The 288358-nt window shown below is 44.1% G+C and overlaps 3 protein-coding genes and 2 non-coding genes across 31 annotated transcripts in view; 2 read left to right on the forward strand and 3 right to left on the reverse strand.

Moving 5' to 3' along the window:
• The window catches only part of ZHX3 (zinc fingers and homeoboxes 3), a 142974-nt gene extending 94680 nt beyond the window's left edge, over nucleotides 1–48294 (forward strand). For 16 of the 25 annotated variants that reach the window (XM_032142388.2, XM_032142390.2, XM_032142389.2 and 13 more), the window contains 3 exons: nucleotides 28553–31562; nucleotides 32235–32333; nucleotides 47914–48014. In XM_032142388.2, coding sequence (XP_031998279.1) covers nucleotides 28703–31562; nucleotides 32235–32284 — 2910 coding nt within the window. In that variant the 5' untranslated portion in view covers nucleotides 28553–28702 and the 3' untranslated portion in view covers nucleotides 32285–32333; nucleotides 47914–48014. Of the gene's footprint in view, nucleotides 1–28552; nucleotides 31563–32234; nucleotides 32334–47913 lie in introns of all 25 variants that reach the window. The other 9 variants (XM_058432804.1, XM_058432805.1, XM_058432802.1 and 6 more) reach the window with 3 other exon arrangements.
• Nucleotides 48295–57346: 9052 nt separating this feature from the next.
• On the reverse strand, nucleotides 57347–96335 carry PLCG1 (phospholipase C gamma 1). 2 transcript variants are annotated; one of them, XM_032142387.2, is made up of 33 exons: nucleotides 96207–96335; nucleotides 95650–95987; nucleotides 73334–73486; nucleotides 73129–73222; nucleotides 72935–72982; nucleotides 70557–70641; nucleotides 70368–70451; nucleotides 70100–70134; nucleotides 69817–69889; nucleotides 69613–69714; nucleotides 69259–69377; nucleotides 69091–69176; nucleotides 68895–69015; nucleotides 67997–68165; nucleotides 67731–67853; nucleotides 67547–67648; nucleotides 67272–67459; nucleotides 66653–66853; nucleotides 66446–66565; nucleotides 66182–66362; nucleotides 65113–65190; nucleotides 64186–64289; nucleotides 63881–63977; nucleotides 63532–63601; nucleotides 62792–62949; nucleotides 60773–60869; nucleotides 60417–60641; nucleotides 60184–60332; nucleotides 59529–59643; nucleotides 59254–59415; nucleotides 59056–59144; nucleotides 58756–58940; nucleotides 57347–58603 (listed from the first exon to the last, which is right to left on the reverse strand). In XM_032142387.2, exons 2-33 carry the CDS (start codon nucleotides 95864–95866, stop codon nucleotides 58561–58563), a joined length of 3873 nt encoding a protein of 1290 aa, XP_031998278.1. In that variant the 5' UTR covers nucleotides 95867–95987; nucleotides 96207–96335; the 3' UTR covers nucleotides 57347–58560. The 2 variants fall into 2 exon arrangements, with proteins under 2 accessions (XP_031998278.1, XP_031998277.1); XM_032142386.2 differs by having other exon boundaries at nucleotides 58756–58943.
• A 320-nt stretch (nucleotides 96336–96655) lies between these two features.
• LOC116461414 (uncharacterized) lies at nucleotides 96656–117687 on the forward strand. The gene is made up of 4 exons (XR_009211445.1): nucleotides 96656–97785; nucleotides 98203–98360; nucleotides 99857–100018; nucleotides 117588–117687. It is a non-coding gene; the product is annotated as an uncharacterized LOC116461414 (transcript).
• TOP1 (DNA topoisomerase I) lies at nucleotides 107309–203224 on the reverse strand. 2 transcript variants are annotated; one of them, XM_032142397.2, is made up of 21 exons: nucleotides 203109–203224; nucleotides 202753–202777; nucleotides 173037–173139; nucleotides 156236–156359; nucleotides 154890–154945; nucleotides 152349–152444; nucleotides 151319–151394; nucleotides 147994–148100; nucleotides 139690–139805; nucleotides 134704–134825; nucleotides 133711–133833; nucleotides 131837–132024; nucleotides 130729–130873; nucleotides 118811–118954; nucleotides 117574–117759; nucleotides 116349–116417; nucleotides 115394–115508; nucleotides 113499–113626; nucleotides 110009–110103; nucleotides 109643–109792; nucleotides 107309–108599 (listed from the first exon to the last, which is right to left on the reverse strand). In XM_032142397.2, exons 1-21 carry the CDS (start codon nucleotides 203139–203141, stop codon nucleotides 108497–108499), a joined length of 2304 nt encoding a protein of 767 aa, XP_031998288.1. In that variant the 5' UTR covers nucleotides 203142–203224; the 3' UTR covers nucleotides 107309–108496. The 2 variants fall into 2 exon arrangements, with proteins under 2 accessions (XP_031998288.1, XP_031998289.1); XM_032142398.2 differs by lacking the exons at nucleotides 139690–139805; nucleotides 147994–148100; nucleotides 151319–151394; ... (4 more) ...; nucleotides 202753–202777; nucleotides 203109–203224 and adding an exon at nucleotides 135032–138058.
• Nucleotides 203225–207703: 4479 nt separating this feature from the next.
• LOC116461579 (U2 spliceosomal RNA) lies at nucleotides 207704–207893 on the reverse strand. The gene has a single exon (XR_004246114.1). It is a non-coding gene; the product is annotated as a U2 spliceosomal RNA (small nuclear RNA).
• Between the last annotated feature and the right edge of the window lie 80465 nt (nucleotides 207894–288358).

Raw genomic sequence — 288358 nt, forward strand, 5'->3', positions numbered from 1 at the left:
AACTGATCTATTTACACCCATATCTATCTATGTTCCCCTACTGCACTGTGAATCTCAGACACAGGGCATATGTTTTATTCACCTAGGACATACCAGTTGCTTAGCAATGGTGAGTCACATGAAGGAAGTATATGTATCATGTGAATGAAGTTCCCATCTGGCACCAAGATGGCTAAAGATACTGAGAGGGCTGTAAAAGATTCTTGATTGGGTCTCAAACTTTTTGAGCTCATTGAATGTCTTTTGTACTTAAAAGGATGTGAGGAAGGTTTTGCAGCATAAAGCCTAGGAGGATGTAAAAAGTGGCTGGCTGGGATTTGGGAGACAGAGATCAGTAAAGAAGGGTGTATACACCACAACATAGCAGAGAGAATGTCTAAGGGAACACCCCCATTTAGGTGTTGCTTAACTTTTATATGTAATATACTCCAGAACACAGGGCAAAATTCACATTATCTGGCAGATATTATCATGTCTCAGCATGGCATGGTCATGTGCCAGCTAGTTGTATCAGAGTCTGAATTCAGCATTCAAAAGGTGATTGGGAAGTATCCAAGTTTGCTATAGGCAGAAGTTGAGGTTGCTTGTGTAACAGGCTTCCTGGTACCTCCTGGTAACAGGGAGAAATGCATCGTAGGTGCTTGATAAAGATGGATGTAGTGATTAAACGAACCCTAAGACCAGCCTTGTCTAAGTTTCTCCTGATTCTGTCATGGTTTGGACCTTACATTTTGAAAAATACTGATACACATCAAGAATTTTCTGGCCGGGCACGGTGGCTCACGCCTGTAATCCCAGCACTTTGGGAGGCCGAGGTGGGCGGATCACGAGGTCAGGAGATCGAGACCATCCTGCTAACACGGTGAAACCCCATCTCTACTAAAAAATACAAAAAATTAGCTGGGCGAGATGGCGGGCGCCTGTAATCCCAGCTACTCAGGAGGCTGAGGCAGGAGAATGGCGTGAACCCGGGAGGCGGAGCTTGCAGTGAGCCGAGATTGTGCCACTGCACTCCAGCCTGGACGACAGCGAGACTCCGTCTCAAAAAAAAAAAAAAAATTTTCCTAGATTAAAAGACAGCTATGTACACCAGAGGGTGCTGTGTTTCAATTTTCATATCTCTTTCTTTTCCACTCCTGTGGTTGTATGCTACGTGATTCATTTGAGGACTAGCCAGTTGAGAATTTGCCCTCAACAAAGGACTGTTGAAGACCTGAACACACCCTACCCACTTACTGCTTTCCCAGCATAACAGATGAGTTCAGACATGGCTACACCACATACTCCCCAGGTCTGCTTTGCTGTATACTAGTTCTTAACCATTGAGTTTTTTGTTTAAAACTAGACCTTTTTTTTTTTTTTTTATGCTGCAGCTTAAGTCCATTTTCAATATTCTTTCTTTGGTGAAAATGGAGACCATCTGGTCATCATCCTCTGTATAATAACAATGATTGAAGATGGTTATTAAGTCACCCTTCGGCCTTTTCTCTTGCCTAGGCAAAATTGTCTTCGTTTCTGTGGCCATTACCCATAAATCTCATTTTCCAACCCTTTAATCATCTTGGTGGCTTCCTTTGAAAACAACTTCAAAGGCTGTTTCACTGCCTCTATTTTGGTGGGGTCTGGGCTGTCAGCGTTTAATGGATACGGAATGTGGTTGTTTTAACCATCTAGTTTCCATAGATAGTTTCCACATCTCCAGGCCAATCACTGTCGTTAACCATTAGGAGCTGCTTTACCATCTTTTCATTGTGATATACTTTATAAATATTATTGATTAATGTGTTGCTTTGAAAATACAAATTTTAGCTTGTGAATAATTTTAGCTGTTGGCTGATAGAATTTTACAGCCTCATTTATGGCATTTGAGGTTCTTTACTAAGCTATTTGATTGTAAGTGAATATGTTATCTTTTATTAGAGGATATATTAATTGTGTTTTATTCATTTATTAACTTAACATCTCTGATTGCCTGCCATGTGTCAGGCTCTGTACTAAGGATTGAGGACCCAAAGATGAACAAAACATGGGGCCTAATTCAAAGAGTTCACAATCTGGAGAGAAAGTCAGCCACATACAAAAAAATTATAAGGTAGAATGTGCTATAAAAAATGATTTAGGTACAATGGAAGTTTAGAAAGGCTTCACTGAAGATGTCATATTTGAATTGGGTCTGAGCATGAATTAGTCTTCAGGTGAGGGAGGGGGTTAAAGAAAACTCTAATGAAGGGACTCTAGTATGTGTGAAGGCAAGGAGGCTGGTGTGTTTAGGTTGCAGCAAACCAAGTACAGCCAGGCTTGGACTTGAGTGACTGGAAAGACAGGAAGATGCCATGCTGAGAAAAACTGCCCATGCCAAGCTGAGAAATGTTCAACAGAAACATAAGGTGAGCTGCATATGTCATTTAAAATGTTCTAGGAGCCACATTTAAAAAAAATCAAAATTAGCAAGTCAAAAAATAAAAAGCAATGGGGGGAGATTAAATACATATTACTAAGTGAAACAAGCCAATCCCAAAAGGCTACATACCTATGATTCCAACTATATGACATTCTGGAAAAGGCAAAACTATAGAGACAGTAAAATGATCAGTGGTTGCCAGGGGTTAGGGAGGAGGGAGGGATGAACAGGCAGAGCACAGAAGATTTTTAGAGCAGTAGAACTATTTTGTATGATATTATAACATTGTAGATACGTATCATTATAAATTTGTCCATACCCATAGAATGTACACCAAGAGTGAACTCTAACGTAAACTGTGGACTTTGGGTGATAATGATGTGTCAGTGTAGATTGATCAGTTGTAACAAATGTACCATTCTGGTGCGGGATGTGGATAATGGAGTAGGCTATGCATGTGTGGGGCAGTGGGTATATGGGAAATATCTATACCTTCTGTTTTGCTGTGAACCTGATCTAAAAAATAGCCTACTAAGAAACACAAGTCAAATTAATTTTAATAATACATTTTATTTAACCTGATTTATCAGAAATACTAATATTTAACATGTAATTGATATAAAAGTTATTAACTAGATATTTTACTCTTTTTGGTACTGAGTCTTTGATATCTGGTCTGCATTTTACATTTACAGTACATCTCAATTCACATTAGCCACATTTCAGATACTCAGTACACACATGAGTACTTATGGCTAGTGGCTGCTGTGTTGGACGGGGCAGGTCTTGAAACCTGGACTTGCCTGACTCAGAAGCCTCAATTCTCAGCCACAGTGATACCCTGCTCCCTAAGTACTATAATGATAAACACAAGAGGAGAGGAGCTTTCAGATGATCATCTAATCCCATGATGTTAGCTGTTGCTCTTCACACTGCCCCGTGGCTCCAGTCTGAAGCATCTAGGCAGTGCTGTCCAACAGAAATATAGTGAGAGCCAATACGTGTTGATAAGTGTCCTATGGGCCACATTGAAACAGTAAAAAAAAAAAAAAATTAATCTAAGAATGTATTTAACCCAATATATCCAAAATATTATTTCAACATCTATTTAATATTAAAAATTGTTAATGAAGGCATGTAGACCAATGGAGTAGAATGGAGAGACCAGAAACAAATCCTCACACATAAGGTCAAATGATTTTTTTACAAGGATGCCAAGACCTTTCAATGGGAATAGGACAGTCTTTTCAATAAATGGTGCTGAGAAAACTGGCTATCTACATGGAAAATAATGGAATTGGATCCTTACCTTACACCATATATATAAAAGTTAACTCAAAATGAATCAAAGACCTAAACAATCCTGATCTAAAACTATAAAATGCTTAGAAGAAAACAGAGGAGAAAAGCTTCATTACACTTGCAAACCATATATCTAATAAAGGGGTAATATCTAGAACATATAGAGAATTTCTACAACCCAATAAAAGCAACAAAAAACCCCAGACAACCTGATTAAAATGGTCAAAGGACTTGAGTAGATATTTATTCAAAGAAGATACACAAATGAACAATAAGCACATTAAAAACGCTCAGCGTTAATATAATTAGGCAATACAAATCAAAACCACAGTGAAATACAGCCTCACACCCATTAGGATGGCAACTCTGAAGAAAAAAAAGAAAATAACAAGTATTGCCATGGATGTGGAGAACTCTTGGGAACTCAGTGCACTGTTGGTGGGAATGTAAAATGGTGCAGCTGTTATGGAAAACAGTATGGCAATTCCTCAAGAAATTAAAAATAGAATCACCATGTGATTCAGCAATTCCACTTCTGGGTAGATACCCAGAAGAGTTAATAGTAGGGACTCAAAGAGATTGTATGTCCATGTTCATAGCAACATTATTCTTAATAGGCAAAAGGTAGAAGCAACCCAAGTGTTCATTGATGGATGGATGGATAAAATGTGGTATATACATACAGAGGGATATCATTCAGCCTTTAAAAGGAAGTAAATACTGACATATACTATAGTATGGATGAAACTTGAGGATATTATGCTAAGTTAAATTGATCAGTTATGAAAAGGCAAATACTATATGAGTCCACTTATATAAAATACCTGGAGTAGCCAAATCTACAGAGACAGAAAGCAGAATGGTAGTTGTCAGGAGTCAGGAGTGGGCAGGAAATGGGAGTTATTGTTTAATGGGTGTAAGCTTTCAGTTTTATAAGGCGAAGAGTTCTGGAGGCAGATGGTGATGATGGTTGTACAACAATGTGACTGTGTTAATACTTAATGCTACTGAACTCTCCACCTAAAAGTGATTAAGATGGTAAATTTTATGTTATGTGTATTTTACCACAATTTCTAAAAGTCCCTCTACTGAGAAAAGATGTAAGTGCTTCCGAGACCATTAACATTTCATGTAGGAAAAGAGAAGAAGAAGAGAGATGTGAATAAAGGAAACTAGGAAAAAAAATAAGTATGCTTGGAAATCTGGATGTATGGTGCAGTGGACTGAATGTATCTCCTAAAATTCATGTGTTGAAATTTTAATCCCTAATGTGATTGTCTTAGGAGCTGAGGCCTTTGGAGGGTAATTAGGTCACTGGGATGGAGCTCTCATGAATGGAACTAGTGGTCTTATAAAAGAGACCCCAGACACTCCCTGGTCCCTTCTGCCATGTAAGGACAGTGGGAAGTTGTCTGTCTATGAGGAAGTAGGCCCTCACCAGACACTGAATATGCCAGTACATTCATCTTGGACTTCCTGGTCTCAAGAACTGTGAGAAATACATTTCTGTTGTTTATAAGCCATCCGGTCTATGGTATTTTTGTTATAGCAGCCCAAACGGACTAAGACAAGTGGTGAGAGGTAAAATGAAGATTTAGGAAGTGGACCTAGGCTGTATTTTTTATTTGCTTGTTTCATTTTTTGGAAGGGTGAGTGCCAGGGTCAACAGAGCCAGAAATTTATGCATGTAGTTTTTTAAAACCTGCAGGGATCAATGGCAGTTGGAAGTAATGGATTTGGAACTTGGCAGATAGGTCAGGGCTGGCAAGGGTGATTTGGAAATCTCTTGGGTAGAGGAGATTGCAAAGTCCTGGGCATGAGTTTGCTCCCTTTGGAGAGGTTATAGAGGTGTGGGTCTTAACTTCCTTTGGGTCCTGAGTGGTTTGAGACTTGAAGGAGTAGGAAAGAGCCACTTGACTGATGACCTTGGTGCAAGTGGTTTGGGCAGAAGGGGAGGAAGGAATGGGGCCTGCAATGCACCAAAGATAGATGAGCAAGGAAGTTGAATGAGTGGGACAGAGGCAGGCTGGCATGGGGGAGGGGGAAGATGGGAGAGGCCAGTTAGGGGATCTTTTCTATTTTTTATGAGATTTAAGTGGTGTCTCAAGTAATACCACTATGATATACTTGGACTAGAAATTTTCTTGTCCAAGTGTATCATAGAAACAACCAATAACAAATAACCAACCAATATGTAATAACAAACCAATATATAATATTAAAGCAGTCCTTTTGCTTAAAAACAGATAAATAGAACTTTTATCAAATTCATAATGGCAAACACATTACATCAGTTCTTAGATGTATCCGTTCTCAGAATATATGACATCAAGAGAAGCTCTTAGAAACTTCTGATTTAGGCTCCTGAAGTCTCATGGAAAGGAAATAAATATGCTAACTATCTTGCAGCAGAAGTTAACGCCTCCCCCAGTACTCTCCTGAGTGTATCACTGGTGAGTGTGGGTTCATGCACACGCACTCACATATTGCAGGAAGAAGGCTGAGATGCGAATAGGGAGATATATTTACTTCATTCCTGATAAATAGTTGTTGGAGTTTTATATTTTGCACCATCACAGCCACTCTCATTTTCAGGATTTATGATTGACTTTATTGCTTTTTAGATTAGAGAAGGCTCAGGTACTGAGAACTATTCCTCTCCTTTCCTTTTGCCTCACCTTGATGCTCTAAGGTTTCTCAAAGACAGAGCAAGTATCTTCAGAAGCCTCCCAATGCATCTTCCATTTGGCTGTCAACATCTCTGTTCTGCTGCCCCCCACCCCAGGACAATAATGTGAAAATGAAGAGCTCTGGGAAAATACAGAACTTTATTAAATCCAGTTGATCCCATTATTGGGCAGCATAAGATTGGAAGGGGATTTGCAGAGAAATATCCTGGCTCTAATGATAAGGCTGATCAACCTAGTGAATAGGACTTAATCTCACCTGTCAAGGGAAACTGATACTTCCTGATGAAATATTAACAGCATTCAAAACACTACTCATAAAGTAAACATTTTAGAAACTGTCCTGGGTCGACTAAGGTAGAGCCATAGCCCTCTATTTTTCCAGGGGGCTTAGACCCTGGGTACCTGCCGCTTCATTCTGCTCACACCTGGGGCAGTACCCTTCTCTGGATGAGGGACCTAGAGTTCCTCCAACAGAAAGGGATAGGAAAGGTGTAATAGCTTCCTTCCCTTTTGGACAAGTAAAATAAATTTTAAATTTGACCTGTTGGATTCACTTGAAAATAGAGGAACCAGGAGGTTATCAGAAAGGACTAGGGAGTGAGCTGAGAGGAAGATAATTTGATGACAGGATCAAAAAAGGTGAAGACGAATTGATGACTCCTGTGATTTCTGCTGTGCTGCCAGCATCATAGGATTGTGGAGAGCTTAAGAAAAAGTGTATACCCAAAAGAATAAAAAATAAGATCCCAAAGAGATATTTGCACACCCATATTCACTGCAGCATTATTCACAATAACCAAGAGGGGGAAGTAACCTAAATGTCCATCAATGGATGAATGGATAAATAAAATATGATATATACATATCATGGAATATTATTTAGCCTCAAAATGAAATTTTTTTTTTTTTGAAACAGAGTATCGCCCTGTCACCCAGGCTGGAGTGCAGTGGCGTGATCTCAGTTTACTGCAACCTCCACCTCCCGTGTTCATGCCATTCTCTTGCCTCAGCCTCCTAAGTAGCTGGGACTACAGGCACCCGCCACCACACCTGGCTAATTTTTTGTATTTTTAGTAGAGATGGGGTTTCACTGTGTTAGCCAAAATGGTCTCGATCTCCTGACCTCGTGATCCGCTCGCCTCGGCCTCCCAAAGTGCTGGGATTACAGGTGTGAGCCACCGCGCCTGGCCCAAGATAAGTACTTTTTTTAGCTAGCTAGGTTCCTGGTAGTATTAGTAGTGGTAGTAGGATGATGAAAACAGCTTGCTTTTCATTCTCTTCTAGTTGGGCTACGTCTTGAAATATAACTTCACTTATATGAGGTATCTAAAGTAGTCAAACTCTTAGAAAGTAGCATGGTAGTTGCCAGGAGCTGGGGAAAGAGAGTAAGGGGAATAGTTGTTTGATGGGTATAGCATTTTCATCTTTTGCAAGATGAAAAAGTTCTAGGGATCTGTTGGTCAACAATGTGAATGTGCTTAACACTACCTAACTGTACACTTAAAAATGGTTAAGACAGGCTGGGTGCAGTGGTTCACACCTGTAATCCCAGCACTTTGGGAGGCCAAGGCAGGCTGATCACCTGAGGTCAGGAGTTCGAGACCAGCCTGGCCAACATGGCGAAACCCTGTCTCTACTAAAAGTACAAAAATTAGCCCAGTGTAGTGGTGGATGCCTATAATCCCAGCTACTCAGGAGGCTGAGGCAGGAGAATTGCTTGAACCTGGGAGGCGGAGGTTGCAGTGAGTCGAGATCACGCCACTGTACTCCAGCCTGAGCAACAAGAGTGAGACTCCATCTCAAAAGAAACAAATGGTTAAGACAGTAAATTTTATGTTATGTGTTTTTATCACAATTTTTTAAAAAGAAAGAAAGGTAGGCTGGATAAAACAGCTGATGTACCTCTAGCTGTTACAGTTAATTGTCATCCTTCAGTGGCCAGCCTCTGAGTGGGATGTGGTGGTAATTAGAACAGTAGCAGTAGCTGTAGTAACTATGATTTATTGTTTCCTATATATCAGACAGCATGCTAAATCATTTTGTGTACTTCCTATCAATTCACCGAATGTCATGTCAGCTCTATGAGGTAGGCATTAATAGCTCCTCATTTTACCAATGAGGAAATAGATTGTGAGGACTTAAGTCATTTGTCCAGGAATACACAGTCCACAGTGGTAGGGCTCTAGGACACAAACCCAGCTCTGTCTGATGTGAGAGTCTTAACTCCATTATCAGCTACCGTTTATTCACCCATTCACTCACTGAAAACGATTATTATGTGCCAGACATTGTGCCATATGCTATGGAAACAGTGGATATAGGCCCTGACCTTACTTACAGAGCTTACAGCCTAGCCAAGGTGAAAGACAATAAGCAGGAAAAGAATCAGATGAAGATCCAGACAAATTTTGATAAATGTTATGAAAGAAACAATTAGGATGCTGTAATAGAGAATAATTCAGCTTGGATTTGGGGGAGCCACCAAAGACATTTAGATAGGATGTTCAGAGAAAGTCTAACATTCCTTTCTTAAGACAAGAAGGTAGATTTCAAAGAGGCAAAGGGGAAGATAGCTCAGAAGTTGAAGTCCTCTGTTGGAATTATAAATGAGTGTCTGAAAACGTGTATCCAAATGGCCTTGTGGTGAAATAATCCTAATCCTCCTCAATTCTAGCAGTGTTCCCTTGTCCCACTGGGTCACTTCACCTCAAAGTCCTTCTCTGTGAGGGGGAGAATAGAACTTGTATCTAGCTCAGTTTTTGGTTGTATTAGTAATGGTAATAGGATGATGAAAACACAGTTTCCATTTAATTCTCTTCTGGTTGGGCTACATCTTGAATGCTTTGTTCAGTTCTAGTTGCCGCATTTTGAGAGAAATGCAGAAAATTAGAATGTATAGAGAGAATGTGCAATGAATTCAGGACACTTAGCTGCAGAAGTAAATACTAAAAGAGGAAATGATCTTCAACTGTGTGAAAAGCTGATACATAGAAAAGAGAGTTGATGCATCATGTAGTAAAAAGAGTTGATTTATGTGCAAAAGACAAATCTAAAAGCTGGGAACCAGGTCCAACTAAGAAAGGGACTTTGTAATAAATTGTCATAAATGATAATGAGCTCCCAGACTTGGGAGATACTCAGTTGGAAACTGGATAACAGATTGCTGCAGGATTTTTTAATTAGGAAAGAAGTTGGACTGCATATATTGTCCCATTCCTCCATATTGGGTATTTTTTTGTTTTGCTCGTTCTTTTATTTATTTTTTGTTTTGTATATTAGATATCTCTAAGTTATTTTTGAACTATGGCTTTATGGCCAGAGGCAAATGGAATATATAATATATAGTTTTAAGTGAAATGCTCATGTGCACCCCTACAGAAGTTAAACCAAAAGCTCATCTGTAGCTATTAGAAGTTTGAAATGTAAAGGAGCACTACTTGGTATTTGACCCAGGTACATACTCTGTAAGGACCTCTGACGCCATTAGCTTCTCACTTTCTCACTTGTTATTTGTAACAACCCACGTATTTTGGGAAATGTGCTAACATTTTTTCCACTTATGTATTTATCAGTTTTTAACCTTTTGTTTTGAACACATAGCACATTAACATTGTTCAGAATTTAAAAGGGGCTACAGGGAAAACCTTCCCTCAAACGCATCTCCCTCTTCCCCTCCACAGGGGCAAACACGATTATTAGTTTCTCACATATTTTTCTAGAGGTATTTCTAGCGTATAATTTTTATTCTGTGCTTCGCTTTTTTAAAAAACTTAACATATATCAAGATACCTTGAAGGTTAATCCATAGCAGCATAAAAAGCACCTCTCTCGTTCTTTTTCACAAGTGTATGTTACTCCATTGTATAGATGTGCCATAATTGATTTATCTCCTGTTGATGGGTGATTAGGTTATTTCCAGTCTACCATGCTGATACAGATTGCCTTATACATGTATGACTTACCATATGTGCAAAGTATATCAGCAGGCTTCCTTCCTAGAGGCAGAATCTGATGAGTCAGGGAATGAGCATTTATAATTTTGTTCTTGTTAAATACTTCTTAATAGAAGTCTTACCAGTTTTCACTCCAGCAAGCAGTGTGTGAGAGTGCCTATTTCTGCAAACCCTTGCCAACTCAGGATATTATTATTCAATGTTTCAAGCCTTTCCAAAGTAAGTGAAAGAAAAATAATCAGAGTAATTTTAATTTGTATTTCTCTTACTGTGAGTGAAATTGAGCATTTTTTCTTGTGTGTAAGATCTTGCTGGACTTTGTAGTGAGGCCATTGAAGAAAATCATCAATACAGACTAAGCCTGGAAGAGGTAAAAGGAACATCTTATCCACAGTGGTGAGCCAGAGAGAATTTTTCTTTCTTTCTTTCTTTTTTTTTTTTTTTTATTTAACAAATGTTCTTGAGAGATTCAAGTGAGCTCACCAGCCTGCAAGCTATTCAGCCTGTAAACTCTCTGGCCCACACTGGAAAATTTCAATTAAAACAAAACAAATGTAATCTCAGAAGTAAAACCACATCCAGAACAATTTCTTTTTTACTGTTTAGTTTTAAATTTAATAAAGTAATTTACTTTGTACTTGGAACAAAATTTAGGATGCAAGTACATTTAAAGTAACATGTTTAACTTTGAAAGGCGCTGTCTCACACCGCCGAGAGTGCTATTTCTAACTGCTTGGCTCTTATAATACCCTAGATTTGGTCCCAGCCTCCCCTCAACCCCCACTTTCTGTAGTTTCTCTGTAGATTTGAGCAGATTTTGGCAAAGACCAGAGTCTTTTCATTGGGAACATTGGCACTACACAGCCTCTCTGCTCATTAGCAGTCTGACCCATTAATTCCTTACAACACTTGTGACCAAACCAGTTCAATCCAGTTTTTCCCCTGGAAAAGGACCTTCTAGTTTTAGCAGCACAGATTTGCTTTGCTTTTTTCACAAAGCTTCCCAAGTTCAAACCTATCTTGGTTGATGGCAACACTATCCTTCTAGTTGCTTAGATCAAAAATCTTGGAGTCATCCTTGATTCCTGTGGGTACAATGTTCACATCTTCCTATCCATTCCTTTAGGAAGTCTTTTCGGCTTTACTTTCAAAACGTATACAGAATCCAGCCACTTCTCCTTACCTCCATCTCTACCATCCTGGTCCACGCTGTTGTCATCTCCTGCCTAGATTGATGTCTGACAGGTTTCCCTACTTCTCCACTGTGTTTTCCTACAGTCTGTTCTCAACACAGCCAGCAGAGCCATGCTGAAGGACACGTGTCGGATCACGCCAACCTTCTGCTCAAAGCCCTCTCTTGGCACTGCCCATCTCAGAGACTCAGATCATGGCAGTGGATCTGTATGGATCCCCTCCCTGCCCCCTACCCCAGCCTCTTTGATCTTGTCTCATACTACTGTCTCTCTACTACTGCCGCCCAGCTCTGCTGGCCTCTTTGCTGTTCTTTGAACATGTCAGGCACATTCTCACCTCAAGGTCTTTGCACCAGCTGATGCCTGTGCCTGGAGTGTGCTTCCCCACATACCCAGATGGCTCACTTCCACACCTCTGAGTATTGGCTCCAGTGTCACATTCTCAGTGAGGTCTCTTCTGACCACTGTATATCTAAATTGCAGTCTCACCCCTCCCATGCTCCACACTTCTTCAGCCTTTCACTGCTATGGTTTTCTTCCACTTTTTACTCTGACACATAATTTCATTGTCTTATTTTATTTATTATCTCTCTCCCCCAAACTAGAATGTAAATTCCAGGAAGGCAGAGATTTCTGTCTTTTTTGTCTTCCCCATATTCTGCCATGTCTGGCATAGGAAAGGCATTTAGTAAACATTTGTTAAATGAATTAACTATCTTTTCTCTGCAAACTTGTTCCTCAAATTCTGCCAAACCTAAATTGAAACAAGCAGGTGTTGTATTTTGGTACAAGTCCTGGTGCTGTGAATTAAATCCAAGAGCATTGATCCATATTTTTCAGGGGAATCTCACATTATAAATAATGTGGCATCGTTTGGGTAAAAACTTTTGTGAAAGATTAAATATGACATGAGTAAGTTTAAGGGAGGTGATAAATACACTCAGACTATATCTGGAGAATTAGATTTAGATTTAGATGCCACTGTTGAGAAGGCTATAGACAAATAAGAGCACATTCAGAGAAGAACAGTGGAGAGTGGTGCGGAGTCTCTGTCCCAGTCACACAAAGTACAGGAACTGAGGATTATTGGTTTAGGGGAAAAGAAGAACTTTTAGGGAACATGATTCTTTTTTTCCAAAAAATCACATTTTTCCAATTGAAAAATGTGTCGGCTGGGCACAGTGGCTCACGCCTGTAATCCCAGCACTTTGGGAGGCTAAGGTGGGTGGGTCACTTGAGTCCAGGAGTTCAAGATCAGCCTGGGCAACATGGCGAAACTTCATCTCTACAAAAAAATAGCTGGGCATGGTGGCACGCACCTGTAGTATCGGCTACTTGGGAGGCTGAAGCGGGAGGATCACTTGAGTCTGGGAGGTCGAGGCTGCAGAGAGCCATGATTGTACCACTGCACTCCAGCCTAGGTGATAGAGTGAGACTCTGTCTTAAAAAAAAAAAAAAAAAAAAAAAAACTGTATCATGTAGAAAGTCAAAATCTTGTTTGTATACCTAGAATCACCTCCTATTCCTGCAACTTGATCCATCACAAGCAGATCCAGCTTTTGTGGAACTTGAGCATTACTAAGGGGGACCCTCCTAAGAAAAAAATCTAAGAATAAAATTATAAAGATATAAAGTTAGATACAGGCTTTGGAAGGTGCCTGTGCAAGTGAAGTGAGGGTCCCCAAAGCTTCGGCTGTAGTAGCTTCTTAGGAAATCTACCACATTCAGATTTGTACAATAGCAAAATTGAATCCTTTCTAGCTCTCCAAGCATGCCATGTTTTCCCCTCCCTCTACGGTTTTTGTATAAAGTGTTCCCTTTGTCTAGAACACCCTTTTCTCAACTTATCTACTTGGCAGTATTTATTCATCCTTCGAGCTCTAATCCAAAAACAACCTCCTCTATGAGGCCTTTCCCCAGAAGACAGAGGTGGGTAGAAAGTCTTTTCCTATGCCCCACAGAACTTTGTGCATGCTTCCACTACAACACTCAGCTTATTGTCTGATTGGTGTTGATCATTTTGTTGATGACTTTGATCATTTTGCTGATGATTTTGTCTGTCTGTCTTCAGACTGTGTATCAGTCAGGATGGGCTGCAGTAACAAGCTACTCCAAAAACCTCAGTAGCTTAAAGTGACAAAGGTTATTTCTTGTTCATACTGCACGTACATGATAGGTCAGCTATTGTTCTTCTTTTAGGACTCAGGCTGATAGAGTAGCCACCATCTGGAACATAACCAGTTGCAGGCCAGAGAATAAATAGTGAGGCAAAGCCTATACTTTCTCCTAAAACTCTTGCCCTGGAGGTGACACATTTGTTCACGTTTCATTGGTTTCACCTAACTTCAGGTAGGCAGGGAAATCCAGTGCATCCAGTGGAGGGCAAGGCCCAGAGTCCTGGTGGATAGCTTAATAACCACAACAGACTGTTAGCTTCTTGAGTTATAGGGCTAGCTAGCATCTTTTCAAAAATCCTTGTATACCCAGTGCCTAGCACATAGTAAGTCCTCAACTCTATTTGAGAGAAAAAACAAATTTAGCAAATAAAACTTATGGGAAGGCTTTGTTGTTTTTGATGCTTACTACAAGGAACCATTTCAAACGTCTTTCTAGTGTCAATAGGTGCCAAGCTCCCTATCTTTGGAGATGTTCAGGTATAGGCCATCCTAACCACCTGCTAGTGGTACTTAAGGTAAAATTCATGCAAAGGTGAGTGGTTAGAATATATGATCTCTAAAGTCTCTTTAATTCTGAGGCCTTTGTATTTATATCACAATCACCTTCTGAGCTTGGGAAAGAGCAAATTAGTGTTTACTTTAGAGGTGATAATATCTAACTAGAGTGGGCTATTTCTGTTGGTGACTAGACAAAAATAAGAACTGTTTGAGGGGGAAGGCCGGGCGTGGTGGCTGACGCTTATAATCCCAGCACTTTGGGAGGCCAAGGCAGGTGGATCACGAGGTCAGGAGATAGCGTCCATGCTGGCTAACACGGTGAAACCCCGTCTCTATTAAAAATACAAAAAATTAGCTGGGCATGGTGGCAGATGCCTATAGTCCCAGCTACTCGGGAGGCTGAGGCAGGAGAATGGCGTGAACCCAGGAGGCAGAGCTTGTAGTGAGCCGAGATCGTGCCACTGCACTCCAGCCTGGGCGACACGCGAGACTCCGTCTCAAAAAAAAAAAAAAAAAAAAACTGTTTGAGGGGGAAAAACAAGTAGAGAGCTCTAGCCTTGAGCCCTTGGCTGATGGTGATTACTAAATGCAGAAATTATTGTGACCCTTAAGTAACCAGAAGGCAAATTAAGGCCAGCTCTGGGCTTGACATTACTTTGACACTTGAGGATTTGGGGTTGGAAATAGACGAGTTCTTTGTAACTTCGTTGTTTTCAGCAGAAATCTGACAATTCCAACCAGCAGATCCACTTACTGGACTGCCAAGGTCCTGCCCACACACATTCCTGAGGAGGGACAGTTTTCCACATGTTCTTTTTGTTATCGAGTCCTACTGACTTACCGTGGTCTAATCACCAAGCCTCACTTTAAAAGAGTTCTATATTAATATATAAGAGTAAGCAATACAGACCCTCTTCTGACAGTATAAAAGTGTTATAAATATTAAGGATCATAATAACTGTCAAGCCTTTTTACCATTTTTAAAAATTTATTTAGAGACAGGGTCTTGCTCTATTGCCCAGGCTAAAGTGCAATAGCATAATCCCAACTCACTGCAGCCACGACCTCCCAGGCTTAAGCAGTCATCCCGCCTCAGCTTCCCAGTTAGCTGTGACTACAAGCATGCGTGCCACCATGCCAGCTAATTTTTAAATTTTTTGTGGAGACGGAGTCTCCTTATGTTGCCCAGGCTGTTCCCAAACTCCTGGGCTGAAGCAGTCCTGTCTCCTTGGCCTCCCAAAGTGCTGGGATTACAGGTATGAGCCACTAGTCCATCCTCTTTTTTCATTTTTAAGAGACAGGGTCTTGCTCTGTTGCCCACATCACTGGACTGCAATGACGGAACCATAGCTCTCACTTCAGCCTCAAACTCCTGGGCTCATGAGATCCTCCCATCTCAGCCTGCCAAGTAGCTGGGACTACATTATCAAGCCTTTTTAAAGAACAAAACAAAACACTAGAATAATTCAGGTTGTAAAATCTTCGAACCCACTGTAAGAAAAAAATGTCAAAATAGTTACAGGTAGTGGATGTATTGTCTAGTTGGTATTCAGAGTGTATATAGTCTAAAAGAGAACACTGAATTTAGAATCAGAATATCTGGCTCTTCCAAAAATATGCTGTGTGTGACTGGTCATATCACCTCCCCTTTCTTGCTCAATAGCTCCTCAATACTACAATGGGGGAAGGCCAATAATAACCAACTCAGGAGACTATGAGGATGGATTGAGAGGGATATGGAAGTGCTTTGCAGGCTTTCATGGACTTTGATGATGAAATTGAAGCGAATTCTGTTTTCTTTTCGGTCTTGGAAACTTCCCAGAAAGCCAACTGATTTACTTACGATTGGCTTGGGCAGCAGTAGGGTGGGTGGCTGCATCTGATTTTTGTTTCCAAGGTCAGCGTTTTCCAAAGGAAGGGAAGAGAGAAACATTTAAAACAATGTTTTTTAAAAATATAAATTTAAGCTTCATTTGTGATACAAGATTTCTTTTTAAAATATGTCTCGAGCTTTTAATTTTTTTTAAATTATGAAAATGTCAGATGTACATAAGAGCATATATATGAGCCATATATATCCCAACCCAACTTGAACAATTATAAGTTCATGGTCAAATTTATTTCATTTATTTCTACCCATCCCTCATTTTTTTCTAGGGGGTTGAGTTTTTCCTCCCAGTAAATCCTATATAACAAATTATTTTACCCATAAATATTTGAGTGTGCATCACCAACTGATTAAGACTTTCATTTGTAACATAACTGAAATACCATTATCATACATAGCAACATTAACAGTAATTCTTTAATGTCATTTACTGCCTCCTGTGGTAGATGGGCTCCAAAAAATGGAGATGAAACCCCAGCTTCATCTGTGACAGGTAAAGAATAGCCCATTTTCTTAATTTATAGAGAACACTTAACATCCCATAGGAAAATGGACAAAAGATAATTTTATACAAAATCGTCAATGACACGTGAAAAGATATTCAGTCTTGCTCATAAAGACATGTAGGTTCCAAATACTAGTAATTAGTGTTTTATATATCAAATTAACAAAGACTAAAAATAGCAAGAATATGCAGTGATAGTGCATCCTCAGTTCTCTGGTGGTAACAGCGAAAATCAGTACAGTTTACTTGAAAGACAATTTTGTATTTTGCTAACAATATTTAAAATGCCACTGCAATTCTACTTGTAAGAAATTCAGTATTTCAGAAATTCTCAAATGTATAAAAATATGTACAGGGATGGTCACCGAGTCATTGTAATAGTTAAAAACCTGGAGAAATGCAAATGTCTCTTAACAGGAGAATGGTTAAATAAATTATGATGCATCCATAACCTAGAATGCTGAAGTTGTTTAAAAGACTGAGGTAAACTAGAGATGGTGACATGGAAAGATATTGAAATTAAATAATTGTGAGACGAAAACTCAGGGTCAAAATAGGATGTAAAAATACAATTCCATTTTTGGAAATTTTTTTAAAAGAATTAATTATAGTAAGCTATGCCTAGGAAACATACCTGAAATCATATATACTGCACTGTTAACAATGGTTTATCTCTGGGGGTGAATAGGAAGGATTTTCACTTTTCTTTCTTTCTGAGAGAGAGAAATTTCCCTTAGAGCATAATTTGAAACAAAGTAAAAAGGATAAATTTTAAAGTCAGTCTTTGTTGCTAGCAATAAATAGTGGAATGCTACCTATGAATTTTTATTTTGGAATGGGTTGAGGTTTATTTATGGTCTGCTGTACACCACGACTAACTTTTAAATGTGTTTCATGGTGTAGAATGTGAAGTCAATTACTATAGAATACTCAAGACTATATTCATATCTGTCAGATCAACCTCATAGTAGTCACATTCTTTACATCTTTTTTCTTTGTCCACTTGATCTTTAGAGTATTATCTTAAAATCTCCCACTATAGTTATGTTTCTGTAATTCTGTCAGCTTCTACCATTTTTTCCTTTTTTTTTTTTTTTTTTTTTTTTTGACAGTCTCGCTCTGTCGCCCAGGCTGGAGTGCAGTGGCGCGATCTCTGCTCACTGCAAGCTCCGCCTCCTGGGTTCACGCCATTCTCCTGCCTCAGCCTCCCAAGTAGCTGGGACTACAGGCGCTCGCCACCACGCCTGGCTAATTTTTTGTATTTTTAGTAGAGACGGGGTTTCACCGTGTTAGCCAGGATGGTCTCGATCTCCTGACCTTGTGATCCACCCTCCTCAGCCTCCCAAAGTGCTGGGATTATAGGCATGAGCCACTGCGCCTGGCCTATTTCCGTTTTTAATGATAAATCCTGGGTGATATGTTCACGAGGGCTGCATGCTGACTATCATAACACTTGGAAAGAGTCCGTCAAGAGTTACTTTCTAAATATTTGAATTCCCTTCATTGAATTCTTACTATTCTTCCAATTCATTCCTCAGAATTTTTTAAAGTTCCTAATTCAGTCTATAAACACTTTAAGATTTTTATCTAAAAAACTCACATATGTATACTACAGTGCTGAAATATAGTGGCTATTAACTATAGCTTTGCTAATTTGGTGAATTGAGCAATTACCAATTCCCAAAGACAGATTTTTAAAAAAAGTTATGCACTTTTGTTTTTGTTTTCCCATTTATTTATTTTTATTTTTATTTATTTTTTGAGACGGAGCCTTACTCTGTCGCCTAGGCTGGAGTGCAGTGGCGCGATCTTGGCTCACTGCAATCTCTGCCTCCTGGGTTCAAGTGATTCTCCTGCCTCAGCTTCCCAATAGCTGGAATTATAGCCACACATCACCACACCCAGCTAATTTTTTGTGTTTTTAGTAGAGACGGGGTTTCACCATGTTGTTGGCCAGGCTGGTCTCGAACTCCTGACCTCAAGTTATCCACTCGTTTCGGCCTCCCAAGTGCTGGGATTACAGGTGTGAGCCACTGCCCTGGCCCCATTTAAAAGATCCATTTACAAGGCAGAAGGTTTCAAGACGGGGCATGTAAAGGATTGTACAAAGAATGACAAAATGCAAACGTCACCTGGCCTTTCCTTCTGAATCTCTTTTGGCCGCACCTTACATTTCTATCAGCTCACTTCACTAGGGCTTGACTTAGACAATAGCATGTTTCCACATGGTAGTGCCTCATTTATCAGACATGCTCCATGAGTGTCTTTTGGATGAATGATTTTCTAGATAATTAGAACTTTGCCGTTTAAGCACCACTTTTAACCCCTTTAAAAATACATAACAAATAAACCCAAGCTTACCTAAATGGGTAATGTTGCTAAAAACAGCCACCTTAGTAAGCATCCAGGTGGTGGGGATATGGGTGTTCACTATCAATCTCTTTCAACTTTGCCGTTTGTTTTAACTTTTTCTTAATAAATGCTGGGGGAAAATATTACTTCAAGAGGTCTGTAGCCCTTATTGCAACAATCTGGAGGTTTCTCAGAGAGCTCACGGTGTGGAGTGGTTGAAGTTGCAGGCTCTGGAGCGAGACTGCTTGGGTTCTTATTCAGCTTTTGTCGTCTCCTAGTTGTGTGCGCTTCAGGCAGTCACTGCACTTTTCTGAGCCTTGTCCTTCTTGTCTGTAAAATGAGAATGATTATAGTGCCTTTTCTTGGGTTTATTATGAGTGAAATGAGGGGATGTGTATAAAAGCACTTCTGACAATATGAAACACTCAGTAAACACTGGCTGTGGCTGCCACTGCTGCCACTACTGCTTTTTTGTAATTGCCTGTAGTCAATGGTCCACCTACCCAGAACATGGTTAGCAGTGGTACCCTCCTTAGTCATTTATTTGAATGATAATTTAGGGCTAATTTGAGACTTTACTTTTTCTTTTTTTAAGAGACAAGGTCGTGCTCTGTCATCCAGGCTGGAGTGCAGTGGCAGGATCCTTGCTTACTGTAACTCCAAACTTTTGGGCTCAGGTGATCCTCCCACCTCAGCCTCCTGAGTAGCTGAGACTACAGGCGCACACCATTGTTCCTGACTAATTTTTTACAATTTTTTTGTAGAGATGGGGTCTCCCTGTGTTGCCCAGGCTAATCGCGAACTCCTGGCCTCAAATGAGCCTCCTACCTTGGCTTCCCAAAGTGCTGGGATTACAGATGTGAGCTGCTGTGCCTGGCCAAGACTTAATTTTGAATGACATTGGGACTGTTGCCAAAAATCAAATCCATCTTCATGTTGTCCACTTCTCAGCCTTAGTAAGTAAAATACCAGGAACACTATATACCTTTTCCTCAGTGAAACCCAGTTCCCATTACAAATAGCAGTTCTGACCCTGTGCCTGGGGTGCTTGGTTGTGTCGCTAGGGCTCTGCAGTTAGCTTCTCCTGAGTTCTGCTGCCTGGCCTTCTGGTGTGCTCATGCTCTTTTTCCTTTGTGTTGGTGCTACTTCCAGATGGTAGGTCTGCATCTCTCTTCCCTCTCCTCTGGCAAACCTGATGTTCACAGGCACTGCCATTCAGCCTCTCTAGGGCCGCAGTAAATATTACCAACATGAGTCAGGAAGTAGCACAGAACTGTGTCACCTATATTGAAACCTTAGAAATGTAAATGCTGACCCTCTTCTATAGAACTGAGTGCTATAATTTACTGTCCTCTACCTTTCTTGGTTTTGATGTCCTTCTTGAGGTTTTTATCATATTCAGAGTTGTGCAGCCATCCCCACTATCTAATTTCAGAACATTTTCATCGCCCAGTGACTCATTAGCAGCCACTCCCCCTTCTTCCCTACTCTCAGTCCCTGGCAATCACTAATCTACTATCTGCCTCTGTGGACTTGCCTCTTCTGGATATTTCATATAAATGGGAATCATACAGTATGTGACATTTTGTGTCTGACTTCTTTCACTTAGCATCAGGATCATCCATGTTGCAGCATGCGTCAGAACTTCATTCCTTTTTATGGCTGAAGAATCCATCGTATGGATATATCATATTTTACTTACCCATTCACCAGCTGATAGACATTTGGGTTGTTTCCACCTTTTGGCCATCATTTAAATAATGCTGCTATGAACATTTGTGTACATATTTTGGGGTGGACATGTTTTTATTTATACTGTGTATATACTTAGGAATTAAATTGCTGGTTTTTTTGTTTTTTGTTTTTTTTTTTGAGACAGAGTTTAGCTCTTGTTGCCCAGGCTGGAGTGCAATGGCACAATCTTGGCTCACTGCAACCTCCGCCTCCCAGGTTCAAGCAATTCTCCTGCCTCAGCCTCCTGAGTAGCTGGGATTACAGGCATGCACCACCATGCCTGGCTAATTTAGCATTTTTAGTAGAGACGGGGTTTCTCTGTGTTGGTCAGGCTGATCTTGAACTCCTGGCCTCAGGTGATCCACCCGCCTTGGCCTCCCAAAGTGCTAGGATTACAGGCATGAGCCACTGCGCCCGGTCAAATTGCTGGATCTTATGGCAACTCTATATTTAACATTTTGTTTGCCAAACAGTTTTCCAAAGTAGCTACACCATTTTACATTTTCATCAGCAATACATGAGGGCTCCAGTTTTTCTGCATCCTCACCTATACTTGTTATCTGTCGCTATAATTACAGCCATCTTGGTGGGTGTGAAGTGGTGTCTCATTGTGGTTTTGATTTGTGTTTTCCTAATAACTAATGATGTTGAGCACTTTTTTATGTGCCTGACTGGCCATTTGTGTATCTTCTTTGGAGAAACCTCTATTCAAATCCTTTACCCATTTAAAAATTATCTTTCTATGGTTGAGTTGTAAGAGTTATTTATATAATCTGGATATACTTTACCAGATATACGATTTGCAAATCTTTTCTTTCTGTGGATTGTCTGTCTTTTCACTTTCTTGATGGTGACCTTTGAAGAACGCAAGTTTTTAATTTTGATGACATCCAATTTATCTGTTTTTTCTTTTGTCATTTGTGCTTTCAGATATTCTACTTGATGTCTTCCATAACTTGTCTGAAAATCTGATTTGCTCACTGGGTCCATAACTGTATTATTTTTAGTTTCCCTGATTTGGGATCATAAAGCACTTGATTTAAAATGTTTGCCAATGATATATACAAAGGAGCTTAGAAATGTTGATGCTCTTTGAGATGGTAAGCCCATTCCTGTTCACTTAACCTCAGGAAATAATTTGATAGAAGAAAAACATTCTGTATGCCCAGAGATGTTCGTTTCACCATCACCCATGAGATTGGCATGCTTTTCAACAGCAGGGGTGGATAAGTCAAATCCATTGTTGTACATTATTAGGTAGCTATTAAATGTTATACTTATGAAGTTTGTGTAACAGAAATGTTTATAACGTAATGTTTGGTGAAAAAAGCACAAATGTGTGCTCATTGTGATAAAAATATGTATAAAATATCTGTACTAAATGAGAAGGTATACAAAGTTATAGACTTATTAAATTTTATTTAAATTACATTTTATCTTTATAATTAAAAATTAAGTAAAAAATGTGTGCATGATATTTCAAATTGGTGGGGGAAGGGGTGACAAGTTGTTAGAGTGGGTTTATGTTTACCCTCACCTTCAAATTTTTAAAAATTATTTTCATCATAAAATAGCCGTGTTGAATAGAGATATTTTAATTTTCTTTACATCTTTGTATCAAATCCAAATACTGATAACTTGATTTTAGTATTAGAATTACTATTGTTTAGTCAAATTATAATTAGAGCATCATAATTTGCTAAAATGAAAAGTAATAATGGTGATTATCATTATATATTAGTAATAGGGCTCACAGAAGCCCTTTTCTCATGGCATCCTGTGAAACAATTATTATTATTATTTCTTTTTGAGGTATCAACTCTTTAATTTAGGTCTTTTATATATAAAACCATTGGTTTTGTTTTCAGGTTGGTTTTCTGCCTTAGCTGTTTTCTTTCTTAGCATTTTAAAAGTGTGAAGTCAATCTGTTTTATTAAAAGTTCAATACATCTAAATTCACAGGTAAAAGATGTTATGTAATGTCTGGATAGTGTAATGATTATTTGTTTCTGGTTTCCTCTTCTTTCTTCTTTCCTTTCTTTTTAAAAAATACTTAAAAGCATATGTGAAGATTACTTACAATTCTTTTTTTTATTATACTTTAAGTTCTAGGGTACATGTGCACAACATGCAGGTTTGTTACATAGGTATACATGTGCCATGTTGGTGTGCTGCACCTGTTAACTTGTCATTTACATTAGGTATATCTCCTAATGCTATCCCTCTCCCCACCCCACGACAGGCCCCGGTGTGTGATGCTCCCTACCCTGTGTCCAAGTATTCTCATTGTTCATTTCCCACCTATGAGTGAGAACATGCAGTGTTTGGTTTTCTGTCCTTGTGATAGTTTGCTCAGAATGATGGTTTCTAGCTTCATCCATGTCCCTACAAAGGACATGCACTCATCATTTTTTATGGCTGCATAGTATTCCATGGTGTATATGTGCCACATTTTCTTAATCCAGTCTATCATTGTTGGACATTTGGGTTGGTTCCAAGTCTTTGCTATTGTGAATAGTGCTGCAATAAACATACGTGTGCATGTGTCTTTATAGCAGCATGATTTATAATCCTTTGGGTATATGCCCAGTAATGGGATGGCTGGGTCAAATGGTATTTCTAGTTCTAGATCCTTGAGGAATGGCCACACTGTCTTCCACAATGGTTGAACTAGTTTACAGTCCCACCAACAGTGTAAAAGTGTTCCTATTTCTCCACATCCTCTCCAGCACCTGTTGTTTCCTGACTTTTTAATGATGACCATTCTAACTGGTGTGAGATGGTATCTCTGTGGTTTTCATTTGCATTTCTCTGATGGCCAGTGATGATGAGCATTTTTTCATGTGTCTTTTGGCTACATAAATGTCTTCTTTTGAGAAGTGTCTGTTCATATCCTTTGCACCCTTGTTGATGGGGTTGTTTGATTTTTTTCTTGTAAATTTGTTTAAGTTCTTTGTAGATTCTGGATATTAGCCCTTTGTGAAATGGGTAGATTGCAAAAATTTTCTCCCATTCTGTAGGTTGCCTGTTCACTCTGATGGTGGTTTCTTTTGATGTGCAGAAGCTCTTTAGTTTAATTAGATCCCATTTGTCAATTTTGGCTTTAGTTGCCATTGCTTTTGGTGTTTTAGACATGAAGTCCTTGCCCACGCCTATGTCCTGAATGGTATTGCCTAGGTTTTCTTGTAGGATTTTAATGGTTTTAAGTCTAACATTTAAGTCTTTAATCTATCTTGAATTAATTTTTGTATAAGGTGTAAGGAAGGGATCCAGTTTCAGCTTTCTACATATGGCTGGCCAGTTTTCCCAGCACCATTTATTAAATAAGGAATCCTTTCCCCATTTCTTGTTTTTGTCAGGTTTGTCAAAGATCAGATGGTTGTAGATGTGTGGTATTATTTCTGAGGGCTCTGTTCTGTTCCATTGGTCTATATCTCTGTTTTGGTACCAGTACCATGCTGTTTTGGTTACTGTAGCCTTGTAGTATAGTATAGTTTGAAGTCAAGTAGCATGATGCCTCCAACTTTGTTCTTTTGGCTTAGGATAGTCTTGGCAATGCGGGCTCTTTTTTGGTTCCCTATGACCTTTAAAGTAGTTTTTTCCAATCTGTGAAGAAAGTCATTGGTAGCTTGATGGGGATGGCATTGAATCTATAAATTACCTTGGGCAGTATGGCCATTTTCATGATATTGATTCTTCCTATCCATGAGCATGGAATGTTCTTCCATTTGTTTGTGTCCTCTTATTTCATTGAGCAGTGGTTTGTAGTTCTCCTTAAAGAGGTCCTTCACGTCCCTTGTAAGTTGGATTCCTAGGTATTTTGTTCTCTTTGAAGCAATTGTGAATGAGAGTTCACTCATGATTTGGCTCTCTGTTTGTCTGTTATTGGTGTATCGGAATGCTTGTGATTTTTGCACATTGATTTTGTATCCTGAAACTTTGCTGAAGTTGCTTATCAGCTTAAGGAGATTTTGGGCTGAGATGATGGGGTTTTCTAAATATACAATCATGTCATCTGCAAACAGGGACAATTTGACTTCCTCTTTTCCTAATTGAATACTCTTTATTTCTTTCTCTTGTCTGATTGCCCTGGCCAGAACTTCCAACACTATGTTGAATAGGAGTGGTGAGAGAGGGCACTCCTGTCGTGTGCCAGTTTTCAAAGGGAATGCTTCCAGTTTTTGGCCATTCAGTATGATATTGGCTGTGGGTTTGTCATAAATAGCTCTTATTATTTTGAGATACGTCCCATCAGTACTTAGTTTATTGAGAGTTTTTAACATTAAGGGCTGTTGAATTTTGTCAAAGGCCTTTTCTGCATCTATTGAGATAATCCTGTGGTTTTTGTCTTTGGTTCTGTTTATATGATGGATTACGTTTATTGATTTGCGTATGTTGAACCAGCCTTGCATCCCAGGGCTGAAGCCAACTTGGTCGTGGTGGATAAGCTTTTTGGTGTGCTGCTGGATTCGGTTTGCCAGTATTTTATTGAGGATTTTTGCATCAATGTTCATCAGGGATATTGGTCTAAAATTCTCTTTTTTTGTTGTGTCTCTGCCAGGCTTTGGTATCAGGACAATGTTGGCCTCATAAAATGAGTTAGGGAGGATTACCTCTTTTTCTATTGATTGGAATCGTTTCAGAAGGAATAGTACCAGCTCCTGTTTGTACCGTGGTAGAATTCGGCTGTGGATCCATCTGGTCCTGGACTTTTTTTGGTTGGTAGGCTATTGATTATTGCCTCAATTTCAGAACCTGTTATTTGTGTATTCAGAGATTCAACTTCTTCCTGGTTTAGTCTTGGGAGGGTGTATGTGTCCAGAAATTTATCCATTTCTTCTAGATTTTCTAGTTTATTTGCATACAGGTGTTTATAGTATTCTCTGATGGTAGTTTGTATTTCTGTGGGATCGGTGGTGATATCCCCTTTATTGTTTTTTATTGCATCTATTTGATTCTTCTCTCTTTTCTTCTTTATTAGTCTTGCTAGTGGTCTATCAATTTTGATGTTTTCAAAAAACCAGCTCCTGGATTCATTGATTTTTTGAAGGGTTTTTTGTGTCTCTGTCTCCTTCAGTTCTGCTCTGATCTTAGTTATTTCTTGCCTTCTGCTAGCTTTTGAATGTGTTTGCTCTTGCTTCTCTAGTTCTTTTAATTGTGATGTTAGGGTGTCAATTTTAGATCTTTCCTGCTTTCTCTTGTGGGCATTTAGTGCTATAAATTTCCCTCTACACACTGCTTTAAATGTGTCCCAGAGATTCTGGTATGTTGTGTCTTTGTTCTCGTTGGTTTCAAAGAGCATCTTTATTTTTGCCTTCATTTCGTTATGTACCCAGTAGTCATTCAGGAGCAGGTTGTTCAGTTTCCATGTAGTTGAGCAGTTTTGAGTGAGTTTCTTAATCCTGAGTTCTAGTTTGATTGCACTGTGGTCTGAGAGACAGTTTATTATAATTTTTGTTCTTTTACATTTGCTGAGGAGTGCTTTACTTCCAACTGTGTGGTCAATTTAGGAATAAGCGTGATGTCGTGCTGAGAAGAATGTATATTCTGTTGATTTGGGGTGGAGAATTCTATAGATGTCTATTAGGTCTGCTTGGTGCTTTTAGCCCATTCACATTTAAGGTTAATATTGTTATGTGTGAATTTGATCCTGTCATTATGATGTTAGCTGGTTATTTTGCTCGTTAGTTGATGCAATTTCTTTCTAGCATTGATGGTCCTTACAATTTGGCATGTTTTTGCAGTGGCTAGTACCAGTTGTTCCTTTCCACGTTTAGTGCTTCCTTCAGGAGCTCTTGTAAGGCAGGCCTGGTGGTGACAAAATCTCTCAGCATTTGTCTGTAAAGGATTTTATTTCTCCTTCACTTATGAAGCTTGGTTTGGCTGGATGTAAAATTCTGGGTTGAAAATTCTTTTCTTTAAGAATGTTGAATATTGGCCCCCACTTCTCTTCTGGCTTGTAGAGTTTCTGCCGAGAGATCCGCTGTTATTCTGATGGGCTTCCCTTTGTGGGTAACCCGACCTTTCTCTCTGGCTGCCATTAACATTTTTTCCTTCATTTCAACTTTGGTGAATCTGACAATTATGTGTCTTGGAGTTGCTTTTCTTGAGGAGTATCTTTGTGGTGTTCTCTGTATTTCCTTAATTTGAATGTTGGCCTGCCTCGCTAGGTTGGGGAAGTTCTCCTGGATAATATCCTGAAGAGTGTTTTCCACCTTGGTTCCATTCTCCCTGTCATTTTCAGGTACACCAATCAGACGTAGATTTGGTCTTTTCACACAGTCCCATATTTCTTAGAGGCTTTGTTCGTTTCTTTTTTCTCTTTTCTCTCTAAACTTCTCACTTCATTTCATTCATTTGATCTTCAGTCACTGATACCCTTTCTTCCACTTGATCAAATCAGCTATTGAAGCTTGTGCATGCGTCACGTAGTTCTCAAGCCATGGTTTTCAGCTCCATCAGGTCATTTAAGGTCTTCTCTACACTGTTCATTCTAGTTAGCCATTCATCTAATATTTTTTCAAGGTTTTTAGCTTCTTTGTGATGGGTTTGAGCATCCTCCTTTAGCTCAGAGAAGTTTGTTATTACTGATCATCTGAAGCCCTCTTCTCTCAACTCGTCAAAGCCATTCTCCATCCAGCTTTATTCCGTTGCAGGCGGGGAGCTGCGTTCCTTTGGAGGAGAAGAGGCACTCTGATTTTTAGAATTTTCAGCTTTTCTGCTCTGGTTTCTCCCCATCTTTGTGGTTTTATCTACCTTTGGTCTTTGATGATGATGGCGTCCAGATGGGGTTTTGGTGTGGATGTCCTTTCTGTTTGTTAGTTTTCCTTCTAACAGTCAGGACCCTCAGCTGCAGGTCTGTTGGAGTTTTCTGGAGGTCCACTCCAGACCCTGTTTGCCTGGGTATCAGCAGCGGAGGCTGCAGAACAGCAAATACTGCAGAACGGCAGATGTTGCTGTCTGATCTTCCCTCTGGAAGCTTCATCTCAGAGGGGCACCCAGCTGTATGAGGTGTCAGTTGGCCCCTACTGGGAGGTGCCTCCCAGTTAGGCTACTCGGGGGTCAGGGACCCACTTGGGGAGGCAGTCCGACTGTTCTCAGATCTCAAGGTGAGGCCACACTTTGAGTGGTCGTACACAGAGAATGTATAACTTGCTGGGCCACAAACTGGTTCTGTGGATTCCCTGACCCTCTGACTTTTAGTTTCATCTCAGTAACAGTGGTCCGGGGTACATAACAGCCGGTAACTGTAAGGTGACTGCTTTTCTGTGGCCTGGAATAAGTGTGGCAGGCAAGGAAAGGCTACAGAGGCCTGGCTCTTACAGCAGCCAGTCTTCCCAGCCGCCCCCGCCCACCCCACCCCTTTCACTCACACACCGCAGCTAACTTGGTCCCTGGGCCTGGCTTGGGAGAGACAGAGGCGTCATCTTGTTCTCATATGTGGGAAGGCTATGAAAATAAAACCCCGTGTTGGTCCAAAATGTAAACAAGAATTACACTAGGATCTTTTGTTCTCACTCTGACATGGTCAGAATTAATTTGGAGGCCCAAAAAGAGGGCGTTTTGTTTTTTAATCTGAATTACTTAATGCAATGATATGTAGGGGGTGGTGGGGAAGAAACAAAAATATGTTGCTTAAGTCTATCAGTTGGTATTGGACCATCCCCAGGTCATTCTTCAGGGTCCAGTTTTTGTCATTAGGGGGTTCCTAACTTAGACTTCACATCCAAGTTGCTGATTGAACTTACTGTGAAAAGACCTAGATGGTAGAAGGCAAGCAGTGGAATGTGTCTGGTTATCCGAGAAATATACAGAAAGCACTTAAGAGAACTTAATCATTTTTTTCTCCCTTTCCTTAGATTGAATAGGGAAAACCTGCTTTCTGCAAACGACTGAAAAAGCTGCACTTAGAAACTGTTTCTTTGGCCCTCATCGAGAAGCTTGAACTTGTATTGTGAGGCCCCTTATGGGACAAGCTCTCAACTGCTGATCACCCAGTGATTGTCACCATGGCCAGCAAGAGGAAATCCACCACACCATGTATGATCCCAGTGAAGACGGTGGTGTTGCAAGATGCCAGCATGGAGGCCCAGCCCGCTGAGACCTTGCCTGAAGGACCCCAGCAGGATCTGCCCCCAGAAGCATCTGCTGCCAGCAGTGAGGCAGCGCAGAACCCCAGCAGTACTGATGGCTCTGCACTGGCCAATGGGCATCGGAGCACTTTAGATGGCTATTTATATTCCTGTAAATACTGCGATTTCAGATCCCATGACATGACCCAATTTGTGGGACATATGAACTCAGAGCACACCGACTTTAATAAAGACCCAACTTTTGTATGCAGTGGGTGCAGTTTTCTGGCAAAAACCCCTGAGGGGCTTTCCTTGCACAATGCCACATGTCACTCTGGGGAAGCCAGCTTTGTGTGGAACGTGGCCAAGCCAGACAATCATGTGGTTGTGGAGCAGAGCATCCCTGAGAGCACTAGCACTCCTGACCTGGTGGGTGAGCCCAGTGCTGAAGGGGCCGATGGACAGGCAGAAATCATCATTACCAAAACTCCAATCATGAAGATAATGAAAGGCAAAGCTGAAGCCAAAAAAATTCATACACTCAAGGAGAATGTCCCTAGCCAGCCTGTGGGTGAGGCCTTACCAAAGCTGTTGACCGGAGAAATGGAGGTGAGAGAGGGGGACCATTCCTTCATCAATGGGGCAGTTCCAGTCAGCCAGGCATCTGCCAGCTCTGCAAAAAACCCCCATGCCACCAACGGACCCCTGATAGGAACAGTGCCAGTTTTGCCAGCTGGCATAGCACAGTTCCTCTCCCTCCAGCAGCAGCCGCCAGTGCATGCCCAACACCATGCCCACCAGCCACTGCCCACGGCCAAGGCCCTTCCCAAAGTGATGATCCCCCTGAGCAGCATTCCAACGTACAATGCAGCCATGGACTCTAACAGCTTCCTGAAGAACTCCTTCCACAAGTTCCCCTACCCCACCAAAGCCGAGCTCTGCTATTTGACTGTGGTGACCAAGTATCCAGAAGAACAGCTCAAGATCTGGTTCACAGCCCAAAGGCTGAAGCAGGGGATCAGCTGGTCCCCTGAGGAGATTGAGGATGCCCGGAAAAAGATGTTCAATACAGTCATCCAGTCTGTGCCTCAGCCCACAATTACGGTTCTAAATACCCCACTTGTCGCCAGTGCTGGCAATGTCCAGCATCTCATCCAGGCCGCTCTCCCAGGTCACGTTGTGGGGCAGCCAGAGGGTACAGGAGGGGGACTTCTGGTCACTCAGCCATTGATGGCCAATGGGTTGCAAGCAACAAGTTCCTCTCTCCCCCTCACGGTGACATCTGTCCCCAAGCAGCCAGGTGTGGCACCCATTAACACTGTGTGTTCAAATACAACGTCAGCTGTGAAGGTGGTCAATGCGGCCCAGTCGCTCCTCACGGCCTGCCCCAGCATAACCTCCCAAGCCTTCCTTGATGCTAGCATCTACAAAAATAAGAAATCTCATGAACAGCTGTCAGCTCTGAAAGGGAGCTTCTGTCGGAACCAGTTCCCAGGGCAGAGCGAAGTTGAACATCTCACCAAAGTGACCGGCCTCAGTACCAGAGAGGTGCGGAAATGGTTCAGTGATCGTAGATACCACTGCCGGAACTTGAAGGGCTCCAGAGCGATGATGCCTGGAGATCACAGCTCCATCATCATTGACTCTGTGCCAGAGGTGTCCTTCTCCCCATCGTCCAAGGTCCCTGAGGTAACCTGCATCCCGACAACAGCCACACTAGCAACCCACCCTTCTGCCAAACGACAATCTTGGCACCAGACTCCTGACTTCACACCAACCAAATACAAGGAGAGAGCCCCTGAGCAGCTCAGAGCCCTGGAGAGCAGTTTTGCACAAAACCCTCTTCCTCTTGATGAGGAACTGGACCGCCTGAGAAGTGAAACCAAAATGACCCGAAGAGAAATTGATAGCTGGTTTTCAGAGAGACGCAAAAAAGTGAATGCTGAGGAGACCAAGAAGGCTGAGGAGAATGCCTCTCAGGAGGAAGAGGAGGCTGCTGAGGATGAGGGTGGAGAAGAGGATTTGGCCAGTGAGTTAAGGGTCTCTGGTGAAAATGGCTCTCTGGAAATGCCCAGCAGCCATATCTTGGCAGAGCGCAAAGTCAGCCCCATTAAAATCAACCTGAAGAACCTGCGGGTCACTGAAGCCAATGGCAGGAACGAGCTTCCAGGGCTGGGTGCCTGTGACCCTGAGGACGATGGGTCAAACAAACTGGCAGAGCAGCTCCCAGGCAAAGTGAGCTGCAAAAAGACTGCCCAGCAGCGGCACTTGCTGCGGCAGCTCTTTGTCCAGACACAGTGGCCAAGCAACCAGGACTATGACTCCATCATGGCCCAGACGGGTCTGCCACGGCCAGAGGTGGTGCGCTGGTTTGGAGATAGCAGGTACGCACTGAAGAACGGCCAACTCAAATGGTACGAAGACTATAAGCGAGGCAACTTCCCACCAGGGCTACTGGTCATTGCCCCTGGCAACCGGGAGCTCCTGCAGGACTATTACATGACACACAAGATGCTGTACGAAGAGGACCTGCAGAACCTCTGTGACAAGACCCAGATGAGCTCCCAGCAGGTCAAGCAGTGGTTTGCTGAGAAAATGGGGGAGGAGACCAGAGCCGTGGCAGACACAGGCAGTGAGGACCAGGGCCCTGGTACTGGTGAGCTCACAGCAGTTCACAAAGGGATGGGTGACACCTATTCAGAGGTGTCTGAGAACAGTGAGTCGTGGGAGCCCAGTGTCCCTGAGGCCAGCTCAGAGCCCTTTGACACATCGAGTCCCCAGGCTGGACGTCAGCTCGGTAAGGAGTCCACAGGGGCCATGGCTATCCTGTGTGGGTAAGGGGAGGAGGCACTTATGGTTGGGCACTGAATTTACTGCACAGGGGCATCTGCTGTCTATAAGGCTGCCTGGCAGCAGCATTAACTGCCTGGCTGCATCAGAGGACAACTAGCAGCAGAAGCCATAGGAACATAATATGATAAATGGTTGAGAGCTGTTTTTTGTTTCATGTGTTTTTAAAAACCTGTGCAGCGGAAGGAACATGGTGACCCTAAAGGGGTCCAAGCTTTTCTAGCCATTTCTTAGCAATAGGAGAACAGGTCAAAACATCCTCTGAGTCGGGCAGATCCACAGCCACTGGGTAGGAGACAGCAATAGGACATGAGTTGAAATTCAGCTCAAATTGATGGAAAGGAAAGAGAGCCTTTAATTGTCCTTAGATACATAATGTGCTTTTTTCTGATGATGAAAGTCTTGTGTTTCTCTGGTTATGCCTGATGTAGAAGAAATGTTTAGTATAATGGAAAATCACCTTCCTTCTTTGACATACATGGAATCAAAAGCTTGAATTTTGTTCCTCAGTTTCTCTGGATCATACTCAAAAGCAAAATATATTATGGAAGATTATTTTTATTTAAGACATAGTTTTGAAACCACAGACAAGTCATGTTATTACATGTTGATTTTCTAGGTTCCTGGTCACTGAGTTCCCAGCCTCTCCCTTCCCTCCTTACCCTTTGACATTTGTGTTCTCATTAGAGACCCCATCAGAGGGCAGCCAGAAGCTCAGGTGAGAGCCAGGAGGGCGGAGTGTTGTAGAAGCTGAAGGGATTGGGGGTTCCAAAATGGCAGCATTGCTAGCTGAGTTGGCAATGGTGGGAGGGGGTACAGAAGACAGTGTTTGTGGTGTTGGGCAATGTGATGGTTCCCTGGTGACTTTGGCATGAGCTGTCTCAGTGTGGGGCCTTGTGTTTGGCACCTCATCCCCAGGGCCAACCATAGTGCCCTATCCCTCAGAAATCCCACAGAATTTCCTGGATGGTGTTCCATTTTTTCCATAAAATAGCCAATCATTGTTGTTTGTTTATTTTGGCCTGGCAAATCCCAGCTCCTCCACCCCAGTTGCTTTCTACTTAGGATGTCTTAAAAAAGGACAAAATTCTTTTTCTTTCTCTGAATATTTTAAATTCATTTGAACACAACAGTTTGAAACATAGTTATGCTATTGTTTCTTTACTGAGTTAAGGAAAAAGAGACTTCCTTTTTGGCCCATAATTTGGTGGGGTGGGGGCGGGAAGTACCATGTCATCCATCTGTTTAGCATTTGCAGAAAACCTGTTCTTCTCATGTTCACATACTAAGGTAAAATCTAGTTCCACAAAGCCCACAGTGAGCGCAAACACCTGGTGGAGCCCAAAGCCACTGGTCAGCAGTTAGGGTAGGAGTACACAGGGCCACTGGCTCCCTTATGGCCTCCTCCAACTGCAGCCATGTTTTCAATAGGGCAACAACAAAACACTCCCCTCCTTTGGGGCCCACAGCTCACAGCCTGCTTTATAAAGTAGCTGATGGCACACCCTGGAGTCAGAACAACAGGTTTTTATGGCTGGTTTGACCTTTTTATAATGCAGAGCAGGTAGTCTCTCCTACAAGTCTTTGTCCAAGTTTGTAAGTTGGTCCTTATGTTATACCCAGCTCTATGCTTCTTGTGATATACCAGTAGGCCAGGGTGTCATGCTCAAGAGAGATGAGGATGTTTGAACAAGTTTATTACAAAAGCTGACATGGAGAATGATGTTATGGAAGATGGCAGTAGCAGCACCAGGAATCTTTTCCTCCACCAAAACAATTGAGCTGGCAGTAATTGTCTCAAGCAACTGTTTTGGGACTCAGAAGTCTAGTCGAACACTTGTAACATCCAGGGAAGAGCTTGATGGAGAGGCTTATAAATTTTGATGTTTTTTTTTGTTTGTTTCACATAGCAGCATCCCTAAGCTCTGCAGCAGGCAACTGTGGAAAATGTTCCTGGTGCAGACTGTCGGTGCCAGGGTGGGCAATGACAACTTTGTCCTCCAAAAGTCAAGTTTTTGTGGCCAGGTGTGGTGGTGGCTCACACCTGTAATCCCAGCACTTTGGGAGGCTGAGGTGGGTGGATCACTTGAGGTCAGGAGTTTGAGACCAGCCTGGCCAACACGGTAAAACCCTGTCTCTATTAAAAATACAAAAATTAGCCAGGCATGCTGGCGAGTGCCTGTAATCCCAGCTATTTGGGAGGCTGAGGCAGGAGAATCACTTGAACCTGGGAGGCAGAAGTTGCAGTGAGCCAAGATGACACCACTGTGTCCCAGCCTGGGCAACAGAGTGAGGCTCCATTGCAAAAAAAAAAAAAGAAAAGTTTTTTGATTTCTGATTACTGCATTTAATGACTGAGGGGGCCAGTGCAGAGGCTGATCATTGTCTCAACGCCCTTGGGCAGATGGAGCTTTCTAGCCACAAGGGGATTTAAAGAGACAGTACCTATTTTTTTCTTTATTCCTCCTTTTGGCAAGCCAGATATTTATGGAAATCTTAGGTCACTGGTTAACCACAGAGATATCACAACAGAAACTTCACTGACCCCATACTGCAAAGAATACACACTTCACAAAAATAGTTGGAAAAGTCACAAATAGTTGGCTCCAGCCCTCAATAAGCAAAAATCAGCAATCTCTGAGGCATGACAGAATTAGATTCTCAGTTACCACAATGTAATATTCATAATGTCCAGTTCTCAACAAAAAATTACAAAACATAAAAAGAAATAGAAAAACATGGTCCACTCACAGGAAAAAAATTGACAGACACCATCCTTGAGGAAGTCCAGACATTGGAATTATTACCCAAAGACATTCAATCAACTATCTTAAGTATGTTCAACAAGCTAAAGGAAACCATGGACAAAGAACTAAAGGAAATCAGGAGAACCATGCATGAACAAAATGAGAATATCAATAAAAAGATAGAAATTATAAAAAGGAACCAAACAAATTCTAGAGCTTAAAAGTATAATCTCTGAAATGGAAAGCATACTAGAGGGATTCAACAAAGATTTGGGCATGCAAAAGAAGAGAACAGTGGATTTGAAGAGAAAATAATTGAAATTATCCAAAGGAGCAGAAAGAAAAAAAATATATAGGAAAAAAAACCTGAGAGAGCTGTGAGACATCATCAAGCATACTAATGTACTCATATATTCATATAGTTATTATATTCATTAGTATATTCTACTCATATACTCATATAGGAATCCCAGAAAAAGAAAAGGGACAGAAATAATATTTAAAGAAATAATGATAGAAAATTTCCCAAATCTGATGAAAGACATCAATCTACACATCCAAAAAGCTCAATAGAATCCAAGCAGGATGAACTCAGATCCACACCAAGATATATTAGAATTGTCAAAACCTAAAGACAGGATTTTGAAAGCAGCAAGAGAGAAGCAACTCGTCACATAGAATTTTCGACAAGATTAACAGCCAATTCCTCATCAAAAATCTTGGAAGCCCAAAGGCAGCGAGATGACATATCTAAAGTCGTGAAAGAAAAAAAAAACAAACTTCTAAACCAAGGTTTCTATATATGGCAAAACTATTCTTCAAACATGAAAGAGAAATCCAGACATTTCCATATAAAATTGAAGGAGATCATTACTAGTAGACATGCCCTACCAGAAATGCTAAAGGGAGTCCTTCAGGCTGAAATGAAAGGATACTGAACAGAAACTTGAAGCCATAAGAAAAAAATAGGCCAGGCACCATGGCTCACACCTGTAATCCCAGCACTTTGGGAGGCCGAGGCGGGTGGATCATGAGGTCAGGAGTTTGAGACCAGCCTGGCCAACATGGTGAAACCCCGTCTCTACAAAAAATACAAAAATTAGCTGGGCCTGGTGGTGCTAATCCCAGCTACTCGGGAGGCTGAGGCAGGAGAATCGCTTGAACCTGGGAGGCAGAGCTTGCAGTGAGCCAAGATCACACCACTGTACTCCAGCCTGGGTGGCAGAGCAAGACTCTGACTAAAAAAAAAAAAAAAAAAAAAGCACTAGTTAAGATAACTTCAGAGGTAAATATAAGAGCCAGTACTATTGTACTTTTGGTTTATAACTTTTTCTCTTTGTGCTTTATAATTTAAAAGACAAATTCATTAAAAAATTATAAATATATATTAATGGGTGTAGAATGTAGTAAGATGTAATCTGTGTAAATAATAAAACTAACAAATTAGTGCATTGCAAACAAAACAGAATCAAAACAGTACATTGTGAACAACCAAATAAATACAAAAGGAGGTAGTAATGGAATTGAGGAATCAAAAACATATAAAACATATTAAAAACAAATAGCCAAATGGCAGAAGTAAATCCTTGATCAGTAATCACATTAAATGTAAAGGGATTAAGCTCTTCTATTAAAAACAAAGATTGGAAGATTGGAGTAAAAAAAAATAGTGTTTATATGCTGTCTTAAGAGACTCATGTTAGATATAAGGACACAAGGAGGTTGAAAGTAAAAGGATAGAAAAAGATACACCTAGAAAATAGTAACCATATGACAGCTGAGGTGGCTATATTATCACCAGACAAAATAATCTATTTTTTTCTGGAGAAAAAAATATATATAATATATATATATTTTAAATATATACAATTATATATAAAATATATAATATCTATAACATACGTATGTTATGTATATATAATTTAGAATTAGCCAGCCAGACTCAGCTGAGATGATCCCAGTTTTGTTGGCAACATCAAAAGCATTGTAATCAGGAGCCAGTTGAACATATGCCTTCTTCTCTCCATCAGCCCTGATCAATGTGTTGACTTTGACCACATCAGTATCATAGAGCCGCTTCACAGTCTGTTTGATGTGGTGCTTTTTGGCTTTTAACATCCACCGTGAACACAGGTGTATTGTTGTCTTTTGTCTAATTCATGTCAGACTCAGTGGTCACTGGTCAGTGGGAACTTGATGATGGCATAGTAGTCAAGCTTATTTCTCCTGGTAGTGCTCTTCTGAGGATACTGAGGCTGCCTTTGGAGTCATAATGTCTTGGGCCACAGGAAGGTGGGTGATGTGTGGATTTTTTTTTTTTTTCCCTTGGTGGCTGTGTGGATGCCTTTCAGCACTGCCTTCTTGGCCTTCAAAGCCTTCACTTTGGGATGAGCTTTAGGAGAGTCAAGAGCTTCCTTCTTCACCTCCAGTGTCCTCTTTTGAAAAAGGCACACAAAATAAATTTTAAATCAAGAAAGGTTACAAGAGACAAATATGGATATTATATTGATAAAAGATATATATATACACACACACCCCTAACAGAGCTCCAAAACATATGAAACAGAAATGACAAAATTAAAGGGAGAAAGACACAAAAATAGTTGGAGACTTTAATACTCCATGTCCAATAATGGATATAGAAACCAGACAGAAGATCAATTAGGAAACAGAGGATTTCAACAACACTCTAAGCAAATTAGACCAAATAGATGTAAACAGAATACCACCCAACAACAGCAGAATACACAGTCTTCTCAAATTCACATGGAATACTCTCCAGGATAAACCATATGTTAAGCCATGAAACAAGTGTTAATAAATTTTTAAAAACTGAAATTATACAGAGTACATTTCCAATTACAATGGAATGAAACTAGACATTGAAAATAGAAAACTGGAAATACACAAATATGTGGAAATTAACACACTATTTAAAAACGAATGGGTCAAAGAAGAAATCATAAGGAAAATTAAAAAATAACTTGAGACAAATGAAAACACAACATACCAGAACTTATGAGACATAGTGAAAGCAATCCTAAGAGGTAAATCTGTAGCTGTAAATACATACATTGAAAGAGAACTCATGGTGGGCGCAGTGGCTCATGCCTATAATCCCAGCACTTTGGGAGGCTAAGGTGGGTGGATCATCTGAGGTCAGGAGTTCGAGACCAGCCTGGCCAACATAGTGAAACCCTGTCTCTACTAAAAATACAGAAATTAGCTGGACATGGTGGCAGGCACCTGTAATCCCAGCTACTTGGGAGGCTGAGGCAGGAGAATCATTTGAACCCAGGAGGCGGAGGTTGCAGTGAACTGAGACTGCACCATTGCACTCCAGCCTGGGCAACAAGAGCAAAACTCCATTTCAAAAAATAAAAAAACTCACTCGGGCATGGTGGCTTGCACCTATAATCCCAGTGCTTTGGGAGGCCAAGGTGGGAGGATCACTTGAGGCCAGGAGTTTGAGACCTGCCTGGGTAACAAAGTGAGATCCTGTCTCTACAAAAGTAAAAAATTAGCCAGGTGTGGTGGCATGTTCCTGTAGTGCCAGCTACTCAGGTGTCTGGGGTGGGAGGATTGTTTACCAGGAGTTTGAGGTTACAGTGAGCTACACTTGCACCACTGCATTCCAACCTGGGTGACAGAGTGAGACCCCATGTCTTAAAAAAACTTTTTTTAAGATCTCAAATCGGTAAACTCAATGTACACTTTAAAGAACTAGAAAAGAGCAAACAAAACTCAAAGTTACCAGAAGGAAGGAAATAAAGGTTAGAGCAGAGATAGAGAATCAATGAAACCAAAAGTTGGTTCTTGAAAAAACAAAATTGACAAACCTTTAAATAAGAATGAAAGAGAAGACTTAAATTACTAACATCAGAAAGGAAAGAGGGGATGTTACATTTTCACATGAATATAAGATATTTTCACATGAATATAAGATATTATAAGAGACTACTATTAACAGTTATGTGCCAATAAATTGGGTAACCTAGATGAAATTCCTAGAAACCCACACTCTCCCAAAATCAACTGACAAATAAATAGAAAACCAAAATATATCAATAACTGGTAAGAAGATTGTTATCAGAAACATTCCAACAGTAAAAAGTCTAGGACCCCTGGTGAATTCTTCCAAATCTTGAAAGAAGAATTAACACACCAGTTCTCCTCAAACTCCTCCAAAAAAATTGAAGAGGACTAAACACTTCTTAACTCATGAGGTCACCATTACCCTGACACCAAAGCAAGACAAGGGCACTACAAGAAAAGACATCTACAGACTGGGATATCCCTTATGAATATAGATACAAAAATCCCCAACAAAATAGCAAGTCAAATTCAGCAGCATACTAAAAGGATTATACCTCATGACCAAGAGGGATCTATCCCTGCAATGCAAGGATTGCCTGGCACATGAATATCAATGTAATACACCACATTAAAAGAATAAAGAGAATAAAACACATCATCCTAATTCAAGCAGAAAGAGCGTCTGACAAGTCAACTTGCTTTCATGACAGTAAACACTCAATAACTGGGAATATAGCAATATGATAAAGACCATATATGAAAAGCCCACAATTAACATCATACTTAACAATGGTGAAAGACCGAAAACTTTTCCCCTAAGATCAGGAATAAAATAAAGATGCCTACTTTTGCCACATCTATTCAAAACAGTATTGGAAGTTCTAGCCAGAGCAGTTAGGCCAAAAAAAAAAAAAAAAAAAGGGATCCAAGTTCGAAAGGAAGAAGTAAAATTATCTCTTTTCACAGATGATATGATTGTATACATAGAAACTTGAGGCCGGGCGTGGTACCTCACGCCTGTAATCCCAGCACTTTGGGAGGCCAAGGCAGGTAGATCACAAGGTCAAGAGATCGAGACCACCCTGGCCAACATGATGAAACCCCGTCTCTACTAAAAATACAAAATTAGCTGGGCATGGTGGTACGCACCTTTAATCTCAGGGTTAGGGCTGAGACAGGAGAATCACTTGAGCCTGTCAGGCAGAGCTTGCAGTGAGCCGAGATCATGCCACTGCACTCCAGCCTGGTGACAGAGTGAGACTCCTCAAAAAAACAAACAAAAAACTTGAATCCACACACACACACAAAAATAGTTAAGAGCTAATAAATGAACTTGGCAAAGCTGCAGGATATAAAAACACACAAATTGTATTTAGCTGGGCACAGTGACACAACTGTAGTCCCACTACTTGGGAGGCTGAGGCAGAAATTCAAGGAGGCCAGCCTGGGCAACATAGTGAGAACCCTATCTGTCTAAAAAAATTGTTTTTTTGTACACTTGCAATGAACAATCTGAAAAAAAAATTTTTTAAATGGTATCATTTACAATGGCATCAAAAAGAAAAAGTGCTTGGGAATAAATTTAACCAAGGAGGCAAAAGAAGTGTATCTTGAAAACTACAAAATGTTGCTGAAAAACATTAAAGATAACCTAAATAAATAGAAAGATATCCCATGTTCATGGATTGATATTATTAAGATGTAGATGCGACCCAAAGCAAACTACAGAGTCAATGTAAAATCTATCAAAAGCATAGTTGCGTTTTTACAGAAATAAGAAAATCCAGGAAGACCCAACCAAAATGGCTGACTAGAGACATTTTGTACTCGCCTCTTCCATTAAGAACAAAAATAGAGAGTAGATAATCACACTTTGAATAGATTATCCAAGACATAACACTGGAATTCACAGAAAAGAGACAGGAAACTAAGGAAGGAAAAAGAAGCAAGGCAGCTTGTTCATCCGGGATTGGCTGGGAACTGAGAGAGACCCCCCAGCATGAGGAAAAGGTAAGTGAGAGACCCTCAGTGGTCCACATTTCCACCATGAAAGGATTCTGCAGTTCTAGCCACGGGAGAGCTCCTCAGCCCTTGCAGTCCCTGAAACTTAACATAAGGAAGTGCCAGGAGATTGTTCAGTGGCACTGCTCCAGAAGGGAGCTTGCACTGGGTCCCCCACACTTCCTGAGAACAAAACGGCTATAGCAAGATGCCATTTAAAGCCCAGCCCCCTAAAGACTGTACACTGTCCTGGAGTCCCTGGGTGCCAAGGCTGAGGTGTAAGAGAAGTGCAGACTGTTTTCCCCAGAGCTGAGGCATAAGTGACAGAGTTACTGCAGCTGGGGCTGAAGCACTACAAGGCATGTGCTTCTGCTGTTGTGGCTGAGGTACAACCATGGTGCCAGCTACCATAGCAGGGGCTGAGGCACCAGTGCCACTGGAGCTGAGTGAGGTGTGAGTGGCACATGCATTCCCCACTGGCCAGCAACCCTGTGCTCCCCAATGGAAGGCAGTAGTACAGCACTGCCACTCCCTATCCAAGCATTCTGAAGGTGGCCTAGGGATTGCCCTGTCCCTGTCCACCTTGGTTGGCACCTGCACACATCATAGGGAGCCTGAGGATGAGACTGCCCAGCCTGGCTTTACACCACCACCTCCCTGGCTGGAGCACACAGTCTAGGGGCTGGGGGATTGTCCAGCCTAGTCCACCACCATTGGCACTTTTGAATACTCCTCTTGGGTGCCTGAGGTTGGGGCTTACCCACTTGGCCACTACTACCTGTATGTACCACTTATGGGCCTGGAGAATGGGCCACCCGGCCTGTTGTAGCCACTGCCAACACAAGCACATATCACTTGGGACCCAGAGGGTTATTTCAACACTGTCACTGCCATCTCCCATGCCACGCCAGCTGCCCAGGGGCCTGAGAACCTGCTCACATGCCTGGGAACTGCTGCCACTACTGACATCTGAGTAAGCCACCCGAAAGCCCAAGAATCAGCCTGCTTGGACCCACTAACACTGGTGCCATTGTATGCTCCTCTGAGGTCCAAAGACAGGCATGCTCAGCCCACTGCTGCTACCACTGGTGCCTGGAGAATGGCCCACCTGGCATTCCAGTCCTTAGCAAAATTTTACCATAGCTTCCACTAATAACTACTGAGCCACTGAGGAAATCACAGAAACCACTGATGCTATTTATAGCCAAAGAAATCATACAGAGACTACACTATTGCACATACCAAGAATCAAAGCCAAAGTGTCCTACCCAACCGACACCATAGATACATCTAGGAAAAAGTCCTCCCCTACAAATGCAAATGCAAAAAATTAGAAGAAGCAACTGTTAGACCAGATGTGCAGATATCAACATAAGGACACAAACATGAAAAAGCAAGGAAATATGACACCTCCAAAGGAACACAATAAATTTCCTGCAATAGATTCCAATAAAAAATAAACTCACAAAATCCCAGAAAAAGAATTCAAATTATTGAGTGTAAGGAAGCTCAATGAGATGTAAGAGAATGTGAAGAAGAAAAACAATTTGGGAAATGAATGATAATTTTATCAAAGAGATATATGTCATAAAGCAAATTCTGGAACAGAAGACTTCATGAAACAAAGTACAGAATACAATTGAAAGCTTCAACAATATATTAGATCAAGCAGAAAAAAAAAGTCTTAGAGCTGGAACGCAGGTCTTTTTACATAACACAGAAATAAAGAATAAAGAAAAATGAGCAAAGCTTTTGTGATACATGGGACACAGTAAAGCAACTACATATCTAAATTATTGGGATCCCAGAGGGTTAAGAGAAAAAGAGTGAGAAAACCTATTTAATGAAATCATATTAATAGGTGAAAACTTCCCAAATCTCACAAGAGATTTAGACATCTAGATATAGGAGGCCCTGATAGCCCCTAAACGGATACAGTGCAAAAAGGTCTTCTGTATGGCACATTATAGTCAAACTCCCTAAAGTCAGATAATTCTAAGGACAGCAAGAGAAATGTGTCTAAGCAACTATAAAGGAAGCCCCATCAGACTAACAGTGGATTTCAGCAGAAACCTTACAGATCAGGAGAAAATGAGATGATATATTGACAGGGCTGAAGGGGAGAAAAAGTAAGCCAAGGATACTATGTCTAGCAAAATTATCCTTCATAAATGGAGAAATAAAGTACTTCCAAGACAAGCAAAAGCTGAGAGAATTTATCACCACTAGACTGGCCCTACAAGAAATGCTCACAGGAGTCCTAAACATGGAAGTGAAAGCACGACATTTAACACTATGTAAAACAAACGAAAGTATAAAACTCACTGGCAAATCAAACACACAGATGAGGAAGAGACTCAAATGCTACCACTACAGAAAACTACCAGAGTACAATGCCAAACAAAAAGGAACAAAAAAATATATAAAACAACCAGAAAACAACAGTATAATGATAACAGAACCTCACATATCAATAATCCTTGGCTGGGCATGGTGGCTCATGCCTGTAATTCCAGCACTTTGAGAGGCCAAGGTGGGCAGATCACCTGAGGTCAGGAGCTTGAGACCAGCCTGGCCAACATGGTGAAACCCCATCTCTAAAAATACAAAATTAGCCAGGCATGGTGGCACATGCCTGTAATCCTAGCTACTCGGGAGGCTGAGGCAGGAGAATTGCTTGAACCCAGGAAGTAGAGGTTGCAGTGAGCCAAGATCGCACCCCTGTGCTTCCGCCTGGGCTACAAGAGCGAAACTCTGTCTCAAAAAATTATTATCATGTAGCATTTGTACCAGAAATGCAAGGATGGTTTAACATACACCATTCAGTTAATGCGATACATCACATCAACAGAATGAAGAGCAAAAATCGTATGGTCATCTCAATAAACACAGAAAAAGCATTTGATAAAATTCAACATCGCTTCATGATAAAAAAAAAAAACACTCAGAAAACTGCATAGAAAGAAGATAGTAAAGGCTATAAATAATAAACCCAAAGCTAACATCATATTGAATGGGGAAAAGCTGAAAGTCCGTCTTCTGAGAACTGGAACATGACAAGGATGCCCACTTTCACCACTCCTATTCAGCATAGTACTGGAAGTTCTAGCCAGAGAAATCAGGCAAGAGAAAGAAATAAAAGGCATCCAAATTGGAAAAGAGAAAGTCAAATTGTCCCTTTTTGCAGATGACATGATCTGATACTTAGAAAAACCAAAAAGACTCCACCAGAACTCTTAAGGCTGGTAAGCATATTCAGCACAGTGGCAGGATATAAAGTTAACATACAAAAATCAGAGTTTCTATACGCCTATAATAAAATAGCTGAAAAAGAAATCAAGAAGGTAATCTGATTTACAATAGCTACCAAAAATAAAAAAAGATACTTAGGAATAAATTTAATCAAGGAAGTGAAAGATCTCTGCAAGGAAAACTGTAAAACACTGATGAAAGAAACTGAAGAGGACACAAATGGAAAGACATCCATGCTTATGGATTGGAAAAATTAATATTAAAATGACCATACTGTCCAAAGCAATCTACAGATTCAATGCAATTGCTATCAAAATACCAATGTAATTTTTTCACAGAAGTAGAAAAAACCCTAAAATTTGTACAGAACCATGAAAGAGCTAAAAGTCAAAGCAATCCTAAGCAAAAAGAACAAAGCTGTAGGCATCACATAACCCGACTTCAAAATATATCACAAGGCCATAGTAACCAAAACAACATGGTATTGGTATAAAAATAGACCCACAGACCAAAGGAAAAGAAAATAGAACCCAGAAATAAAGCCACATATTTACAGCCAGCTGATTTTCAACAAAGGTGCCAAGAACATGCAACGAGGAAAGGACACCCTCTTCAATAAATGATGCTGGGAAAATTAGATATCCATAAGCAAAAGAATAAAACTAGACCTGTATCTCTCACCATATACAAAAGTTAAGACAGATTAAAGATTTAAATATAAGACCTTGAATTATGAAACTACTGGAAGAAAACTTAGTGCAGAACACTTCAGGACATGGGTCTGAGCAAAGATTTTATGGCTAAGACCTCAAAAACACAACTAAAACAAAAATAGACAAAGGGAACTATATTAAAAATCTTCTGCACAGCAAAGGAAATAATCAGAGTACAGAGACAACATGTTGAGTGGGAGAAAATATTTGCAAAACTATTCATCCAACAAAGGACTAATATCTAGAATATATAAGGAATTCAACAAAAAATCATATTAAAAAGTGAGCAAAAGGCGGGGCACAGAGGCTAATGCCTATAATCCCAACACTTTGGGAGGCTGAGGTAGGTGGATCACTTGAGCCCAGGGGTTCGAGACCAGCCTGGGCAACATGGTGAAACCCCATCTCTACAAAAAATACAAAAATTAGTCGGGTGTAGTGGCACATACCTGTAGTCCCAGCTACTCAGGAGGCTGAAGTGGGGGGATCAGTTGAGCCCAGGAGGTTGAGACTGCAGTGAGCCATGATTGTGCCACTGCATTCCAGAGCCTGGGTGACAGAGTGAGACCCTGTGTCCAAAAAAAAAAAAAAAAAGGTGGGGGTGGAGGGGGGCAAAAGACATGAATAGACAATTCACAAAAGAAGACATACACATGGCCAATAGGTATATTAAAAAATGCTCAACATCACGAATCAAAAGGGAAATACAAATCAAAACCACAATGAGATATAATTTTATCCCAGTTAGAATGGCTATTATTAAAAAGACAAAAAATAATAGAACTGGAGGTCATTATGTTCATTGGAATATCCCAGGCACAGAAAGACAAATACACATTCTTACTCATATGTGGCAGCTAAAAAACTTGATTTCATGGAGATAGAGAATAGAATGATAGATAGCACAGGTTGGGAAGGGTGTGAGAGTAGAAGGGGGAAATGAAAAGAGGTTGGTAAATGGGTATAGACTTATAGTAGATAGAAGAAACAAAGTCTAATGTTAAATAGCAGACTAGCGTGACTATGGTTAGCAACAACGTATTGTATATTTCAAAGTTGCTAGAAGAGAGGACTTGAAATGTTACCAACACACAGAAATAAATACTAAGGTGATGGATACCCTAAATATGCTGACTTGATCATTACACATTCTGTGCATGTAAAAAATAGTCACATGTACCCCATAAATATGTACACTATTAATTAAAAAAGAATAATCCATCTTAATGTTTATATAGAATCTCAGGGGACCCCAAATAGACAAATTGAGAAAAAACAAAGCTGAAGGAGTCACACTCACTTGATTTCAAATTGTACTACAAAGCTACAGTAATCAAAACAGTGTGGTACTGGCATAAGGAGAGACATACAAAACCAATGGAATAAAATGAAAAGCCCAGAAATCACCACGTAGTGGTCAGTTGATTTTTGACAGGGGTACAAAGACCATTCAATGGGAAAAGACAGTCTTTTCACCAAAAGGTGCTGGGAAAACTGGATATCTACATGCAAAAGAATGAAATTATACTCTTACCTTGTACTATATACAGAAATTTACTTAAAATAGATCAAAGAACTAAACAAAAAAGCTAAAGCTATAAAATGCTTAGAAGAAAATAGAATCCTTCCAGATATTTGATTAGGCAATTATTTCTTTTGAGACAGGTTCTTGCTCTGTTGCTGGAGTGCAGTGGTACAATCAAACCTACTGCAGCTTCAAACTCCTGGGCTCAAGCAGTCATCCCACCTCAGCCTCCTGAGTAGCTAGGATTACAAGTGTGCACACTTGGCTAATTTTATTATTATTATTTTGTGTGTGGGTGTGTAGACAGGATCTCGCTATGTTGCCCAGGCTGGTCTTGAACTCCTGACTTCAAGCATTCCTCCCCAACCTCCCAAAGTGCTGAGATTACAGGCGCAAGCCACCCCATCTGGCCAGGCAATGATTTCTTATGTATGACGCCCAAAGCATAGGCAACAAAAGAAAAAAATAGATAATTTGGATTATGTCAAAATCTAAAACTTTTGTGTTTCAAAGAGCACTGTTAAAAGAATGAAAAGAACTCACAGAATGGGAGAAAAGAACTGAAAACCATACATCTGATAAGAGATTTATATTCAGAATATGTATAGAACTCCTAAAACTGAACAACAAAACCAATTCAAAAATGGGCAAATGATTTAGACATTTCTCATAGGAAAATATACAAATGGCCAATAAGTACATGAAATGATGAATGTTAGGCATTAGGGAAATGCAAATCAAAACCACAGCGTGATACCACTTCACACTTAAGATGGCTGTTACAAACACACAACCAGAGAAAACAACTTGTTGGGAGGATGTGGAGAAACTGGATCCCTTGTGCATTGCTGGTGGGAATATAAAATGGTACAGCCCCTTGGGAAACAACTTTGTGGTTCTTCAACAAGGTGAATATAGGATATTACCATATGATCCAGCAATTTCACTCCTAGTTATACACCCCAAGGACTGAAAACAGGGACTCACATATGCATGTACATCAGTGTTCTTAGTGGCATTATTCATAGTAGCCAAAAGGCGGAAACAAGTACCACCAGATGAATAAACAATGTGTGTATACATACAGTAGGATATTATTCAGCCAAAAAAGGAATAAAATTCTGATACATCCTACAACATGGATGGACCTTGAAAACATTTTTGCTAAGTGAAATGTCAAGACACAAAAAGACAAATATTGTACGATTCAACTTACATGAGGTATCTAAAATAGGCAAATTCATAGAGCTAGAAGGTAAAATAGAAGTTACTAGGGCCCAAGGGGAGGAGGACATGGGGAGTTATTGTTTAATGGATATATAATTTCTGTTTAGGATGATGAAAAATTGCTGGAAATAGAGTGATGGTTTCAAAACATTGTAAATATACTTAATGCTACTGAATTGTACACTTAAAATTGTTGTAGTGGTAAATTTTATGTTATTTATATTTTACCATGGTTTTTTTTCTGAAAGTCAACATGGAAATGTGATGAGTGGATTTGAATCACAAGCATTGGCTCCCCTCAGCTACTAAATCCAACACAAAGTGACATGTTGCTGTCCTTTGTGGGACAGAGCAGGAATGGCAGGGTGGCTATGCCATTGGTATTGTTCTCTTCTGTCTGAGACAGGTAACTGTGGGTACAGGAAGGGCCAGTCTGTTTATCTGTACCTGGTTTCTCATGGCTTTCTCAGCCAGCTGCAATTAAGGACCATTTCTTTATGAATCACAGATGATGGACCTCTCTGATATCAGCCTTACTTTGACTTTGACTTTAGGGTTGCAAGTTACAAATGAAGTGAAGACATCAGTAGAATACATATCAGAACTAGACCCAGCTGCTGTTATATTGGAACAGTATGTTCTGGAGAGCCTGGAAGGAGAGGGCAGGATGAAGCATTTTAGGACAGCACTCCAGAGACAGTGGTGGCAGAAGCCTGGGGAGCTAGGGGGAATTTAGTGGGCCTGGAGAAGCCAAACCGCTGCTCCTGCTGCTAGGCCTAGGGTTTAGCGGGGTCTCTCAGAGATCTGATGGCCTTACAAGGTTGAGCCAGCATCCTGTCCTTAACCCACATTCCCTCAGGCTGGAGGGTGGGGAGGTGGGTGGCAGAAGGCCATTGCTCATGGAATTAAGAGGTCCTCAAAGCCAGTGATGCCACCCTGGTATAGCAAGGACCAGGCTGCCTGGGGGGCAGGTGGTGGCAGCTGCCGTGGAGTGACAGGCATGTGTTTTCTTCTCAGAAACAGACTGAATTTGATCTGATTAATGTGAAGGACTGGCCAGTTTGGGAAACCACCTGCCACATGGAAGAGCCAAACCCGACTCTCTGCTGCCACATGCCGTTCCCATGCCCGGCTGCTGGGCACCTGGGAGAGCTTCCAGAGTCCTCGCAGACAGCCCAGAGCCTGCCGCTACCCTTGGCCTGCCCACCACCAAGCAAGCAGCAAGCAAGATGGGGTTCTCATCAGTTCTTCCTCCCACAATGTAGGACCTTTCCTTTACCTTCCAATGGATAAAATAGTTCAGATTTAATAATCATATTCATAGACACAGAATCAAGCTTTTAACATATACATCCACCTCTATATGTTAAATAAAACATCAGATTATCAACACTGTCATTACATAGAAACTTTGGTTAGCCAAGCAGTGCATTGTCATTTACGTCATCTCTAAAAATGACCTGTGTCTGTTCTCTGGGGATTGCTGGGTCACAGGTGCCCCTTACCTTCCACAGTCAGGCAGGGAAGTTACAGGCACAAAGCTATGTCTGGAACCCCTTTGTGTTCCTCAAGGAAGCAGTACCTTTGAAGAGATCTCTGCTGCATTAAATGATGACCGGCTACGTTTCATGTCAGGCTTGCTTTGCCTTGTGGGCTACTCAGTGCAGAACCTGCTGTAACCCTCAGTTCAAAAAATGGACTGGCAATGTGATTAGTGTTGGATGCTTTACCATTCTCTTTAGTTGTTACCATAATTCTGTTTTTTCATGGGAGTTTGGATCATGGACCATAACTTTTCAGTTATCAGATCAACTAAAGAAACATTTGTTGTTAAGCCTAATGTGCTGACCTATGTGCCTGCATTTTTTTTTTTTTTTTTAATCTAGACATGTTTGGAGTGAGAGAAAGACGGAAAAAAGACATGGGGTAGGGATATAAGTGGAAGTCTATAGCCACAGCTTGTAGCTTTGACCACTGTGGTTTTCAGAGCCCTTTCTCCACACTCATTTCAGAGCCTCCTATGGTTTGGGAAAGAATAACACACTGGCCCATTAGTAAGGGTGAAGGCTGGAAGGGTTTGTTGACTTCTTGGAATTATCAGAGGTAGGGTGGTCTTTAGCACAAAGACTTGCATGCAGAGATCCCTGGCAAAACACCCAGAGTTCCCCTGGCTCCCACCCCAGGGTCTGGCTGGTGTGCTGGATGCATGCCCGAGGGTGCTGGGCACCTGGGAGAGGTGCTTTTAAAGTTCTGTATTTATATCCCCAAACTTGGAAACAAGAACTCTACTTTAGCCTAACCCTCATGTCCTTTTTTGAATTGAGAAAATTATAGGAAATGGTGCCTTTGAAAATTAGAAAACTTGTTTACAGAGTTGTACTAAATGGTAAATCCTCAATTTCCCCAAGACCGGTTGCTCTGAGAGTAGCTGGTGAAGAGGGGCGAACTAAAGACCTGTCCACCTGTAGCTCCACTCGCTTCTTAGAAACCACCTGCTTCCCAGAGTGCCAAGCCACAGGTACCAGGCTTCGTGGGCACAGACACCTCCTGGGCTGGGCTGGGTGACAGTGCTAGAAGACCCCAGAGAGAGGGCAAGGGCTTTGGGCAAGAAGCACTCATGGTGTTTTAGGGACCGTCCTTCTCCCCTACCCAGGGAACTGGACCTGGCAGGGCACCGTGCTCATGTGGCTCCAAGGACAAGCATGGCGGTGGCCCCTTCTGCCTTCCAGGAGAGGGCTTGCTTTGGAAACCAAAATCATGTTCTTCTAAAGTGTCATCTTCTGCCCTCCCTGTCCCAGTAGGGACCACATCTTATTTGTCTCAAACAGGGACTTGTGAGTACTTGGCAAGTTTTGCAGCCTATTTTTGTATTCTTAATTTGGGGAGTAAAGATGTTTGGTCTCAAAAACCTTTGAGGAATTGCCAAGAATGGCGAGTGATTGCTTTCCTTCAGAGAACAGACACTTGGAATTTCTTCTTTTAGTGTTTATATACATGCAGATTAATTTATATATATATATATACACACATATACAGTATAAATACTCATTTGATTCTCATAAAATGCGCATCTGGCGTGTGCAGTTGAGAAACTTGGTGACATGGGTGTTGGGGAAGTAGCCTGTGTTGGAGGGACACCAGTGCACTAGGCAGCTGGGGCGGCCCAGGCCGAAGCCATCTCCGGGTGCCTGAGAAACCACCCAGTGCCTCACCTCCAGATCCTGCTGGCATCACCTCCAGAGCCCTGTATGCACTGGCTGAAGAGTTGGTTTGTGGAGAGGATTTTCTTGGTTACTTGTATTCACAGTTAATTTACAACCCAAACAGCAAAACAGTTGGTGGACAAGTTCATGCAGGACCTACAGTGACCCAGCCATGGGCACTAGCTCATCTTTCAGGTGGAAAAGTACAGTGCTGCCTGCCCTGGTATGTTTTTCTTACAGATGTTAGCCCTGCCCAACTGCCAGGGCTACACCACAAAAGGCAAGAATGCCCATGTAAGGAGCCCAGCAGTCTGGACAGATCCTTCTTCCTCTGCTCTTGGATGAGAGTGAGTGAGTATGGTCTGGACCTTATCCTTGAAAGATGATCAAAAGCGATGATGAGGGAGGCAGTCATCACGCAGGTGCTTAAAGGGACATTGTAGGAGGTACTCAAGGGTTTGGGGGCAAAACCCTGAATCCAGCCAGTCGTGCACAGAGACACACCCACATTAGCCCAGTGGCAGTGGGGGATGTGGGATGGCAGCAGCCAGGTATGTAGCCCTGTCACAGGACAGCTCACTGTGGTTTTGCACACTGCCAAAGGGTTAAATTTTGTTGTTGCCTTCAGTAGAAGCCATTTGTGGGCTGCAAAGTTGAGAGGTGGGTGAGCTTAGTCTCTCCTGAAGAAAAAGCTTATAAAAAGTGGCTAAACTTACCCCTTTTCTCTGTATGCAGTTGGACTCGTCAGAGATAGTAAAATCATCTTTTAGGGTTTTTTTTTGTTGCTGATGTCTTGTGCCCGTTTGTTTTTTACATGGGGTTGTAGATTGAGTTCTCAAAGGTGAAACCAGATCATTCTGATAAAGGAAATTTAAATTTGTTACATAGGCTTTGTATATTTTCATTACTTGTTTTCATTTTTGACTATAAAGGAGCTTTTTTATTTTGGGAGGGGAGGAGTGTCATTTTTGAGAATCTTGGGTTCCTGAAAAAGAACACCCTAGTTGGATGGCTTGCCAGGGCCTTGGGGTTTGGTAGTGATTGTACAACTTAAAGCTCCTTTCTCTTGGCTGAGTGACAGGTGGCTGTTCAGGTGGACCAAAGCACCTTGACACAAGGACTCCACACTCTGCTCTCTAGTAGCACAAGGAGGAAGTTGGACAGAACATTGGGTAGTGCCTTGTGGGCTCCCACATGTACTAGTGGTCTCATCTCCAGCTGACCTTGGGAGGCCGTCCCACCAGGAAATGTGTGTATTCTCTAGCCTGAGATGTGGCCCTGGTGGGTTTTATCCTGCTCAGTCAGTGGCCTAGTGGCAGGTCCTGTGTTCTCTCCCTCTCCCTCCCAGCTCTGGGACATCTGTCCCTGGCTGCCTTTCATGGAGGAAGGACACTGGCCTTTCTGGTTGGATGCTGTGTGGATGCTCTCTGCTTGAGCCTCGTGGTCTCCTGTCTCTTCTTGGACAAACATCCTCAGATTGGTGCAGCTTTTTCAGTTCAGATATCACACCCCAAGTGGATAAAGGCAACTTGCAGGAGAGGAGAGCCAGCCAAGAAGAAAATTTTAAAACCAAACCTAGTTTGGGGTTTTCCTAAAGTCATCTCTTTTTTCTTGCTCAGAGTTTACTGGGAGATTTCACCAGTTTGACTCACCATTTGCGGAAGATGTGCTTTTGTATTAAATTTAAATTTTCACGTATCACATCCATTCTCAAGGTAGTTATATGCTGGAGAAGAAAAATCCTCTAGACACATGAAGGCCCACATAGTCAAGTCTTCCAGGGCAAAGCCAGCAGCCCACCCAGGTCAGGTAGCCAGCAGGGCTCAGTTCCCCTCACTCCAGACATGGACCCTCCTTTTCAGGGTCTCTTGACCCAGCTTCCTTCTCTCCTTTGGTAAAAGGAGAGGTCTGAGAGCACAGACCTCTCTCACTCAGCCAGCCTGCCTAGATCACGGGGGGCCACTCCCATGTAGCTTGGGGAGCACTTGATCTCAGAAAAGCTCCAATGTCTGAGCAAATGGGGAGTTGTGGAGCTCAAGCCTTTCTCCTGTGCTCAAGTCCCTTCCCCAAGCAAGGCGTCAACCTCATCTACCCACCATGTAGTTTTCTCTGGCCATTTAAATGGGGCGGCAGGGACATGATTGGGCCATGCCACACCAGGGCTGGTGAGGCAACCAGTTTTGATTTTGACAGAGTGGCTGGATGAAAAGTGGCAATCAAGGTGCTGCTTGGTTTGCTCTGAGTGCAAATGGAACCAACAGGTTTCTGCTGCAATCTGTGTGTTCCCAGTGCCAGGTCACAGCAGGAGGGGTGGGGCAGGGCTAACCAAGTTGTCTCTGAATTCACTGAGCATCTGCACTTAGTTGTGAAGTTAATGGGAGTACATAGAGCATCTGGCCTTGGAGAGGGGTTGAGAGCCTCCTTTTTGGTTCTTCATTCCTGAGCTCTTGCCTGCCACAAATCTGACCTCTTTGAATGGGGACACAGTCCTTCATCAGACGGAAGATATGACAGAGAAGTTTCTATTTAGCTCTAGATCCAGCAGAGTCATCCATTCTAACTGCCCTGAAGTCTAGAACAGAGGAGGGAACCCAGAGGCTGGGGATGAGACTAGGCAGACCCTGGTTACTATATGGACAAGGACAGGGGAAAGCACCCCCTTCCTCAACTTCTGAAAGTCCTATCTTTGGGTTCGCAGGACTTTGAGGATGATAAAGAACATATAGGTACTAGCTTGTTGTTGCTGGTCCCAAGCTTCCACAGCCCTGAGAACCTGGCTTTCGTGGCTAATCTGGCAGGAGCCGAGCAAAGGGAGAAGGGAGGAAGGCAGCCACTCTGGTGGGGACTCTAGGCACCTTCCCCGCTGTCCACTTGGATAGGTGGTGAGCCCCAGGGTACTGAGAGGAGCCTGAGCATTTACCTGCCATTAGTGCCTCTTCCTTCAGGAGACTGGCTTGAAATGTGTGTGTGCACGTGCACACACACACGAGCACCTGTATGTGTTAATGAATAGTTTTTCTTGGTTAACGCTTTTTAACTTCTGTTCCTTTCCATAAGTGGATGATTCAAAATTAACATAACTTGGCTGGGCGCAGTGGCTCACACCTGTAATCCCAATACTTTGGGAGGCCGAGGGAGGCGGATCACCTGAGGTCAGGAGTTTGAGACCAGCCTGACCAGCATGGTGAAACCCCGTTTCTACTAAAAATACAAAAATTAGCCGGGCGTGGTGGTGCGCGCCTGTAATCCCAGCTACTCAGGAGGCTGAGGAAGGAGAATCGCTTGAACCCGGCAGGCGGAGGTTGCATTGAGCTGAGATAGTGCCACTGCCCTCTATCCTGGGTGACAGAGCAAGACTTCCAAAAAAAAAAAAAAAAAAAAAAAATTAATGTGACTGGAGTTAAAAGTGAAATGTCAGGTTGTTTAGTCACTGAATACAGGGAGCTACAAGTGCTTGGTCTTTCCCAAGAGTCAAACCTGAGTAGAAATACATTTAAAAGAAAAATCTACCACATGGTACCTATGAATCCTGTAATTTGTTTAGGGAGATCTTGTCACTCATCCCTCGTTCTTGCCCATACAGTTTTGTCTCATTCTTGCAGTTTGCTTGAAACAGGGCCAGAGCCCCACGAGACTGTCAGCAGGAGTGAGGAGCGCCAGTGCCCACTCCTAAGCAGGGACCCGGCACAGCAATCGGGTTGTTCCCTGTTAGACTGGGTCGGGGCCAGGGGAGAAGCAGTCACCCCTGTGTAGAGGGTTCCCACTGTGCTTCTGAGCAGTTGCTTTGTTCAGAAGTGTTAGGAGGGTCATATTGTGCCATAATTGTTATTAAAGAGAAAACACGCCCACCTTCCTTTCTGCCCTGCTGGCCATTGTTGAGTTTTACTGAGCGCAGCCTTTGTGGAAGTCAGGGAGGTTGCCAAAGGCCTGTAGATGCCTCCTGACAAGGTCTTGATTCCTAGTTTTCTAGCACCCATTTGCATTTTGGTCTTCAGCACAAAGCCTTGTTCCCTGTGGCCGGACTGCTGGGCAGTAAGACAGGGGAGTGACTGTTGAGTAGTCTGCTGTCAGGAGAGATGGCTGAAAAGGTGATCATCTTGGTGCTAAACAAGTAAGAGGCAACTGCTGCCCTGTTTTTGTTTGTTCTGAGGCACGATGAAACTTTAGCCAAACTCTGCAAGAGGGTCCCATCTCCTGCCATGGCCAGGTGTGAGAGACCAAACTGAGAAGATGGCATACTCTATCACTTAAGCCTTGGGTAGAATGGGAATTATTTACCCTGGGTAAACATTTTAACAAAAAAATGGAACTTAACTTTGGTTTGGACTGTGGTCATGCCGAGGCAGGAGTGGGGTTGCCCTCTTGGGGCTGAATCTCCAGGCCTCACGAGGTCCCCTGTGGGGATGCTGCTATTTCTAAGATGCAAATTGCACATTTCCTAGATTTTGTATCTGTGGATTTGGATAAGGGAGGGTAACAGGGACAAATTGCTTGTACAATTTGAAATGGGCCTCAATGGTACTTCAAACCTTTGATTATTCCTAAATAAAAACATAAATATATTTCACATCTGCTGACTTATTTTGTGGGGGAGTCAGGAAAAAAGCCAGAAACATTTCACTTGTTCTTGCCCACTTCTGTGGATCTTAAACTCCAGTGGATGGGTGGGGCAGTTTCCCTCAGCTCACCAGAGAAGTTCCACCTCACTGTCGTCTGCATTGCTGAGTTCACCACACTGGCTTCTACATGAGAAAACTGTGATATTTTAGAAACTATGCTAAATAGACAAAGGCAAACAGTCAAACCTGGTATTATCTGGTGAGAGGACACTGGCAAGTTTTTTTCTGTTTCCTGTGAGAGTGCTGAAAAGCATAGCCTGTCATTTGCTGGGGCAGGGTGCGGGGGTTAGGCAATATGCATAAGGACTCAGGGGCCTTCTGGGAGGAAAAAGACTTAAGACCCAAAGCATTTGAATTTTGTTGGGATGGCCCTGAAGGCCTGGGACAGAAGGAAAAAGGGTCCTTTGAAATGAAATCACCTACAGTGGAGCCAGGCAGATTCTGGACACCAGAATAGGAGTCCAGCTTATGTCATGGGGAAGCAGCTGTGTGTGTTGAATCCCAAAAGCCAGGTCCTTGGAAACTAGACCAAACTGGCATGCAACTGGCAAAGCCAATCAGCTGAATGCTGTAGTGGGTAGACTCAGGCAGTGACTCACTTGGACACTATGGGTGGAATTTGCAGGAGCGACCAGCCAGGAGGTTGCCGTGGGGTTCCTCCAGGCAGGGAACAGAATGCCTAGATTAACCCCTAAGCACAAGTCCCCTGGGAATTACCAAAGTACCCAGAGAAGACAGGAGTCAGTCTGAGGCTGTGCTTGATCCATTTAATTAAAATGTAAAGAAGGTGTGATCTTTTCATTCACCAAGTTAGTCTGGTGGGATAACCTGAACCCACTTGCTTTCTACCTGCCCTCAACAGAACTCATGGTGAGTGATGGGCTCAAGTTGAAAGACAAGCGAGTTTCTAGGTCCAGACCCAGCTCTCAGGTGATGTTCAAGATGTGCTTGGTCAGGAGGCAGACCCCTGCCTTTTCTGCTCATGGCCATGGATACTCAACTGAGGTCAGAAACTGCTCCTGTCATCTTCCCGCAGGGCAGCCTTTAGTCCTGTGGCAGGGGGCAGAATGCCCCTGATCTTGTAGGCTCTGCTCTATATGTGTACATGTCTGTTGGGCCAAAGCTGTTGAAAGTGAAGGTCTGTCACTTTGAACCCAGTCTACGTGTCCCTGGTCTGTCCGCCAGAAGGTTCTACTGGTGATGACAGGAGAGCAAGGAGCCTGCAAGGGAGCCCATCTACCTTCAGTACCACTGACTTGCCTCTCCCGGCCCTGCCTGCTCTTTTGGTTTGTGCTGCCAAAATCAGGGTTTTTCAACCCTTGTTACTCATTTAAATCGCCTTGAGAGGTTTTGAACAATACCTATGCTAAGGCCTCGGGTACCAGTATTTTTCAGAAGCTCCCCAAGTGGTGCTAATGTGCTGTTAGGGTTGACTCCACAGGTCATAAACCTGAGCTGTCGCACTGTAGGGACATGGCCTGCATGCATGGGACAGGGCAAACAACTCCTGATGCCAAAGCATTCAGCCCCAAGGGTCTTCCCCACCAACACTCTGCCTTTTGGGTCAATCAACATTTGTCAGGTCTGGAGGAATCTTGAAGTGAAAATGATCTTTAAATTTGCTTGAGAGTTGGCACGTTTTCCACTAGGAAGAACAATCAAAACATTTGCAGTGAGGCAAAGGCAGTGTCTTACAGAGCCCAAGAGAGGTGAGCCTCAGGTCTACAAAGCTGCCTTAAGAAAGGCAGAGCTGTCTGTTCCCCAGGTTGTGTTCCAGAAAGACACTTGTTCAGCAAATAGAGATATGTATTGATGAAAATTAAAAGGGTCAACACTAACAGGCCAAGGACGTCCTAACCAACGTGGATGGGCCCTAACAGAAGAGCCTGCACAGTCCTCTTCCTTCTCTGATAGGAAACCTTTCTCTCCAGGCCATAAAAACCTAGAGAGGAAACAAGGATCATGAGGGCCCAGGTGAATTCCCACCCACCACCTTCTTGTGTATGGGAAAAAGCCAACCTCCTCTCTATGAGCTGGGACTGTGAAGCTGTAAAAGAAAGTCACACAAGAACCTGCGCACTATCGCTGTTTGATACTGGCTATTAGTTCATGTCATCCACGGAACCGGATCTATCTATCTTAAATTTTTTGTGTGGCGTCATTTTTGTTCTATCCCAGCACAGCCCACTATGGAAACAGAGCCTCAGGAAGAGAAGGGCCTTTCAACTGTGTTCTGGGCACAGAGATCTCAGCTGCCAAGTCCTAGAGGCAACCAGAATGGCACCTGGCAGTGTTTGTTAACTGAATGCAACATTTTTGAAAGGAGAGGTTTCTGTGGAACTGGAAAGGGGCTCTGGTTGTTTGCAGCTCACCACCAAAACTGGCTGGCCACAAAGAACCCAGGCAGGATGTACTCTGCTCAGACACACCCTCAGAGGATGGGCAGGAGAGAGTGGACCCACAACTCCTGTTAGCCCAGAGGGGGGAAGAGCTGCCTCACCTGAGAAATTTCCAGAAGCCTCCCGCCTGCTTCTATTGCAGAATAATCATCTGGCGACTGTTTCTAGTGAGTATGTCCCCATGCAACAGGCTTTCCTGAGCCCCCGAAACAGCATACAAGTCAAAGGAAAAAGGACATGAGGATGATTTATTTGGCAGTCAGATCTTAAGGGGGCAGCAGAACTAGCAAATGGCCAACCCTGAGCCCAAATGTGGGCAGTAGGTTTGTGTGTGCTGAATGCTGGCTATGCTATGAGGCACCTTTGCGCCCACGGGCCTGGATCCCGGCCTCTGTCCTCAGAGGCGAGGGCTGCCTTTGTAACCTTCCCATCTCCATCCCTGGATCTTTTTACCAGTTAGAAGCTGCAATAAGGATGGCAGCTTCATTCAGCACCCAACTGCCTGTACCCCACCCACCCAGGAGGCAGGCAACTCCTCAATCCCTTTTTCATTCCTCAGGGAAAGCATATTGAGTCGTCTTTGACTTAAAAAACCTCACCAAAATAGGCTCTGCTATTTCTTCTCTTCCCACCCCGGCCCACCCCCCGATTCCTGACAGTGCCTTAACATCACAAACTAAGCCCTCTTAACACAGCAGGCAGCCCACCTGCCACTCTCCTCTCCAAGGCTCTACTCCAAGGTTTCCCTACAAGGGTGAGGAGCAGGAGGAGTAAATAACTTAGTTACAATACCATTGAGAAGAAAAATAATACTGCTATTTTTAACATGATCCCCTGTATCTTTCAGGCTGGGTCATGTTCCCAGCCATGGGCAATGTGCCCTTGTGCTGTGTCCTCCTCCTCAGGCAGGGCAGAGCCCTTCTCCATGCAGGCCCTGCATTCCTCTGCCCTGGCTCCAGGGCCAAACTGCAGGGGCATCTAGCTTCTCACCCTGCCCAGCTGTGGTTTTAAAGCTACAGGACAATGTAAACTTTGTTTCCCTGGCCCAGCAAGGCTCCTCCTCCTCCTCCACTCTTAGGAATGTCAGTAGCTCCTTGGAGTCTCCTGTGCCACTGGCTAAGGCAGCCTCTCTCTCCAAGGGGCTTTGGCCATGGTTCTGGCCCAAGATAGAAGGATCCATCTCCAGAAGACAGGGCCAGATGTGTGTGCTTAATGCGAAACAGTACAGTTTTTGCCTTCATCCAGAGCTGGGGCATGGAGGCCCAAAACAGTAATAACAGCTCATTAATGGCTTGGTTTCTGTCTAGCATTCACTGCTGGAATCCAGGCTTCAGGCTGCGAGACCCGGAAGGCCACCACAGGGGGCTGCTTCCAAAGAACCCAGTTCGCGGCATTCTACAAGGCGCACAGCACCTGCTGCTCTCCAACGAGGCTGGGGTACAACTAGAGGCGGTTGTCTCCATTGACCCGAGTCCTTCTTGGGGCCCTGGACAGAAGGGAAGAGTGTCCTTACTGGCAGGCATGGCCCTGCAGCCCAATGCCAGACAATATTACAACTTTTCTACCCAGGAGAAAGAAACACTGAAGGAGGACCTAGCCACTGCCTTCCTGGCTCTAGCACCCCTCCATCTCCCTCACCTTCGTTCTCGACTGTCAAAATGGTCTGCGAGATGCTCCTGGGAGATGCGGAAGTCCTCAAATGGCTGCTGGTAGCGGGATTCAAAGGAGCCTTCCCGGGTTCGGCCGTGAAACAGCTGGCCTGAGGCATCTGAGCCCCGCTCCCGCAGGGACGTACCACTGAAGGGACTGAGGTCACCATTCTCCTGCTTCAACGAAGCCAGGTGCACAAGAGGGTCAATGACTCCTCTGCACTTCTGGAGGCTGCTGCCTGGCTCTCCTCCCACCTACCCCAGGCCAGCCCACCCCTGCTGCAGATACCTTGGCAGGGAAAACATCAATCTTGATCAGCAGGGAGGCCAACTCCAGGTCCTCGCTGTAGTTGTTCTTCAAAGGCACTGCTCTGTATCCTAGGAGGAGGAAAAGCCTGGCCCTCAGCCCACGAGGGACAGAGCAAGGGGCCCAGCCCCGCCCTGCCAGCAAGATTGCAGGGGCACTGCCTCCAGGAATGGTCCTCACCTGTCTTCAGGCCTTTTACCGGGAAAGTAGCCTGAGCCAGGAAATTCTGGTCACTAAACATGTCTTCCTCATACACCACGAAGCGCAGAAAGGCAAATTCAGGGTTACTGATTTGGAAGTGGAAGGGCTTGGCTGGCCATACAGGGTTGAGTCCATTGTCCACTGTGAAGGCAACGACAAAAGGCTTCAGGTCACCCTGGGAGAGGATGGGATAACTGGTTGGGAGGGACTTACAGTGCCCCAGCAGGATGAGGAGGATGACTGGGAAGACTGACCCACAAACTCTGTCTTCTGCTTGGTGCTGTCATACTCAGCTCCAGCCACCTCAATCTCCACAAAAGGACACACAATACCTCGGCCATTCTTTGGCAGATGTCGGGCCCCCAGCACCTGTAGGCAGACAAAGAAGGGCCTGGGATTGTCCTTCCTGCTCCCTCTAATCCCCCCCTGCGGAGGCTCAGGCAGCATCTGTGAAGTGGAGGCAGCACGCCCTCTGCTGGGCCCCCGGGACACTGCCCATGGAGTCCCTCACGACATCAGGGACCCTAAGCTGTCCAGAGCAGCTGCTGCCTGTAGTTTATTTGAAGTCTGAGCTTTAGCCAAAATTTCCATGTGAGTTTTGCAATCTACTTCATGTTAAATCTATTACTATTTTAACACAGAAATCTTTTAAATGACCTCCCCTTAGGGGAAAAAAAAGATCTCATCAGAACAAAACAAGTCATCAGAACAAGTGACACCGTGGCTCTGCACATCCTAGATGCATACAGTGACTGCATGCTATCTTCACCCCTTCAAAGACTCTGCTCAGGCCCCACCCACCCTGACCACCTTGATGCCTGAAAATGCCTTTTGGGGAACTCAATATAAACAGACTCCAATGGCAAGCAGCCCCTTTCCCACCCTGAAGCCCAGATGAGCAGCACCCACCTCAATAGAGATGGCACATGGCTCCAGCCCGCGGAGGCTGCTCTTGTCAAAGGGGTCAAAGGCCTCATCCCGCATGTTGCTTGGCTGCAGCACGTAGCCACAGTGCCTGCCTGTCATGAAGAGGGCCTGGTTCATCTGCATAGGCTTGTCTGGAAGAGAGAGATTATGGTGTATTCCAGTCCAGCTGCCCCACAGTGCCCCCTCCCCACCCTCCTCACAGGTGACCTCCTCACCAGGGGTCTGGAAGTTGAGGGCCACGAGCTGACTGCCACAGATCCACATGGGCAAAGGATCGTAGTTGGAGGAATCCAGTCGCTGGCCCTTGGGGTAGATGCGGGAGAGCTGCAGTCGATTGTACTGAAGGAACTTCTTGCCTTTGGCCTTGTTGACGTATTTCTCAGCCTTGGTTTCCGGGAAGGATGACATGTCCCGGTAGCAAGCACGTTCTGTGCCAATCTCTGGGCCAAACAGGGAAAACAATTACAGAGCCTGCCCACCCAGGAAGTGTTGGGGGCATAACTAAATACTCTTTTTGCACCCACCAGGCCCTCCAGGCACATGCACACCCCGCCTGGGCCCTGGCCCTTACTCTCTTCATCGAAGGGAACAGGCCGGCAGTAGACGACAAGTTCAGAGAGCTCCAGGGCAATCTTCTTCCTCCGTTCCATTATCTTCCCTTCAGTGAGCTGGTGACACACACAAGGCCCTGTAGCCCCAGGCTACAAGCCCTGCCCAGGAGAAGGAAGCCCCTGCCAACCTTGGGCACGCCCACACTGCAGGTGCTCTGGGCCCCTCTCCCACCTTCCCCTGTACCTTCCAGACACCACACCCAACAGTGAATGAGGGAGCTCTGTCCTCAGCCTCATCCTGGAATCATCTTTCCTCTTTTCTGTCCCAGAAGACACATTTCCCCTCCAACCCTCTTAGGGGGGTGGGGGATACAGACTCATCACCACCCATGTTCCCAGTGACCTTCCAGGGATCCTGGAATTGGCCACACTCCCAAGTGACACTTTCTGACCATTCATTACCCAGCCTCATCCCGGGGTAAAAATGATTCTTCTGTGTTACCTGTGACTGCACTGGGGATACAGGCCTCTGGCTTGGTCTCCATCTGTGTCCTAAGGATGATCCTCACTGCCTCAGTTCCCCCAACTCAAATATAACCACCCACTCTTCATGGCAAATCTCCATGCCAAATCTCTACAGAAGCCCACTTACAAGCACCCCATCCCATCCTCTCACTCCTGGAGGACTTTCTTTCAGTGGCTTTTTTTTTTTTTTTGAGACGGAGTCTTGCTTTGTCGCCCAGGCTGGAGTTCAGTGGCGTGATCTCGGCTCACTGCAACCTCCAACTCACGGGTTCAAGTGATTCTCCTGCCTCAGCCTCCCGAGTAGCTGGGATTACAGGTGCCCGCCACCACGCCCAGCTAATTTTTGTATTTTCAGTAGAGACAGGGTTTCACCATATTGGCCAGGCTGGTCTCGAAGTCCTGACCTCAAGTAATCCACCCGTCTCGGCCTCCCAAAGTGCTGGGATTACAGGCGTGAGCCACCACGCCCGGCCTCAGTGGCTCTTACATTCAGACTCTTCCCTTTTCAGCCTAGACCCCCGGATCCAGTCCTTCAACCACCTGGTATGCCAGCACCTTTTCCTTCTAGGGGACAGCCTGGCAAGCACCCTATCCCTTCTCTGTTTGGCTTGCAGGTACCCTCTCCAAAGCAGCTACAGACCCATCTACCAAATGCACTTGGTGAAAGGGCCACCAAGTAGGAATTCCCTAACCCTTTAGAATACTTCTCTGTTCCCCCAGGCTCAGTGGAGGAGGCCACCCTTCTCCAGAAGGCTGGTCCTACCAGCTAAGCTTGGGCTCCATCTCCTCCCACACCCTGCTCGCTCCTTTCAGCCATCTGCATGAGAGCCTGCTCAAACCCCAGTCACCTGTCCTCTCCCTCAAGGACAGGCCCTACAAAGGCTCTGCTTTTGCCATTCCAGACTCCCTGCTGCCTACTGCCATCCAATGCCAGCCATGTTGCTGATGCAGCTCAAAAGTCTCACCAGGGCTATTTGCTGCTGCTGAATCCAAAGGGCACTTGCAAGTTCTTATCGTGCCTGTCTTTACCTCTGTAGCTCTTTACACAGCAGGCCCCCTCCCTCACCAGTGGCCTGCAGTCTGTCTGACCTGCCTTTCCTGGGCTTCTTTCCTCGCCCACACCTTCTCATATGGAGCTTCTCAATCCATCCCAAGTTCTCTTCCTATTCGACACCACCTCATCCCTTCTATGCCTCAGCCCCCACTCCACTCCACTCCTGCTTCCAGCCCAGGACTTCTTCTCTTAGCTCTGATCTTGTGTATCCAACTGCCCACTAAGCAGACCCACTTCAACGACCCATCAGTATCTCAAACTCAACACAACCTAAACACACCACATTGCATCTTATGTGTCTGTTTCTTCTCAATCCCTAGCTAAAGCAGGGGCTGTGGCCTATCTAGCATAGGCCATCGGCTGCCCCACTGCTCTGAGGGGGCTTGTGCTGGGAGCTGGAGGCCTCAGCTGCCTGACAGGCCCGCACACTGTCCCCCAGCAGGCTCCAGCAGAATCTCACCCTGGCATCTGCGGTCTGGGCCACTTCACGGATCTTTTTCACCCAGTCCTGCAGCTCCTCCTGTGAGTCGGCAGCAACATCCAGGGACCAGTGGGCCACCGACGCCATGCTGATGGAGAAGACGAAGAGCCGGTTGTTCTTGCCCTCAGGACGGATGGCTGGGAGGGCGAGAGCAGATAACAGCTGGGAATAGGCATCTCACCCCCTCCACCCCACTCCACACTGCAGGCACTGGCTCAAATGAGTTCTATCTCATCCCATTTCCTCCTTCCCACACCCCATGAGGGGAAGGACTACTCTGCTGGCCCATTTGACAGATGATGCTGCTGCAACTCAAGTCCCTGCTGGTTGTGGTGGAGCCAGTGTTCCAACTCAGCTCTGACTCATGCTTCTTCCTCAGGCCATGTCTCCCTCTCCACCCCATCTCCAAGCCTCTGTCACACCCCTGTGGTACAACCCATTAGGCCTGGGGATGTCAGCCAACCAGGAGCATCATCTTTGCTCTGCCGATTCTGACGGGTTCCCCAGTGCCTGGCATAGGGTAAACATGCAGGGGTCAAAGCTGAGGGTGACAAAGGGAGCCCAGGGCGTCAAGGGGATGTCCAGAGCATGGGGAGAGCTTGGAGTGAGGGCAGCCTTTGGGGTTCAGCCATCAGCTTCCTCCCTAGGAGCAGGAAAGAGATACAAAGAAGAACCTCACCCTAGGGAACAGTGGGCAAGAGAAACGGATGGGAGCTCACCAATCTGACAAGCCGGCACATCCAGGACCCCCCGCAGCAAGTCCCCTAGGGGGCTGTTCTCGTCCAAGTGCTGTGGGAAGCAAAGCCCACCAATGGTTAGCATGGCTACTGCATATGTGTGTGAGGGGATATCCGTGTGCATGGGACAAATACATCTTGTGGGTGTACCTGTGACTGCCAAATGTAGCACAGGTATATGGGAGACTACAAGCATGGCCACATGGGCTGTGTGACCAGCCCACGTAACAGATGTCTGCATGCACGTGCGTGCTTGGGACTGTGTAATGGGGGCATGCCAAGGAGAATCTGGGACTAGGGAATGCTGTTCCTCAGGTGGTTCCGGTTTTACCTCCCTCTCTGGCTCCAGGGCCACGGGGTTGACCATCTCTTCCACGTAGTTTGATGGGAACCACAGCTGCTTCTTCCCTCCGTAGTCCCCTCGCCACCTGTGGGAGCCACAGGGTGCTGACCTCCAGCAACCACCCCAAACTCCCATGAGGAGGGTATCCTTTGGTAGGGGTTCCCATGCCTAAGCCAGGGTGAGGCAGGCACTGCTGGTACACACAGGAGACAAGCACATCACAAATGCATGTCTTTGGGGCCCTTGCTCCACTGGGGCCCTTGGACTCTGGGCCTACCACACCACTAGCTTACCAGCCTCCCTCTTGCTTCTCCACATTCTGGATGATGGCGCTCTTGGTGAAGGTCAGCTCGTCCTCCCTCTGGGCCTTGTAGTCAAAGAGGGCTTTGACCGCACACTGCAGAGGTGAGAAGCACCATTCAGAGCAGAAAGGCTCTCCCTGCCATTGCCGACCTGGGGCTTCATGTGCACACACACGTATGCTTGGGCCTCCCTGCCTAGGAGACGACACTGCCATCAACAGGCCCTAGTTATAGTTCTTGTTACTGCCCTACAGGGAGGCTCCAGGATAGATATAATCAGAGAGGCAGGGCCGCTGCCAGTGAAATACCTCAGGACCCAGGTGGAACCTGAAGCCCCAACCCGGGCCACAGGGAGAACCTTGAATCCACTCCCAGGAGTCAGGGCTGGCAGGCCAAGAAGGCAGGGTCTGCAGTGGCCCTGAGTGCCTCCCCGGGACCTAGAAGCATATGGGGCCTGGATGGGACCCCATCACTCATCTGTGAAGTGGAAAGAAAAACCTCCTTCCAGGTCCCCTGGCTGTGGAAGGGAGGGGGTGAGAAATAGGGCCCAGGACTTTTTAGAGAAAAAGGCAAAATGAAAAAGAACCTGTGTAACAGAGCTCCATGAGGCTGGGGAATGAGTGGCCAGTGTGCCTCCCAGCTCCCACCCTGCTGCTGCCCAGGAAGGAAACGGGTCACCCACGGGGAGCAGTTTTAAAGGGTCACTGCTGACTTAAGGGGTAGGGGCTAGGGAGTGGGTTGGCCCTGGGAGACCTGCGGTCGCTCACCAACCACACATCTCTCACAACCTCTTGGGCCTCGGAAAACCACAACCACCACTTCTCCACAAAGACCACAGATGGCCCAGAACACAGAAATGAAGCCCCAAGCAGCTGGGGACCCTCCCCAGCTTCCTATGCCCAGAGGCCTGAGCTGTACCTTGAAAGTTGGCATAGGGTTTGCCTCTACATAGAAGCCAGGGTTGCGTCCCTCATACAGGGCCCCGTAGTCAGGCTCCTGGAAACAGGACACAATGGGATATGTTAATGCCCCAGAGCCCAGAGGTAGAAAGCAGCTACTGGTTTCTGGAGCAGCTTCCCTTTCCCCCAGTGCAGCAAACGTGCACCTGATCCACAGGGATCCTTCAATCTCAGTGGAGACAGCTTCAGAGGCCTCAGGCCCGGCCTCACCCTTCCCTTTCCTTTCTTCGCATTCTTATATGTGAGGCCCAGCCCAGGATTCTAAAATCACTCAGGTCCTAAATGCCCAAACTCCCAAGTATTTCTGAGCTATGTGCAGGTGGGCCCTTCACAGACTACCCATATTCAGTGCTTTAGTTCAGTGGCTCATTGGTTCACTGCTGAGCCCAAAGTCAGGAAGGGCCTTCCCACTTCCCACATTCCTCCTGCTGCTCCTCTCCATCACCTGAGCCCCAGGTGCCAGTGGACAACAGGCCTCTCTCCCCCAGCCAGCCCTGTCTACTGAGGACAGCAGTCTCTCAACTGATCTCCTGGTCCTAGACCCCTTCCTTCTGTCCAGGGCCCTTATCACCAGCTGTGCTGCCATGGGTCCTGACTTTTTCCCTCACTGGTCTCACCTCCTGTGGCTCTGCCCTCCATACCATCCACCAGGCGGAGGCTCCACAACCACTCTTGGGTAGCCTCATCTCATCTGCCCTAGGACAGAGTCCAGGCCAAGCCCAGGTGGATGAGCTTCCACTGTGTGCACCTCTCCCAGTGTGAGCCCCAGAACCTCCTCACTCCACACCTTGACTCATGAGGAACCCTCTGCTTATGTGCCTGTCCCCATCCTTACAGACACTGCTCAGATGTCCCCTCCTCCAAACACCCTCCTGGTACCCACACTGTGGCTCCCAGCTGGACTCAGGGGCCCTCCTACGAACTCCTACAACACCCCAGGTCTTGCTGTTACACACATCCAGAGACTGGTAAGATTCTGGGTCTCTCCTGCCTCCCCTGCCGTGCCCCATCTACCACAGCCCCCTCACAGCTGTGCCAATCTTCTCCAGTGCCTCCTCGTTGATGGGATAGCGCAGCTTCATCTTGCGGTACAGCGGGTGTTTCTCATAGTAGCTGATGAGGTCAACAAGGCTGTCGAACTCCGAGTTCCCTAGCATCACTGTCTGGCCCTCTTGCTGGACACGGCAATGCTTGATCTTGCCCTCAGCCCTTCACAAGGACAAAACAGTCACACAGGGTCAGGGCAGCTCAGACCCAAGCAAGGCCCCACAACCCAGTGCCACACCCCTCACCGGAAAGAGATGGCATATGAATTGGGCTCATTCCGCTTCCGCACCAGGAAGGCCCCATCACGAGGGACGCGCATTAGCATGTGCTCAGCCTGTGCTCTGGTCAGGCTCGCGTGGTACCACCTGAGAACAGGCAGAGTCAGAGTCAAGCCCGGCCAGCACCACCCATGGCCCTGCCCTGCCTTGTCCGCCCCCAGGCCCCTCCCTCACTCTTTGCTCTCATGGGCGTTGGTCTGTGGGACAGGCTCTGAAAGTCTCATCTCAAACTCATTACAGCGCAGGGGCACCTGCTGGTAGTGCGTGATGAGGTCATAGAGGGAGTCAAAGACGAGGTTGTCTGTCAAGAAGAACTTGGGGGTCCCAGCATCTTGCCGGGAGTGGATACGGCAGTGCTGGACTTTCCCGTTCCTCCTGTGGAAGACACAGGGTGAGGGAGGCTGGGGGAAACAGGCCAGGGCCCCAAAGACCAAGTTCCACCCCAGATGAGGGTGGAACTCAAGGAGGGAGCCTCAAGGAGGGAGGCCAATCTCCTGAGGAGCTCAGGTGTGGGCAGTCACGTGAACCGAAGATGTGGGCTTCAAATGAACCGAAGAGGGAGGGGGGGGTGAGAGGGAGAGAGAGAGAGAGAGAGTGTGTGTGTGTGTGTGTGTGTGTGTGTGTGTGTGTGTGTGTATGTGTGTGTGTGTGTATGTAGGTGAAATTATGTTCCATGTAAAGCATAATTATTGTCCTGGATCAAAGGCTCAAATGTTAACTGATTATCTCTGGGTGATGTCATGTCTGTGTACACATGCTGACTGAACATATGCATCTGCATGGGAAGTGTTACCAGAAAGAGAGCGTGTAGTCGCCCACGAAGGTCTCACTCTCTCGCACGAGGAAGGAGCCGTCAGGGGCTCCGGTCTCGATGCAGTACTCAGTGAGTAGGCGCTCAGCGATGTGACGCCCATCACGCCCTGCCCCTAGCTTCCCATGGAACCACTTCTCATTGGAGTGCAGCTCTGTGCTGCTGCTGACCTGTCAGGGGAAGGCAACAGCAAAGATACTGTGACCTTGGCCCAGGCCTGACCTGGCCCAGCCCCCAGACCTGAGCTGGTTCCTCACCTCCTTGGGCTCCTCCTCATCCTCGTTGCCCTGGTCACTGCTGGTCTCCTCAGAGTAGTAGATCTTGCTGCTGGTCAGAACAAAGTAGTGGGGATACCATTCCTGGAAAAGACCAAAGAGGGACTTGTGAGCCAGGGTTCTCACACCCACTGGCCTACCACCCCCAGCCTGGCCCAGTCCTCACGTGGTTCACAGGGTCCTCCAGGTAGAGGATGCCATTCTTGATGGAGTTGCTGATGTCGTTCTCAGAGTACATCATGGAGGTAGGCACCTCCTCGTAGGCACTGCCCTCAGCCAGCTTCTTGTGCTGTAGGGGCAACCAGAACAGGGCAATGCAGACCCCAGTCCTCATCCCACCTCCTCACCCAGGTTTAGGCCCAACAGCTGAAGCCATGGCCTGGGCAAGGCACTGAGAAGCGTGGGGCTTCCGCAATAAGCCTGCCACCCCACCTTGATGAGGATCTTCCTCTTAAGCTGGTTGGGTGAGGGGAGCCCATCGGCAGAGATCTCCACGGGCTTGGTGAGGAGTGTGTCCCCCAGCACCTTCTTGAAGTGCTGGGCCATGTTCCTCTGCTGGGCAATGCTGCAGTGGTCCTCAATGGACAGGATGACTGGGTACCTGCGGGATGGGGGACAAGCACAGTCAAATAGATTCTGCAATTCTCTGGGTCTAAGTAGCCCCTCACAGTGAGGTGTTGGGAGCCAAGGGCCTGGGGGCTTCTTGTCTATAAAAATTATCCCAGAAAAGAGGCAGGCCATAGCCACTGGTGGGGCAGAGGGGGGTTCTACAGCTGTGGCAGCAGTGGAAACCAAAGGGTGGCAACTGATGCAGTCCCGAGCTGGCCCAATTATGGAGGCTGCTCAGCAGTGCAAGAAAAATGTTTCACACCAAAGAGGCCAGGAGAGAGGAGAAGCCTCCAAAGTTAGCTGTTAGAGTCCTGGTGAGCTAAGGGAGACCAGTGACCACAGTTTAAGCTGTAAACAGAATTGAAGGAATGGGACATAGGGAACACAGACAATCTTCTGGTCTGTGAAGGCAAAGGAGTTGGCAGGACACTGGCCTAAAGAAACCAGGGCATGTTTTCTGAAGATGAGAAGAACATGCGTTCTACCGTCTAAAGGACCCATGAAGAAGAGAGTGGGCCCAACATGTAGGAAACAAAGTGTAACTTGGGAAACAACAGCTCAAGTAGGGAGCAGGTGACGAGGAGAGGCCAAGAGGAAGGACAAAGATGAAAGGCTGAGAGAGAGGGGACAGGGCATTCAAGGAGTCTTTCTGCCCTCTGTCCCTCTAGAATGAGAGACCTGGAGCCAAGTTAACCCCTGGGTCATCTAGCCTCCGACTCACTCTGAGGCCACAAAGGCATGCTCCTTGATGGTGAGCAGGACATCTGAGAACTTGATCTTGGTGGTCAGGGTGTGCCCATGGTAAATAACTGGCATCCCATCCGGGCCGTCCCAGCAGTCCACTGGGGAGCAACATCACCATGGTCAAGCGGGCAAGGCCTCCCATCTTCCCTCCCCCAGCCCTGGACCCCACGCACACTCAATGCAGCGACAGCCCATCCGCAGGCAGCGAGCATAGGCTTCCAAGGAGGACTCACTGGAGAACTGGTCCCCGGTCAGGTACCTGGATAGGCAAGGAGAGGCAGGTATGGTCAGATGGGCCCTCCTGGGAAGAAGCTGGGTGGGCCTGAAGGAGCCACACTCACGTGTTGTGTGAGGAGGAGATCCAGTAGTGGGAAAGAGGGTTGTTCATGGTGTCCGGGCATACTGCATCCAGCTGTGAGTTCCACACACTGTTCTCTTTGGAGAACAGGAAGGTGACAAACTGTCCAGGAACATGTGGAAGGGAAGAGAAAGTGAGTCCCTGCCCTGTCCAACCCGAGATGGTAGATTGGGGGTAGGAGAGAGAGTGCTCTGTCCCAACTGGGGGTGGACAAGGTGCACAGTAGGTAGGAACAAGGTGGCATCCCTAAGGAGCATCTAGCTCCTGGAGCCCAGGTGGGGTTCTGGTCACCCCTACTCATTCTCTTGACAAAAAATGGGTGAAACATCGGGCTTACCTCATCCAGGAAGAAGTATGGCTCCTCGATCTCTCGTAAGGGGTCTCGGAGGAAGCTGAGCATGAACTCTTGCACCTGGAGGCGATCAACAGCCCACAGCTCCTGATGGGGTAGGGAGGGCAAGGGATGAGAGAAGCCTCCAGTCAGGGATGAGCCCAGCCCCTCACAACCTGACAGCCTGGGCCAATGTCAGCCCAGCCATACCCCCTGGTAGTCAAGAAGGAACTGCTGGAACTCAGGAAGGGACACTCGGCAAAGCTCCGGCCGCTCCCCAGCCCTGCAGGTAGAGAAGGTAAGCTAGCTAGTATGGTCAACAGACAACAAGGTGCCCCATGGAAGGCAGATCCCAACTCCCAGCCAGCACAGCTTCCCAGAATGGTCCAACATGGTTCCCTACTCCCACTGCCTCCCACCTGGATCAAGAATCGCCCAGTGGAGAGATGAAGGGGGCCCAGGGAAAACCCTACCTCCCCACTCCAAACCAAACCTCAGAGTACTGGCTTCCAAGAAGGGGAGGTCCATCTGCAGGAAACAGAACCTGGTCAGGGCAAGAGCCCCTGGGAGGCCATGTGGGAAAGGGGCTAGTAAGAAGGCAGGCTAGAGCAGCAGATGGGGGCAGGCCTCAAGAGGAGAAGAACTGGAGAAATAGCACCCAAAAGCCCCTAAGCAGGGCAGCAGGGCTGAGGCAGGCAGAGCTGGGGGGTGGGGTGGAGGAGCAGGGGCAGGGGTTGAGGGAGGGCAGGTGGCTCATGCACCGTCTTCTGGGCGCTGTACATGAGGCTGCGGTACAGCTGAGCAAACTGCCCGTAGGTGATGTCCCCGCTGCGCTGCTCCAGGTCCTGCATGGTATAGAGCAGGAGTGCCAGTCAGGCAGTCAGGCCCCCAGCTGCAGGGCTCTTGCCTTCCCCTGCCCCCATCTACAGACAGCCCTGGGTGGCACTTACCGTCAGCCGCTCTCGGAGGAAGCGCATGTTGGGGACCCGGTAGTTGACCTGGGACAGCATGTTCTTCAGGTCCTTGGCTGATATACTGAGAAAACAGGGACATCCCCAATGGTCTCATCCAGCTTCTCATGACCTCTGACCTGTAGGTCGAGCCCACCTGGGGCTGGACAGGTAAACAACACTATTCTGGGAACCTGGAGTCCTGAGGGCAAGACTGGATCAGAACCCATGGGGTGACCAAGGTTAGTCCCTTCCTTTCTTTGGACCTCAGTTCCTCATCTGAGCAAAAAAAAAAAAAAAAAAAAAAAAAAGCCTGTAATTCTGGCAAGGAAGATGTGAACAGATTCAGTAAAGTGGGTCAGGCATGGGAGGAAGAAACACCACTCCTCCAGGCCTCCCCTCCCACCGGCACTGCTCGGGTCTGTGCCAACGTGGCAGTCAGCCTATCCAAGACAGAAGGCAGGGCTCACTCACAACTTCCCTGTTGGGGGCAGCACGGCAGCAGGTCCCTACCTGCTGCCCACTGGGATGCTGGGAGTTTGGTCCTCAGAACCCACTAACCCATGAGAGGGAGGAAGGAGGAGGTGCATGCTCCACCAAATACAATGACTGGCAACTGGCACCTCCTGGGGCTAGACAGGGCCTGGCTCCAGGAAAGAAACTCAGAGAACAAGCGCCCCTGCTCTCCAGGGGTGTCCTGCCCAGGATGTGAGGCTGGGGACACTGCTGGACCTGGCAACAGGATGGACAAGAAGGGGGAAGGGGGAGCTTTCTCTCCCGGAAGGTGGTGTCAAGGAGGGGAGGGGAGGGTGGGACCACCTCCTCTGGGCCCCAAGAGCCTGGGAGGAGGCACCAAAATTCCCCGAGGGGGCTGAGCGCCACACTGAGTGGATCAAGCACCGCGGAGGGAGGGCTGGCTCTGTACAGGTGCCGCCTCCTCTGATCCTCAGTTACCCAGGAGGTAGGTGCTATCAGGGTCCTTGTTTTCCAGTGAGGAAACAGAGGCCTTCTGGTTGCAACTGCCTGCATCACCAACCTTGCCCTCTGTGGTCTCTTGCCCATCAGCGTACAAACAGCTTGTTACTTCTTCCACCAAAAACACCTGTCTTGCCCCTGCTTGGCTCTCCAGCTGCTGCCCTCTTCTTTGCTCCCCTCCACAGCAAAACTCCTTGCAAGCGTCATCTTGCTCCCTCTCATTCCCTTGAGCCCCTCACCACTAGGCTGATACCGCTCTTCTCACCATGTTAAATCCAAGGGTCAACGGTCAGATTTCACCACTGTCTTCTTCCTTGGGCTGCCAGAACTCAACACTCTGGGGGTTCTCCTCTTACCGCACTAGTTGTCCCCAACCCCTCCAATCTCTAATATGGGGGTGGTCTGGGATCAGCCACTGGACCCTGCCCTTTTCTTGGTCTGCTTGCCCCCTAGGTGATCTCACCCAGCCCTGTGGCTTTCAGTGTTATCTACATACTCCCAAGTTAAAATCTGTAGCCCCCACTGTGTATGTACCTAAACTTACTCTAACCACCTGCCTACTCAACGTCTCTCCCTGGACAGCTAATAGGCATCAGAAAACTTAACCTGCCTCAAACTGAACCCCTGAGCTTCCCTCCAAATGGGCTCATCCCATGATCTTCTCATCTCAGTCAATGGCAACTCTGTTTTCCAGTTGCTCAAGCCAAAGAGCATACTACTATCCTCAATGCCTCTCACACCCCAAAATCAGTCTGTTAAGGACACCCCAAAATCAATCTGGCTCTATCTTCAAAATACAACATGGCCAAAATCCAGCCACTTCCTACCATTACTATCATGATCCAAGCCCTCTCATTTTTCACCTGGAGTGTGGAAACAGCTCCTAACTGAGCTCTCCACACAGCAGCCAGAGTGATCCTGCGTAACCCAAGTCAGGTCACATCACTCGTCTCTTCAGAACCCTTCCATGGCTTCCCATTTCTTTCAGGACAAAGGACCTCACCATGGTGCAGCACCCACACCATCTGATCTTTGCTCCCCCTTCTCTCCTTGGCCCCTCTGGCTGCCACACCAGGCCTCAGTGCCAGAGTTTCAGGGCACCCTTCACACACTACTGGCCACCCTCACCTCCAGGACATCCAAAGCCAGTTCTACACATCCAGTCTCTGCCCATAGCAGCAGGGCATACAGCATGTGGCTGGCTCCTCTCACCAGCTCACACCAAGGCCACCAGAGGACTTTGTGCAGAAAGCTACCTGTGGCAGAACCTTCTGCCCACCCTCCTGGCCCCACTTAAGGTCCCCTGGGTCCTCTGGCTCTCCAGGCAGCTACTTAGAGGCCCGGCTAAGGTTCTGGATGCCCATCCCCACCCTGCTGGGCTAGAGCCACAGCTCAGTACTTACCGATCCTCACGATTCCGATCCACTGAGTAAAACTGCTTCCGGAGCCACCTGGAGAGAGAAGCCTGAGGTGAGGGCCACTTCTCCATCTACGGCCAGGCCTGGGAGATGTCTGGGCACACAAAGGTCTGCCTGCTGTCCCTGTCCCCCTGGTCTCTAATGCTCCTAGCCCTAACCCCTTCAGGAGTGGTTCTTACCTCTCTATCTGCAGGGGTGTGGGTGCCTGCAATGTATCCTCCATCAGCCAAGTTAAGCCCTTGATCCACATGTTCACTTCATCCTCAGATGTGGCTGTGAGCAAGGTATCAACAGCTGCCCCAAGGGCACATATCTCCCACTGGGCAGGAGCCAGCGGGCATTCCCCTAACTATCCTCTACCTCCTCCACCCCCTTGACTCCCACCTTGCAGGCTCAGCGTTTTCAGGCGAAATTCCATTCCATAGAGAATGACAAAGCAATGTGACTGGTCCGGCCGGAAAGCTGGGTCCTCTTGATAGCGATCAAAGTCCCGTGAGGTCTTCCCCGGGCGGATCTCCTTAATTTCGCGAATATCAACTAGGAAGGTAGCAAAGAGACCAAGATCAAGCTGGGGTCTCCCAGAATCAACACCGAAAGGAGGGCAGCCTGGTTTGCTCATTCTTACACTCTCTCTCAGGGAGGAACCCCAGAGGCAGAGCCAAGACCACTCAGTCACTCTGGTAATAAGAGGGCTGGGTTGAGTCCAGGGATAGGCCTTTGCTAAGTAAGGGCTGAGATGTCAGAGAGGGCTATATGGGGGAAAGGCAGTTCTGTGGGGTGTCCCTTCCCTATCTTTGTTCCCTCACTGAGACATTTTGACCTGCAAAAGAGCTAGACTCCAGAAGGAGAAATAGGGACCCAAGGCTGTTAATTAGGACCACTTCCTGACACAAGGTACACACAAATCAAATCATAAAGTCCCAGAGGCAGGGCTGGGTAGGTCAAGATGGGCCTCAGGATCCCTGGGAGAAAGCAGGCTCTGGCCCAGAGGACTGGTGCATCCCTGAAATGCCTAACTGCTAAAGACATCCCCGCACAAGTCTCAGCAAGGGGCCTAATCCCCACCCCATCCCCCGACCAAGGCATTGGCTGTCCAAGAGCAGCAGCCATCCTAGACCCAGACCACCATTTTGCCTGTGACCATTTCCTTATCTTAGCTATCCTAGGCCGTTGCATGCTCCCCTGGCCTTCACAGGGCATAGTCAGAGAGGTACACGGGCTTGAATAGCAGATGATCTGCCTCAGCCACTAAAACTTGAGAAAATGACGAGTAACCATTTAACTTCTCAGAGTCTCAGTTTTACCATCTGTAAAGCAAAGGGCTTGATTGAGTTTCTCTAGAAGGCAGGGTGGTAGAAAAAACATGCACGAGCTCTGGGTGAGACTGGCTGAACTAAAATCCTAGCTCCACCTCACATTAGTTATGTGATCTCAATAGTGACAGCCACTCTGACCTCACTGCTACACTTGTGAAGAGAGTAACATAAGAGTAACACAATAGCATCAGAAAGATGTTGGTAAGATCAAAAGTCCTAACAGCTAGAAACACCCAGCACTATATGTGGGACATGGAGGGAGCCCATCCAATGGACTCCTCTGCTCCCTCAGCAAAGGTGCACAGGCTCTGACACACTCTCCAGCACAGGGAGGGGCTGCCCGCTGGCTGGAGGGCAGACATTCCAGCCCAGAAATCACCGATTTAAGGTAGATTAGGTCAAAGGAAAAAAGCTTGGCTTAGCCAACAGCTATGACTTTCTTTGAGTATTCCCCAAGCTCTGAAGCCTTTCAAAATTAGCCGGGCGTGGTGACGGGCGCCTGTAGTCCCAGCTACTCGGACAGGCTGAGGCAGGAGAATGGTGTGAACCCGGGAGGCGGAGCTTGCAGTGAGCCGAGATTGCGCCACTGCACTCCAGCCTGGGCGACAGAGCGAGACTCCGTCTCAAAAAAAAAAAAAAAACAAAAAAAACATGCGTTAAACCCAGACTGGCCTGGTAACTTCGGAGCCAGATGCAGTGCCAGCATTTGCCTGGCCAACCTCCACCCCAGGAGCCCTTCCAGCCCAGCTCCCCCAGATGCTCTCTTCCTGTCCCGTCCCTCTAGCAACTGCCACAAAACTCCACATCTATCCCACCTGGAACAGTGGGCATTGCTTCTGGCCCTAACCCTAGCTCCCCGACACATTTCTGGTTCTACCTGGAAACACCTGTCCCCTCAGCAAACCCCTCCAGCCTGTCCTCTAGCTGAGAGTCCTGCCTTTTCTGCTGTTTTCTCTGACCCCTGGTTCTCACCAATCAGCCATCCTTCCCCAGTCTTCTGGCTCTTCATAAAACATTATTCTGACCCCCCTAGACCTCATTCAAGCCCCTCCCGAGGCTGCCCACTGACAGTCTAAGGAGAACAAACAACAAACACCTTCTATGGCCTTGAAGGCTCTTTGTGACAGGGCTCAAGAATTTACCTCTCCAGCTTTTGCCCTCTCACCCTCTCTGCTCCATCCATACTAAGCCACACCAAGGGCAAGAATAGCTGTTGCTTCCCATCCCTCTTTCATCTTGATTCCTAGTCTGGAAATGTCCACCTCCCAGGTTTCCTTCTCTTCCACCAAGAGCCCAACTGAGAAGTTCCTTCCTGTGATACTAATACACTTGACGCCTCGTGCATACAAACATGTACGTACATTGCTCACATACCTAAGGCCAGGCAGGGCCCCTCCAGGGCTTGCTTAATGACTCAATGAAGAAATGAAAAAGGCAGGTACACAGGCAGAAGGAGGGAAAACCAAATAGGGATGGGGAAAAAAAATGAATAGTTACACTCGGGTAGAAACAGGGGCAGGGAGAACTGGGCCATAAAAGACCTAACCAAGAACACAGGGCTTCCAAGGACAGAAGGAGGAGCTTCCATCAGGGGAAATGGCTAGATCAGAAACTGCAGAACAACCACAAACTCTGCCTTTTGAAACAGAAACCAGTCTGCTCTTCCGGTGTGGAGCTGCTGTCATCTCCCTCCCACACCTTCTTGCAAAGGTGAGTGTGACTGTACACACGCGCGCGCGCGCGCACACACACACACACACACACACTTTCAACAGGCCTGTACTCCTGCACGTATTTCCATTGAGATCAGTTGAAGGCAGAACAGGTGACTGAGATAGGGACCAGGTAGGCACCGCGCAGCTCCAGGCCAGGCATCCAATGCTCCCAAGTTCCTGTTGGCCACACCTGGTCCCTTGTACTGTCTTCCATAAGAAGGCACCAGCCTGGCCCTGGCAGCACAGTGAGATGCTCTACTAGGTTCTTGAAAGCCACATCCTGTGCTACCTCCCAACCTCACCCTTCATCTTCCTGCCTCCCAGAACAAATATGGCAGCATCCTCTTTCCTGAGAGAGCCAGAGCTGGTCCCCAGGAATTCACAAGGAGACTCCCCAGAGAGGAATGGCCTCTGCCCTTGTTGCAGCTGACAGAGAGACTGATCCAGTCTGGCACAGTCTGGGTCAGACCTCCCTGCCATTAGTCAGGAGGGCAGGAAAAGAGACCTTCCCAGAACTTAGGAGCTTGAGAAGGGGAGAACTACTTAGGGGAGTAGGAAAGTCACACCTTATACCCAAAAATCCATGACCTAGCACTCCTCCCCAACTCAGAACCATGAGAGAACAACATTCAGGGGAACTCTGGGGAAAAGAAAAGCCAGGGGTACGAAGAGGCCGTCACTATGAAGAAGTTGGGGCAGTGAGGAGGAACTCTTTGAGAACAAGGGCAGATCCCACAAGTAGCAGCCCAGAGGCCTGATGTATAGCATGATGACAAAGGCCTAATGCCCAGGCTCGCCTTGACCCAAGAGGGCACAGCCCAGCCAGCACAGCCCATCAGGGCTGCAGCGTATTCATTCTGCCCAGCACCAGGTCCCCAGGCCCATGGTGATGGCTGCCCAGGCTTCAGAAATGGCACCATGTACCCAAGCCCACAGTGAATGCTGCCTGGGCTTCAGGAATGGCCCGGGCATTACCATTCCAAATGTGGCTATGGTAGACAGTGACAAGATAAGCCGCTTGGGGCAGTGAGGGGGATTTAGTCCTTTATATTTAATCGTTCACAAACTCTCATGAAGAAACAGACTCAGTCTTTCTTAAGGGGCTCTGAAGTAATGAGGGACCACACACACCTGTGCCTGGACTGTATATCACATGTCAGCTCTGAGGACTGAGAACCTTCTCATAAGCCAGGCTTCCTGGTGCCCCAGGCAGAATCCTGGGGCCTTGCTCTGCTCCCTGCCCTGGTGGAGATCTGCCTTCTCCTGCTCTTTCAAGAAGCCTTCCCTGACCATCCCCTTCCCAGCTTAGTGAGGAGAACCACACAGCTCTTAAATTCTAGCTATCAGGCCCTGGCAGTCCCTCACTCTTTCGGTCTCAGCTTCCCCATCAGAAAACTGGAAATTCCTCTTACCTCACATGGTTGCTGTGAGGGCCATGCTGGGAAGTGCTGGTAATAGAGAAGTCTGGAGACAGCCCACCTGTCTACCTGTGTGCCTAGTGTCATTGACATGGAGCCTACAGTAGTGGAGACAAATAAGGCTACTTGCCAAGGCCCCACTAGGTGCAAACCCAAACTTAGGTGAAATAAAGATGGTCCATGAAGAGAAGAATACAAGCAGCTATTTCCCCAGCTCAAAAAGAAGCCTGGTAGGGATGGGGGCATTGTATGGGGAGAAGGGGCACTCTTACAGACTTGTATACAGATAAGCATATGCAGACACGCTGCTTCCTGAGCCTGCAGTGCCCCACCTACACACTCACCAATAGTCTGAGGCACATGCATCCCCAAAGATCAAGTTTCAAATCCTGGCTCCAAGTATACAGCTAGGCCTTGGCAAGTCTGCAGTCCTCTCTGGTCCATCATAAGGTGAAGGCTTTCGTGGGAGTAGACCCGCAACAGACCCTTACATGTAGGTACACTACCTCACAGATACCCACATACGACGGTCAGCCTTGGCCTGCCCTTACCACGCCCAACCTCGGATTCATGTGTGTTTTGTTTTCTGGGCAGAAGGAAATGTGCCTGCTGCCTGGCACCTGGGGCCAGCTCTAAGCATTAAGGCAAAATGCCACAAGACTGAATTTGTAAAATAAAAGCTTATATGACGAGGCCAGGGAGACTGGGAAGGGCAATGTTCCTTTTCCATCTCTTCCCTCTTCTCCCCTCCCTTCTCAGCCCGGGGACAGACTCCTGGCCTGAGACCACAGAGATTTAGAGACCAGCAGTTACTCAGAGTGGAGCTTCTGGGCCATGCAGTCCTGGACAGCATCCACCTTTTGGACATGACAGTAATGGCAGTTGCTTTCCCTTTAAAAGAGGAGACTGTTTCCTCATCTGAGCCACCCTATGCCCAAGCACTCTGGGAGCTGTGAAGCTATACAACCCTCAGGGCCAGCTGAGAACCTGCCTCTGCAGGAGAGTAAGCCCCCACCCTGGGACAGCACCCAATCCACTGAGTGGGGAGAGAGGGTGCTGTCGAAGGAACAAGCTATATGGCGGGCAGCCAGTCTGGAACCTGGGAAAGGGAGAAGACAATAACCACAGAGGACCCATCTGTGTGCCTGGCTCTTCTGAAGGTAGGGCTGCTTCCCGTCTTTGACTCTTGCTCCCACCCCGACTCCCCCGAGACATCAGGCCAAGTCGCAGGTCTGCCACCAGCTCTCTTCCTGTCCAGTAAAGTGGGATAACCACCCTGTCTGGCCACCACGAGGATGTGCATAAGGGCAGTATTCCTGTTGCCCTGGCAGAGTTCAAGGACAGCAGGAACCCTAGGGAAGATAAAGATAAGAGCAAAGGCAGGGCTCCTCAGAGCACAGCCAGTGAGAGCCAGCCAATCCTGCCCTAGGGGGCAGACACATGGCAGGCCCTAGAAGGAGGAGAGGGAGCCCAATCATCAAATCCAAGACCCTAAATTAGACCTAAGCTTCTTGTTGGAACCTGTGTCCTAGTATCCCCCGTGCTCAAAAAAGCCACTTTCAAATAGCCCAACAGACAGAGGTCCCCCAAATTTATAAGCCTGTTAACCACTCGTCAGGCAAAAAGGGTGTAGAGAGGTATTATGAGCAAAAGCACTGGCAAGGTGGGCAGGCCTGGACCCATCTCTCTGAGCCTCATTTTCTTCATCTGCAAAATAGAATCACCACTCCTGGCACCTCCTTCATTGGACTACAGTGAGATGCCAACGAGGTAAGAGATACAAAAGTGATTTAATCAGAAAGGGATAGGAGGACATACTGAAAACTAATCCCACCAAATGATGAAGATATGGCCAAGAAAACCATAACAAAAAGTACCCCAAATTTCTGAACATGAAACATGCTTTCACCGAAATATTTCTCTGGGTCTGGGTGTCTCGCTCTGTTGCCCAGGCTGGAGTGCAGTGGTGCAATCTCGGCTCACTGCAACCTCCGCCTCCGGGGTTCAAGTGATTCTCATACCTCAGTCTCCCAAGTAGCTGGGATTACAGATGCACACCACCATGCCCAGCTGATTTTTGTATTTTTAGTAGAGACGGGGTTTCACCATGTTGGCCAGCTGCTCTCAAACTCCTGACCTCCGGTGATTCGCCTGCCTCGGCCTCCCAAAGTGCTGGAATTAGAAGCATGAGCAACCATGCCCTGTCTGAAATATTTCTCTTCAGAGAGGGTTTTCCCTTTATAAAGTGCATATGCTCACTTTAGAAGGCTGAGGCAAGAGGACTGCTTGAGGCCAGGAGTTCAAGACCTGTCTGGGTAACAGAGGAAGACCCCCCACCTCTGCAAAAAATAAAAATTAAAAAAACTTAGCTAGACATGGTAGCACATGCCTGTAGTCCCAGCTACTTGGGAGGCGGTGGGAAAGATCACTTGAGCCCAAGGGTTTGAGGCTGCAGATGAGGAGGAAGCTCTATGAGCTATGATCACAGTACTGTACTCCAGCCTGGCCAACAAAGCGAGATCCTCTCTCTAAAAACACAAAACAAAAACACAAAACACAAAGTGTGTAAGCTAATTAATGTAAATGGTAGCAAAAACTATCCATTTAAACGTGCATGGAGTAAAGAAATTTTGTAACTTAAAAAAACTGCAACTTATAGTAAATATGAAAGGGCTCTTTAAAATCTAAAGAGCTTGAAAGAGGTAAGCGAAGATTTCCTGGACAGGTTCCTTCTCTTCTGGGGGTTTTTACTACCCCTACCTGTGGGCTGTGGACCCCAGAACCCCTCAAGGCCTGTGTGCCCCGCTCTGCAGAGGGCACTGGAGGAAGGCAGGGAAAGCCCAGCCCTCCTGAAAAGGGTCCAAGTCCAATTAACACAACACAAGACACCAGCCCATGTCTCCCCATACTCCTTCCTGCCTCAGCCTTTGCACAAGCCACTCCTACCTCCTCACTTAAGCCCCCACCAGGCCCAGGCCAGGGGCACACTAGGTGCCCCCTCCTCTCTTGTGTGTCACCACTTGTCACACCTGCTGGTGCTTCCCTGGTGTCTTAGGCCACTGGCCTATGAGCTCCTCCAAGGAAGAAACCACATTTGACTCTTCTCTCCATTCCCTACCAGTCCAACACAAACCCAGGGCCTGGGGAGGCCTCAAAATGTTTAGAGTACTTAAGAGCAGAAGTAAACACATGGGAGTTAGATTCCAGAGCTAATTATCTAACAGTTAGCAAAGGCCACAGATGCTCAAAGATGGTACCAGAAAGATGGTATCAAGGATGGCTTCCTGGAAGAGGTGGCACAGTGGGCCACAGAGGCTGTGGGGCTACAACAAATACTGAAAATGCAGTGGTCAGTGAGGTAACAATGGGAACAGAAAAAGAAGAAGCAGGCATAGTTGGGGGGAATGTGACCCCTGGGGGCAAGTACAGTCTGGAAACACTGGGAGGTCCTTACATAAAGATTCCTATAGCCAATGGGAGCCATGGGAAGCTAACAGAGCTTTGGGAAAAACAGAACAGTAAAAGCAGCAGGATGCTGAGCACCCACGCCCTGCTGGGCCCTAAGCCAAGACCACGAGGAGATTCAGGAGAGTGGTCCCAGGGGTCAGGTGTGTAGATCTCCAAAATGACCTCTCACCAATCACCCTCTCCACATGTAGCCTGTGGGAAACAGATGAGCCCCTCCCAGTTCCCCAGCCTCGTACCAAAGAAAATACACAGCCAGGACCTAGGAGAGCATTAATGGAGCTAAGCCTTCTCTACCAGAGGATGCTGAAAGATGGACAAAGAAAAGTTCCAGCAGAAGTGAGTATCATCTGGGCCACTTCTGGCCCCCTACCTCAGTCACCCCATCCCCAGGTTCCCATACAACTCCCTGTGGGGTAGGGCAAGCACTGCACTGCAGATCCCCCTTCACAGGGAGCCAGAGGCACAGGGGCTCTGCACCCATCAGGACCATACGGCTTTGGCAAGGTTTTTGCAGCTCCGAAGGAAAAGGATGGAGGTAGCCAAAGAAGAGACAAAGATAAGACCTGGACATAGGTGGGAAGGAAGCCTGAAGCAGTAGTAGCCAGGCCACAGGATGGTCAGCGATTTCCAAGCTGGCTGTGTATGCCCAAAGCCTGTGGAAAGGGTGAGAGTTCTTCTCTCCCTCTCATTCCTCTCTCTTCCTGAGACTATAATATTCTTCCTGCTGCCTCTCAGTAGAAACATACTCACAAATCTGAGGTTTCCCTGAGCACATCTGGCTGCCACCAAAGGAAGGCCAAAGTGGAGGGGTGGGTAGCTATCCATTTCCATTTTACAAACAAGGATCTGGGTTCAGGGATTTCCAGGGTCACAGGGTTATATGGCAAAGGGAAGGCGATGGTGGGGCTTACTGTCCTTCCCATTACTGTGCAGCAGCTGCCTTCAAACCAGACCCGCGGGCAGCAAGTTGGACAAGCTTGGTCTAGATTCTAGACAAATCTCTTTGAAACAGTGAGGAAACAGAGGGTCCAAAGGGTCTTGTCATGGTCATATGGTGAGTCATGGCAGAACTGGGACACTCTGCAGTGTCCCCACAGCAGCTGCTATCCCTGACACTGGGTATACAGAGAAACACAGAGCAGCCATAGCCAGCCTTTGTACCATCCAGGCAGGCAGCCCTCTTCCCTAGGACTCTAAATTAATCTTACCTATTTCAGACGTAAGAACAGAATCCAAAGGAAGGAAGGGAAAGGAGGTCCCACCCAGAGAAATTAAAGCTGGAAGAGCACTCAGCAGTGATCTATTTGGCTTATGCAGTCATTCCATCATCTGATCAAACATTTATCGGGCATCTGTCTACTCCATGTCAGGCCCTGGGATGGGTCCTAGGGAAACAGAGATCAATAAGGCATTTGAGTTCCTGCCTTTGAGAAAACCCCTGCCTGATGGAGGAAACAGATGGGGAAGCAGATAACTATGAGGTCATGCAAAGAGTAGAACAACAGGGAGGTGTCTGTGGAGCTGAGTGTGTGTAGAGCAATGTCTTGGAGTGCTCTGTAAAAGCCAGGTCTGGAGGGCTGACAAGCACATACTGGGCAGAGGGGTTCATGGAAACCAAGACAGAGGTGCAGGAGTCCACTATGTTCCACAAACAGGGCATTCAGAGTATCATAGATGAGAAGGGAGGGAAGATGGCCTATACCAAGCCTTGACTGTCACAGTAGGGAAAGGTGACTTTCCCCAACTTTTCTGCACAAGCCCAGAAGATTCTCCAGGCAGCCATGGGTCAGCCTCTGTGTCAGGAGTCTAGTGTGCTTCAAACTCTGCCTCCCTTGCAGACTGATGCTGCCTAAGTTGTTTCTAGATGGCCTGTGTATGCCAGGCTCCTGGCTGCAGGAGAGAGACTGGGGACCCACCAGGGCCATGTCTCAGGGATGCCCAGGACCTCAAAAGTCCCTCAGAAAATGCTCCCCCACATAGTATACTCAGGCTACTTGGAGAACCAGAGCACTGGGTATAAGTCACTTTTAAAATTTTTCTTTATATTTTATAGAGATGGGGTCTTGCTATGTTGCCCAAGCTTGTCTCAAACTCCTGGCCTCAAGTGATCCTCTCACCTCGGCCTCCCAAAGTGCTGGGATTACAGGTGTGAGCCACCATGCCTGGCCCATAAGTCACTCTGTTGTCCAGGCTGGAGTGCAGTGGCACCACCAGGGCTCACTGTAGCCTCTACCTCCCCAGGTGCAGGTGATCCTTCCACCTTGGCCTCTCAGGTAGCTGGGACTACAGGCAAACCACGACACCAGGCTAATTATATTTTTTGCGGAGATGGTGTTTTGCCATGTTGCCCAGGCTGTTCTTGAACTCCTGGGCTCAAATGACTCGCCGGTCTTGGCCTCCCAAAGAGCTGGGATTACAGGCATGAATCACCGTGCCTGACCCATAAATCACTTATCTATGGTCCTCCTTCCTGATCCCTCAGAGCAATCAACACCGTTGATCACGCCCTCTCTCCTTGAAGCTCTGCCCTTCATTTCTCCTGCACAACCCTGCCTGGTTTTCATGCTTCTTTGTGTGCTACAGGCCCACCTGCATTTAGCAATGGCCTTGATCAAGGCTCAGGTCAAGGTCCTCTCTTCCGGTGCTCTGCCTTCTTCCTCATCAGTGTCAGCCATGCCCACACCCTTAATTACCTCCCATGTACAGATAATTCACGAACAGGTCTCTAGCCTAATCCTCTCCTCTTAAGCTTCAGATCCTTCAATTCAGCTGCCTACTTGCTATCCCCACTCTTCATCTCAAAACATCTCAAAGACAACTCCTCAAAACCAAACACTGTGCTCCCTCTCTCACTAGAACCCAGGCCTCTTGCCATGCCCCCTGGGTCAGCTAAGAGCATCACCATTCAAACAGGTACCCAAACTCCAAACTTCAGAATGATCCTTCGCATCTCCTTTTCTCTCACCAGCCCCCAATCCAGCCCTCTGACAAGTCCTACTGGCTTTATCATTCAAAATTAACCATACGTTCTGAGCACCTACATGAGAGACATTAAACTAGATACTTGGAATACAAGTACCTCAAGGAGCTTGAATGTGGAAGGAAAAATTAGATATGAGTATTATGCTAGATAGCTTACGTTAGAGTCTACAGACAAATACTATGAGAAGCTGAGAAGTAGAGGATGAAATAGTTACTACCTCTGCTGGGTAGGAAGAGACGATGAGCAACAGCAGCATCTGGCATCCTAACACTCATTTCTTGCATATTTACTTTGCACAGACATTGTATAAAGCTCTTGATAAGATTGCCTTACAAGGATAAAAACCGCCTTATATTTTATCCTTGCAAATAACACTATGAAGTAAATATTAGGGTCCCCAATTCCCGAGTGAGGAAACTGAGCACAAAGAGGTTAATTAACTTACCTAAGGTGGCAGTTGGTGAGTGGCAAAGACAACAATACTTCAAAGCCAAGACTTCCTGTACCCTAGATGTGTGCTCTGTAACGCCTCAGAATCCTTGGTGAAAGTGGCCAAGCAGGGCCAGCACAGACAGAAGGGGAGGATGGAGAGGACTCCAGGTTGCGTGGTGCACTCCTGCTTCACAGTATTTATTACAGTGGTAGCCATACATGTATTTTAAGGCTGTCTGATTGTTTTCTCCACTAGAGGGTAAACTCCTTGAGAGACTGCACCATGTCTGTCATCTTCAATGCTCCATGCCTACCAGGAACTTAATAAGGTTTTGGGGACCTTATTCAAGAAAAATACAATGAAAGCATCACTGCTATAAAACCTGTTCCTGCTCACTAGATAAATGAGGCCCTCCTGACCACAGCCCAGCATATCTCCAAGTCTCTCTCTGCTGCCCTGTCTCTGCAGAGCCCTCTCACAAGGGAGAGGAAATGGAATGGGTAGGGAGGAGAAATAAAAATCTGCGGTCTCCCTCCTACAAGGAAACAACAGGGGCCTAGGACTCATAGTGGTGGGGGAAGCGTCAGAGCAATAGGGGCTGAGGCAGGGAGACAAGTGGGAGAGGGAGAATAGAGGCCTTGCCCTCTGCCACTCCCTGAACCCCATGACATCTCACCACCCCAACCTTGGCTCCTGCCTCTTTGGTTTCTGTGTTACTGCCACCTCTTGGACGGTAAATGTGGGTTTAGTCCTTAAGCCTCCAACAGAGTAAATCTGTGGGGTTGGAGACATTCTAAATAATGGCCAGAAGTCATCAGGTCAGAGGCCTGCTTGCTGAGACATCCTGCTTCAGCAGAACCCACTAGGCTCTCCTGTTTTAGAGCTACTTGACCCAGCCGCCACAGCATCTGGCTGCACTCCCTTTGGGCCATGCCAGCCCAAGCCAAGCCACTCTCCTGTCCCCATTTTGCTTCCTGGGAAACAGGGCCCCAGTGAGTGATCTAGTCTCTGACCTCACTCCAAGGTGCCAGGGATCTCATTCACTCACTGCCTGCCCAGAAAGCCCAGCTTAAATTTTTTTTTTTTTTTAAGAGATGTAGTCTTGCTCTGTCGCCCAGGCTGGAGTGCAGTAGCATGATCTTGGCTCACTGCAACCTCTGCCTCCCGGGTTCAAGCAATTATCCTGCCTCAGCTTCCCGAGTAGCTGGGTTACAGGCGCCCGACACCACGCCTGGCTAATTTTTGTATTTTTAGTAGAGATGGGATTTCACCATCTTAGCCAGGCCGGTCTTGGAACTCCTGACCTCGTGATCCACCTGCCTCGGCCTCCCAAAGTGCTGGGATTACAGGCGTGAGCCACCGCGCCTGGCCCAGCTTAAATTCTTTGAACTCACCTCCCCTACTGAGAGAGATGGCTACCTTGGATTTCTTTCTCCGAAGTTGAAGTTGAATACCCTATCGTTTTACCTGCTTAGGAGAGCTGCTTGCCCAACCTTTACTAGCACACATGATTGTATGGAGCTTCATGCTTCCAGTGTAGACCAGTTCTCAGGCCAGAACCAGGCCATCCTCTTGGGATCAGTCTGGCAACAGACATTCTGTTCTCACTGGAGGGAATGCTCTGTGTTTCACTGCTGGCCTCAAAAGGCCCTCAGCAAAATCCTTAACAAAGTGACATATGTTACCTTTTCTAACCTCCTTGGTGGATATGCTAAGAACTCCTAAGAAAAGGCCACCGTCCCAGTTAGGATGGACAAGCTAACACAGGCACATTATACTCAATTACTGTTGAAGGTGGAGGAAGTGACTAGGGCAGGAAGAGGGGAGCTGCCTCCAAACAGCTGGTGGACTATCAGGCAGAATAGGGTGACCATAAAGTGGGTCTTCAGCGCCTCAGAGAAGGACCCAACGCTGCCCAACCTCCCAACTGAGGGAATGGAGTTGTATTCCTTAGCTCACCTCTTGCCCCCAAGTAAGCTGAGAAACCTGTGGGACCTATGGCCAACTGGAGCTCTCCTTCACTCCTTCCTACGGTTAGTCACCCTGTGAACTCAGGCCCACACTCTCTGGGCCTTAGGCTGAAGTCAAGGTGGGGTTGGAATTCTCCCACCACACATCCACACCTACACAGCCAGAACCCAGTGTGGTCAATACCCGACTCCTACCACGGGCAAGGCCAAGCCAAGGACACTATGACCCAAGCCCATACCCTCAACAATATATCCCTCAGAACATTTTAACTCAACCGTATCCCCAGGTGTCCAAGAAAACAGGAAGCCAACCCCAAAGTGGACTCCCCACCTGTGCTGAGGAAGAACTAAACACACACAAACAAGTAGCCAAACTCGCCATGGCCCAACTCCTCACCAGTTTGGCCAGCTGTTCACTGTCAGGGCCCAGAACATCAGTGAGACCACCCACTCTCCTCCGTACCCAAGCCTTGCTGTCTTGCGCCCAGGCCCCTCACAGCCTTTGTACAGATGCTTTACCCAACACCTGTGTGCCAGCTGGCAGGTGGAGGGACCCCAGGGGGTAGGATGGGCTGCTACAGGGAGAAAGGCGATTCCATCTTGGCCCTCAGGCTCAGCCTACAGCACTTTAGGCACAGCTGTCTCCTGCCAGCCCTGGGCATTAGTGGTTTTCTGCATGGTCCAGATCACAAGCTTCTCAGGATCAAGGACTGGGTCACCTCCTTTTCTTGCTTCCTAACTCCAGCCTCCTCTGTGCCAGGCCAGGGCTCAGTAAAAACGGATGCCAGTCTTCTGCAGGAGAACGCCCTGCCCCGTTTACTCTGCATCCTGAGTCTTGCTGAAGCCAGGGCCACCGGCCAACACCAGGAAGGGCCAGGGCCGGAAGGAAGCAGCAGAGCCTATACACAAAGCCTACATGTGGACTATAAAAAGGAGCTCCTCCCTGCCTCCCCCAGGATGGGCCCGGTTCCTAGGAGGTAAAGAGTGGGGAGAAAGCTAGGACTTAAGCCTGGGCACACAGCCACTGCAGCCTCTCAAAAGCTAGCCAAGAACCACCTCAAAAGGAACTAGTCTTGCAAGGAGGGGTGTGCGAATATTAAGGGCTTAGCCAGGAATGCAAGTAGAGACTCTCCACGTCCCATCTCTTGGGACCATAGTCTCTCTTAAGGCAACCAACTCCACTGTCTCCATTGCTTCTTCTCCGAAACTACAGAATATTGGGGGACCAACCCCTTCTCACACTTCTTTCTCTACTCTCTAGGGGCTGAAAACACCCCCTAGAAGTCTCTAGGCACCCATATTCCCCACTTTCTCTGGAGACTCCAGCACACCCAGCAAAGCTCTGGGAAGCAACTGTGATGAGTGGCAGAAGTAGCGAGAATCTCAAACTCTGGGCAGCAGCAGGATACTGTGGCCACAACAGAGTAGGCTCAGCGGGCAGCTCAAGTAGGGCCATGGGTCAGTGGGGAAGGGGGGGCAGCTATGGCAGAGGTGACAGTTAGGCAAGGGCCCCACGAATATACTTATTTCAAAGATGTCAGCCAAGACAGTCTCTTGACCCACACAGGCAGCACTCTACTCTACCACAACAGCAAAGCCACACTCACCACATGCATCCTAAGTCATAGAAATTAATTCCTTCTAAACCTCCATACTCCAAATCTCTCTCCAGCCTAGTTTGCCCAGGGTGTTCAGGCTCTGTACTAGAGGCCTCACCCAGAACCACTGAGGCCACTCTCCAGGGACGGTGGTATAGGTCAGCACACATAGCAAACAGGGGAAATTAACCTTCCTTGTTGCCAGCCATTGATATGTGGGCATCATTTGTTATCACAGCACACCCTCACCTACCCTGACAGAGCAGCCTCTTGCTTTATTTCCTTCATAGAACTCACCAAATCCTATAAGTATTTTATCTGTCTGGCTATTTATCTCCTTTCTGGCTGTATCTACCCTAACCTTATGTCCACTACTGGTCTCCACAGTGCTTGGCACAGTTAGCAAATGCCAGAGTCTAAAGCCAGGGAAGCACAAGTCGTGTCTCACTTATTCAATGAGCCACTGAGGCCCAAGAAAGCTAGTTTTTTTTTTTTTTTTTTTTTTTTTTAAGGAGAGTAGCTATGGTGAGATGGAACACAAACCAGGCTAGAGATCTACTGCTACCAAGAACAAGTCAGGGGCTGGAGTAATCACATCCAGCTCAGTGTGCCCAACACACAGTAGCAAGACCCACAATAAATGTATGACAAATTAAAGAGCACACGAATGAATGCATGCTCTTGAGTTGTCATAGAGAATCCTGGAAAAGCCCTTCTCAGGACATTTGGGGCACGGAGCCCCAGATTCCCATGTTCTGTAGAAGCTTAGGCGGAAGTGTCACCACGAACCAGAAAGTCAAGAGGTTGAGGCTCTTCTGTGCCCCGCCCCCAATCAGCGGCTACATTCACCCCCATGTAAGAGTGTGGGAAAGGTCTGGGTGGGCCAAGCATCTCGACATGGGTGTTATGGCAAGGATGAGTGCAGGATGGGTTTTGAAATTGAGGCAATGAGTCCAGCTTGTCCACAGATGGAAGTCTAGGCTGGTCACACACATGTGGCCAGAGGGAAGAAAAACAAAACAAAAAAAATAACCCTCTGTTCCTAATGAACAGTCCATCCTATTGTCATTTTCCCCAGAATGGGAGAATAAACTGAATACTATAGCAGGAATCAGAAATCCTAGGATCTGCCATGAACTTGCTGTGACCTTACCCTTAGGGCCTTGGTTTTCTCCTCTGTAAGAGAGGGATAGTAACTCCTGCCCTCCATGGATTCATGGAGCTGCTGTGAAGTTCAAACAATACAACAGGTGAGAAAATGTTCCACGAACTCCCAATATGATATTCCAATTCCAGAGTTTTTTGATGCCCCAGTCCTCTGTGTACAGACTCAGGGAAGGAACACAGAAAGCAAGTAGGAAACAGACTCCTAGCCCAGGTTGTTGGAGCAGCCACTTGTGGCCGAGCTTAGTGGTGGAAAAGATTGGAGCTCTGTAGTTAACGAAGGTGAGAGTAAAGGAAATGAATACTGGTAAGTGGCCACTAAGTGACAAATGTGCTGGGTAGTTTTCACATAAAATCTCTTACTCTCATATACAATCTCCCTTATTATTAAGATACAGCTCTGTGAGGAGAAATTACTTTTACAGCTAAAGATCAATTTCAGACAGGGAAAAGTAATCTGCCCAAGGTCACAGTAAGAGCTGAGACCTGAACCCAAATCTGACCAGCTCTAGCCACAAATCTCCAGGCACTTCAGCTCAATTACCAGCAAGGTGGGACTATCTGGTCAATGGCGGCCTGAAGCCACTCCTCACCCATGGCTCCACCTTGAGTCTTGCCACCTGTAAACACGCTGCTCTCAGAGATTCCCTCCAAGGAAGCACTGTTCCCATGCTCCTCTAAACAAAGCACTCGGCCGGGCGCGGTGGCTCACGCTTGTAATCCCAGCACTTTGGGAGGCCGAGGCGGGTGGATCACGAGGTCAGGAGATCAAGACCACGGTGAAACCCCGTCTCTACTAAAAATACAAAAAATTAGCCGGGCGTGGTGGCAGGCGCCTGTAGTCCCAGCTACTCAGAGAGGCTGAAGCAGGAGAATGGCGTGAACCCGGGAGGCGGAGCTTGCAGTGAGCCGAGATCGCGCCACTGCACTCCAGCCTGGGTGAGAGAGCGAGACTCCGTCTCAAAAAAAAACCAAAAAACAAAAAACAAAAAACAAAGCACTCTACAAGGGGCACCAGAACATTCCCATCCTCCTGTCCCACACCCATCTCTCCTAGGACTCTCCTCAAAGTCTGCAGTGACTTCTCTAGTTCTAACAAAGCAAGTGGAAAGGGGGAAAAATCAGTCTCCTAATATCACGCCTTTGCAATCTCAGGCCTCACTCCCTTCCTCCAACTTATCGTCTGTGGTCTCCTTGAAGCCACATCCCACAGGAAAAGGCACAGAGTGAGAAGAGATGCTGTGAGTTAACGAAGACTGACACAGAACAGTGACAGCAGAGGCAGGCCCTACCACATGGAGGCTGTGGCATTAGAGCACTTCCTCGAAGACAAGGTCTCTCCAGATAGCGTCCTGGACTAGGCACTTAGGAATAGGACAATATCATACCTTCACTCTACAGAAGGGGTTACCACCCAGAGCAGCTGCTTCCAGCCAACTGCCCTGTCTCCCTGCAAAACCAGCAGTGGGAAAGAGCCCTGACTTTACAGGGACTGCTGAGAGCTGCAAGAGAGGATGGGCGGGCCTCCTTGCCTCTGAATCAAAGGGCTTGGTGGCCAGGCACCAGCCCCTTAGGACAACAGGTGCATTCGAACTCCTCCCCACCAGGTCCTCCTGGGAACTTAATCCTCATCTCTGTCCTGTCAGGGCTCCTACGTAGTAAGCACTTACACTGTGCCACACTCCGTGCTAAGCACTTTGTACAGGTTCTCATCAAATCCTCACAAAAACCTTATAAAATAAATGCCATTTGATACTATCCTTTTTACAGATAAGCAGCCCAGAGAGGTAGTTATATGCTTTAAGGTCACAGAGCAAGTAAGTTGCACAACGGGATTTTAATTCAAGCAGAGTCTACGGCCCAAATGCTTAACTACTAAGCTCTGTCTCACCCCTCAAGACCCAGCCCTTCTCCCATCTACCACCATGGCATCCCCGCCCTGCCTCAGCAAGAAGGTCTTGTCTGGGCCCTCATCAGCTCTTTCCTGCAAACTGTGCAAACTGTAGGAGCTCACTGGCCTCCCTCCCCAACACCTGCCTGACAAACCACTGCCACTGTGGTCTCCCAGGCAGAGGCAAGTCAGTCCCACAACAGCCTCCACTGACTCCCATCACCTCCAGGACTGAGTGTAATCTGCTGGACACAGCACGCCAAGGCTATAGCTGTCTCCAACCAGTCCCAGCCTCCTCTCTACCACACCGTATCTGTTCCCTACCCCTGCACAGAGTGATTCCCAGTTCCTCAGCCTCGGCACAGGCAGGTGCCTCAGTAATTCAAGGCCTACCTCAAAGGTCACCTCTCCTTTAATGCCTTCCTGGCAGAGCTCCTCACAGTTCTTGGCAGAAGCCTTTATATTATGGTTTGTAACACACAGGGTTATAATCATATGCCTCTACATCTGTCTTTTCCAAGAGTTCATCAATAGCACAAACCATGTCTCAATAAACTTTTGAATCCTTGGTGCCTGGCACTGGGCAAATGGGGAGGTGTAATAATACTTATTGCAAATATTAATAAATGTGCCTCATTCTAAGAAGATACCCAGAGCAAAGCTGGTAGCCAAGATCTCTAAACTCCAACTGAATCCTGTGCATCTGTGTACACATACACAGAAGAGTCTGGAGAGAAGCTGGAGGTGTTGTGGGTCCCAGAACTGGGTGTGCTCAGCTCCTCCAGTTATCTGTGAAGCAGGCCCTTTTCCTAGGTTCACAGGAAACAGAGGATCCCAGCTGGACGGTGGGGGGGCGCCTGGAAACCCACACATCGGGGCAAGCCTGGGGTGCTGAGGAAACACTAAAAGGCCTGACTTCCCTTGGAAAAAACTACATTCAGACAGGAAACACACAGGCAGGGATGGCTAGCTCTGGAGATCCGGACATGTGCTCTTGCCCCTCTCCCACTGGGAGTAATAGCCAGTACAAAGAAAACCCTTGATGACACCGGCCTGGGCCTTGCCCTCTCCCGTGCTGTGGGCCTAGCCCTTGGAGCAGGCCTCCTGGTGTGGTCTGCCCCCCAGCCACAGGGGTCAAGCCCCAGCCAGCTGGTTCCACTACTACCTCCCTTCTGAGCCCGCCTGCCTCATCAAGGCAGTTAGCTGTTTTCTTCCGCCACCCTCACCCACTTCATCAAAGGTACTGCTCACAATTGTCATTGCCTGTTTTTGTTTCCCTAAAAGCAAGCACCCATACTCATTCACCTCAGAGGGCCTGGCATCTAGAAAAGTATCTAGTGAAGAATCAGCCAAAGACAGAAGCCTAGGGCCCCAGAAGTCCCCACGGACATGCTCAGTCAGTATTCACAGAGTACCTCCACAGTGTCTACACCAGTGTTTACTGGGCCCACAAAGACCCTCAAATGGACAACCTCATTAAACACGAGTCTGAACCATCTCAACTCAGAAGACACCAGAAGAAAAAGTGTGGAGCCAGAGCCTAGAGAGGCTGAGGCTGTCTTGGGATACAAAAGCCAAAGTGGTCTTTGCCCTGTAATGCATGGTCTGAGCACAAAGGTGTCTCACAGAGGAGCCACGTGGACCACAGGGAACATGGGCTTGGGGTTGCTAGTTAGCCACTGACTAGTGAGGTGGCCCCAGCTGAGGCCTTGGCACACACTGACACTTACAACACCTTGGGCACAAACGATTCTCCATTTCCATTTCCTCATCTGTAAAATGGGACGAAAGGTCTCGATGGCACTCAGCTGGAACTCTACATAACTGCATTTTATTCATTTATGTCAGTATCTGCAACATAAAAGGCCAAACACCAACCTGGTTCCTGTCATACCACCAGGACAACCAAACTTGGCAACACCTAAGCACTTCCCCACCCCGCTTTTGAGCCAAATGACCACCCTAGAAATCAGCAGGTGTCAGCTCTATTTCACAAGTGCTGACAAGAGAGGGCACAGAGTCAGGGCAGAAGTAGGTCTTACATATGAGTGCTCCTTAAACCACACTGTCTCTCCCTCAGGTCTACCAACACCCTGAAGGTAGCACAGTGTCTCTCTCTTAGGCCAGGCTTCAGGCACTGCTGGTACCCTGGTAGGGTCAGCAGGAAAGGCTAGATACCTGAGGTGCTTGGGCAAGAGTCCAGGTGGCAGAAAACCCGGCTGGCAGTCCAACCTCCTCAGAGGCCGCAGGGATCAGAACCCACCAACGAGAGCCCACGAATGGGGAGAAGCAGGGCAGGGCTTCAGTGGAAGCCTCCATTAGTAAAGCCTGAACACACGAGCATCGACCAGACTTTTCATCCAGGCTCCTTTCAATTTGAGCCCCCAAAATCCAAGAGCCAGGGTCCGCCTACATCCTCTGCCTACTCTCCAGGCCTGTTAAATCCCAGCTAACTGATGAGATCACTGAATGTGTACACCTCTGGCTGACCCACCTGCTCACCCCTGGGTAGGGGGTTATCAGGTCTTCTGTATGCCTGCCTCCATCCCCCAAAGACCTGAGGAATGATAAATCATCCCCTCTCTGCACCCCTCTTTTCTCTTCAGGCCCCAACTTACAAACAAGAAAGGGGGTCAAATGTGCACAACTGCAAACACTTTCTCTACAGAAACACAGTTCTACATGGTGGGTGGGCAAAACAAACACTGTTCTACGTGGGTTGGGGCAAAACAAAACCGTTTCCTGCCTTTTTCTGAGTAGCAATCTAAGTGAAATGTGAGTTTGGTCACCGTCCTCCTCCCTTCCTGCACCTTCATCCTCACCTACAGCCACACCTCACCCCCTCACCATTCCCAGTTCAGGGTCTTGAAGGGCAGCCACGGTCTATTGTTAATGTTATTGCTAATAACAGCTCACATTTATTAAACATTTATGTGTCACATAATGCTAGATGTTTTACATGAATTGTCTCATTTGATCCTGCAGCAACCATATATACTGGATATATTATTATCCCCATTTTACACATGAGGAAATCAAGGCTCAGAGAAGGTAAGTAACTGGCCGGGAAACATACAACGAATATATGGGCTTCAAATCCAGACTTGCCATCAACCACTGTGCTACATTTATTGCCTGCTAATATGCGTGGTTTAAAATGCAGTCTGTTACCCAGGAGATCTCTGAGAACTTCCAGCCAGTGCCACCAACTCAACACAGCATAGGCAGCAACGAAGAGGACCGTGCCTGGAGCCTGATGCCTGAGTGATGTTCCCAGGGTTATCTCAGCTCTTTGCAGTGTCGATCCTTCCTTTACTTTGGAATCCACAGGCTCTCAAGTCACTAAAATGTTCTCCCAATGGCTGACAGGGTCAGTGGAGGCACTGAGGAAGGCAGCTGCCATTTCTAAGTTGAGCAGCTGCGTTAGATCTGTGTCAGATCTGGAGTTTGTAGCCGAGGATGGTTGGCTGCCTCACCACAAGACCTTCCTTCCTCCCAATCTCCTCAACTATCTACACACATGCACACCATACCCAAGAAGATGTGTGGGACCTCCCCTTGGGGTGTCACTTCCTGATCCCCCTCCTTCACACAGATCTGGTTCTGAGCCTGGGTCTCTCTAACCCCAGTCTCCGGGGGTCCCTGCAAGAAGCAACCCAGTCTAGAGCTGCAGACACACCATCTCTTCACACTGAGAGGCGGAGGAATAGAGGACAGAGCAGAGTGCCCATCCAACCACAGCACAGGCACGCGCTAAGTGGAACAACTCTCAAAGATCTGGGGTTTTTCAAAATCCCCCAACTCCCTCCTCCCACTAGAGACCAGCGCAAAAGCAGCCAAGCTCAGGCCTGGAAAGGCGAAAAGGCAGGAAACCAAGAGAAGCCGCTCCCGCTCCCGCTCCCTGAAGCCACCCGACAGAGGACAAAGGGCTAGACTCACAAACCAGCTGCACTCCTGAGAAGAGTACCTGACTCCAAGGCGCTGGGGCAGGCCTTTATGGGGCCCATCTCCTGGGAACGTGCTTCCCAGGGCAAGGGGAGTCCCTGCCCTGGCACTGAGTGTCTGTCCACCCACATAGGCCTCCAAAACCCAGCTTTGGGACAAAAGTAGCAGGAAAAAAAAAAAAATCCAGCACTGGCTTCTCTCAGGCTTTTCCAAACCAAACAAGACCACCTTCCTCCCTCTCCCCCAGAGGGAGATGAGTAGGCCTGGCTCTGCTCCAAGACCAGCCCTACCCAACATCTGCCTAAGTTCTACTTAGGGAACCCAAAGGTTCCTTTGCAAATAAGAGCCCAGCCTGGGGGCCCGGAGAGTTTCACAGACTGCTCTTTCTGGAGAAAGAGTGGGCGGGGACCGTCTGGTCAGGCCCCAGGTTCCCGTGCAGGGTGGGGGCCACTGCCTTAGCTTCCCTCGCCGATGCCGCCACCACTCCCAGGGTCTGGGGGGCCCGATGCCTGCACCGCAGGTCTCCAGCCTGCGAGGATTTTTAGGCCTCAGGGCAAAGCGCCTGAAACACTCCCCCCAGCTGGGGGAGGGGGGTGTCCTGTCAGGTGACCGAGGACCCGGATGCCCCCCGCCCCCAGTGACCACCCGAGACGAAACGGGGGCGGGGCCCGGAGGGGGTTGGGAAGGGCCCGAAAGTTTGCCCAAGTCGCTGGGGCGGCCGGCCGGGGCGCAAGCAGTCGGGCCGGACTCCCACGACCCCCGCGCGCGGCGGGCCCAGGCAGGAAGGGGGCGCACTTACTGGCCCCCTCGATCTTGTCGGCGCCCCGGCTCCACGTGATCTGGCGCGTCTCCAGCTTGACCTGGAAGGTCTTCCGCTCGGGTCGCTGCGACTTCTTGGAGTAGAACAAAGTCATGACGGTGCCCACCTCGAGGCTGCGGCAGAGGTGCAGCACCTCGGCGTCCGAGGGCGCGCCGGGCCCGCAGCCGTTGGCGCAAGGGGACGCGGCGCCCGCCATGGCTCCGACGCTGGGGGCGGCGGCGGCACAGGCCGGGATGGCCCGGGAGCAGGCGCAACGGCGGCGGCTGAGGTTGGGGCTGAGGCTGAGGCGGCCGACGAGCGGGACCCGGCGGCGGCTCCTGCAGGCGGACACGGGGCGGGGCCTGAGCGCGACGGGGCGGGGCTGCCCTGAGGCCCCGCCCCGCTCGCGCGCCTGGAACAAAGGCGCCCGCGCACCCGTGGGGAGGACCCCCGCCCGCCGGCCCGCCGCGCCTGCGCCCCGCGACCCCCAGACAGGCCGCAGGCGGGGACGGAGGCGCGATGGCGGCGGGAGCGCGCGCCGTTCCCGGTCGACCTACCCAGCCCTCAGTCCCGCAGAGCCTTCTCACGCGGCCCTGGACCCAGCCCGGCGGCCACGAGCGGCCCTGTCACGCACGGCAGCCCCGCCCACAGGCCGCAGGCCCCGCGGCCGGCGCGTCAGTCAGGCGTACTCGCACGGGCGGCCGCCAGCCCGCGGTCCCGCACAGACGCAGCCCCCGCGTCCGTCCCGAACACCGCCCATGCAGCGACCGGGACGGGACGTGAGGGGGTGGCGCGTCCTCCGGGAATGCCCGGCCAAACCCAGTTACCTGGGCGGGCTTCCCGGAGAAGGGAGCCAGGCCGGGCCGCCTCACACCGGAGGCGGCGGCGGCGGCGGCGGGTCCTCTGCGCGCCCTCTCCCGGGAGGGGCGGGGGCGGGGCTGCCTGCGGATTGGTCGCGGGCACTGATGGACAGCCGACATGTCCCGCCCCCCTGGCCCGCAGGCCGCTCTGGCGACGGCCAGACCCACGTCTGTCTGTTCCGTCCCTGCTGCCAGGGTGGCCTTCAGTGGTCCTCTCTTTCGGAGAGTTCCCCCCAAGCGTGAGCACCCCTTGCAGGGGCGTTAGGTCCGCGGCTGCGCTGTCCAGCGGTCTGACCTGCAGCTCCCAGGGCCTTTGTGTCTGTCCCTCGCATGGGCCTCTGCACGCTCCGTCCCCACGCGGCAGGACTCGAGTCCGATTCGGGGCGCTGGTTCAGACCCTACCGCGCAGCGCCCCTCCTGCAAATGCTCTTCTGAACTTTGGTTTTCCCCGCCTTGCTTTCCTCCTCCTCCTGTGGCCGCTGCCTCTCGATCTCAGAAGCTTCTCTTCCTCTGCACTCAGTGCTAGGCCAGATCCCAAGGCGACCTGACCTTTCTTTCCTCTGGCTTTGCTCACAACAGGGCACCGGTGATTCCAAACCTGCATCTCCCCTACGTTCCAGGCCCCAGCATCCCACTGCATGTTCCACATCCCCCCCTTAGACAGCTCACCTTCCCTCCCCAAACGAGTCCTTCCACAGTCTTCACTTTCTCAGAACGCGGCGCTAAACTCCTCTAAGTTGGAAGGCCAAAAACCTTGCAGCTAACTTTGATTCCTCCCTCTGCCTCACCTCCAATCCATCAAGACCTGTTCAGTTAGCCCACAAGCTGAAGGCCCCATCTCGTGTCACCCAGACTACTCATCTTGTTTGGTTTTGCCTGGATCTATCATGCTTTAAATCTTTAAAATGAAATTAAATCATGATCCCCTACATCCAGCCTAAAACCCTCCATGAATTCCCATTGCACCTAAAATCCATACTCCCTGCTTGGCCTAGCAGGTTCTATGTGACCTGCCCATCTCACCAGTTTCATCTCTCACAAGTGATCCTTCACTCTCCATTCTCCAGCCACAAGGCCTTTTTCTGGTTATGGAATATAATTCATACTCTTCGTCTTTCTGAAGCCATTCTTGAAACTCACCCCTGCAATCTATCTACCCTTGTCAGCACCGCCAAAATTGAGGACACCCACGGTCGCGGTGGAGCCTGTCTGACATGTTGAGCCAGGCAGTGGGTCGGCTGCCAGACACAGCAGGACAACTTACTGCATTTCAGAGGTGAGAAGCCCAACAGAGCTTCCAGCTGATGCCAGAGAAAGAGCCAGGCTTCCTGGGATTTGTGAGATAGTAGGACTAGACTAGAGTTTGTAAGTATGTAAGAGTGTGTGCTCAGGCAACCCACTCAGCTGGATAGTGACCTGGGGCTGCTGCTTCTGACTTTGTCTTGCTGTAGTGGAAACTTGTGTGTTAACGTTGATTGACTCAAGTGCATCCCCTAAGAAGCTCAGAATTCAGCATGACATTGGGACACTTTGTCCTAGCCAGCTTCTGTGGTGTAAGGAGTGGTGGGGTAGCTGAGATGGACTGCCACCTAGTGGCAGGCCTTTACGTGGGCGGGAGGGAGCTAGCGTAGACCCTGTGCTGAAGGCGTGCACCTGTGGTCACACCTGATCCTCATAATTATCCTCTAATCAGGAATGATGGTCCACAATTTACTGATGAGGAAACAGAGATTCAGAGAAGTTCTACAGTTTGCCCCAAAGCCACATAACTAACATAACTAGGTGGGAATTAGAACCCAAGTCGGCCTGACTCCATGAGTTTTCTGCCTCACAGGAGATCCACTGGCTTAGGTAAGTCCTGGTGGTCAGTAGTCAGTGGGCATGGAGGCTATCTGGTTAATTAGCATGGGTGAGGGGAGGCATGCTCACCGCTGGCCTTGGGCACAGGGAATCCAGCAGAACGTGAATGCTCAGAGTGTGGCTTGAACTGGCTGAGGCTTGAAGTTCTGTGGACCCTGCTCTTCTCTGTGTTGGGCATTGACAACATGAGGAGCACAAGAGAGACCCAGCGCCAGCTCTCCGGGAGTTCAGATATTAAATAAACACTCTGTTACATAAAGACAATTATGATGAGGGCTAGAAGGAAAAACATTGGGTTGAGATCACTTCAGACCTCAGCAGAGGTCTAAAGGAAGTGAGTCGATGGCGAGGTGAATTATTAAAGGTGGGTTGGAGAAAAGTACATTCCAAGTAGAGGTAACAGCATGTACAAAGGCCCTGAGGCCAGGAAGAGGTTGTTGAATTTAGGGTTACAAAGCTAGAGTTTCCTGACTGAGGAGGGGATAGAGAGTGATGAGGCCAGGAAGGCAGACAGGGGCTGAATGGGGCCCCTCTCTGGCTGTCTGATCCTGTTTTTTACAGGAGGCACCCTCCTAAGTGCTGCAGCCCTCATTGAGCTTCCTGTGCTGACTCGGGCAGCCTGTGGGCTCTGATGCACTTTTTACATCTGTTTCTCCATTTTTTGGGGAGCTTCCTAACATGCAGGGTAAGGCTTCCTTGCTTTTACTTTTGCCTCTGGGTCTGGACCTCCAGGGGCTCAAGAAATCCCTGCCAACAAGAGCTTGAGTTTTCAGCCCGTTGCCAGGCCTGTAATCAGGGAACAGTGCCCATTTCCTCCTGGGACTTCTGGGCCAGCATCCCAGGCCTCAGGTGCCTCCTTCCACCAAAGGAAGTGCAGGAAAAACAGGGCACACAGAGGGTGTGGTCTGTGTGGGCTTCCCCCAGCTCAGCATATATATGGGTGCGTGGGTGTGAATGGCAATACGTGCAGCTGCGCTGTCTGGGAGGAGCAGCCCAGCACCCACACAAGGCACACGCCTGTGACGTAACCCATGCTAGCCCTGCTCAGGCCTATTTCTGTGAACATACATGCTTCGGCATGCCCTGGCCTACACTGTACCTGTGCCTGTGCCCAGAGTCTGGGGAGAGTCCCAGCCCAACTGCCCCTCGGGACCTGTGGGTTTGGCCTCACAGCTGTTCATTAAATGGCCACTTAGAACAGTGGTTGGCATATAGTAAACACTGTGGAACTGCCTTATCCACATTGTCTCATTTCTTCCTCATTACAGCCCTATAAGTGCTCTTATTATCCCCATTTTCCAGATGAAAAAACTGAGGCACAGAGCTAAAAGGCAGGATTCAAACCCAGGTAGTCTGGCCCCAGAGTCAATGCTGTTTTGCTTCCCATGTGCGTATGAACACTTTACTGTATATCCTTTCTCCTTTGTAGAATATCCCTACCTGATATGTTTTCTCTCTTTTTTTTTTTTTTTTTTTTTTTGAGACAGAGTTTCTCTCTCATCAACCAGGCTGGCGTGCAATGGCACAATCTTGGCTCACTGCAATCTCCGCCTCCCGAGTTCAAGCAGTTCTCCTGCCTCAGTCTCCTGAGTCTCTTTTGATTCAGTGCTATCACATGTTGGGTTCTTTGGATGCGGACTCTGTGACAGGTTAGTGTACAGCATGTTTGTTGGGGAGTGGCCCTGGGATCAACACTCTGGGAGGTACTGGAAAGAAACGGAAGTGGGCACAGGGAAAACTAAACTGAGACGCAGGCCTGATGACAGTCTCAGCCAACCCCCAGGATCTCTGTTGTCTGGCACTAGCCTGGAAAGGAGTCGTAATGTCCTGGGAAGAGCCTAGCCTGGGCCAGATGGCACTCTGCAGCCAAGATGATCTTCGAGGGGCTGACAGCTAAAGATTTTCTGCTGACAGCTCTCCCAATGGTTGGGTCAACAAGTCCTTCCTTGAAGGGGATCTGGGTGGCACGTTGCTATGTCTACCACAAATGTATTCTTTTTCAGCCCTTTAAAAAATGTTTTGAGTACTTAAAAATAGAGAACAAAATATAGAAATAGGAGATGAGATTATAAGGAGGAGGACGATAATATGGTTTATGGGTTAATGTAGCTGATGTGATTGAGAATTAAACATGGCTGAGCTTCCTGATAGCCAAAACAATAACACTTTCTATTCTGTTCACTGGTTCTTTGGAGTAAAAAAAATTTCTGGGGTTAAATTATAAAAGAAGTTTCTTACCTGGATACTTATTTAATTGAAATAGTGGAGAATGTTCTCAACTGGTTAATAGCAAATGCTGATGCTGTTTTCATTTGTTCCTTGTAATGGCCTTGAGTGAATATCAAAGGCATAATACACAAGTATAGCTCAGTGAAGCCCTTTTTACATTAGAAGGGAGCAGATTTATAGTCTTGCAGTGTCTAATTTGATCCATGTGTAAAACATTGTCCTTTTTCTTTAAACCATTCTTTTTTTTTTTTTTTTGAGACGGAGGTTTTTTTTTTTTTTTACTCTTGTTGTCCAGGCTGGAGTGCAGTGGCGCGATCTCAGTTCATTGCAACCTCCGCCTCCTGGGTTCAAGCAAGTCTCCTGCCTCAGCCTCCTGAGTAGCTGGGATTACAGGTGCATGCCACCATGCCCAGCTAATTTTTTTGTGTTTTTAGTAGAGACGGGGTTTCATCATGTTGGCCAGGTTGGTCTCGAACTCCTGACCTCAGGTGATCCACCCACTGCAGCCTCCCAAAGCGCAGGGATTACAGGCGTGAGCCACTGCACCCAGACTAAACCATTCTTTAATTTTTACTGTTTCTCGTGTTAGACATCTGAACAGCCCCGCTCCTCTGGGTTTGTGAGCCAGCCTGCACCTCAGCACACAGCCAGCACTACTTCCTAAGAACTAACCTCAGTGCACCTTGAACTCCACCCACAACCTGCTGTTTAGGCTCCTGACCCCTGGCCCCCAAATCTATCTGTGGCTCCAACTTAGTCATCAGGCCTCACACTTCTTAGGTCATGTCCACCTGCTTTCCTCCTCACCTGGGATGTATTATCTGTCCCTCAAGAGCCTCGTGTTTTCTCTCAAGGCAAAATCACACCTGGCTTGGCTGCTCCCAGGGACTGCTCTCTCCATTGACCTTGGTGTATCTCTGCTGATTGGCCCCCGCAGTGGGACCCAAATGTTGAGGTTCTCCAGCTGGGCTGCAGATGTACCTTCTTCTGAAAGGTGGCAGGGACACTGTGATTGTGTCACTGAGGCAACATATGGCAATAAAGGAAGAGAAGGGGAAAGCCCAGGCCAGGGAAGACCTGCACTTTTCTGTTTTTCTCTCTCCTCCTTGCAACACGCTTCACCAATGCATCCTCTAGAGCACTAAGACAGCACAGCTGAGTCAGAACAATTTCTCACTCCAGCAGTGGGTACAGAAATGCCAACAGACCATGACAATTCAGTGTGATGGGGGCCTTGGAGCACTGAGAAAGGACACTTGGCTTTATTGAAACCTGTTGGTGTCTGTGGAGGTAGAGCAAAGTGAGAGACTGTATATGCCTGAAAGAGATGGCCACTCCAGATACAAGGCAAACACTCATTTTCATGATAGGGTCACTCCAAGTTGTTTTGTGGGTTATTTTTTTTTTTTTGCAACTAAAATATAAACTTTTTAGAGATGCAAATGTCCACATATAATAGTTTACTTACATGTACATACTTTAAATCACATATTTAAAACGATATATTGATTCATGAATATTGATTTTTCCCACACTCACATTTTCAGTAAATTATATTCAACTCTTTACATGAATCTTGGATTTCTGTATTTTCACCATGAGTCGCTTTTTGAGTCATCTAATAGAATCTCTTAAAGCGTATCATCACTTTCCCTCCCTTCTAAGTTGAGAGAGAGAGCAAACAACTTTTTTTTTTTTTTTTTTTTGAGACAGAGTTTCACTCTTGTTGCCCAGGCTGGAGAGTGCAATGGTGTGATCTCGGCTTACTGCAGCCTCCACCTCCCGGGTTCAAGTGATTCTCCTGCCTCAACCTCCCGAGTAGCTGGGATTACAGGCGTGCACCACCATGCTCGGCTAATTTTTTGTATTTTTAGTAGAGATGGGGTTTCATCATGGCCAGAGTGGTCTTGAACTCCTGACCTCAGGTGATCCATGCGCCTTGGCCTCCCAGAGTGCTGAGATTACAGGCGTGAGCCACCGTGCCTGGCCAACTTTTTTTACTTAGATTTTTTTTTACTTAAAAAATAATTTTTGTTGAGGAATAATTTACATTTAAAATACATCCATTTTTAAGTGTAAAATTTGTGCTTTGACAAATGTATACCCTCATGTAACCTCCACCCAATCAAGATAGAGACTATTTCCATCACCCCAAAATGTTTCCTGGTGCCCCTTTGCAGTCAGTCTCCTCTGTCCCCATCCAGCAACCACTGACTGACTTTCTGTCACTACAGATTAGTTTTGCCTATTCTGGAATTTCACATAAATGGAATCATACAGTATGTACTCTTGTGTCTGCGTTCAGCATAATGTTATTTAGATTCATCCATGTTGCAGCAAAGGGAATACCTTCTGAATTAGTATGTGATGTTATCACTGAAAATTGTAACGTAAGCATAATTACCTTTTAGTATAACATTAAGATATTGTTTTTTCCCCCTCAATTCCTCTATGGATATATACTAATAATCTTCAAAATAACCAGTTACTGTATTGCTTTAAACATGTTATGAAAAATCTCTGCTGGGCATGGTAGCTCACACCTATAATATCAGTATCTGGGGATGCTGAGACAGGAAGATTACTTGACCCCAAGAGTTGGAGACCAGCCTGGGAAACATAATGAGGCCTTGTCTCTAAAAATATAAAAATAAAAAAATTAGCCAGGCATGGTAGCATGCACCTGTAGTCTCAGCTCTTCAGGAAGTTGAAGTGGGAGGATTGTTTGAGCCCAGGAGTTCAAGGCTGTAGTGAGCTATGATCACACCAGTGTAGTCCAGCCTTGGCAACAGAGGTGAGACCCTGTGTCTAAATAAAAAAGACATTTTTAAAGAAAAATCTTGGCCAGGTATGGTGGCTGGGCCAGGTATGGTGGCTGGGCCAGGTGCAGCGGCTCACACCTGTAATCCCAGCACTTTGGGAGGCTGAGGTGGGCAGATCACCTGAGGTCAGGAGTTTGAGACCAGCCTGGCCAACATGGTGAAACCCGGTCTCTACTAAAAATACAAAAAAATTAGTATTACAAGTGGCACATGCCTGTAATCCCAGCTACTCAGGAGGCTAAGGCAGGAGAATTGTTTGAACCTGGGAGGCAGAGGTTGCAGTGAGCCGAGATTGTGCCACTGCACTCCAGCCTGGGCAACAGAGCAAGACTCTGTCTCAAAAAAAGAAAAATCTCAAATGTGTCTAAGTGTATAGTATAGTGAATGCCCACGTACCCATCATCTAGCTTCAATAATGAATTGGTGGCCACTCTTGTTTCATGCCAAATTCTACCCACTAACCCCTCCCATATTATTTTGACCCAAACCTCAACTCTTATGTTATCCATTACTATCTCAATTTTTCTAAGACTGTGTGGTGTGTGTGTGTGTATAGATAGAATCTCACTCTCACCTAATAATCTGGAGTGCAGTGTTACAGTCATAGCTCACTGCAGCCTTGGGCTCCCAGGCTCAAGTGATCTTTCTGCCTTGGCCTCCCAAACTGCTGGGATTACAGGCATGAGCTACTGCTCCTGGCCTAAAAGACTCCTTTAAAAACATTTGTGTGGGCCAGGAACGGTGGCTCACCCCTGTAATCCCAGCACTTTGGGAGGCTGAGGTGGGAAGATCACGAGGTCAGGAGTTTGAGACCAGCCTGGCCAACATGGTGAAACCCCATCTTTACGAAAAATACAAAAATTAGCTGGACATGGTGGCAGGAGGCTGAGGCAGGAGAATGGTTTGTACCCAGGAGGCAGAGGTTGCAGTGAGCCAAGATTGCACCACTGCACTCCAGCCTGGGTGACAGAGCTAGACTCCGTCTGAAAAAAAAAAAATTGTGTGTGCGTGTGTGTGTGTGTGTGTGTGTATATATACACACACAGTACAATTATAAAATCTAAAAAAGGCTTTGCTATTTTGTGATCTCTAAGAGGCTTGTTTAAATGGAATTCTTGGGATTGTGAAAAATAATTACTAAGTCTATGTTAAATTTGTCTCCTTGTTTACTGATTTTTATCAGGGGACTACTTACAAGCATCCAAAACTGGCCTGACTCAGATCATTTCAGGGTAATGTGTTTTCTCTAAAAAGTGCTTTTTGGTTCAAAACAAGTTGACAGTGTCTTATTATTTGAAGAATTTCTAAGGAGTAAAATTTTTTCAGAAAAAAATTTTATGGTATTGAGATGATTTTGGAGTAATTTACTGGGTGTGGAAATGAGAAGAGTAAAGGATGGTGGCTACCCTAGTTTCTGGGTTGGGGGACAGAGGATCTGGTGCCCTTCCCTGAGATGTGAAACTCAGGCCCAACAGGCTTGGGGTGGTGAGTACTGAGCTCAGTTCTAGAGAGGCTGAGATTGAGGTGCTCGTAGATAGGCCCTGCAGAGGTGTAGTTGATAATGTGAGTCTGGAGCTTAGAAAAGGGCTCTAGGCTAGAGAGAAAGAGGAGTCATTACCTTTAGGTGCAAAGGAAATCAACTACGCTGAGGTAAGAATCATGGCACTTAGGACCTGATAGAAGAGGTGACTCAGAAAAAGCCTGATAGGGACAGGCGTAAAACCAGGAGAGGGTGGCATTGTGAAAACCAGAGAGAAGGGAGTGGTCACCTATTGAATGATTCCATTTACATGAAATGTTCAGAATGCAAATTTAGAAAGTTTAGTGGAGGCCGGGAGTGGGAATGTGGATTAACTGTAAATGAGCATAAGGGATCCTACAGGGAGATGAAAATGTTCTAAAATTGACATGGTTAATAGTTGCACCACTCAGCAAAGTTGCTAAAAATCATTGTACCCTCAAAATGATGGAAGGAGTGGCCAACAGTGTCCAGTGCCACAAAGACTCTAAGTAAGACGCAGAATGGAGAGCCCGTGTATTGGTTTGGTCATTTAGTCATTGGCGATAGTGGTCAGAGTGAAAGAGAAGGAATTGTGGGCTCATGGGACAGAAGCTAGTTGCAGTGGGTGGGGGAATGACTGGATGGTGATGACTCATTGCAGGTGCTTGTTTGGGAAAAAAGGGAAAGGTAGTGGCTGGAAAGGGCTGAGGGTTGTGAAGGTTTTTTTTTTTTTCATGTTTTAATGTAGCAGAGGTCTGAAATTTGACAGCTTTTGGCAGGGAGAATGGACAGACAGGACTTGCTGGCCAGATTTGGGGGATGGGAGGTGAAGGTAAGAGAAGAGAAAAGCCAAGTCAGTACACAGATATCTGGCTTGGGTAGCACGTGGAAGCCCTTTGCCCACACTGAACTCGGGCATCATAGAAAGGCCTGATGGGAGGGAGTTTCTCAGACCCTGCCCATCTGGCCTGTTCTTGGACGTGGCTGGAAGTAAAACCTACTGGACTAGGCAAGTGGGTAAGTTTACTCTTGACTCCTGGGTCAAGCATATCTTCAAGGCCCTTTACATCTGGCCCCCACTTACCGGTTCAGCCTCTTCTCTCATCCCCAGTGGCCAGGTCAGCTTCCCATTCTCTGGCTTTGGTCTCCCAGGCCTGCTGCCACTGTCTGGGATGCCCTTCTCAGTTGTGTTGAGCAGCATCTTGTTGCCCAGCATCTCCCCTCAGACTTGCAAGGGAGGTCCTTGCCAGAGAGGTAGACATTACTTCCTGTTCATCAGCAAGGTCTTCTGCCTGCAAGGCCTCCTTACCCGACTAGCTGTGGCATCTGAGGTCCACTTACACCTACCTACTTACCTACCAGCCACAGTGTATCAAATGGGTACCAAAAGAGCCTCTCTGTTGTATTCCCTACATTCAGTGGCCCAGTTACTTCAACACAGAATTCAAAAACACCTGGCTGGAGTCTCTCTGCTCCAAAGCAGCGATGGCTACATAACCTCCCTTATTCCCTGGGGTGAATGCTGCCTCTTTCACTGGTTAACAAAAATACAGGCTGCCAAGGACCTCCAGGATTCTCTGTTGTGGGCCTAGTACCAGCTCTGCCTCCAGCCTCAGGGAGAACAGAGACTATGGGTTCGCCTCCCCGAAGACACCTACCTGCTTGTGCTAACAAGCTAGAGGGCCCAGGGCCCTTCCATTAATTTACCAATTCTGACCCTTCTGGCCTTCCTGCTCCCTGCAGTCCATTTGACCTAGAGACCTCACTTTCATTCTGAATTCCAGACTTACCTATAATTTAGGATGAGCAAAGGAACAATTTTTGTAGAGACCATAGCGAGCTAGGGTATCTGGAGCACCAGAAAGTGGTCAGAGACCACACTGCCTTTTTCAATTAAGCAGTCAATGCAGGGCGAAGTTTGCATCCCACCTGGGAAGGGACTTCTGGGATCTGGAACCTTAATTCTCCCCATCCTAATTGTAAGCTTAGCCACGTGAGCAAACCTAAAGCAGCTCCCTTCTGCTTCTGGCCAGTACACATGGAAAGCTCTCCAAAACTTTGACTCTCAAATACAGCTGCAACATCCTGCTCAATATACTTTACCTACGCTAGGCCTCTGATGCTGTCTTTGCACCACACCTCTTACTGTGGATTTTTTGCACCCTTCCTTCCTTTCCTGGAAAGGATATGGACTTTGGATCCCCTTTAACCCACACCCACAGCAGCAGGACAGGCACACAACACCCCTTTCCAGGCCAGGCCCTGCCTTATCTGCTCCTGGGAGGAATCTACTCTTGTGCACCTGAGTGGTGAGACCTCATCTCACACTAAGTCCCAGCCCCAACTCTGGCCTGAGGCCCTTTGTAACAAAGAGGCAGACACTTAAGTTTCCGTTAAGTTGTAGGAATTTATTTTAAATAACCTACAGTTGATTAAAAGGGAATTCATGATAAAAATAGAAGATACTTGAGGAAAGATGTGGGAAATGGACTCTGCACACACACTAAACTAACAATGCCTCTAAAACTAATGATTATAGCAAAAATGTCTTTCACATTAAAATTCTGCTTTTTATGTTTTTTTTCCATTTTTTACACAATTACAAAAGAAAAAATAAAAGCCCTAAAATCTTGATTATTTTTCCTTTTTTTGGACCAAATACTCATTTTCCTCTAAATTTATTGACCTGTGGAACTTTTTATACAATAAAATCTTTCAAGTGAAAGATTAGGGTTAAAAAGAAAATGATGGATATCTTAAAGGGTACAGCGAATGCTCAGAACAAAGGATGATGGGAAAATGGTTTCAGTCACTGATTATTTCATTATCCTTAGACTCACTCGCCCTTCATCCCTCCCCAACCCCAATCTACACGATCTTTAAGATCCAGAAAAAGGTTTAAATATTTTAAAATAATTAAAAAGAAATAAAAATTCACATTTAAAAAGGAACACTCAAGTCAGGAAGTATTTTCCCATCATGCTTTTCTGTGAACAGGTGTCTGAACCAAAACACTGCCAAAGCCACGACTGCTTCAAGTTTAATGAAAATTGATCCCCATGACAATAGAGTGACGACTCTAACAGGTGCGCTGGGTTTTTTGTTCTACTTAATTTTAAATTCCTGAAATGGGGGAGAGGGGAGGGAGTTTAGGAATTTATTTCTATTAAAATATAGAAGTTATTGCAAAACCCTAACTGTAAAAACGCACCAATATAATCGGACTTTGCATACAGTAGCTAAGAGAATCCAAACATTTCAGTGAAACAGTGAATTTGCCTGGTACAACGCTGACAAATTCCCATCCACTTGCCCTCTTGAAAATAAAAACAAAATTCAAAACAAATCATACAGCTAGAATTTTGATATCTGAAATATTTTTAAATAAGTTGTCCATAGGACAACTGGCTCAGCTCTCCCTTATAATATCTCCAGGTTTATCTTTTCGCAAAGATGTTGGTTTGTTAAGACTTGCTGCCTCTCTCCCCCAGGCACGAGGGCAAGCGAGGCTCAGTTTATCCATCTTTCCCAAACCACACTGTTCCTTTTCACAGAACTCTGCCTCTTGAGACTGGCTAAAACTCGTAGTCTTCATCAGCCATGTCAATGGCCCAGGCAAACTTTTCCCGCTGGGTTTTGTTGTAAATCTTCTCAATTGGGACACCCCACTTCTTGCACCTGCAAACAAAGGAGAAATAAGTGGGGGGGGGGGATTAGGGTGACTCAGCAATGGCCCATATCTGAGGCCCAGGGTCAGATGTTCCATCTTCTCTTTCACATCTGTCTAGTGAGGATGCAAATTAATAGTGCACCAAGCATGTTCTAAAGGTTTTATGTGATCAACTCATTTAATCTTGGCAGTGATCTCTAAAGTAGGTGCTTCTGCAGATGTACAAGTGAAAAAGGTACAAATGAAACTAAGGTAGAGACATTAGGTAATTTACTGATTTTCTCACACAGCTAGCTGGTAAGTGACCTGAAATTTGAACCCAAGCAGTTTTTCTCCATGTTCTTAACCACTATACTATATTGCCTTTTAAGAGCTAACCAAATCTCCAGCACCAAACAAGGCAAAACGAGCAGAAAGAGGTACAAAAGAGCTAGGTGGAACCTTTAGCCTGGACTAGCAAGTGCCATAGGGGAGGATATCTCCACCTATGCTCAGAACTTAACAGCTCAAACTAAACATCTTCCAAAACAAAGCCACTTGTTTCAGATGTTATGTGACAGTGTGTGTGACACACAGAGAAACCTAATATTTATCTGCCTTGTTAAAGGTCCCTCTGCCTAAGTTGCTCAGATCTGTATTCTCATCTTTATCTCTTGTTCCTACTTTCAACTGCAAAAAAAATTCAATGAAAAGTTTTGTTGAAGTGTAGAGATGGATGGGCTCTTTCCTATTCTTCCAGAAGCTAAGAGTTTCCATTCCTGTCCTAAAGTTCCATTAGGAATAGGGATGGCACCTGCCTCTTAAAAACATTAACATACACTACGAGGCAGTATGACAGCACTGACCATTTAGGAGCAACCAGAATGTTGCAACGCATTTACAGACAAGGTTCAGCAACCCGAGTAACTTGTACACAGCTGAAGCCAGAAGTTTCCCCAGAGGACTAAAGTGTGCAGCTTAGGAATGGCATGTGAAGGCCACCAGTGCTCTCGGAACCCCCTCCACCTTTCTCGAGCTAACAGCAGGAGCTCAAGGAGGGCTCAACACTTACCAAGCCACTGTGATCCTAGGGTCCAGATAATTGAGTTTGGAGGTTCCCAAGGCAATCTGTTTATTTTCCTCTCGGTCTGTGGCTTGAACTTCCAGCTTCATCAACTGTTCCTCTAGTCTCTGGACAGCCTTCTTCTTTGACTCTACTACCCTAGAAGAATAGCAAGAGTCCTCAAGAACCAGGCCTGGGCTCTAGACAAGAGCACACTGTACCCATCCTGCCACTTTGAGTCAATAAAAGCCCTAGTACAGAGATTTCCAAAAGACATCCCTCAGAAACCATCAAAAAGCCAGGGCCCCAGGGGCCCTGACATGCTGCACACACTTTTCTCTACCAGCCCCAACTTTCACAATACCAGGTACGTACTTCTTCGTCTTTGCATCCTTCATGACCTTGGCATCAGCCTTAGCACTTTTCAGGTCTCTCCGGGCATCTGCTAGCTGTTCCTTCTTGGCATCAATCTAGGGGAAATAATAGTGGTAAAGTTATGAGCTGTAGAGGAAAAATGGCTCCACCTGAGAAGGTGAAACCAAGATGTTATCTGGACCAGGCTGTCTCTGTCAGTGGTTAGATAAAAAAAAAAAAAAGGGGTGGCTTCATGAAGGCAGGGAGAAGATGCACAAGGACTATTGAATTCAACTATTTGTTCTTCAGTGATCCTGAAAGAAACAAGGGTTTTATAGGGCAGTAACCAGGGGCTCAGGGAAAGGAACCCGCTGGGGCTGGGAATCTGGGTGCTGATCTTTCCATCAGAGAACACTCTGCTGTCATACATCTGGGAGGATGGCTACAAATGACAGCTGTTTATCAAATAGATCCTGTGCCAGTTTTTAGCTTTCATTCCAAGAACACTGTAGGAGCCACTCTTTAGGAAGCTGAAGCAGGATACCTGCATCTACTGGGGAACCCCAGCTCATTCCTCAGATCCCACCAGTACTCTGGGAAGGTGGTGCCAGCTTATCAAGGAAAATGGATGCACTGAGGAGAGTACTCAAGGGGCTACAAACTGGCAATTAAAAGACACCCAGGAAGCCAAAGAGCTCAGCCAGTCTGTCCCAAACCAGGACATGGCAGGGCTTAGCTTTGGCATTCTGTTATTAAAAGGAGAGAGGTCACCGGGCACGGTGGCTCACGCCTGTAATCCCAGCACTTTGAGGAGGCTGAGGCGGGCGGATCATGAGGTCAGGAGATTGAGACCATCCTGGCTAACATGGTGAAACCCCATCTCTACTAAAAATACAAAAAATTAGCCAGGCGTGGTGGCGGGCGCCTGTAGTCCCAGCTACTCGGGAGGCTGAGGCAGTAGAATGGCGTGAACCCGGGAGGCAGAGCTTGCAGTGAGCCGAGATCGCGCCACTGCACTCCAGCCTGGGCGACAGAGCAAGACTCTGTCTCAAAAAAAAAAAAAGGAGAGAGGTCTGAGGTGGGAAGGACCTTAGTTGTCACTCAATGGATGTGAAAACACTTTTAGCTGTGGAGCTTTTTTTCCCATGTGAACTCTCATGGAATCCATATCTATAAGGGAAGAGACAAGGGCAGTTTCAGCCTTTCTTGCTTGTTAGAATCTTTGAAGCACCCCTGGTGAATCTAAGTTCTTCTTAGATTCCTGCTTAGAGACAGCAGTGGATAACAACATGGAGCTAGAGCCCCTGTCAATGAGCTCATGCTGCTCAGAGGGCAGGAGAACCCCATACCTATGATCATCTATGTGAGGTGAAGACAGCCTCCACAGAGTAAATAACATGTGTGACACACACTGGGCTGCTCACTGAACCTAGAATTGTTTGTTGTTAGATACACACAGCCCAAGATTGGAAACAGAGGCCACCATTGTGAGAGAATCGCTAAATATGTTTTACTATGAATGGCTTACTTCCAACATCTATGTTGTCCAAAGCCAAACTGAGGGAACTGATTCTATATACAAAAGCATCACAGACACCACTAGCCAGATTCTTTTTAGGATAGAAATGTAGCAAACCACAATCTTTTAACCATTTCTGTGAATGCTAAATTGGCAGGCTATGTCAAATTCTCTCAAACCATCAAAGACTCCATTGATTCACTTGGCAAACAGGGGTGTGTGTTTGCTTTGTGGGCACACAGGAGAGGAATCCTGGGCTTGGAGGGCTCGTCTGGCAGGCAGCCTGGGCTGCCCAAACAGTGGTTCCAGAGCGAGAGTAACAAAAGGCCACCTCATGCTCCTGGGAGGGGTTTTCCTGAATTAGGTAAACAGCACCTGAATATTCATGCTTTTATTTCTGGCTTGTAACGATAACATGAGGAGAATAAACAATTCCAGATGACCAGCATTTAACAGAGTGGCAGCAAATGTGAGCTGCTAGGATGGGCCGTCTATAGAGTTCTTTGCCTGCCAATCATATGATCCAAGGACTCAAGGTCTATGGATGTACATTCATTCACTGTGGACATGTAAATCTCTTCAAGAAAGCCAGATGGCATCTGTAGCATAAATTACAGGTTGTGTGTACCTTTTGAACCAGCTGTATTACTCATGGGTACTTAAGGAAATCTCAACAAATGGAAAACATTCTGGGCCTTAAAATGCAGTCTCATTCCATAGTAGTAGTTCTTAAACTCCAGTTGTACAAGTATAGAATTCCATGAACTTGGATGAGAAAAAAATCTATAATTTCAATAACCTCTTTTTGGAACTTATTTATATTTATTTTTAAATTTTTAATAGAGACAGGGTCTCACTATGTTGCCCAGGTTGGTCTTGAATTACTCAGCTCAAGTGATCCTCCCACCTCAACCTCCCAAAATGCTGAGATTACAGGTGTGAGCCACTGCACCCAGCTTCTACCTGAAACTTAGTATTTCTTCTTCAGTTATGAATATGCAGAACAAACCATAGTAATAGCAGCAGCACCTATGACTTTATCATCAATAGATGTTAGACATTTTCATTTCATATTTGAATTGCTGCAGAAATCTTAAAGTATCATTGATATTAATTAATTACTACCTTGAAATTTACTACAGGCCACCTCAAGACCTTAATAAGGAAGCACATTTATTATCGGACTTTAAAATGTATTTTGATAACTGTATTTCAATATAATTTGTTTCCTTTTTAACCCTGTGTATCTGTTCTATAATGAAATATCTGCAAATTCTCACTGTGGACCACCACGTTAGGATGAATTAGTTATGAAGTCACTGCCAACACAAAAATGTTCATCATCAAATGTTAAGTGCCTTATGGTTTAAAAGCTCAGTACCAGGCGGAGTTAGGAGGAGGAAAGAGGCTCAAGGACAAGGAATAGCACCTATTTGCACACCAGTCTTTCCCTCTAGGGCAGCAATTTGTCTGGCACATGGCCAGTATTCAACAGATGTTTGATGATGAACTATATAAAAACATGATTCACATGGAATGCGTAAAAATAAAAATAGCTATGCTAGGATTTGAAATACTTCAAATATATAATTGTTTCATCATCTTTTCAGTTTGAAACAATCTAATTTGGAAATGGCTGTATTTCTGGGCTGTGGCAAGGAATTATGAAGACTCTTTAAATCCACTTTCTTCATGTACAATAAGGACAGTAATTAGCAATTAGAAGGTATACCAAAGTTAGTTTTTCAAAATAGGGAGTGGCCAGTATAGAACTTCTATCCGTAGAATAAAGATTTCTTGAATAGTGGATACTCTGATATTCAGTATCTTGATCAGAGATTAACTACTATCATATTTCCATTTGTTTATGTTTAGCATAGACCTTCTACGGTAGACCCAGAACTGGCCTGCTGATATGTCAGCCCTGAATCCTCTCATTTGCAGATGATCTGCCCACAGCAGACACAGTTCCCTTCATTTTATCCAAGATACCTTAGTTTGCAAGTTCATCATAGACTTCTCAAAAGTTTTTGGTGGTGCCCTCTGATGGTTACAAAGAATTGCAACAGCTCGATTGGCACGATTATAAGAAAGGATCTTCGCTGGGACATTCTCATCCGCTGTAAAGAAAGGAACATGGTAGCGAGAGGGTCAGTTTGTGCACCAAAAGTGAACACACAGTATGTCTTCCCCCAGTGCCTCGTCCCCATGATTTTCCTGGCCCTTATCTTACTCAGATGATTAATTCAAGTTGCCCCCAAAGACTAAGGTCAAAATTTGAGTCAATAGTCTTAAGAAAATGATAGTAGGACGTTTATATGTAAGCTTGGCCTGGGTAAATTCCTATCACAAGAGGAACTCTGAGTCTAAGTAATATAATAAAATCTACACCTTTCTTTTTACTCAGGGAACTTGGCTAGGGACCCTTCATCTCCTTGCTTCCTCCCCACCCATATGCTCATCATAGGTGCTGCTGATATTACTATGGTTTGTTGCCCATATTCATAAGTTCTATACTGGCCACTCCCTACCTCCCCACCTCTCCACCCAATGTAGCCAGAACAGAATGAGGAACTGAAGGGGTGTTAAAAGTTTAAAAATTTTGGCTGGGCACGGTGGCTCACACCTGTAATCCCAGCACTTTGGGAGGCCGAGGCAGGCGAATCACGACGTCAGGAGATCGAGACCATCCTGGCTAACACGGTGAACCCCGTCTATACTAAAAATACAAAAAATTAGCCGGATGAGGTGGCGGGCGCCTGTAGTCCCAGCTACTCGGGAGGCGGAGGCAGGAGAATGGCATGAACCCCGGGGGGCGGAGCTTGCAGTGAGCTGAGATCGCATCACTGCACTCCAACCTGGGTGACAGTGAGACTCCGTCTCAAAAAAAAATAAAAAAATTTAAGCCACAGTTGGTAGTATTATTACGGTTATTATTATTATTTTACAGATAGGGTCTCACTCTGTCACCCAAGCTGGAGTGAGGTGGTATAGTCGTAGCTCATTACAGCCCTAAACTCCTGGGCTCAGCCTCCCAGGTAGCTGGGACGACAGGTGCACACCACCACACCTGCCTAATTTTTAGAAATGTTAGTAAAGACGAGGTCTCACTACATCGTCCAGGCTGGTCTGGACTCCTGGGTTCAAGTGATTCTCCTGCCTCGGCTACCCAAGTGTTGGAATTACAGGTGTGAGCCACCGCACATGGCCTGGTAGTATCTTATTTAAAAAGAAAAATTAAAAATGCCATCCAAAAAAATTGTTTTTATTTGTATAGTGTAGCATTCTTTATACCACCTTAAAATACTGACCCTCAACATAGCTACCTCTGGCTTTTCTGGTTCATATTCTAAGGCCATCTGACTTATTTACAGAGGGCAGTAGAAATTCAATAGTGACTGAGCTCCAGGAAAAAAAAGCCCATGGATCTTGGTGATAATATTCTAAAAATCAGCTATAGAAAGTATCTACTCTCTTATGGGAAAAAAATGACAGAAACCTCAAGGAAAGGACTTGTTTCTGTATTTTTCTGGTAACCATGACAACTTTACTCTCTCCAATTTAACAGAACATCACAGCACTGTCTTCACTCTGTGGGCTTTTAAGTAATATATGTATAAAACACAAATGCAGGCATTTTTATAGCAGGTGAAAAGCTGTCAGCATTCCATGAAATTAATCTTGAAGTCGGGGTGGGAAGGGGGAAACAGCACTGATCCTATGTTTATACAACAAAGCATTAGCTCACTACTAGAGGTCTAAAGGGAAAAAGTGTCTGACCACAATGGTAGGGAAAAAAAGTAGAACTGACTCTAGGACTTAGCTAAGCAAGATCACCGGATACCATTAGTAGGGGTGTGGGCCCTGTCTGGCCAAGCAATACTTACGGGCTGTGAGTTCTTTTAGCTGCTGCTGTAGCGTGATGGAGGCATTGTATGTTCGGAATACCTTGGCTGTCAAGCCCTCCATGAGATCCTGAAGATGCTTATTCAGAATACCAGTCTGGAGGGGACAAAGCAACAGAGATTTAGGTCAAAGCTATACTACCTGCTCCTTCTGGCAGCCCTAGGAGTAATTTATGCCAGTGCATTCACAGTCTTGTCAAGTTTATTGCCCTACAAGTGGGAAGTTAGGGAAAGAGGAAAAGAATTCCAGAATACAGGGTTACATGATGCCTCTCTATGAAGTATTTCAATCTTTGTGTGTGTGTATGACAGGGTCTCACTCTGACACCCAGCCTGGAGTGTAGTGGTACAATCTCGGTTCACTGCCGCCTCCACCTCCCGGGCTCATGCAATCCTTCTGAGGCTCCTAAGCAGCTGGCATTATAGGTGTGGACTACCACACCTGGATAATGGTTTTGCCATGTTGCCCAGGCTGGTCTCAAACTCCTGACCTCAAGGGATCTGCCCTACTTGACCTCTCAAAGTGCTGGGATAACAGGCGTAAGCCACCAAGCCTGGCCCAGGTTGGTGGGCTTAACAGACCAATAAAGCAAATTTGTCCTTCCCTATTAAGATATCAGGGACAGGTTTTGGGTCTCCAGCAGGGGTGGCTGGGCATCCAGTGAAGGGAAAGCTCTGCAGGAGCAGGGAAGGATAAAAGGTAGGGCTCATCTACCCCCGACCCTGAGTGCTTTAGCAGTTGTTCTGCAGCAGATGTGTCTTCTCTTGACTACAGATTCACCGTGAGCTCAGAAGGAGGAAGAGAGGGTGTATGGGATGCCACAGAGCAGGCCAGGCTAAAGGGAGAGCCCAAGTCATCTGCCAGCAACCCTCCCCTTTAGCTACTGTGAGGCTCTGGTTGGGAATCCCTTCAACATTGTGTGCTTTGTCTACTCACATTGAGTCTATCAAAAAGATCATCCTCGGGCTGCTTGTTCTCCATAAATAGTTGTAGGTTCTTAAAAACCTAAAAGATATAAGTGAATCCTAATTATTACTCTTTGAAAAAATCCTAACTTTAGAAATAACCCCAAACTTAAAGAAACTTGCAAAGAAAAAGGCACAAGGAAACACGCATACATCCATCACTGAGATTCACGGTTAACATTTTACCCCATTCATCATTTGCACATTGCGCATGTATGCTCTCTCTCTCTCCATGTGTATATTTACAGATATATACACATAATTATTTGTTCTGAGCCATTTATAAGCACTTACTTACAATATGGTCCTAAAGTACATTTATAAGTACGTACTTACAATATGGTCCTAAATATTTCATTGTGTATGTTCTAAAAACAGATATTCCCTTACATTTACACAGTATCAGCTTCAAAAATTTACATTGATACATACTGTTATCTAATCTGTCCAGAGTACTTCCACAGCCAGCAAAGCCTGATTACTGATTATGGTGTCCTTATGAGAAGAGGTGTCTTTATAAGAAGAGGACTGCTGGTGGGCTGGATTATTAGGATCCTGCACACTACAGGTCTCTGGTTCAAGCCCAATACTATGGAAAAGATTAGGTTGGGACTTTGGAGCTGTAGTACCCTCTTCAGTGATGGGCTCAGAGATCTGGGGACTAACATTAACCTTTCTCTGAGTCAGGAGTTGGAGAGAGGCTGAGCAAAGATGAAAAGTGACAAATGTGCCACAGGACCAGGAGATACTAAGATATAGTTAAATTATATGCTGAGTTTGCTCTAAGGGCCTATTCTACAGCATGCTCCATTGAATACTGCTATAGGAGAAGGCCACTCCTTACCAGGAAGGTAGCACAGGGCAGGACAGTGACTAAAAGGAGGTACACAAGATATCAAATAATACCTCTCCCCCCTTTCATTTATTTTTAATTTGAGAGGCAAAGTCTCACTATTTTGCCCAGGCTGGAGTACAGTGGCTATTCACAGGTGTGATCACAGCACACTACAGCCTCAAACTTTCGGTCTCCAGTGATTCTCCTGTCTCAGCCTTCTGAGTAGTGGCATGTGCCACAATGCCTGTCTCAAGTCACTTTTGCTGGTGCCCAGCAAAGTGCAGAGCACACAAAAAAGCAGTCAACCCATGCTTGCTGAATAATGAAAAACAAGCCAGACAGTACGGGTACATTAACTTACTCGTTTCTCAACAGGGACCTTGTTATAGTATCTGATGGAGTCCTTCCCGAGGAAGTCAAACTCTACCACATATTCCTGACCATCCAACTCTGGGTGTAGATTGATGTGCTCCACACGAAGTGAGCAGCAACCCACGGTGTCTGCTGTTTCTCCTTCCTCCTTTTCATTGCCTGCTCTCAGAGCAAGCTGCCCAGGAAAGAAAGAAAAAAGATGAGCATAAATGAAGAGACATGACGCTTACACAATTTCGTTGTTTTTTTTTTTTTTTTTTTTTTTGAGACAGTCTCGCCGCGCTCTGTCGCCAGGCTGGAGTGCAGTGATGCAATTTTGGCTCACTGCAAGCTCCGCCTCCCTGGTTCAAGTGATTCTCCTGCCTCAGCCTCCGGAGTAGCTGGGACTACAGGTGCCCGCCACCACGCCTGGTTAATTTTTTTTTTATATATATTTTTAGTAGAGACGGGGTTTCACCACATTGGCCAGGATGGTCTCGATCTCTTGACCTCGTGATCCACCTGCCTCGGCCTCCCAAAGTGCTAGGATTACAGGTGTGAGCCACTGCGCCCACCAGCCTTTTGACCCTTATGCAATTTCTAGGAATCCAAAACAGAAGCCTCCCAATTCTGTTTGAAGCCACAGCATCAGTCAGCATGGCCTGGGAACTCTGGATTCTGCAGTGTTACTTCCTCCCCCACTCACTATGAAATCTATAGGGATGTTAAATATTCAAGCTCCTTTTCTGTCTATTCTGTCCTCTGAAATAGGGATGGAGAAAAGGAAAAAAAATTAAATAAGGCAGCAAATGAGGGAGTGCTGCTACTCTGGGCAATCAAACTCAAAAAGCTAGTGTGAATTTTGAGACAATTCAGAACTTATGTTAAAACACAAGACTGGGGGAAAAACATGAACTTTTTATTCTTCTTGTGAGTACCAAGAAATTGATCTCCTCTAGAGCATGGTCTTTAAAACTATATAATGGTGATACCTGCATGGTTTATTTAACCAATTTTATAAGTTATAAGCAACTTTCTAAAGGAATGAAATAGAGTTAAAAAAAATCAGAATCTACTGCTCACAGTAAGGCTAAGCATTGTTTTGTGCAACTTTTGATACAGTTATACACACAAATATGTGTGTGTTGAGTTGTGATATACAGTATGTGGCACAGGGCCTGGGGCAGAGCAGAAACTCCCTTTGTTAAGCTCAACACTGGACAATGCTGATGGGAAAATGCTCTCACCTTGTCGATGAAGTACAGGGCTACAGCTCTCTGTCGCACTTTCATCTCTTTGGACTTCCAGTCTTCTCGATACTGGTTCCGGATCTTGTCCACACATTTTTTCAGCCGCCGAGCAGTCTCGTATTTCTGCCAGTCCTTCTCACCCTGTAAAGACCCAAACCCAAATGTAGATTACTTCGGGACAGTGTAGTAAAGACAGACTTCGAATATAGCCAGGCAAGGTGGCGCAAGCCTATAATCCCAGCTAGCTAATCAGGAGGCTAAGGCACAAGAATTGCTTGAACGCAGGAGGCAGAGGTTGCAGTGAGCCAAGATCACGCCACTGCACTCCAGCATGGGTGACAAAGCAAGACTTTGAACAAAAGAGCAGGAACTTGACCTTAAGCAAAGGTAAAAAAGAATAGTACCGAAGAGAGAGTTTGGCACATTTAACCTGTTAAGAATGCACACTGTCCCATCTCACTGCCAAGCACAACTGACTTCTAAGGCTTTCCCAGAAGAAAGTTTCTAGCTTTAATTCTGTAAAATGTTTATGTTCCTGGGAAAAACCCACATGGGATGTCCCAAAAACTAACTTCTGTCAACACGAAGCACATAATCACCCCCATTCCCACATCAATTTCACAGCCTTGCTGCCAACTCTGTGACCCAATAGCAGTTTTCTACCAGGACTGAATTCCATTAAATCTAAGTGAATTCCATTAAATTACAGTGTGGTGGAGCTGTCAAAGAAGCAGAACCAAAGACTACAACATGTAATTACTAAGGACACAATGACTTCCAGGAACAGACATAATTATTCACCATTTTCTAACTTCTGCATTTAAAAGTATTTCTTGATGAGATTGAGAGAAATTATGTTTCTGGGAAGCCTTTAAAAAAATAAGAGCTTTTGGTGGAAGGGTTAAAAGCTGATTCTAAAGCCAATGAAGGGTTACTAACACCGTGTGAAAACTGAATCTAAACAATAGTGAAGAAGACTTCTGCTACCAAGCTGAATGAAAATAGACTCACAAGCAAGAGCCAATTATGACAAGTGAGAAGGGGAAAAAATTCAAGAAATCCCAGAAGCAGGGAATTACATAAAACAGCATAAAACAGACTACATGACATAAACATAGAGAAGGAATTTAAGAATCCAAGAATCTCTGCTCTTAATTTCCCCACCGGCAACAAAGGAAAGTGGTAGTGATTTCTGCCCACACATGCCTGGTTCCTGACTATGACGTGGACCCGTGGTCCTTGAGACATAAGACCTGTGGTGAAGATAACTAGCCTTTCAGCCTGGGCAACAGAGCATGACCCTATCAAAAAAAAAAAAAAGGTGGGGGCAGGGGGTGGGGTGGGGGCAGAACCAGCCTTCTGGGTGTGCAGAAGCATGAGATACCTAGAGCAAGAATGTCTTCCACTTCTCAATCCTAAAAGTACTCAGAAATTAAAAGCTTACACAGTTAAGCTAAGGAGTCATCTGCACTCTCACATCATGTGTACCAGTGTTATGTACTTGTTTGGCTACAAAACAAGAGTTTCAGTAACTACCTGCTATTATGGGTGGGTGATTTAGTAGTTGGTGACGCAGAAAAAATACCTAAGTCTTAGTACATTTTGACATTTAACAGGGTGAATAAGAAAAGGTGAGATACAAGCTGTCTTCATGCACAAGTCAGTGGTAAATCTCCATGACAACTGTTCTTACACATGCACGGAAAAATTGGACACAAAAGGCTCACCTTCAACAGTAGAGTACCCAGCTCACGAGTGGCCTCTTTCCCCTCACTCTAGTGCACATGGACTACCAAAGCCTCTCTCAAAGTCCCCTAGGGTTACGTTTGCTCAGTTCCTTAGTCACACCACTGGAATGTAAGGTAGGAGTCAGGTAAACGAGATTTAGAAAAACCCAACCCGTATGTCATTCACAGGATACTACCAGACCAACTTTTCTTCACAGGCTGCCTGGGCTTCTGCACCAAGGATCTAGGATTCTCTCAAATAAGCTGAGATGGAGGTGGAGGCAGAAGCCACCCCACTTAGATCCAGCAGGAGATAGCTGGCCTCCAAGAAGTATGCTTGTCCTTGCAGTGTTCAATGCCCTGAACAAGCTTTCTTAGACTACTTTTAGAAAATAAACTATCCACCTAGGTCTTCCAGGCAAGGTCTCACAAAACCATCTCAAGAAGACAAGGAATCCACTGGAGAAGGCTGCCTTTGACCACCTCTCCTCTTTCCCTAATTCAATCACACTTCAGTAATGGGTAAAAATCTAATTTAACTGATTATAGATGACATTCTTTGGGTGACTTTTTTAAACTAGTAGGCCCACTATATTGTCTCTCTAATATAGCTATCCATTCAGCAGAGTGGTTGGGTGGAATCAGGATCTGGATTCAAGATTCCAAAGTTGGGGGTGAGAAGGCAAATTGGATTCTGTTTTCTAGTAACTTTCTCAGACGTTTGTATTGAGGAAGAGGACATTTGCCAGTATTCTTAGATGACTCTTTATTTCCCTTCTCAGTCAATCTCCACCAAACAACCACTGATCCTTCAATCTGATTACTATCATCATAGATTAATTTTGCCTAGTCTAGATTATATAAATAGAATCATACAGTATAGACTCCTCTGTCTGCCTTTTCAACTTTTTTTTTTTTTTTTCCTCTGAGACAGCTTCTCGCTCTGTCACCAGGCTGGGCTGGAGTACAGTGGTGCAATCTCGGCTCAGTGCAACCTCTACCCCTCAGGTTCAAGCGATTCCCATGTCTCAGCCTCCTGAGTAGCTGAGATTACAGGTGTGCGCCACCCCTGGCTAATTTTTGTATTTTTTTGTAGAGACAGGGTTTCGCCATGTTGGCCAGGCTGGTCTCGAACTCCTGACCTGAAGTCATCCACCCGCCTTGGGCTCCCAGAGTGCTTGGATTACAGGCATGCACCAACCACACCTGGCCCTTAACCATGTTTTTAAGATTCATCCATGAATATATAAGTAGTTCCCTTCTTTAACTGCTGATAAATATAGTATATTCTATGACTATACCATAATGTGTTATCTATTCTGGGATGTTTCCAGTTTTGCACTCTTACGAATAGAGCACTGCTATGAACATTCTTGTATAAGTCTTTTCATGGACAAATACGTTTTTATTTCACTTGAGGTAAAAATAGCTAGAACTGGAATTCGTATCTCCCTGTGGTTAAATCTTCACTGATAATTAGTGATGTCGAGCACTCTTTCATTTGCTTATTTATTGACCATTCCTATATCTTCTTTTGTATAGTATATGTTCAAGTCTTTTGCTCTTTTTATTATGGGGATGGGATGTCTGTCTTTTTATTATGGAGCCATAGGAATTCTTTGTATAGTCTGGATATAAGCCCTTTGTCAGATAAACATGTTGCAAATATTTTCTTTTAGTCTGTAAATTCTGTATTTATTTTAGCAGTGTCTTTTGTTGAACATAAATTTTTAATTTTAATGAAGTCCATTTAGTCAATTGTTTCTCTTGTTGGTGTTTTTCTGTCCTAAGGAATCTACTCTAAGGTCATAATTCAACCATGGTATCACCTACAAGCTTTACTATTTTAGTCTTCACACTTAGGTCTATGTTAGTCTGATTAATAAATAGATTTAAAACGTTTTGAATTTTATACCAAGATGCCAGGCTCAGAATATATATATATTTTTAATGAGCTTGTGTCTTATTTTCTCTAATAGAACTCCAAAATGAGAGCTTCCCAAGATGAATATTGTAAAGATATTTTCCTACACATTTAGCCCTTTAATCCCTAAGTGGTTACATATAAAAGGTTGTAGGCACATACATCTTTGGAACCCCACAGAATTCTAGACTCTAAAGAGAAAAAAGGCAGAAGTGTGTATTTGGCACTGAGAGTATTTTAACAGGACTAAACGTAAAATGATGTCAACATTGATCCTAAAGTTTGCTGTACTGCATTTGAAAGAAAAATCATGATGATAAATTCTGTTTGTAAGGTTAAGGCTGGTTTGAAAAACCTGAGTTTTACTAAGGGCTACTTTCCCTGGGTTGTGAGAGCAGGTAATGCTTCCAAACTTGGCAGTGGACCGTACTTAGCAGTGAGTACACATAAGCAGCCTTTTTGTAAACTCCTAGACTATGCAGGATAAGAAACTCCTGGGTTATCTGGAATCAGAGTTTCCTTGGTTGAAACTGCAGGTTCCAGAAGGCTAGCTGTCATTCCAATGCTATTTCAGATCCTATGGGCACCAGGCACAGAGTGGGAGAGAAAGAATGGAAATACGCTTGCAAGATGTCTGTGTAATCGAAATCCTGGGGGGAAAAGCAAAAACAAACTGGGATGAACATAAAAAGATATGAATGAGTTCAGGACAACCTTTTCAGTACCTAGAGCAAGTGTTATTGTGGTTCTCAAAAATCCCAATCCTTTCAATGACCTTTGAGGCTAGAAGTAGTGTAACTGTGGCAATGACTGCCAAGTAGGCCAATCCAAGTTTCCAGAAAGGGGGCAAAGACAGGATACATAAAAAGAACACACTTCAGCTGTTCTACAACTTTGTGCTTTTTACCCTTGAATGATTCCTCTAATTTTTTAAATTGTCAAAAATTCATAGTTCACATCATGCTTGTGCTACATTTCTTGATAGAGCACAGATGGGATACAATGATACACTATTACGTGAGGGAAGTGTAAGTAAAATATAGACACAAGAGTAAACAAAGACTCTTAGAATAGGAGACATCTCTGGAGGCTGAGCAGAAATGTGTAGAACAAAAGCATCATGATGGTAGCCTCCCATATAGCCGACCTAAAGCCCTCCATGAAGTAAAACCACCAGTTACCACCCTTCAACATTCTACTACAAAACCGTATCTGTTATTGACTGCTCGGTCACAATAAGTCATACTTTAATTATGTTTGCTCCAAATATGTAGCAATGTAAGTGCTCTAAGCTGGATGTGGTGGCTCACGCCTACCCAGCACTTTGGGAGGCTGAGACAGGAGGATCGCTTCTTGCTCCATGCAACAAGGGGGGACCTGAAGTCAGGGGCCTTATTAGCTTGGGCTGAGCTGGGCTAAGAGACTCCCTCCAAGACAAAAAGTAATGAACAGAGAAGAAGAAGGGGAGGGGTGGGGGGAGGGGGGAGGGACAGCATTAGGAGATACACCTAATGCTAAATGATGAGTTAATGGGTGCAGGAAATCAACATGGCACATGGATACATATGTAACAAACCTGCACATTGTGCACATGTACCCTAAAACCCTAAAGTATAATAAAAAAAAAAAATTGAATAGGCACTTCGTCATTGACATATACAATTAAAATGAAAAGTACATTTTTTCAGTCAATAAAAAAAAAAAAAAAAGAAGAAGGGGAAGAAAAGAGAACAATACATAAGCAAAAAACACCTCCCAGTTAAAAGGGCTTACAAACAGAAATTTCAAAAGACACAAGGAAAATGGCTCAGAAAAACTGCCAACAGTAATTAGCACATAAATTCACTTCAGGTAACATTTTATAGAACCATCTTAGACTTTCAAGTAAGTATGTTTAGTATGCATAAAAAGATGTAAAATCTAGAAAGAACATGAAGTTATAAAACAAAAATGAAACAATCAGCTATAAAATCAGAAATTTTGAAAACAAAAAGTGGTAATTGAAATAAATTATAGATGGAATAAATTTTAGATTAAATATAATTAGAAACAGAATTAGTGAATTGGAAGTGAGTGCTACAACTCACCCAAAATGAAGTATTCCCCTGAACTTAAAAGTTAAAAAATCAGACCTAAAGAGACAAAGAGTATGAAAATATAGTTTAAAAAAGATGTCCAGATTGAAAAGTGTCAACACTCATCTAATAGGACTCTAAAAAAAGAACAATAGAAGGAATGGTCTAGAAGCTATGGAAGAAATAACGATTGGTAATACTGTAGGATAAAATACATTAGTCCTCAGATTAAAAGTCTATCTATAAATACATATATATCCCCGGATATAGCATAGTGAAACCAGAATCTATCAATGATAAGACACTTTCTTGACTGGAGAAAAGACAGACTATGAATTAAGATGAAAATAAAGAAATTTTCAGGTAAACAAAGGTGAGTGAGTGCCACTGTTGGGTCTTCACTAAAGAAGCATTAAAGGGTGTATTTCAACAGGACAAGAAACCCCAGAAGGTATGAGATACAAGAAACACTGAGTATAGCAATTAATAAAACATTTGGCTGTGACTGCTGTTGACTAGGGAAAGGGTTAGGGTTTTATGGATAATTGTGTTTAAAAATAAAAATTAAAACTTAAACATGAAATATATGAACTGAAAATGAAGAACTGTTTTTATAGATAAATCATCTACATAGAAACCCCAAATGACAGACACTTTTAGAACTAAGAGTTCGGCAACCCTGAACAACTCTGAGCAACCTCTTGTATCTGCTGCCAGATACAAGACCAACGCCCCAAAATTATAAGCATTACCACTTCAGGAATAACCAACAGAAACGTAATGGATAAAAATCTCATTCACATTAGCAATAACGACTATAAGGTCACTTAAAAATAAAAATTTTTTAAATGTAAAACCTTTATGAAGAAAATTACAAAACCATATTGGTGGATATATTCAAAAGACATGAATTAATGGAGAGGTATAACATGTTCGTGAATTGGAAACTCAATTATATTGTCAGTATCTTTCCCCATTAATCTATAAATGTATTGCAATTTCAATAAAAATCTCAACAGTTTTTATTAGAATTTGTTAATCAACAAGTTTATCAACAGTTTTCATTAGAATTTGACAAGTTTATCTTAAAGTTAATATGAAACAGCAGAGGGCCAAGAATAGCCAAAGCAATTTTGAAGAATGAAACAAACTTGTCCTACTCAATAGACTTTATAAAGCTACAGTAGTTAAAACAATATGCTACTGATGCAGAAAGAGATACACAAACTAATTAAAGAGGACAGAGAGCCCAGAAACAGTCTGACATATATGTAGATATAGCTGATATACAAGAGAGCAGGTAATACAACTAAATAGTTCTGTGACAACAGTTTACTCATTTGGAAAATATATTAGGTTTCAGCTTCATCCCATATGCAAAAATACATTCTAGTGGATCTAAGACCCAAATGTAAAAAGCAAAACTTTAGAAACATTAGCAAGGATATGGAAAAAGAGGAATACTGTTGTGGGTGGGGGTGGGAGAGGAAGGAGGAGGAGAGTAATGATGTCAATTGAAGTACTTAAGAGAACAATTTGGAAATATCTAATAACGTATAAAACAAATTTTCATCCATATACACAAGAAACATGTGTTTCTTCCAGCACTGTTTATAAGGGCAAGAGACTGTGTAACAACGCTAAATGCCTCTTAACAAGAGAATAGAGGCAGGGTATGGTGGCTCACACCTGTAATCCCAGCACTTTGTGAGGCTGAGGTGAGCAGATCACTTGAGGTCAGTTCAAGACCAGCCTGGCCAACATGGTGAAATCTCGTCTCTACTAAAAATACAAAAATTAGCTGGGTGTGGTGGCACACGCCTATAATCCCAGCTACTCAGGAGGCTGAGGCACCAAAACCACTTGAATCCGGGAGGCAGAGGTCACAGTGAGCCAAGATCACACCACTGTACTCCAGCCTGGGCGACAGAGCGAAGATACTGTCTCAAAAGACCAACAACAAAAACCAACAGAATAGGTAAGTTTTTATGATATAATAGAATACCATAACATACCAATAACAAATAAAATGGATTAATTAAAAGTGTAGGTTAAGATAATAAAACCACAAAATCAAAGCTGGAGAGAAACAAGTTGCAGAATGATCCCAGTAACATACCTAATTTAAAACTAAAACTTGTTTTTAGTTTACAATAGGTTGTACAATGTCTTTAGCTTACAATAGTTTACAACATATTGTAAACTAAAAAGTTTTAGTTATAAATTAGTACGTTACTAGTGTGTTACATATTGTAAAATTACATATTGTTTATGCACACATAAATATACTGTAAAAATACAAAAAATATGTATGAGAATAGAAACACCAAGTTCATAGTAATCTACAGGGAAGGAAGTGAATGGTATACAAGTGGCTTCAGCTATGTTTATCAGTATTTTTTATGAAATGAAACAATTGAGCACATAAGACATAATTTTAAGATTTTACAAAGCCAGATGGTGGACATACGGGTGTTCATTACATAATTATCTATTCCTGTATGTTTGAAATATTTCACTAAAAATAAAACCCCTAATGTTTGTATCTTTCTATTTTTTTCTTTTAAATCTAAAAAGAGAATGCTTCTTCCGCTGGCAATATAAAGTTAAAAATTACTCAAGGCACTACCAAACCCCAACCTTTGAAGATCTCACTATTCTGCTGAGTAGGAGACAGCCTAACAGACAACTGAGAACAAGCTCAAGAAATCATTTCTTTTTCGCCTAATGGCACCACTTTTCCAGGCCTTTAATGACTCCTATTGGGATCCCACTGCAGTTCAAGTCAGGCACTTGAGTATAAGGTTCAGAGTCTAACTCCGGGTGACTTTTAGGTTCACTACTATAATCATCATCCAGAAACTTGCACAAATGTCTATTGTGTATAGCAGTTAGCTGGATATTGGCTGGAATAAAATTGACTGGCTCTCTGCTCTTGAGGCGTTCCACCTGGTCTATCTAACAAGGATCTCAGCCCTCAGAGATGCTCCAACAATTAACTCTAATCCTTACCTGTACAAGTACTCAACATGCATTATGTATCTGTCACCTCTCTCCATCCCCATTGCCATCATTTGTCTTAAGTCATCACTGTTTCTTGCCTGGAGTACTGCAACAGCCTCCCACTGATCTCTCTACTTCTTGTTTGTGTCCAATCCAGTCTCCACAGGGCAGCAGTCAGAATGATCAATTATGTAACAAGTTTCCAAAATACAAATCTGGTGTCATTTCCCTCTTTAAATCCCAGGTTGGTGGCTTCCTTTTAAACTTAAAGGCCCTAAAACTTGCCCAAGATCCAATAGCTAGTAACTCTTAGATCTTCTTAGAGTGTATGCTCCTCATGCTCTCCTGTGACATCCACTGCTAAATGTGGCCAGCTTTAAATGCCATGTTAAAGAGACTGAACCCTTAAAGGACTTTGAACAGTGGAGTTGTCTTGAACATAGCTTCACTTCAGCAAGATTTACAGGCATTATATGTAAATCACACCAGTAGATTTACACTGCTGTAAATGCTGCAAAGGAAAAGTACAGGGTGCCATCTGGGAGTATACCAGGGTACCTGATCCGGCCTCTAGGATTCAGGGATGGCCTTTCTGAAGAGGTAACATTTAAGATGAGATTTACAGGATGAACAGGATTGTATCCCTGGAAAGAATAGGAGAATGGGTGTTTCTAATAGAGAAAATAAAGTAGCCTTTTGAAATCCCAGAGGTGAGCAAGAGCTTGGTAGTTCTGAGGGAAGAAAGAGGCAGGAGAGGAAGCTATATAGTGAGGCCAGCCAGATCTTCAGGTACTAATTTAAAAAAAATTTTCTTTACATTGTTCTTTAAATGTTATCTCTTCAGAAAGGCCATCCCTGAACCCCAGATGCTGGATCAGGTACCCTGGTATACTCTCAGATGGCACCCTGTACTTTTCCTTTGCAGCATTTATAACAGTTTATATTTACTGATGTGATTTACATATAATGCCTGTAAAACTTGCTGAAGTAAAGCTATGTTCAAGACACTCCACTGTTCAAAGTCCTTTAAGGGCTCAGTCTCTTTAACATGGCATTTAAAGCTGGCCACATTTAGCAGTGGATGTCACAGGAAAGCATGCAGAGACTGAAGATCTAAGTTACATTCTAAGAAGATCTAAGTTAGAGTTACTAGCCACTGAATCTTGGGCAAGTTTTTGGGCCTCCCAGAGACTAAATTTACTCATCTATAAATGGTGGCATTAGTATATGTACGTGCGGTATGCTTAAAAGATCCAAATGTTAACTTAATGTGCAAATGTTTTTAATAGTAACTCTGTTATTTTGATAATCTTTAAGTTGTGGTAAAATATGCATTGATACAATTTACCACCAGTGACATTTAGTAGTATATCCACAACGTTGTGCAACTGTCACCACTTGATAATTCTTTTTATCACATCTTTTCTCAACCCCTATCCTCAACATACTCTGTATGGAGTATGTTGTATCCATACTCTGTATGGAGTATGAGGATAGGGGTTGAGAAAAAGTATCACACCTTTTCTCAACCCCTATCCTCAACATACCTCCCCTTTGTCCACGACACAGTTCTCTCTTGTTTGAAATACTACTTTTAAGACCCAACCATAACCTACTTTTCTTCATAAAGCTGTTGATCTCCAAGGTACTGCAAATAACTCCTCTGTTTATCTAATGCATTTAACTTTTATCTTTCTTCTAATACAACTGAATTCTTACCTGATTTGTCCACCAGCCCGTAAGTTCCTTGAGGGCTAAAACTATTATTTTTCTGCTTTTGTAGCCATATATACAGCTTTGTGATACTTCAGAAGAGGAATACATGTTTCTTTAAATGACTAGTCTGCTCAACATGAGGGTTCGCTTTCTGATTTTGTACTTATCTAAACTACGAAAAGTACATTTTATTTTTATTTATTTATTTGAGACAGAGTCTCAGTCTCTTGCCCAGGCTGGAGTGCAGTGGCATGACCTCGGCTCACTGTGACCTCTGCCTCCCAGGTTCAAGCGATTCTCCTGCCTCCGCCTCCCAAGTAGGTGGGATTACGGGCACCCACTACCACGCCCGGCTAATTTTTGTGTTTTTAGTAGAGACAGGGTTTTGCCATGTTGGCCAGGCTGGTCTTGAACTCCTGACCTCAGGTGATCCGCCCATCTCGGCCTCCCAAAGTGCTGAGATTACAGGCTTGAGCCACCACACCCGGCCAGAAAAGTATATTTTATAATTGGAGAAAATATATAAACAGGTATTTTTCATTAGAAAAGTAGTGATATACAGAAGAACACAAGACTACAAGCCAGAAAATGTACAGTTTAGTCTTGCCTATTCACATAGCCTTTTCAGCTGTGGCTTTCACATTTTAACAGACGTTATAACCTATGAACCAGGATCAAGAAGGTCTTTAGACCCAGGTCTCCTGCACATAAAACAGTAACAGTCTACATAGAACTAATTCCTTGACTGTGTTTTTGTCTCTGTTAGGTTTATATTTCATAGTATGTTGGAGGGAAGAAGTTCGTGGGACTCTCCAAAGCTGGATATACGTAGCTATCTGGCAAACAAAAACTGATTTCCTCCAAGGCAGTTATCTTCTTGCAATAACACTATCAATAAATAACAATGCATAGGTATGTAACATAGTTTTATGATGTGCTTTCACACACATCATTTCATTTGGCCCTGGTGAACCTACCCAGATGAGACTGCAGGAAGCCAGAAGTATGTAAGACACTAGATTTTACAACTTGTTTCAGGATATGCAGAAATTACATTCCCTTCTCATAGCCAAGAGAGGTGAGGAAGTAGAAGACATCTGCAGAGGCCAATATACAACCACCATACTTCAACACATTCTGACCACTGGACGTTAAGCAACGTGAAGGCAGGGCCTATGTCTATCCTGTTTACCAGCATAATTCCTAGCACCAAATGTATACTGTGTGTGGCACATTTGGGATTTCAGTAAGTATTTGCGAATTAATAAATAAATAAGATTACAATGTGACCAAAAAAATGGAGGCACTGTAGGAAGATCACCATAATGCTAACAATGAAAGTACTTGCCTTGTTTCAATGGGGAGGATTTTTAATTTGTCAAAGTGATTCTAGAGGACGAGAACGGTACATTTCAACAAACAAAGGTTATCAGCACCATGAACCAGTGCAGCTCTCAACTATCTCCTTACCTTGATTCGTGAACTAGGGTTAAGCATGATGTATTTAATGGAACCTTGGATGTTCTCTGTCCAGGAAACCAGCCAAGTAACCTTGTTATCATGTCGGACCTCTTTCCACTTATGTCCTGGAGGAGGAGAAGGAACCTTGGCATCTCTGGAAATAACAGAGCAAGAGGATAGTGAAATAAGATGTGAGGAATAATTTCATCTTTCATGACCCCAAGGGGACATATCTGCTGAGCATAATTTTCCAAGTTTCCTTCTTAACAGTCAATACAGTAGTCCCACCTTATGCATGGTTTTACTTACCCTCAGTCAACTGTCATCCAAAAATATTCAATACAAAATTCCAGAAATAAACATTTTGTAAGTTTTAAATTGCACATCATTCTGAGGAGCATGATGAAATCTCCTGTAGTCCCACCTGGGACGCGTGAACCATATATACAACATACCATGCTATATACGTCACTTGCCCCTGGGTAACCTAGTAGCTGCCTTAGTTATCAGGTTGACTTTAATGGTTTTACATTGCTTGTGTTCAAGTAATCCTTCTTTTACTTAATAAAGGCCCCAAAGTGCGAAAGTAGTGATGTTGGAAATTTGGATATGCCAAAGAGAAGCTGCACAGAGTGCTTTAAATGAAAAGGTGAAAATTATCGACTTAATAAAAAAAACCGTATGCTGAAATTGCTAAGATCTAAGGTAAGAATGAATCTTCCATCTGTGAAATTGTAAAGAAGGAAAAAGAAAGTTGTGCTAGTTTTGCTGTTGTGCCTCAGACTGCAAAAGTTATAGCCACTCTGTGATAAGTACTTAATAAAGATGGAAAAGGCATTAAATTTGGGGGTGGAAGACATCAACAGAAATGTGTTCCAGGTGACAGCAACTGGGTCGAAGTTTCAGGCATCCACTGGGGGTCTTGGAACATATCACCTGTGGATGAGGGGAGACAACTGTACCTCAAAAATATCTGGAGACCTATGCATGAAATACTGTCCTGCTCTTAAGTATCTCCCTTCCCAAACAGTCCTGTGTAACCTGGGAAATATTCCCAAGTACAATAAAGGACGCCCTCCACCCCCTTTTTGGCCCATAGGATGAAGTGCGAGCTCACTTGCTACAGTTGATGATTATATCCTCGGGCATGATTCGTCTCTTCAGCATGCCCATCTTGGGGTGGTTGCCACGGCCACGGAAAAGCCCAGGGGGCTCTATCTTGAAGTTAGCAATCCTCTCTTTGTGGTTATCCATAATACAGAATCCATATTCTTTCAGTAATTTTTCATTCTCCTCTTTGATTTTCTGGAAGACAGCATGAAAGTACTCAAAATAGATTCAGATTGCTGTTCTCTACTAATACATTTTTATCTCTTGTGGGAGACTAAGTCAAGGTAGAGAAAAGTCTGAAAATCACTAAAAAATAAATTCAAATAAAGGAAAACCTCTAGTGGTTTTCTCAAACTTAAGTATCATAAAATTCCCCAAAAAGATCTGCCTATAAGGATTGATTTCAACTAGATTCAAAACTGATTCTTGTGTCTTAAAGGATATATGTTTATAAATGTTATTTGGGTGTTTTTAAATGTACTTTAAAAATTCATACTGTTTTACTGAGTACTATCAAAACAGGAAATGGAGAAGAGTCTCCCATAGAGCCTCATAAAAGAATAGCTCAAGCCATTTAATTAAACAGCAGTTAAACAGCTTAAAAACATGGGTTTTTAAGCCCAGACAGATCTGTCAATAATTTTTTTGTAGGTATACAGGTATACATGCTCTATACTATGATCCTTGCTCCAAAAAGGTGGGGGATGGTGGGGGAGATTTTGAGCCTCCTTACCCTCTATTGACTCTTTGCGTTTTATATACTTATTGATTCAGTTTAACTAAGTTGTGCTGCCTTGTGGGTGGGAACAGATTCAGACCTTGCTGGCAGCAGGTGTCCTTGGCAGAGGCTCTGACAAGGGGATGTTTATAAAATCTATCTTTGGATCAATATTCTAAGAACAAAGCTCCAAAGTTATCTTTTAAGTTTCAAAATGCCCCTGAAGTAAGTAATATACTAAATTTCACTAACTTGGAATATTGAGGATAAGATTTACCTGAGACACAAAGTCTGATGCAATTAACATTCTTATAGTAATGCATTAATTTTTAAACTAGTGACCAAATAAGTACCGTGAAACAATGAGTTATATAAATACAATACATGCAAGTCCTTTAAAATACTGAAACTACAGGAATTTGAAGTACAAAGAATTCCTTAAAATCTTTAACTTCTGGACTTCCGATTGGAAAAAATGAAATTCTAGCCTGGATTCCTTTAGTTCAGGGGCTGACAACTTTTTCTAGATAGAAAATATTTTAGGCTTGAGTGCCACAGTCTCTTTTGCAACTACTCATCTCTGTCATTGTTGCATAAACACAGCCATAGATAACACGTAGACAAGTAGAGGCAGCTGGTTCCAATAAACTTTTTTTTTTTTTTTTTACAAAAACAGGCAGCCTGTAGAAGAAAAATGACATCCCAGCTGGATACCAGAAAGATCCTTCAGTAATAAGGATGGCCAAGGCTGGAAGATGGAGATGGATGAGCATCACAAGATTCCAGAGTAAAACAGATCAAAGAACAGGGAGGTACATGGCCAATATGATTTCATCTGTCTTAAATCCTTAATATCCAGTAGCCACTGTGGGACAGGTCTGCCCATCCTTAATTACTATATTATTGACTGGAGTTACTGACCGGTTTTTAGGTCACTGAAGCACCAAGGTTCCTATACAGAGCTACTGAGCAAAGTACTTGTTCACAATTTTCAGTCTAACTAAAACCTTTAAGAAAACTTAGACTTTGAGAATTCTAAGTCTTTAGCATAGAATGATGTGAAATTACTGATGTTAATGTTGTGTCATAAGAACCAAGAAGAAAATTAAATGAACCAATCACAATTCCAAAATTCTCCAGAGGTTTAATAAATTCTGTAGTACCAGTTTCTCTTCCTTGCTCATCTGTTTCCGAGCTTCCGTCTGGGCTTTGAAATACTGGCTCATCTGGGTAAAATCACATTTGCTTAGGTTGGTGATAATATTCTTCTCTTCATTAGTCATTTCCTAGCCAAAAGAAAATGGGGAGATGAAAGAAAAACAACAAAAATACACTAATAAGTCCTTGGGTTTCTTTGCAAATACACCCAAGCACCATTTTTTCAGTCAAAAGGTTTCTGGAAGTAGCCAATCTCAATTAATGAATTTTGAAAAAACAAAAAACCACAGTTGTATTACTTTATTATAAAATATGTACTTACTAATATTAAAATGTTTTAAAATGACTTCTCATGGAAAAAAATGAACTCTTATGTGGTTTCTAAGACTCCGTGGCACACAGTCCCCAGGCGTATAAATACGAGTTTGAAATCCCATACTGATTCTCTCTTGGAAATATTACCCCTATTCTATTCATTTATTAAGTCTGCTTTTTCAGAGCTAGTTCAGGAAGTAAACTTTACTGCTGCCTCTGTCCACATTATCCAAATTGAGAATAATGAGATTTTAAAAAATCACCTAGGCAAATATAGTGTATGTGGTTTCAAGAGTAGAAAGTACCTAAAACAAATAAGCAAGAATTAACAGGGAGTGTTATATCAGATTAACATTTCTCTTTGCAACAGCAGACACGGGGCAGTCCTGCAGAGACAAACTTTCCTGTGCGCAACTGGAGTTGAGGTTTTCTGTTTGGCCTAATCTGATAACCCCCCACCTGCCATCACATGAGAGCCGATAGCAAAGATATACAAGTATTCTTGTTGGACAGAAACCCTACATAATATAGTAAATGAAGACAAAAAATGCGCAAGTTTAAATACAACAAAATCCATAAAACTCAAATTTTACATCAGGAAATGTTTTGCAAAATGATAATTTATTACTTAGTACTTGATTGTTTTGCAAGGTACTAGGATATTAACACATGGGCTACAGTACCTTTCTCCAGTCTTTAAAGAAATTTTTCCTAAATATTTCCTTAGTAGTATATTCATGGTCGAGCATTTTTGCAAAGAATGTAGCTACTTCCTCTGCTTTGGGGCTCAGCTTCATGACTTTACCTAGAGAAAAAAGCGGTTCCAAAAAGTGAGGTATAGTATTCATGATCTAAGTATAAATACCCAGGGCTAGCGAATTCTCTTTAATAATGGTTTGCCTTCTCATGGTATATAAAGGTCTGGTGACACATAGTAGCAACAACAACAAAGACAACATACTGATTTATATCTACTTGTACAAATTCTCCTTCTTTTTAGCATATATTTACCTGGGTCATTCTCTGGAGACTATGCCAGTTAATTGTTCCCAGGTGCCTGCTCAGGACAGGGATGACCTGGGGGAGGCCCAGTCACTCTTCCTTTTCCTTTCAGCAAGCAGGGTCCTTTACACCTCTTCAATGGTTTTTAAAAATCAAATCCTCAGAGGGACTCCTGCCACTGCTAAGCTAAGCAGCCTCTGTTCAAGAAGGGGAGGAAGGGATAGGGCAGGGAGTGGAAGAAAGGAATTGTGGGGAAAAGAAATAGGCATCTTTCTTCTTCAAAGTTAGGTGGGTGGAATATGAATAAAAAAATATATATCCATACTAGGCAAGCCCAGATTTCCCATATGAAAAGCCTAATAAGACCTTCTTCTAGAACCTTGCTATTCAACAAGTGGTTCACAGACCAGCAGCATTGGCATCATATGGGAGTTTAGAAATGCAGAATCCCAGGCCCCCTCCTAGACCTACTGAATCCTATACAGAAATTGCATTTTTAACGAGACTTGGATGCACACTAGAGTTTGCAACGCACTGCTCTGGAACATGGGTACCATGATGCTGCCTCTTTCAGGGAACCAGGATGCATCCACAGCACAAGGGATGACTGGGGTTCCTGGTGTATCCAATTGTTTATGTAAAAGCTGTCTAAAGGGGCTGGGAGCAGTGGCTCATGCCTGTAATCCCAGCACTTTCGGAGGCTGAGGCAGGCAGATCACTTGAGGTTAGGAGTTCCAGATCAGCCTGGCCAACACGGCGAAACCCCATCTCTACTAAAAATATAAAAAATTAGCCGGGCATGGTGGTGGGAGCCTGTAACTCCAGCTACTCAGGAGGCTGAGACATGAGAATCGCTTGAACCCAGGAGGCAGGGGTTGCAGTGAGCCAAGATCGCGCCACTGCACTTCAGCCTGGGCAACAGACCGAGACTCTGTCTCAAATAAACAAAAAGCTGTCTAAAGGAACTCAGATGTTTCACAATGAAAGCTACTAACTGGTAAAGAAAATCTGAATAGGGCCTACGGGTTTTATGTACCTGATTTAGTTAACAAAGCAATGAAAGAAAAGTACTTGGGACTTTAATCCACTTTTCAAACAGAATGCTTTTGACAGTACTCTTAGCGCCAATTTCCATTCTTTCTTAAAAATCCAACTTTACAACGTCACCTGGAACCAATCCATGCTATACTAAGGGCATTTGGCTATACTTAAAATGAGGTTAACTATAATTCTACCACCTTACTATTACACAGGTATTAATAATTCACCAAGGGTGCCCACATTCTTTATAGAAAACTAAAATTTAACCAGAAATCCATTTATTTCGAAACTCAGAAGACATCTTATCTCATAATGATATGCCATCTGACTGCAGGGGTGTAGAGAACTGTAGCACAAAATTGAAACAATTATAATAGAAAGAACCCACTTTGGACGCCATTAACTTAAAAGGCCAACAGGTGGCGCAGCTGCCCCCATCAACCCCCAAGCTTCTGCTTTGGAAGAAAGACACTTCGGGGAAGATAGGCCTGTGTATTAAGATTCCCTGAACTTCTTTAGAAAACTGTAACATGTTTCTGATATAAAGGAAAACATTAAGTCATTAGGAATAAAATAAATGAAATAAAATGGCAAGAAAAAAACGTAAACTGTTTTCAAGTATGTTTGGTATAAAATAAATGTTAATACCATTTTAAAAAAAAATGTGGCTGAGCATGGTGGTTCACAACTGTAATCCCAGCACTTTAGGAGGCGGTGCAAGGATCACTTCAGGTCAGGAGTTCCAGACCAGCTTGACCAACATGGTAAAACCCTGTCTCTATTAAAAATACAAAAATTAGATGTGGTGGCACGTGCCTGTAATTTCAGCTACTTGGGAGGCTGAGGCATGAGAATTGTTTGAACCTTGGAGGTGGAGGCTGCAGTGAGCCAAGATTGTGCCACTGCACTCCAGCCTGGGTGACAGAGTGTGACTCTGTCTCAAATAAATAAACGTAAAAATAAATTTTAAAAAATGAGACTTTGGGCTGTTTTACTGAATTCTGTCCTAATAGAGGGAGAAGCAACTGTGACTCCTCCTATTTTAGATGAGCTGTCAAAAGATGAAATGACGGCTCCCTGCAGCAGAGTAGTGGGAGGATGACTGGAAGGTTCCTGGCAATGTTAACACTTTGTGAAAAAGGCTGAGCTCCAGGAAAAGGAAACTGCTGAGTCAAAGCTGTAAACTGAAGGTCCTTAGAAGAGGCAGTAATTCACTGCTTCAGCTAGCCCATGCCCCACCTCCCTGGCAAGTTCTAAAGGAGTCTAAGAATTCTCCTCCCCAGAGAGTAGGCAGCACTTACTGTATCAGTTTGAAGTAAAGTCAAATATGACTTCTTGACTTACTGCAGAGTAAGAGTTCACACAATCAAAGAGAAGAAATCCCAGCGGAGGACCAACTGAGAAAATGCTGGAGCCCTAAAGCAGGATCCTATAAAGGAGGACTGGGCAAGAATGGGAGGAAAGGACTATGGCAACCTGTGAACTAGACCAGGCCTCTGCTTCCTATCTTGAAGAGAAACCACAGGACTAGGGAATCTAGCTTTCCCTCTCATCGCTTTGAACCTCAAAGTGAGACTTTACCAGCTGAGCATCCTAAAGCTCCTGGTAAGTCCATACCAGGGCTACGGAATACCTACGCTTTGAGATGGTGCTCTTCAAGGTCCTAGCCCCTTTCTCTTAATTAGGAGTTTTGGCTTTGAGTTATACTTAAGAGTCTCCAGGAATGACCAGTGTGAGGGCTGAAAGAACTGTCTTAGACTCTCTGGTCAACAGGTCAAAATGTTCACGTAATATAAGTATTTGCCTCTGAGATTATGGAGTCCTGTTAGGCTGCAAACTCCCCAAGATCAGGGTCTAAGTCAGTAGTACTATCCACTGCTGGGTCTTGGTGTCTGAACACAAATACATTCAATAAATATGTTGTTTTATTTATTTATTATTTTTTGAGACAGGGTCTCACTCTCACACAGGCTGGAGGGGAGTGGCACGATCTGGGCTCACTGCAACCTCTGCCTCCTGGACTCAAGTGATCTCCCACCTTAGCCTCCCGAGTAGCTGGGACTACAGGCGTGCACCACCACACTTGGCTAATAAATACGTCATTTTAAAAAACAAATTTCAGGCCGGGCGCAGTGGCTCACACCTGTAATCCCAGCACTTTGGGAGGCCGAGACGGGTGGATCACGAGGTCAGGAGATCGAGACCATCCTGGCTAACACGGTGAAACCCCGTCTCTACTAAAAATACAAAAAATTAGCCGGGCGCGGTGGCAGGCGCCTGTAGTCCCAGCTACTCGGGAGGCTGAGGCAGGAGAATGGCGTGAACCCGGGAGGCGGAGCTTGCAGTGAGCCGAGGTCGCGCCACTGCACTTTCCTCAGTTGCAGACCCAGCCCTTTAGTGTAAACTACTACCTAGGCCTACAAGCACTGGTGGACCTAAGGCCACTACTGGTGGGAAGAGAGATGCACCAGAATGCCTGAGTGTTCACCACTGATGCTTTTCAGCAGTTATCCTGCCCAGCGTTTCTCAAAGTTTGGTCAGCAGACCACTTGGTTCAGAAGTACTCAATCCCACCCCAGAACTTTTTCTTTTCAGTAGGGGCAGTGGGATGGGTGAGAAGAAAACAGTGGGGGGTTGAGGGTGGGGAAAAATGGGGTGGTGAAATAACAGTGGCCAAAAGATGGTGGCAAGACAAGTGGAGGCGGAAGAGGAATGCTGGGGAAAGGACAAGGGGGACTGTGGGGAAAGGGGACAGAAGAGGGAAGGATGGTTGGGAAAGGGGAAAGAAGAAGAGGGACGGTGGGGAAAGGGAAAAGAAGCCCACCCCACAACTGTTAAACGGGCTCAGATCCACTCTGGTGAGTCATAAGCACATAAGGGTATGAGGAACAATGCTCTAACCATTTCTGGATAAAACTCATGGAATGAAGAAAATCAGTTATTACCATCTACATACTGCTACACTGCCAACAGGAGGCGTGTCAAAGGCTACCCTGAAATCCTTCAACCCAAGGATAGAAATACCAATGACAGATAAGAGACAATTCTGAGGGTTCTAAGAGACCCAGGCAGGGCATTTCTTTAAAGCAGCTCATCAGACTTGATTGCACATATATCAAAGGCATAGTGTTATGCTACATAGAATAGGTGACAGATGCCTACCAGCCCTATCTAGAGATTGATGGCAGACTATTAATCCTCAACCATATACTAGTACTGTTTCTAGTGATGAGCAGCTTGTCCGATTGCATTGTTATATTGCTAACATAAAGTACTACCATTCAAGTGAGGCTTTTCTAATAAGTCTTGCAAAGAGTCGCTCCCTAGAAATGAAGTTCAGATCAAAACCTTCAGCTTGTGGACCACATACTGTGAGCCATGCTGACAAACCTTTTTTGGACTATGTAGGGAAGACATGAATAGCCCCTTTTTCATGGCACTTTTTCAGCAGCAAATGGGCCTTTGAGAGTTAACACCTGATGCTCCTTCCTCAAAATTGCATGGCAATAAAACAAAATGAAATAAAAAGGATTATCTATTATATAGGATCCTTTCTCGTTTTCTATCCCTAAATAGAAGCAGATTTCTTTTCTTGGCCAAGAATCAAGAACCTTGAAACAACTCACCATCATAATAAAACTTGACACTCTCTGGAAGAGGCTCATATGGTGGGGCAAATACTGGACCTTTATGTTCTAGGAATTTCCACTTGATGCCTTCAGGATAGCGCTCTTCTTCCCACCTTTAAAAGACAAAGCACAGCCTCATTTAGTGATCACCTTGTCTAACATGGGGATCATCACTGATTAAATGCCAAATAATTATCCGCTCAACTGATTAGTGCTCTGGAATGACTTCTGGGCCTCACATTCAAGGCCTGGATCAAAAGAACCAGTGTCTCTCATTTTGAAAAAGCCAACACTCACAAGTAAGATGAAATACCGTGGTGAATAAAGGAAAATACATTTCAACAGCTCAGTTCAAGAATACTGGACAGAAGAGATCAACAATGAAGGAGCTCAGCAACAAGGGAGGGACTTGAAAATGTAAACAGTTGTTTCACCACAATGGCATACATGACAGAGGGATTGTTTACATTGTTCATAAGTAGGAAAAGGCCTCCTCAGAGTGGTGATGTCAGATGGAAGGTAGAGGGGAAAAAAACCCTGTGAGAAAGGACATAAAGCAAGAAGACTAGGAAATGATAGCTTAACTGGGGCATGGGGCATGTTGAGTTTAAGGTACTTATGGATTACCTGGAACTATCTAGCAAACACTGATAAGTGAATCTAAAGCTCAGTGGGAACAACTTTTTGAAAATGTATTTTTAAAATGGTCGAACATAAGAAAAAAATGAGTACTACAATAAACACCATATACGCCTGTAATCCCAGCACTTTGGGAGGCCGAGGCGGGCGGATCACGAGGTCAGGAGGTTGATACCAGCCTGGGCAATGTGGTGAAACTCCGTCTCTACTAAAAATACAAAAATTAGCCGGCCATGGTGGTGCGCACCTGTAGTCCCAGCTGCTCAGGAGGCTGAGGCACGAGAATTGCTTGAACCCAGGAGGCGGAAGTTGCAGTGAGCCAAGATTGTGCCACTGCACTCCAGCCTGGGCAACAGAGTGAGACTCCAACTCAAAAAAAAAAAAAAAAAAAAAAAAAGGGGTTAATAATTTGCTACATTTCCTATTTTGGCTGAACCATTTTCAAAGTTAGTTGCAGATTTGATACTCCACCACTAAATATTTCAGCAATTATCTCTACAAAAATAATATTCTTCCACATAACCACAAAACTATTATCACATCTAACAAAATAATCTCCTAGTATAATTCTAATTCCCAATCCATATTAAAAACTTTTTCCTATTTTATCTAAATTTATTTTATAGACCAGGATCCAACTCAGGCTCACAAACTGCAACTGGCTGATATACCTCAAGTTTCTTTTACTCGAATAGATAACTTACTACCCTCATATTTACTTTCCAAGTCCAATATTTTATTATTTTATTTTATTATCAATCATTCAGCCATGGAACAAGTCCAATATTTTAAACAAAGTTCAGAAACATCAAATAAAAATTACATGTATCAAACCATATTGTAACAATGGTATTACTATAAAACCAAAGTCAACGTATATGGTCAAATGATTTACAACAAGGATGCTTAAGACCATTCAATGGAGAAAGAACAGTCTTTTCAACAATAGTGTTGGCAAAATAATCAAACTGGGTCTTTACATTATATACAAAAATTAATTCAAAATGGATCAAAGACCTAAATATAAGAGCAAAAATACAAAACTCTTAGAAGACAACATAGGGGAAAAGCTTCACAATACTGGATTTGACAGTGATTTATTGGATATGACACGTAAAACACAGGTAACAAAAAGAATAAATGAATTGCAGCTGGGCAGAGTACCTCACACCTGTAATCCCTGCACTTTGGGTGGCTGGGGCGGGCAGATCACTTGAGAACAAGAGTTCGAGACCAGCTTGGCCAACATGGCGAGACCCCCGTCTCTACTAAAAATACAAAAATTATCCAGGCATGGGGGCACACGCCTGTAATCCCAGCTACTCAGGAGACTGAGACACAAGAATCGTTTGAACCTGGGAGGTGAAGGTTGCAGTGAGCCGAGATCACGCGACTGCACTCCAGCCTGGGCAACAGAGAGACACTCTGTCTCAATAAATAAATAAACTGAATTTCACTGAATTTAAAAACTTCTGTGCATCAAAGGACACTTCAAGAGAGTGAAAGACAACTCACAGAATGAGAGAAAATATTTGTAAATCATGTATCTGATAAAGGGTTAACATACAAAATATATAAAGAGCTCCTATATCTCAATAAACAACCCAATTAAAAAAATGGGCAAAGTCTCAGTCTTAAGGGGCTGGGTGCAGTGGCTCAAGCCTGTAATCCCAATACTTTGGGAGGTCAAGGCGGGCGGAGGGATCACTTGAGGTCAGGAGTTCGAGACCAGCCTGGCCAACATGGCAAAACTCTGTATCTATTAAAAATTCAAAAAATTAGCCAGGCGTGGTGGTGCATGCCTGTAATCTCAGCTACTCAGGAGGTTGAGGCATGAGAATCACTTGAACCTGGGAGGCAGAGGTTGCACTGAGCCAAGATTGCGCCACTGCACTCTAGCCTGGGCAACAGAGCAAGACTCCATCTCAAAAAAAAAAAAAAAAACAGCGTGGGGGTGGGGCAAAGAACTTGAATGGTCATTTTCCTAAAGAAGATATACAAGTGGCCAATAAGCACCTGAAAAAATACTCAACATCACTAATCATTAGGAAAATATCAATCAAAACCACAATGAGATACCACTCATACTCAGAAGGATGGCAATAAAACAAAAAATAACAAGTGTTGGTGAAGGTGTAGGGAAGCTAGCACCCTTGTGTGGTCCTGGTAGGAACGTAAAAAGGTGCAGCCAATGTGGAAAAGATAGTACGGCAGTTCCTCAAAAAGTTAAGCATAGAAATGCCACATGACCCAGCAATTCCATTCCCAGGAATATACCCAATATTCAAACAAATACTTGTACACAAATGTTCACAGCAGCACTATCTGCAACAGCCAAAGGCAGAAATAACCCGTGTCCATCAAAAGATGAATGAATAAACAAAATGTAGGACAAACAATGGAATATTATTTAGCCTTTAAAAGTCAGAAAATTCTGAAACATGCTACAATATGGACGAGCATTGACATTCTGTTCAGTGAAATAAGTCAGTCACAAAGGACAAATACTGTATGACTATTAATACAAGGTACCTAGAGTAGTCAAATTCATAGAGACAGAAAGTAGAATGGTGTTTACCAAGAATTGGGGGAATAGGCTGGGCACGGTGGCTCACGCCTGTAATCCCAGCACTTTGGGAGGCCAAGGCAGGCAGATCACCTGAGGTCAGGAGTTTTGAGACCAGCCTGGCCAACATGGCAAAACCCCGTCTCTACCATAAATATAAAAAATTAGCCGGGAATGGTGGTGGGAGCCTGTAATCCCAGCTACTTGGGAGGCTGAGGCAGGAAAATTACTTGAACCCAGGAGGCGAAGCTTGCAGTGAACTGAGATCGCACCACTGCACTCCAACCTGGGCGACAGAGCGAGACTCTGTCTCAAAAAAAAAAAAAAAGAAAAAGAACTGGGGCAACAGAGAAGTGGTGAATTGTTAATAACTACAGAGTTTTGGTTTTGCAAGATGTAGAGTTCTGGAGATGGTGATGGTGTACAACAATATGAATGTACTTAATGCCACTGAATTGTACACTTAAAAATGGTTAAGATGATAAATGTTATGTCATATGTATTTTACACAATTTAAACAAAAATATTTAACAGAATCTTAGACCTCAGAGGAACATTAAAGATCTTCTATAATTAACCTACCACTTTTTCAGATATGAAATTGGCAGTCATTGATATATTAATAGAAAGATCTCAATGCAGGAAACCACCCAATCGTAGAGTCTTATTACTCTCCAAATAGAGAAAATATACATATATGTAGGTGTATGAGAACATCTGCAAGAAGCCTATCTGTAGCAGTCACAGAGTAACCATGAGGAGATTCAGAAGGCCACCCTTACCCTTATCCTGGGACTTTGGCACCATTCTTCTCATTGACTACAGTGTTTTTATTTATTTTTTTTGAGACAGAGTCTCGCTCTGTCGCCCAGGCTGGAGTGCAGTCGCGCAATCTCCGCTCACTGCAAGCTCCGCCTCCAGGGTTCACACCATTCTCACGCCTCAGCCTCCTGAGTACCTGGGACTACAGGTGCCTGCCATCACGCCCAGCTAATTTTGTTTTTGTATTTTTAGCAGAGACAGTTTAGACACCATGTTAGCCAGGATGGTCTCGATATACTGACCTCGTGATCTGCTCGCTTCAGCCTTCCAAAGTGCTGGGATTACAGGCGTGAGCCACCACGCCTGGCCCTACAGTGTTTTTAAATCAAGACTCCAAACTGTTTTTACAATTCTTATTTCAACATGTGTATCCTGAAGACCCACAGCAACTTCTTTACCATTTAAGCAAATTAAGAGATTCAGCAAATCACAACACTAAACTTCAGTTTAAACAGAAAGAATATCTGTTTCAGTAAGCTCATGTGACTGGGTTGACAGCTATTATTATGAAATAATAATAAAAGCAAACAGTTCTGTCCTTTTAGCCTCCCCATGAATGCATATATCCTCTCCCCTAATTTAAAAACAAATAAACAAACAAAAACATGTACTTAGACATCAAAATGGCTTCCCTTTGGCAGCTTGACTTGAATAATCAAGTATCAATTTAATAATAAAATTTGCTTGAAAGGGGAAAGGTGGAAAAGTGCTAGAAATATAAAGACAGGAAAGTAAACTCCACGTGCTGTCTGATATCAAGTTCCCTTGCAGTTAACAAGCACTTCACAGTATGCTATAAAACTCATATTTAATTTTTTTAAATTTAGAAATAAACGTCAGATGCTATAGCTTCTGAATGTTAATCCTTGAAATTTAGGGGCAGTTTTTCTGGTTTGAGCAAAATGTCAATAATCCATATTCCATAAATTTCTTATCACTATCACTGACCATATATTTATGAGTCCTGGTCTTGCAACACTAATTCCTTACAACATTATAGTCCTGACTCATCACAGCATTTTACCTTTGCTAAGAGATTCAAAACTCCATTTAAAGTCACACCTAACACCTGCAATAAACTTGCCAGGTTCTAATTCTTTATGAAGAATCATCTGTTGAGAATTAACTTGCAACTTATATTCCCACAGGTCAGCCCTGACACAAAAGTGTACTTAATTAACCCAACAGTGCTGAAACCCTGTTCAGCTACAATGGCCAACAGTTAAAAATCAGGACATCTGGGATAAAAAGGATTTCATGTATGAACCCAAGCACACTGCCACCACTTATAACAATGTTTCTATGGCGATAATGTGATATAGCAAAGAAACCCTGAGGGACCTGGACCTTTTTCAACTGAACAATTACCAAAGGAGGGAGATAAAGATCAGAGTAAGTGGTTTTTTCTGGTAAAGACAAACAGGTTTGCGGACTTAGGAGGGAAGCAAAAGATCTGCAAATTTGTCAAGCTTGTGAAGTGTGTACTTCTTTTAGTGGGATAGCATAAGGAATAGTAAAAATAAGAGTATCTGCCATTTAAGTCCCCGACTAGGTCATCAGTACCAGTCACCGAGGACTGGATAACTGACTTCAGAGTACAATACACAGCCTCTAGCTATCAGTTAAGAGGCTCTTCATTCCTATTCTCAACTCCAAAAACTCGGTGTGCCATTCAAGCACTGTGCTTGAAAAGAATGTGCAAGGTTTAACCATCACACCTGAGAAATGCATGTGTTAGAAGCTGTAGCAAAGCCTGCTCATTCCTCAAAAAGCAACTTTTAGTTAAAGACTAGCCAGTTTCCCTTTAGCCTAAAATAAGAATAAAAACCAAAAGTCATGGTCTGCCAGAGTGAATGTGTGGCAACACTGATAAGGATTTTCAACCACAAAAGCAAAATTAGGCTCCTAAACCCCTCAAGGGCACCTAATTCTACACATACAAGGCCGGACCCAGTGCACTTGCCTGGATCCCGAAAAGAGCCAAAGCTCCCAAGTAAAGGGCAGACAGCAGGGAGCTCCTGATAAGGAAATGTATTTGTTCATTTATCAAGCATTTATTGAATACCTACCACAGAACCCTGACTGATGAATTACTAACCTACCATTCTCTTAACTCCCAATAATAACCCCTAATTTACACAATCACTTTATTTCTAGAAATCATTTTCTTAAAGGTCAAGATCACTGAAAATGTATTAGTTCTAAAGAAAAGTGAAATAAAAACGAGGAAAATAAACCCCTGTGGGTTTTTCTGTTTTGTTTTGTTTTGTTTTTTTTTGAGACAGAGACTTGCTTTGTTGCCCAGGCTGGAGTGCAGTGGTGCAATCTCAGCTCACTGCAACCTCCACCTCCCGGGTTCAAGCAATTTTCCTGCTTCAGCTTCCCAAGTAGCTGGGACTACAGGTACCCGCCACCATGCCCGGCTAACTTTTGTATTTTTAGCAGAGATGAGGTTTCGCCACGTTGGCCAGGCTGGTCTCGAACTCCTGACCTTGTGATCCACCCACCTCGGCCTCCCAAAGTGCTGGGATTAGGCATGGGCCACCGTGCCCAGCCTTTTTTTTTTTTTTTTTAATCCTTTTTTTTGAGAGACGGAGTCTCGCTCTGTTGCCCAGGCTGGAGTGCGGTGGCACGATCTCAGCTCACTGCAACCTCCGCCTCCCAGATGCAAGTGATTCTCCTGCCTCAGCTGTAGCTGGGACTACAGCTGTGCGCCACCACATCCAGCTAATTTTTGTATTTTTAGCAGAGATGAGGTTTCGCCATGTTGGCCAGGTTGGTCTCGAACTCCTGGCCTCAGGTGATCCACCAGCCTTGGCCTCCCAAAGTGCTGGGATTACAGATATGAGCCACCGCACCTGGCCTCCTTTTACTTTCTGACTCCGACCTCTGGAAAGAGGCAGGGTTGCTCTGCTCTGTGATATTCCTTTTCTATACTTCCCATTTAATCCCACGATGCCATAGCAACATGCCAATCACACAGCTGTCACCGTGTGGCCACATTTCTGCCACTGTGGCTCTCCTTCTCTCTGCCACCTTCCTGGTCAGTGCTCTTTCTCCCTTTCCTCAGAGGTGCTGTGGACATCAAAGTTCTAAATTACAAAAGCCATAAAGGCACATAAACAGGTTTGGAAGGCTATACACCAAATTATGAACAGTGATAACCTCAAAGCTGGAAAGGAAAATGAGAATGGGAGAAGAGAGGTAAAGGTGACTTTGATTTTTATTCTAACTATTAAATCTCTCAATCTTTTGAGTTTTTTCATCATAAACACAAAATCATGTACTGCTGGTATAGTTAGTTAAACAGAACATGTTAACAGAAATAAGTATTTTTTAAAAACGTTTATTTCAAGATTCTAAACAGCAAAAGTAGAAAAGTTCTCCACCTAAATACACTTCTCAAGAGCAACCAGCTATGACTAAACTGTCCTTCATAAAGACTGAATTTTCACTCCTACAGGGAAGGCGAATGCTTGTTTTCTTATATTCGCAACTCTAGATATTTTCACTTACTTATTAATCTTTCCCAATCTGAGAGGCATTAAACAAAAAGATTTATCATTTTTTTTTGCATCTTTGATTACTTATGAAGTTGATCACATTTTTAGATGTTTATTAACCATTTATTTTACTAACTGCCTGTTCCTCACATTCTGATTAGATCATTCCTTTCATATTTGTTTTAAAAGAGCTTTTTTTATATTAGGAATATCAGCCCTTTGTATTGCAAATATTTTGCCTTGAGTTTTTCTTTTTTTTTAAAAAATGGCATGAAGTTGTCCATCTGCCATCAATTGAACTTTCATGTATCAAATGTAAAACACCTTTCCTTATGGCTCTGGTTATGTCTTGCTTCAAAGGATCTTCACTACTGCACAATTATAAAAATATTCACCCATGTTTTCTTGTTGAGGTTTCTTCTGTTGTTGAACAGGCAGTTCTCCCAACACAACTTACATAATAATCTATCCTTTCCCCATGGTTTTAAATGCATCTGTACTCTCTTTGTATGCTAAATTCCCACCTATACATAGGTCTGCTTCTACAGTCCATTCTGTTCACAGTGGTGGAAACCAGTTGGAGATCCAATAGATTTAGAACCAGTTAATGATTACACTAGAAGTTGGAAAACTTACTTCAGAATGTTACTCTAGAGAAATTAAGTATTTTCCCCCAAATATCAGGATATTAATTTTAATAACTCAGTACTCTCGCTTCGTAAGGATATGCAATAAAAGAGGTGGCATTTTAACCCAGTGCTGAGATGTTACCATTTCCACTTCTGTTCCTCTTCTTTCTTCGGCTTCTTTTTCTTGTTATCTGGCTCAGGAACTTTTTTATCTTTATCTTTATTCTTGGGTTTTTTCAGTTTACCATCCTACAAAGAAACATGGTGAGAAAGTACTTAAATAAGGACTGATCACACTTCTGGAGGCAGTTTTTGGGAGCCATGAGGAAGAAAAATTGTAATCATAGAGTATTAGAACTAAAGAAGATCTTAGCACTCCTCTCATTTGACAGATGAATAACAATGTACTGGTGCTCTGTTCTAGAGCAGTATTTCCTAAAATTTCCTGACAAACAACTACTTGAGAAAGTAGTCAAAAAAACACTCTGCAGGGGAAGAGACTGGGAAACTTGTTTTTTTTTTAAACCTCAAAGGAGTTTGGAAAAGTACTGCTCTAGAGAGTAATCCGAGTATATTTTCCTCACTTATGTTTAATCCTACTCATCTTTAAACCTCTTCCAGTACAATCAAATAACGGCTATACGAGGCTTTGCATTAGATATTTAGTATTCAGCATGAAAGAAAATTCCCAGTTGCTTTAGTGGAGTATAGTACTATCGCTGCTGCTTGTATACATAGTCATGATGCAGTAAGCAAGTATTTGTGAGGTTCTAAAATGATACCAATTCCTATGGTGGTATTTCTTTATGGCTCTTCTTTGAACTCTGAATGTAAATGAGCTGACCACAGTGACACAATAAAAAGGCATCAAACCTAAACAGGCACAATTCACCAATACAGGAGATAAATCTCAAAATATACACACAAAACCCAAACAAAAATGTAATATTCAACAAGTGAAGATCCCACTCAGAATCTGAACTCTTTTGAAGAATATTTTCCTTTGTCCTGCCTATTCAACATAATTTAACTAACTATTCAGTCTTTATTCAACAAGTTTTATATAGCAATGAAAGGTGGTTTTGAACCATCTGAAAATCAATTAAAGAGTGGCACAGCTGGAAAGTGTATGGATGGGTTCATTTAACCACTTTCAGTTACAATCAAGGACTTTGAAACATGTTTTGTCACTTGATCAAGGTCATACAGCTGTTATTAACTATGATAACGGCCTAACTTTATGAGAAAAATAACAGAATGTGACTTATGGGAATAACTGGAATAAACATTTTAGACTCTCATAATAGGAGGGCAATCAAGATAGGAATAGAAAAAAGAGGAAAGCTTACAGTACCATCCATATTTTAAAACAGGCACGGAGAATATAAATATGTGGGTATGTTTGGGAGAAGGTACTACAGGATCACATTAATTCAGATAATGTTTACTATTTAGGGTGAAACACACCACAGGAAAGGGAAATGCTTTTCAGTGAAGATACTCTAAACAGCTTCTGAGCAGGCATCCAGCTGGTCCCATCAGGAAACTACTGGCTACACTGTATGTTTTCAAGCCTCAAATTGGGGTTTCAGTCACTGAGAGACCTCAGAACAATTCTCAAAAACAAGAGAAAAAAACAAAACAAAACAAAACAAAAAAACCATAGTTGGCGAGTGAGGTTTAATGACAGATTCTGCCATCTGGGGTCCCTGCCACAGTAAGACTGTATTAATTCAGAGTCTTTCAGCCAGCATTTTTCCCCCTATATGGTAGGGCTGCTAAATAGAATAATAAAAAATGAAGTCAACTGTTCTTTTTTCCCAATGGTTTAACAAACTCAGAGTATTATTTTTGCATAAATGCAATATAAACATAACAGAAAAAAACACTTGGAGAACTCAAGTTTTATATTCCTTTACTGACTAGTCTGTACTGATTAGGTACATAGAAGTGGAGTGATTGGCTACCATAATCACTACTTAACATTTCACTCTCAATTCCTTGAATTAGTGCTTATTAATCTCAACTTCGGCCAAGAATAGACTAGTTGTCAAAAAAAAGTGCAACCTTCTAAATTCAGGACCTGATCATCTCTCTATGGCTCAACTCACTCACTAATAGTCTTATGATTTCATTAAAGACCTTTCTTCTCCCTCCTTGCAGAATTAGAGCATCAGCAAAGTCTCAGAGGAGGTAGGATAATATAGTAGCTGGTGTGCTGGCACTGAAGTCAGACTGCATGGGATCAAATGCTGGCTTTTCCACCTTAGTAGCTATGTGACCTCAGGCAAATGATTCAATATTTCTATACTCTATTTCTGCATCTGCAAAATGGAGATGATAATAGGGATATAACAACTATTCAGGTTGCAAGGATGAAATGAAATGATACATATATTAAAAATATAGAAGAGTGCCTGGCACATGGTAAGCACCTATTACATTTAATTGTGATTATTAACATCATTCTATTATGATAGATTATCCTCTTAAGACTCCCTGCCCCTTCGCTATCACTCTCTTTACTGCTGGTACTTCAAACTATCCACTTTACATCTGTGAACCCATTTTGCCCATGACAGTGGCTAACCTCAAATGTAGCATAAGAGCTAAGAACTCACCCAACCCCTTCTTCTCTTAGGGGAGGGGCATCATTAAGACCCCTGTGAATTTCTGACATCTTTTCTTGAATTACCTGCTAACAATTTTTTAGTACAAGAACTCAAAAGTGTCAAAAGGAGGAAGCATATGATTCTATTTTCAATCTACCACAAGCATCAACAGGAACATTTAGGAAAGCATTTAAACAGAACTGAGTTTTTTGAGGAAGGTTATAGGCCAAGAGGATGAAGAAGGGAGCATGTGTGTTCCAGATAGAGGAACAGCAGGTGCTACATAAAGCTTGGAAGTTTGAAAGAAAGGAGGCTAGTGTGACTGGTACAAGTAAGCTAGAGAAGAGGCACAAGATGAAGGGAGGCACAAGATGCAGAGGCCAGATTGGGATAAGCTGCAGTAAAGAGTTTGGGTGTCAATTATATGTCAAAGGGGCACTCATTAAAGAACTTTAGATAGGAATGGTTACCCAAAGTGAATGATGAGCAAAAAATTCTTAGGGAAATTTCTTCAGGGTTATAAGCCAAAATGTGGTTTCCTGTTAACACTGCCTCTGTATATATGAAGATGACATAGTTTTGGAAGAACATCTGTTGGCAGCATAGCTGTGGGTTGACAGACACCCAGGAAGGCTGAGAGCAGAATCACTGCTGGTTGTGGTTAAGACACTGTGGGGATTCACAGAGATCTTAAAACTACCAGTGCCACAGGCCACCACTTATTAAATTTGTTTTCCCTGTTATTACTATAACAAGCCAATAAATACCTAAAACTCATTTGTCTTAAGAAGTTGCTTACTGGAAAACTCCCACTTCCAAACTCAAGCCCCAAAGGGCCTAAGTCTCTTTACTAACCTCTTCTTCCTCTAGTTTTCTTTTCTTCTCCTTCTTGGTATCTTCTGTTTTAATTTTCTTAGGTTTATAATCAGCACTAGAAAGGGGAACATGAATACACAGTTAACATAATTATGATTCAGGAGTTCTCACTCATAAGAGACCTACAAACTCTTGCAAGCGTCCATGGCAGGAGTAATTACTGTTATCCTTGGCTGGGCATTCTACGGTCAAGACTAACAGAAATAGAGAAAATAATAAGGGTCAGACCAAAGAGTAATAGTTACAGCCCTATATAGAAGAAAACAAACCACTTACACCGGCCTGGAAGCAAAATAGGGTGGGGGGATATATGCAGAAATAAATATCATTATCAGATGAAAGTCTGGAAAAAAAATAAAATAAATAAAAATAAAAGATGAAAGCACACTAGCTACCACATAGCAGTAACTCACTGGAATGTGGAGGAAAGAAATTCTATATTGAATGAATACAAATGAGTTCACTAAGTATTTCCCTTCTCCCTTTCCATCCAATTTCTACTATAATAATAGCATAATAAGCTATGTAAGAGTGAAAATAATGAATATAATTTAATCTCATTGAATCTGGGGAAAGAGGTACATGTAAGCCTCAACTGTTTTATGAGCAGTTTTATTATTTTTACACACTGAAACTTCACTTAGAATGTTTGACAGGAACAGGTCTAAGAGAAACTGCTTTAAGTTATCTGCGGTAGGCAATGAGAAATTTTAAGTAACTTAATTTATTCTTCATGAATTCTGTATTATTTGAAATTTCTACAATAAATATCTATTGCCTTTTCAGTAAGAAAAATTTATATAATCTTCATGTAAGCCTTGGGTATACTGCTTGTTTAGCAAACTCTACTTCTCATAGTTCAGAGAAATCAGTCCATTAATCACAAATTCCAAATGAGTAAAAGCCAATTAATGCAGTTTCTATATGTATTATAAAGAAACACATCACATTTATTCTTTAAACTCCTCCTTTTTGTTTTCAAAAGTCAAAGTTTTAAGAAAATACTCACTCATCCTCATCTCGAGGTCTCTTTAATGGCTTTATATCCTCTTTAGGAGGAACAAAATAGCCATCATCTTCAGGTTCATCTTTAATTTGTGGTGGACTAAAGAGAAAAAAAATTGCTGGTCAGAGTGCTAGAACATCTGTATTCTATTAATACAAAGAAGGAATATGTCATCTTGTTGAAAAGAAGCTAATATAAATAAGGATAACCACATACATATTATGAAGATTTTCTGTGAGCACTTTTTCTCACTTCAATCCTGTGAAGTAGACAGTATTTGTCCTCATTGTACAGGTGAATGGGCAATATCAGGATTTGGGATCAAGACTCCTTAATTCTAAGTCAGAATTCTTTCTCACTATTTCTTAGCTATCTTTGCCAGCACGGCATGAACCACTCCAGAAATAAACCTAAGGTGTTTTCTTGCCTTACATGAGAAATCTACCATATATTTGACCCGACAATCTGAACTGATTGTTCCAGTACTCCAAAAGCTAAAGTACAGCTTTTACAAGGAAAGGAATAAACATTGATTTCCCCAACTTAGTACCTTAAAGTTCTAAAAATCTGGCAATAATGTACATGTATATCCAGTTACATGGAAAAATAACCAAGCTGACAACATTACAACAAAAGAAGGGCACGTGTTAAACCAGAATAAACAGAAGGTATCCTATGCCAAATCTATTCATTGTTCAACGTCCTAACTTAGGTTTACTTTATATACAGAAGAGTGTCTCACTACTATTTGTTAAGATCTTACCTTCAAAATATAAATATAAAAAGACAATCCTTTGAGACAACCATCTTGAACCAAAACAGAGAAGGAACAAGTAAAAAATACCATAGAGCCCAGCAATCACTGCAGCCATGGGATGCTCTCTGGCCTGGCACATCTCTTCAGAACCTCACTGCCTTAACTCAGTACAAGAAATGGCCTCCTTACATGCAGCTGCCCCCTGTGGAGGGATCCAAGGATTAAGAATCCAGACTCCACTGCAAAGTATATTCACAGGGTTTCAAGAGTACCCTCAACCAAAAAAAGCATACTGGGTCCCCTTGCTTGTGACAGAATTTGAATGTTTAAAGAACTTATTTCAGCACACTAACCAAATGCCAGCTTCTACAGCTGTTCCCCCTCCTGCCTGAATACTGACAGAGACCCTAGGGTCCAGAAGGAAAGAAAGCCTATCATTTACCCAACTAGTTAAGTAAATGCTAGATCCTAAGTTTGTCACACTGAAGACAAAAACATGTGGGAAGGGTTACGAGGTCTGAAGGAAGAAGTCCTAAAACAATTTACCAGAAAACTATTCCAGTGAAGCATCTGGATTCTCTACAAAGACATACACACAAGCCAGCAAGGAGTCCAGCAAAGTGAACATGGAGACCACTGCCTCAAAGAAGGCTGTGTTCCTAATCTTCTAACCCAAAAAGTCTGAAAATGAACTCACGACTACACACCAAGTCCAAAAAGTTTATTCATATCAGTTTAATAAAAATCCAAGGCAGTCTCTTGGCAGAGATTAGCCCAGCAGTGCCTCAGTCACTTTATCTCAGAAATCAAAATTCCTAGGGCAGCTTGCAGCTCTAATGCTTCCTGAATTTTATTATTCTGCATTCCTAGAACAATTATGAAACATGCCTGAAGAGGGCACCTGCTTCTCCTTGTCTAAACGACCCCAGAGTACCAGGCACAATTGTCAAAAATTTTAACAAATGAAACTGAAAGTTCAAAGATTCAAGGAAGCAAAACTCTCAAAGTGTTTTGTCCTAGTCAATAATGCCAACACTTAACAACCATTTCTAATAAATCCCTTCCGTCATTCAGTGAAGTGAGAATATACAACAATAAACATCCAGTTGTTTCGAAACTAGAGGGGACCTTTGGGCTTATTTTAGGAAATTGAGGCTGAGGAAAACAAAATTATAAAGGTAAAAACAGTATAGGGAGTAACCTCTAGATTGTGCACATTTTCCTCTCCTTCTAGAAAAGAGATAACATAATTCTACCCAAATCTACACTCATCCCTAACATGTAGGTCAAATGATTTTTTATATATAAGCCTCCCAATATTACTAATGACGAAATCAGACTAAGTGATTTTTCAGAAAACTCCATAATCACTACTGAATATGAAGTTTCTTTTTAGAGAAATGAAAATGTTCTGGAATTAGCGAAGGGGCTGTAATACCTTGTGAATATACTAAAAAAACAAACAAACAAAAAAACAGTACACTGTATACCATTAAAAAGACAAATTTTGTGATATGCAAATCAAATCTCAATTTTTAAAAATCTCTCCTGTCAACCTTCTCTATTCGAAATAACCTTCTGGAAAATGTGCTGGTCAGTCTCACTATATGGCACTGTAGAAAGACTCAGGTTGGCTTATACCAAGTCTTCTCACTGCTGAGTTTCTGGGAACCATCAAGATGGCCAGGTCAATGGGTTTTGCGTTAACTCAGACAACACTACAACACAGGCAGCTGGCCTGCTGCCCACCCAGAGAAAGGGAAGCCCACGCAGCAGCAAACTCTTACCTAGAGAAGCCATTTTCCTTCTCCTTCTTTATTTTTGCATCCCCAGAGGCTCGAACCTGAAAAGTAAAACAACAGTAACTAGTACCTTGAAAGGACTAAATTTGAAGAAACCTCTTTTTGAGAATACGTAGCATCAATTCTTGGGACATCATGATCACAGGCTGGCTCTTATGTTAGCAAAACTGAAAAGATGAACTAAAGGTCCTGACATTTGTGTCCAAAACTCGTTTTTAACAATTCTTCTGGGTGAAACTGTCCAACTCATTGAGAAAGGTTTCCCTTCAAAATGGCAGCTTTTTACTTTTAAATGGTGGCAGGTCTCTTTTCCCCAATAAATATGTTCCACTACTCAAGAATTTGCCATTGGCAGTGCAGAGAGGAAACAAAAGCAAAAACCAAACAAACAAAACATATAAACTGGGCCAGATGTGATGGCTCATGCCTGTAATCCCAACACTTTGGGAGGATGAGGTGGGAGGACTGCTTGAGGCCAGGAGTTCGAGACTAGCCTCGCCAACACAGTGAGACCCCCGTCTTTATTTAAAAAACAAACAAACAAAAAAGTAGTCTATGCCCTGCCTTCTCTGACTTAGGCAAAGTATACTCATGACCCCCTCCCCCTTTGACTTCCTGCTTTCTAGATTCGTCAGAAAATTTATCTTTCAAAAAAATCTTCATATATACACACAAAGGGATACACACACACATACAGATATACAGAGTATCTCTGGAAGGATACAAAACATAATCAGTAGAGTGGTTGCCTCTGAGAAGGATGGGAGACAGTGAGTCAGGGGTGAAGAGATGTCTTCTTCACCATATTCCTTATTTCATAGTATCTGAATTTACCAAGTACAAAAATTACTTTTGCAAAACTAAAATAAAAACAATCTCTTTTTAAAACTATACAGAGTATTATTCATTCTCAGCCGGGTGAGCCTAGTCCTTTTTAGAAGGCTTGCAGTGGTTATGCTGGAACCAAAAGCCACAAAGGACACCAGCATCACTAAATTTTCACTTGGGAAGAACCTCTAATGAACAGAAGACCAACAAGGCATTAGGCCTTCTCCCAAAAACAATTAGTTTTTCCTAATGCATTCTCAATGCATCCATTGGCAATATAAAGTAAAAAAGGTAATGATAGGGACAGATCTGCTACTGTGAGACATATGGTGGTAAAAGGCTTAGTTTTTATAGTTTAGGACTAAAGTTTGCTCTAAATTCTCCTGACAAGAGACCTTTCACTTCAAGACCAAGGGATCTTACTATGCAATTAAGATACCTGCTTTTAAAGGTAAACAAAAGTGCATCCATGTCCCTTCCTCCCCTACTAGAAAACTCTGTACCTTTTCCTCTTTTCGTTTTTCCTTGTCTCTGTCTTTATGTTTGTCTTTATGCTTTTCTGAGCTTCCATCTTTGTGTTTGGTCTTCTCCTTCTCTTTGTGTTTCTTTTCAGAATCTTTATGTTCACTGTAAAAAGTTAAGTCACAAAGCATTAGCCCAGAGTAGGGACCACAAGGATTTGTTTCACAAGATATCCTAAGGTAACATGAACCGTGGAAACTTACAGTACTTAAACAAACAGTACCGACAGAAGGTTCAAGTAGAGGGTCTTGGCTACATCGGACTTTTTCTTGTTTGATGTTTTTATTTTTGCAAAGAACAGAAATCATCATTCTAGACACACCAGGACATTTTTTTTTAAAGTGACTAAGAATACACAGCCAGCCCTGTGTATTTCTGCAACATTCTACCAGCACAAAAACAATAATGAAAGCTCCAACTTCAGCATTCATATCTGATGTGAGGAGGTTAAAACCAACTCACCAAAAATGTGTTTGGTGGCTTTGTGCCAGACTCGAAACATACCACACACGTAGCCAAGCCAGGGTTTATTTCCTGGCTAGGAATACAGTGGGTATTTCCTTCTAGTTTTAACTAGGCAGGTTAGTCACTTCTAGATGGGACTCACATTAGTCCTTTCCTCACAATAAGAAAAGACCCATCTGAGCAGTATGGCCATTTTCACGATATTGATTCTTCCAACCCATGAGCATGGAATGTTCTTCCATTTGTTTGTATCCTCTTTGATTTCATTGAGCAGTGGTTTGTAGTTCTCCTTGAAGAGGTCCTTCACATCCCTTGTAAGTTGGATTCCTAGGTATTTTATTCTCTTTGAAGCAATTGTGAATGGGAGTTCACTCATGATTTGGCTCTCTGTTTGTCTGTGATTGGTGTACAAGAATGCTTGTGATTTTTGTACATTGATTTTGTATCCTGAGACTTTGCTGAAGTTGCTAATCAGCTTAAGGAGATTTTGGGCTGAGACAATGGGATTTTCTAGATATACAATCATGTCATCTGCAAACAGGGACAGTCGTGAAAATGGCCATACTGCCCAAAGTAATTTATAGATTCAATGCCATCCCCATCAAGCTACCAATGACTTTCTTCACAGAATTGGAAAAAACTACTTTAAAGTTCATATGGAACCAAAAAAGAGCCCGCATTGCCAAGTCAATCCTAAGCCAAAAGAACAAAGCTGGAGGCATCATGCTACTTGACTTCAAACTATACTACAAGGCTACAGTAACCAAAACAGCATGGTACTGGTACCACAACAGAGATATAGATCAATGGAACAGAACAGAGCCCTCAGAAATGATGCCGCATAGCTACAACTATCTGATCTTTGACAAACCTGACAAAAACAAGAAATGGGGAAAGGATTCCCTATTTAATAAATGGTGCTGGGAAAACTGGCTAGCCATATGTAGAAAGCTGAAACTGGATCCCTTCCTTACACCTTATACAAAAATTAATTCAAGATGGATTAAAGACTTAAATGTTAGACCTAAAACCATTAAAATCCTACAAGAAAACCTAGGCAATACCATTCAGGCCATAGGCGTGGGCAAGGACTTCATGTCTAAAACACCAAAAGCAATGGCAACAAAAGCCAAAATTGACAAATGGGATCTCATTGAACTAAAGAGCTTCTGCACAGCAAAAGAAACTACCATCAGAGTGAACAGGCAACCTACAGAATGGGAGAAAATTTTTGCAACCTACTCATCTGACAAAGGGCTAATATCCAGAATCTACAATGAACTCAAACAAATTTACAAGAAAAAAACAAACAACCCCATCAAAAAGTGGGCAAAGGACATGAACAGACACTTCTCAAAAGAAGACATTTATGCAGCCAGAAAACACATGAAGAAATGCTCATCATCACTGGCCATCCGAGAAATGCAAATCAAAACCACAGTGAGATATCATCTCACACCAGTTAGAATGGCCATCATTAAAAAATCAGGAAACAACAGGTGCTGGAGAGGATGTGGAGAAATAGGAACACTTTTACACTGTTGGTGGGACTGTAAACTAGTTCAACCATTGTGGAAGTCAGTGTGGCGATTCCTCAGGGATCTCGAACTAGAAATACCATTTGACCCAGCCATCCCATTACTGGGTATATACCCAAAGGACTATAAATCATGCTGCTATAAAGACACATGCACACGTATGTTTATTGCGGCACTATTCACAATAGCAAAGACTTGGAACCAACCCAAATGTCCAACAACAATAGACTTGATTAAGAAACTGTGGCACATATACACCATGGAATACTATGCAGCCATAAAAAATGATGAGTTCGTGTCCTTTGTAGGGACATGGATGAAACTGGAAAACATCATTCTCAGTAAACTATCACAAGGACAAAAAACCAAACACTGCATGTTCTCACTCATAGGTGGGAATTGAACAATGAGAACTCATGGACACAGGAAGGGGAACATCACATTCCGGGTACTGTTGTGGGGTGGGGGGTGGGGGGGGCGGGGACAGCATTAGGAGATATACCTAATGCTAAATGACGAGCTAATGGGTGCAGGAAATCAACATGGCACATGGATACATATGTAATAAACCTGCACATTGTGCACATGTACCCTAAAACCTAAAGTATAATAAAAAAATAATAATAATAAAGCAATGATCTAGGTGGGCAAATGAAACATGAAACTATTAAATAAAATTTAAAAAAAAAAAAAAAAAAAGACCCATCTGAAAGCAAGGGCATAGGAGTGTTCTTTGTTAAAGGTTAAAAAGCAAAGTATGACATTATAAGGCAAGAGCCATGAAAATGTTCATAGCTTCTTACCCTGGGATCAAGCTCCTGGAAATTTATCTTAGGGAAATAACATTACATATAAAGATGTTTATTTTGGGCTGGGCGTAGTGGCTCAAGCCTGTAATCCCAGCACTTTGGGAGGCCGAGGCAGGCGAATCACGAGGTCAGGAGACCGAGACCATCCTGGCTAACACAGTGAAACCCCGTCTCTACTAAAAATACAAAAAATTAGCCGGGCGTGGTGGCAGGTGCCTGTAGTCCCAGCTACTCGGGAGGCTGAGGCAGGAGAATGGCATGAACCCGGGAGGTGGAGCTTGCAGTGAGCCGAGATAGCGCCACTGCACTCCAGCCTGGGCGACAGAGTGAGACTCTGCCTCAAAAAAAATTAATTAATTTAAAAAAGATATTTTGGTGCTTCCCTTAAACAACAACAACAACAACAAAATAAACAAAAACGAACAAACAAACCCCAGAATTGGATACACCTAACAAGAGGAGAAACTGTAATATATCAAATTATTTAACTGCTAAGCTATAATTTGAGTACCACAAATACATGTGGAAAGTGTTTATGACAGAAAAAGGATATAATAAAATAACTGCAACTATGTAAAAACATGCATGTGGTCAAAGACTAAAGAAGCAATAAGCAAAAACCACAAGTTGTAGTTTAAGGTGACAGAACACTATTATTTTTCAGTACACCAGGACAGGCAGTTAAGGAGCCTTGCTTACTGCACTAACCAATGCACAGGAAAAAAAGACTTCATCAGCAATGAGCTCATTAGGCTATGTCCACCCCATGAAGTTTGTTCTAAAGGGACATTTGACTACAGCAGAAGATCACAAAGGGTGAAACAAATGATGGCATGCAGTTAGGCAGAGCAACAAAATCTAGATCAGGAAAATATCTGCTATTAACACCCTGCACACAAAAGTAGCTACAACTTGAGATAGGTACTTGAGTGATGAATGGCAGAAACTTTAAGAAATCTAGCCAGGGAGAAACAGGACGCATTATACGTTAGGAAAGACCCAAGTATTGAAATAGATGGGAAAAAAAAAATGCCCACTTACCCTTGCTTACATATTTCTCCCTCTATATTACTCTCATTAGACTGTTATTTACATGTGACACACATTTAAATAACAAGTTTCTATAGGAGGAAAATTCTTTTTAACTCATGAGAACAGAGCACACTGGATGTGCATGGTTACAAAATTTCTCCACCATGCTTTTTGTTCTTGGAATCAATATGATGTTCCTCTAACTCAATGTGTTCTCATAATCTGTGTTTTTTACCAAAATGCAATGTTTTATTTAAAAATGTATCCCTTACTTTGTTTAAAAAAAAAAAAAAGTCTTCCAATTGCATTAGCACTCGTCTTATCTGTTCTCATTAATTTCGCCAAGCTTTAGAATGAATGGTCAAAGAGCAAGGTTGCTGAGATTATAATTGATTCTTCAGGAGTTAATGTATATGTAATCACAGGCACTTGGTTTTTATACTACCAGAAAAATGTTTGAGCTTACCATTCCATTATAAAAGCATGGTAGTTTTGTTTTACTAAGCATCAACTGTAAGAGGGTATACAGTCATCTATACAAGGTTTTGCCTAAAAGCAAAAAATCTGGGAACAATTGCATCTGTAATATTGATGAATGAATATACTGCCTCCCCCTGCCCTGCCAACTATAGTGGGGGAGGGGACGGCAAAACAAAATTCTACTTTCTAAGCAAGCATTGTACTTGGTATTTTCACATACATTATTTCATTCAATTCTCACTTCTGTGAGGCAGGTTTTATTATCTATCCCCACATCCTGATACAAACAGGAGACAATGGTTAAAAGACTTACTCAAAGTTGCAATGTTAAAAGTAAAGCTGGGATTTAAACTTAGTATTTCCACCTCCAACTTCAGAGAGCAGCCTCCACTACATATCAATACCCTTATATTTCCACTAAATTGATACCTACTGCTTAAGGTAGACTGGTGTTAAGAAACAGCCATGGTGAGTCTGAGACTTGCTATAAGGTCCTAGCTTTATTTTACCCTCAAGCAGAAACTTTCTAGAATAAAGATGTTTGGATACCTGAAAGGATAAAAAACCTTTGGGGTTGCTTGTTTCTTTTCTTTTTTTTTTTTTTCCATTGTCTTCCCATGAAACTATAAATGGCTAATTCAGGAATCTGAATTCATGAACACTCCATCTTCCTTTAAGTTCTACCTTCCCCTGACCCGTTCTCTTTCTCATTGAAAGCATTTCTTAGAATGTTAGCCAATTTCACTAGAAAACTGGCTTTCTGAGCCTTTTGGCAATCACAACATAGGTACCTACAAGTGTACATGTAGCCCTGCAGTTTTCAGCTTTGCTGTACATTATCACACCAAACAGAGATCAGGCAAAAGGAATCAACAAATGACAAGGCAAATGAGACATTTGCCAGGAAGCCAAAAGTCAATGATATTTCCTCTGCCTGCTAACCAGAGAGAAATGTATATAGGAAATTCAAAGTTCCTGCTAGAGTAGTAAACCCCTTTGTAGGTCACAATTAATCACAAAAACCAGAATGGGATGAAGCTATCATCCTGACTTTCCAAAGGAAGCCAAGTCTCCTCTACTCCTAACTGTTTAGGCATAAGAGCAGATTTGCATTTTTATACTAGCTGAACTCAGATGATTCAGGGTTAAGGACAGCTTCTGTTACAGGGCATTACATTGGAGACTGTTAGAAATTTGGGTTTATACAGCTCCACCAGGCTTCTGAATACAATGTGATCATCCCTACTTGTCAGGTGCTGTTACTGTCCCTGCCTCCACAAACAAAGAGAGCAGAGTGCCTGGGAGCCCAACCTGGCATCCATAACCCCCAAACCGGCAGGAGTGCTGGCAAAGAGCAAACCCCACTGCCAATCTTTCCTAGGAATGTGCCTGAAGGAAGTAGCAAAGGCACTGGGGAACAAGTCCTATGATACAGAAGCATGTCCAGGGCTGTGCCAGGAAAGTCAGAAACAGGATTTGGCCAGCATATAAAATGGAGTCAATGTGGGGTCAGTCAGGCTGACTCATCCATTTGAGCTTTTCTAACATGTATGTCTTTTTCCAAAAGGCTTAGGACATATTTGACTTTCATGGTAGCTAAAGAACTGTACTTTCCTCATTAACAGTGAAATGATGGAAATTCTGACCAATGCAGAAAGTTCATTTGCTGGCTGCCTGTTTTAAGAGATACTGTGTTATCTTCATACTGATCTTGTTACTCTTCCATACACAATAGACACAATATGTCAAAGTCACAAAAGGGCTTTAAAAGTACAATTGAAGGCTATAATATTAGCCAGTTTAGAGGCTGAAAAACAGCTGATTAATTATTGAAGAAACTTCAGTAGGGCTAAATTAGAAAAATGCTGGATACCCCGAAAGGATAAAAACCTTTGGGGTTGCCTTTTTTGTCTCCCCACCCCACCCATTTTGTCTTCTAAGAGTAGAAGAAAGGCTTAATATCAACCATAGGAAGGAAACCAAAGGTTGGACAAACATATTTTAAGAGTAAGTTTAGTCTGGGATATGCTGAAGGACAAAAATACAGACAGTAGCAGTCCTAGAACTTCTGTAATGGTCACACTTATGGATGAAATATGAATTTACCCCATGGGCATAAGGAACTCTGAACGAGAAAACAACTAATTATTGGCTAGGCATAGATGCTGACTTCTTGGTTCATAGTTTGCATCTGTATGGGGTAAGATTCCAACACACTAGCAGGGACTACAAAGCAAAAGTCAATGCTAAAGCGAACAAATGGAAAGATCCAAAGCCACCTTTCCAGAGTGTTCATGCCATGTGTTATGCTTCAATTGGCTGAATTCCATTAAAGAAAAAATAACCTGGCTGGACATGGTGGCTCACGCCTGTAATCCTAGCACTTTAGGAGGCCGAGGCGGGCAGATCACCTGAGGTCAGGAGTTCGAGACCAGCCTGGGCAACACAGTGAAACCCCATTTCTACTAAAAATACAAAAATTAGCTGGGCGTGGTGGCGCATGCCTGTAATCCCAGCTACTGGGGAGGCTGAGGCAGGAGAATCACTTGAACCAGGGAGTCAGAGGCTGCAGTGAGCCGAGACTGAGACTGCGTCTCAAAAAAAAAAAAAAAAAGAAAGAAAAAAATAACTTACACTATTTTTAAAGTGATGACAGCAAAACCTTTAGTCTATGATTCTTGTTGGAGCTAAGCAGACCACAGAAAAGGGTGACCAGGGTTTCTCTAAGGCACTTATATAGAAGAGTGGAAGAAAGGGTGGAAGTAGGGAGCCGGTAGGGAACAATGTTTTCCGTCTGGCAAAGCATTGTTTCTTTAGGAAAAAAGACCACCACTACCACGACAAAATACTGATATTCTGGAAAGCTAGAATGTTAGCTATGGGAAACCATTTAAATCTGTCCTCTATCCCCCATAAAAGTATTTAACAGATACTTGAGTAGCACCCAGTGCCAGGCACTTATCTAAACACATTTGATATCGGTAACAAAACTCAGGTTAAGTACTGCTATCTCCATTTCACAGATGTGGAAACTGAAGCACATACAAGTTAAGTAACTCACCCAAGGAACTACCTCTAATGAGAGAAACAGGATTTAAACTCGGGCAGTCTGGCTCCAGAGTCATGCACTTGACTACTCTGTTACTTCCCAAACAAAGCAAAAAAGCACTGTTAAAGGTAGAAGAAGCCTCCATATATTCTGAGAAAAGGACTTAGCCACTAACAGCCCAGCTACCTGTCTACTCCTCAAGGCAGCAGACCTCTGCAGGTCACATGAAGTTGGATCATGGGGATTCCTGTGAGACAGCACAGAGAGCTTCAAAGTCTTGGTTTAGGAGGGAAACTCATGATCCTTTCAAGGATAGTAGACAGTTAAAGCTTAAATGATGTTTGTTAAATTAAATATTTAAGTAACTTCAAAAGTTGCCTGTGGGAAAAGAGCGCAGCTTCTGAAATAAGCCAGTTTCCAAAAGGCACTAAGAAACAAGGGTTCCTTAATGTCCATCATCATTATACATTACAATGCCGATTATATATCACTAAACAAAATCACAAGGACTCCGGCGTTTTATATTATAGAAGTATCAAAACTTCAAGGTAAATGTAATTTCCTAGAAATTATTTAATCCTTTGTTGTCAGGCCAGAGAGGATAAAAGGATGTGCCCAAAGATGGCAAAACCGATACCCATTCTAACTCCCATTCCTCCCTTAAGTTCTTTGTCTCTATTAATAGCGTAAACAGCCACCCAGTTATCCAAGACAGGAACCCTTTTTCTTAGACCCTTCATGTCATTTGTGGCTAAGTCTTATATCCACTTTGCTCAACTATTTCCAGTGGCTTCTTGCTCAACTCAGAATCAAGTCCCAACATTTCCCCCCGATTTTTAGTTAGTGTAAGTAACAAGTCCCAACTTTTTGAAATGGCATTTAATAGTTTTGCCTCAAGCCACTTTTTTGGGTCTCATTTTCTACTATTCCACCTAACTAGATTCCTCCCAGAACAAAGCATATACTACAATGCCTCTATGTTTTGCTTATGTTTTTCTTTCTAACCATTACTTTCCATTAGCAAAATTTTAACCATCTTTGAATGGCTAGCTCAAATGCTGTCTCCACCATGAAATAAAACAATGATTATGGTGCACTATGATAGGGATAAATATTGAAAATATCAGGGCTCCAAATTGAATGCTATCAATAACTACTGAATTAGATTCAACTACCAAACTCAACAGCTCCAATTATCTGCATATTATACTAGGCTTTGTGGTAATTATCATCATCACCATCATTATCTCAATTATTTAGTATGTTACAGTTCCCAAAGAGCTATCATATACATAAACAAACTTGAAAGACTGATAAAGCAGGTATTGTTATCAACCCTTGACCAAAACAGAAAATGAGACCCAGAGAAGTTAAGCAGCTTGGATCATGACACGTAGCTTATAAATGATAGAACCCAGCCTCTTAACTTTTATCTTAGTGTGCTATTCAACATATCATACTGACTCCCATGTGAATGGTGGTGGTACTGAGTTTCCTCATTTCCAAACTGTTCAATCTTCTCTGCCTACCTATGTTAGTTGTCCATTTCCCCCAGACAGGATGATATAGTGATGCGTAGACAAAGGGAGGGCTTTGGCAAACCACTCACAAGGAAAGCAGCAAACATATCTTTTAAATTTTATTAATTTCAGAAAAATCTCCCCGAATCTGAGAACTGGATGCTTAATTCAAGCACATATTCCTAAAATCCTACATTCTCTCAATTACAATTCAGGTAGGATTTGGAACTAAAAGGAAAGCAGAAGCCAAAAGCATCCTTATTCTCAGATGTTTCTCACACTGACAGTACAGAATAGCACTGCCAATATGGCTGGAAAAGTACTTCCCTTGCTATTTCACAGCAGTTTTCTGTCTTCCCTTGCTTTCCACAAATTTGTCACTCCAGTGTGAATGCCAGGTTTAAAATTAGCAAGCAATGCACAGAGTCAAAAACTAGGAGGAGGAATTTCATTTCACACGATTCTCTTATTTTCTAAAATCAAGCCCCCCTCCCAAATTGCTTTTAATAGTATTCTGTTTATACAAGAGATCTACTATTAAAGATAAACAATGGATAAGAATGTAACCCTTTAAGAAAGGTAGCTCGTGAGATCCTACAAGCTACGTAATTCCTTGGCATCTAGAAGAGTATTCCTTTTGAGATTTATGTATTTTTTAAAAGAGGGCCGGCCATGGTGGCTCATGCCTGTAACCCCAACACTATGGGATGCCAATGTGGGAGCCCAAAAGTTCCAGACCAGCCTGGGCAACACAGCAAGACTGCCATCTCTACTAAAAACAAAAAAGTTAATTAACCAAGCATGGTGGTGCATGCCTATTGTCTCAGCTATTCAAGAGGCTGAGGTGGGAGGACCCCTTGGGCCCAGGGAGGCTGCAGTGAGCTATAATCACACCACCGCACCCAAGCCTAGGAGTCAATGAGACCCTGACTCCAAAAAAAAAAAAAAAAAAAGAAAAAGGATCTGAGGAGCAAAATATTAATGCTAACAGAAAGAAGCAGTGTCAAGAGATAAGTGATGACTGATGAAATTATCTTTTAACTTTGGTGTGAGCTGTTCTTGTGATGTTACAGGCCAGAAAAGAGAAAGACAGAGAAGAAGTTTTCATAGGTTCAGAATTTGATGAGATTAATACTTTCAGTGACAAAGATTTCAGGGATTTGGGGACAAAGAGAGATAAAGGCAGTGCCTGAGGTGATCTGACATTTTTAAACCTGAGCTTCCTACCATATGCATACAAGTAAGGGGTGCTTGTATTTAAACAGACAGTTTGGCTACAAAACTAACTCTTTTTACACAGGGAGGTATTTTTCACAGGAAGGAATAATGTAGTGGGGACTCAGGATCCTTGGTCTCGCATCCTCTTATTTCTGCTACCACATCACTGTGGGACTTTGAGCAGTGACCTCAGACTCCTGTCCACACAAAGAGAAGACAAGATGAAATGATTCTTAACACCTACTCCCTTGTTTTGCACCTTGCATGAGGACAATAAAGAGGAAACCAAATGGCATCTCCTGGGATGTGGATCCATAGCCCCATTTTGTTTCTGCAGAAAGGCTACTCTCCCACTCCAAGTCTGCAGTATTGCTACTGCACAGGAGAGTAAATGCCTCCTGGGCTTGGGTCCTAAGTGTAGCCTGATGACAAATGATTGGTGCTAATATCTAGCAGAGAAGGAAGGGACACGGAAACACATTTGAAACACTTGTTTTCTCGTAACAAATGGCCACAAAATTAGCTACAATTGATTAGCAAGGACTAGAATAAATGAAAGCATTTTGGAACAGAACATGCTAAATCCTAATTATTCTGGGGTTCAGATGTGATTAAATAATCCCCCAGATTTCTTTAATCTGCTACTGAAGAAATCGAAGAAACCCTAAACTATTTAAAAGATCAGAGGTACTTTAAAGGGATCACAGTGTATATAAAATTTTACTGGAGGCCGGGTGCGGTGGCTCAAGCCTGTAATCCCAGCACTTTGGGAGGCCGAGGCAGGAGGATCACAAGGTCAGGAGTTCGAGACCAGCCTGGCCAATATGGTGAAACCTCGTCTCTACTAAAAATACAAAAATTAGCTTGGCGTGTTGGCGGGCGCCTGTAGTCCTAGCTACTCGGGAGGCTGACGCAGGAGAATCGCTTGAACCCAGGAGGCAGAGGTTGCAGTGAGCCGAGATCACACCACTGCACTCCAGCCTGGGCGACAAAGCGAGACTCCATCTCAAAAAAAAAAAAAAAAAAAATAGTTTTACTGGAATATAACCAATATCCTTGCTTTGTTGCAAAGAGGTACTGTATCAGTAGACATCAAAACAAGAAGTACTTAAAAGTTTGCTTACAACAGATCATCTGATTAAACTGTTAAAATTTACTCATGTGAATAAGAAACCAAGGGCTAGATTTAGTCATGTCATATGTAAACAGAAACTCAGGCCAGATTTTTCCAATAGCTCTTGGCAAAAAGGCTTCTATTTTTATAGGAATGAAGAAAATACTAAAAGGCACAAAAGTGGCTGGGCGCAGTGGCTCACGCCTGTAATCCCAGGACTTTGGGAGGCCAAGGCAGGTAGATCACGAGGTCAGGAGATCGAGACCATCCTGGCTAACATGGTAAAACCCCGTCTCTACTAAAAATGTAAAAAATTAGCGGGGCGTGGTGGCGGGCACCTGTAGTCCCAGCTACTTGGGAGGCTGAGGCAGGAGAATGGCATGAACCCGGGAGGCAGAGGATGCAGTGAGCCGAGATTGTGTCACTGCACTCAAGCCTGGGTGACAGAGCGAGACTCTGTCTTAAAAAAAAAAAAAAAGAAAGAAAAAAGGCACAAAAGTACATACAACAAATTATTGAATTTACCTACAATATGATCTTGGAAAAGTATGCTTTTAAATAGATGTAAAAGTGTCATCTCTGCACATCTGTAGAGCAGTTCACAACTGAAGAGCTTCTATATTTATTGACTCCCATGGTTTCCCTGTGAAGCATGTATCAAAATTAAGATGAAGAAACTGAGTTGAAGAAGGTTCAGTAACCTAGCCAAGATCACATGAGACTTAAATGGATGCACAAGGATGAGGATTTCTTCTAAAAAAAATCACATCCCTTTTTTTTTTAAGAGAAGATTTTTGTAAAACAGGACAGGGCCAAACTTACATGTCTCAAAGCCTTTACGTCACTTTTACTGTATCTTTCCTCCCAAAACAAAGTAGAATGTGTTAGAGAAGATACGTTTTCAAAAGCTTATGTTTTAAATATTAACCTCTTTCTTCTTAAAGTCTTCTGGAATTTCTTCTTACAGTCTAGTAATATAAAAATCAACATTCTTCATCTGATCTGTAAGCAGGTCTCTCACCTCCTCAGATGATACTGTTCATGGTCAAAGGTTATCTAATTTTTTTTCACACTTCACATCAATTAGCACAGTAAAAACATAGCAGGCAGCCAGCCATTGTTGGACATGATCTAGCAATTCTACTCCTAGGTATATGCCCTGGAGAATGAAAGCAGAACTCAAACATGTATTTGTAGCCAAAGGATGGAAACAACCCACGTGTCCATCAACAGGTGGATTTTTTTAAATGTGATTACAGGCATACAATGGAATATAATTCAGTCATAAAAAAGAATGAATTTCTGATATGCTACAATATGGATAAACCTTGAAAACATATTAAGAGAATACAGAACAGATTAAAAAAAGATAAATATTGTATTCTTTCACTTATATGAGGTACTCAGAATGGGTAAATTCATAAAGATAAAAAGTAGAAGGGAAAGAGAAAAAAAGACAAAGTAGAAAGATATTGGGACAGGGGAACAGAATGAAAAGTTATTATTTAGTGAATTCAGAGATTGGGATGATGAAAAGTTCTGGTGATAGTGGTGATAGTTGCATACTATTGTTAATGTACTAAATGCTACTTTAAAATGGTAAATTTTGTTATGCTTATTTTACCACACACAATTGTGTGAAAAATGAGATAAGCCAAAGTGACTTAATGACTATCCTATAGAAGACTAAGAGTATGTGAGAAGAGAGAAGATGGGAGTTAATGTACCCATAGATCATCCACTCATTAATTCAATAAATATAGACTAGTAAGTGCCAGCTATCTGCCAGGTACCATACTAAGCCTGAAGGATGCAAAATGAATACAAAAGGCCAGGCGTGGTGGCTCACACCTGTAATCCTAGCACTTTGGGAGGCCAAGGTGGGCGGATCACTTGAGGTCAGGAGTTTGAGACCAGCCTAGCCAACATGGTGAAACCCTGTCTCTACTAAAAATACAAAAAATTAGCTGGGTGTGGGCGCACGCACCTTAATCCCAGCTACTTGGGAGGCTGAGGCAGGAGAATCACTTGAACCTGGGAGGTGGAGATAGCAGTGAGCTGAGATGGCACCACTGCACTCCAGCCTGGGCAACAGAGCAACACTCCGTCTCAAAAAAACAAACAAACAAACAAACAACAAAAAAAACAAAACCACCCCCCGCCCCACACCACCCCAGAAAAAACAAAAAATATCCCAATTCTGCTTTCAGGGACTTTACAGTCCAGGAGGCCATAGAGAAAAGTAAAGAGACAATTAAATATCATAATAATTATTATGCTAGGAATATATTCAAGGCACCAGAGAGCACACAAAAGTGGCATTTAATATGGGTAGAAAGGATACCTGGAACAAATCAAGTCTGAGTTGCAACTAAAAGAATGACAGCAAAAGGGCAAGAGAGTATTACAGAACCAACAACAGCATGTTTAAAGGCTTAGTGGCATCAGAAAACATGCTATGTTTAAGGAACTGAAAAGAAGTTCACAAGACTGAATATGGAATGTGAAATAAGGATAAACAGCAAAACAGGTAGCAGAGAAAGAGAGCCAAAAACTGTTAAGGAATAACTGTGCATTAGAAAGAGGTGAAAAAGGTGGCCAAAAAGATGGAGAGGCATGGAGGCATTAAAGCCAAAGAAGATGGTTTAAGGAGGGTGGGGTCCAAAGTATGAGCTATTTTGGCACATTTCGTGTGCACTTAAAAAGAATGTATTCTAACATCATGGTAATGGTACAGAAACACTAACAGCATGGTAATGGTACAAAAACAGACACATAGACCAAATGGAACAGAACAGAGAACCCAGAAATAAAACCGCACACCGACAGCAATCTAATCTTCAAGAAAGTCAACCAAAATAAGCAGTGGGGAAAAGACTCCCTATTCAATAAATGATGCTAGGATAACTGGCTAGCCATATGCAGAAAACTGAAACTGGACCCCTTCCTTACACCACAAACAAAAACCAATTCAAGATGGATTAAATACTTAAATGTAAAACCTAAAACTATAAAAACCCTAAGACGACAACCTAGGCAATACCATTCTGGACATAGGAACGAGCAAAGATTCCATGGCAAAGATGCCAAAAGCAATTGCAGCAAAAGCAAAAATTGACAAATGGGATCTGATTAAACTATCAACAGAGTTAACAGACAACTTACAGAATGGGAGAAAATATTCACTAACTACGCATCTAACAGGTATATATCCAGAATCTATAAGGAACCTAAATGATTCAACAAGCAAAAAACAAGTAACCCCATTAAAAAACAAGCAAAAGACATGAACAGACATTTCTCAAAAGATGACATACAAATGGCCAACAAATGTATGAAAAAATGCTCCACGTCACTAATCATCAGAGAAATGCAAATCAAAACCACAATGAGATATCATCTCACACCAGCCACAATGGCTATTAAAAATCAAAAAACAGCAGATGCTGGCAAGGCTGCAGAAAAAAGGGAACACTTACACACTGTTGATGAGAATGTAAATTAGTCCAGCCACTAGGGAAAGCAGTTTGGAGATTTCTCAAAGAACTTAAAAAAACAACTACCTTCTGATCCAGCAATCCCCTTACTCGGTATGGTTATCCAAAAGAAAACAAATCATTTTACTAAAAAGACACATGCACTCACATGTTCACTGCAGCACTATTCTCAATAGCGAAGACATGGAATCAACCTAGGTACCCAGCAATGATGGATTGGGTAAAGAAAATGTTGTACATATCTACCACGGAATACTATATGGTCATAAAAAAAGAACTGAATCATGTCCTTTGTAGCAACATGGATGCAACTGGAGGCTGTTATCCTGAGCAAATTAAGGCAAGAACAGAATACCAAATACCACATGGTCTCACTTTAAAGCAGGAGCTAAACATCAGGTGCTCATGGACATAAAGATGGCAATAATAGACACTGGAGACTACTAGACCGGGGAGGGCGGTAAGGGGTGAAAAACTAATTGTTGGGTTCTATGCTCAGTACCTGGGTGACGGGATCATTTGTACCCAAACCTCAGCATCACAGCAATATACCCAGGTAACAAAGTTGCCTATATGTACCCACTGAATCTAAAATAAAACCTGAAAAAATTAAAAGCGGAAAAGTAGACGAAAAGAAAAGAGAAAATTCTAATATTGTTGGATGGGAAAAACCTATAAATGTCGATTAGATCAAGTTGGTTGATATTGTTCAAGTCTTCCATATCCTTAATTATTTTCTATTTGGACTAAAAATTATTGAGAAAGATAGTAAAATCTCTGACCATAATTATGAATGTTTATTTCTCTTTGCAGCTCTATCAGATTTACTTCATGTATTGTGAGGCTGTGATGTTAGTGGATAAACATTTGTAACTGTTATGTTCTCCTAACGGGTCCCTTTTTATCATTATGCAATAAACTTCTTTATCCTTGGCAATATTCTTTGCTGTATGGTAGATATTAACATAAGCTAGACAACTATAAACTAGAAAAGATGTAGAGTAGATTCAACTACTGAGATTAAATTTACCAGAATAATGAAAATGGAAACTAGATGATCAAGTGACAAGAGATGAGTGAGAGATAGGGAAAAAAGGCCATAGGCATGATACATGATTCCCAAAGAAATGTTCCCAAGAGAGAAAATTGAATCTGGTTATTTTAATGATTCGCAAAAAAGAACAGACTTAGAAAGCAATTCTCACTTTAACTTGTCTACAGACAATAAGACAAGTTAATAAAGAAGTTCTAATAACTCTAGAATGGAGACACTTGTTCTAATGTGTGACAGATCTTTACATTCCCTAACCTAGCTCAGGCCACTGTGGGAATGGGAATACCATATGGCTTTCTCACCAACAACTGTCTTTAAATCAGAATGGAAGTGCAAGTCCTCATTTTCAATAACTAGATTTAACCACTTGCCTCCTACACCAAAAAAAATGGGAGCAAAATGAACAAGAGAAACATCTTCTTGAGGCTTACATCCCAGAAGGCAGCACTATTGAGTTTCATTCATATTGGTGATTGTAGGCTTTTGTGGGAGCCAAACTCCTCTGATAACATGATGAAAGCTAGGAATAGTCTCTCCAGGAAATCTCATATACTCAACCATTTGCATATAATTTCAGGGACTAACAGACCATGGAAGCCCAAGTTAAGAATTTTTAATGTAAACTCTTTAAAATATAGAAAGAAGAAAAAAAAATCAGGTCTCCAATCCAGTTACCTCTTATCAAGGCAAGCTTGCTACAGACTTGATTAAATGCCATCATGTGTCACAATGAATCCTTACCTATCTAAGTGAACAACTGTATTTTTAATGAGGTATATATTAAAAGAAAATTAAACATACTTGCTTTATACATCTTGATCTGAACAATGGCATCCCATTCAAGGCCTAAATCATGGCCATCCTCATAGCAACTCTAGGATCAAATACAGTTTCTACTTACTTTGCTATCTTTACCCGTAGCTCAAGTTAAGACCTATTCCAGGTAAGCCAAGCAATGGCCAACACACTGCTGAATGATGAGGGACTTGCTTGATTCCACCCTTACCTGTTGCTATGCTTGGACTTTTCCCGGTCCTTCTCCTTGTCCTTTTTGTGTTCTTTGTGCCGGTGTTCTCGATCTTTGTGTTTATCTTTGTGTTTATGAGAATCTGCAACCATAAGAGATGAGTCAGTTAACAGGAGTCATGAGCTATCTTCTGTATGCCTACCTTGACAAGCTGGTCAAGAAGTACAATGACAGGATTCAAATGGCATGGCAGGCATAATAGCACATGCCACTGAAAAAAAAAGCTTTCACAAAGAAGCCCAGACAAAGCGTCCCATTAGCCTGCTTCTACAATCAAGACAAGTTACTAATATGGGGTGGATGAGGAAATGAGAGCCAATTATTCTGTGGAAAGAAGCCGCAGTTTGGCGTTTTTCTCCCTAGACATAATACTATTAAGCCTGACCTATAAATGATAACAAAGGGATAGTACTGAACACTGACTCTAAAGATCAGATGTTATAACTTCTGAAAAATCCAAACCTCAAGAGATATGTTTTTAAATGAACGTTAATAAGGTGTAATTTTTAAACAATAAAATACAGTCAGCCCTCCATATCTACCAGTTCAGCACCATAGATTCAACCATTTGCAGACTGAAAATATTCAAGGAAAAATAAAAATAGTAATAACAATACAACCAAAAAAATACAAATCCCCCCACAATATAACAACTATTTATATAGTTACACCGTATTAGGTAATCTAAGTAATGTGGTGGTGAGTTAAAGTATATATAACGATTGTGTAGGTTATATGCAAATACTGTGCCATTTTATATACAAAAAACTTAAACATCTGCAAATTTTGGTATACTAGGGGCAGAGGGTGGGGTGGTCCTGGAACCAATCCCCTACAAATATTAAGAAATAACTGTAATAATAAACAGTTATTGCTTGAGCCCAGGAGTTCGAAAGGAGCCTGTGTAACATCGTGATATAAGAAAGACACCCACAGGTGCAATCCCCACTACAATAAAGATTTAGAACAAGTCCATCATCTCAGAAAGTTTCCCTTGTGCTCCTTCTCAGTCATTCCCCATCTTCCACCCCTTGCCCAAAGGAAGCACTGATCTGATCATGCTATATATTAGATTTGTCTAGATTTCTAGATTTCATGTAAATAATATCATATAGGATTTATTCTTTTTGTGTCTGATGTCTTTCTCTCAGCATAACATTTGTGACATTCATCCATGTTGTCGGATATATCAGGTGTTGGTTCCATTTTATTGCTGAGTGGTGTTACATTGTATGGATATATTGTAACTTACCCATTCACCTGCTGGACAATTTAGTTGTTTCCAGGCATTAGTTATTATTTATCTGCTACAAACATTCATATACAAATATTTCTATAGACATGTTTTCATTTCTCTTGGGTACATACTTAGGAGAAAAGTTACTGGGTAATATAAAAAATGTATGTGTAACTTCACAGGAAATTGCCAAATTGTACCATTGTATATATCCATCAAAAATTCATTAGCGTTCCAATTGCTACAAATTTTCACCGATATCTGCTATCAGTCTTTAATTTTAGCCATTCTAGCAGGTGTGGAGTGGTATCTCACTGTGGTTTCAATTCGTATGTCTGATGATTAAATTATGTTTAATGACAAGCATCTTTTCGTGTGTTTGTTGGCCTCTCATATACCTTCTTTGGTGAAGTATCTGCCCACATCTTTCTTGGTCTTCTTATTAGCTAGTTGTAAGAGCTCTTTATACATTCTGGATTACCAATTTTTGTTCGCTATATGAACTGTGAATATTTTCTCCCCATCATTTTCTTGTTTTTATTTCTTAATGGTGTCTTTCAAAGAGCAAAAGTTTTAAATTTTGATCAAGTCCACTTCATCAATTTTCTCTTTTAGGGTCTGTATGTTTTGTGCCCCAAGATATCTTTGCCTACTCAAGGGCTACACAGATTTTATCTCTCTCTCTTTTGCAGGGAAAGGCAGGGAAAGAGTCTCATTTTCTTGCCCCAAGATATCTTTGCCTACTCAAGGGCCACACAGATTTTCTCTCTCTCTCTTTTTAGGGGGAAAGGCAGGGAAAGAGTCTCATTTTCTTATATCACGATGTTACACAGGCTCCTCTCGAACTCCTGGGCTCAAGCAATCCTCCTGCCACAGCCTTTGGAATGGCTGGGATTACAAGGGCATATCACCACCTTATTTATTAATTAATTAATTAATTTATTTATTTATTTATTTATTTATTTTCTAGCAGTTTTGCAGAGTTAAGGGCCAGTGTTCATTTTTTCCTAATCAATAAAGACGTCAAGTTGCTCTAACACCATTTTTTTTTAACTTTTAAGTTCAGGGGTATATGTGCAGGTTTGTTAGATAGGTAAACTTGTGTCATGGAGGTCTGTTGTACAGATTATTTCATCACCCAGGAATTAAGCCTAGTACCCACTAATTATGTTTCCTGATTCTCTCCCTCCTCTCACCCTCCATCCTCCAAAAGGCCCCTGTATCTGCTGTTCCCCTATATGTGTCTATGTGTTCTCATCATTTAGCTCCCACTTATAAGTAAGAACATGCAACATTTGGTTTTCGGTTCCTCTGTTACGTTTGCTAAGGGTAATGGCCTCTAGTTCCATCCATGTTCCTGCAAAGGACACAATCTCGTTCTTATGGCTGCACAGTATTCCGTGGTGTACATGTGCCACATTCCTTTTTTATCCAGTCTACCATTAATGAACATTGAGGTTGATTCCATGTCTTTGCTACCGTGAATAGTCTAGCATTATTTTTTAAAAGATGGCCCTTTCCCCATTAAATTGTCTTGGCCTTTTCGAGTGGTCATATAATTATAGGTCTATTTCCGGACCCTCTATTCTAACCTTACACAAATACACACTATCTTGACTATAAGATTGTTTGGTACTCTGCTTTTCAAGAGGTATAGCCTAATCCCCCTCCCCTTGAGTGTGGGCTGGACACTGTGACTCACTCCTAACAAACAGGATGAAGTGGAATTGTGAGGGGGCAACTTCCGACACTAGGCCATAAAAGGTATTAGATCTTCCTTCCTACTCTCTCCTTGCTCTGGGGGAGGCCAGGGACACACTGTCATGTACTCACTCAGAAGCCCTCTGGAAAGGCCCATGTAGTAAGAAACTGAAGCTTCCTGCCAATTAGCCATGTGAATGAGCCATCTTGGAAGTGGACCTTCTAGCCTAAATTAAGTTTTCAAATGACTGCAGCCCTGGCTGACATACTGACTGCAATCTACAGATGGTAAGCCAAAGCCACCCAGACAAACTATGTCTGGATCCCTGACTCACAGGAACTACATGAGAAAATAAGTTTTAAGCTATTATATTTTGAGGCAACATGTTTTATAGCAATCAATTAATAATGTATAAGCAATGTGTCTTCATCCCATGACTGGCTCACAGCAAAAGAAGCCACATGTGTCATAATCTGCTGAGCATCTATTCTGTGCCAGGCCCTGGGAAAACAGAAATCTGCATGACCGTTGTACTAACTGTAAGAAATTCCCATCCTAAAGTGATGGGAAAAAATAGTATCATATGGTGTCAGAAGTAGGATTTGAACTCAGTCTTCCATGCAGCATACAGAACCCTTCAGCTTCTTCTAAAAACCTCGAGTCTATAATTTTAAAATGCTAAGTTGATTCACACAAGGTTAGTGGCCCTGGTTTACTTGACAGCAATATCCCATTACTTCTGCCTCAAACCAAACACTTATGGCTAAAATAATAATAATGACAATACATGTAATAGCACTACAATCTGGAATAAAGCATGTGTCACTTAATTTTGTTTGCAGCCCAGATTCAATAAACAAGCCTCAGAACATCAAGATCTGCTAATACAGCCCTAGGGTATGGCAAGGACATCACATTAAAAAAAAAACTACTCTGTATAATTCAACAAACGCATAAATATATATGAAGAAGACTGGAATATAGACATCAAAATATTAAAAGCAGTTATCTTAGGGTAGTCAATTTATGGGTAATGAGTTTTTGTGCATATACTTCATCTTGTTTTCTAGTTTTCCCCATAATAAATTACTTTTATAGTAAAAAATGGACCAAGCTTTAAAAATTTATTTTGACAAATACTAGTGTACATAGGAAAGTTTGCTTAAATCACTAAAAAGCTCTCAATTTAAAAAGGAAATTAAGTAAAGGATAAATTGAAAGTAATTCCAGGCAGGTTTCAGATAACGGTCTGCCAATAACTTTTTTTTTTTTTTTTTTTTTTTTTTAATTTTTTTGGAGACAGAGTCTCACTCTGTCACCCAGGCTGGAGTGCAGTGGTGTGATCTCAGCTCACTGCAACCTCAGCCTCCCGGGTTCAAGCAATTCTCCTGCCTCAGCCTCCCGAGTAGCTGAGACTACAGGTGCACGCCGCCACGCCCAGCTAATTTTTTGTATTTTAGTAGAGATGGGGTTTCACCGTGTTGCCGAGGCTTGGTCTCAAACTCCTGAGCTCAGGCAATCTGTCTGCCTCAGCCTCCCAAAGTCCGGTGCTGGGATCACAGGCGTGAGCCACTGCGCCTGGCCACATTTTTTTTTTTAATGCACAAAATTTCAAAATTAATTTTAAGCCAGGTCCCCAAGTTTTTTAAAGCAACTACTGTCTAAAAATGCAAATCAAAAATGTCTGGTGAGAAACTCGGGGCTGTGGCTCATTAATCTCATTGACACAAATAAGACCTAGGTCAAAGATCTGAACCCCAAGTATTCCTATTTTAAAGGAATGGCTGAGCACGGTGGCTCATGTTTGCAATCCCAACACTTTGGGAGGCCAAGGTGGGAGGCTTACTTGAGGCCAGGAGTTTGAGACCAGCCTGGGCAACATAGCAAGACGTCGTCTCTACAAAAACTTTTTAAAAAATTAGTTGGGCATCTTGGTGCACCTGTAATATTGGCGGCTCCGAGGGTGAGGTGGGAAGACTGCTTGGGCACAGGAGTTCAAGGATGGAGCTGTGATTACACCACTGCACTCCACTTGGGCTACAGAGCAAGACCCTCTCTCTAAAATACAAATAAAAGTTATTACATGTGCTACGTGTGCTGTGAAAGGTGTGTCAAAAAGTGTATTACATGGCAACTTCTTCAAATATCTTAATGACTATTATATTGTACTATATAAATTTACTTAGTAAATTTGTAATTTCTGAGTAAATATAAACTTACATTACTGCTGAGAAATGATAAGGAGGCAAATTGAGGTCAGTACAAAATAACTAACCACTAAAAGAATGGGATGCCTTCTGAACGCCAAAAGCATTTAAACAAACTAAATAACCAACTGAAAGGGAAACTGTAGAGATAATCTGCAGTAGGTAAACTAACAGATTAAAGAATCTCTAAAGATGAATACTGAAGTACTTCCATGTAAGTGATGCCTGGAATTTGCTTATAATACTCTCTGGTGCCGGGGGGTGGGGACCAAGAGATATGGGGATAGACAAAATTCGACTGGCAAAAGGTTGATAATTATTGAAGCTGAGTGACAGACACATGATTGGAGTTCATTATATTTCTCTATGTGTATGCTTGAAACTTTTCATAAGAAAAAGTTAAACACTATCTTTAAGCTTCTTCCTTTCCAACCCTTCATTTTTGTGTTATTATATGAGGGCATGGCAAGAAGACTGGCTTAGTTCCAACAGAGGGTTTGTGTTAAGGAATAGTAAGAGATAAAAGTAAAAGCAAAATAACCAGCTAGAGGTTTCTGAAGCAATCTACAAAAAAAGTGATAGCAAAGCAACTGAGAAGGAAGGAAAAAATGTAAATGCACATTTGGGAAAATGGAAGTAGAACCCAGTTCCAGGAACTCGCTATGTGTAATAAATGCAGTGTAATAAAGAATCAGAGAAAGTCTTTATGTCCAGGTGACTGGGGGAACAAGGGGCCTTGGCAAAAACAAGAAACTTGTGCAGAATAAAGATGGCAAAAAAGACTGAAGAAATGATGGACCGGCCTGAGCCATATTGTATCTAAAGTAACAGTGGGACATCTGACTAAAGATGTTGGTCAGAAGAGATGCCAGTAAGTGAAAAAGTAAAGCCAATAAGGGCATACAGATCTACATCCCTCGTGGTGAAAATACGTGTTTGGAGAGAACATACTGTGGCCTTGAAGATTACTTTCAGCACATACCTTTTCCCCTTAACTGGGATTCATCTACTAGTGTTATTTAAAATGTTTTAGAGGAAGGACCCTGACATTTCAAGCACCTGTTAAATGCAAAAAGAAATGTGTTGAACTTAACTGACAGCTATGAAAGATGCAAACCAGTGCATATTAAATCATCAGAAAACCTAATTCATTGTGAATTTAGGCCAACTAATGCTTTCTAGTAACAAATATTGTAATTCCTAGTGAAAATTCTAGATGAAGACATGGGAGGAAGCCCCCTGAAATAAAGCAATCTTGATAAAACAGAAGACTTATAGCAACTAACTCCTTTCACTGTAATTTAACTGGAGTTACTCCCTAAGGACAGATAAGTTAAACAGACAGAACAGGAATCAACATCTTTTGCTATTGTTACCTAACATATTCCCTGGGGTTTAAAAAGCTTTTAAGTAAAGAAGCTTCCAACAGACAAAAGGAAAGTGTCTCTGTCTTTTCCTACTGTAGGAATAGGTGTTAGGTAGCATTACACAGGAGTTGAGGGTTAATGTGTAAAAAAAAAAAAAGAAAAATAAAAAAAAAGAAATCCTTTTCCTACTGTTTCAGAAATATATTCTGAAGACTAATTCAATTTAAAACCAAATATATTCAAGTCCAAAGCATCCTGCTAAAGACTCACCAGACCCAGACAAGGACTCTGCCCTCAAGGAGTTTAAAATCCATTGAGGTAATTAAGATATAATCTCAAGTAGCTGGCTGCCCAAGGCACACAAGAGAAAAGGGCACTAATACGGGTGCCAGCACCATGCTAGGGTGCTTTCAAACACTATCTCAACTCAAGTTTCTTACCACTCTCACGATAGAGAAATAGTCCCAGTTCACAAAAGATAATAATGGGTATCTAGGTATCTGTATTAGTCCATTCTCACGCTGCTAATAAAGACATACCCAAGACTGGGTAATTTATAAAGAGGTTTAATTGACTCACAGTTCCGCAGAGCTGGGAAGGCCTCAGGAAACTTACAATCATGGTGGAAGGGGAAGCAAACACGTCCTTCTTCAAATGGTGGGAGCAAGGAGAAATGTGAAGCAAAGTGGGGTGGGCGGGGGGGCGGGGTGGGGAAGCCCCTTATAAAACCATCGGACCTCATAAGAACTCACTATCACAAGAACAGCATGGAGGTAACTGCCCGGGTGATTCAATTACCTCCCACCGGGTCCCTCCCACAACACATGAGGATTATGGGAGCTACAATTCAACATGAGATTTGGGTGGGGACACAGCCAAACCATATCAGTATCCTTTACTAAATGTATATTTTGTGCAAGGCAGTATTACATATATCACCTCTAATTTTCACAACTCTGGGTGGTAACAATTTCCTCAAATCTAAGATATTTTTTGCCTCATTTTACTATCTCTGAAAATAAGGTGCATCTAGTTGGTATAACCCCCATGAAGGAAGAATTTGGCAAAATCAAACTCACACTCTCCCTCTTTAAACCCAGCAATCCCATGCCTAACCATTTGGCCTGAAAAAACACTCCAAGGTGTATCTAGAGAAATAAGTGGATGATGACAAAGTTAAGAGGCAGTATTTTTAATAAGTGACAGGGAAACAAAGGAGGCAGCATGTAGAATGACAGATCAATGGAATAGCAAAAGGGTTAAGAAAAAATGTTTTAGGAAACATTTGAAACTCAAAATTTCAAATGTCAATTAACATTGAAGTAACAGTTTCTATTGCATCATGATGCTCCCGTATTTAGAAACTATACGAACTCTTTATAAAGGTAATAGACATTTTCCAAATGAAGCATGTGGGTACCATTACTTCCACATCTCTTACATGCTAGCAAGATTTTCTATTTTTCTGCCCTGCTGCTATTTTTCAGTAAGCGCAGTAAGGCAGTAAGATTGCTTAATTTATGGGCACTTGGGGGGAAAAAAGTCTAAGAGTAAAAATACCGAATCTAGGTTAACTGCCTCCTTGTTTCAAAGTGAAGAGTAATATAATGAGATAAAACAGCCTGGTTCCACCAGCGAACAAGATGAAATAAAGACCCTGGATCCAAGAGTGACAGTTAGGAGTTAACATAGGCTTCCTGGAGGATGCAGTTTGAGCCAAGTCTTACTGAAAGCTAAGAGGGAGTTGGCAAGACAAAGGAAGGTGAAAGGGCATTCTTGGTGGATGTGCTACACTGCAGCAAGAAATGAGCCGCGACAGCCAGCTATTACTATCATTGCTGAAAAATTCATCCTCTCCTGAATGAGCAAAATTAAGTGAGACATACTTCTCCCAGCTAGGAAATGGGAGAGTTGACTGTTTTCAGGAGCATATTAAAAAATAAAATCCCAGAGTTATGTTTATCTCCCTAAAGTCATGTGTGCAAAGCAGTTTTTTTTGTTGATTGTTTGTTTAGACAGAGTCTCACTCTATTGTCCAGGGTGGAGTGCAGTGGTGCAATCTCAGCTCACTGCAACCTCCGCCTCCCAGGTTCAAGCGATTCCCCTGCCTCAGGCTCCCGAGTAGCTGGGATTACAGATGCATACCACCATGTCCAGCTAATTTTTGTATTTTTGTAGAGATAGGGTTTCACCATGTTTACCAGGCTGGTCTCGAACTCCTGACCTCAAGTGATCCACCCGCCTTGGGCTCCCAAAGTGCTGGGATTACAGGAGTGAGCCACCATGCCTGGTCCTTTTTTTTCTTTCTTTTTTAAAAAAGTTATAGATATACTCCCACTTCTTGTAACTCTAGAGTCCTAGTTCTCTGCTTAGATAGAAAGGAAACAAAATATACAGGAATAAGAAACCCAGTATCAAATGAATCCAACAAAATTTGATCCAACTGTTAAAAAATTCCTGAAAGCTGGCCTAAACCCAAAATGACAATGAAGCTGCAGATATGGAAACCAAGTACAAGGTTAACCCTAAGTGGCCAAATCAATGTCACATCAGGCATATATAATTTAAAAGTTCATTCTCCATAGGGAAAACAGACAAATACACAAATTACATGAGGGAAAGAAATAACCAAGTCTGTAAAATACTTTGTTAAACATCTTCAAACATGATGAGCACAAAAGACCATGACCAAACCCTAATGTGATAAGAGGCACTGCAGAGCAGGACAGAGGTCCCCTTTAGGGACCTCTGAAGGAAGCTGGAGAAAGCAGACTCGTTCAACAGTGAAAAATATCTTATTCAAAATCCTTTGTTCTATCACTCATTGTACAACCTTGGGTAAAAGTCACTTAACTACTAGATCTATGAGAAGGTAGCATAAATCAGTGGTAAAGAGCTTCAAATCTCTGTCCGTCATGTACTAGATACCTATGACCTTAGTAAATTTGCTTATCTTACAGATGAAGAAACTTGGGCTCAGAAAATTTCAGTGATTTTAAAGAATTTTATTTTGAAAGTCAATCAATATTTGTGTATAGTTGTAAGAGAATTCCTGGCTAATCTCCAAGAAATTATAAACATGTTAACTGTCAATGCGGTACAACCATTCCTAAACCTTCTCCTTGATTAATTTACATAGAACTGAAGTCAACCTACTCAATCATTTCATACAACTTAGCTCAGGTTGCATATGTGCATTTGAGGCAGCAACCATACCCACTTACAATGCCCACCGAGCCAACAACTGAGAAATGCTGTCTGATTTTCCTTCCTATACTGAGATCCAGGAAAGAAAAGTACTTATGAAAAAGGAAGTAAACTTTGGCCTACTCTAACAACCCTGGTACTTGGAAGCCTAAAGAACTTAGAGGTTTTAAGGAAGGCACTGTTAATGCCATAGCATTCCCCATGCAGAAGCACATGTGCCTGTTTAGCTGTGGTCAGTAGGTGGCTAACAGTGTTGCCAATCTTATTTTACCTGGCTTCTCTAAACTCAATCCAAGCAAAAACATTTACTCTTTCTTAAGGGAGAAAAGGTAAGTCATCAGCACAGAATACTGATTGTTTTATCAACTATTCCATGATCTTAAAGCTTTTAGCATAATCAGATCAGGGCAGGAAAGAAGAGTCCTTTGCTGCCTTACAAGCAAAGGCAGAGAGCTTTCCAATACAAAGGAGACTCTTTGCCATGTTTTGAGCCAGTCCCCTTTACACTGCCTTTTGATGATAGATTTGAGACTTAGGGCAGCTGTATAATATGATAGGCTCCTCCTTCAAAGATAATCATCAAGTCAAGTGTATGGGGAATGGAGGTGGGGCATAGTTACACAATCAAAAACTACCTTCTCCAAAAAGACACTCACAATATAACTTCTGTCAAAGACAATCTCTGCTCGTCTCTGACATACAAATATACAACTAGCGCATAAGGAAAGTGAACACTAGAACCATTTGAGTGAACACAATGGGTGAATAAATTATTTAAAGAAAATATTTATCACCTAATTATTAAAACTCTTGTACTGGGATAAACCCTTACATCTTCTACTTCCTCCCTGACTTTCAAACCCATATCACATCCCCAAAAGCAGGAGTTTTAACAAAATCAACATTCTCTTTAACACTCTATACCCAGTATATTCTAATACTTTTTAAAGAAGACTGCTTCTGTCTAGGACAGATAACAAGCTGGTCTTGAGTGATAAAAGACTGGCATCCGGGAGTGCAGTAAATATCAGGGGTGTGTGAATCTCCCAGGAACTTAATGCAAAACGAAAGGCAGTGAAAAAGCCTGAAAACTTGTCATCATTAAAAGGGGAATGGTTGAGGAGTAAAAACAAGTATCCCCCAACTGTTAGGGGAGAGGAAAGGGCATATTTCTTTTTACTCCTCAAATTCAGACTATACCAATGTTGGTCCAGTTTCAATCCAGGACACCCTGTCTGTGAGCCATCTTAATGGTGGCTGGTTTCAATTTGTAGCCTACAGAAGAGTCCTTATCACTACTTTACAGCAATTCTGAAGGAGAACATTTCCAAAATTCCAGGGCATAGTTAACAGCCTTTCAAAGTAAGCAGGACAGAGACTGTTTCTGGCTAAAGGCCCAAAGAGCTCTGGAATTCAAAAGGAAACTGCTGGGAGGATTCAGCTCTAAAGAAACCCTTAAAAAACTGAAGAATGAGGGCTGACAGCAATGGCTCACGCCTGTAATCCCAGCACTTTGGGAGGCCAAGGGTCGTGGATCACCTGAGTTCAGGAGTTCAAGACCAGCCTGACCAACACGGTGAAATCTCATCTCTACTAAAAAATACAAAAATTAGCCGGGTATGGTGATGCACACCTGTAATCCCAGCTACTTGGGAGACTGAGGCAGGACTATCACTTGAACCTGGAGGTGGGGTTGCAGTGAGCCAAGATCGTGCCATTGCACTCCAGCCTAAGCAACAAGAGTGAAACTCTGCCTCAACATAAAACAAAACAAAACTAAACAATGAGAGAAGAGACTCGTAACATTTCCAATTTTTAAAGTCCACATGACCATTTATTCTCCCTAAATGTGTACTACATATAAACAAGAATTTTTGTCATGGACTTGCTCATCATTGAAACTATGGGGTTCCCCTGTTAGGGACCTGGTACTTGAAAGCTAACAAAACAAACAAACAAAAAAAACATCTCCAGCTAAGAAGATGGCAGACAAGTATAAATAGTTCTTCTGTCCTTAAGGAAGTTGGGGTTCACAATATTCATTCGTTCAAGTATTTACTGAGTGCCACTTCAGTGTTGAAATACAACTCAGCCCCAAAACTGAGTCCTTGCCCTCATCAAGTTTCATAATAAGCATAATATCCATCTGACCCCATCCCAACAGTGGCAGCTGTTGACTGAGTAACTTTGAAAAGGGAGGGGAACTAACTGCCCAAGTTTCACTGGACTTGCCTCCATGAAGTTCCAGAATCAGCCTCTAATGTTACAGTTGGAGAAGACCCTCCTAAGAAATTACGAAGATCAAGTTCAAGACGGGGTCAAACTGAATTAAATGAAAGTTGCCAATTATTTTGCAAAGTGTGGTCTTTCTCTTCAATATTCAAAACTTGGGGAAATACCATCGGAAACTTAGAAGTGCATTGCATTAAAAGACTCAGAGTTGCTCAAAGACCCAATTTTGTTATCATCTCTGCAACACAACTTCAAATTTCTAAAACCTGTCACTACAATTTCCAAAGTGCCCATGTGTTCAGAAGAAATGCCACAAACTGACTTAAAAACACTTCAAGAATTAGGTTCTTAAACATCAGCAGCTGTGTGAGATTAGTGGTCAGCTATTATCCTTAAAGGCTTTGCCATGGAGAAGACACACAAGAAGGAGCCTATTGGTCTACTTTATGCCTCAAACTGACACACACAAAAAAGGGTTAAATGGTCAGAGAATGTTTTCTCTTCCAGGCCACTTCCGCATTTAAATTTCTTTTATGGCTTTACAACACCACAATTACCTTTATCTGTCTCTCCACAACCCCTTCCTGTCTTATTTTACAACCTTCTCTCCTTACCTTAATCTGTCTCTCCACAACCCCTGCCTGTCTTATTTTACAACCTTCTCTCCCATCCCACTCCTTCCATTATGCTCCTTAAATTCAAGTTCATCTTCTTGCCTTTCTCTGGTTCTAATTAATTACATTTAAAAATCAAAAAAATAATTCAGACTTCAGTGATAGGACTGACAAACTATCTTTCAGAGAAGTATGTTACTTGATCTACCAGGTCTTCTGATCTGGAGATTCTAGGTGCAATTAGAGCCAGAACAGACTGTTCATTGTTTTATTATTATGCCAAAAACTAAATGACAGATTTAAAAGTCAATTTCACTTTCTAATAGTAAGAAGACATGCTTAGAGCAACTCCTTTAATGCAACATCCTGGTGGGGTTTTAGATAACTTATTTCTCAGCTTTAGGTCTCAGTTTTCTGATCTATAAAATGACCTTTATTGACCCCTTACATCTGGTCACATGAATTCTATGAATTTTAAAAATTGTCTTGGTCCATGTGGATTTAGGTAAAAAGAAAATTTTAAATGCTTGAGTGCAGTGGTTCTCAAATATTCCTGTGTATGAGCCCCGGTACTTGGAATCATCCTCAGATATTTTAACACAAGCTCTTCAGGTAACTATAATCTACTGTCCAGAACCATATTTTGAAGAAACCCTGCATTATTATTTCTTATTCCTGAGTCTTCTGAGCAATATTAATACCAAACACGAGCCACCTACAAAAATTGATGTGCTGCTGATTTTATTTTCAGTTTCTATTCCAATTGGGTCTCTCTGTTCCTTTAAAAGGCAGGCATGTGCTGAATCAGCCTCTGGGGAATTTTTTTTTTTTTTTTTTTTAATTTATAGCCTAGACTATTGAGTCTCTACAACTGAGGAAGAAAGAGGTTGTTCTCACCTGCTACTCTTCCAACCCCTATTTGAGAGGAAGAAGGAAAAGCTACTTAAGGGGTGGCACAGCTACTCTAACTTAGATAATAAGGAAGGAGTTAGTCAGGCTCTTTAAAATAGAAGTTTCCTTTGTTGTCTGGACACTAATGGGTGGAGTCATGCTTAGAGACAGACAGGTAACTGAGTCCTGCCAGTGGGGCTCAGATGCCTCCGGGAGCTAGAGGCTACGTACCAAGAGTCCTGGCGAGCTTCCTGTGATACACACAAGCACATTCAATCAGGTCAGCAAACTTTCTGTGAAGGGCCAGGTACTAAATAGTTTACGCCTTGTAGCCCATTCAAGTTCCACTGCAAGTATTCAATTCTGCCACAGTAGCACAAAAACAACCATAGATTACATGTAAATGAACAAGCATGGCCACATTCTAGTGAACTTTATTTATGGACACTGGAATTTGTATTTCACATGATTTTCCTGTGTCATGAAGTAATACTCTCCTTTCAATTTTTTTCCTCCAACCACATTCTGAGAAATGTGTCATTAGGCGATTTGGTCATGCAAACATCATAGTGTGCTTACACAAACCTAGGTGGTATAGCCTACTACCACCTAGGCTATATGGTATAGCCTGTTGCTCCTAGGCTACAAACCTGTACAGCATATTACAGTACTGTAGGAAACTCTAACACAGTGTTAAGTATTTGTGTTTCTGAACGTATCTACAACACAGAAAAGGGGCAGTAAAAATACCACCTTCTATCTTATGGGACCATCATTATATAAGTGGTCTATTGTTGACAGAAATCTTGTTATGTGGCACATGCCTAAATTTAAAAATACAAAAACCATTCTTAGTTCGTGGGCCACACAAAAGCAGGTGTAGTTTGCAGAACACTGCGCTAGTATTAACTAGAAAGTATCCACAATGTCTCCCGTAGAAAGGTGTCTTACTCAAGCTCAGGGTCTAAATGAAGAATATCCTCCCTGACTTACCTACAACTCCTGTCTAACACACCTCAGCTTTCTGCTAACTTGTTCTCGTCTCTCTTCTCTCCCTGCACACAGCCCATGAATGGCCAACCAACTTGACTTGAAAGTGGTTAAAATCTACCTCCACTCTGCAAAACTAAGTGAGTCACATGAGAACTCTGAAGAGAGGCCAATGACTGGCCCACTGCTAATTCTGCTTCTTATGCAGCAAGCTGGTTAAATTTGTTATTTATCCCCCTTGAAGTGGGAACAACATCATACTTGTTCACAAAATGCTAACCACCTCTGATGAAATTCCTTAGTAAATAAGCAGACTTCAGGAACCCTTATAAAATAAGGTTTCTAGTTAATCCTTAGTTAACAAAAAGATCCTTTTTCTTGAATACTCAAATAGGTTTTACTAATTTCTGGAATAACTGGGTCCAAGCACAAGCTGAACTGCTAAAAAATAAACTATCCAGGGAGATTTGCTGCAAAGGCAAGGAAGCTTCCCTTAATAGGGAAAGAATTACATTAAAGTGCAGCAGAGCCTGCATTTAGTCTGTTAAGGACACATCATAAGTGAAGAGATGGGAGCCCCCAGTCTGATGGGTAATTCCACTACAGCCCAGAATTCTCAGGAGGCAACTAAGTCACCCCAGGTCCCCCTTTACCTTGTTTTGTATCACAATTAAGAACTCAGGCTGTGGCATGAGGTAGGCCTAGATTAGCCTCCCTGCTCTGTGGCTTAGTTATAACTATATAGCCTTGAGCTAGTTACTTTACTTAAACCACGAGCTTCAATTTCTTCAAAAGTAAACTGGCCCAGTTAACATTACTGGAAATAGTAATGTTAACTACCTCAGGATTGATCAATGAAAGCTCAGAATTCTTAAGACACTGCCTAGGGCATTAAAAATGTTCAAATATCAGCTATTTATTTCATTCCTATTCATTTTCTCCTTGCATCCCCCAAAAACTGATCACAACTTGAAGCTAAACCTGGAGGAATCTGGATCTATTCCCAGTCCTTAAGCAATTTATTCAAGTTGTTATCTAAGACCTTACATGACAGTGGTCCTCATAGTGGTCAAAGCTACAATCCGATTTTGTTCCATCAGACTAATATATGTCTAGCTAATTGTGAGCCAGATTACTTACAAGATGCAGCCTACACTGGTCATGAGCATGCAAGTGAGAAGATAACCCCAGATGGCATACAGAAGCTGAGTTCTGATCTTTTACTATAAGCAACACCTTGCATGAGTTAGCCTCTTGGATGCTATTTGGTAGTCTACAATCTTTGATTCTCTACCACTTATAGTAGGATATTGACTTATTACTGATAACAATTTAACAAATAGAAATAAATTACCTTCTTGTTATAGGAAACATGCTAGAAACTTACAATTTCAAATGAAGTTGTGGGATAAAACCAACCATTTTAAAGGCTACTAATCCATAAAGATGCATATAAATATAAGTTCATCTGTTTTGTCAACTACACAATAGACATAACCTACCTCATAGGGTTGCTGAGATAAAATGAGAACTTAACTTCATCCAAAGGACCTGAAATTTTCACCTGTTTAGCTCTAAGGGGTCAAATAAAACAGACAACTGCCTGAACTTCCAACTGCTCTGGTAAACACAATTTTACTTACCAGTTGTAAGTCCTCTTAGGACTTACAATGTCAGTCAGGATAAAACAATGTAGACACACCGAAGGAAGGCTGTTATTCAAACTCATAACATCAAATTCACATGTGTCTTTGGATTTTTAAATTCCAAGAGCCCCAATCACTCATATTCCAAGCAGAATCTAAACCACAATCTCTTGGGTCTTACCTAAATTTTATCTAGAGCTGTGCTGTCCAATATGGTAGCCACTAGCCACATGTGGCTAGTTTATATTTAAATAGCCAAATGTGGCTAGTTTATATTTAAATTAAAACAAAATAAAATAAAATAACTAAGTTCCTTGGTCCCACTTGCCACATATTTCAAGGGGGCTCAAAAGCCTCATATGGGCCAGGTGCAGTGGCTCGTGCTTGTAATCCCAGCACTTTGGGAGGCTGAGGCAGGTGGATCACTAGAGGCCAGGAGATTGACACAAACCTGCTCAACATGGCAAAACCCCATCTCTACTAAATACAAAAAAACTGGCTGAGTGTGGTGGCCCACACCTGTAATCTCAGCTATCAGGAGGCTGAGGGTCAATCACTTGAGCCTGGAAGGCAGAGGTTGCAGTAAGCTGAGATCGCGCCACTGCACTCCAGCCTGAATGACAGAGCAAGACTCTGTCTCTCTCTCTCTCTCTCTCACACACACACACACACACACCCCTCATATGGCTAATAGCTACCATACTGGACAGCACAAATATAGGACATTTCCATCATGACAAAAAGCTCTATTGGATGAAATTATCCAGGACAATACTCTGCTTTCTAGCACTCTCCACTCTACCAGTTGCAGCCCAGTCAAGGACTTTTCCCTACATGGCACTGCACTATTCTGTATGGTTCCCAGGCCTGGCTAAGCTGGCTATCTCAAAGCAGCCTGCTTCTGCACAGAACCTCTGGAGAATCAGGCCCTCAATGAGCACCTGCCCAGAAAACATTTCAACTGAAGCGTAAGACAAAACTGAGATAGGGCAATTATTTTAAGCTTCAGGAGCAGGGCAAACAAATCCCATTTTTACTAACTACCTTTGTTCTCTTAATAGAAAACACTGGAATTTTTTTACTTATCTCCGAAAGTAATTAACTAGTACAAGACCCTTAAGACGGGCAATTGCATTTCTTTTTTTCTTTTTCTTTTTTTTTGAGAAGGAGTTTTGCTCTTGTTGCCCTGCTGGAGTGCAATGGCATGATCTTGGCTCACCGCAACCTCCGCTTCCCGGGTTCAAGCGATTCTCCTGCCTCAGCCTCCCGAGTAGCTAGGATTACAGGTGTCTGCCACCACACCCGGCTAATTTTGTATTTTTAGTAGAGGTGGGGTTTCTCCATGTTGGTCAGGCTGGTCTCAAACTCCCGACCTCAGGTGATCCGCCTGCCTCAGCCTCCCAAAGTGCTGGGATTACAGGCGTGAGCCACCGCACCCGGCTGGGCACTTGCATTTCATATACTGCTCTGTAACAAGTCACATTTTCACAAGGACATCCCTGCACTACAAATGCATCTTCTTTCCCAAGAGGCAGAACTTAAAAGGGAAAAAGGACTTGTCTAACCTGAAAATGTATCTTCTCAGGCCAGCTCAATTAGGGCAGGCCCATTCCTGTAGGCTTGTCCTCCTTTGCTTCCATTAAGGAACCCTTAATGCCTGGGAAGAGTTAGAGTGACTACAAACCTCTGGCCTACGTGCGATCCACAGCTCAGCCTGAACTGTCTTTGTTTCCAATGGTCAGGGGCCTCCAAACACACTAAGACCACACCTTGTCTGGCCATAAAGATTTTAAGTGTGCTGATACATTGTTTCATGTATCCTATTACTAATTCAACCAAGGGACCTTCTTTGTCTAAACAATTCTTATTGACAGGGCTTGAAATGCACAGGCCATTCTCTGGGCCACTAGCTGTAGAAAGAATAAGACTGAACACACCTCTCCTACTGAGGTGGCATATATTCTTTAGAAATACAAGAAACCTTTCTGGTGTTAATCATATCACTGCTCCTTAAATTTTTTTATACTCCAGAAGATCCTCCCCCGATTATGAATTACTCCAACTTCACAATTGTAAAAAAGCACAAGTAATGAACCCCATCCATGGTTCCTTGTGAAAGAACAAGGAATACTGCTTAAGAGGTTGAATTACTACAAAACTGGTATCTTGCTCTATTCTATTGGCTCTGAAACTTCAGTGCACATCTGATCACCTGGTAGACACTCAATGAAAGCCAGAGAAAAGTGGTTACACTTCTGGCTTGGGGTTAGGTGGTAATGCAGGCAGACTTCCCTAGAAACGAAATGGAGTATCTGTGACTATGCCATCAATACTCAAACAGGCTCTGAGATGTTTAGAACTCTCAAGGAGTTCACAATACCTAGTGCCTTCCTAAAAATATGTAGCAAAATGGAGAAGTATTGGGTACACCTAGCTAAACCTTATCAAATTCTAAAGACTAAGAGGCAAGAGGCATTCATTCATTCCAGAGTATAAGAAATACTACTTAAACAGAACCTAACATGTTTTTTTTTTTTTTGGAGACGATGCCTCACTGTCTCCCAGGCTGAAGTGCAGTGGTGCCATCTCGGCTCATTGCAACCTCTGCCTCCCAGGTTCAAGTGATTCTCCTGCTTCAGCCTCCTGAGTATCTAGGACTACAGGCATGCGCCACCACGCCCAGCTAAATTTTTGTATTTTTAGTAGAGATGAGGTTTTTTAAAAAAATCAAATTTCTCATAAATGTACTTGTTAGTGACTTCTCAGTGTTAGCTGCCTGGCCCTGGAGCACTTCTGATTTGGAAATCAAGTGTAACAAGCCAGTAGTTATAAAGACTAGCCAATTTGTGTTCATTCTCCTCCCTTTCCTTTCCTCTCCCGGTTAAGTGGAAGCATTAAAAATTAAGAAATAGATCCTGAGTCACAATCAATTCCTAAGAAGCTATTGTTTCTTCATTTCTGGTATTAAATAGTAAGAACTACTTACATTGCATCCATTCCTGCAAAAATGCACTGACTGTACGATTAAGGCACAGTAAGCCTAACATTTTGTCCCGATTACTTTTCTAGTATTCAAACCACTGTAAGTAATACCACTATGTACTCTGCATCTTTCTCTGAAGAGCTTTAACAGCTTTTATGTATTACCCATATCAAGATACTTCATGGATTAGGAAGGGGCAATAATTTTTAAATAGTTTCATAAAATTAGTTTCCCAGGACTTTAAGTAGAGTTTATTCTCTAAGCTTTTAGTTCTTCAAATACGTGAAGATGGTGATTTTAAATTCTTTATTTCAATCAATTCAGTTCAAGGATTTAAATTATTTCAAATACTTGAATTAGCTATTGTCACATGATTTCTCACATAGAATGTGAACATCTCTAGCCATTCTGACAACCTATCTGCTCAGGAAATGTGAAAACTATTTTTCTTTTTTTGAGATAGAGTCTCGCTCTGTTGCCCAGGCTGCAGTGCAGTGGCGCAATCTCGGCTCACTGCAAGTTCCACCTCCCGGGTTCACGCCATTCTCCTGCCTCAGCCTCCCAAGTAGCTGGGACTACAAGCACCTGCCACCACACCCAGCTAATTTTTTGTATTTTTAGTAGAGACAGGGTTTCGCTGTGTTAGCCAGGATGGTCTCAATCTCCTGACCTTGTGATCCGCCCACCTCGGCCTCCTAAAATGCTGGAATTACAGGCATGAGCCACCACCGCACCCAGCCGAAAACTATTTTTCTAAAATTCATGCAACATGGGTGTCTGATACAAAAAGATAATGGGAAATAAATACACAGAACTTAATTTTTTGCCTATTTCAGGCAAAAAAGTTTAATGGGTATATAGGTATAATAATAAAAAAAAATTTTTTGTAACATTTTAAGAAATAAGAGTTTGGAAATCTTTGGAAATCCAAGGTCCTAGGTCTCCAATTTCTTTAAGGGGGGAAAAACTCATGATTAGGACTAAATGGAGACATCACTCTCTTGCACTGATAGTGAAATATTAACTGCCAGAAAGTACCTCCAGTCCCCATTCATGTTGTACGACAGCAGCCTTTGTAGTGAGGCCTAATGAAAAATCTCAACAGAGGAAGTGACTGTATATACCTACAACGTACTAATTTCAAAGTTCATCCTGATAGGCATGTGGGTTTGTCTTGTTCATCTGTGTCTAGTTACAATATTCACTTTCTGAATGTTTGTATGAATGAATATGGCAACTTAAACTTTTCCATTTACAATTAAACGTGAAAATTTTAGCTTCCTAAGTAGATTGCCAAATATTGCACCATCCCAAGTGTGAAATGGGAAAGTTAATCACTGCCAAAGATGATGATGATAATTTTTTTTTTTGAGACAGGGTCTCACTCTGTTGCCCAAGATGGAGTAGGTACAGTGGCATGCTCACGGCTCACTGCAACCTCCACCTCCCAGGGCTTAAGCAATCCTTCCACCTCGGCCTTCTAAGTAGCTGGAACTACAGGCGTGCACCAACACACCTGGCTAATTTTTGTATTTTTTTGTTGAGACAGGTTTTTCCCATGTTGCCCAGGCTGATCTTCAACTCCTGGGCTCAAGTGATCTGCCCATCTCGGCCTCCCAAAGTGCTGGGATTATAGGCATGAGCCTCCAGGTCTGCCCCAAAGATTTTTAATCCACAATTTAAGGTATGAGAAACAAACGAAGTGGTGTGTATGCAGCAAGTCTTGTCACTGGGCAACTGAAGTTGCCACAAAGTCAAAGCAAGTCAGTACCCTCCTGAGCCAGCCTTTCTATGACTTACAGCAATAGTATCATACTCAATACTCCCTAGTGACCCCTCCAGCTTGGTTAAAATTTCACAATAGATGTATGTCCAAATTTAAAGAAATTAAAGATATTCCCTTTGTACAAAAGACTAATAAAGCAATTTCTGAAAAAGGTGTTTTTTTTTTGTTTGTTTTTTGTTTTTTAAGCACTGGCAAGGAACTAAAAATTCTGTTCTAAGCTTCACCTTTCATAAAGTAATCCTCACATGCTCTTTAATCCTCAGTGTTGTAAGTATTAAACCTACTTTATAGGTGAAGGACTAAGGCTCTGATATTAACTTGTTCAAAGACCTAGCCATTGAGCAGAAGCTCAAGAACTCGAATTTAAATTCCCTTTAAGTCTCTATTATGGGGTGTTGGGGATGTAGAGGGGGTTGGAGGGCAGGAGACTATTCGCATTCTGTATCAGAGGAAAATGAAAGAAAAAGAGACCAAAGCTTTCAAGACTTTTAAATCCAACCCTATTGTGGGCACATTCCTTGTATACTGAGGGCAACAGAGCTACAGAGCATTAACAAATACTCATCTTCCCAGATTTTTTTCCCATATTTTATGAGCTATATTTTTCCTGATATGTTTATTTTTGAAGACTCTTTAAAATTAGGCCCTATTCCATAATTTCTATACAACAAAATTATGTCCTCCTGCCTACTTTTAATTGAATATAAGTCTGCGCCTGTTGTGATGCTTCTGTGATAATCCTTTTCCTGAATGGCGTAAGATCTCTACTAAGATCCATTTGGCTTAAATCTAATGAACACTAGTGAACACATCCTTAAATGACTTTCGTTTATTTCCTTTAAGTAACACTTCCAAAATAACAAATTCAAGGCAATTCAATATTCAGCATTAGCTACACTTATGAGCCATTACTGAAATTTCTGCTGACTTTATCAAATTTTTTCATGGAATCTCCCAAATGCCTATACTCACGCATAACTGTTAACATGGCATTTGGTACTAAATTCTCACACATAAGCTTTATTATATTATTTAAGGTATTCTTATTCCCAAGAATTACTATTTCGAAGAAAACCAATGGTCACTTTAAGCAACTATTTGAATAAATGAAAAACTGAAGTAATTCTCAGGTGCTTTGAGACTTCTCTGTTTAATTTAAAAACGTTTTGGGGGAGAAGTAAAATAGCAGCCTTTGAAAAAATATGCTGACACAAGACATATTGAATTTTGTGGTTTTAAAAAAACAAATAATTAACTTGGCATTTTATTAAATGCATCGAAAAGGGTCAAGTTATTTTTAATAGAAAATCCATAATTCTATTAAATGGTTGAGAAATTAGTCACATCAATAGACTTCTTTCATTTCTGAGCCCATCTTCTGTACTGCTAGAAGTTCTTTCGGCAATGACCACTTTGCTGTAAACACTCTTAGAAAAGTAGGAACTAGATATACAATTGGCTCCTTCTTAGCCCAAACCTAGATATGAAGACACCTTTTACTTTACAGTGACCGCTTTGTAATTGGAAGAGATCAGTGTAGGCTCTGCTGATTCAATTAGGTAAAGACTCAACAACACTAGTTACATGTTACAATTCACTGTGTAAATGTCAAGAAGATTTAAAACTTTAACAGGGAATACCAATGAAAGACAGACTCCCCAACATCAATCACTATTTCAAACCTAACATTCAAAATAAAGATCCAGTTGAGAATAGAGGCTGTCTCATCAAAGTTTACATTTTACAATGAGGACAGACAGGCACCTTCATATACTCATCTAATTCTCAATAGTTTGTGAAACATAAATATTATCCTTGCTTATGGATGAGAAAACAAGGTTCAGTGGCCAGGTCATGTTTCATAGGAAGAATAGGGACTTATCCAGATTTTTTGGAATCCTACACCAATTTTCTATTTTACCACAGCTGTCTCCTCACACCCCCACTCTTCCCCTAGACCTAACATTCCACATACAAAGGGTCCAAGCTATCTCTACCAGCAGATAATCAAGAGCAGGTTGTGACATCTGTACTAGAAGCTTATCAATTACAGCCTGAGTGGGGTTTCCAGAATCTGGACCAAGGCAGCATGTTATCAAAAAGGGGACATGAAAAGGCATAAAGGGTAAAAAGAAAAAAAACGTTTCCTTTCCTGGTCTCTGGTTCTCCCCACAAGCTTATGCAATCTATACTACCTTCATTCAATTCAGATTTAATGCACATAAAAATGTGGTACCTAATAAGTTTTCAAAATCAGTTCCCTTCATCCCACTTCTCCTCCTGCTGCTTGGCAAGAGCTCACACAGTCAACTACAAGGAAACAAAGGGGCTACCTTACTGGAGTCAGGTTAACTAAAAGGTCTTAGCCAATGAGATCCACAAATGACAATGATCCTGAAACCTCCTAGATTAGTCTCCTGCACAATCAGTAATATACCTACAAAGCTTTATAAATTTGGGCATTCATACATATATGATAGCAAGATTAACATTTGGACTTCTACTAAGGGGCAAAAGGGTGTATTATTCTGGTGGAGGACTAACCTTCAACAAAGAACTTTTTTTCTGTAAACTCCAACAGCCAAGAAAAGTCCTAGGCATCTATCTTTGCTAGGGTATGCTAAGAAAAACAATATAAACAATACTGGGACCACAGCTGGCTGGGTCGGTTTCGTTCTTAAAATATAGGAAAACGTCAGAATACCCAGGGATCTGTTAAATTTTTTTCCCAATATCATCATTTACAACAACAAATACAGGAGCTCTGAAGTCCCTAAAAATGCTGATTGCTTTAACATCTTTTGTTGGAGCTTACCTAGGTGTTTCTTAGGAATGCTAATGAACTGTGTTCTTTAGGTTCCTTGAATCCACAGAAACAAAAATGTTAATTTCAAAGGCTCAGAGGGGAATTAATGGCCTGGTAGAGATGCCTCCCCACCCCAAATCTGATGGGAAGGGTAGAAGGGAGATGGTAAATTAAAACATTTATTACACATTTCAGAAAAATTTAGCAGACAGGTAAGTGAGTGAAACTAGAAGCTTAAGACAACAAATGAAAAATGAATACCTACCAAAAAGAAATTAAGGGTCGGGCACAGTGGCTCACGCCTGTGATCCCAGCACTTTGAGAGACTGAGGCGGGCAGGCTGCTTGAGCCCAGGGGTTCAAGGCCAACCTGGGCAACATGGCGAGAAACCTCGTCTCTAAAAAAAATGCAAAAATTAGCCCGGCGTGGTGGCGTGCACCTGTAGTTCCAGCAACTTGGGAGGGTGAGGTAAGAGGATTGCTTGAGCCCAGGAGGCAGAGGTTGCAGTGAGCTGAGATCACACTACTGCGCTCCAGCGTGGGCAACAAACAGAAACCCTGTCTGCCCCCCACGCTGCCCAAAAAAAAAAAAAAAGGAAAGGAAAGAAGTTAAAATTAAAAGTTGCCTACCTCCCTTGGAATTTCTTTCTTTACTAAACATTAAGAGACATAAATGACACACATAAAGACAGTTAATACAAACTTTGATACAGATAGCCAAAGTTGATATTACAATCTATGTACTCCAGAGATATGCATGAGATACCAGTAACATCACTTCTCTCCCAGTTTGAAAAACATCTAGGATCTTTCCTATACACACAGAAAATGTTCAACACTATGTATTTACTATTAAACCATTTCAGCAAACTATCAGCCATTTCTTATAACGCCACCAAAATACCATTAATATCTAACAGACATTCCTCTACAAGCTTCCCCGCAACCCCCAATCAAACTTTGTCTACCCTGCCCTCATTTACATCCCTCTCCACCCTTCCCAGGCCCTATGCTATCAACACAACACATACTGTCCACATCTAGACAGGCAGGTGGCAGGGAGGGTGGGGGTTGGCAAAATGCTAATTATTCCATCCATGGCCTCAATTTTAGATTTTCTACTGCAACTATTGGCCTGGAGCCATGGGGATGGAAAGCTGCTGCTCAAACTTGAGATGTATGAGGCATGGAAATAGGGAGAAAAGACAGTTCCAAATATTACTACTCGAAGTTAAAACACAATCTGAAAGCTTCCTTTAAACACAATACCCATTCGCCTCTTAAGGACTAGTTTGGAAGTCTCTAAACTCTTTACCTTAAGAAATCCAAGTGTCAACTGTTTGCCTAAATGCCCTTATTATCCAAAGTTAATGGTTTCAAAATAATTAAGGGATAGTCAGATAATCTACATACAACACAGAAAATTCACTCAACTGACTCTCACCTTCACAACCAATATATTTTACTATTCTTTCAAGAGGGTTTCTTTTTTTAAACCTCCAGGTCCAATGTCAAAATACTCATTTCAAACATTTCCACAGCTTCATTAAAACTAATTACATTTGAATTCATTTTCCCAAGTGAACCCAGTTTACTGGAGTTCAACAGTTTCACATGGGAAAGCTGCAATCCTTCACAAAACACACTTCTGAGGAAACAACTTTGGATTTGAAGAATATCAGTTTTACTTTGCACTAAAAAGATGGCAAAAGGCAAAAATTGATAATGATGTGTCATGTAAATATGCATTCATGTCCAACTAATATGAAACAACATGGTTTTAGTATAATCTGAAATCTTCTAAAATGATATGCATTCAGAAAGCACAACAGAATCATTTTCCATACCACTAGCAGCAGGGGACAACGGTTACTATATAATTAATATACAACACAGCTGTATATTAGAAGGCAAACATTTTTTTGCACCTCCCCACCCCTCACATACACTGAAAACAAGCAAAACAAAAAAAACCTCACGGCCCAATTTTGGAATATAAACTTTAAGACACGTTATTTAATAATCTGAACAAACTAATGAATGTCTTTCCAACTCTCTCAATTCCCCATCCTTATGCTGACAGCAAGGGGAAAAAGTCAGACTCAATTCCTTTTTTTTTTTTTTTTGCTGCTATTGGTTAAAATGAGATTTGGGGACTGACCTTGGTTTCCTATTTTCCATTTTACTCTATCTACTGAACCAAAGAAAAGCAGGAGTTGGTGACTGTTACTGCTAGCTATATTACTTAGTTTACATCTTTCAAGCCACAACGTATTTCTGATTCTTTTAGTGATGCCTGGATTTTCTTGTTTTTACTAGAAACATCCAATCCAAGCCTAAAATTTGTTTGTGAGATCTGATATGCTGGTAAACTAAAAAAACACATGTTGACAAGCAACTTTGTTTTATGTCAAAGCGTAGTATAAAAATCCTAGCGGCTAATTCTAAAAAGGTGCCTCAAGAGTCCAGTTGCAATGTAAGCAAAGACAACCACCCTGGAGCATAATGCTTAAGTATTTCCTGATTGAGTCTGAGGATGCTGCAGATTTCATTTCGCGGTACCATCACTTTTCAGTTTTAAAAAATGTAGTGGCAATTTTCAGATAGCCACATCATCAGCTATCTGAAATCCCCCCACTGCAATCAGCTATGCTACTGCCCATCCCAACCCATACCCAACAGCACAGAAGTACAACTATTAGCATCAGAAACAATTCATATTTAATTACCTTCATCCAATTTGATTCCATTAAGCCAACCAGAATCAGCACAAGATGATGTCAAACCATGATCCCATGTATCACTTCTTAGAATAAAGACTGATGGAGCCAAGTATTGTGCTTTGCTAAGGGGGTCAAATCGGGAAGAACTCCCTATCTCCATAGCAGACAGGCAAAAACTTCAAGACCTCTGAAACAGCAGAAGAGTCGCTAACACTTTAACCTGGTATTACCATTATCAATCCTACAGATAGCTACGCAGCCTGTACTGTACTGTAATAATGACTCAACCCCACTACAGTTAGTTCTACCAATACTTAGGAAGTCTTTTCACTTAGACTTAGATATGGTTTCTGCTCCAAATTCCTAACTCACTGTCAACATTTTAAATATAAATAACGGAGTCTCCCAGCAGTTGAGTATGCGCCAGAATGTTCTGAATTACATACAAACAGTGACAATTTTAAACATTGTGAAGAATGAGCTCCAAAGTGGGGGGGTGGGGGGGAAATCTTTTATATCTTAGGGAATGAGGGCAAGCAAAATGAGAGATGTTTGATTTTAATATATGAACTTGTACAGTTAATCTGTAAGATGGGTTAGGCCCTCTTAAAATCATGCTTAAGCAATCTCCTCTTAATACAAAGTTCAATAATGACATGTCTGGGCATAATTAAACATTGATTTCTACTTTTTTTAAAGTGTCTTTCATAGTTACATAAATCAATCACTGGTTAACAATGTATTACTTGAGACAGCAAGCATAGTTACTAACACCACATCTTCCAGACAATATTCACAAAGAATAATTACACCAATTTCAGACCTTTATGGTGGCAGGGAGACAGTCAAAGCGCTTTTTCTCTTCAAAAAGCATGTTTAGATAAAAAGCAAATGACAAATTATCAAATCCTTCCTCCCCTCTCTCCTTTTTCAGCTCTGTAAGAAAATAGAGATTTGTGGCTTTTGATTTTTTCATGCTAGTATCATATAGTACCACTCTAGCATAGTGGCTCAGCTCATGGGATTTACACTGGCCAACTCACGGCCCTTGGGCAAGCTAGTAAATACACTGAAGCCTCAGTTTCCTCATCTACAGAACAGAAATAACAGGACCTAACTCACAAGGATCCTTCCAAGGATTACATTTAATTAGATGATCCATGGAAAGAGCTGAGATTCGTGCCTGGCAGTAAGTATTCAATAAATATTAGCTATTATTGCTATTAAATGTGAGCCAACACATTCTAAAAGTCAACATAGGCAGATTACTTCAGCCTCTATAAAAATGTCAGTAAAGATCAATAACCTAGCCAGCTCACAATCATTCACGTGACTTAGGTGAGAACCATGTAAGTGAACTTTCTCACAAGGGCTAAACTTTGTTTCATTACTTACATTACCTACTCAGCCCAGCCTGACAGCCAAAAGAACACATTCTATATTAAGATCCCACCTTCCTCTAGCAAGGTCAAAAGGACTTCTTACATCCTCACCTGCACATCCTTTCTTTGCCCCTGTATCCCAAAGAAACATGTCTATACTGTGGTTTTCTAAACTGCAGGCTCACCTCCTCCCTCTTTTAAAATCGTGATAGGTTGGTTAAATGTACTTAAGAAACACTCCAACCCCTGACAATTCTCTGCGTTCAGTCTTCCACAACCCCCAGCTCGTAAGTCACCTCCCCTGAGAAATTTCCCCACCCTCAGACAAAATTAAGTCCCCTATACTCCAAAGCATTTTGGGTACACATATGCCTCAGCAGTTACCTTATAATTAACTAATTATGTCTCCCCCAATAGACTGAATTGAGAGCAAGGGAGTGTTATGGTTACAAGATCAGCTCTAGCACCAAGCACAGTGGTTGGCACATATCTGGTGCTCAAGAAATGCCATACTTTAAACCAGATTCTCTCCTGGCTGAGTACCATCTCCTGCTGGATGCCCCACTTCAAACTCTGAACATAAGGTTGCTCTCAGTAGAGCAGGCTAACAAGATGGACTGCTGATTACAACATTAGAAAACCTACTCATCAGCTTCTCCCATTGGAGAGGTTCCCGGAACCCAAACTCAACTGAGCAGGATTATGTACCATCAAAATCAGTGGGAATTCCCAGCACACTACAGAAGGTACCTTCTCCTTCAACAGGGTTGTTCGAAAGCCTGCAAAGATGAGCTTTTTATTGGAGGAATCTTCCCTGGGTAACTGAAGTGGAAATACACTAAAAATAAATGCCTTGATTTGGCTGAAAAGGGTTCAAAAACATAAAGAATTGAAAAAAAAAAGCTAGTTCTTGATTCCTTAAGAACAGTGGCTCGTGAAAAAGAATGAACAGGAAGCAGGGGTGGGTGCTGGACACTCTTTGCTTCAATACATAAAACCTTTTTTTCCTCCCTACAACCCAAACGAAAAGGCCAACACACCAAGTCCACAAGAGATGCTCAACAATCTTTCCTTCCAACAAGTACACTAAACTGCGTTTCCAAAAAAACACTGCATTGGGAACCTCGGCCACAATGAAAAGTTCCAGTGACTAACATAATTTTTTAAAAATCCAACATTTACATTGGGTGACCCACAGAGAACTTGCAAACTTTCTTTAGGGAGGTACTGCTACCTTTGCAAAGAACGTAACTTGGGAAAAACAACCTGGAAATATAAAGAACTCCACAAACGGTGGCTTTAGTTTTAGAGCCATAATTCCTATCATAAACAGCCTATCCAAAAAAAAATTAACAGTTGCTTAAGGAAATCTTTCATTCTGGAAGCAGAAAAAGGAAACAAACATGAAGCATAAAGGGAATAACCCCCAAAATAAAGTTTAAAAAATAATAATTCAGTCCCCCAGCCTTCCCTCTCTGGTAAAGTATGTGATTTATACGGCTTTGCTCTGCAGAAAGCTCGTTCTGGGCAGCTCAAGGAAAGAGCCGAGGGAGGGAGAGAAAGAGACACAGGCACAGAAAGGAGAGGAGAGAGAAAAAGAAAATGGCGCAGAGACTAAGTCCCGACCGTCGACAAGGCGACTTTCCCGGGAGGAATCCCGGCCCGGAAAGACCGCCCGAGGCCCGGTGGCGGACGACACGGGGTCTCCGTTGCCCCCTCTTGGGAGGGCCGGGATCTGGGGGAGCTGGGGTGCCCGGAAAGGGGGTCAAGAGGCGGCCCGATGGGAACAATGGGGCCGGTGAGCGAGGAGCCGGGACTTAGTCTCTGGGACGCCATGTCTGTCCTCTGCCCGGCACCGGCAGGGCGCGGGGGAGGCGGCCGGCGGCTGGGGGGCCCCGGGGTCGGGGCAGGGGGCACACTCACCATTCAATCGGAAATCCGCTTCGATCTGGAAAAAGAAAAGGGGAGAATATCAAACAACAGCCACTTTAACCCCTCCGGCGGCGAGCGCGCGCGGCCGGGGGCCTGGCCCACCCTGCACCCCCAGGGAGGACGGGGTCCGGGGGGTGGCCACGGAGGGCAGCCATCACCCCCTCGAACTGTAACTTCGCGGCCCTCGCTCGAAGCCTAGCGAGCCGACCTACTCCGGCAGGCGGCCCCTCGCCGGGGGCTCCGGCCTGTCAAAGCGGCCGGGCCGGGGCTGAGGTCGGGGCCTGCGCCGGGGGTCACGGGACGGCCAGGCCGGGGTCCGGGGCCGCCAGGGTCAGGCCGGGCCGTACCTGGGAATCGTTGTGGAGGTGGTCCCCACTCATGTCGGCCCGGAGGGACGAGCGCGGCGGCAGGCGAGGCGGCGTGGGGGAGACGCAGACGGCGAACCAGCCTGTGCAGGCGGACGGGGACCCCGGAGGCTCGAAGAGGCGCAGGTAAGCGGCGGTGACTGTGGGCCCGAGACTCCAAAAACGGCTGAGGCTGCCACCACGGCGGCGACGCTGCCTGACTGCCGGGCGGGCGGCGAGAACAGACCCCAGCAGTTGTGTAACAGCCTAAGTTCGCATTTGGGATCACTGCGCCTGCGCGGCCGCTTTTAAACAACACGTCGGCGACGTCAGCGCTCGTGGAAAGAGGCAGAGGGTTGCGGCCCGCCCCCTCGCGGTTCGCCAGACGGACCTGCCTTTGCATCTCAAGCCCCGCCTCCGGGCCGTGCGCGCACCGCTGTGATTTGCATAAGGAGCCGACTCCTCCCACGGCGTCCCACCCCAAGCAGCCTCCCCTTCCTCTCCCGACGCCTTTTCTCGGAACCCCAATCCCTCTGCTAGGCAGTGCGCAGGCGCCACCCGGGCACCGCCTCCGGACCAGGGCTGGCCGCGCAGCCACGTGGTGGGCCTTTAAAGGCCGCGGCGGGACCCAGGCAATCTTGGGCAGAGCTGGTATCCGGCGTCCGCATCTCCTTGGAGCGGCGAGTACCTTGGCAGCTGGGACCCCAGAGGTCTCCCCAGCGCCTCCTTTCTTGCTAAGCCGGCCCTGAGGCCGCCTAATGGGAGGAGTCCCCTCCCCAGCCTTTGTCCAGGCCCTCCAACTTCTGGAGTATTTCACGCCCACTTTTTAAAAATTGTTTTAATTTTTCAACCAACCAAGGGTCCGGTTTAACCCCAGTTTTCCGCCGAGTACATGTAGCCCTGGGTCACCAAGGGTCTGATTTCTTTGGTTCATTCTACAAATACTTACTGAGCATCCGCTATGAGCCCAGGAATTGTGCTGAGGGGAGGGGGAATGCAAGAGACCAAAGGGAACTGAACCTGTCTCTATCCGCCGCTGTATCCCTGGCATGCTGGGAGGACGGGGCAAATGGGGAATAGAACTACCGTTTATAGAGCATCTATTCTGTGCCCAGCTCTGAATTCTCACAATAGCTCTGTGAGGTCGCCTGTATTACAAGTTAAACTGTCCTAAAGACAAGGGACCAACAGCCACCTACCTTGCATCTATAGTTGGATGCCTCTCAAGCTTCTCTGGGAATGAACTCAACTCCACTCAGCTAGAAAAAGCCCCATCCTGACACCTTCCTTTCCCTCATTTCCCCCTAGTCCCGCTGATAGCATCTCTTCGCTCCATTTACTTCTCTCCGCTGCCCATAAGCCTTTGAAGTCTGCGTTCTCCTGCTTGGATTAATACAATGCGCTGGCTGGGGGTGGTGTCTCATACTTGTAATCTTAGCACTTTGTGAGGCTGAGGCTGGCAGACCACTTGAACCCAGGAGTTCACGACCAGCCTGGGCAACATGGCAAAACCCCGACTCTACAAAAAATACAAAAACTGGCGGGGTGTGGTGGCATGTGCCTGTAGTCCTGGCTACTCAGGAGGCTGAGGTGGGAGGATCACCTGAGCCTGACAAGGAGGTTGAGGCTGCACTGCACTCCAGCCTGGGCAACAGAGTGAGACCCGGTCTAAAAAAAACAAAAAACAAACCAACAAAAAAACACTGCACTCCAAAACACTACACTCCTAACAGGGATTGCTGCCTCCATTCTTGGCCCTCTCCTAAACTGCATTCCAACAATTGCCAAAGTGATCTTCTCAACATGCTAATCTAACCATTACTCCTTTGTGGATATTGCCACATCTGTTACCACTTTCACTATTATTATTTCATATTTTAATTGATCTCCTTTTTATTTACCTTCATCCTAAGTGTTATCTGTGAAATAATATCTATGAAATCATTTGGAAGTAAGTATGAAAAATGTTCATCCAGTGGACCATCAGTATCTTTATCACATCTAATGGTAAACATTAGATGTGTTTACCACATCTTGTGAATGCTTCAAGATCAACCTAAATATCGCTTTTTCAAAGTGACTCTTTGGCGCACTACTGACCCTGCTTCCACTGGCTGACCAAGGGTGCCTTATAGGCCAGGTGCGGTGGCTAACGCCTGTAATCACAAAGTGGCCTGTAACCACTTTGGGAGGTCAACGTGGGTGGATTACTTGAGGTCAGGAGTTCAACAACAGCCTGGCCAACATGGTGAAACCCTGTCTCTACTAAAAATACAAAAATTAGCAGAGTGTGGTGGTGCACACCTGTAATCCCAGCTACTCGGGAGGCTGAGGGAGGAGAATCACTTGAACCTGGGAGGCAGAGGTTGCAGTAAGCCGAGACCGCACCACTGTACTCCAGCCTGGGCAACAGAGTGAGTGAGTCTCAAAAAATAAATAAACAAATAAAAATAAAAGGTGCCTTATAGTAGCTATCTCCTTTGTAACACTTATGACACTTGTTATCAAGTTACAATGGAGTAATTGGTTTCCTGTCTATTTCCCCTATAGAAAGCAAGGTCCGTGAGAGTGGGGAATCTTGTCCATCTTGCCTACCACTGAATTCCCAACACCCAGCAACAGGCCCTTCTACAGAAGAGGTGCTCAAGAAATAAGCAAATCAAAGCAGGTTATCCTGCTTTGGTCAGGAGCACACATTTGGAAGACAAATCAGCTTAGGTTTGAATTCTGCTCTGCTGTTTGCTACCTGTGTGATCTCAGGCAAGTTGTTTAACTTCTCTGAGTCCCTGTTTCCTCATCCACTCCATGGTGATCATTGTGGGTATGTAATGACTATCAAAAAATAATTGTTTGAGGGCAGGCACCTAGTAAGTGCTGAGTCTTGGATTCATACTCAGGTCGGCCTGACTCCAAAGCTGTACTCTTTGTCTGAAGCAAGCTGCCAGAGCCAGTTGTGCTTTGCTCTTGGTGTCTCTTCTCATACTCTTCCCATCTCAGGATCAATCCCTGGCCAGAAGATGAGGCATCTGCTTGCTGCAGTGAGTGCAAGACAATTTGAGGACTGCCTTCAGGAATAACAGTGTATCCACACTACTCCACTCTCCCAACCCCCATTTCACAGGGAGAATCTGCATTTCTCCCAACCTCCGTTTCCTAGGGAGAATCTGCATTTGCTTTTTTTTTTTTTTTTTTTGAGATGGAGTCTCTGTCACCCAGGCTGGAGTACAGTGGCGCCATCTGGGTTTACTGCAACCTCCGCCTCTTGGGTTCAAGCGATTATCCTGCCTCAGCCTCCTGGGTAGCTGGGATTACAGCCACGCATCACCACACCCAGCTAATTTTTGCAATTTTAGTAGAGATGAGGTTTCACTATGTTGGTCAGGCTGGTCTCGAACTCCTGACCTCGTGATCTGCCCACCTTCACCTCCCAAAGTGCTGGGATTACAGGCATGAGCCACCGTACCCGGCCTGCATTTGCTTTCCAGGTCCCTCCAAAGAAGACTAGGTAGGCATGAAAACAGCACAGACTTCACAATGGCAGACCGAGGACATCCCCGTGCACAGACATGGAAATATCCGAGCAGTCTTGTCACAGGCTGAACTTCTCTGCCAGCATGTGTGGCTGGCAGTGCTCAGAGGTTGACTGACTTACTCTGTCTTACAGAGACCACTCCTGACTCCTAACACTTCAAACACATGTCCCCACCATATGGTACTTGAGGAGATTATTGATAGTGCATGGACAAGCATTTTAATTCTAATAGATATGTATTTCGATGTGTATGAGAAAAAATAACCATTGTTTTAAGGATATAACTGGGATGAGGCTTTTTAAAAAAGTGATTGATTTACATAAAAACATATAGGAATAGTGCACAGAGCGGACATATAAGACAAACTCCAGGAAGGTTATAGGCAAATAAATGAGGTTTGGGAAACACTGCTTTAAATCAAGACTGTTCACTCATGGATCATCCCCACCCTTATAAAAATAACTAGCAGGTGAAAACTGGTAGGGTAAGTCTGTCTCCAAAGTATGCTTTGGGAACAGTGGACGGTTTATAGATAATCCACTAAAAGAAGAGCTCCACATACAAATACATACATTATTATATTTACAGTTAAACAGGTTTTTTCCCAGGTGCCTTCTCAGGGTCTTCCATATGTAAATACTTATGTGACTCTTGAAAAGAGGGACATGGTATGCAGCATCTCCAAAATGTAGGCAAACCCAGCCAGGAGCAGTGGCTCATGCCTGTAGTGCCAGCACTTTGGGAGTCCGGGGCGGGGGGGTGGATCACCTGAGGTCAGGAGTTCGAGACCAGCCTGGCCAACATGGTGAACCCTGTCTCTACTAAAAATACAAAAATTAGCTGGGTATGGTGGCACACACCTGTAATCCCAGCTACTTGGGAGGCTGAGGCAGGAGAATTGCTTGAATCCTGGAGGCAGAGGTTACAGTGAGCCGAGATGGCACCACTGCACTCCAGCCTGGGTGACAGAGGGAGACTCCATCTTGGAAAAAAAAAATGTAGGTAAATCCAAAAACACTTTTTTCCAGACTACCTCTTGAGACTTGGGCTTTTTGGGGGTGGTAGAGAGGGTGCACCGTTCCTGGAGGTACTGCAATCCAGGCCAATGTGTAGAGTGGACAGAGCAAGCTCCTATTCCATCTCCTTGCTCCAAAAATCTATTTATTATATTATCCTCAGATAGAGGATGTACCAGATATTAAACTGGTAAGAACAGATACTGCACATGATCTTAACCAGAAGGCCAAGAAGCAATGAGACTTGAGCTTTTTGAAATGACTGAACCTCGAGACTCTTGATCTAGGTTGTCACCCAGGATCTAGTTCTTATTCATTTGATTCCGACTCTCTTAGGCTAGTTATCAACCTGGCCCAACTCTTGTCTCCCAGAACTGAACACCTCTAGGGTTGTCTAAACAACTCCTGCTTTTCAGGGACCCATCCATCTGCACACTTTCCCCGGACTGCAAGATTATGGAGGAACAAGATACACAAATACACAGATGTGCTGCTACAGTTGTTTGGATCAGGATGGGCACTTGATCCAAGCTGAGCTACTCAGGTTAACTTCCGTAAGGCTCTAAAATTCGGAACAGAAGAGTGGTTCCATCTATCTTCTTGTGGATAGATCTGTAGTATGTAGATTAGGGAGCTGCTCCTAGCGATACTTGCTGTCGGAAGGGCAAGAGAAACCTGGAGGTGGGGGAGGATATAGGAGAAAGTGGGTGGAGGAAGAGAAGAGATAAGAGATAGAAGTCCCTGCCGCCAGATGGCTCACACCTGTAAGCCTAACACTTTGGGAGCCTGAGGTGGCTGGATCATTTGAGCCTAGGAGTTTGAGGCCAGCCTGTGCAACATGGCAAAATCCTGTCTCTACAAACAAAAATTAGCTGGGCATAGTGGTGTGTTCCTATAGTCTCAGCTACTAGGGAGGCTGAGGTGAGGAACATCTGAGAGGCTGAGGTAGCAGTGAGCCAAGATCGTGCCACTGCACTCCAGCCTAGGTGACAGAGTGTCACCTTGTCTCAAAAGAGAGAGAGAGAGAGGATCCTGATGAATGAAGTTCAGGACCCTGGTTCCTACTTTCTCCTGAAGCCTTGTTGCATGGTTCCTGTTCTGGCACCTTTAAATTGATTCCCCCTTTTGCTTAATTGCTCTCTGATGGGTTGGTCCTAATCTCTACTTGATTCCTGGGCAATCACAAGGCCTCTGTTATCCTTTTGGCACCCCCTCTGTGGCTATCATGCTGTGGAACAGGATGCCTCTCCTGACGTTTTGACCCTTGGATGCTGGCACATTCTTGACTTTGCCAATTCTTTGACAGTGATGTCTTCTAGCAGCTCTCCCCTCCCATGCCTAAGAATCTGCTGCCCTTTCAAGATTCCGATACCCTTGGAAAAGAACCTGCTGGGTGCTCAAGAAAGGAGATTCAGGCTGGTGATCTCAGGAACAACCAGAAAAGCTCTTTGCCTCCTAGAATGAAACAGCTCAGCAACAGCTGAGAAGTGTGGAATAAAAAGGTCAGAATCAGGCCGGGCGCGGTGGCTCATGCCTGCAATCCCAGCACTTTGGGAGGCCAAGGCGGGCGGATCACCTGAGGTCGGGAGTTCGAGACCAGCCTGACCAACATGGAGAAACCCCTCTCTACCAAAAACACAAAATTATCCAGGTGTGGTGCTGCATGCCTGTAATCCCAGCTACTAGGGAGGCTGAGGCAGGAGAATCGCTTGAACCTGGGAGGTGGAGGTTGCAGTGAGCCGAGAGTGCACCTTGCACTCCAGCCTGGGCTACGAGAGGGAAACTCTGTCTCAAAAAAAAAAAAAAGGTCAGAATCAATAAGAAAGCTGGCAACTCTTGAATTATGAAATGAGAGGCAGTCAAGCAACAAAGATGTAGGATCTTGGCCATGTGGCTTGGGGCAAGAAAAGTAGTCCACTTGTATCTCCATTGTCTTCCTGCCAGAATACATCCTTTCTGTGATGAGGACATTTATTCATTCAACCAGTATTCCCTGAGGAATGAAGACAAATAGGTATTACTTACCTATTTGAGGTTGGTAGGTCCCATACTAAGCCCTAGAGATATAGCTATTTATAAGACCTAATCCTCATTTTGGAAGAGTGCCTAGTCTGATAATGAGACAGATGTATTCCCCAACTATAACGCTAAGGTATAAGGAATAATAGGGAAGAGGAGGCCCTCTTGAGTGCTGTGGGAACTCTTGAGTAAAGGAGCACATCCAACTCACCAGTGGTGGTGGGGGCAATATTAGGAAAGGTTTCTAGTTGGACACTATTCTTGAAAGATGAGGGGGTGCTAGCCCGTGGAAGAGAAGAAAAGATATTGCAAGAAGAGAGGCAATGGAGCAGAGGGTAAAAGTGAAGATATAACCCATGTAGGCTGGGCAGGTGGGAGAGGCCCTCCCGGTGCCGGTGGAGATACTGCAAGGTGAACTATGACAGGGTTTTAAACAGGTATGAGAACAATCACAGGCAGCAGAGGGGGAACAGTTTGGTGGAATTGACACTGGAAATAAGCAGATTAGCTCGGAGGTCCAGGGAGACCATTGTGTTTCAGAAGCAGCCTTAATCATGGAAGGTCATTTGGAATACCTGAAGATAGAAAGTATCTGTACCTGTGACGGGGACAGAAGGATTTGGCCTGTGTCAAGGGTGTAGCCCAAAGAGAAGCTGTGAAGCAGCTGTCTCTGAATCCCCCTCTCTCAACGTGTGCTGCTGGGACATCCTGCGGCTGCCTGAGTCCAGCTGCCTCCAGCTAGAGAACCAGCAGGCAGTGGGAGGCATAGAGGCAGAGACCAGGCTCCAGGAAACACTGGAAGATTCTAGGAGTGAGAGAAGCTCCCAGATGCCTCAGCATGACTCCCCAAGAAAATGGAACAGAAGTAGCTGCCTCACTCAGTAACCAGCAGGTGATCCTTTAACCAAAGTTGGATTTTGAAAAGGCCTACTTCCCCATCCTCCCTCCCCACAAGCCCTCCGAGTCCTCAATCCCCTCCCTTCCACCTCCCCAGAGCCTAGTTCACTCGAGCATCTTCTCTCCCTCCTGCATAGCAACTTCTCCTCCCAGTTTTCCTCCTTGATGCTGTTAAAATTCATGTCTCACGTTAATTGGTTGCTTACCACGTCTCTGCCCTGTGCTGAGTGCTTCACATACATTTTCACATAATCATTGCAATAACCGTATGAAACGGGCTACTTGTTCCACCATTTTACAGACAAGGAAACTGAGACTTAGGAAAGTTAAGTAAGTTAACTTGCCCAAAGTCACACAGCTATTAAGTGGTGGGGCCATGATTTGAACTCAAGCAGTGTGTGTATGGAGCCCAGTCTTAGAACCTCTAACCTGCTTCCCAAGTTGTCCTTAGGTCACTGTTGCCCTCACCTGTGTTTGAAGGAGTCAGAAAGGATAGTCTACACGTGCTGCCTTTTCTGCTTTATTTTTCATTCCTTAAACACTGTTGGTCTTGCTTCTATTCTAATCAGGGACTTCCTAGTTTCCAAATAGAGTAGCCTATTCTTCTCCACCTTCCTGCAGCACTCAATGAGGTGGATGAGCACATTCTTTGAGGTCCTTTGCATTTGGATCCAATGACCACTAATTCTCCCGGGTTTTTTCTTACCTCTCCAAATACCGTTTCTCTCTCGCTCTTTTCTTTCAGCACAATTTAACAGATCCCCAAGATTATATGATCAAACTTGTCTTCTCTCTATATGCCCCCCTCTTGGTAGCCTTATTTTTATTTTGAGACGGAGTCTCACTCTGTTGCCCAGGCTGGAGTGCAGTGGTGTTGATCTCAGCTCAGTGCAACCTCACCTCCCAGGTTCAAGTAATTCTCCTGCCTCAGCCTCCCAAGTAGCTGGGATTGCAGGTGCCCACCACCACACCTGGCTAATTTTTGTGCTTTTAGTAGAGACGAGATTTTACCATGTTGGCCAGGCTGGTCTCAAACTCCTGATCTCAAATGATCTGCCCACCTTGGCTTCCCAAAGTGCTGGGATTACAGGCGTGAGCCACTGCGCCCGGCCAGGTAGCTTCTTAAATGAATGTCTCTAGCCTTGACTTCTTTTTAGAACCATAGAAATATTTGCCCATATGCCTATTGCATGTGTCCACTTGATGACCCCCACAGCCCTTTGGTTCTGGGTTTAGCTTTTCTCCTGAAACTGCCCTTCCCTTCTATGGTCTCCGCTTAGCAAATAGCTCTATTCCTCCCAGTCACTCAGGCTCAGAACCTTGAAGCCTCTTGAGTTAACCCTTGATCCTGTCCTCCACATCCCACTGGTGGCTACTACCTATATGGAATCTGCCCAAGACTTTCTTTTGTAATTGTCCCTCCTTCCCCAGGTTCTCATTGCATCCTGACCCTTCTTTGGCTTCCCTGCATCACACACACACACACACACACACACACACCCACAATCAACTATAAGCCAGGAACTGTGCTAGTATTAGGAATTCAGCCATGAACTAGAAAGACAAGGCCCCTGCTCTCAAGGAGCTCAGGTCTGGTGGGTGAGACAGAGAAGGGAACAAGTAATTGTCACTTACTGTGATGAGTGCCTAGAGGATAAAGTACAGTGTGTTTGCAGTAGGAGCCCTTTAGAAGAACTGCCATCCAGAATTACAGAGTCAGGCACGGATTTCCAGTGGAAATGGCACTTAAACTTAGGTCTCAAAATGGAAACAGAGGTCAGCCAGGTAAAGGTTGGGGAGAATAAAGAAGGCGAGTGAGGGAGACAAGCACTCAAGGCCAAGAGAACAGATGGGCAAAAATTTGGAAACCGGAAAGAGCAGGGTTTATGTGGGGAACTGCTGGTAATTCAGTACGGCTAAGGGGTAGAGGGTGAAGAGGAGTAGTGAGAGATGAGGCTGGAGGGGTAAGCAAGGCCCAATTCATGCAGGGTCTCTAAGGCATTTGCAGTTTATCTTCATAGCACTGGGGAGTCACTGTGAGTTGCTATGAGCAATGGAGGAACATAATATGTGTTTTCGAAAATATTACCTACAGGCCGGGCATGGTGGCTCATGCCTGTAATCCTAGCACCTTGGGAGGCCGAGGTGGGCAGATTGCCTGAGCTCAGGAGTTTGAAACCAGCCTGGGCAACATGGCGAAATCCCGTCTCTACTAAAAATACACACACACACACACACAAACACACACACACACACACACACACACAAAAATTAGCTGGGTGTGGTGGCACACACCTATAATCGCTTAAACCTGGGAGGCAGAGGTTGCAGTGAGCTGAGATTGCACCACTGCACTCCAGCCTGGGTGACAGAGCAAGACGCTGTCAAAAAAAAAAAAAAAAGAAGAAGAAAGAAAATGGATTTAAAGTATTCAAGACTTGAGGCTTGGCTAGGCATGGTGGCTCACACCTGTAATCTCAATGTTTTGGGAGACCAAGGTGGAAGGATTGCTCGAGCCCAGGAGTTCAAGACCAGCCTAGGCAAGGTAGCAAGACCTCATCTCTCCCCTCAAAAATGTTTTTCAAATTAGTCAGGCATGGGAGTATGCACATGTAGTCCTAGCTAGGCAGGAGACTGAAGTGCGGGGATTACCTGAGCCCAGGAGTTTGAAGTTACAGTGAGCTGTAATCATGCCACTGCACTCTACAGAGTGACAGAGTGAGACCGTGTCTCTAAAACAGAACAAAACACCACACAAAGCTTGTTAGAATACAGTTAAGAGGTTATTGTCATCATTGAGGCAAAAATGATGATGATGGCCCTGATCAGCAAAAAAGCCATGAGGATGGAGAGAAGTGTATGTGTTTGGGGGATATTCATGACATAGGGTTGATGTATTAGTGATTGATTATATATACCAGGGAAAGGGAGTGGGGGAGTCAAGGATGAGGATGGCAGTGCATTCACAAAGAGGGAACACTTGGGATCTGTTTTAAGGAAAGATGACGAGTTCATTCTGTACATGTTGAGTTTGAAGTGTCTGTGGATTAGCTGAGTCAAGATGTCTAGTAGGCAGCTGAATATGTGAGTTTGGAGCTCAGGAGTGGGACTGCAGGTTGTTAGTATCGTGGTAGTACCTGGAGTTAATTACACTAGATGACATCATTTGGGAGGTCCTGGAAGGACAGCCTTATTTTAGGAATGGGCCTGAGTTAGGAATGAAATAGAAGGTGAGGAAGTGGAGATAGCAAGTTTGAACAAGTCATTCAAGAGATTTAGCTACAAACAGTAGGAAGAACATAATGCAGCAACTAAAGTAGCCTGGCATTAAGAGAGGCTTATAACGTTTGTTTATGATGGACATGACACACTCATGTCTAATAGGAGGGTCTGCGATTTCCAGTTCAGGGCCTTTTGGCTCATCCTGGCACCCTTGACAAAGTACTAGCACAGTTGATATGCCAGGAAATCTGGGTCAGATAAAGAGTGAGGTCCATTCGAAGGAGACACCCCTCTTTGCCTCTAAGAGGTGACAAGCTGCTTCCAACCTCACCTCCAAGATTCTGGTACCTTTCCCACAGGAAATCACTTGAGGATTGACTCACAGAACTAGTTTTTCAGGATGGCTCATGCAGGCCCCTGAGGATATTCTCCTCCCAAAGGACAGAGTCCAGGCCTACAGGGTCTGTCCATACCTTTCCAGGATCAGCTATGGGTGCCTGGAAAGGGGCCGGGCAGAACAGACACCAGCTATGGTGGTGGAACTAGAGAAAGACACTCAGAGCCCAGGAAGATGGAAGTTCCTCATCAGATTCTGCAATGCAGTCAAGTTCCACTGACATTCCCTGATGTCTGTTTGGTGCCAGGCCCGGCTAGTAGTTAGTTCTGTAATGAACTCAACATGGCTTCCACCTGGAGGTAGAGAAAATAGACAATTACAATACAGCGTTCTGGGACCTTGTGAGAGCGCCCTCAGCTCTGGAAAGCCAAGAAGACTCTTCCTTGGGAGCCCAGCCTTAAGGGTTTGATGGGAGAAAGATAATGCTAACAACTCTAAATTCTCCCACTGACCCAGAACTTAGCTTTCCTTCTATTTTTGGAAAACATAACCTAATAATTTAAACAATCTATTTAAAACTATTTTTTTTTCTTCTGTGGACTTTTCCCTTCATGGTGAGCATTTGGGTTCAAAGGGAGAGACAGAACTTAGGGAAAATATTTGCACAAGTCCTTACAGAATGTTCAAACCTAGCCTTGGAACCCCCAAATTAAAAGCAGGTGAGGCCCCCATTGCTGGATGTTGGAGAGCCCCCGGGCTCAATCCTCAGAACTTTTTTCTTTGTCCTCTTGATTCACTATCTTATTCACTAACTATATACTGAGAAGTTCGAAGTTCATACCTGAAATCAGGGCCTTGCTCCCAGGTGTCAAACTTATGTATCCAGCTGCCTATCCAATATTCCTATTTGGACTTCCAACAGGCTTCTTAAACATAATGTGTCCCAAATCAACCGTCTATCTTTCCTCTCAAGCCTGTTCCTCCTTTGGTCTTCCCCAATCATAGTTAGTGGCTCAGGTCATCCTTGACTCTGTTTTTTTTTTGAGACAGAGTCTCGCTCTGTCACCCAGACTGGAGTGCAGTGGAAACATCTCGGCTCACTGCAACCTCCGCCTCCCGGGTTCAAGCAATTCTTCTGTCTCAGCCTCCTGAGTAGCTGGGACTACAGTTGCACACCACCATGCCTGGCTAATTTTTGTATTTTTAGTAGAGACAGGGTTTCACCATATTGGTCAGGCTTGTCTCGAACTCCTGACCTCTCAATCTGCCCACCTTGGCCTCCCAAGGTGCTGGGATTACAGGCGTGAGCCACCACTCCCCGCATCCTTGACTCTGTTTTGCCTGCTTACTCCCCCTTATCCAATTTGTCAACAAATCCTGTTGACTTCACCTTCAAATATCCTGATGTTAACCATTTCTCACCATGCCCTTTGCTTTCACTTTAGCCCAAATCGCCATCATCTCCACCTGGTTTAATGCGGGAATTTCCTAACTGGTGTCCCCTGCTCTATGTTTGTCATCCCATGGTATATAGTCAGAACAAGTGATCCTTTAAAACAGAGTGGTCCTATTTAAGACTTGAGATCCTGGCCAGGCATGGTGGCTCACGCCTGTAATCTCGGCACATTCAGAGGCCAAGGTAGGAGGATGACTTAGAGCCAGGAGTTCAAGATCATCCTGGGCAACAGTGAGATACTATTTCAACGAACATTTTTAAAAATTTAGTTGGGCCTGGTGGCACATGCTTCTAGTCTCAGCTATTCAGGAGGCTGAGGCAGAAGGATCTGCCTAGTTTGAGGCTGCAGTGAGCTATGATCATACCGCTGCACTCCAGCCTGGGCGTCAGAGTAGACCTTGTCTGTTAAAAAAAAAAAAAAAAAAGAAAGAAAGAAAAGAAAAGAAAGAGGGCTGGGCGCAGTGGCTCACACCTGTAATCCTAGCACTTTAGGAGGCTGAGGCGGGCAGGTCACCTGAGGTCAGGAATTCGAGACCAGCCTGGCCAACATGGTGAAACCCCATCTCTACTAAATACACAAAAAATTTAGCCAGGCGTGGTGGCGGGTGCCTGTAGTCCCAGCTATTTGGGAGGCTGAGGCAGGGTGAATTGCTTAAACCTAGGAGGCCGAGGCTGCAGTGAGCCAAGATTGCGCCACTGCACTCCAGCCTGGGCCACAGAATGAGACTCCATCTCAAGAAAAAAATAAAAAAGAAAGAAGAAGGTTGGGTGCAGTGGCTCATGCCTGTAATCCCAGCACTTTGGGAGGCTGAGGCAGGTGGATCACCTGAGGTCAGGAGTTCGAGACCAGCCTGACCAAGATGGTGAAACCCCGTCTCTACTAAAAATACAAAATTAGCCAGGTGTGGTGGCACATGTCTGTAATCTCAGCTACTCGGGAGGCTGAGGGAGGAGAATTGCTTAAACTCAGGAGGCAGAGGTTGCAGTGAGTCAAGGTCGCACCATTGCACTCCAGCCTGGGCAATAGAGTAAGACTCTGTCACAAAACAAAACAAAACAAAACAAAACAAAACAAAACAAAACAAAACAAAACAAAACAAAACAAAAAAAGTAAGATCCTGTCACTCTCCTGTGCAAAACTCTCCAGTGGTTCCCATCTCATTCAGGGTAAAGTCAAAGATTTATAGTGGCCCCAAGACCCTGCCACACCTGCTCCCCTCCAAGGCCTCACTTGACTTCATCCTTGTTGCTGTACACCTTGGTCACCTCTTTCCAGCCACCCTGGGCTCTGTAAAAGCCTATCACACACCACTCATTCTCCAGCATTAGCCCTTTGCATTTGTGGATCTTTCTACCTCGAACGTCCTTCCTCCAGATATCTCCATGGCCTAGTGCCTCTCTTCTTTCAGATCCTTGCTAAACTAAGACAGGCCCTGACTACTCTATTTAAAATTACAACCCCCTCCCCTCAGTTCTTCCCTCTTTCCGTCCCTGCTTTATTTGTCTCCAACGCACTTGTCACCATTTGGCCTACGGAATATTTTACTTATTGTTTTCCCCGTGTAGGATGTAATCTTGATGACAGCAGCAATTCTAACAGTTTATTTATTTATGTATTTATTATTTTTGAGACAAAAATAATATTATGTTGTCACCCAGGCTGGAGTACAGCAGTACAACCATGACTCACTGCAGCCTTGACCTCCCAGACTCAAGCAATCTTCCCACTTCAGCCTGCTGAGCAGATGGGGCTACAGGTGTGCGCCAACATGCTCAGCTAATTGTTTATATTTTGTAGACACAGAGTCTTCCTATGTCGCCCAGATTGGTCTCGAACTCCTGAGCTTAAAGGTGTTCTGCTTTGATATCCCAAAGTGCTAGGATTACAGGCATGAGCCACCATGCCTGGCTTTCTTAGTTTATTTAGTGCCACATTTCTACCATCCACAGAAGTGCCTGACACACATAAGGTACTCAATTAACATTTGTTGAATAAATGAATTATGGGCTGCAACGGGCTCCTAATATGTGTCAAGCAGGGGCCTGGAATGTACCAGAAAACTCCTTATAGTGAATAACATGATTCCCTTTTTTTTTTTTTTTTTTTGAGATGGAGTTTCATTCTTGTTGCCCAGGCTGGAGTGCAATGGCACAATCTTCACTCACTGCGACCTCCGCTTCCTGGGTTCAAGCGATTCTCCTGCCCCAGCCTCCCGAGCAGCTGAGATCACAGGTACGAGCCAACATGCCCAGCTAAATTTTTTGTGTTTTTAGTAGAGATGGGATTTCTCCATGTTGGCCAGGCTGTTCTGGAACTCCTGACCTCAGGTGATCCACCCTCCTCGGCCTCCCAAAGTGCTAGGATTACAGGTGTGAGCCACTGTACCCGGCCATGATTCCCACTTTGGAGATAAAAAGATTGAGGCTTAAGGCTGAGTGTGGTAGCTCACGCCTATAATCCTAGCACTTCAGAGGCCAAGGCGGGTGGATCACCTGAGGTCAGGAGTTTGAGACCAGCCTGGCCAACAGGGCGACACCTCGTCTCTATTAAAAATACAAAAATTAGCTGGGCGTGGTGGTTCACACCTGTAATCCCAGCTATTTGGGAGGCTGAGGCAGGAGAATGGCTTGAACCTGGGAGGTGGAGGTTGCAGTGAGCCCAGATCACACCACTTCACTCCAGCCTAGGCTAAAGAGCAAAACTCTGTCTCAAATAATAAATAAATAAATAAATAAATAAATAAATAAATAAATAAATAAATAAATAAAAAGAAGACAGGCTTGGGGAAGTATGAGTGCCTTTTTCCTCTGTTCCTATAGCAGCTTGCACATGGCCCCAGTCTCAGCACCTATCATACTGCACTCTCATTATCCATTTCCTCAACTAGACGTAAGATGTTATTTTATTTTATTTTATTTTTGAGATGGAGTCTTGCTCTGTCACCCAGGCTGGAGTGCAGTGGTGCGATCTTGGCTCACTGCAAGCTCCGCCTCCTGGGTTCACGCCATTCTCCTGCCTCAGCCTCCTGAGTAGCTGGGACCACAGGCACCCACCACCATGTCCAGCTAATTTTTTTGTGTGTGTGTATTTTTAGTAGAGATGGGGTTTCACCGTGTTAGCCAGGATGGTCTCATGATCTGCCCGCCTCGGCCTCCCAAAGTGCTGAGATTACAGGCGTGAGCCATGGTGCCCGGCTAGATGTAAGATTTTTAAGTTCAGGGACTATTCTATCTTTTATTTATTGTTGCATCTCCAACACCTGGCAGAAGGTTGGGCACATAATAGGTGCTTAAGAAATATTTGTTGCATGAATACATGAATGAAATGGGCAAGTCAGGGTACACACTCACAACTTTCAAAAAGAAAAGTCTCTGCTCACCCCACCCCCCTCTGCCCTAGAGTGTTCCTGAGACAGCCACAGAGCCAACAGTTAGGTCCCTCCCCCTGGCAGAGTGCCTTCTTGCAAATCCTCACCCACAGAGTCAGAAGTATTTTAGATGGGGAGAAGTATACACTGGCTGACAGTTCTTTCCCATCACACCAGGCAAACGGAAATCATTTCTCCAGTCAATCCCTGCCAGTCCTCTAGAGTCAAGGTCCCTCTTATTCCTTGCCTCCTGATCTGCAGTCCGCCTCCCTAATTTCCCCAATCCTCAGCTGCTGGGTCGGGCTCCCTGCCCATCCATCCACTCACCCAGCCTTCAGCCAACAGCCTCTGTGAGCCTGCTCTGGGCCATGTGATAGCTGAACTAACCCCCATTCCATTCCTACTGTGAGCTGACTTGGTTCTTTAAGTCTTCATTCCAATAAACTCTTTTTTTTGCCTCTTCTCTTTATACTGTCCGCCACCCCTGATCCCAAGTCTTAGGTCCATGGAGATGGCTCATTCCAACCATGGATGATTGTGGGCCTCTTGTCTCATCTGCTTCTTTCTCTTGGCTCTTAATTTCTTTAGATCAGTCATTTTTAAACTATTGTGTGTGTGTGTGTCTGTGTGTGTGTGTGAGATGGACTCCTTTGAGAAGCTGATGTGGGCTATGGTATCTCTTCCTCTAATAAATATTAATACCTATGCACTTAAAAACAGCATTTTGCATATAAGTTCCGGTGCACCTAGATCAAGATCTCTCCTTGCCTTCTCCCCACCCCTCTAGATTTCTGGTTGTTTTTGGTTCCCAAATCAGTCCACCTGGTCTCCTTTCAGAAGCAGAAGCTTCTTCCTACAATATTATCAATACTGTTATTATTAACAGCAACAGCAAGATTTGTACATTTTTCATGCATCAACCGATTTCAACCTCTCAATAACCCCAAGAGAAAGGAACTATTATTGTCCCATTTTTACAGATGAGAGAGCTGCTTGGTTACATGTTTTGCCAAAATCACATAATTCTAAGTCCAGGGTTTCTTCCTCTGCACGATGGATGGTGTGTTGCCTATTATTAACTGCTGTGTTTTTTTTAACCTTTCCCATCTCCACCACCCAAAACCTACCTTCCCCACCCCTACCCTCACCCTATGGTATATTGCCTATTATTCTTAACTGCTGTTTTCTTTGACCTCCTCCATTTCTACCACCTAAAAACCCTCTCCCTCACCACCACCCCCATTTCTCTGAAGCTCCCTCTTTCTCCCCCATCCACTCTTCAACTGACCACAGGTGGCTTCTTTGTAGTTGCTTGAGCATATGTGAGCCATGAAAGGGTTTCGTTTCCCCTTCTGTTCTCAGCCCAGCTGTGCCAGCCTCTGTGATCCTTGTGAGCTTTAAATGAGGCACTCCAGACCCTTTTTACGCAGGCCACGGCATTTCTGGAACTGCCACACCTAAAATCCAGGTATGAGGAAGGAAGGAGACACCTATTTGAACACCTACATTGTACCAGGCCTCGTGCTTGGCATAGAGACACTGAACCTAACCTTTAAAGGCCTCAGCTTCCAGATCCTTCCAGGCATCTTACTGATGGGCACCTGGAGGCTCTGAGATGATTAGTCTGATTCCATCTGCTGTCTGTCTGTCTGCCTGTGGGTGGTTAGGGGCCTCTCGGTAGCATGGCTAACCCTTTTTTTATTTTATTTTTTGAGACGGAGTCTAGCTTTGTCACCAGGCTGGAGTGTAGTGGCATGATCTTGGCTCACTGCAACCTCTGCCTCTCTGATTCAAGTGATTCTCCTGTCTCAGCCTCCTGAGTAGCTGGGACTACAGGCATGCGCCACCATGCCCAGCTAATTTTTGTATTTTTAGTAGAGACAGGGTTTCACCATGTTGGCCAGGATGGTCTTGATCTCCTGACCTTGTGATCTGCCCACTTCAGCTTCCCAAAGTGCTGGGATTACAGGCGTAATCCCAGCCCGTACCCAGCCCTAAAACCTTTTATCAAAGTGTAATATAGGCCAGGTGCAGTGGCTCATGCCTGTAATCCAACACTTTGGGAGGCTGAGGTGGGCAGATATGGAAGTTTGAGACCAACCTGGCCAACATGGTGAGACCCCATCTCTATTAAAAATACAAAAGGGTTAGCCAGGTGTGGTGGCACATGCCTGTAATCCTAGCTACTAGAGTGGCTGAGGCAGGAGAATCGCTGAACCTGGGTGGCAGAGGTTGCAATGAGCTGAGATGGTGGCCACTGCACTCCAGCCTGGGCAACAGAGTGAGACTGTCTAAAAAAAAAAAAAAAAAAAAATCATCTGAACTGAACCAAGAATCTGTAGCCTCAAAGCGGATTTGGCTGTAAACCAATCTTCCACTGAAGCCTCCAGAATCCCAAAGTGTGCTCTTAATAAATGGTCCAGAACATGTCTGATCAGTTCCTCTGATGCTCAAGTTCTCTGCCCATTGTTGCTTTTTTCTTTCTTTTTTTAAGTTCTGGAAAAAAAACATTAGAGACTCTAGGTAGGAGCCCCCTACGCCACAGAGAACTCTAGCCTTGATCACTCCTTGATTATGTGTGACAGAGAAATCATCATCTCACAAGGCTACATATTGCATTTTTTAGACAGATCTGGCAACTTAGATTTAAACTTTTTAAAACACACTTGTGTGCGCACATAAACACACAATAAAAAAAATCCTTGTTTGAGCTGAAATATGCTGCAATTTTTGCTCACTAATTCTAGTCCTGCCCTATGTGGCCTCCCATAATTAGTTTAGTCAATTCAGTAATTGAGTCTCAGGTGCTGAGGCACTTGAGGCAGACTTCCTGGACTCCACATTCTTCCTGTGGGGATCCTGGGATCTACTGAGTCAGGGATGTGGCTGTATCAACATTTGCCAAAGAACATTCCACTGGACACTAATCCCCCGAAAGGCCTTATGAAAACAGAACCCTGAGCTCAGATAAGTTGGGGAAATGCTATATTGCTCTTCTGGTCTTTATCACATCTCATTCCCCAGAAATCTTTATGAAAACAGAACTCTGAGCTCAAGTAAACTGGGGAGATGTTACATGTTCTCTGGTCTGTATCACATCTCACACTAGCACAGAGAAGACTCTTAAGGTCCTGAAGCATTAAAAACCCTGTTTCACTCTGTCAGTGACCGGTCTGAGTTAGAATGTTTTTTCCAAAGAGGAAAATTTCTATGAATTTTTCTAAGAATGAATGTCCTCCAGTACAGGACATAGGCCAGTTAGCTGTAAGCATCCTCTAAAACTACACTGTCTAATCTGATAGCCGCTAGCACCCAGGACTACTGAGTATTTGAAATGTGGCTAGTTCAAACTCAGATGTGCTGTGAGTGTGAAATATACACTGGATTTCAGATTCTTAGTACAAAAATAAAATGAAATATGAATACCTTTTATATTGATATATGTTGAAATATTGGGTTAAAATTTGTTATTAAAATTAATTTCATCTATTTACTGTTACTTTTTTTTTTTTTGAGACGGAGTCTCGCTCTGTCACCCAGGCTGGAGTGCGGTGGCGCAATCTTGGCTCACTGCAAGCTCCGCCTCCCGGGTTCACGCCATTCTCCTGCCTCAGCCTCTCCGAGTAGCTGGGACTACAAGCGCCCACCACCACGCCCAGCTAATTTTTTGTATTTTTAGTAGAGACGGGGTTTCACCATGGTCTTGATCTCCTGACCTCGTGATCCGCCTGCCTCGGCCTCCCAAAGTGCTGGGATTACAAGCGTGAGCCACCGCGCCCGGCCTACTGTTACTTTTTAAAATGTGGCTACTAGAGACCAGGCACAATGGCTCACACCTGTAATCTCAGCATTTAGGGAGGCTGAGGCAGGTGGATCCCCTGAGCTCGGGTGTTTGAGACCAGCCTGGGCAACATGACGAAATGCTATCTGTACCAAAAATACAAAAAATTAGCCAGGTGTGGTGGTGTGCACCTGTGGTCCCAGCTACTCAGAAGCTGAGGTGGGAGAATCACTTGAGCGTGGGAGACAGAGGGTACCAGAAAATTGATTTATTTTATTTATTTATTTTTAGACACAGGGTCTCAGCCTGTCACCCAGGCTGGAGTGCGGTGGCATGGTCATGGCTCACGGCAGGCTCGAGCAATCTTCCCACCTCACCCTCCTGAGTAGCTGGGACTACAAATGCATGCCACCATGCCTGGCTAATATTTGTATTTTTGTAGAGACAGGATTTTACCATGATCACTTGAGCCACCCATCTCGGACTCCCAAAGTACTGGGATTACAGGCATGAGCCAAAGCACCCAACCCAAAAATTTATTATTATGCACGTGGCATGCATTGTATTTTCATTGGAGAGTGCTGTCCAGTGTTCTGTGCTGCTGGGGAAGGCTGTTTTGGGCTGTATAGGGGAATGTGAGAGGGAGGGGGTGGGTAGCCCAGTGTGGGAAGTAGAAGGGAACTGCGGGATTCACTGGAAGGGCAGCTCAGGAAGCCTAAGAGCAGGGTGGTCAGGAAGTGGTGACTAAGCTGAGACCTGAAAGATGAGAAGGAGTTAGCTGGAGGAAGGCAGAGAAAACAGCATGGGTCAAAGCCTTGAAGTGAAAGAGGAACTGTATGTATTCCAGGCCGTCCAAGGCTTCAGGGGCAGAGGGTAGACAGTGACCCAACCTGACCCCAGAGAAGGTAGCAAGGGCCAAGACTTTTATGGCCAGGCAAGCCTCTGTAAAGGGTTTATCCTGAGGGCACCGTGAAGCCATGGCAGAGTTTTCAGCTGGTTGAGACTAGACAGATTTGCATTTTAGAAAGATTGCCCCTGACATTTTGAGTGGGGTATGGATGGATGGAGGCATAAACTGGAGGCAGAGGAGCCTTTACATAAACTGTTGAAGTTATCTAAGAGGGAGATGATAAAAGTCTGGACTATGCTACATCCCTTTGAATTGAAGAAAGCCAATGTCTAGGAAATAGACTTGGAGTGGGGACCACTGATCCCAGGCTATTTGGAGATGGAAATAGGGGAGAGGGTGGAGTCAACATTAATATCTGGGGTTCTGAGTAGTAAGGCTATGACGGGAAACCAGAAATCTATGGGAGGGGAAGAGGATGAGTTCAAGGTGACTTTGAGAAGCATGTGGGGTTATAAGTGGGAATATCTGAGACAAAGTAGATAGGCAGGTTTAGAGGTTGGAAGACAGTTATGGGCTGGAGATAGAGTTGGGCGGAAATGTCTCCCCTATGAGCCTTAGGTTCCTTATCTGCAAAATGGGGATGTAATCTACTTCCCAGAGTTGGTGTGATGATTAGATTATGTAACATTGATGGCAGTGGTGGCCTGTCTAGAGTGGCCACTGCCATGATGCAGGCTGCAGTGGGGAAGGCACTCCACAGAACCAGCAGGAGCTGGGAACAGGCAGAAGCCCTGCCGTCTTCTGAATTGACAAGGTGGAAGCTTCACGCTCCTTGGGCGCAGCTGCAGCTGCCCAAGCCAGGGCTGCAGACCCAGGCATCTCTGTACTCTTGGGGGCCCAGGAAGGACCCCTGCCCCTGCAGGCTCAGAAATGCCTGCTTCCACTGCCTGGCCTCTCCCTGCTCCTGGCACCTGCTTTGATCTCAGAGGAAAGTTGAGGCTGATCTCAGGTGTTGTTGCAACCCAGCTGGGTGTGTGCATGCTTGGGGCAGCACTGACACACCAGCCCCCTGCCACCTTGGCCCACTTCAGACTTTGGGCACCAACTAACATGGAAGGGAGACCAAGGAAGGGCTGAGGGCAGCTCAGCACTGACCTGCAGGTGCCCCTCTGCCTGAACAGCCTGGGTGCTATAAACAGTGGCAGGAGGCAGATAGGCTCTGGGCAAAAAGGGGTGGGTCCCTGGTGAAGCCCCACCTTCAATCCTGGGAAGGCCTGAAGCCTGGGGGCCAGGCTGCCAGTCCTGCAGATTGGAGTAGGAACTTATGGTGCCTTTTCTGGGCCTGCCCATGGCCACTCATGGACCAATCAGCATGCACTTCCTCCCCTCTGAAGCCCATAAGAACCCTCGACTCAGCCAGACTCAGAGAGATGTCAGGACAACCAGCTGCAGAAAGGAGCTTTCCCCTCTGGAGTCTCCTCTCTGCTGGGAGCTGAGCAGACCTCAGGATGACCAGCTGCAGAGAGGAGCTGCCCACTCCAGGGTCTTGTAGCTCCTCTCTGCCGAGAGCTGAACATTAAAGTTGAACATTAGAGGGACACCCTGGCAGCAGAGAGGAGCTACCCACTGTGAGTCTCCTCTGAACTGCTCTATGGCTCAATAAAGCTCTTCAGCTTGCTCACCCTCCACTTGTCTGTGTACCTCATTCCTCCCAGACATGGGACAAGAACTCAGGACCTCCTGAATGGCAGGGCTGAAAGAGCTGTAACACAAACAGGGCTGAAACACACCTCTTGCCCACCACGTTGCGGGTAAGAAGAAGGGGAGAAGAGCTGAGGCCCTTCAGGGACCCCAGACCTAGGAGCTCCCTGAGCCAGGGCTGTGACACCCTCTTTGGGGGTCTGTGGTTCCTGACACATCCAAGCCCCCAGGAACCATTGCATTCCCTAGTGGCAGCAGTGGAAGCTGCTTGCAGGATGCCTGTTCCAGCTGCAGCCTCATAGGGAGCCAGCACCAATGCTGGCACCTGGAGCTGCCCACTCCACCACAGCCATTGTTCCTGGCTGTGCACAGTGGCTGGACCCCACGCTTGCTTGCTCACACACACCCTCGCCGCTCCACTCGCCCTTGGCAGGCATGGGATCCAGGCCATTAGCATGAGCTGAGCACAGCCTGCCAGGCCAAGTGGGCGCAGTGAGCCTGAGCAAAACTCTGGCAAAGGCACCACTGGCCACAGAGGTTTCCGGCTGGTGAAGTAACAGCCCAAGGATACCATAATGACATGTTGGATGTGCCTGGCATTGCACAGACACACAATAGGTGCTTGGGAAGCATTGGTTCTTTCTTTCAGAGGGTCTATCATCCTCATTTCCCACATGGCCAAACTTACCAAGGTCTTTGCAGCTTCTGCTTCCTTCTCTAGTACTCATGGGTCCCCAATCTGTGCTTACAAAGTCCCTAGTGTAGTGATGGGGAGATGTTTCTGGAAGCAGTAGTGGGAAAGTGTGAGTGAAGGCAGCTCCCCCTGCCTGGGTCGTCCTAGAATAGGAAGAGGGTGAGCAGTCAATACATGCAGTGGAGAGGACTCTGGCCTGGGAGGAAGGAAGATAAGCTACTTGCCCCAACTCTGCCACCAGCACAATCAGTAAACCTTGCTCTGTTCTAAGCCTGAGTTTCTCCACTTCTTCAAGGAAGGGTCTTCCAGCTGAGCCCTTCCCTGTTTCTGTCCCTATCTCCTTCTCTCTCCCAGAAAGTCTCTTGCCTTCTCTTGACTCACAGAAGACATCACTTCCTTGAAGACTTGGCTCACTATAAGCCTCCTGGCGGCTCCTTCCTGGGGCACTGGGCCAAACTCCTGACAAGATTAAGAAGAGGTTTTGGAACTGGGCCAGACTAGGAAAACAGGAAAGATGACGAACAAAGCTTCCCTCCTTCTGAGGGTTGTTTATTCCAGTGTTCCTTCAGTTGAGTTTTCTGGGTACACAGCAGCCCTTGGCTTTCCATCCCATGTGCAGCCTCTGGCCCAGTCATAGAGCTTGTCACACAGACTTGCTCGGTGCCCACTTGTCCAACTGCCCCAAACTCCTGGAAACCAGAAAGAATACAGATGTATCTCAACTGAATGCCTACCATATTTCTATAGGAGGAACTGTCTTTGCATAAAAGCCCCTCTGCAGCTCCTTAAGGTAAGCAGTGTTCTTTCCATTTTGCAGCCATGAAAACTGAGGCTCAGAGAGGCTCCCCAAGGTCACCCAGCATGTTGGTGTTGGATCCAGAAATGGAGGGAGTTGGAAGGGAGGATGTCTTATCAGTTAAGACAATATTCTTTGGAGGCTGATGAACCTTTCTGAGTTTGAATTTTGACTGCCACTTACTGCCTGTGGAATCTGGACAAGTTCCTAGCGGGAAGCAGTTTTGGGTCACAGTGGGGATCACAGACTCTGGAATCAAATGTCAGTTCCACCATCTGCTAGTTATGTGACCTTGGGCAAGTTCTTTGCCTCTCTGCACTTCAGTTTCCACAGCTGTCAAACAGGATAATAATAGTGCCTGCCTCATCAACTTGTCGTGTGGATTAAACGTGATAATCCTTGTGGGGCATTTAGCACAGTGTCTGGCCCATGGTTCAGTGCCATCTATGTCAGCTATGGTTTGAATGCAGGCCCCACTGACTCTGGCTACCACCTGTTTCCCTGCCTATCACCTGTCACCCTGGTGGCTCACTCAGCACTTGGCATGTTGTAGGTGCTCCTGGGCTTACTGACTGAAGGAGTGGTTGGGAATTGACTCAGTGTTTCTGAAAGCAGGCTTCTGACAATGTGTGGGAGAAGGAATCTGGAGGAAGATGATTTTCAGGAGTTTCCCAACCAATCAGCAAGTAATTGCTTTTTGCACGCTAGTATGAACTTAGACAAGTTTCAGATTGGTCCTCTGAATGTTACCTGTGCAATCAGAAGCATACCTATGCTCACACCTATGGAAGCAATCTATACTGATTGTGGACTGTTCAAATGCTACATAAAGACCGAAAGCAGAGAGTTAAAGTTCTAAGTAAACTTGCTTCAGAAGAGTTGCCCACTATTTATCTGAGGCATGTCCTTCCAGAATTTTCCTAAGCCCTATACCTTTTTTTTGTTTTTTTGAGACAGGGTCTCACTCTGTCACCCAGGCTGGAGTGCAGTGGCATGTGATCTTGGATCACTGCAACCTCTGCCTTCTGGGCTCAAGCAATCCTAGCACCTCAGCCTCCCGAGTAGCTGGGACCACAGGTGCACACCACTACACCTGACTTTTTTTTTTTTTTTCTTTGTAGAGGCAGAGTTTTGCCATGTTGCCCAGGGTGATCTTGAACTCCTGGGCTTAAGTGATCTGCCCACCTCGACCTCCCAAAGTGCTGGCATTACAGGCGTGAGCCACCATGCCTGGCCTCTATGCCTATGCCTCATTTTTGAGTGTCACTGTGTACCTTAGTCGGTGTTAGACACTGCAGGTCCCCAAAGAAGTAGAGATGACTGTCTGTACCTTAGGGGCAGGCACAGTTGGGGTGGGACCCAGAATTCACGGAACACTTAATCAGCAATTAAAATGTCCACAGTACCAGTGACTCACTCATTCAATACGTACTTAACATTTGTGGTTCGGAGACCCGGAAATGACAAATCAAGGTCCTACTTGGTTTCAGAGTGAGCCCCGAGCTTGAATCAGCAAGGAAACCCTTTGGTATACTTGACCCCTGATTATGGGCCTGTCAACAAGCCTCAGTGGGAGGGCAGGATGGGTGATGTGTCCTCGCTGCCCAGAAAATTGCACTTTCCTGCCTCATTTATTGTACGTAGAGAAGTGAACTGAGGAGCCCGACAGGCTGGGCTTACTACAGGTAGTTTCTAGGACCTTGGGTGACTCACTCCCTTCTCTGAGCCTCAGGTTTCTCATTTGAAGCATGCGGAGGATCCTTCTGCCTTGAAAGGCACATTTCTCATTCATTCATTCATTTGTAAAAGATGGTATTTCATAAGAGTGTGGAGGGATGACTCAATAAACATAGCCATCTAGGGGGAAAAAAAGAATTGGGTCATTTGGTAGATTGTATTACTGTTCAGCAAATATTTACTTTCCCCAGCCCCCACCACCATGCGAGGAACATACTTCCTCACCCTGTTGATATTGCACTTGGCCATGTGACTTGCTTTGGCCATGAGAATATGTGTGGAAGTCACAGGGGCCAGGCCCAAGGCACAAAGTGTTTCCATTCATCCCTTTGAGCAACTGTCCTCGGCCATGAGAACCACAAGTCCCAGACAGTGGAAGCTCCTTCAGCCTGGACTCCAAATGAGAAGATACATGAGACAGCCACCTACTCACCCCACAGCCTGGAGCCCAGCCTAGCCAGCCCCAGAAAGCCCTGCAGAGCCCCAGCTTGACCCATAGACCCCTGGGCGAGAAGTGAATGTTTACTGTTGTAAGCACCAAGCTTCTGGAAGTTGTCTTTTATGCATCACTGTCACAGCAAAATCTGACCAGTGTGGATCCCTGGCTCACTCCTTATATTGACTTTAGTTTGGGTCTTGAGCGAGATTTTCTTTTTTTTTTCTTTTTTATTATTATTATTATTTTTGATACAGAGTCTCACTCTGTCACCCAGGCTGGAATGCAATGGTGCGATCTCGGCTCACTGCAACCTCCGCCTCGCTGGTTCAAGCAATTCTCCTGCCTCAGCCTCCCAAGTAGCTGGGATCACGGGGCCTGCCACCACACCTGGCTAGTTTTTGTATTTTTAGTAGAGACGGGGTTTCACCATGTTTGCCAGGCTGGTCTAGAACTCCTGGCCTCAGGTGATCCACCCGCCTCAGCCTCCCAAAGTGCTGGGATTACAGGCATGAGCCACCACGCCCAACCAAGCAAGGATTTTCTTGTTAGATGATATTTGACCTGAGATCTGAATGTTTAAGAGGAGCTAGTCATGTGGCCATCTAGGGGAGAAATGTGCCAGGCAACAGGAATAGCAATGCCGTGGTCCTGAGGCTGGAGGAAACTTGGCCTGTTCAGGAAAAGAAAGAAGGCCAGTGTGGGGCCAGGCGCGGTGGCTCACTCCTGTAATCCTAGCACTTCGGGAGGCAGAGGCGGGCAGATCACGAGGTCAGGAGACAGACCATCCTGGCTAACATGGTGAAAACCCGTCTCTACTAAAAATACAAAAAATTAGCCGGGCATGGTGGCGGGCGCCTGTAGTCCCAGCTAGTCGGGAGGCTGAGGCAGGAGAATGGTGTGAACCCAGAGCTTGCAGTGAGCAGAGATCACGCCACTGAACTCCAGCCTGGGCGACAGAGCAAGCCTCCGTCTCAAAAAAATAAATAAATAAAATTCAAAAAAAAAAAGAAGGCCAGTGTGAAAGAAATAAGGATTGTTTGGTAACTGAGAGGGACATAGTCTGAGCTCTAGACTCATATGTTCAACAGGGCACTTCAGGCTGGGCATGGTGGCTCACACCTGTAATTATTTTATTTTTAATTGACACATAATGATTGTATTTATGGTGTACAATGTGATGTTTCAATACATATATACACCATGATAATCAAATCAAGGTAATTAGAAAACCCATCACCTCAAACATTTATCGTTTCTTTGTGGTGAGAACATTTCAAATCCTCTTTTCTGCTATTTTGAGATGTACATTATTCTTAACTATACTCACCCTATTGTGCAATAGAACACCAGAACTTATTTCTCCTACCTAATTGTAACGTGGTACTTATTGGCCAACCTCTCCTCCTCCTCCCTCTACCAACCCCTCCCCAGCCTCTAGTAACCACTATTTTACCCTCTACTTCTATGAGATTTAAAACAAAAAATTCTTTTTTGTTTTGAGACAGGGTCTTTGTCAGCCAGGCTGGAGTGCAGTGGTGCAATTACAGCTCACTGCAGCCTTGAACTCCTGGGCTCAAGTGATCCTCCTGCCTCAGCCTCCTGAGTAGCTGAGAACCACAGGAATGTACCACCCCACCCAGAATTTTTTTTTTTTTTTTGAGTCAGAGTCTTGCTCTGTTGCCCAGGCTGGAGTGCAATGGCACAATCTCGGCTTACTGCAACCTCCGCCTCCCGGGTTCAAGCAACTCTCCCGAGTAGCTGGGATTACAGGTGCCTGCCACCACGCCCGGCTAATTTTTTTTGTATTTATAGTAGAGACGGGGTTTCACCATATTGGTCAGGCTGGTCTTGAACTCCTGACCTCGTGATCTGCCCACCTCAGCCTCCCAAAGTGCTGGAATTACAGGCATTAGCTACTGTGCCTACCCAGAAAATTTTTAAATTTTTTGCAGAGATGGAGTCTTGGTATGTTGCTCAGGCTGGTCTTGAACTCCTGGATTCAAGCAATCCTCCTTTCTTGGCCTCCCAAAGTGTTGGGATTACAGGCTTGAGCCACTGTGCCAAGTGCAGATCAATTTTTTTAGGTTCCACAGGTAAGTAAGAATATACAGTTTGTTTTTCTGTGTCTGGCTTATTTCACGTAACATAAAGTCACCAGATTCATCCATGTAGTCACAAATGAATGGGATTTAGTTCTTTTTTATGGCTGAATAGTATTCCATTGTTTACACGTACTGCATTGTCTTCATCCATTCATTCGTTGATGAACACTTAGGTTGATTCCATACACTGGCTATTGTGAATAATGCTGCAATAAATATGGGAGCACAGATACCTCTTTGACATGCTGATTTCATTTCATTTCCTTTCCTTTATTTTATTTTATTTTATTTTCAAGACAGAGTCTCACTCTGTTGTCCAGGCTGGAGTGCAGTGGTGCCATCTCGGCTCACTGCAGCCTCTGCCTCCCAGGTTCAAGCGATTCTCCTGTCTCGGCCTTCCAAATAGCTGGGACTATGGGCACGTGCCACCACACCCAGCTAATCTTTTGTATTTTTAGTAGAGACAAGGTTTTACCATGTTGGCCAGGCTGGTCTCAAACTCTTGGCCTCAAGATCCACCTGTCACGGCCTCCCAAAGTGCTGGGATTACAGGCATGAGCCACTGGGCCCAGTCTATTTCTTTTAGATGTATACCTGGTAGTTGGATTCCTGGATCATATGGTAGTTCCATTTTTAATTTTGAGGGGAACCTCCATACTGTTTTCTACAACAGCTGTACTAATTTACAGTTCCACCAACAGTGTGTAAGGGTTCCCTTTTGTCTGCATCCTCGCCAACACTCGTCTTTTGTCTTTTTGATAATAGTGGCTCTAACTGGAGTGAGATGATATCTGTTTATGGTTTTGATTTGCATTTCCCTGATGACTAGTGATGTTGAGCATTCTTTCAAATATCTGTTGGCCATTTTAAGTCTTATTTTGAGAAATGTCTATTCGGGTCTTTTCTCCACTTTATTTTATTTTATTTTTTTTTTTTTGAGACGGAGTCTTGCTCTGTCGCCCAGGCTGGAGTGCAGTGGCGCAATCTCGGCTCACTGCAAGCTCCGCCTCCCGAGTTCACGCCATTCTCCTGCCTCAGCCTCTCCGAGTAGCTGGGACTACAGGCACCCGCCACGACGCCCGGCTAATTTTCTGTATTTTTTTTAGTAGAGACGGGGTTTCAACGTGGTCTCGATCACCTGACCTCGTGATCCGCCCGCCTCGGCCTCCCTAAGTGCTGGGATTACAAGCGTGAGCCACCGCGCCCGGCCTTCTCCACTTTAAAATTGGATTATTTGGTTTGTTTTTTGTTTTTGTTTTTGGTTTATTGCTGTTGAGTTGTCTGAGTTACTTATATATTCTGGATATTAACCAGATGTATAGTTTGCAAATATTTTCTCCCATTCTGTGTATTATCTCTTCATGCATTGATGGTTTTTTTTGTGCAGAAGCTTTTCCGTTTGATGTAATTCCATTTGTCTATGTTTGCTTTTGATGCCTGTACTTTATTTTTATTTTCATTTTTGAGACAGCGTCTTGCTCTGTAGTCCAGGCTGGAGTGCAGTGGTGTGCTCTCAGCTCACTGCAACCGCCACCTCCCAAGTTCAAGCGATTTTCCTGCCTCAGCCTTCTGAGAGTAGCTGGGACTACAAGCGTATGTCACTACGACCAGCTAATTTTTGTATTTTTAGCAAAGACGAGTTTTCGCCATGTTGGCCAGGCTGGTCTCGAACTCCTGACCTCACGTGATCCGCCCACCTTGGCCTCCCAAAGTTCTGGGATTACAGGCATGAGCCACTGCACCCAGCCTATGCCTGTGCTTTTGAGGGCTTATCTAAAAAACCCTTGTCCAAAACAATGTCAAAAAATGTGTCCCCATGTTTTCTTCTAGTAGAGTTTCATAGTTTTGGATCTTGGATCTAAGTGTTTAATCCATTTTGAGTTGATTTTTGTATATGGTGAAAGGTAGGGGTCTAGTTTCATTTTTTTGCATATAAATACCCAATTTTCCTGGCACCATATATTGATGAGACTGTCCTTTCCCCCGATGTGTGTTTTTTTGCACCTTTGTTGAAAAATGAGTTGGCTGTAGTTGTAGGGATTTATTTCTGATCTCTCTATTCTGTTCCATTGGTTTATACATCTGTTTCTAAGTAGTTTGAAGTACTAGCCAATGTATTTCTTTTTTTGTATAATGCCTTTTATCTTATCACATTTCTCTGGTTCCTTTGGCCTTGGAGGTGGTTTTTATAGCAGAAGTGCAGAAAGAATGAAAATAAGCAAATATTAGCTTTTTTCCTTTTTAGTATGAGAAATTTTAAGCATTTACAAAAGTAAAGAGAATAATGTAATGAACCCTTACATACTCATCACCCAGCTTAAAGTGATCAACTTATGGGTAAACTTTTTTTTTTTTTGAGACAGAGTCTTGCTTTGTCGCCCAGGCTGCAGTGCAGTGGTGCAATCTCAGCTCACTGCAAGTTCCGCCTTCCGGATTCATGCCATTCTCCTGCCTCAGCCTTCTGAGTAGCTGGGACTACAGGCGCCCGCCACCACGCCCAGCTAATTTTTTTTAAATTTTTTTATTTTTAGTAGAGATGGGGTTTCACCGTGTTAGCCAGGATGGTCTTGATCTCATAACCTCGTGATCCGCCTGCCTGGGCCTCCCAAAGTGCTGGGATTACAGGCGTGAGCCACTGCGCCCGGCCGGATAAACTTCTTTAATTATATGCCCATCTACCCTCTCCTTTATGGGATAATTTCTGTGCAGATCTCAAACATCATATCATTTAATCAGTAAACATTTCTCCATGTCTCTCTAAAAAAGGAACTTTAAACACATAGCCTCAATGATTATTATTACACCTAAAAAACCAACAACAATTCTTAATATCATCCAGTATCCAGTCCATGTTTAAATATACTGAATTGGCCGGGCACGGTGGCTCATGCCTGTAATCCCAGCACTTTGGGAAGCCGAGGCGGGCGGATCACTCAAGGTCAGAAGTTCGAGACCAGTCTGGCCAATATGGCGAAACCCTGTCTCTACTAAAAATACAGAAATTAGCCGGGCATGGTGGCATGCACCCATGGTCCCAGCTACACGGGAGGCAGAGGTTGCAGTGAGCTGAGATGGTGCCACTGCACTCCAGCCTGGGCAACAGAACTAGACTCTGTCATACACACACACACACTATATATATATATATATATATATGTATATATATATATATACATATACACACACACATATTATGTGTATACATGTGTATATGTATATATGTGTATATATGTATATATATGTATATGTGTATATATGTGTATATGTGTTTGTGTGTGTGTGTGTATACCCAATTGTTGCATAATTTAAAACATGTAATGTATTTATTTGAATCAAGATCCAAACAAGGTCCACACAATCCACTGATTGGTAATAATTAAGTCTCTTTTACCCTTTAGGCTCTCCCTTTCTCTCTTTTTTAAGTGTGGAAGGTGGAATAAGCAGGATTGGAGAGATTTTCCCTTGCTCTGTCTTCAGTTTGTTTATTGAAGAAATAAGAGGCTGGGCAGGGTGGCTCATGCTTGTAATCTCAGCATTTTAGGAGGCTGAGGCTGGTGGATCACTTGAGGTCAGGAGTTCAAGACCAGACTGGTCAACATGGTGAAAACCCGTTGCTACCAAAAAAAAAAAAAAAACCACCACAACCAACAATGCCCCTCCCAAAAAGAAAACAAACAAAAACAACAACAAAATTAGCCAGGTGTGGTGGCACGTGCCTGTAGTCCTAGCTACTTGGGAGGCTGAGGCAGGAGAATCACTTGAACCTGGGAGGTGGAGGTGCAGTGGCACCATCTCAGCTCACTGCAACCTCTGCCTCCCGTGTAGCCGCACACACATATATATGTGTGTGTATATATATATATATATATACACACACACATATATATGTGTATATATAAATATATGTATAGTATTTACCTTGTAGAGTCTTCTACCTTCTGGTTTGTGGATTGCATCCCTGTGGTGTCATCTAACACATGAGTCCCCAATCCCTTGTACTGGTCCTCGGCCTGATTCCTAACAGGCCACACAGCAGGAGGTGAGTGGTGGGCCACTGAGTGAAGCTTCATTTGTATTTACAGCTGCTCCCCATCACTCGCATTACCACCTGAGCTCTGCTTCCTGTCAGATCAGCAGCAGCATTTGAATCTCGTAGGAGTGCGAACTCTTGTGAACTGCACGTGAGTGATCTAGGTTGCATGCTTCTTATGAGAGTCTAAGTAATGCCTGATGATCTGAGTTAGAACAATTTCATCCTGACCCCTTCCCTTGTCTGTGGAAAATAGTCTATGAAAAATCGTCTTCTATGTTTCATCCTGACCCCCTCCGTTGTCTGTGGAAAAATTGTCTTCTAGCCCCAAAATTGTCTTCTACGGCACGGTCCCTAGTGTCAAAAAGGTTGGGGACTGCTGATCTAACACCGCTGACCTCTAGTTCATGTGACTAGTATCTTAATAAAGTCAGGTTAAGTGTTTTTAGCAAGAATACTTCATAGGTAATATTATGTACCTATACTAGGAGGCACATTCAGTATATTTGTCTCATTCTGTGCAATTCCTAGCCGTTGACGATCATGGCCTAGATCCACTGTTTCCTTAAAGGGTGTAAAGTACAAAATGCAAAATTCAAATTCTTTAGATTTTTTTCCTCATTAATTAGCTGAAATAATTCTGTAAGGAGAAATTTCCTCTAGCCAATTATTCAGTTACAATCAGATACGGTTCATACAGAAAAAGTAGAAAAGGTGCTTGATTCTTTCCCTTTATTTACCCATTTTCAAAATAAGGAGTTGGTGTCCTAACATGCTCAAAGGGAATCCAGTGAAGTTTTCCTTTTCCCTCCCTCTCTCCCTCCCTCCTCTTTATTTTTTTCTTTTTTCTTCCTCTCTTTTTCTTCCTTTCCTTTCCTTTCCTTTCCTTTCCTTTCTTCTCTCTCCTTTCTCTCTCTCTCTCTTTCTTTCTTTTTCTCTTTCTTTCCTTCTTTCTTTCTCCTTCCTTCCTTCCTTCCTTCCTTCCTTCCTTCCTTCCTTTCTTCCTCTCTCTTCCTTTCCTTCCCTTCCTTCCTTCCCTCCCTCCCTTTTCTTTCTTGCTTTCTTAGGTGCTTTATTGAAAAAGAAATTACAGAACATAAACTGCTCATTCTTAACGTATATAATTTGATAATAAGTATCATAAAAAGATTGCTACTGCTGTTTCTGTCTTGACTCAAGGATGGCTCCATACCTACTTATTTAAAACAATTGGCTGGGTGCAGTGGCTCACGCCTGTAATCCTAGCACTTTGGGAGGCTGAGGCAGGTGGATCACCTGAGGTCAGGAGTTCGAGACCAGCCTGACCAACACGGTGAAACTCCATCTGAACTAAATATAAAAATTTAGCTGGGCGTAGTGGCGCATGACTGTAATCCCAGCTACTTGGGAGGCTGAGGCAGGAGAATCGCTTGAATCTAGAAGGCAGAAGTTGCAGTGAGCCAAGATTGTACCATTGCACTCCAGGCTGGGCAACAAGAATGAAACTCCATCTCAAAAAAAAAAAATTCAGAAAAACAAGGAAAATATAGCAAATAAGTTGCATGTAATTGACACATAATAGTTGTACATATTTATGGGGTACAGTATGATATTTCAATACATGTGTACAATGCGTAACAATCAAATCAGGATAATTAGCCAATCTATCATTTCTCTTTTTTTGAGTATCATTATAAACTTACAGATTTTGAATCTGTTTTATTTTAAATCCTACTGATGCTTCAATTGCCTCATCTTTGGTCAACAAGAGCTTCTTCAAGACATTGGCTTCTGAGTCCTTTTGACACGACACTATAGCTTTATTGCTTTCTGGAATGAAAAAGTCTTCCTGGTTCATCTTGTGTATTTTTTGCTCCAGACCTTGAATCAGCTATTTCTCCTAGGAGCCCTGGTTCTTTTGTGGGAAATGGTATTTTGATATTGCAACCTTTTCTCTAGGGGTGCTCATAGTTACTGCATTGGTAACTGTTTCTAGGCATTTTTAGTGGGTAGAGCTAGAGAAAAAAAGTTTTAAGAGATCTTGAGTTCATACTGATATTTTAAATTTCAATTTAGGGTATAGCATTTTTTTTTTATTTTATATTTATATTTTTTCTTACGCTGAAAATGTTGGTTTTAGTGGCAATAACATTAGATTTATTTGCTTTATCTTATAATGTATAAAATAACAATTTATATTAATAACATATGGAAAACATTTTAAGATTAAAAACTGGTCAGGTATGGTGGGTCACGCCTGTAATCCCAGCACTTTGGGAGGCCGAGGGGGGCGGATCACCTGACGTTGGGAGTTCGAGACCAGCCTGACAAACATGGAAAAACCCCGTCTCTACTAAAAATACAAAAAAAATTAGCCAGGCATGGTGGCACATGCCTGTAATCCCAGCTACTCGGGAGGCTGAGGCGGGAGAATCACTTGAACCTGGGAGGCAGAGGCTGTGGTGAACTGAGATCGCACCATTGCACTCTAGCCTGGGCAACGAGAGCGAAACTCCATCTCAAAAAAAAAAAAAAAAATTAAAAACTTTTCTTTTTTTGGCAGTTCCTCTTGTCCTTTGGGTATATCCTGATGGGAATGTACAAATTACTATGCTTAAAGTCATTTGAAATAATTCTTCTCTGAGCACTTATATCATCAATTTAATACATAGTTTGATACATTCATTTCATTTTGCTTTCATTTTAGGAGTTACTTTATTTAAAATTCCATTTTGTTTTAATGATTATGTGGAACATTTACACTGTTCCATAGCCAAATCTTCAAAATAAATATATTCAGGTAAGTCTAGCTTCTATACTTGTTCTTTGTACTCCGATGTCTTCCTTTCTCATCGAGAGTCATTTTTTAAAAAGTTCTTTTCTTTTATTTAAAAAATATAAGCAAATATATGTATTGATTTCCCCTCTTTTGTACATAAATGTTAGCATACCATACACTTTTCTTCTTTTACTTAATTATATATATGTATATACATATTATATTTTATTTATTATTTATTTATTTATTGAGACAGGGTCTTGCCCTGTTGCCCAGACCCGTGTGCAGTGTTGTGAACATGGCTCACTGCAGCCTCAACCCCCTGGGCTCAAGCAATCTGGCCACCTCAACCGTTTGAACAGCTGGGGCCACAGGCGTGCACTACCACGCCTGGCTAATTTTCCTTCTATTTTTTTTTTTTTTTTTGTAGAGGCAAGGTTTCACTAGGTTGGCCAGGCTGGTTTTGAACTCCTGGGTTCAAGTGATCCTCCTGTCTCAGGCTTCTGAAGTGCTGGGATTGTAGGCATGAGCCACTACGCCCAGCCTAACAATATATTCTGAAGATCACTCTACTACAGTAGACAAAGATAGCTCTCATTCCATTTTATGGCTTCATAGTACTCCACTGTGTAAATATACCATAATTTATTCACATAATCCCCTGTTGATGGATGTTTGGGTAGTTTCTAGCCCCTTGTTATTACAATGAGTGATGCAACAAGGAGCCTTGTGTCAGACATTTGCCAGAGTATTTTTGGGATTGACTCATGGAAGTTGTATTGCTAAGTAAATGCATATGTAATATTTGCTTTTAAGATCCTAGCCCAAGAATGCTCTCTTTTTTATTAGTTATTTTTTAAATAGCAAAATCTATCAAAACTCTTTTCACTGTAAATTGACAATTTATAGCTGTATAAATTTGTGAGGTACAAAGCGATGTTATAATGTATGAATACAATGTGGAAGAATTAAGTCAAGCTAGTTAACACATCCACAGCCTCAACAAGAATACTATCTGTGTGAGCTTTTTTCACACTTCCTCTCTGTGCCTCAGTTTCTCATCTGCAAAATGGGAATAATAACAGTATTTACCTCAGGGAGTTGTTGGGAAGACTATAGGGGCTAGTTGTTTTAAAGTGTTTAGAATAGACTGGGCATGGTGGCTCATGCCTGTAATCCCAGCACTTTGGGAGGCCAAGGTGGGCAGATCACTTGAGGTCAGGAGTTCGAGACCAGCCTGGCCAACATGGTGAGACCCCTGTCTCTATTAAAAATGTAAAAATTAGGGCCAGGCGTGGTCGCGCATGCCTGCAATCCCAGCACTTTGGGAGGCTGAGGTAGGCAGATTGCCTGAGCTTAGGAGTTCAAGACCACCCTGGGCAACAGGGTGAAGCCTTGTCTCTACTAAAAAAAATACAAAAAATTAGCCAGACATGGTGGTGGGCACCTGTAGTCCCAGCTACTTGGGAGGCTGAGGCAGGAGAATTGCTTGAACCCAGAAGGCAGAGGTTGCAGTGAGCCGAGATCGCGCCACTGCACTCCAGCCTGGGCGACAGAGGGAGACACTGTCTCCAAAAAGAAAAGAAAAGAAAAGAAAAATTAGCCGGGCGTGGTGGTGGGTGCCTATAATCCCAGCTACTTGGAAGGCTGAGGCAGGAGAATCACTTGAACCCAGGATGAGGAGGTTGCAGTGAGCTGAGATGGTGCCACTGCTCTCCAGCCTGTGCAACAGAGTGAGACTCCATCTCAGTAAATAAATAAATAAATAAATAAATAAATAAAGTGCTTAGAATTTTCCTGGTACATGGAAAATGTTCAATAAACGTTAGCTGCTTTTATTTTTATTAGCAAAGGGATAGCAAGTATGGGAATATGTGGACAGGTGGAACAGTAGAGTTAGATGCTGCTGTAAGTTTTTAAGAAGGGATTCTGGAGCTGTTCCTTCTGCCCCTGCAGGAAAGGGAAGAATTGAGGAACCCAGAAATGAAGTTTGAAGATTAAATGAATAGGACAAGGACTGATAGCTTAATGCTAGCATAGACAGTGGCCCCTAAGGCTCCAAATGCCCCTCTTCCCAATGCTTGAGTGCTGGCTACATACTCTGACCTGTCTAGATACTTAGATGCACTCTGGAGGAAGAGAGGGAGGAAGCAGTCACTTGACCACATTTAACCTGAACTTATTTACAGTAAATCTCTGCCACTAGGCTGGATGGGCACTTGGGATGGAAATGAAATTCAGTTATACAAAAATAAGGTATTTTATATATTCATTTTACATGAGCTTATGGCCTATGAAATTCAACTCATTACAACATAATTATTGACTGATAGCCTGAGGCACAAGAGGAGGGTGTGAAAGAATGGAAGGAGTGGAAGGGAATAAAAGAAATATTGGAAGGCAGCTCTTTGTTCACCTTACACATGGGGCTAGAGCTCTGATGTCCAATATGGTAGCCACTAGCTACATGAGTCCGATGACTACCAAATTGGAAAACCTAGCTATAGAAATTTTCAGCATTGCACTGTTCTATTGGACAGTGCTGGGAATGTTGATTGGCCGTGCATAGTAGGTGGCAGAGTGTAAACCCTGGTGCTGGAGGTCCATCCTGATATCCTCATTTTTGGTTCCCAATAAATGGGCTCAAACTGGTCCTCTGAAGGTCCTGGACAGCTGCTCGCATCCACATGGCCATCCAAGCCTGTGTCTCGGGCTTCTGCTCCTTCCTCCTTCCTCTAGGGAGTAGCTGCCTGCAGCTCTAGCTCTTTATCCCGTTTCTTACAACCTGTTCCTCCAAAGTCGTGCCCAGACTCATGTCCTGGGTCTCCTTCCAAGGATCTCAGGAGGCTTCAGTCAAGCTGGTCTATTTGTTCTCTGTCATCTGCCTAGACTGAATTAAGGTGGCTGGCAGGCTCCCTGGAATTGGAGGCAGACACGGCACCCCCAGTTAGTTCCTCCTTACTCTCTGCTGGCTCATATTTCCTGTTTTTAATAGCTAGGTCTCTGGTCCTATCAAGGGATGATAAAAGGCCTGTCTCTTCCCTCCCCCACCATGCTTACTTTGAAAAGGGGGAAGTGGAACTCCTCAGTGTTCATGAGCTGGGCTAATAGCACCTTCTGTCATGCAGCCCTCCCAGCCTGAAACCTCCAGCTCTCAGTCCTACTCAGGTTCCCACACCCACCCCACAAAAAGCCTTGTCTGAGGCTTCCTCCAGAATTGCAAGGTCTGGAGAGCTGGGTGCCACAGACCCAGAGGAAGTTTCCAGAGAAAGCTCTGTTCTGCTTCTTTTTTTTTTTTTTTTTTTGAGACAGAGTCTTGCTCTGTCACCCAGGCTGGAGTGCAGTGGCTGGATCTCTGCTCACTGCAAGCTCTGCCCCCCGGGTTCACACCATTCTCCTGCCTCAGCCTCCCAAGTAGCTGGGACTACAGGCACCCGCCACCACGCCCGCCTAATTTTTTGTATTATTTAGTAGAGACAGTGTTTCACCGTGTTAGCCAGGATGGTCTTGATCTCCTGACCTCATGATCCACCCGCCTCGGCCTCTCAAAGTGCTGGGATTACAGGTGTGAGCCACCGCGCCCGGCCTGTTCTGCTTGCTTCTGCAGAGATGATGTGACCACCTCACTGCTATCCAAGTTCCATTCAATGAATATTTGTTGATCAGCTGGGCCTGACCCTGAGGTCACCAGGGTCTACAAGGCAGATGAAAGCCCTGCTCCTTAGACATCTGCCCTAGTGGGGGAGACAGACAACAAAGAAGAAAAATGGGATCCTGGTTGAGGAGCTGGTGGGGGGCAGATTCTAATATTGGAGGTTCTTTTGGGTTGGAGGGAGCTGGGCATGCTAGGCAGGGACAAGATGGAAAAGAGAGAGGAGGTGTATGCCTGACTGTGAGCTCCATGAAGGCAGGGACTGTGCCCTATTTGCCTTCCATTGATTCCTCAGTGATTGCTTCCATTGATTCCACTGATTCCTCCTCAGAGCAGGAGCTCATGAAACACTGAATGAATGACTGACCAGCGCTGCTGAGATAGGCGCAAAGCTGGGGGCTTCTGAGCTGTACTTGCCTCTGTGGTCCCCACGGCTGCCCTTGTTGCATGGGGCCTGGACCCCAGCCCCAGCCCAGCCAGCTTTGCTGCCACTTGGATTCATTCTCTGCAGTTTCCAAGTCTTTCCCTGAGCTATGGCCTCCATCCTATCCCAGCTCAGGGCCGGTATGTGTCTAGGCAGCTCTATCCAGCGCTTTCCTCACTTGGCAATTTGTGAAGTGGAGACATCAAGTGGTCAGATCCCGGAATGGCAGCAGTCGAGCTGTGGACACAGAGCAAAGGCTCCCGAGCCCTCCTGCCAGGCTGAGCCCTGATGCAGCGATGATTAGTACTGGGTCCACACAGAACCTTATCCTGGCTGAGCCCAGATTCCAGCCATAGAACAACTCTAATCCTGGTCACAGATGGAGACCTTCATCTCCTAATTAGAGGTCTAACAGGGGTACTCCTAAACAATTCCCCTAATTTTACATTTGTACTGTAATGACTTGATACAACTTTAAAAACTTTTTTTTTGGAAGGGTCACATATATTCAGAATTTTCCAAACTAAACATATCCATGCAACCAATGCTCATTGCTGGCATCCCAGACGCCTTCATCTTCATACTTCCTTCTACTCACTACCTCCCCAAGGGTAACAACTTCTATATATTTGAAATCATACTGTATATTCTTTTCTTTTTTTTGAGACAAGGTCTCGCTCTGTCACCTAGGCTGGAGTGCAGTGGTGTGATCTTGGCTCACTGCAACCTCCGCCTCCCAGGTTCAAGTGATTCTTGTGTCTGAGTAGCTGGGACTACATGTGCGCGCCACCACGCCCAGCTAATTTTTTGTATTTTTAGTGGAGACAGGGTTTCGATCATGTTGGCCAGGCTGTGTATATTCTTTTCAGTGTCTGGCTTCTTCTGCCCAACATCATGTTGGTGAAATTCATCCACATTGATGTGTGTCCTTGTTGATTGGTTATACTTGGTGTGCACAGTCAGCCCCCTATATCCATGGATTCTGCATCCATGGATTCAACCAGCCGCAGATTAAAAACATTTAAAAAAAATGTTGCGTCTATACTGAACATGTACAGACTTTTTTCTTGTCTTTTTTTTTTTTTTTTTTTTGAGACGGAGTCTCACTCTTTCACCCAGGCTAGAGTGCAGTAGTGCAATCTTGGGTCACTGCAACATCCACCTCCCAGGTTCGGGTGATTCTTCTGCCTCAGCCTCCCAAGTAGCTGGGATTACAGGCATCTACCACCATGCCTGGCTAATTTTTGTATTTTTAGTATAGACAGGGTTTCATCATGTTGCCCAGGCTGGTCTGGAACTCCTGACATCAGGTGACCTGCCTGCCTTGGCCTCCCAAAGTTGCTGGGATTACAGGCATAATCCACCACCCCCAGCCCTTGTCATTCTTTTCTTTTCTTTCTTTCCTTCCTTCCTTCCTTCCTTCCTTCCTTCCTTCCTTCTTTTCTTTTCTTTTGAGACGGAGTCTTGCTCTGTCACCCAGGCTGGAGTGCAGTGGTGCATCTTGGCTCACTGCAAGCTCTGCCTCCCGGGTTCACCATTCTCCTGCCTCAGCCTCCCAAGTAGCTGGGATTACAGGGGCCCGCCACCATGCCCAGCTAATTTTTTCTAATTTTAGTAGAGACGGGATTTCACTGTGTTAGCCAGGATGGTCTCGATCTCCTGACCTCGTGATCTGCCTGCCTCGGCCTCCCAAAGTGCTGGGATTACAGGCATGAGCCATCGCACCCAGCCCATTATTTTCTTAAAATACAGCATAACAACTATTTACACAGCATTTACATTGCATTAGGTATTATAAGCAATCTAGAGATGATTTAAAGTTTATGGGAGGATGTGCATAGGTTATATTCAAATACAACACCATTTTATGTAAAAAATCTGAGTATTCCTGAATTTTTGTATCTGTGGGAGTCCTGGAATCAATCCCCCATGGATACTGAGGGATAGCTGTATTTCATTGTGTGAATTTATACTGCAACTTAGTTATATATTCTATTGTCAATGAGCATTTGGGTACTTCCATTTGGAGGTTATTGTAAGTAGTGCTGCCATGGATTTTGTAGTATATGTCATCTGGTGAACAGAGCTAGGCATCTCTGTACCTAGAAGTGGAATTGCTGGGTTATGGGTTTTGTATTGATTTAGCTTCAGTAGATGCTAATAAATAGTTTTCTGAAGTAGTTATACCGATTTACATGCCCCACTCAGGGTATGCCAATTCCATACCGTTACACTACTCATTCTAGACTTTCTGTCTTTTCTACTGTAGACTTTCTGGATGATGTGTACTGATGATATCACTCTTGGATGGGCCTGCAATGCAGATGAGCTTATGTGCAGATGTATCAATTGTATTATTAATAAATGGAAGGGATTTTAATGGAACTGGCCCTGCTATCTTATAATTGACATTGAAAAGGGATCCAGCTCAACACTTCTAAAACCCAAATAAAAGATTTTAGTCATTTAAGCAAAAATTTGTAAATCTGTCAAATTCATAAACTCATAAGGGACTACTTTTATCACTTAACTGCTTATTCTTAGTAACTCTTTTGTTTTTTTTGTTGGAGACAGGGTCTCACTCTGTCGCCTAGGCTGGAGCACAATGGCAGTCTCAGTTCACTGCAGCCTCTGCCTCACAGGCTCAAGTGATTCTCCATCCTTAGCCTCCCAAGCAGCTGAGATTACAGGCACATGCCACCACGCCTGGCCGATTTTTGTATTTTTAGTAGAGATGGGGTTTCACTATGTTGACCAGGCTGGTCTCGAACTCCTGGCCTCAAACGATCCACCCACCTTAGCCTCTCCAAGTGCTGAGATTACAGGCATGAGCCACCGTGCCCAGCCAAAAACTCTTATCTGATCAGACATTTTGTTGCACTTAAGCTTGGAAGATTCAATAGGAAGTAATTTTTTGCTAAATTGGGATTTAGCATTATTTGTTTTATATATATGTGTGTATAAATATACATGAGTAATATACTAGAGTATACTAGTGTACTGCTCTTGTAGCATGTGTCCATTGGTGAACATAGGTAGGCATTTCTGTACCTAGAAGTGTGTATATATACATACACATACATTTATATTATATTATATTACACACACACACACAGTATTAATTGAGAGTTATAAGACACAGCTTTAGGAAACAGTTGCCGAATTTTGTCTTGATCTTGCTGAGCACAGTGTTTGTTTATTTGGCCCAAAGAAGCAATGGCCCAGGGACCATTTTGGGGAGCTGCCTTCTAGATCTGCAGAAAGTATAAAATGGTTCCAAGCAAACAAACACTGGAGTTCCCGGGGTTCCAGATCCACCTTCCACATCAGAGCCCCAATTCCCACTTTACCTGACTTGCTGGCACTGTGTCTGGGCTCCGAGGCATGGAGATCATGCAGGATGGATGAGGCAGAAATGACTAGGAGACTCTCCAGCTGCCAGTGTGCAGAAGCCTCCACAACTGGCAACCAATCAAGTATCATACTTGTAAAACAATTCTTTTTTTTTTTTTTGAGACAGAGTTTCACCCTTGTTGCCCAGGCTAGAGTGCAGTGGTGTGATCTCGGCTCACTGCAACCTCCACCTTCTGGTTTCAAGCAATTCTCCTGCCTCAGCCTCCCAAGTAGCTGGGATTACAGATGACTGCCACCATGCCTGGCTAATTTTGTATTTTTAGTAGAGACAGGGTTTCACCATGTTGGCCAGGCTGGTCTTGAACTCCTGACCTTGTAATCCACCTGCCTCAGCCTCCTAAAGTGCTGGGATTACAGGCATGAGCCACCGCACCTGGCCAAAACAATTCTTTTAGCTAAAAGTCATACATTTCCTCTTATTTAAATGACAGGCTGATTTTTGTCTCTGCTTACAGGAAACACATACCTTGGAAGTGGTCAACCTTCATAGTCTGAAGGAGGAAGTGGTCAAATACCAAGATCGGAACGTGGTCTATTAATCACTGGGCAGGAGTGTGTAGAGGAAGCCAGGCTGGGGAATGGAGACCCTGCTAGGGACCACATCAAACCCAGGTTACAATCAAGCGTTGGTACCTGAAAGCTGTTCTATCTCCATCTGGAGACTTTTCACTTCTTTGCTCTGGACAGGCTTGGCTGATTCCAGCATTTAACAACATCTAACTGCATTTAACTCTCAAAGGCAATCTTGTCACCCTCATTTCTATTCCATCTCAAGGACTAACAATTTCAAGAGTAAAAAGTAAAAAATAGGGGGATGAAGAAATAGGGACAAAGGGGAAATGGGAGAAGAAAGCTAAGAGCAATCAGGGGAGAGGTTAGTGCAAGCAATGCAGTTTATAGACTCCTAGGTACTTGGAAACGATGGGCCACAAATCTGACTCTGAGCTTCCTAGCAGCCATTGTGAAAAGGGAAATGTGATCCATCACATGATTCATAAAGCTTGTCAGGTAAAAAGCAGAACAGTTTCCCCCCAGAGAAAATGCCTATTCCTATTATTAAGATTTGGAAGAAATTTCTTCTGGGGCACACAGAGAGACACAGTGCTAGCAAGTCAGTTAAAGTGGGAATTGGGGCTCTGATGTGGAAGGTGGATCTGGAACCCTGGGAACTCCAGTGTTTCTTTGCTTGGAACCATTTTATACTTTCTGCAGATCTAGAAGGCAGCTCCCCAAAATGGTACCTGGGCCATTGCTTCTTTGGGCCATCTCAGGAGGTAAAGAAATGGCCTTTTGAATCACAAGTGAGCAAGGAGGTAAGAAGTCTTTCGTGGCCTGGGTTACTCCCAGCAGGTGAAGCTTGATACTGGCTGCTGTCTTTTACCCTGGACCCCGGATGGGTAACACAGGTGAATGTTGGGACTACAGAGAGGTGAGCATAATATCTTGCTCACTCTGGAAAGACCCAAAGAGATAATTCACCCCTTTTCTTTATCTTCTGATGGGACATTTTGCCAAAATTCTTTCTGGACTTAGAAATGTTTTTTTGGCTCCAGAGCCCCTCTCTTGGGAGAGCAGAGGGCAGGAGATTCACAGCATCTTAAGAGTTTATAACACTAGACTCCTGGGGCAGGCAGAAGTGTGGCCCCCAAAGATATTTTGCATCCAAACTCCTGGAACCTGCAAACACTTTACCTTAACATGGCCCAAGGGACTTTGCAGATGTGATTAAGCTAAGAATCTTGAGATGGGGAGATGATCCCAGATTATCTGGCTGGGCCCAGTGTAATCACAAGGTCCTTATAAGAGGAGGGCAGGATGAAAGTCAGAGAAAGAGCTGTGATGATAGAGTCAGAGGTGGTGGCTCATGCCAGTAATCCCAGCACTTTGGAGGCTGAGGCAGGTGGGTTGCTTGAGTACAGGAGTTCGAGACCAGCCTGGGCAACACAGAGAGATCCTGTCTGTACAAAAAATACAAAAAGTTAGCTGGGTGTGGTGGCGCATGCCTGAAGTCCCAGCTACTTGGGAGGCTGAGGTGGGAGGATCACATGGGCCCAGGAAGCCAGGACTTCGGTGAGCCGTGATTGCACCACTGCACTCCAGCCTGGGTGACAGAGTGAGATCCTGTCTCAACAACAACACCAACAACAACAACAACAACAACAACAAAAAGTAGAATCAAAGGTTAGAGTGATTCAATGGCTGGCTTGAAGATGGATAAGGGCCACAAGCCATGGAATGTGGGTGGCCTTTAGAAGCTGGAAGAGGCAAGGAACACATTTTGCCCTAGAGCCTCCAGGAAGAATGCGGCTCTGCGGAAACCTTGATTTTTCGCCCTGTTCTGACTTGCAGGACTGTAAAATACTATGTATTGTTTAAGTGGTTAAGTTGTTACAGCAGCAATGGGAACTGAATACAACCCCCCAACACTCACTCACACACACACACTTAGCATTTGAAATATGCCTTGTGGACTTTTCCTCATCTAGCCAAATATATCCAGCTATATAGAGAAAAGTCGTGTTTGGTGGACTGGGGTTTGGTCATTCAGGGCCCAGAGCTGCCAGAGCCTGTCCAGGCACATTCCAAGGAGAAAGGGTTGGAGCCAACAGACTTCTAGTATCTCTACAGCTGCTGGTCAGGGTGGCCCCCATGGAATGTATTTGACTCCCCCAATCTGATGCCATTGAACATCCACTTTTTCTGGCTCTGAATCCAGGGCTGCTCATGGGGAGAGAATGCACTGGTCTGGCCAGTGATAAAATGCTGGTCCCTGCTGCTCGCTGCGCATTCACCTCAGCCTGTGCACTGACAGTAATAGCAACATGTGCTGAGAACTTACTCTGTGCCAACACTTTGCATGGGGGATCTCATGGAATTCTTACCAGGACTTCGTGCAGCTGGCTCTGCTTGACCATAGGCTGTCAGTGTGACCTTCAGAACGACCAGCAAGGCCTGGGATTTGGTTGCCCAATTGCAGCTTTGTGCTGAGAAGGCCTCAGCGTGCCAGCATGAGTACCCTTGGGGAGTAACACCTCCATTTTGTCTTAGTTCAGGCTGCTATAACAGAATACCACAGACTCGGTGGCTGAAATAACAGAATTTAATTTATAATGGTTTTGGAGGCTGAGATGTCCAAGTTCAAGGTGCTGGAAGATTCAGTATCTGGTGGGGACACTCTTCTTGCTTTGCAGAGGGCTGTGTTCTTGTTGTATCCTCACAAGGTAGAGAGGGGGAGATCTAGCTATTGATCGATTGAAAGAGAGAGAGGGGCCTCTCTTATGTTTCTTCTCTTTTCATTATTTTTTCTTTTCTTTTTTTTTCTTTCTTTCTTTTTATGTTTCTTCTTAAAAGGGAACTAACCCCATTCATGAGAGCCCCACCTTCATGACCTAATCACATCTCAAAGGTCTCACCTCTTAATACCATCCCATTAGGGATTAGGCTTCAACATATTACTTTTGGGGAGGACACAAACATTCAGTCCATAGTAACTTTGATCTTTCTCTTTCTTGATTTCTGTTGTTGGAATTCCTGAAAGCTGCCTTGACTCCTCCTGGAACAATGTGGGACATAAATAAACAAGTAGATGGTAACTAAAAAATCTGAGTGCTGGGTGGACACAAACTGGTCCTCCAATCCTAACCTCATACTAAATTTTTGCGTGATTCTCCCCTTGATCTCTGACCCTGGTCCTATACTGACCCCTAATCCCACATGGAGTGGGACAACCTACTCTCGGTTTACATGAATAGCTTGTTGCGGGATTGGTATGTGCCAGGTGCTGGTCTAAGTGTTTTACATTTATTCATGGATTTAATCTTCCCAATGGCCCTAGGGATAGGCATTATTATAACTTCTGTTTTAGAATGAATGCTTATATAGTATTTTTATTTTTATTTATTTTTGAGACAGGGCCACACCTTGTCACCCAGGCTGGAGGGCAGTGCCATGATCTCAGCTCACTGCAGTCTCAACCTCCCAGGATCAAGTGATTCCCCCACCTCAGTCTCCTGAGTAGCTGGGACTACAGGCGCATACCACCATGCCTAGCTAATTTTTTTTTTTAATTTTTGGTAGAGATGGGGTTTCACCATGTTGCCCAAGCTAGTCTTAAACTCTTGGACGATGCTCCTGCCTCGGCCTCCCAAAGTGCTGGGATTACAGGTGTGAGCCACCATGCCCAGCTGTATTTTTAAAGTATTAATTGAGCTTCAGAGTCTGTTTGAAATAGATACAAATAATATATTAAATTAATTAATTCATTCACTCATTCATTCACCAAACATGTATCACATTCCCGCTTTCTACAAGGCCAAGGGTCAAGTGCTGGGGATACCAGAAGATAAGGCAGATACAGGATGGGGCTCCAGCCTGCAAAGCTGATGGCCCAGTTTCTTCTCCTCCCCATCTGCTTTGGCTCATTGGCAGCCCCCTTCCCAGGTGAGATATCAAGGGGTATCATGTTGACTTCTTAGTTTCAGGCAAAGGCCCTTTCCCAAACCCTCCTTCCACTCTAGGGAACAGAAGAGTCAGGGAGGTGCTAAGAAACAGAAGTGAAACTTCATTAGATGATCTGGTGAATTTGAATGCATTGTCATCTTCAGAGTTGGGGGTGAAAGGGCATGGGCTTAGCTACCACTTCTGAGAGCAGCACATCGGCTTTGCACAGGGGACAGGCACTGGGGCTATGCCCAAGTGGGTACCAAGACCAGCAAGTGTCCCTTGCATGTCCATCTTCCCCTTTCTCACAGGAAGGGCAGGTGGATGGGAAGTCAGGCTGTTTTAACTTAGCTGTTTCCCTAGCAGTAAACTCAGCAGGTGTCAGCAACTATTTGTTGAATGAACAGATGAACCTTACTTGGGTTTCAAGCCCAGCTGGGCAGTTTAGCAGCTGTGTGGCCCTGAGAAAACTGCTTTCTTCTCTGTGTTTTCCCTTTGTCATCCATCAGGAGAGGACAGTGAAACCTACTAGTGATTATTCAGTATTTCAATCTTGTAAAAAAAAAAAAAGCACTTTTTAAATTTAAAATAAACATAAAGAAAATCACCAAGACAAATGTATGGTTCAATGAGTTATAAAGCAAATATCTTTGTAACCACTACCCAATTTAAGATTAGCACTTTGCAAGCACCATCCCCAAGTTTCCGTTCCCAATCTTAGCCCCCTTACTCCCTCCACCATGAACTAGTAACATGACTTTCACAGTAATCACTTTCTGGCAATACTTTGTTTTATCACCGAAGTGTGTATTCCTAGATACTATTGTTTAGACTTGCCCACAAAGAAAAAGATGCATCCTTGTAGTCCCAGCTACTCAGGAGGCTGAAATAGGAGAATCACCTGAGCCCAGAGAGGTTGAGGCTGCAGTGAGCTGTGATTGCACCACTGCACTCTAGCAGAGGCAACAGAGCAAGATCCTGTCTCAAAAAAAGAGATACTTTTTTTTTTTTTTGAGACGGAGTCTCACTCTGTCGCTCAGGCTGGAGTGTGGTGGCGTGATCTCGGCTCACTGCAAGCTTCACCTCCCGGGTTCATGCCATTCTCCTGCTTCAGCCTCCCGAGTAGCACCCGCCACCACACCCGGCTAATTTTTTGTATTTTTAGTAGAGACAGGGTTTCACTGTGTTAGCCAGGATGGTCTCGATCTCCTGACTTTGTGATCCACCCGCTTCGGCCTCCCAAAGTGCTGGGATTACAGGCGTGAGCCACCGTGCCTGGCCAAGAGATACATCTTTAAAGCCTCTTTTATTTATTTATTGTTTATTTTACTTTTTTTTTTTTTTAAAGAAATGGAGTCTCGCTTTGCCACCCAGGCTGGAGTGCAGGAGTGCCATCACAGCTCATTGTAGCCTTGAACTCCTGAACTCAAGTGATCCTCCTGCCCCAGCCTCCTGGGTAGCTGGGACTACAGGTGCATGCCATCATGCATGCCTGGCTTAAGGTCTCTTTTAATCTGTAAGTTTCCCCCTACCCTTTCTTTTCCTTATCAGTTATCTGTTTAGCCAGTAGTGTTTCCCACAGTCTGCATTTTGCTGACTGCATTGTCACCATGCAGGTCTATGCGTTCCTCTGTCCTCTGTGCTTCCTGCAACTTGGAAGCTGGACTCAGAGGCTTGATCAGACTTGGGGCCAATCCCTTTGGCCACATTCTCAGTAGGCTTGTGTTTCATCTGGAAGCACATTATGTTGGATCATCCTCCTTTTATGTTGGTAACTGTTGATGCTCATCATGGGTAAGTCCATTAATTCATCAGATATAGCAAAGTGATAGCATTCCAGTCCTATCTTTTCTTTTTCATGTATGAGGAGGAATACTTTTAGAAAGTGACACTCCCCCTCATTTACTCTGTTACTCAGTGGTACAGTTCACATAGGAAAGGCAGAATAAATGCTTGATTCTTTTACCAATGTTCAAGAGAATTAATTAGTTCTTTATCATTATTTGAAAGAGACTAATAAGGTTTCTTTTCAATATCATTATAAGCTCTAGGATTTAACCATATTTGATGGATTACAATCAGTTATAAGAATTATTCTTTATTGGCTAGGCGTAGTGGCTCATACCTGTACTCCCAGCAGTTAGGGAGGCTGAAGCAGGACACTTAGTTGAGCCCAGGAGTTCAAGATCAGCCTGGGCAACATAGTGAAACCTCATCTCTACAAAAAATACAAAAATTAGCTGGGCACGGTGGTATGTGCCTGTAGTCCCAGCTACCCAGGAGGCTGAGGTGGCAGGATTGCTTGAGCCCAGGAGGTTGAGACTGCAGTGAGCTGTGATGTTGCCATTGCACTCCAGCCTGGGTGACAGAGCGAGACCCTGTCTCAAAACAACAACAAAGAGAACAAAGAGTTCTTTCTTCTTTTTCTTTCTTTTTTTTTCCTTCTTCTTTTTTTTTTTCTTCTTCTTCTTTTTTCTTTTCCTCCTTTTTCTTCTTTTCCTCCTTCTCTTCTTTCCTTCTCTTCTTCTTTTCTTTTCTTTTTTTTTTTTTTTTCTCTTTCTCTTCCTTTCCTTTTTTTTCTTCTTCTCTTCCCTTTTTTTTCTTCTTCTTCTTCTTCTTCTTCTTCTCCTTCTCCTTCTCCTCCTCCTCCTCCTCCTCCTCCTCTCCTCCTCCTCCTTCTCCTCCTCCTCCTCCTTCTCCTTCTAATTCTCCTTCTCTTTCTCCTTCTTCTTCTTCTTTTTTTTTTTTTTCAGATTGAGTCTGGCTCTGTTACCCAGGCTGGAGTGCAGTGGCACCATCTCAACTCACTGCAGCCTCCGCCTCCCGGGTTCAAGCGATTCTCATGCCCCAGCCTCCCGAGTAGCTGGGATTATAGGCACACGCCACCACGCCCAGCTAACTTTGGTATTTTTAGTATAGATGGGGTTTCACCATGTTGGCCAGGCTAGTCTTGAACTCCTCAAGTGATCTGCCTGCCTTGGCCTCCCAAAGTGCTGGGATTACAGGCATGAGTCACCACACCCCACCAAGAATTCTTTTTTTAAAAAAGTTTTTTTAAATTAATTTAAGCCACAGCTTCTATAAGAATTACTCTTTTTGAAGCCCAAATGGTCCCATTCTTGGCCAGTGAGACCCTCTTTAGGTTGGCTCTTGAGTCCTTTTGCTATAACCCTAGTTGTCTCTGAGAGAGTCATCTCTGATGCCCTGCTTTCTATATGACAGGATGTACCAAATTAATCTGCATTCATAATGTTCTGCTCCAGACCTGGAATCAGCTTTTTCTCCAGGAAGTCCTTTTATTTTTATATATTTTTTGAGACGGGGTCTCACTCTGTCACCCAAGCTGGAGTGCAGTGGTGCCATTACGGCTCACTGCAGCCTTGACCTCCTGGGATCAATTGATCTTCCCACCTCAGCCTCCTGAGTAGCTGGGACTACAGGCATGCAACAATATGCCCAGCTAATTTTTGTATTTTCTGTAGAGAAGGGGTTTCTCCATGTTGCCCAGGCTGGTCTTGAACTCCTGGGCCCACCCTGGCCTCCTAAAGTGTTGGGATTACAGGGGTGAGCCACTGTGCCTGGCCCTGTTTTATTTTTAAATGGAAAATAGGGTTTCATGACCACTGTCTGGATGCCAGGGATGAAAATGGCTACTGATTTGGTCATTAGGAAATATATTTTATCACACACACACCTTTCAGCCAGAAACCAGGAGGATAGCACCCTGTGTTCATACTAATAATTCCAATTCACACAAGTTTTTCACTTAATCTTTTCTATATTACATCTCTCCTTTCTTCCATATTGAGAATCAGATCCTCAATAATACAGGAGATGATAGAATTAAAACAATCTGTAATTACTTATTTTCCTTATCCCACATTACAAATGCAATGGTCTCAAAATGACAGCAGTAATAGCATCAACAAGATAATTACTGCAAACAGTTTAAAAAGTTTTTTTTTAAATATGCTTTTCCCATTATTCCTATTTTAAAAGTAGTCTTGTAGGGCAGTGGTCCCCGACCTTTTTGGCATCAAGCACCAGTTTTGTGGAAGACAGTTTTTTTTTTTTTTTTTTGGCCCAACCATAGCCGGCAATTTTTTTGTTTTTAGTAGAGGTTGGGGGTCTCGATCTGCCGTGACTATCTCCGCCGGATTACAAGCGTGAGCCACCGCGCCCGGCCTGTGGAAGACAGTTTTTCCATGGATCGGGGTAGGGGATGATTTTGGGATAATTCAAGCACATTGCATTTATTATGCACTTTATTTCTATTATTATTACATTGTAATATATAATGGAATAATTATACAACTCTCCATAATGTAGAATCAGTGGGAGCCCTAGCTTGTTTTCCTGCAACTAGATGGTCCCATCTGGGGATGATGGGAGACAGTGATAGATCATCAGGCATTAGATTCTCACAAGGAGCCCACAACCTATATCCCTTGCATGCACGGTTCACAATAGGGTTCGCACTCCCATGAGAATCTAATGCTGCCACTGATATGATAGGAGGTGCAGCTCAGGCAGTAATGAGAAATGGGTAGTGGCTGTAAATACAGATGAAGCTTTGCTTGCTTGCCTGCTGCTCACCTCCTGCTGGGCAGCGTGGTTCCTGACAGGCCACAGACCAGTACCAGTCCACGGCCAGGGGGTTGGGGACCGCTGTTGTAGGAGGTGGAGCAAGATGGCTGAATAGAAGGCTCCATCTTCCCATCCCCCACAGGAACATAAAATTTAACAACTATTTACACACAAAAAAGCACCTTCATCATAAGAACCAACAATTGGATGAGCGCTCACAGTACCTGATTTTAACTTCATACCGTTGAAAGAGGCAATGAAAAGGGTAGGGAAGACAGTCTTGAGTTGCTGATGCCACCTGTCCCCATCCCATGGCAGTGGCTATGTGGCATAGAGAGAGAATCTCTGTGCTTGGAAGAGGGAGAGCACAGCTATTGTGAGACATTGCATTGAATTTGGTGCTGCTCTGCCACAGTGAAAGCAAAACCGAACTGAACTCAGCTGACGGCTAATGATGGAGAGAGTATTTAGACCAGCCCTAGCCAGAGGGGAATTGCCCATGGGAATTGCCCAACCCAGTGGATGGAATTTGAGTTTCAGCAAGCCTCACCATGGGGGTAAAGTGCACTGGGTTGTAAATAAACTTGAATGGCAGTCAAGGTCACAAGGACTGCAGTTCCTAGGCAAGTCCTAATGCTGAGGTGGGCTCAGAGTCAGTGGACATGGGGGGCACATGACCTACTGAGACACCAACTGGGGCAGCTAAGGGAGTACTTGCACCACCCCCTCCCCCGTCAACTCCAGGCAGCACAGCTTGTAGCTCCAAAAGAGAATCTTTCCTTCCATTTCAGGAGAGGAGAGGGAAGAGTAAAGAGGACTTTGTCTTGCATCTTGGATGCCAGCTCAGCCACAGCAGGATAGGGTACCAGTTAGGGTCATGAGGTCCCCATTCCAGGGCCTAGCTCCTGGATGATATTTCTAGACACATCCTAGGCTAGAAGGGAGCCTACTGCTTTGAAGAGAAGGACTCAGTCCTGGCAGGATTCATTACCTGCTGATTAAAGAGTCCTGGGACCTTGAAGAACCAGCAGCAATACTCTGGTATCTACCATGGGCCTTGGGTGAGACTCTGAGACATGTTGGCTTCAGGTGAGACCCAGCACATTTCCAGCTGTGGTGGCTGTGGTGAGAACCATAGCGAGAACTCTTGCTTGAGTAAAGCAGAGGAAAAAGTAAAGGGGACTTTGTCTGATACCTTAGATACTAGCTCAGCCACAGTGGACTAGACCATAAAGAGGGTTCTTGGGGTCCCTGGTTTCAGGCCTTGCCTTTTAGATGCCATTTCTGGACCTGCTCTGGGTGGGAGGGAAACCCACTGCCCTGAAGGATGAGTCCCAGGTCTGGCAACATTCATTACAAGCCGACTGAAGAGCCCTTGGGTCTTCAGTGAACGTTGGTGGTAGCCTGGCAGTGGTCCTATGGAGCTGTGGTGGTGATGGCCAGAGGTTGAGGCCCCTCTGCTTGTGGGAGGGGGAGGGAAGTGTGGGAAGGATTATGTCTTGTGGTTTGAGTGCCAGCTCAGCTGCAGTAGAATAGAACACCAGGTAGATTTCTAAGCTTTTTGACTCCAGTCTCTGGCTCCCAGATGGTATCTCTGCACCTGCTTGGGGCCTGGGGGAACTGGGTGCCTTGAAGGGAAGGACATAAGCCTGGCTGGTTTGCCACCTCCTGATTGTAGAACCCTAGGGCCTTGAGCAAACATAGGCAGTAGCCATGTGGCAGTTACAGCAGGCCTTGGGCAAGACCTAACGCTGCACTGGCTTCAGGTCTGACCCAGTGCAGTCCCAGTGATGGTGGCCACAGGTGTGCTTGTGCTTGTGTCACTTCTCCCCCAGCTCTAGGCAGCTCAGCACAGAGAGAGAGAGAGAAAGTCTCCATGTGTTTGGGAGAAAGTAAGGGAAGAGAACAAGAATCTCTGCCTAGTAATCCTAGAGAATTCTTCTGGATCTTATCCAAGGCTATCAAAGTGGCACCTCTGCAACTCTGCAAGAACCACAGCATTACTGGGCTTGGGGTGTCCCTTAATGTAGATGCATTTGCAGTGACCAAACACTTAGATCACAACACCCAAGTCCCTTTGAATATGTGGAAAGCCTTGTCCTTCCACAATACTTGTCCTTCACAGTCTGGGCTTGTTTGTACCTGTCCACAAGAAAGGCAAGTACAAACAAACCCAGACTGTGAAGAGTACAATAGATACCTAACTCTTAAATGCACAGTCACTGACAAACATCCACAAGCATCAAGACCATCCAGGAAAACATGGCATCACCAAACAAACTAAATAAGGTGGTGGGGACCAATCCTGGAGAGACAGAGATACGTGACCTTTCATACACAGAATTCAAAATAGCCGTTTTGAGGAAACTCAAAGAAATGCAAGAAAAACCAAAGAAGGAATTCAGAATTCTATCAGACAAATTTAACAAACAGATTGAAATAATTAAAAAGAACCAGGCAGAAAGTCTGGAGTTGAAAAATGCAATTGACATGCTGAAGAATGCACCAGAGTCTCTTAATACCTGAATCGATCAAGCAGAAGAAAGAATTAGTGAGCTTGAAGACAGGCTATTTGAAAATACACAGTCAGAGGAGACAAAAGAAAAAGGAATAAAAAAGAATAAGGCATATCTACAAGATCTAGAAAATAGCCTCAAAAGGGCAAATCTAAGAGTTACTGAGCTTAAAGAGGAGGTAGATAAGGAGATAGGGGTAGAAAGTTTATTCAAAAGGATAATAACAGATAACTTCCCAAACCTAGAAAAAGATACCAATATCTAAGTATGATAAGGTTATAGAATACCAAGCAGATTTAACTCAAAGACTACCTCAAGCCACTTAATAATCATACTCCCAAAGGTCAAGGATAAAGAAAGGACCCTAAGAGCAGCAAGAGAATAGAAACAAATAACATACAATGGAGTTCCAATATGTCTGGCCACAGACTTTTCAGTGGAAACCTTACAGGACTGGAGAGCATGGCATGATATATTTAAAGTGCTGAAGAAAAATAAGCCTTTTACCCTAGAATACTATATCAGATGAAAATATCCTTCAAATGGAGTGAAAGAGAAATATTTTCCCAGACAAACAAAAGCTGAGGAATTTCATCAACACCAGGCCCGTTCTACAAGAGATGCTAAAGGCAATACTTCAGTCAGAAAGTAAAGGACATTAATGAGCAATAAGAAATCATCTGAAGGTACAAGACTCACTGGTAATAGTAAGTACACAGAAAAACAGAATGTTATAACACTGTAACTGTAGTGTGTTATACTTCTCTTAAGTAGAAAGACTAAGAGATGAACCAGTAAAAATAATGACTACAAAAGCCTTTCAAGACATAGGCAGTACAGTAAGACATAAATCGAAACAAAAAGTTAAAAGCAGGGGGATGAAGTTAAAGTGTAGAGTCTTTATTAGCTTCTTTTTTTTTTGCTTATTGGTTTATGCAAGCACTACGAAGTTGCTATCAGCTTAAAATGATGGGTGATAAGATAGTATTTGCAAGCCTCATTGTAACCTCAAATCAAAAGCATACAATGGATACACAAAAAATAAAAAGCAAGAAATTAAATCATACCACCAGAGAAAATCACCTTCACTGAAATGAAGACAGAAAAAAAGGGAAAGAAGGAAGAGAAGACCACAGAACAAACATGACAAAATAGCAGGAGTAAGCCCTTACTTATCAATAACATTAAATATAAATGGACTAAATTCTCTAATGAAAAGACACAGAGTAGCTGAATGAATTAAAAAAATAAGACCCAATTATCTGTTGCCTACAAGAAACATACTTCACACACAGACTGAAAATAAAGGGATGGAAAATAATATTCCATGCCTCTTAAACCAAAAAAAGAGCAGGAGTCACTATACTTATATCACACAAAATAGATATCAAAACAAAAGCTATAAGAAGAGACAAATAAGGTCACCATATAATGATAAATGAGTTAATGCAGTAAGAGGATATAACAATTGTAACTATACATGCACCCAACATTGGAGCACTCAGATATGTAAACCAAATACTATTAGACCTAAAGAGAGAGATAGACTCCGATACAATAATAGCTGGAGACTTCCACATCCCACTTTTAGCACTGGACAGATCTTCCAGACAGAAAAATCAATAAAGAAACATTGAACTTCATCTGTACAGTAGACCAAATGGACTTAATAGATATTTACAGAACATTTCATCCAGTGGCTGCAGAATAAGCATTCTTTTCCTCAGCACATGGATCATTCTCGATGAGATACCATATGTTAGATCACAAAACAAATCTCAAAACATTCAAAAAATTTGAAAAATATATCAAGTATCTTTTTGACCACAATGGAATAAAACTAGAAATCAATAACAAGAGGAATTTTGGAAACTATACAAACATATGGAAATTAAACAATATTCTCCTGAATAACCAGTGGGTCAATGCCGAAATTAAAGAGGAAATCAGAAAATTTCTTGAAACAAATGATAATGGAAACATAACATACCAAAATCTATGGAATACAATGAAAGCAGTACTAAGAGGGAAATTTATAGTTACAAGCACCTACATCAACTAAACAATTTAATAATACATCTTAAAGAACTGGAAAAGCAAAGCAAACCAAACCCAAAATTAGTAGAAGAAAAGAATAATGATCAGAACAGAAATAAATGGAAAATAATATTCCATGCCTCTTAAACCAAAAAAAGAGCAGGAGTCATTATACTTATATCACACAAAATAGATATCAAGACAAAAACTATAAGAAGAGACAAATAAGGTCACCATATAATGATAAATGAGTTAAACATTTAACAAACAAATGTTTGTTTAAACATTAAACAAACAAAAAAATACAAAAGATCAACAAAACAAAGTTTTTTTTTGAAAGATAAAATTGACAAACCTTTAGACAGACAATTGAAGAATAAAAGAGAGAAGACAATGAAATAAAATCAGAGATGAGAAAGGAAACATTACAACTGATACTGGAGAAATTCAAAGGATAATTAATGGCTAGTATGAGCAAATATATGCTAATAAGTTAGAAAATCTAGAATAAATGGATAAATTTCTAGATACATATAACCTACCAAGATTGAATCATGAGGATCCAAAACCTGGCCAGGCACGGTGGCTCATGCCTGTAATCCCAGCATTTTGGGAGGCCTAGGCGGGCGGATCATGAGGTCAGGAGATTGAGACCATCCTGGCTAACACGGTGAAACCCCATCTCTACTAAAAATGCAAAAAATTTGCTGGGTGTGGTGGCAGGCACCTGTAGTCCCAGCTACTCAGGAGGCTGAGGCAGGAGAATGGTGTGAACCTGGGAGGCGGAGCTTGCAGTGAATTGAAATCATGCCACTGTACTCCAGCCTGGGTGACAGAGCGAGACTCTCTCAAAACAAAACAAAACAAAACCAAAAAACAAGAAACCAAAAACAAAACCTGAACGGACCAGTAACAAGTAATGAAATAGAAGCTGTAGTAAAATGTCTCCCAGCACAGAAAATCCTGGGACCAGATGGCTTCACTGCTGAATTCTACAAAACATTTAAAGAAGAACTAATACCAATCCTACTCAAACTGTTTCAAAAAATAGAGGAGGGAGGAATACTTCCAAACTTATTCTATGTGGCCAGAATTACCCTGATAGCAAAACCAGACAAAGACACATCAAAACAAACAAACAAACAACAACAATAAAAAACAAAAACTACAGGCCAATATCCCTGATGAATTTTAATGCAAAAATCCTCAACAAAATACTAGCAACCAAAATTGAACAACACATTAAAAAGATCATTCCTTATGACTAAGTGGGATTTATCGCAGTGATGCAAAGATAGTTCAACATATGCAAATAAATCAATGTGGTACATCATGTCACAGAATGAAGGACAAAAATCATAAGATCATTTCAATTGATGCTGAAAAAGCATTTGATAAAATTCAACAGCACTTCATGATAAAAACCCTCAAAAAACCTGGGTATAGAAGGACATACCTCAACATAATAAAATCCGTATACAACAGACCCATAGCTAGTACCATACTGAATGGGGAAAAACTGAAAGCTTTTCCTCTAGTATTTGAAGCACAACAAGGATGGCCACTTTGATCACTGTTATTCAACATAGTACTGGAAATCCTATCAAGAGCAATCAGACAGGAGAAAGAAATAAACGGCATCCAAATTGGAAAGAAAGAGTTCAAATTATCTTTGTTTTCAGATTACATAATCTTTATATTTGAAAAAATCCAATGACTCCACCAAAAAATTATTAGAACTGATAAATTCAATAAGGCTGCAGGATACAAAAACAACATACAAAAGTCAGTAGCATTTCTATTTGCCAACAGCGAACAACCTGAAAAAGAATTCAAGAAATTAATCCCATTTACAATAGCTACAAATAAAACAAAATACCTGGGAATTAACTTAACCAAAGAAGTGAAAGATCTCTGCAATTAAAATGATAAAACACTGGTGAAAGAAACTGAAGAGGACACAAGGAAATGGAAAGATATTTCATATTCATGGATTAGAAGAATCAAATTTTTTTTTTTTTTTTTTTGAGACGGAGTCTCGCTCTGTCGCGCAGGCTGGAGTGCAGTGGCGCAATCTTGGCTCACTGCAAGCTCCGCCTCCCGGGTTCACGCCATTCTCTTGCCTCAGCCTCTCCGAGTAGCTGGGACTACAGGCGCCCGCCACCACGCCCGGCTAATTTTTTGTATTTTTAGTAGAGACGGGGTTTCACCGTGGTCTCGATCTCCTGACCTCGTGATTCGCCCGCCTCGGCCTCCCAAAGTGCTGGGATTACAAGCGTGAGCCACCGTGCCCGGCCAAGAATCAATATTGTTAAAATGTCCTTACTACCCAAAGGAATCTACAGATTCAATGCAATCCCTATCAAAATACCAATGACATTCTTCACAGAAATAGAATAAACAATCCTAAAATTTATATGGAACCACAAAAGACCCAGAATAGCCAAAGCGATCCTGAGCAAAAAGAACAAAACTGGAAGAATCACATTACTTGACTTCAAATTATATTACATAGCTATAGGAACCAAAACAGCATAGTACTGGCATAAAAACAGACACATACACTAGTAGAGCAGAATAGAGAAGTCTAGAATGAATCCGTATATCTAGAGTGAACTCATTTTTGGCAAAGGTACCAATAACATACATTGAGGAAAGGACATTCTGTTCAATAAATGGTGCTGGGAAAAGTGGATATCCACATGCAGGAGAATGACACTAGACTCCTATCTTTCACCACATAGAAAAATCAAATCCAAATGGATTAAAGACTTAAATCTAAGACCTCAAACTATGAAATCACAAAAAGAAAACACTGAGGAAACTCTCCAGGACATTTGAGTGGTAAAGGATTTCTTGAGAAATAATAACCCACAAGCACAGGCAACTAAAGCAAAAATGGACAAATGGGATCACATCAAGTTAAAAAAACTTCTACACAGCAAAGGAAACAATCAACAAGTGAAGAGACAACCCATAGAATCACAGAATCATAGAATCCCATAGAATCATAGACAACCCATAGAATCATAGAATCACAGAATGAAGGACAAAAATCATAAGATCATTTCAATGGATGCTGAAAACGCATTTGATAAAATTCAACAGCCTTCATGATAAAAAAAACCCTCAAAAAACTTCCCATAGAATGGGAGAAAATATTTGCAAACTACCCATCTGACAAGGGATTAGTAACAGAATATATAAGGAGCTCAAATAACTCTATAGGAAAAAATCTAATAATTCTATTAAAAATGGGCAAAATATCTGAATAGACATTTCCCAAATGAAGACATATAAATAGCACACAGGTATATGAAAAGGTGCTCAAAGTCATTGATCATCAGAGAAATGCCAATCAAAACTATAATGAGTTATCATGTCACCCCAGTTAAAATGGCTTTTATCCCAAATACAGGCAATAACAAATGCTGGTGAGGATGTGGAGAAAAGGGAACCCTTGTACACTGCTGGTGGGAATGTAAATTAGTAAAACCACTATGGAGAACAAGTTGGAGGTTCCTCAAAAAACTAAAAATAGAGCTACCATAAAATCCAGCAATCCCACTACTGGGTATATACCCAAAATAAAGGAAATCAGTATATCGAAGAGATATTTGCACTCTGATGTTTACTGCAGCACTATTCGCAATAGTCAAGATTTGGAAGAAACCTATGTATCCATCAACAAATGAGTGGATAAAGAAAATGTGGTGCATATACACAATGGAATACTATTCAGCCATAAAAAGAATGGTATCCTGTCATTTGCAACAACACGGATGGAACTGGAGGTCATTATGTTAAGTGAAATAAGCTGGGCACAGAAAGACAAACTTCGGGCTGGGCATGGTGGCTCATGCCTGTAATCCCAGCACTTTGGAAGGCTGAGGCGGGTGGATCATTTGAGGTCAGGAGTTCAAGACCAGCCTGGGCAACATGGTGAAACTCCATCTCTACTAAAAATAAAAAATTAGTTGGGTGCAGTAGCACGTGCCTGTAATCCCAGCTACTCTGGAGGCTGAGGCAGGAGAATCGCTTGAGCCAGGGAGGCGGAGGTTGCAGTGAGCCAAGATTGTGCCATTGTACTCCAGCCTGGCAACACAGTGAGAGATTCCACCTCAAAAAAAAAAAAAAAAAGACAGACTTCGCATATTTTCACCTATTTGTAGGAGCTAAACATTAAAATGATTGAACTCATGGAGACACAGAGTAGAAGGATGGTTAATGGGTACAAAAAATTAGGAAGAATGAATAAGACCTACTATTTGCTAGCACAACAGGGTGACTATCATAAAAAATAGTTGTACATTTAAAAATAACTAAAAGAGTAATTGGATTGTTTGTAACCCAAAGGATAAATGCTTGAGGTGATGGATACTCCATTTACCCTGATCTGATGATTACACATTGTGTGCCTCTATCAAAATATCTCATGTAAGCCACAAATATTAATATATACACTTACGGCGGGGTGCGGTGGCTCACGCCTGTAATCCCAGCACTTTGAGAGGCCAAGGCAGGAGCATTACTTGAGCCCAGGAGTTCGAGACCAGACTGCAATGTAGTGAGATCTTATCCCTACAAAAAAAAACCTTAAAAAATAAGCTGGGCATGGTGGTGTGCACCTGTGGTCCCAGCTACTTGGGAGCTTTGGCAGGAGGATTCCTTAAGCCCAGGAGGCAGAGGTTGCAGTGAGCTGAGATTGCGCCACTGCACAACTGCCTGGGCAACAGAGTGAAACTCTGTCTCAAAAAAAAAAAAAAAAAAGCACTATGTACCCACAAAAATTAAAAATAAAAAAAAGTGGTCTTGTAGCTACATTGTCAGAGTGTATAGCCATTACCTGCTATATTTTCTCCTTTACAATTCTTATTTAGTCTTAGTTGCATAAATAACTGTATGTTTAATGTTCATTACCAGTTTTCTAAATTTCATTTTTTGTCTTCCTAGTCATTTTGCTTGTCTGAAGATTTTTTATCTAAGAGGTTTTCAGGAAGAGCCCATGAGAACAATATCCCCTGAGTTATTTCATGCTAATAACAATTTGCCTGTGCCCATTATATTTTCAAGTCAGTTTTGCTGGACATAAAATTATTAACATATTCTTTGTTTTTGAACATCTTAAATATGTAACTTCCTTCTTTTGGTGTAAAGCATTGCTCTTGAGAAATCTGATAATAATTGATTTTTCCTTATAAGTCAATTATTTACCTAGATGCTGAAGGGATTCTCCCTTCACCACCCCACTTTTCTTGAAGTCTGTAATTTTATTTGAATATGTCTGATTATTCTGGGTGGATATTTTCAGGTATGCAGTATGTGCTTTTAATATGTAACTTCAATTCTTAAAAATTTCAGTAAGTTTTCTTGATTTTGTTTTTATTACTTGTCCTCTGGCTTTGGTTTTCTTCTTCAAGAACTCTTATTATATAAACTCTTCAAGAACTCTTATTATATAAAACGTTGGAACTTCTTTGCCTAATTTCCATATTTGTCACTTTCTCTAGACTATTTTAGAAAATAGCCTTCATTTCCTACTGATTCGAAATATTTCTTCCTTTTCACCTTTTTCTTTTAAGTTATTATCTTAAAGTTGCATCAGTTTGCTCTTATGTTCCTTCTAGTCTTCATTCCTGAAATTTTTTTTCTTAAGTTTTTAACTCTTTCCTGATTTGTGTCACCTCATTTATATGACTTTCTAATTCTCAGTTATGTTGTTCTTTCAGATTGTGCATAATTGAAATTTTAGGTCATTTTAAAATAGAAGGTTACAGTTTTGATCTCTTCCGAGATATGTCCTGCTGGCATGCCTTTTCTGTTTGTAGGAATGTCATTTTGCTCCCTATTCTCCTTTTGCTTAAATTAACTTTGCATGGGATTTGGCCTCAAGACTTTTTTCCGTTGTTAGTTTTTACGTGGAATTAGTGTTCCCAAACTTGAAGAAAGAGATTATGAGGATGGCGTTTCCAACTTCAAGAGCGCCCTCTCCTGTGGTTTTCACGTGCAAAAATGTGATGGCTTGCTTCCTGAGGTTCCTTGGCTTAATTTCCTCCCTTTGCTTCTATCTGAATTTTCTCCTTATTATTATCATTATTTTTTTTAAGACAGAGACTCATTCTGTCGCCCAGGGTGGAGTGCAATGGCAAAATCTCAGCCCACTGCAGCTTCCGCCTCCCTGGTTCAAGAGATTCTCTTGCCTCAGCCTCCCAAGTAGCTGGGATTACAGGCACCTGCCACCACACCTGGCTAATTTTTGTATTTTTTAATACAGACAGGGTTTCACCACATTGGCCACGCTGGTCTTGAACACCTGACCTCAAGTGATCTGCCTGCCTCGGCCTCTCAAAGTGTTGAGATTACAGGCATGAGCCACCATGCCCGGCCTTCTCCTTCCTTCCTTTTGATTGTCCAGATCCTGCTCCATTTTGATCCCATGCCCAGCACTATGTGATCCTGTCATGGAAGGGAAGCCAAGTGAGTCAGTGTTGAGGGTTCTCAAGGCTCTGCCGCTGCAGTCCCTCGGCGCTTGCTGACTCTCACCTGCTCCCGGACTGGGCGAGACCCTCCCAGCTTCTGCTGCTGTCTCCAGTTGTCCCTCCTTGCTTCCTCGTGAATACCTGCTGGCTCTTTTGAGATTCTCCTGTTCTTAGGTCCATCAGAGGGCTCCTTGTTTCCCTCTTTTGGCTGCTGGATGGGGCACCAACGGCCAGAATCTAAACCAAGGAAGCCTCCCTGGGGGAACATAGGGGGATCTGATGACATGTAGGTGGCTATGGGAGGGCTGTGCTTCCCTGCTTGTGTTTTGGTGTTCATGGGGATACCTTATCATCTAATTTTAAGCGAACATTGTCTGTAGGTTTTGCTTTTGCTAATCTGACCTGCTTATTTTTATTTTTTATTTTTGAGACAGAGTCTCATTCTGTTGCCCAGACTGGAATGCAGTGGCACGATCTCGGCTCACTGCAACCTCCACCTACCAGGTTCAAGGGATTCTCCTGCCTCAGCCTCTCGAGTAGCTGGGATTACAGGCGTGCATCACCATGCCCAGTTAATTTTTGTATTTTTAGTAGAGATGGGGTTTTGCCATGTTGGCGAGGATGGTCTTGAACTCCTAACCTCAGGTAATCTGCCCGCCTCGGCCTCCCAAAGTGCTGGGATTACAGGTGTGAGCCATTGCGCCTGACTTGACCTGCTTATTTTTATGTAGAAATTTGGAGGGGTTCAAAAACTGCGCTGGCATTGCTACCAACCATCTTCCCAGCCAGTTCAGTATTTTTTGATGCCAGGTGCCATACTGGGCCACAAGGAAGAGGAGATGTAATGATAAATGTGTGTAAAAGCGTGTAAGGTATCCGGTCATCCTAAGTGTCCTGTAACCCAGCTGATCCTGCCTTCTGCTGCCCTGCAGCTAAAAGCAGGCTGCCCGAGCCAGCAGTGGCAACCCGCTCAGGTCGCGGTCCCCTTCCACACTGTGGAAGCTTTGTTCTTTTGCTCTTTGCAATAAATCTTGCTGCTGCTCACTCTTTGGGTCCACACTGCCTTTACGAGCTGTAACACTCACCGCAAAGGTCTGCAGCTTCACTCCTGAAGCCAGTGAGACCGCCAACCCACCGGGAGGAACGAACAACTCCAGACGCGCCGCCTTAATAGCTGTAACACTCACCGCAAAGGTCTGCAGCTTCACTCCTGAAGCCAGTGAGACCACGAACTCACCAGAAGGAAGAAACTCGGAACACATCCGAACATCAGAAGGAACAAACTCCGGACGCGCCGCCTTTAAGAACTGTAACACTCACCGTGAGGGTCCGCGGCTTCATTCTTGAAGTCAGTGAGAACAAGAACCCACCAATTCCGGTCACACAGCCACGCCTGACCCTCTTCCTCAACTCCTGCCGGCCTGACCTCTGATCTTTGTTCCTGGCTCAGGGGATGGGGCATGCAGCGGGGCATGTCCCCACACTTGCTGTCCTGAGGCTGGGGGACCCCCTGGCCTTTATGCCCTTGTCTTGCCTGCTGGAATGTTTCTGGAGATTTCCTCTTAGAGTGGGTTTTGAAGAAGAGAAAGGAAAGAACTTTGCTCGGCGGCCCATGAAAGAGATGGTACGGAGAGCAAGGCCCTGCTGTGAGCATGCCCCGCCATCTGCTGGCCATTTGCTTAATTGCAGAGAGGAGGGCCGTGGGGGCTCCACGCCTTCACTTCACATTAACCAATGACTTGGGTTAATCCTTTTTCCCTCCAGTTGAAAACGTTGTATTTATTAAATACACCGTTAAAGTAATGATAATAAAGGCAAGCAAATAAAAAGTTTTCCCACACGATCTCACTGTCCAGACAAGAGCGTCTTTTTATTTTTTTTCTTTCTCTTTAATCATAAATAAAAGCATGGGCTGGCACAGTGGCTCACACCTGTAATCCCAGCACTTTGAGAGGCTGAGGCAGGAGGAGCGCTTGAGCCCAGGAATTCAAGACCAGCGTGGGAAACAAAGTGAGACCCTGTCTCTACAAAAAAATAAAAAAAATTAGCCGGGTGTGGTGGTGTGTTCCTGTAGTCTCAGTTACTCAGGAGGCTGAGGTGAGAGGATTACTTGAGCCACAGAGGTTGAGGCCTCAGTGAGCTGTGATTGTACCACTGCACTCTAGCCTGGGGGTCAGAGTGCGACCCTGTCTCAAAAAATGAAATGAAATGAAATAAAATAAAATAAAATAAAATAAAATGTGTATTTACTGTATGGAGAGTGGGCCCCTGTGTCCTTCCCTTCTGGCTCTGGAAAAGGGGAGAAAGAGCTCAGATTCTGTAGCCCCAAAATGTTGGCTTTAAATCTCACTTCAGTCACAAGCTGGGCGAGGTGGGCTGGTTAATTCACCTCTCTGTTTATGAATCTCTGTGAATCTCTGTGTGTTAGGCAGGATAATATCTTTCCCCGCTCCCCACCACCAAAAAAAAAAAAAAAAAAAAAAAAAGATATGTGTATCCTAATGTCTGGAATGTATGATTATCCCGGATTATGCAGGTAGGCCTAACCTAATCACAGGCGTCCTTAAATACAGAGAACCTCTTCTGGCTTCAGTCAGACAGATGTGACATTGCTGGCTTCGAAGCTAGAGGAAGTGATATGAGCCAAGAATCATGGGTGGCCTCTGGAAGCTGGAGAAAGGAAGGAGACAGATTTTCCTGAGAGCTCCCAGAAGGAACACAGCCCTGCTGACACCTTGATTTTAGCCCATAGGGCCTGTGTTGGACATCTGACCTCCAGTACTGTAAAATAATAAACATGCGTTGTTTTAGCCACTGTGTGTTAATTCATTGTTGCAGAGATAGAAAATGAATACACTGCATTATGTGGGCAATAATAGTACCTATTTCTCTCTCTCTCTCTCTTTTTTTTGAGACAGAGTCTCGCTCTTGTCACCCAGGCTAGAGTGAAGTGGCACGATCTTGGCTCACTGCAACTTCCACCTCCCGGGTTTAAGCGATTCTCCAGCCTCAGCCTCCAGAGTAGCTGGGATTACAGGCGTCCACCACCACGGCTGCCTAATTTTTGTATTTTTAGTAGAGACGAGGGTTTCAGCATGTTGGCCAGGCTGGTCTCAAACTCCTGACCTCAGTTGATCCACCTGCCTCGGCCTCCCAAAGTGTTGGGATTACAGGCGTAATCCACCACCCCCAGCCTAATAGTATCTATTTCACAGGGTGGTAGGGAGAATGAAATTGGAAAACTGTGGGGGGTGCTTTTTAAATTGTAAAACATTTTATAAATGTCTTAAGGTCTCCTTTAGGAGGATGTTCCTTTATTATTTTACTTATTCCAGTTATTTTCTGAGCATCTACTGTGTGCCGGGCATTGCACTCATTGCAAGGGGTTACAGGAGTGAACATAGTTCCTTCTTTCATGGGGCTTACAGGTCACGAGGGTAGCAGGACATTAAAAGGCCATGCAAGCATATGCATCATGGAACTATAATTGTGATGTGCGCAGTGAAGGGATTGTCACAGGGAGCTGTGAGAGTGTGGAGCCAGGAACCTGCCAGACCTCAGGTTTCAGGCCCCAGGCTTTGGGCAGGCTCTCCAACCTTTCCAGGTCTCATTTTCCCACCTAGGCTGGTCTGCCCTGATCATGGATGGGGTGCCAAACCAGAACTCAGGCCACAAACAGCCTCCTAGGGGCCATCAGATGGGTCTGTGCTCATCCAGAAATCTGGGGCCTTACAGGGAGACTCCTGTGCTGGTACATTGGGTGTTGGGGTGTGGCGTCCTTGTTTGAGTTCAGTAAGGTCAGGGCTGCTTGGAATGATGGGCACGGGAGAAGGCAGGGCTTGGCACATGGCCCCAGACCGCGAGCCCTCAGGCCTTCATCTTTTTCTTTAACAATTTCAGAATACGGCTTACCAGGCTGAGCTGGGCTCAGGCCTTTGGCTGCAGGGAGTGAAGCTGAGTTGGGGTTCAAGGCCTTGTGGCCACAGATGAGGGGACAGCAGCAGGGACACTTTATTGGGCTCTAGAATCCTCTCTCTGGTGGCAGCCTGAGCTGCCCTGTGTTGTCTCCTGGGTTTTCCAGAGCTGCCTGGTAGCCCTGCCCTAGGCCTCCAGTGAAATGAACAGGCTCCTTTGGAAACAGACTCTCAGGAGGCACAAGACAGTCCCTGTGCCCCAACAGACCACAGAATCTTACCCTGTTAGAGGCGCTTTTTGATGGGGACTGGAGGGCTCACAATGAATCGCAGAGTTGAGACAAGCAGAGGAAACTAAGGCCAAGCCTGGGTGCAGATCAGAGTCCCAGGGGACCCCATGCCAGTGAGAGACCAGAGACAGAGCAGGAGCTCTGCTGTCACCTGGTGGCAGATTTTGGAACTGCTGTTGGATCAGATGCCTCCTCTCTTGGGGTCTCGACTTTCAGTTCCACCCTGTTTAGCTCAGCTCATCTCAGCTCCTGACAAGGCGGACAATAGAGAGGGCCCAGATAATAAATTTGGTAGAGATGGCGGCAAGTTTGGGCCATAGAGTCCCTTTTGCCTTTCACTATCCTAGCACTGGCCAGGTTCACCATAGTTCTGAGAATCAAGAATCAACAGCCAGAAAAAGGGCTGTTATTGGGAACTGGGCAGCCACCCTGCCCTAGCCCTCATCCTCCTCCAAAGAGACCGCCATGGGCTTCACAGCCCTCAAGGTCAGTGCTGACGATGTCTCCTCTAGACCTGACACCCTGGAAACCTTCAGTTTACTCGGGCACCTACAGCCCAGGTCAGGGGCCATAACACATGATGGACATCGATGGGAAATATAGTGCTGAGTAGCTCAGATTTTCACAGGAGACTCCTCACAGGCTGAGAAACATGGGAACTGGTCCACCCTTGGATATCAACGTAAGTCATTCTGGCTATTATTAAAAAGTAAAAAAACAACAGATGCTGGTGAGGTTGCAGAGAAAAAGGAATGCTTTTACACTGTTAGTGAGAATGTAAATTAGTTCAACCATTGTGGAAGACAGTGTGGCAATTCCTCAAAGACCTAGAGGCAGAAATGCCATTTGGCCCAGCAATCCCATTACTGGGTATATACCCAAAGGAATAGAAATCATTCTATTATAAAGAGACCATGCTGCAGTATGTTCATTGCAGCACTCTTCACAATAGCAAAGACGTGGTACATATACACCATGGAATACTATGCAGCCATAAAAAGGAACAAGATCATGTCCCTTGCAGGGACGTGGATGGAGCTGGAGGCCATTATCCTCAGCAAACTAACACAGGAACAGAAAGCCAAACACCACATATTCTTACTTATAAGTGGAAGCTGAATGATGAGAACACATGGACACCTCGGGGGGAAACAACACACACTGCGGCCTATGGGATGGGGGAGGGAGCGCATCAGGAGGAATAGCTAATGGATACTGGGCTTAATCCTAGGTGATGGGATGATCTGTGCAACAAACCACCATGGCACTCGTTTACCTATGTAACAGGCCTGCACATCCTGCATATGTAACCCTGAACTTCAAATAAAAGTTGAAAAAAAAAAAAAAGAAATGCAAGCCATTCCTACCAGGCCTCACCTATCTGTAAGGAGGTATGTGTCTGCAAGTTATATGGTGTAACTATGGAGGTGCCACCAACCCTCAGATGAGCCAGCCTGAAGGCCATGGGGTAGTCAGCTGAAATCCTGAAATTAGGAATGCAAAATGTTTATGAAACAGGTGATTTTTTTAAGAAATGAAATTTAGAACCCTTTACATGTATTTCTTAAGAAGTCATGTCTTAGAAAAATTATAAAAGAAAACCGAAGAAAGAATAAGGCCTATAGAAAAGTGGGAAGCATTTTGGTAAATGTGTTTTAGATCCTTAACTTGGCTTCAGCTGGGATAAATGAACTAGTGAATGAATTTGTTTTTGTATAAACTTATTAGTAACAGAAAATTATTTTTGGCCAGGTGCAGTGGCTCATGCCTATAATCCTAGCACTTTGGGAGGTTGAGATGGGCAGATCACTTTTGAGACCAGCCTGGCCAATAGGGTGAAATCCTGTCTCTACCAAAAATACAAAAATTAGCTGGGCGTGGTGGCGTGTGCCTGTAATCCCAGCTACTCAGGAGGCTGAGGCAGGAGAATCGCCGGAACCCAGGAGGTGGAGGCTGCAGTGAGCCAAGATTATGCCCCTGCACTCCAGCCTGGGCGACAGAGCGAGACTCCCTCTCAAAAAAAAAAAAAAAAAAGTTTTTATTCTCTTCTCCAGCAAAACGATGTTGACAAGTATTAAAGGGAACATGGGCACTTACCACAGGGGAACTCACGCATGCACTTTGAGAGACTATGGACTTGGAGGATGTGGCTGTAGCAGTTTGTAGGAGTTAAAATTTGGAAACAATTCAAGTGTCATCAGCAGGGGCACAGATAAATACATCATGGTGCATAAGGCAGATGTCAGCCGTGTGACAGCCTCCTTAGTTAAAACAAATGATCTCTGTGTATTGCCATGCAAAGAACCGAAAAACTATGTAGACTTAGAAAGCAAGTTGCAATAGCATATATACAGTCTATTATTTATATATGCAAGTTGCAATAGCGTATATACAGTCTATTATTTATATATGCAAGTTGCAATAGCGTATATACAGTCTATTTATTTATGGTAACAAAAGAGGAAAACACTATGGGGAACACACAGTGCTTTCATTTGTCAAAGAATGAATAAGTGCGTCTTTGCCTGGGTAAGTCCTGGTCACCTTTCAGCTCTCAGCTCAGTATGTTACTGCTTCAGGGCAGTAGGTGCCTGGACAGTGGGCCTCAGAACCCAAACCTTTCCTTTACGTCTCCTGTTATAGTCGCATATTTGTGTGATTATTTGGTTAATGTCCTTCTTCCCCACAGGACTCATTCAAGCAGGGACCCTGACCATCCTCTTCACCACGGTATTGCTAGAACTTAGCCCAGTGCTTGACACATGGTATCTAGTCAATGAATTTCTGATTTCTGTCTGTTCCCCTTTGAAGCACAAAGCTTCAAAGTGGCTTCCAGTCTCTTTCCCAGCCAGAAGCCTGTCTGCAGGTCCCCAAGTGGCCGTCCCACTTTGCTTTAACCTCTCAGAGATGGGGCGCTCACTGTTCCCAGGCTGGAGACGCTTTCGGGGCTGGTCTGAGCATCTCTATCCTCTGGTTTGGGGCAACTGTTAAGTTCCATGAAACGAAGGGGTGGGACGGGGAGGTGTGCTAGCTTTCTTTCTCATGGAATCCCCCAAGGCTTAGCGATTAGGAGGGCAGGCTGTGGAGTCAGAATTCGAGAGCTCAAATCCTGGCTCTGCCACTGCTAGCTGTGTGACCTTGGTCAAATAAACGTTGCATCTCTGAGCTCAATGTCCTTATTTGTAAAAAGGGTAAGGATGCCTTCCTTAAGAGTGTTGTTAGAATTAAATGGTATAGCGTGTGAAAACAACCCACCAAAGTGCTTGGTATTGGGACCCCATTTATTTGTTGAATGTCCAAGTACCCCTGTTGTGAGAAGCACCTGGGCTGGGGCCTGTCCTACTCAGGGAGGATGCTGCTTGTGTTCCACCCTCTGGGGCCCGTTAGGTCATTTCTTATATTTCCACCAGGTGGCGCTGTGGCCATTCGCGCCGGTGATGCTCTGCCCATCGCCGGCACAAAGCTTCAAAGTGGCTTCCAGTCTCCTTCCCAGCCAGAAGCCTGTCTGCAGGTCCCCAAGTGGCCATCCCACTTTGCTTTAACTTCTCAGAGATGGGGCGCTCACTGTTCCCAGGCTGGAGACGCTTTCGGGGCTGGTCTGAGCATCTCTATCCTCTGGTTTGGGGCAACTGGACCCTGGGGGAACGGGGAAGCCCGGATGGAAAGTCACGGGCTGACCAGGGTTGGAAGGGATTTAGGTGAGGCCAGCGAGGTGCTCAGGAGGCGCTCACTCTCAGTGTGCAAGGGTGGGGCTGACCTCACTGGAGGCCTCATGAGGACACCTTGGGGCTGGGCTGTGGCCAGTCCACGGCTTTAGACCTGCCTGTCCTCCCCTCATCCACAATAGTGTAGGGCACCCACCATGTCCCAGGCTCCATGTGAACTCACTTGTTTCTCTTAAGAACCCTAGCTAGTAAGAACTATTATTATCTGCATTTTTCAGATAAGAAAATTGACGTAGGGACGAATTAAGAAACTTGCAGGTAAAAAGTGGCAAAGCTGAGGTTTGAACCTTGGCAGTTTGGCTCTGAGTGTCACCTCTTAGCCATTCTCTTCCACTGCTGTGCTGACCTGTCCATCCTTCCTTCTCTCCCTCTACCAGTCTTCCCATCCAGCATACACTTGCTGAGCTGTCACTCTGTGGGGCCCAGTGGTGAGCAAAGCTGGGCACTACCCCGGCCCTTGTGGGGTTTTCAGCCCATCAGGTGGAGACCTGGCTCTGCCATGACTTTATCCTGTGACCTTGGACAGGTCATTTAACATCGCTGTGCCTCAGCGTCTTCATTGTGAAATGGGAATGAGAATCCCGGCCTCGTTGAGTTTTGGGGAGGATGGAGTGACTCTAACCTTCGGAGCTGCAGCTTAGCACCCGGGGACGCATGGGAAGTAGTGGCCATGATTGTGATTGGCATCAGCACGGAGAGGCTCCTTCCAGCCCACGCCGGAACTGGACCCAGAGTCAGGTGCTCGGGTGGCCATGTGGAAGCATGGAGGAAGAACCGAATCAGGATCTGATGTTCCTGGGCTTGAATCTTGGCTTTGGCACCGTGAGGGTCTGAGACTCGTGATTTTGGGCAAGGCTCTTCATCTTTCTGAGTTTTCCCTTGAAAACAGGAATGACTAATACCAACCTTGTGGTGTCCTTCTGGTTGTTCTATGAAGTAACAAGCACTTGGCACACAATGGGCACCTTTGTAAAATTTCATTTCCTGTCCTCAAGAGGAATCAGATGGCTGTGTAAACCCAGGGATCAGCACATCTGGAGTTCTTGGCACCTCCCCTTCTCCCAAGGAAGGCCTGGACCTTGTGGGATGGGCTGCAGAATTCCATTTTTTTTTTCCTTTTGCTTTCTTTTTCTGTTCTTGTTTGCATTTTATTTCTTGAGAAAGGCAGGGCGGGGACGGGGGTGCATTTCTCAGCCACCCGCGCATAGGACTCCATGTTAGCTGTCTGGGTGCCCTAAAGAGGGCTGCATGTTGGCCTCTTAACACCCAGGGCAGCAGGAGGGTCAGTTGGTGGGTGTGGGACACTGGGGTCGCCTCTCTGCACCTGAGGCCTCCTGAGATGCCACGCTCCAGACGGCAGGGGGAAGGCTGAGGGCCGAGAGGCTGCTGAGGGCTGGGGACCCCTGTCTGGTCCAGCCTCTTCCAAGGTCTAGGGCTGTCCTGGGTGTCCTGATGCTTCTGCTGCTCCTGCCCAGAGATTAGAGCAGGGCCAAGCTGTGGCCCTGCCCTGGGGTGTTGAGCCTGGTTGAGGTGGCAATGGGTGGTTACTCAGGGGCTGGAGTTAGGACAGCTGGGCAGCGAGGAGTAGCTGCCCTGGGATCTGGCCTAGCAGGCTGGCATTACCCCTGCTCAGTATCCATCACCTTCCCCATGCGTCCCAATGCTGGAAACCTCATAGCAGGGTCACTACCTGCTTCTTCCTGCTGGGTGTTCCCATACACAGTGTCACTGATACTGTAGCCACATCTGCCCCTCTGTTTCAGAGAAGAGGAAACCAGGACGAGACGTGACCCATCCAAGGTCCTGCAACAAGGAAGTGTCCGCGTCCAGTGGAGATTCACACTCAGCTCTGCCTGGCCCCACCTCTCCCCCTTTTCTTCCCCCTCCCCCTTCCCTGGCCCCCACTCCTCCGGCACTTAATTTTAATGGCCTTTTGATTGTGAGCCTCTTCTTGAAGAGAGACAAATCATTATTGATGAATTTGGACTGCTCCAGTGTAAATGAGTCAATGGGGCCTGGCGTGGGTAGCTGGCCAAGCCATGCAGGCAGCGGGCATCTCAGGACCAGGCCCTGTGGGCCGCAGAGAGCCCTGGTGTAGCCTCTTGTAAACCGTTTATTTTCCTTCCCAATTAAACCAGGCACTTGGCTGGAAGTGGTGTCCTTATCCTGGAGCTGGGGGGCGGGTGGCTCACAGAAGGTCCCAGCCCCCAGGCCTGAGAACAGAGCCCCAGGGTGGCCTGGACTCCCTCTCTCCACCTGGCAGTCCCCTTTGGCGTGGGTAAATCAGAAATGAGGGCGGCTGCAGTGGGTCCCAGCCCTCACCCTCCATGCTCGGCTGTTTTCTTGGCAGCAAGACCTAGGGAGGCTCTCATGGCTGATTTTAGATTTGTTTTCAAAAGCTGAAAGGAGAGAAATAATCCTTGTGAGAAAACAAAACAAAACAATAAAAAACAAACAAAACCTCTTCTAAAATGTTTCAGTCCTGAGCCTTGTCCCTACTCTGTGTGCACTTTCTGGTATTTGACCACCTTTGCCAACAGCCCCTGGTGCTGGGACCTTGAGCCAGCCCCGAAGCTCGTGAGTCCCTGTCCTCTGCCGTGGAATGGGGATTACATTATACACATCTCTGGGTTTGGGAGGTGATCGAAGGAGCTGGGGGAAAGGGATGCATTTTGTAAATGAGGTCTTCTGATGATAATTTTATCATAGGCAGGAGACAGATACACTCACACGCCCCCAAATCACTAATGGGGCCTCCCTCTGAAGGTGCTCCTTGCTTCTTGAGACAGGCGTGATTACTCAGTAGATTCTGTGTAATTATTTAATCAAGCCCCAGCGAGTCCTCAAGTCCCCGGTGTGGAGCTGGGCGGCTGACCAGGCCCCAACCTCCCCTCCTCCCGCAAGGAATCATAATCAGAGACGCTGAGAGGGAGGAGAAGCCCCAAGCACTTCTTTTCTTTGTGCAACAACTGGGCTGTGTGGGAGGGACAGCTGGGAGGGAGGGGGCCAGGTCACCTTGGGTCTCTCCTCAACAGAGGACAGGGCAGGAGGGGTCTTTAGAGACCTGTTTATGCTGTGCCTTTCTCTTTGAGGACACTGAGGACCAGAGAGGAAAAGCCAGCAGGTCCCATGATTTCCCAACTGCAGACCTGGCTTCTGCCACTCATTCCCTCTCTCTCCTTTCTTTCTTTCTTTCTTTCTTTCTTTCTTTCTTTCTTTCTTTCTTTCTCTCTTTCTTTCCTTCCTTCCTTCCTTCCTTCCCTCCTTCTTTCCTTCCTTCCTTCCTCTCTTCCTCCCTCCCTTCCTTCCTTCCTTCTCTCCTTCTCCTTCTTGACCCTCCTTTCCCATTGATTCCCTTCCCCTCCCCTTCCCTCCCTTTCCCTTCCCTCTCCTCCTTTCTCTCTTATAATGAAGTACTGAACAGATGGCTGGGTGCAGTGGCACAGGCCTGTAATCCCAGCACTTTGAGAGGCTGAGGCCAGTGGGTCACCAGAGATCAGGAGTTTGAGACCAGCCTGGCCAACATGGCAAAACCTCAGCTCTACTAGAAATATAAAAATTAGCTGGGTGTGGTGGTGGGCACCTGTAGTCTCAGCTACTTGGGAGGCTGAGGCAGGAGAATTGCTTGAACCCGGGAGGTGGAGGTTGTAGTGAATCGAGATGGCACCACTGCACTCCAGCCTGAGTGACAGAGCGAGACTTCTTCTCAAAGAAAACAAAGAACAAAAAAGTACTGAACAGATGCACGCATTCTCATGGTCAAACATGCAGATCATACAACAAAAGCAAAGGTCTCCCCTGATCCCTCTCTTCCCCCCACCCAAATTCCCAGTCCCCTCCTCAGAGACAACCCCAGCTCCCAGTTTGGAGACTCCCTTCAGACTTTCTGCTATGCATTCATACATTTACCTAAGTTCCTATAGAAGTTCTAGTTAGGTGTTTACTTTGGTTCACGTAAACATTCCTGACAATGCTGTCTAGACTAGTTCTCACTGTGGGGGGCGGGAAAGCGGGGTGGGGAGGGAATCTTACTCCCCAGGAGACATTTGACACCATCTGAAGACATTTTTGATCATCATGACTGGGGAGGGAGGTGCTCCTGGCATCTGGTGTATAGAGTGCTATCTGGTGTATAGAGCAAGGAGTGCTGCTAAACAGCCTACCTTGCCCCGGACAGCCCCCACCATGAAGAATGATCCAGCCCAAAATGTCAGTAGTGCCAAGGTTGAGGAATCCTGGTCTGGAATGTTCTCGACTTGCTTTTTTCTAATAATAATAAGGATTAATAATAATAATAATAATATATCTTGGAAATCTTTGCAGGTTAGGCGATATCTTTCTCTCATTCTGATGACTTCTGTGTCTTCTTTTGACTATATCACAGTCCATCCATCTCATCCCCTTTTGTTTGATTTCAGGTTGTTCCTGATTTGGGGGTATTGATAGAAACATCCTTGTTATTCCCTGGTTTGGATGCTTGGGAGTGGGATTGCTACGTCAAAGGGGTAGTTATTGGTTGATTGATTTACTAAGTCCTCATATAGTGCTTCTATTTTAAATACAACAGGCACTTATTTATTATTGTTATTATTTTGAGATGGAGTCCTGTTCTGTTGCCCAGGCTGGAGTGCAGTGGCACGATCTTGGCTCACTGTAACCTCTGCCTCCCAGGTTCAAGCGATTATCCTGCCTCAGCCTCCCGAGTAGCTGGGATTATAGGTGCGCGCCACGACGCCTGGCTAATTTTTTTGTATTTTTGGTAGAGACGGGTTTTCGCCATGTTGGTCAGGCTGGTCTCAAACTCCTGACCTCAGGTGATCTGCCCGCCTCGGCCTCCCAAAGTGCTGGGATTACAGGCCACAACATCCACTTATTTTTAACTTTGATAGATACACTGTGCTCTTCCACAAAGGCTATGCCAGCTGACCCTCTGTCCTGTCCTAGCCCAAAGCCAACGTTTCAAGGAAAATGATACTAATAAAAGTTTTGAGTTATAGTTACTATATCTTCAAGAGGACGAAAGGAAACTCAACCTTCCTAGGGTGGATGGGGGCCCAGTCTTGCCAGCCCCAATGCCAGCCCCAATGCCAGCCCTTGCCATAGGCCCTCCACCATGTAGCTGGCAAGGGACAGACTTGTCCATCCCTATCAGCCATGTGCAGCATGTAGGGGAAGAACTGGGACAGGCTGGGAGCCCCTGTTTTGCAGATAGGGCTCAGCAAGGCTGTGTGATTTGCCCACCAGCTCCGAGAAGTCACATCCTCCCAGGGCCCCTAGTGGGACGCCCATGGGTTGAGCGGGGGACAGCAGCGTGCAGAGTGAGACTGGGCTATGGTTATGGACACTGGAACTTCTCATAGTGACATCAGCTGAATACCCTACCAGGTTCCTCATAGCCCTGGGGCCAGGGTTGCCAGGTTTTACAGGACATCTATGCAATATTTGGGACATTCTTACCCTAAAAAATTGTTCATTGTTTATATGAGATTTGAAAGTAACTGAGCAACTGTGTTTACCTGGCGACCCTGCCTGCTGCCCTCTGCACCGTGTCTTCTCCATGGATAAAGTGGGAGGAAGGGGCAAATGGCTGGGACCAGACAGTCTCTCAATTTCTCACCTACCCCTTTCTCCCTTCTCTCCCGCTTCCTTCAGAGGCTGAACATCCATATTCGAGAGCACGTTCTTGCCTATATGTGAATGGCAAGGCTGGAATGGAAGGCGGCAGACGTGTCCAGGGCAGCACTGATGGCCGGACTGACCTCACCTCCCCCCATCATCCATACTTAGAGCCAGCGGCCACTGCAAGTGTAATTAGTTAATAAATCATCCTGAGTGATAAATAGAATGATAGATGCAGGTTTCACTTGATCACTTTTTTATTAAGGAGAAATAAATCAGCACCACATTGTTGCTATAAACCTTTCAAACTGGTCAGATCCTGGCTGGTAGGAGCTGATTAACATGGCCACGTGTAGAGACCATTTGTAGCTGATCATTGAGATCAATCAATCCCTGTCAAGTTCCCTTCTCAGAAGAGGTGGCAGAAGCCAGGTGCAGTTCCACCATCCATTGCTCCTGTGGCTTCTTGCTGCAGGGGCAATGGGGAGAGTGTGAGCGTGCTTTGGTGCCAGACAGCCCAGATTGGAATCCCAGCTGAGCCACCAACCAGCTGTGTAACCCCGGCTAGCTGTCATCCCCTCTCTTGGCCTCAGCTTTCTCTTCCCAAACAAGAGCCTGACACCAGGAACTTCCTTAGAGAGTTGTTCTGAGCATTGTGGTGTCAAACTTCTTGGTTTCAGGACCCTATTATGTGCCTAAAAATTGTCGAAGACCCCCCCACCCCATGAACTTTTCTTTATGTGAGCTCTATCAATATTTATTATATTAGAAATTAAAAAATTTTACTTATTGACTTAAACAATCACAAGCCCAGTACATATCAACATAAATTTTTTGTTGAAAAATAACTGTATTTTCTAAGGTAAGAAGAATGTAAGAAGAGTACTCTATTTTTTACAAATCTTTAGAGTCTCATATCTACTTTTTTTTTTTTTTTTTTGAGACAGTTTCACTTTGTTGCCCAGGCTGGAGTGCAGTGGCTTGATCTTGGCTCAGTGATTCTCATGCCTCAGCCTCCCAAGTAGCTGGGACTACAGGCACGCACCACCAAGCCTGGCTATTTTTTTGTATTTTTAGTAGAGACGGGGTTTCACCATGTTGCCCAGGCTGGTCTCTAACTCCTGAACTCACGAAGTCTGCCAGGCTCGGCCTCCCAAAGTACTGGGATTACCGGCAAGAGCCACCGCACCTGGCCTCATATCTACTTTTGCATTCAATCCGTTCTGATAAGTTGTTTTGGTTCAAGGGTATGAAGAAAATCCGGTCTCATTCCAGTATGCGGTTAGAAAAGGAAGGAGGGATTTTAATAGTCTTTTTCAGGTGATTGTGGCTATATCAAGTAGCCTCTGGAAAACTCCTCCATATATCCATGGAAGAATGAGAGTAAAAAGGCAAATAATATCTTAGCATTATTATGAAAACAGTTTTGACCTTGTGGACCCCCTGGAGGGTTCCAGGGGCCCCCGGGGTCCCCAGACCCCACTATGAGAACCACTGAAATGGAGACAGCCTGGAGAAGGGCCTGGACACAGAGGTGGTCCTCTGGAGACGCCGAATCCTGTCCCTGGCCTATGTCTTGCAAGGTCTTAAAGAGCCTACTTTCCTCTCCTCCCACACACCCTCTATGGAGGTAGTGCTAATGTCTTCCTGTGCTCACCCAGGTCCTCTGCCCACCTCCTCCTCCTGCTCTGGCCCTGGGGGCTGACCTATGAGTGTATTACAAGCTTCCAACTTCTGGAATGGGTTCAACCAATGGGAGGTTCTAGCCGAAGACTGGAGGGTGGGAGGACAGTGAGGTTTGGGGCATTTATTTCTCCAGCTCCCTCCCCACCAGGTTGGTGGCTGAAGCCGCAGCTGCTGTTAGCAGCCCCTTCTCTCCCCAGGCCCCACTAACTGCTCTCCTCCTTGTCCCTGCAGGCCATGGTGTGGTAAGGGTTCCGCACTGTTGCTGTTCCTGGAGTGTGGCACCATCCTGGTGTTTTGCTCACTTAAAAAAAAAATTAAACCCTCCTCAATTGCTACCTGTTTCCTGTGGGATTCTGACTGATGCATAGTTTTCTGGGAAAACTTCCATTTTTGGATAAAACTGGAGGAAATACGCTGAATGAGGAACGCAAATAACTCCACCCCATTCAATTGCATGGGCTTCACAGTTTGGTTTACAAAGTGCCTTCCCAGCCTTCATTTATGAGTTCCTCGGTAGAACCTCCGAGAGGCCAGGCTCAGAGAGGACAGACCTGCCTAAGGCCACACAGTGGTGAAATGATCTTAGCTTGTGGGGTCCTAGATGCCCTTGTGACCTACACCACTTCCAGGAGCTATGTGGGTCTTGAGGATCCCTTCCTCCTGGTCCCCCCTTGCTGTGGTTGTATCTATCCTGGAACTCTCTGTCCAAATCCCTCACCCCATCTTCTGCAACCACAGCAAGTGTTCATATCAGGTCCTTCCAGCCTCCTTCTAGCTGGGTGCTCCTTAGCTGGTGCTACACCTTTAGCTCTGCCCCTAGCATTGCCTATAGAAGGCTGACGCTCACGTGCCCAGGGTCCATGGCTGCCTCACCCATTTTCCCTGCTCTTGACCAAGCCTCCTCTCTTTTCATGACTCTGTGCCTTTGCCCATGTTCTTTCTTCTCTCATCTGTCCTCCCAGGACAGACATGTGCTCATTTTTTGTCTTCTGGAAAGCCTCTCCTGACTGTGGCTCTTCGTTCTTCCCTGCAGAACTAAGTTCTTCCTCCTAGGTGCTCCCAGAGCTCTGGGCAGATCTTGGGTGTGTCAGCATTACACCTTGCTATAGTACCTTTCTCCCTCCTCCTCCTCCTCCTAATTCTTCTTCCTTTCTTTGTCCCCACCCCCCTCATTTCTTACCATGCTTCTGACCCCTCAATATGTGTATCAGTTAGCTACTGCTATGTAACAAACCATTCCAAAACTTTGTGGTTAAAAACAATGGCTATTTATGTAACTCATAATTCTGTGGGTCAGCTGGGTGGTTCTACTGATCATTGCTGGGCTTGGCTGAACAGTTTTACTAACTCTCAGCTGGGGATCCCTCATGTGTTCCTGATTGTTGGCTGATCTAGCACAGCCTTGGCTGGGATGACTCATTTCTTCTCTGTGTGGTCTCTCACCCTCTAGCAGGCTAGGCCAAACTTGTGCTAATGGTGGCTGAGCAGGGTTCCAGGAGAAGCAGCAGAGTCATTCCTGGCTGCTTGAGGCCCAGGCTCAGAACTGGCACAGTGTCACTTCCAGCATATTCTATCAGGCAAAGCAAGTCACCAGGCCAGCCCAGATTCAAGGGATGGGAAAACAGACTTCACCTCTTGATGGGAGGAGCTGTAAAGTCTCATTGGAAGGGATGTGGGTACAGGGAAGGAAACAATTTGGGCCAACTGTGCAATAGATCTATCACAACTAAAGCTAGCTGAGAGAAGATTCTAACGCTCACGAGTAATTTTTATAGTCCAGACTCTTGACTATGGCCTACAAGGCCCTATATGGACTAGCCTTGCCAACTTCCTCATCCTTAGCTTGCACCATATTCCAGCCACATTGGCCTTTTTTTCCAGTGCCTTGTCCTTAAAATGCTTCCTCCTGCCACAGGGCTTTTGCATATACTGGTTTCTCTGCTAAGACTACTCTACTTTAGTGTTTCCCTTAATTAATGTACACCCTCCTTTGCATTTCAGCTCAAGCCCTTCCTGATTTCCCTGGCTAGGTCGAATCCTTTTATTATAGACTCTCAAAATACGACATACTTTGCTTTTTACAGTTGCAGTTTTAAGTTTGTATTCATTTAACAAACACTTACATGGAGCTTACCATATACCAGGCACTGTTCCAAGTGTATTATAAATATTAAATCATCTAATCTTCAATACATTTTTGAGGCAAGTACTATTATTATTATTATTATTATTATTTTTAGAGACAGGGTCTTGCCTTGTCACCCAGGCTGGAGTGCAGTGGCACCATCACGGCTCACTGCAGCCTTGAACTCCTGGGCTCAAGTGATCTTCCCGCCTCAGCCTCCTGAGTACCTGGGATCACAAGCACACATTACCACACCCAGCTAATTTTAAAATTTTTTGTAGAGACAGAGTCTTGCTACATTTCTTAGGCTGGTCTCAAACTCCTGGCCTCAAGCAATCCTCCTGCCTCGGCCTCCCAAAGTGCTAGAATTACATGTGAGCAACTGCACCCAGCCTATTATTTTCCCCATGTCACAGATGAGGAAGCTGAGGCACCAAGAGGCTGAGTGACCAAGCCAAGGTCACACAGCTGTTAAAGGATAGAGCAGGAATTCATATTATTTATCTTTTTTCCATTTTCAGAGTGTAAGCTGATGGATGGATGGAGCAGGAATTCAAATTCCGGGGAGTCTGGGCTCCACTACCCCTCCTGTCTCTCTCACTATGCTGTGATTATTCGATTCAAATATGTTTTCCCAACCAGAGTGTGAACCTGCTGAAGGCAGAGACCACATTTATTTGCTGACAATTTTGCCTCCTCAGGGTCTGGCGCAGCATCTGGCACACACTAGGTGCTCAACAAATATTTGTGGAATGAATGTACTGGAGACATGAGCCACTGATGAAAGGACTTTCTGTAGCTCCTTTGAATTGCAGGGTCCTAAGGCTCTCTGCAGCCTGATTTCTTCCTTGAGGGATGCTCCTCACGCCCTGGGGCCCCTCCTGCAAGCCCACAGCCTCCACTCTGCTGAAACCCTGAATCCCAGAAACATCCCTTTGCATAGACATCTCTGGCAGCTGCTTCCCCTGCAATGGCCCCGAGGAAGTTTCGACAATGCCAATTCTCACCCGCGTTGCAGCCACCCCTGAATGAATGTCCCTGCTAAGAGTGCAGTTTTCTCTCCCTCTCGCCCTAACTTTGATTTGATCAGGCCAAATCTGAAATGGTGTGTGAAAGTAATGATATTTTGTAATTAAATCTCTGGTGACGGCCACTGCAATTTGTGCTACATGCATTGTTCATAAGGAAAAAACGCATCAATTCATTTTCTGACTGGCTACTCCAGGGACTGGCAATTAGGAGCAGCTCATCTCTCGTTGCCTCGCATATTAAAGAGCTACTGAAACGCAAAGAGAATTTGGGAGGGTTTTCTTTTTTTTTTTTTTTCCCAACCTTCTAATAATGTTAGCTTAATTAGGGAGGCTCAGTGATAAAGGGAAAGTTTTGGATGATTTGAGCATGGTGTGGTGGAAGGAAGAGAATGAGCAAATAAAGAGAAATGAAAGTGTCAGGCACAGGAGCTATGATGGCTGGAAGATTATGAAGGTTCTACCCTGCGAGGCTTGACTTTGTGGGGTCAGGCTGGGGTGTGGCTAAGAACAGGAGGGTCCCAGGGCATCCTGGGTGCCACAGATCTAAGCTAAGTGCTGCTCCCTTCTACTCTGGCAGGATCTTTTCTTCTGCATTCTTAAAAAAAATGTATTTATTATTGAGCCTTGGAGTGTGTCTTTTTCACTTTCCCCCCAAATGATGGCTCGTCCATCCTTTAACTGGTTACTGCTGTTGGCATCTTCACTGGACCAAGGTACTAAAAGTCAGTTCCATCTTTTTTTTTAAAGAAGACTTTATTCTTTTAGAGCACTTTTAGGTCCACAGCAAAATTAAGTGGAAAGTACAGAGTTCCCACATTCCCCTACCCCCACCCTTACACAGCGGCTCCCTCATGGTCAACAGCCTGCTGGGAGTGGTACAGTTGTCACAATCAGCGAACCTACCTTGACACATCAGTATCACCCAGGGCCCATAGTTTACACGAGGGTTCACTCTTGGTGTTGGCTATTCTATAGGTTTTGACAAATGTCTGAAATCTTGTATCACCATTATAGTACCATATGCAATAGTTTCACTGCCCTAAGAATCTTCCATGCTCTGCTATTCATCCCTCTCTGGCAACCTCTGATCTTTTTATTGTCTCCATAGTTTTGTCTTTTCCAGAATGTTACATAGTTGGAACCATACAGAGTGTACCCATTTTGGATTGGCTTCTTCCACTTAGTAACATGCCTTTAGGGACATCCCTTTTCCAAGCTCATCTCTTAGACCCCAGGAAAGCCTTTTCCCCGGTCTCCACTCCTCATGTGTCCAAGCCTTTGGTTCTGTCCGTGCAGACCCCAGTAAGGTCTTAGTCTATGTGCTGATTGCCTGAAGGTGTGGGCAGAGTTGGAGATGAGAGGGACAGGGATCACGGAGGATGGATTGGGGAGTGGGGATGGAAGTGGGGTGTGGTGAGGGCCCAGCTAGAAAAACAGGGAGGTTTGGGACCCCTGGATCTAAGATGAAGAAGGGCAAGACCAAATGCTGAAGTAGATTTGGTCAACATTATTTATGCTTCTAGAGTCTTCCAGACAAGGTGCTTGTCTAGTGGTTTCACGAAAACTTTTAATTTGGTGCTTGCAATAACCGCACTGCTTAGAGTGAGATGATTAGCACAGCCTACTTCACAGGAGAAGAAACTGAGGCTTAGGGAGGTAAGGAGCTATGCCCAAATCTGACAGCCAGCAAGGACAGTGCCAGGTCTGAATTCCAGGTCTATCGGATACTAGGCCAGTGCAGAACTTTCTACGATGGTGGAAATGTTCTAGATCTGCACTGCCCAATATGGTAGCCACGAGCCACATGTGGCTACTGAGCACTTGAAATGTTGCTAGTGAGACTGAGGAACTAAATTTTACATTGTATTTAATTTTAATTAATGTAAATTTAAATAGCCACATGTGGTTGGTGGCTTCTTATTGGAACACACAGCTAGACTCTTGGAGATCTTGGTGCAGCTCCCCAGCTGCCCCCAGCTGCCCCCAGCCCGTGAGTTTCCCAGCATAAATGGCAACATCGTGACTAATCTCCTTACATCTGATCTCCCTGGGAGCTCCAGGAAGTGGGATCTGACCTCATCCTTTGCACACCCCACTGTGCCACACTCAGAGCCCATTATGGAATAAATCTTCTACTAATACTTTTTGAATAAACACCTGCTTGTGCCATGGGCTTAGCCTGCAGAATTTCAATGCATCTTTTCAACAACCCATTGCAGTGGCTCCCATTACTATTCCCGTATACTGGAGGACAGAGAGGCTCAGTGAGGCTCACTGACTTCCCCTAAGTCACACAGCTGGTAAATACCTGGACCAGATTTGGAGCTTAGGCATCTTTGCTCCAATAGCCCATCCTCTTTTCATGCAGCAGGCACAGGGGCCATATTGGGGTGGATCTCCACCACAAGTGCTAACCCAATGGTCCCAAAGGTATTGTTCTTACCCCGTCTTAGCAGATATTGACTCAAATGCAAGCAGTTTATCTGGGAGATAAAAGGCAATACAGGTAAGGGAGTGAGGAAGTGAGACAGGGAGGAGAAGGCAGACAATAAAGAGGCCATCATCCTGTTAGCACTCCTGGGGTGGTTGAGGCTTAATCATGCTGGGGAACTGTGGGAGTCTGTATGGACTACACCATAGAGTTATTCCACCCATGAGGTGAGGGAGCTGGGGTATTTGTCCACTGACTTTCACCATGCATTGGTTGAGAGCTGCTTTGGTTGTGTGTGTGGCACTTCTGGCGTGCCACAGAGGTGGACAAAGTGGCTTCTGTGGACAGAGAAAGTCCTCAGGCAAAGAAATAACAAAAAAACCTCAGAATGTTGGGAAAATCCCTCAGCCTTGGCCAATCCCCTGTGGTCACTATAAGCACCATTTCATCAGAAGGTAAGATGATGCTTTTCTTATGAGTGGTTCATCCCAAGTCCTCCATCACCCTTAGAGACCACGGGTTCCCTTCGAAGGGGTTTAGCCATAATGAAGCAGATGGTGCTTTGCAGATGATCTTTGGAAACTGGGATGTATTTGCAATTCAGAAAAGGGGCACTAGAATCTTTGCATATGTATAAAGAAGGTGTTTTCTGAAAATCATAAGGGTGTAAATAAGGTTTAGGTGCATGTTTAAATCTACTTGGGGGACAAACTTTTAGGGAACATTCTCAAGGTCTTTAGGAGTGCTTGTCAGCATAATAAACAACTCATGGATTACAAATTGTTCTTCTAGTTCATTAAAGCATGCTCCATAATCGCTGGTTGAAGGCAACTGCTAGCCTAGTTCAAGTAACTGTAAACAAAACTGTAAGATTTGGTGCTAAAGCTAGCGTGATGTCCCTCCATTCTAAATTCACATTGGAGCATAACCCTCCTGGCCAGACCATCTTCACTGTTAAACTTTTCAGATTTAGTTTTCCACCCCTGGCCCCAGGTTTTAAAGGAGTTAGAAGCTATAGTTAATGCTTGGTAGACATTTTGTCAGAGGCATTTGAACCAGAGCAACTCCATCTTGAATAGCGGCTGAGTAAAATAAGGCTGAGACCTTACCAGGCTGCATTCCCAGGAGGTTAGACATTCTTAGGCACAGGATGAGATAGAAGGTTGGCACAAGATACAGGTCATAAAGACCTTGATGATAAGACAGTTTGTGGTAAAGAAGCAGGCCACAACTCACCCAAATCAAGATGGTCATGAAAGTGACCTCTGGTCGTCCTTACTACTCCTTATACGCTAATTATAATGCATTAGCATGCTAAAAGACATGCCCACCGGCACCACAGTTTACAAATGCCATGGGACCTCAGAAAAAAACACTATATGGTCTAAAAAGGGGAGGAACCTTCAGTTCCAGGAATTGCCTGCCCCTAACCCAGAAAACTCATGAATAATCCACCCCTTGTTAAACATACAGCCAAAAAGTAACTGTAAGTATACTTAGTCAAGCATTCCATTCCACTGCTCTGCTGATGGAGTAACCATTCTTTATTTCTTTACTTTCCTAATAAACTTGCTTTTAATTTACCCTATGGACTTGCCTCAAATTCTTTCTCGCTCAAGGTCCAAGAACCCTCCCTTGGGGTCTGTGTCGGGACTCCTTTCCGATAACAATTTCATCTTGGGTTCTTACTTCTTGCTGCCCCCCATTTCAAAACTAACATTTATTTAGCATGTACTAAGTGCTGGTTCTCAATTAGTCTCTTTTAGCTCATTTCAACCTGGCTGCAAACTTGTAAGGGAAGTGTTCACCCTTCGATTTTTCACAAGGCGAAACTCCCTGGGAGAAGTGAGCGGGAAAATTTCAGGGAATGTTCATGGGGTGAAGAGTGCCTGATGACTGCGATTTAGACTAATGGTTCTAGACCTGAGCTGCACAGTTAAGTCACCTGGGAAACTTAAAAAACAACAACAACAAAAAACGGATGTCCACAGACTGGGCAGCATGGTGAGACACCATCTTTAAAAAAAAAAAAATTATCCGGGCATGGTGGTGCGTGTGTCTGTAGTCCAAGCTACTTGGGAGGCCGAGGTAGGAGGATCGCTTCAGCCCAGGAGGTCAAGGCTACAGAGACCTGTGATCATGCCACT

This window comes from Hylobates moloch, unplaced genomic scaffold, assembly GCF_009828535.3.
Source record: "Hylobates moloch isolate HMO894 unplaced genomic scaffold, HMol_V3 SCAFFOLD_21, whole genome shotgun sequence".
Taxonomy (NCBI): Eukaryota; Metazoa; Chordata; class Mammalia; order Primates; family Hylobatidae; genus Hylobates; species Hylobates moloch.

What these genes read in the sequence shown, in the direction of transcription:
- PLCG1 (XM_032142386.2), bottom strand. Translation starts at nt 95,866, where the DNA reads ATGGCGGGCGCCGCGTCCCCTTGCGCCAACGGCTGCGGGCCCGGCGCG. An exon ending in TGTACAGCGCCCAGAAGACG is followed by an intron (nt 70,135 to 70,367) that starts GTGCATGAGCCA and finishes TGTTTCCTGCAG; the next exon opens with ATGGACCTCCCCTTCTTGGA. An exon ending in TCATATGCCATCTCTTTCCG is followed by an intron (nt 66,363 to 66,445) that starts GTGAGGGGTGTG and finishes GTCCTTGTGAAG; the next exon opens with GGCTGAGGGCAAGATCAAGC.
- TOP1 (XM_032142397.2), bottom strand. Translation starts at nt 203,141, where the DNA reads ATGAGTGGGGACCACCTCCACAACGATTCCCAG. An exon ending in ATAATCATCAACTGTAGCAA is followed by an intron (nt 130,874 to 131,836) that starts GTGAGCTCGCAC and finishes TGTTATTTCCAG; the next exon opens with AGATGCCAAGGTTCCTTCTC. An exon ending in ATCTTTTTGATAGACTCAAT is followed by an intron (nt 115,509 to 116,348) that starts GTGAGTAGACAA and finishes TGTCCCCTCCAG; the next exon opens with ACTGGTATTCTGAATAAGCA.